Below are 203,740 nucleotides of genomic sequence, written 5' to 3' on the forward strand. Positions count from 1 at the left end.
GACGGTGAGGGGGAGGAGTCTCCGCCCCGGAGGCGGAAGCTCCAGAGCTCAGAATAAAAGGGGTCCCTGGGTGGGGTATTCTTCTGCTGGTCCTGCTTAGTTAGAGTGTGCGGGAGGCGGAAGGAGGGTGGCTCACCAGACGGTGGAGGAGTTCTGAAACCCCAAAGTTGGGGCAGGACCTGGAAGGGTCTGAAAAGGCTCAGGAAGAAAGCACAAGTAAGACAAACGGGTCAGGACCGGGTAAGCACCTGGGACCAAGGGCCAGAATGAGGGGGAGTGGGAGTCAAAAAGAGTTTCTGGGTCCCACCTTCCTTTTTTTCTCTTACCAAACCCGAATGCTCCTGCTTCCCTGGGAAGGCTGAGGATGCAGCCAAGACAATGCACTTAGGCCCTTAGAGAATGAGACAGAGGACTGTAGGTTTGCTATTTTAAGAAAGCAAACAACTTGGAGTCTAGAAACAGGATCCCCTCATCTGTTCCCTTCCATACCTCCACAGAAGGCATCCAGGGGATCTAAGGTGGGGACATGTGGACATCTCCTGAAAAGAAGGTGACCTTCAAGAGTGGAAGGGTAAGTGGCCCTTATCAATTAGCCTTTCTTACCCACATTCTGTTCCTCTCCAGTCTTTGACTTCTGTGTGACAAGGGGGAATCAGAGGATGATTTCATAGAGACCAGCCCAAGAATGAAGCTAACACAAAGGAAAGCAAAGATGAGACAGAGAAAGGTGTCAAAACTCAATGACATCTTTGATCTTAAAAGCCCCGAACTTTTAACTTCTGAGCCAATAAAGGCTTCCTTTTTTTCTTAGGTGGATTTTTTTCAGTTTCAACCAAAGGATTCCTGACTAAAGCAGCCTTATCATACATCAAGGCACTGTCTTGTTCCATCTCTGCCTACTCCTTCAACCTCCTCTGGGCCAGTACCCACAGCCCCACACTTCTCATGGTAATGTCTTTATTTATTTATTTATTTTTAATAAACCTTTTCTTTTTCTTTCTTTATTTTTAAATTTATTTGGCTGCACTGGGTCTTCATTGCTGCGTGTGGGATCTTAGCTGTGACATGCAGGATCTAGTTCCTTGACCAGGGATGGAACCCAGGCACCCTGCATTGGGAGTACTAAATCTTAACTACTGGACCCATCCTCCATGCTTCAGGGCCTTTTAAATATGCAGTTCCCTTGATTCTGTTTTCACCCATTTCCCGTCAGCCACTTTCTACTTTGAACACCTGGCAGAAACATCAGTTCCTTAAGGAAGCTATGCCTGACAAATGATTAGGTCAGGTGCCCTGAGACATGTTTCCAGAGGATGATCTATGAGTAAATAAATCAGTCTAAGGTGGTAGCTATCTCTCCTCCTAGATTTTGAACCAGCACAGTACCTGGCATATTGTGAGGGTTCAATAAATAAGCCAAAGGGCTGGTACAGGACTGAAATCTTTTAATATGTAGAGAAAAATTCCTCTCTAAAAGCTCAGCCAAAAGCAATGTATACACATGTACTTAGTTCCTGGAATTGAGAAGGAAAAGCAAAACAAGTATCAGGAAAGGGCTAGAGAGGATGTGGGATGACTACAGTCTCCATAAGGTACGTGGAAAGAAAGTGAAAGTATTAGTCGCTCAGTCGTGTCCAACTGTCTGCGACCCCGTGGTCTGTCCATGGAATTCTCCAGGCAAGAATACTGGAGTGGGTTGTCATTCCCTTCTCCAGGGGATCTTCCCAACTTGGGGATAGAAGCTGGGTCTCTTCCATTGCAGGCAGATTCTTTACCATCTGAGCTACCAGGGAAGCCCAAAGCATGTGGAAGTGGCCATAAATCTGCACCACAAGCTCCAGGGCATATATATGTGCAAACATGTTATCATCTCTTAAGAATTCAAGAAATCTTAGAACCAAGGAAAGAAGTGGAGAATAAAAGCCTTACGGAAAAGGGAAGGAATGTGTGTAGTCACTCCACTTGGGAAAAGGGTCAAAGGTGGGAACAAGACTTCCCTCCCCACCCCCTCTGCCTTCAACAATTCAGATTGATTGTTGGGTATCTACTGTATAGTTATCAAAGATGCGGTGATCAAAAAGACTTAATCAGTCCCAGCTACTAAGGAGATTACAGTTTGGTGGCAAAGACTTGTGACACCATGTGGTGGCTGATCTAGAAGAGTGTAAACAAGGTGCTTTGGAAGTATGGATGAGAGAGAGGTTCATAGTGCCTGAGAGCCTGGAAGGGGTAGAGATGAAAATTGAGATTTGAAAGATGAGAAAGCCAGTAAGACAAAGGTGGCTAAAAGGTATTTCAGACTCCTAAAAGAGAGAGACACAGAGCTTTACATGTAGATAGTGCTCAGTACTTTCCTCTTTCAGTGAATGCTGGGTGACAGAAGAAGGCTGTGAAAGCCTTCTTTTATGAAAATCTCTCTCTGGAGTGGTTGTTTGTCTCTGTATTGACAGACTGGAAAGTCATTTGCTTGCTTGAGGCCCTTGGTCACTCCCTGATGCTCCTTTCTGCTCAGTTCGGGCAGCCTGTTCACCTTGGCCTCTACCTTTTCTTTTCAAATTTCTCAGCTTTTATTCTGAGTCCTCTGAGCACAACCACCCAGTTGTGGAGGAGAACTGGAACACCCTTCCTGCCTCCTTCATGTCTCCACACACACCCCTCCCATATCCACCAGGAAGAGAGGACAGGCCCAGAACCACACAAGGTGATGGATACATGTAGGAGTATCAGTCCTTAGGCAAAACAGTGAACAGGCAAGGTTTTGATGGGACACACCCAAGGCCTGATGGTGAGGAACATTTTTTTTTGAAAGGCATTACAATGTTCAGTTCAGTCAGTTCAGTCACTCAGTTGTGTCTGACTCTTTGTGACCCCATGGACTGCAGCACACCAGGCTTACTTGTCCATCACCAACTCCCAGAGCTTACTCAAACTCATGTCCATTGAGTCACTGATGCCATCCAACCATCTCATGCTCTGTCGTCCCCTTTCTCTTTCCTCCTTCAATCTTTCCCAGCATCAGGGTCTTTTCCAATGAGTTAGTTCTTTGCATCAGGTGGCCAAAGTATTGGAGTTCCAACTTCAGCATCAGTCCTTCCAATGAATATTCAGGGCTGATTTCCTTTCGGATTGACTGGTTGGATCTCCTTGCAGTCCAAGGGATTCTCAAAAGCCTTCTCCAACACCATAGTTCAAAAGCATCAATTTTTCAGCACTCAGCTTTCTTTATAGTCCAACTCTCACATCCATACATGACTACTGGAAAATCATAGCTTTGACTAGATGGACCTTTGTCAGCAAACTAATGTCTCTGCTTTTTAATATGCTGTCTAGGTTGGTCATAGCTTTTCCTCGCAAGCGTCTTTTAATTTCCTGGCTGCAGTCACCATCTGCAGTGATTTTGGAGCCCAAGAAAATAAAGTCTGTCACTGTTTCCATTGTTTCCTTGTCTATTTGCCATGAAGTGATGGGACCGGATGCCATGATCTTAGTTTTAAGATTTTTAAGATTGTTGAGTTTTAAGCCAACTTTTTCACTCTCCTCTTTCACTTTCATCAAGAGGCTCTTTAGTTCCTCTTCGCTTTCTGCCATAAGGGTGCTGTCATCTGCATATGTGAAGTTATTGTTATTTCTCCTGGAAATCTTGATTCCAGCTTGTGCTTCATCCAGCCCGGCATTTTGCATGATGTACTCTGCATATAAGTTAAATAAGCAGGGTGACAATATACAGCTTTGATGTACTCCTTTCCCGATTTGGAACCAGTCTGTTATTCCATGTACATGTTATTCCATGTTCTGTTGTTTCTTGACCTGCATACAGATTTCTCAGGTGGCAGGTCAGGTGGTCTGGTAATCCCATCTCTTTAAGAATTTCCACAGTTCGTTGTGATCCACGCTGTCAAAGGTTCTGGTGTAGTCAGTGAAGCCGAAGTAGATGTTTTTCTGCAACTCTCTCGCTTTTTCAATGATCCAGCAGATGTTGGCAATAACATTACAATGTTATTTCTCTATTTAAGATACTTTAAGTTTAAAACTTTACTACCAGAGTAATACAAATCTATGAAGAGCAATTGGAAAACAAATTAGCAAAACACAAACTAGATTCATAATCTTGCCTCTTAGGAAAAAAAACAGTTTGCATTTCATATATATATATGTGTGTGTATGTATATATATATATATATATACATACACACACCCAATTATCTATGTGTACTTAGATATAACTGTCTTCCCAGGTAGCACTAGTGGTAAAGAACCTGCCTGCCAATGTAAGAGATGTAACAGATTTGGGTTCAATCCCTGGGTCGGGAAGACCCCCTGGAGGAGGAAATAGCAACCCACAGCAGTATTCTTGCCTGAAGAACCCCATGGACAGAGGAGCCTGCCAGGCTACAGTCCATAGGGTCACAAAGAGTTGGACACGACTGAAGCAACTTAACATGTTCACTCAGATATACATGCAAAAAGCATATAAATTGTAAGTGTACAACTAGTTAAAATTTCGCAACATGAACACAGCCTTGTAACTCCCACCCAGATTTTTAAACAGCGAGAAAGTTAGCAATATCCAGAAGCCCCCTACTATCTTGCCAGGCATTGTTCCATCTTCTTCAAAAACAGGGGGAAGGAGGAATAGAGAGTGACTCCCTAACAGGTGCTGCTTGAAGTTCTGGAACTAGAGAGAGGTAATGGTTACCCAACTTTGTGAATGTAGCACATGTCACTGAACTGTACACTTTAAAATGGTTAAAATGGTAAATTTTATGTTATGGGTAATTTCTAACAATTTTTTTAAAAATGACCAAAAAAGTATATACTATTCTGATATAACAACATAGATTAACTTTGCCTACTGAATTTTATATAAATAGAATCATAATCTTTTGTATTTTTTTTCAATAGTGAGAATCAAGGGCATTGTTGAATGCAGTTATAGTTCATCATCTTCATTGCTATAGAGTATTCCATTGTATAAATGCACCAGTGTTTATCCGTTTCACCACTGATAGATATTTGGGTTGTTTTCTATTTCAGACTATTAAAAATAACACCACTTTGAACATTCTTGTTCATGTTCTTGGTATACAAATAAATGTGTTTCCGTTTACTTATTAAAAAGGAGCACACTGTAAAATAGCTTTGTGACCTTTTTTTAATTTATTTACTTTGGGCTGCACCAGGAAGCTTGTGGGATCTTAGTTCCCTGTTCAGGGATTGAACTCCGGGCCCATGGCAGTGAAAGCACTGAGTCCTAACCACTAGACTACTAAGGAATTCCCACGGCCTTCACTTTTCACGTACTATTTCTGAAACTTCTCTCCATATCAATATTTGATAACTATTTTAAAATAGTTTTATATCAATCTATTTGATCAAATATTTGATAACTATTTTTCATACTATAGTATCCCATTATGGGTAAATATTTGCACACACCTTTAATAGTTTCCAAGTGAAAATGCTGAGTCAGGGGTTTTTTAAATTGTCTTATTATTTAATCATTTATTGCTGAAATGAGCTCCAGAAGGACTGACACTATTACAGTGACCCTGGGTCTCCAGGCTAAAGCACCTATGATCAACACCTCTACAATCTTGCCAGTGCTGACCCCTTTTCTTCTTCCCCTCCTCTCAGTCATTCCTCCTTTGTCTTAGGCCTTTCTGCCCAACCTCCTACTTTAGGAGCAGTTCTTTAAAAACACCCCCCCCCCATTTCCATCGAAGTAACTTCTCTTAATACTTTCATACTCTTTCTTGGGAGTTAATCCTGACTATTAGCTCCCTTCAAGACCTTTACCCTCCTTCATCCCTCTTACTGCATTTGTCACTTTGTATTACAGTTGATTTATCTGGCTCCACTTCATCCATTACTATGTGTTCCAAAGAGAAACTGGAAAAGGAGTAAGTCAAGGCTATATATTGTCACCCTGCTTATTTAACTTATATGCAGAATAATCATGCAAAATGCCAGGCTGGATGAAGCACAAGCTGGAATCAAGATTGCCAGGAGAAATATCAATAACCTCACATATGCAGATGACACCACTCTTATGGCAGAAAGCGAAGAAGAACTAAAGAGCCTCTTGATGAAAGTGAAAGAGGAGAGTGAAAAAGTTGGCTTAAAGCTCAACATTCAGAAAACTAAGATCATGGCATCTGGTCCCATCACTTCATGGCAAATAGATGGGGAAACAATGGAAACAGTGAGAGACTTTATTTTCTTGGGCTCCAAAATCACTGCAGATGGTGACTGCAGCCATGAAATTAAAAGATGCTTGCTCCTTGGAAGAAAAGCTATGACCAACCTAGACAGCATATTAAAAAGCAGAGACATTACTTTGCTGACAAAGGTCCATCTAGTCAAAGCTATGGTTTTTCCAGTAGTCTTGTGTGGATGTGGGAGTTGAACCATTAAGAAAGCTGAGTGCCAAAGAATTGGTGCTTTTAAACTGTGGTGCTGGAGAAGACTTTTGAGAGTCCCTTGGACTGCAAGGAGATCCAACCAGTTCATCCTAAAGGAAATCAGTTCTGAATATTCATTGGGAGGACTGATGCTGAAGCTCCAATATTTTGGCCACCTGATGTGAAAAACTGACTCATTGGAAAAGACCCTGATGCTGGGGAAGATTGAAGGCAGGAGGAGAAGGGGACAGAGCATGAGATGGTTGGATGGCATCAGCGACTCGACAGACATGAGTTTGAGCAAACTCTGGGAGATGGTGATGGACAAGGAAGCCTGGCGTGCTGCAGTCCATGGCGTTGCAAAGAGTCAGACACGACTGAGTGACTGAACTGAACTGCACTGGAGCAGGAGCAAGAAACACAACAAAAATGATAAAAATGAGTAGCAGCTTTCATGTGAGGAGCCAGCAATCAAGCCAGGCTCTCCCACAGGGAACGTAGCTTCTTTGTCTCTGCATCCCCTGTGTTTAATACAGTTCCTGGCAAAGAGCAAGTCCTCAGGACATGTTTGTTGAGTCAGTGACAAAATGCTATGGTTCTGGGAGCAAGTCAAAGGAGAAAACTGCTCACTCTGCCCCAAACAAGTGCATCTGTTCACTCTGAAAACACATGACCTTTTGGAGAAAAAAAAAATCTTCACAATTCATTTTCCATAGAGCAGCTCGAGTGATCTTTTTTTAAGGCTGTGTGTGTGTGTGTGTGTGTGTGTGTGTGTGTGTGTGTGTATGCCAAGCTGCATGTCTAGTTCCCCTACAAGGCATCAAAATCAAACCTGGGTCCATGGCAGTGAAAGCACCAAGTCCTAACTACTCGACCACCATGGAATTCCCCAAAGTGACCTTAATATTTTAAATCAGATTGTGCTACTGCGTAAAATCTTTCAACTGTTTCCCACTGCACTTTGAATAAAACTCAGCAAATTACTGTGGTCTCTATTCTTCACTGGCCTCATCTCCTGCTCCCTCCTTCTTGTCTCTCACAAGACTCAAGGTATGCTGATGCTGTATTGTTTTTTTAAAAAAATGAGCTCTTACTGTGTGCATTGGACTGAGCACTTTTCATGTTTTCTCACTTAATCCTCCCAACAATCTTATAAAGTAAGTACTATTATGGTTTCCATGTTTCAGATGCTGAAAGAAAAGCATGACAGGCTAAGTAACTTGCTGAATGTCACATCTTTAGCAACTGACAGAGCTGGGGTTTGAAGCCCATGATCTCAGCCAGTATATAATGAGCTTCCTGCTTCCAGATCACACTACCTTCGTTCTCAGGGTCTTGGAGGTTGGCTCTCTCTCCTGGAATGCTCTTTTCCAGGTCCTCCCAGGCCATCCTTCTCTTCATCAGAGATCAGCTCAAACCCCACCTCCCTAGGGAGACCTTCGCTGACTACTGGACTTAAAATAATCCCCAGTCATTCACTCCCACATGACTCTACCAGTCTGATAGCCCTCTGGTTCTTTTATTCATTTGTTTATTGTATAACTCCTTGCACTTAGAATGTTAGTACCATGGGAACTGGGATACTGTTTGTCTATTGCTATATATTTATGGTCTTCCCAGGTGGCACTAGTAGTAAAGAATCCACCTGCCAATGCAAGAGAAATAAATAAAGATTTGTTATGCAAGAAATAAATCGAACCAAGGGTTCGATCCCTGGTCAGGAAGATCCCCTGGAGAAGGGCATGGCAACCCACTCCAGTATTCTTGCCTGGAGAATCCCCATGTTCAGAAGAGCCTGGCAGGGTACAGTCCATAGGGTTGCACAGAGTCAGACATGACTGAAGTGAGGGAGCGAGAAATGTACTATGTGCCCAGCACTGTAAGATGTTTTCATCATCTTACATAGCCCATTTCATCTACACTAACACAATGATCCACACTACAAGACAGAGTGTCATACTGTTTTACAGATAAAGAAACTGCATTTCACAGAAATTAAATGACTTGCCCAGGATCACATAAGTACCAAAGCAGAGAAGTTCAAATCTAAACCCAGTTCTGACTCCCCAGTCTGTGCTCTTCCCACTCAGCTGTGCTTTCCCACTTTATGGTCTAATTCAAGGGACAGTTTTAGCTGATTCTCCAATTGACACCTATGGCTCTGCCTCTTTCCCACACTCAGAACCCACACTCCACTGGATGTCCAGAAGATTGTCTACATCCCCCTCCCTCTACACATTCAATGTGTTTGTAACCCAACTCTCCACCTCTCCCACAAAACTTAGCTGTCCTTTGAGAAGCCTTACTGTTAGTGCTACTACTATTGGTTACCCAGGCATCTCGAGCTTCTCGAAATTCTAGTGACATTTTTATCTTCCTCCATCTTAAAGCCCAAGATTTAATCCGTCTAGCTTACCTGCACCACTGTCTCTTCCTCACCCTAATCACAAGCCTTCTTTCTGTTCCTCCAGCTTGCCATGTTTCTACCTCAGTATCTTTGCACATGCTGTCTCTTCTGCTCAGTGTCCAGTCCTTCCTCCTCCTTTAGATAATTCTACTATCCTTCAGAATTTAACATATCACTTGTTCAGGAAAGCTTTCCCAAATCTCTAGTCTTATTGAGGCACTTACCACAATTGCAATTAAGTGGTTGAATGTGTAACAAACAATTTATGAATTTTTCTTTCTCCCAGGCTGAATGCATGGGAAAGGTGAAGACTGGGTCTGTCTCACTCAGTACTGCATCCTCAGTGCATCACATGTCATAGGTGATTAGGACATATTTGTTCTTCTCTATGTGAGTTTGCTTTATCAACTCTTCCTCATGTCTGTGTCCACCAACAGAATGTAAGTTCCAAGGGCAGGGATTTTTGTTTTTGTTGTTTTATTCACTCCTGTTCCCCTAACACCCAAGTGTTCATTAAATGAACATATCCATAACTTCCTTTCCACTTCTAATGCCCTTGCCCTACACATCTCAGCAGAACACCAGACATCACTCCGCACTAGGCTTTTAGATGCCTGAGCACTCTCCTGGCCAGAGAGCTGAAATGCTGAAGACCCCAGCAGAGGAAGTGACAGACCTCATCCCAGTGACCATGACTTGAGTTTCCTCTCTGAGGACTTGGAGTCTGCAAAACCATGAGACTGTCTCATCATATTGTTTTCCTCTAATTAAAACTCTTCATAAAATATGGTTCATCAGTACCATCTTTCTAGGTTCCATATATATGCATTATATATGCATTGATATACCATATTTGTTTTTCTCTGACTTACTTCTCTCAGTATGGCAGAAATAAAACCAATATTATAAAGCCATTATCCTTCAATTAAAAATAAAGTTAAAAAAAAAACCTTTTCATAAAATACGGAAGTCAGGATCTTCCAAATAGCTGCATTTGTGGTTTTCTTGGCTAAGGGTTGGTGTCAGCAACACGTGAAAACTTCTCAAGAAAGCACCAGAGGAAGGCAGAGAGGGGTAAGGTATGAACTTTGGAGACATGCTCAGAAACTCTGCTTACTAGCTGTAAATCCTTGGGTAATCCCTCCTTTTCCTGACTGTAAAACAGGGATAAAAATGCTTCCCTTATAATGTTGTTGGGAAGGGAGGGGTAGTGTTTAGAAAGATTTGCAGAATACCCTGACTTAGGAAGTGTTCAATAAACGAGACTTTAAAAAAAATTGATTTTAGTTGATTTACAATACTGTTAGTTTCAGATGTACAGCAAAGTGACTCAGTTACAGTCATCTTTTGGTGTCATATCTTTTTGACCTTTTATACAGTTCATGAGGTTCTCACAGCAAGCATACTAGGGTGGTTTGCCATTCCCTGAGGAATTGGTTTGATGGCATAAGAGAGGGTGTCAGAGAATAAGATGGCTGGATGGCATGACCCATGCAATGGACATGAACTTGGGCAAACTCCGGGAGATGGTGAGGGACAGGGAGGCCTGGCTTGCTGTAATCCATGGGTCACTAGGAGTCAGACACAACTGGGTGACTGAACAACACATATATATTGGGCTGGACAAAAAGTTCGTTCAGGTTTTTCCATACAATGTTACAGAAAAACTCAAGCGAACATTTTGGCTAACCCAATTTTTTTTTCCCCATCATTTTCTATTACAGGTTATAACGAGATACTGAATATACTTCAATTAACAGGAATTCTTAGCACAGCCTTTTATGCTCCCAATTTGCACATTCATAAAAGTGACATGTAGCTAACTGTCCAGTCTCCCAAAAGGAGATAAATCATCTTTGAACACCCGGAACCCAATTTAGCCAATGAAGTCCTTTACCAACCTCCACTGACAACATAAATGAGTAGCCCATAACAAAGCACCGAGGTGCACAGTCAAGTTCCCACAAAGACTAACTCATTTTAGTCCAAGTGAAAGTAGCAATCTGGCCAGCTGCTCAAGCGCCGAGTTGGCTCTATAGAACCCATCAGGCCCTACCTGGGCTAACACCTGCCCTTGGAAGAGGAATGCCAACTACGGGTCTCTGGAACCTCAGCCAGCTTTGTCCTTCGTAATGGTGCCACCTAGCGAGGCCCTGGAAGCACTGCCGCCTACACCGGCTATGCCAGGACCACTGCGACAAGCCCGACAGATTTTGGACTGGGATTGTGGTCTCCTTTCATTTTATTGCCGGGTTAAATGTTTAGACTAGTGACGTCCTCCTTCCATAACCCTGCAGAGGAAGCTTGTGTTGTCCCTCCCCGACCCATGTTCAGACCCAAAGGGGCTGATAAGCGCTAAGAGTCAGCTATAGACTACTCGTCGTACAGAATTGACCAGCGATCACTCTGCGATCTCCTCGCATCCAATCCTCCGGAGCAGGCAAAGCAAGCATTAGCATCCTCATCAAAATCATTGCACAGATGAGAAAACTCAGGGAAGGTGGTTAACCCAAGGTCACAAAACATCCGGGATGACAACCCAGGCCTCCTGTAACCGGGTCCCTGGCTCCTTCCCCAATCACACGCCCCTCCTCATTTCAGTGTGGCCCCAAGGGAACAGAGCCTCGGGGACTGTGCGCCGAGGACAGACGGGTGGGTGCAGGATACAGATGACATAGAGGCGACCGCAGCTCTCTCTCTTTCTTCTCTGCTCACTGAGGACCTTGCATGTTCACCAGGGCTCCGGGCGGGGGAAGAAGGGCCCAGAGCAGGAAACACGGTCCCGCGCAGGTAGCCCCTGGGAGCACGTGGCGCCGGGTCACGTGAGAGGGGCTCGCCGGCGAGGGCTCTAGCACGCACGCACGCCGTACGTAAACACGCACTGAGGAGCTGAAGGCGGCGAGCCCGAAGCCCCGGGTCACATGTGGAGGGTGGTTGTACAGAACAAGGGGGCGGGAAGTAGAGAGGTGTCACGTGAAGGAGGTCGGAGCAGTGAGGTCACGTGACGGGGGACGGAGGCGGGGCCGCCGAAAAGGAGGAGGAGGAGGGGCGCGCGGCTTCCGGCGGTGGGGGGGCCGGCGAGCGGAGGGGGGGGCCCTGTCCCGGAGGTGGCGGCGGCGCCATCTTGGCGAAGGGGGGATCAGGAAGTGCGGACCGCGGCGGCGGCGGCGGCGGCGGCGGCGGAGCCCGGAGCGGAGGCCGGAGGCTCCCGGCCCGCCGGCCCCGGAGCGGAGCGGAGCGGAGGATGCAGCAGCCGCAGCCGCAGGGGCAGCAGCAGCCGGGGCCGGGGCAGCAGCTGGGGGGCCAGGGGGCGGCGCCGGGGGCCGGGGGCGGCCCGGGGGGGGGCCCGGGGCCGGGGCCCTGCCTGAGGCGGGAGCTGAAGCTGCTCGAGTCCATCTTCCACCGCGGCCACGAGCGCTTCCGCATTGCCAGCGCCTGCCTGGACGAGCTGAGCTGCGAGTTCCTGCTGGCTGGGGCCGGAGGGGCCGGGGCGGGGGCCGCGCCCGGACCGCATCTCCCCCCACGGGGGTCGGTGCCTGGGGATCCCGTCCGCATCCACTGCAACATCACGGTGAGGACCCCCTCGCGTGCGCGTCTCTGGGGTCCTCTTGTCTGGGTCTCGGAATCACCCCACACAGCTTTTTGCTCTTGAAAGACCTGGGAGGCCGAATCCCCTCTCGGGGTTCGGCTCTTTTTCTTCAGGTTGCACTTGTTTCTGACGCTTGAGATTCTGCCGTGCACCCAGAATCTCTACCCTTCATAGTCAGGGACACCCTGACATATGGCGCCTCGACTACCCCTTTCCATTACCCACCCACATCGCGAGGTTCATAATTTTGGCTCATTTTGGTTACTTCACGACTTTTCTTGACACCTGGGAATGTCCCTCTTCCCCGTCCCTCCCCCCCCCATCTCAGGGTTTCAGGCCTCTTCATTGACTTTAGCTGGAAGGACCTGGCTTGGAATTCTGTAGATTTCTGTGATTTCCCCCTTCTCAGCAGTACCTTTGATTTAGGACGTTGCCACCTGTGAGATCCCTGCCCAGGTGTCTGTCATTGAGCCCCTCTTCTCTGAATTTTACCAGTGATTGCAATTCACTGACTCCTTTGGTTCCTCTTCTTTGGATTGCTTTTTATTCTGGTGTAACCTCTAACTCTCCTCATTTTGCCCCAGCTGGTAGCTGCCACTCCCATCCTGTTCCCTATGGATATCTCTAGTTGCCCTGGGTTGTTGCCTTTCCTGGTAATGATGGTGATGTGCAAGGGCAATCTCATTTGTTCTGAGTGGTAACAGTTCCTTTTCTCCCAGTGAGCATCATTCCATCCTAGGTGTGCGGGGCTGGGAAACACCTTACACGTCTTCTGCCTAGGCTATCCTCAAACATTCTGTGAATAGGGTTGGCGTCTGGTAATCTGGGAATACCTGATACTGCATGGTATAGCACTTAAAATGATTGATACCACCTAGTGTGGTAGTGTTGACCCTACTGGGAGCACCGGGTAGCGAGCCAGGGGACAGTACTTTATCCAGGCAGGCACACTGCAAGTGGGAGTAGTCTGGAGAAAGACTTGTGAATTGTGTAGCACTTGAGGGCCTGAATTCAGTTCACATGGTTCTTGTTTACTATCCTTTTCTTGCATCAAACCAGGTCAAGGTTTGGTGAGGCAAGCCTCAGCTTGGGTTGGATGGGGCCCCACCAAAACTCACGTGTTCCATTTTCCTCTCTCATGTTTTTTCATACTAAAAAGTGGAGATTGAAGGACAAGGTGTGGCTCTATGAGCTGATGACTTGAGCATCTTTGATAATTTGTTTTCCTCCAGGATTGAGGATTAGAGCAGTGGCAGGGTTTAAGACCTTTTTAGGAGGTTCCCTTGGTATATGTGGAAACTTTTGGGATTGATTCCTTACCTGAATTATGCTTTCAATTCCTTAAGGGTAGGTTTTCCCCCTTCTACTTGCCTTCCCAGTTGCCAGAGGCCGTCTACTGTCTTTGTCCCTGGAAAGAGGTTAGTTTAGAAGATTCTAAGACTCCCTGTGACCACTATAAAGAAGACTTGGCTTGAACTGGCCCCCTTTATTTGGGCAGAGGGGGAGTCTGGTCAGGCTGCATTTGGCACCATGGCTCAAGAATGCTGGGAATGTTAGCAGCGTAGGCTTCTTTCTCCCAGCCTGCCATGTGGAGCCCTACAGCCTACGCCTGGACTGAGGGTGGCAGGTTCCCAAAGGAGAGGTGGGGAGAAGTGGCCTTTGAGGGGTTCAACAAGGAGTGGAATGGGAAGATTCTTCCTGCCACACTTTTACTTTCAGGTTTTAGAGACATAATCTAGTTTTTAATTCCTCCGTCCCTAGCTAAAATGAAAGTAATCTGTGGTCTCTGGTTTTTTTCTGCCATTGTGATTGTGATGAGGTGATCCTTTTCTCTGATTAAGGAGGGTCGGAGGTCTGGGTGTTGGGTGTGGGAGAACTTAAGGTCTGGAGCTTGTCGAGGCAACACAGGAGGTAGGAAACCATACTCATCGTCAGCACAGTTTGGCTGTGCTGCTGCTTTGATGTTTACTCTTGAAAGAAAAGGACCAGGCTTCTTGGAAAGGGTCATCCCAGGGACTTTTTTCTCCTGGTCTGGGATTTGTTGGGAACCTGCCTGCTGAGGTGGGCTTGTATATGTGTGTTGGGCAGATGGTGGAGAGCAAAGGGACTAGAAGTCTTGGGGCGTGGAAGGCAGGCAAAATCTAGCTTTCCCCAGAGTCTCCCGTCTTGACTGCTCTCCCTACTCTTTCCCCCTTAGGAGTCATACCCTGCGGTGCCCCCCATCTGGTCAGTGGAGTCCGATGACCCTAACTTGGCTGCTGTCTTGGAGAGGCTGGTGGACATAAAGAAAGGGAATACTCTGGTGAGGGGGCCAAGGTGTTGAGGAGGGAGTGCATTTTCCTCCTGAGAGACCCATGCCATGAAAACATCCGGTGAAACATGTGTCTGGAAAGTGGGTGGTGCAGTAGCCTGAACATTTGAGGCAGACGTCCTGGGGGAGTTGCTTCCTGCAGCCAGAGGGAGAGCCCTGCACCTGACCCAGGATTCGTCCCGTAAGCTCTTCCCCACAGCCCTGTGGTCTGTAAGTTCTAGAGAACTAGGTACCAACTTGGGGGCTGAGATAAGAGTTCACCCATGTACCTGTCGGTATTGGGGTGGGGAAGGAGTGTCTGATGTCACTGTGATCCCCTACCCTAGCTATTGCAGCATCTGAAGAGGATCATCTCCGACCTGTGTAAACTCTATAACCTCCCTCAGCATCCAGATGTGGAGATGCTGGATCAGCCCTTGCCAGCTGAGCAGGTGAGCACCTGAGGGGCTTTGAACCCTGTTACGCAGAGTTACCTCCACAAACAGCACTCAGGAAATACATGTTAATTGAGATGAACCTGCAGAAGCTTCTCTCCAGCGCTACTCCAGACACGTACACATATAATGACTGTCGGCCTCTCCTCCAGATGTTTGGAATCCAGCTAAATGGGGCACCAGTAACTTCACCCCTCTGATAAGACTCTTTCTCCTGGGCAAGGTCATCCCTCAGGGGGGACTTTACCTTTAGCAGTAGGTAACCATTGGGGACTGAGGCCCCTTGTTAAGGTCCAAGAATGCAGTTCAGTCTAGAGATGATTGAGTAAAGGGGTTCTTGGGGAGATTAAACTGGGATTTGTGAGTTAGGTGGCAGAAACAGCCATTGTGCTTCTCTTTTATTGTTTGGCGTATAGTGGACTGGTAGTGAAGTCATTCCCTGGACTGTTGCTTCCACGCAGTTCTGACTGGTGGAGAGGCTGGTAGTCTTATGGGCGGGAGCACAGCTTCCATACCCAGAGGGCAGTAGGTCAGAGGCTGCATTCTAGGAAGCCACCAGGGTCTGACTTCCATCTTTTCCTTCCTCACTGCAGTGTACACAGGAAGATGTGTCTTCGGAAGATGAAGATGAAGAGATGCCTGAGGTAGGCTTCTACCCAAGACGGTACTGGTAGGACTTTTTTTCGGTCAGCAGCATTGAGAGCCTGCTATGTACAGAGCTCAGAGCTCCAGTCTAGACCTGGGGAGAGAGAAATAGCAAATGAATAAAGACAGAGGTACTGACCTAGGGGAACAGCAGTGTAGCAGAGGAGACAGGGCACCCACGTCCAACCACTGAAGACAGATAGGTGCAAATCTGTTTACACTAAATAGTCACTATGTTAATCTTGGATGGCTTTGTAGTCAGACTTGAGCTTGCATCCTCTATCTCCCAGCTCTCTTGATTGGGGGATTTTACCTATTCTACTAAGGTACTGTTTCTGCAGTTTTCTTATTTATAAAATGGGATGATAATATCTACTACGTAGGGTTGTCTTTAAGATTAAATAAGGCATTGCATGTGAAAGGCTTCATAAGTGCTAAATAATTGGTGATACTCTCTAAAAACAACTTGGTTAAGAACTTGAACTTGAGAGTTAGACCAAATTTGATGTGCATGTTAGTTCTATTAAGAGTTGTATGACTTTGTGGGCATGATAACCTCACCTGGACCTCAGCTTTCTCATTTATAGTAAGGGGGTAATGATAAAATAATGGCATGGTGGTTATAAGAACTAAATGAGCTAGTGTGTCTAGCATCGCAGCAACTAATATAATAATCAGGAAATTAGTATAGCCACATCCTGCCAGAGAGAGGAGATCATGATTACTTTGTTTCTCTGCACTGAATTAACATGGTAGGTTCTGTAACTTTTGTCAGGGTCTTAAGCTGCACAAAGGGCCCAGGATAAGTGAAACATTCTCCTGTCAGACTGCAGACAGCCCTCCAAAGTCTGGCTGATATGGGCTCCTTCCCCATGTACAATGAACTAGTTCCTCACTTCGAGCAGGGTGAATAGGGGCTGGTTCTGTTCTTGACCTCTGCATTCTGGACCCCCTTCCTTATTTCCATCTTGGCAGTGGGTGCCTCTGCCTATCTCCTCAGTTCTTGCACTTGGGAAGGCAGGAGGTTTCTCCTTTAGACCTGGAGTCCTGGGAACTCCTGGGTACAGAAGTCACCTGATGAAACATGAGCTTTGAGTCGCAGTGTCAGGCCAAAGTCATTCTAGGAATTAAGGAAGAGTTTGTGCTGCCAAGGGAGAGCTGTAGGGATAGTTGGGGCAGGGTAGGTCTAGGGAACAAGAAAGCCGAGTCTCTGCTTGCTTTCCCTAGACCTTTTCGTAGCCCTGCAGCTTGAGAACTGAATAGGAGAGATTTGCCTCATCTTTTAGATTGTGAAGGGAGTGGGGCTGGGAGCTTTCCAGCAGTGGAAAGGGTATTGTACTCACTCGGCTGCCAGACAGACTGCAGCTGTCTATCTTTCTCCACCTGCAGCTCTAAGTCATATGGGACTGGAGAAGGGAAAGGCCCTTCTCCACAATGTGTTCCTTTCTTTCTTTTATCCCACTCCTACCCCACACTTCCCCCTAGGACACAGAAGACCTAGATCACTATGAAATGAAAGAAGAAGAGCCAGCTGAGGGCAAGAAATCTGAAGATGATGGCATCGGAAAAGAAAACTTGGCCATACTAGAGAAAATTAAAAAGAACCAGAGGCAAGATTACTTAAATGTACGTGCCCTCTAGGGAGAAGCTGGGTGGAGGGGTTGGCTGGTGCTGGCTGGGAGGTGGTAGGCCATCAGGTGTCAGGGTGGGAAACAGCATCCTCTTTGGGGTGGGTTATCAGTGGGCCTCATCCTTGCCTAACCCTGGGGCATGCTGCTGGCCTACCCCTCAAGTCTAGCACAAGACTGTGAGATGTTCTGTCCTCCATGCCTCCTTTGCAGGGTGCAGTATCTGGCTCGGTGCAGGCTACTGACCGGCTGATGAAGGAGCTCAGGGATATATACCGATCACAGAGTTTCAAAGGTGGTAAGTTTGCCTCACAGCGGGATCTGAACACGAGCTTTTCAGAAAGAAGGACATGGTGGCGGCAGCAGATACATGGATGCTGACCAAGTTTTTAGGCCAAGGATGGAACACCTCTCGGAGTGGCTTAGATTGGATGTATGTCTATGTGGGATGAACCGGGAGCCTTTGACCTTTTTTTCTTTTCAGCCTGGGAGAGGAATTGGCATCGGGTCCCACTTAGCACTGGGACCATCATCTGATAACATCCCTCTTCTTCCCTCCTTCAGGAAACTATGCAGTCGAACTCGTGAATGACAGTCTGTATGATTGGAATGTCAAACTCCTCAAGTAAGTAGGGACTGTGGGATTGGAAAGGAAGTTGAGTAGTGAGTGAAATCACCGTGATGGGAGTCTCCAGGGCCAGCCATCCTGGGAGCTGGTGTGGGCAGTGGCTTGGCCCTCTGCTGCTTGCCCCAGGGGCGGTGGGAACCTCAAGGCTCCTGAGTTAGACCCAGAGCTGAGCCTAAACTGGTTGTTTCCTAGAGTTGACCAGGACAGCGCTTTGCACAACGATCTCCAGATCCTCAAAGAGAAAGAAGGAGCTGACTTCATCCTACTTAACTTTTCTTTTAAAGTAAGTCCTTCCTTTCCAATCCCTCCTGGGCCTAGGCATCCTTCCCACCTTCCAGTCCTGCAGAGGGCCCTGACCTCCCTTCCCTGACAGCTGCTTCCGTCTCTCCCTCAGGATAACTTTCCCTTTGACCCGCCGTTTGTCAGGGTTGTGTCTCCAGTCCTCTCTGGAGGGTGAGTGGCCCAGCAAGGGCAGAGGGTGAGGAAGGGTTGGGGAGCTTTTGCCAGGCACAGCTAACTAACCTTTCTTCTGCAGGTATGTTCTGGGCGGAGGTGCCATCTGCATGGAACTTCTCACCAAGCAGGTGAGCCTGTCTCTCATTCTTTGCCTGGCTGGCCTGGGCAGGGCTAGGCTGACCTTTACCCCTCACCACCCCCCACCAAGGGTTGGGTGATGGGCATAAATAGCCCTTTCATTCTGCCTGGCAGGGCCTGCACCCACTGACCTGGGCAAATGGGTGATGGCTGTTCTGGGAGTGAAGGGCAGGGGCCCTTCCATTGCTGCAGCTGCTCTCTGGAGAACAAGCATCGGGTTTCTCTGTAAAGTCTGCTGACTCGTTTACTCTGCCCACATTGTTACTTAGGGCTGGAGCAGTGCCTACTCAATAGAGTCAGTGATCATGCAGATCAGTGCCACACTGGTGAAGGGAAAAGCACGAGTGCAGTTTGGAGCCAACAAAGTAAGGAGCCCAGACCCTGGCCTGGTGGGACTGGTGGGAGCCATGTACAGTTTAGGCCACTAGGAGGCCACCGTGGGACTGAGCCGCAGCATCAGCGAGTGGGCCTAGTGTACCCGCAGTGGGAACAGAGCAGGGCCTCGGCCTCAGGGCAGCTGAAGACTGGGGAGGGTGCAGGTCTGGAAGGGGAAAGCTTCCCTGTGGGGACCTCCCAGGTGGAGGGTACTTAGTCGGTCAGTACAGCACAGTACTGGGAGCTGGGTCTCTGGGTGGCAGCAAGGCCACAGCTGGCCTTGTCTGGTGGCCTGATCTGGTGGCTTCCTCTCCCCAGTCTCAATACAGTCTGACAAGAGCACAGCAGTCCTACAAGTCCTTGGTGCAGATCCACGAAAAAAATGGTGAGGCTGGAGCCACGACTTGAGATTCGGACCTTTGCCAAGCCCGAGGTTTCCATCCAGCCAAACAGCAAGAACCCCTTTTGGTTTCTGAGCCTTTTCCACCTGTTAGCACAGCACCTGTCCCTGTTCAAGGAATTCAGTGAGGTGGAGGATAACGTGTACCACCTCTCCTCCAGTAAGAGCAGTGGTGGCCAGAGCACTGGTAGACTGGGTGCTGCCCCACCTGCCCACTGCCCTGTGAGCAAGCTCACCTCACTCTGGTGTCATCTCAGGTTGGGTGCATCATTCTCCCTTTCCTTACAATCTCCAAGCAGGCAGTTCCTCACCTGCCCATATACCTTCTCTCCCTGCACCAGGAGGCCCTTTCCAGGATCTCTTCCATCTTTGACCCTGGAGACGTCTTCAGTGATTAAGGCTAGGAGGGTGGACAAAACAGCCTCCGCCTCACCATTTTCTTCCATTTCTTTGCAGGCTGGTACACACCCCCGAAGGAAGATGGCTAACCCAGGAGTGCCATCCCCTTCCTCTTTCCCCAGGCACCACTGGACCAATTACCTTTGAATGCTGTATTTGGATCTCACGCTGCCTCTGTGGTTCCCTCCCTCATTTTTCCTGGACGTGATAGCTCTGCCTATTGCAGGACAATGATGGCTATTCTAAACGCTAAGGAAAAAAAAAAACACACAGAACTGTTTCAAGTACTCAAGACTGACTTACAAACCAACCAACCACCTGGCTGGAACCCTTGCTAGCAGGCATTCTTATAAAAGAAACTTTCGAGCCTCCTTATATTGCTGGAAACTCAGCTGTGCTCCAGACTAGAGCCTCCTTACCTATGCTATGGATTTTTAATTTATTTTCTCTTATTTCATGTACACTGCTTTTTTTGGTTACAGTGTATGATGGATGTGTATGGAAAAAAAATGTATCTTTGGGAAAACAATTACAGTTTGTTAATTTGAAGAGGCTGGTCTTGACTCATCTTTATTTCCATACCTCACCCTTCCCCCATCCCCTGAATTCCTTGAGCAGTGGGGGGAGGGGTACCAGGTTCACTGTGGCTTTGGTAGCCATGAGGGGCTCCACTTCGCTGCTAAAGCCAGAGGTGAGCTGAAGCACAGGCCTGCCTCAGCCTGAAGGGCTCTGGAGTAACCAGACTTGTACCCCCTGGGAAGGCAGAGCTCCGCCTGCTGAACCACAAAGCAGGCTGAAATGATGACCCTTACTCGTTAAAGACTTCTAGTCACAGATGCTTTCAAATTTCTAAGAAAAATAACAGAAGAAGGCCTAAGAGGCTGCTTCACAGAACTACTTTTAAATGAACTGAATAGGGATGGGGCCACAGTCTCAAGCATGTATGTGGTCCTTCTGATGTCAGCAACAGGCTGTGTAGCTACCATTCGTGTTCACTGGCCCCCCTCCCAGGAAGTGGCACTGAAGGGCAATGGTTGGTAGCTCCCTTGCTGCTGCTCCTCTCTTGCTTCATTTATTCTTAATGGAGAAGCCAGGCAGAGCTCCAAAGTAAGTTGTTGGGCTTGGAGGCTGAATTCTTTTAAGATCCTTTCGTAACGTGGGAAAGGATTAGCTTTAAGGGGTTTGGTCTGTCTACCTGTGTGCCCCACTTGGGCTCAGAACTGCTGTAGAGGCAAGTCCATGAGCTGACCTGTCAGTGCTGGGTCTGTCCCTGCTGTTTAAATATCGATGTGCTGCCTGCCCCTCCTGGTCTGTGAGCTTGCTCCGGTGCAGAGACGGCCTCCTGGAACCTGCCTACAGACCGGATGGTGACAAATGCCAGAGGCCAGGGATGGCCAAGTGAGGACGTGTCTTAGCTCAGACTTAGCACAGCCATCTGAAACCTCTAGGATGCCAGAGTTCTGTATGCTTTGACACAACATTTTAACTTGGGTCACTCCCCCCGGCCCCCACTCCCAATTAAGGGATTTTCATGTCTTGCTGCTTCAGGTAGACTCAAGAGTTCACTGGAACCACTCAATGCTGCTCTAACCCTACCACGCCGACCTGGTACAGGGTGCTCATTTATGCTGAGGTGGAGATAAAGAGGGCAGGCACCCACAGGGAAACATTTCATGGAGCTGAAATCTAGTTCTCAAGGCCTCTGCCTTTTTTCTGAACTTATCACCAGCCCTGGCTGGAACTTACATAGGTTGTGTTTTTAGTAATGTGTGTTGTGAGCTGTCCTCTGTACAATGTATTTTGTAATGTATTTTTCTCATCTACCAAAGGATGGAACAAATAAAGTTATTTAAATAGTTTGGCTCTAATCAAAGTATTATTTAAAGAAAGAATGGGGGGGTCACATTCACCTGATGTAAAGGGAAGCACCAGCTCCTGTGTGCTATAGCGATATAAACAGCAACTCTCCAAGAAAATCTTCCACTTTTCTTGTCAAACCTAGCAGTCCTTTCTATGACCTTACGTTAGGCTCCTAATGAAGTTACATAGTTAAGGGAAAAAAAAAAAAGGCTGCATCATCTGGAACCAGTGTTCTGTCTACCAAGAAGCCGAAGAAAAAGGAAATAAACCTGTATCTTACGCAAGTGTACATCTATGTCCCACACAAGGTTTAAATAGCCGGCACACGGCAGCTCCCAGTCTGTGGCTTCAGTTTTAGAGGGCAGGGTTGGGGAGGGGTGGCTAGATAGGAATCACCCCAAATGTGAAGCATGCCAACATTTATTCACCAAGCCAACATATCAATGTTTAGATGCTCCCTACCTGATTCTACAATGGAATGCCAGGAAAATTAAGCAGTGGGCCCCTCCATTCTCCAGAATCTGTCAGGGCAACTTATATCATGCTCTGAGGTTACAAAAAAAGACAGGAAAGAATACACTGGCTACATCAGACTTTCAACCTCATGGAAGCTCCCGTTTGGTTCAAATGTTCACGGTGAAGACACATGACACATTGAGAAGTGAGCTGGGGGAAGGCAAAGGGGAATTCAATCAGTCCTGGGCACCACTGTGGCCTTTGTCACCCCCAAGGCCTCAAGAGTGAAAGGGCAGGGTGGGCAGAATCTAGACAGGAGAGGGAACATGCTGATCGTAACCACGTCACTTAAACTCTTCAAACTTCAGGATGTGTGACTGGAAGAGAAAGAGAAAATCTGAGTGGGAAGGAAGGACCACCCCCCAGGCAGTCCACCCAACCCCTGGACAACTTCAGTTTGCTTCCTCTACAGGAATGACAGGTAAATATGCAGCATCCAGGCCGAGGCTGGGGCGTGGCTACAGCTGAGACCCTGGGGTGGGAGGGAAGGAACAGTAGACACAGGGCAGTTACCTCCAAGTTCAAAGCACCGGTGATTTTCCCTTTGAGGATGCAATGGATAACCTGATTTGAACTCAAAATACCTGCAAAACAAAATAAAAGAACAAAACCTTGGTATTTCTTGGTCCGGCAGGAGGAGCAAGGGAGGGAAGTGAGAGGCTGGGGCTGCAGCAAAGAGTTCTGGCTGCAGACCAACTCATGCAGACAAGTCTCTGCTAGTCAGAGCTCACTCCCAGCTGCCAGGATAACGTGAGATAATCAGCACTGAAGAGGGAGGAGGGGGGAGGGCAAAGTGAGAGCACATAAAAGGAAGCATTATACTTGTTAAAATGATTACGAGTATCTGAGATTGTACATTTCCTAATGGAAATTCTGGGGACAGAAAACGGTTCACTCAACTCTGCTTTGAGAGTTTTGGCTGGAGAGATGGAAGTTAAAAGACAGAGAGCCTTTATACCATGACTAGCGAGCGTTCCCACCTGCTGGGACAAGGCAGGGCAGGGCGCTGGTCGGACACTCACCTTTATCCAGTCTGCCCTTACTCAGCTCCTGCCATCCCCCTGCCCATACTCTGGGACTGTTTGTATGCATGCAACTGGCTCATATCAAGGGGTAGACCTCAGTTCTACCCTCACCTAGGCCGCTTTCTTACTATGAAACAAGAAGTCCCTCTCATTTTTCTGAGCCTTACTTTCCCCATCCATAAAATTGTACACCTGCCCACCCGGCCTCAGGACCATAGTCCACATGAGAGCTGAGCAACACCCCATCTGGGCTGCATACTCTGGCCCCTCTGACAGGCTTGGAACTGCTCTTAGAGGGCAGGGAGCTCCTTACTCTGGGCTACCCTCCAACACCCAAGCAGTCAGGTTCAGCCTACCAGAAGCTCCCCAGCCCTGTCTGCTTGTGTTAGTCCCCAAGCTGAGCCTCTTCATGCAATGACCCAAGGCGACCTCTGGGTGGTGCCCCCTCACCACTGGGCACAAGCCCATAAGCCTAGCAGGGAGGCTTGGCTCTGCACTTTGTAGAGGTGCTTTTCCATCTTAGTGTGTGTGTGTGTGTATGTGTGTGTGTGTTTCTTCACATCCACTTATCCTCTGCGTGTGTGTGTGTGTGTCTTCACATCCACTTCTCCTCAGCCCCTTAAAGCATTCTTTCACCCTTTCACATCTCACTTAAACCCCAGTCTCGAGAGAGCCAGAGCAAAGAAGTGGCCTCTCCATTTCAAAGTTGCAGAACTGAGGCCCCACAGGTGTCCAGATCTAAAGTAACAACCCCCTCACATCATGTACAAAAATAAACTCGAAATGGTTTAAAGACTTAAGCATAGACATGACACCATAAAACTCCTAGAAGAGAACACAAAACATTCTCTGACAAAAATTGTAGCAATATTTTCTTAGATCAGTCTTGCAAGGCCAGAGAAATAAAAGCAAAAATAAACCAATGAAACCTAATCAAATTTACAAGCTTTTCCACAGCAAAAGAAACCATAAAACAAAAAGAAAACGGACAGACTTGGAGAAAATATTGGCAAATGATGCAACCAACAAGGGGTTAATTTCAAAAATAGACAAACAGTTCATACAGTTCAACATCAAAAAAACAAACAACTCAATAAAAAATGGGCATTAGGGGCTTCCCTGGTGGCTCAGTGGTAAAGAATCTGCCTGCCAATGCAGGAGACACAGTTTCCCTTCCTTGTCCGGGAAGATCCCACCTGCTGCAGAGCAACTAAGCTCACGCACAACTACTGAGCCTGTGCTCTAGAGCCCAGGAACCGCAACTACTGAGCCCATGTGCTGCAACTACTGAAAACCATGCGCCCTATAGCCTGTGCTCCACAACAAGAGAAGCCACTGCAATGAGAAGTATGTGCACCACAACTAGGGAAGCCCCCACTTGCCACAACTAGAGAAAAGCTTGTACAGCAACAAAGACTCAGCACAGCCAAAATAACTGAATAAAGAAAATTTTTTTAAAATGGGCATTAGACCTGAATAGACACTTCTCCAAAGAAGACACAGAGGTGGCCAATGGGCACCTGAAAAGATGCTCAACATAGCTAATTATTAGAGAAATGCAAATCAAAACCATAATGAGCTATCATCTCACACCAGTCAGAATGACCATCTTCACCAAGTTCACAAATAATAAATGCTGGAGAGGGTGTGGAGAAAAAGTAATCCTCCTGCACTGTTGGTGGGAATATAAGTTGGTGCAGCCACTATGGAGAACAGTATTTGTTGTTGTTGTTTAGTTGTTAGATCCTGTCTGACTCTTTTGCAACCCCTTGGACTGTAGCCTGCCAGACTCCTCTGTCCATGGGATTTTCCCAGGCAAGAACACTGGAGTAGGTTGCCATTTCTTTCTCTAGGAGATCCTCCCCATCCAGAGATCGAACTCGCATCTGCTGCCTTGGCAGGTGGATTCTTCACCACAGAGTCACCTGGAAAGCCCTGGAGAACAGTATGGAGGTTCTTTAAAAAACTAAAAATAGAGTTACCATATGATCCAGCAATCCTACTCCTGGGCATATATCCAGAAAAAACAAAAACTCCCAATTCAAAACAATACATGTGTCCCAGAGACTTCCTTGGGGGTTCAGGGGCTAAGACATCACACTCCCAATGTCAGGAGCCCAGGTTTGATCCTTGGTCAGGGAACTAGATCCTGCATGCTGCTACTAAGAGTTCACTGCTGCAACTGAAAAGATCCGCAAGCCGCAACTGAGACCCAGCACAGCCAAATAAAGTAAAAGATATACGCACCCTAAAGTTCACAGCAGCAGCAATATCTTCACAGCCAAGACAGGAAAGCAACCTAAATGTCCATCAACAGACGAATGGACAAAGAAACCACAAAAAAAGAACGAAATAATGCCATATGCAGCAACGTGGATGGATCTAGAGATCATATTAAGTGAAGTCAGATAGAGAAAGCCAAATATTATGTGATATCATTTATAAGTGGAGTCTAAAAAATAATACAAGTGAACTTATTTACAAAACAGAAACAGATTTGGAGACACAGAAAACAAAATTATGGTTACCGACGGGCTGGAGAAAGGATGAATTAGGAGTATGGAATTAACAGATACATACCATTATATGTCAAATAGGTAAAAAATAAGGATTTAAAATATAGCACAAGGAATTATGGGGATTCCCAGGTGGCTCAGTGGGTAAAGAACCCACCTGCAATGCGGAAGACACAGGCAGGTACAGATTTCATCCTGAGGTCAGGGAGATCCCTTGGAGGAGGGCATGGCAACCCACTCTGGTATTCTTGCCTGGAGAACCTCATGGACAGAGGAGCCTGGCAGGCTACAGTCCACAGGGTCTCAAAGAGTCAGACACTACTGAAATGACTGAGCATGCACGTACAGGGAACTACAGTGAATATCCTCTAATAACCTCTTATGGAAGAGAAACTTGAAGATATATATATATATACACACACATACACACAAAACTGAATACACAGAAGAACTGTACAAAAAAAGGTCTTGATGATGTAGATAACCACAATGGTGTGGTCACTCACCTAGAGCCAGACATCCTGGAATGTGAAGTCAAGTGGGCTTTAGGAAGCCTTCCTGCCAATTAAGTTAGTAGAAGTGATGGAATTCCAGCTGAGATATTTAAAATACAAAAAGATGATGGTGTTAAAGTGCTGCACTCAGTATGTCAGCAAATTTGGAAAACTCAGCAGTGGCCATAGGACTGGAAAAAGTCAGTTTTCACCCCACTTCCAAAGAAGGGTAGCGCTGAAGAATGTTCAAACTACTGGACAATTGCGTTCACTTCCCATGCTAGTCAAGTTATGTTCAAAATCTTTCAAAGGCTTCAGCAGTACTTGAATTGAGAAATTACAGATATACAAGCTTGGTTTAGAAAAAGCAGAGGAACCAGAGAACAGACTGCCAACATTCATTGGATCAGAGAAAGCAAGGGAATTTCGGAAAAAACATCTACTTCAGTTTCATTGTATACACAAAAGCCTTTGACTGTGTGAATCATAACAAACTTCAAAATTCTTAAAGAGACGGGAATACCAGACCATCTTACTGTCTCATGAGAAACCTGTATGCAGGTCAAGAAGCAACAGTTAGAACCCTGTATGAAACAACTGACTGGTTCAAAATTGGGAAAACAGTACAACAAGGCTGTATATTGTCACCCTGTTTATTTAACTTATATGCAGAGTACATCATGTGAAACACTGGGCTGGATGAGTTACAAGCTGGAATCAGATTGCTGGGAGAAATATCAACAACCTCAGATACTACTCTAATGACAGACAGCAAAGAGGAACTAAAGAGCCTCTTGATAAGGGTGAAAGACGAGAGTGAAAACACTGGCTTAAAACTCAACATTAAAAAAACTAAGATCATAGCTTCTGGTCCCATTACTTCATGGCAAATAGAAGCAGAAGAAGTGGAAGTAGTGACAGATTTTCTCATCATCTTGGGCTCCAAAATCACTGCAGATGGTGACTGCAGCCATGAAATTCAAGTCATTTGCTTCTTGGAAGGAAGGCTAGATAACATATTAAAGGACAAACCTAGATAGCATATTTAAAAGCAAAGACATCACTTCGCCAACAAAGATCCGTAGAGTCAAAGCTATGGTCTTTCCACTATGGATGTGAGAGTTGGGCCATAAAGAAAGGTGAATGCCGAAGAATTGATGCTTTTGAACTGTGGTCTAGAGAAGACTCTTGAGAGTCCCTTGGACAGCAAGGAGATCAAACCAGTCAATTCTAAGTGAAATCAACCCTGAATACTCATTGGAAGGACTGATGCTGAAGCTGAAGTACTTTGGCCACCTGAGTTGGTCAATAGGCGACTCATTGGAAAAGACTCTGATTCTGGGAAAGACTGAAGGCAAAAGGAGAAGAGGGTGACAGAGGATGAGATGGTCGGATGGCATCACTGACTCAATGGACATGAACTTGGGTGAACTCTGGGAGGTGGCGTGGGACAGGGAGACCTGGCATGCCACAGCCCATGGGGTCACAAACAGTCAAACACGACAGCGACTGAACAACAGCAGCAAATAACTGAATCACTTTGCTGTAGACCTGAAACTAACACAATACTGTAAATCAACTATACTTCAATTTAAATAAAAAATTAAAGTAATAAAGATGACATCGGGAACAACCTTGAGTCCACTGCTCTAACCCCTATCATTGGTCTTCAACTACCACTTTTTTTTTTTACAAAGAATCCTTCTCTGAAGAAATCTTAAGCGAAACTCAATGTACATGAAATAGATGGAAGCTGAGCAGTTCCGGCAGAAGAAAGAGTGGGAGGCTTGCCCTCCCCTCACCCCACCCAGAGAACTCAGCCTTCAGGCAGCACCTGAGGTCCCCTTCCAGATCTTGTTGTTCGGAGACCAGGTATGAAAACCAAATTCTCAAGAAAACTCAGCAAGGGGCAGATGCTGAAAACTAGAGTGAGACCAAAAGAATGGAGACTGAAGGGAAGGCATCCTGAGGGCCTTGGCTGCCCCTACGCAGAAGCCTTTCCTGCCCAGGTCCCCGGAGGAACACACAGCATCTACCATCCCCTGGGTTCTCTGGAGGAGGGTGGAGGGCGCCTTACCTTTCTCCAGCATGAAGGGCTGAGTCAGAGGGGGGATGGTCCAGAAGTCGTCACTGTCCAGGGTGCGCAGGGACTGCACCGGGATGGTGGCCGATCGGCCAAAATCCACGAACATGACCACCACCCAGGAGTCCACGCGATCCAGCACCCAGCACCTGGCCGGAGGGAGGGAGAAGAGGTTTGTCCCACCTGGTCCCACACAGAGCAGTCTTCATGGAGAGGGCTGGAAGGTCTGGGCTAGGAGGAAAGAGAGCTCCCTATGCTGTTCCCCGCCTTGGGTGGAGAGGTGATCACCAGGAATGATCTTGAGAGAAGCAGCAGCAGCAGCAAAGACACGGGAGTCCAGAGGATGGAGAAGCGAACCTCTAGCCCTGCCCGGCACATACCTGTTCCAGGCCAGTCCGTAACTGCCCAGGTGGTACTCGGCCAGACCGCGGGTCCCGCGCCGCACCGCCGAGTCGTGCAGGTAGGGCTGCTGCTCCTCCGCCTCGGCCAGGGCGCTGAACAGGGCCTGCATGTTCTGGTACAGAGTCTGTGGACGGTACAAACGCCGCAGGCCTCACTGCCTGCCTGTATCACACGTCTGTCTTGGCAGATATCACCTGTTCCATCAGCACCACTGATCCACCCACTCCAAGGGAACCCAAGGTACGAGGTGGAAGAGAGAGTGAGGCCAAACCAGGGATCACAGTGCCGCCCCTCTGGATGTCCACCACGCTCACCCTAGTGGGGCTCCACGAGGAGGGATCCAAGCCCCAGAGGATCACCAATAAGCCCGTACCTCGGTGACGTGCATGGCCCAGAAGAAGGGGGTCTGAGGGACAGTACTGGTCACCAGCAGCCCCACCTCCCCGCCGATGCTAGGGATGGTGGCCAGCCAGTCCAGGTCTCGGAAACATTCCCTTAGGAGCAGCACCAAGAAGGACCCTCTGTGAGAAGAGCAGGGAACAGAGGGAAGGGGGTGAACGCAGAGAGATCTGACCAACGCCTGTCCTGGGGATGCTGGGCAGGAGAGTCACCTTGACAAGAGGGCTGTGCCCCTCCCCAGGGTGGGGACAAGACAAGTGCCTCGGACACTCTGATCTCAGGGCATCCAGGGTGGGGGGAGTCCCAGGCTATCACCGTACAGAAAAGGAGACTGACTTTGTAAGTTACGGTGGGTCATGGCCTTAGTGCATGGGTCTGATGCAGGTCTGATGATGAAAACTTGATTCCCCACCCCCATACTATCCCTGCCCCCACCCTCTAGGGACCGAGCAGATGTTTGCAATTGCCATTTGCTGGTGCCCTCTACACCTCCGCTCACCTCATTTCCATGGGAACTGCAAAGAAGCTTGTCTTGGGTTTCTCTGTTTCACAGGGCTCACCAGAAGCTTTAGGAGTGAGCTGTGGACAAGCTGGAAGGCAGAAAGTGGAGTCCTGGAGGCACCAGGGCTGTCTCAGAGGACTGCCTCCCACTTCCCTCTTAAGAGACCCCAGAGGTAGGATGAGATGGGCGGCGAAACTACATCCTTCCCAGTCTCAGCCTCTAGACCCTCAGATGGGTGGCGAAGGTGTGCTGGATGATCTTCTTTCATCAACAAAGCATCCCAGGGACCTCCCTGGTGGTCCAGCGGCTGGTATTTCACCCACCACTGCAGGGAGTGCGTTTTCAGTCCCTGGTCAGGGAGCTAGAATCCCACATGCCTCGTGGCCAAGGGACCAAACCACAGAACAGAGGCAATGTTGTAACAAATTCAACAAAGACCTTAAAAATGGTCCACATCAAGAAAAATCTTAAAAAAAAAAAAAAAAAAAAAGACGGCATCCTAGAGGAATAAAAATATTTTCTACACTGAGGGGTCAACGCAGGACAAAGCTGGAAGGAGGCTGGGAGAGGTAAATCGGGAGCTGCAAAGACACGTCCTGGGAACAGATGGCAGCTGGGGAATCTCACCAGTGGTTCCAGCAAATCCTTGAGCAGAGGCCTTCTCTGAAATCTAGGGAGAAAGAGAAAAGGCATCACTCAGGCATGGTGGTGTTCATCTCACTGTTTACATACTGGGTCTCTCCAAGTAGATTTGGATGAGAGCAGCAACAGCCCCTGGACTGACACAGGCTTCAGCTGAGTTTGGGGAACCCCACCCCGTTTTCTCCATTCTCTCAGGGGATCCTGAGCCAAGTAAAGAGAGGAGGTTCAGGAGCAGAGAAGGGGGAGGGAGGGCATGCTACCAGGAACGCTCACCAGGACCCGCAGGCACAGAAGCCCAGCACTGCTTAGCTCCAAGGCCCCTGTGGGCACTTCTCCGGGAAAGAAGAGGAGAAAGAGGTAGGGATGGTTACTCTGGTGCAGGTCTGGGTGGAGACAGACTACAGTCCTGCAGCCCCCAATCCACACTGGCTTCCCTCTGTCGACTGTCCTGATCTGGAAACCCCCCACCGTGGTTATACCCACAGATCTGCCTGCCTGGCTATGTTCCTGCTTCTCCCACGCCCCCCGCTGCCCGAGAACACATACGGCCACTGTTCTCCAGTGGACACGCCACAATCCTTCCAAAAGCCCCTAGTGAGTTTCCTTCCTTCCCTCCAATGGATGACACCTCACCCCCTCCTCTCTTCAAACCCTCCACACCTCCCACCCAACACCCACCCTGTGAACTTGCCTCTTCATCAGGAGAAAACTGGAAGCAACTGGATGTGGGGGCCCCCCTCATCCTCTCACCACCCAAACCACCCCCCACCCCACTCTCTCTGCCCCTGTTACTGTGGCCACCAAGCATCTTCCCATTGTGCTTACAGAGAAAACCCAAAGTGCCCACGTGGGCTCGCCAAGGCCACCATGATCTACCCTCTTTCCACTGATCTCTTCTCTGCCCACTCGCCTTTGAGGCATTTGTAGGCAGTCCCTCTGTCTAGCATGTTCTTTCCCTGGTCTTCCCACGGTTGGCTGACTTTCATCCAGATCTCAGTCGTCACTTCCTCACATAGAGGACTCCCTAAGAACCACTTCAGTGACCCCACTCCTCTACATCACATCACCTCATTTTAGTCCTATGTTTGCTTCTTACACTGAGACAGGCTGGGACCTGGGACCCTTTGCTGCAGTGCTCACACCTGGACAAATGTCTCCTCCAACAATAAAATACATGGAAACTCTAAGGGACTAAAAATAACTGCGTGCATGTGCAGTCAGGGAGAATCATGGACAAGATATGAAAAAGATGGGAAACCCAAAATCCAGTGCCACTTCTGAAGACTAGGAGCAAAAGCAGGGTGCCGTACCTGCCCCATGCACAAAGGCATGGGCTAACCACCTAAGCCACCTCTCTGGCCTGGGCCCTGGACACGCCCCTGCTCACCCCATATAAGGACCCAGCTCATCCCACCTTGGGAGCTAGCAAGAGAGCTTGGTGCTTGTTTTCCCTCCTGGTGCTGCTGCAGAGGGGGACCCAGGAAAGCTTTGCCTGAATTTCTTGTCCGGCCTCTAATCAATTTCTAAGAGGCCAAGAATCCTGGTTGGTAATACTATCTGGCATTTTCTTTTTCCTCTTTCTTTGGGGGGGAGGGGCATTTTCTTATTTATTCACTTTTTTACTGGTTTACTGTATGTGTATTTCCACTGGAATTTAAGCCTGATGTGAACCACATCTCTCTTCTGACAACTACCTTCATGGCCGAGGAAACCTCAGGGCCCAGAACAGTGTCTGAGACACGTTAAGCTCTTAGCAAATATATGTGAGAGAAAGAGACAGAAGGAGAGAGAAAGAGAAAGAAGGAGGGAGGGAGGAGAAATGAACTGGGGCACATTCTTAATATAAACCTTGGTTTCCTCTTCAATACCATGAATCATACCTGACGTGAGGATCTACTTTGGCCAGCATCTGTTCGGGACATGACACAAAATAGATGCTTGATAAATGGAAGAGAGGTTAAGGGACTTCCCTGATGGTCCAGAGCTTAAGAGTCCACCTGCCAATGCAGGGGACACAGGTTCAATCCCTAGTCCAGGAAGATCCCACATGCCGCAGGGCAACTAAGCCCATGCGACACAACTACTGAAGCCCGCACACCCTAGAGCCTGTGCTCCACAAGAGAAGCCGCCACAATGAGAAGCCCATGTGCCACAACTAGAGACTAGACCCTGCTCGTGGCAACTGAAAAAGGCCCAAGTACAGCAACAAAGACCCAATGCAGCCAATAAATAAATAAAATTTTAAAACAGAGAGGTTAAAAGTGAAGGTTCTGGAGTTAGACTGGGCTCCAATCCTGGATCGAGAACTTTAAGGATAGAGCTCCTAACTTTGGCCTGGTTCCTTGGCGTCTCATCTGCAGGACAGGAGAGCAGCAGCACCTATTGCTGGGTTTAAACAGGTTCACACAGCAAAGCGATCATTACAGAGCCCGCAGAGTGAGCCCTCCGTGAAGGCGAACTAGCACAGTCCACCAAGGGGGCCCAGATAAAATCTCCACGTGAAATCATTCTGCCCCTGCTATTAACCTACCACAAACCAAAGTGACAGTGTTAAAAACTCTCCTCTAGCCAAGCACAGAAGCTGCCTTTTTATTTGAACAGGGCTTCCCAGGTGGTGCTAGTGGTAAAGAACTTCTTGGCAATGCAGGAGACAGATGTTTAAGAGATGCAGGTTCAATACCTGGGTCAAGGAGATCCTCTGGAGAAGGAAATGGCAACCCACTCCAGCAATCTTGTCTGGGAAATCCTCATGGCCAGAGGAGCCTGGTGGGCTACGGCCCACAGGGTCACAGAGTCGGACACGACTGAAGCGACTTAGCACTTAGCAAGGCAGTTCCATGTACCAATCTCAAGAACCAATTATCAGCAGGGGTTTCAAGCTAAAAATTACTATTAATACAGAAACACGGAAAACCATTCCGGGTCTAATTATTATTCCCTAATGATTTGAGAGATATAAATATAACAAGCCTATTTTGTCAGTTTGTGAAATTCAGTTTCAGAGGAAAATCTATACAATTATCATCCAACCACCACAGCAGACACACCACTCAAAAACAAACTTCAAATTTCAGGATATGCATAACACAGAAGTGGCCACCTAGAAGCTGCAGCAATCGAGGCAGCATCTCAGGAACTGCCAAACCAGCCGATTTTAATTAAGTTCTATTGTTGCCACAAGCACAGTAACTCGACGCCCTGATCAGTCAACAGCTGTTAATGGTCTACTTTTTCTGGGACACTGCTACCAGCTGGTCAAGCGTTCCAAGAGGCGGCCTGCTCCAGAATCATGCAGGTAAGTCCCAGCAGTGGAAGAGAAGTCACGGGCACACAAAGGTCAGTGGCCAGAAGGCTTTTGGGGGCTGGGAGCACCACCCTCATGTGACACTCAGAATAGTGGTGGCCTCCCTAGGATTGCTCACTGCCACACCCCTGGCCTGCTGTGGTCACCCTGGGCCATCACTTTTAAGGCCCTGTCTCTACTGGGGACCCACACCTGGAGCTACCTGAAGGGCATATCTTAGTGGAAATTTAAAACTTAGAGCTTTAACCATCAACTGCTTTCCTGTCACCCAGTACCACCTTGCACTTCTTACATTTCTATGTGCTGGGCACAGAGGGACAAAGACGACAGACACAAGCCTTGATCTTGGGGAGCTACACCGAGTCACTCCACACATATTTATACAATGCATTCGTTCTGGACACAGCCATCACAAAGCTCACACTCTGGTGGGGGCAGGAGACAAGAAGTATACAAAGAAGTATAAGGTTGATGACCATAAGGGCAAAGAAGATTCACAAGGCAAGGAGAGGGGACAAAAGGGCAAGCGTGGGGTAGGGAGTGACAGCTGAGCAGAGGCCTGAATGAACTGAGAAGGCAAACCTGCAGGCATCTGGGAGATGAACCTTCCTCCTGAGAACACCTGAGGTCCTAAGGTAGGGATGTGCTTGGTGTGTTTGGGGAACGACACTGGGGCTGGAGTAACAGGCATTTGCATCTCTTACCTGTACCCCCCAAGACAGGTCTTCTGCTTCCAGGCCCTTGGAGTCTATTCCACAGGGTCCCTTTAAAACCTAAATCTAAGTGAAGAGATGAACTAACGGTGGCACATCCATACAACAGAATACAACTTAGTAATAAAAGAAAGAATTGCTGATGGTGTGACCACATGGATGAATCTCAATAACATTCTGCTGAGTGGAAGAAGCCAGACACAAAGAAGCGCATATGGCATGATTCCATCTACACCAAACTCTAGAAAAGGATAAATCTCATCTAAACTGATGGAAAGCAGATCAGTCATTGCCTGGGGCCACAAAGCAGGGAAAGGGCACAAGAGAATCTTTGGGGTGACTGAAATGGTCTATATTTGATTGTGACGGTGGTTATAGATGCATATGCTTGTCAAAATTCATCAAACTGTACACCTAAAGGGGTTCATTTTATGTAATAATTCAATGATACTTCAATAGGTGATTTTTTAGTATAAATTGGTTAAATCTGGTTAGGTCATTCCGTGCTCAAATCCTCCAGTGTTCTCATTATTATGTGACTATGTAAATACCAACTGCTGCTGAATCAAGTTATGTACCATGAAAATTAAAAATTTTTAATATTAAAAATGTATTATGATTATTTTTATCCTTATACAACCTTCTCCAGGAATTAACTGCTCCTTTTTTCCCATTTACTTGGATTTCCTTAAATTTCTGGCTAAATCAATAAAACAAAGAGCTGGATCCTTTGAAAGGATCGACAAAATTAATGAACATCCAGTAAGACTGAAAAGAAAAGGAAGGCACAAATTGCCAAAATCAGGAACAAAATGGGGTATCAATATACACCTCACAGATATCAAAAGGATAACAGGGAACATGAAGGACAACTCTACACACAAATACAAACATGAAGTTTGACAACTTAATACAAAACATACTACTTTCTCAAACACTATAAACTATCAAAACTCGCCCAGTCTGAAATAGACGATTTGAAGAGCCCCATTACTTTTAAAGAAACTGAACTCTTAATTAAAAAAAAAAAAAAATCTCAGGAATTCGCTGGCATCCAGTGGTTAGGACTTGGCACTTTCAGTGCCAGGGGCACAGGTTCAATCCCTAGTTGGGGAACTAAGATCCCACAGCCAAAAAGGAAAAAGAAAAGAAAAAGGAAACATCCAAGCTCAGATGGTTTTACTAGAGAATTCTACCAAACATTTAAAGAACAATTAATGTAGTTCTATACAGTCTTTTCCAAAAGGAGAGAACACTTCCTGATTCATTTTTATTTTTTTTATTATTTTTTTTTTTTTAGTCACTCTGATTCATTTTATAGAATGAATTTATACTAGTATTCAGTTCAGTTGCTCAGTCATGTCCTACTCTTTGCAACCCCATGGACTGCAGCAGGCCAGACTAGTATTACCATGATATTAAAACCAAAGATAGTATCACACACACACACACACACAAAAACCAAAAGAACAATATCCCTCATGAAAAATAGGTGCAAAGACCAGTAACAAAGTATGATCAAATAGAATTTATCAATATGTAAAAATAATTATACACCATGACCAAGTGAGCTTTAGTCCAGAAATGCAAGGCTGGCTCAATATTTGAAAAATCAGTCAAGGTAATCCATATTAACCAGGCTAAACAAGAAAAATCACACGATCATATCACTCAATGCAGAAAAAAACCATTCAACAAAATTCAACATCTATTGAATGCTGAAAATGTTGAAAATTCAACATCTGTTATAGGTTGAATTATTTCTGCCCCTTCAAAAATACATGTGGAACTCCAAACCCCTAGTACTCAGATTGTGACCTTATTTGGAAACAGGATCTTTATAGAGGTAAGGCAGGTAAAATGAAGTCACTAGGGTGGGTCCTAATCCAATACGAGTGCGTCCTTATGAAAAGAGGAAATCTGAACATGGAGCCTGACACAGAGGGACGACAATATGAAGACACACAAGAGGAATGTTATGTGAAAACGGAAGATCGGAGTGACACATCTATAAGCCACAGAACACCAGAGATTACTGGCAAACCACCAGAGGTTAGGAAGAGGCAAGGAATAACTTCCCCACAGTTTCCAGAGGGACCTTTGCCCTGCTGACACCTCAGTTTTGGTCCTCTAGCCTCCAGAACTATGAGACATCAATTTCTGTTGTTCTAAGCCACCCAGTTTGTGGTACTTTGTAACAGCAATCATAAGAAACTAATATAACAATGACTCGTGATTTAAAAAAAAGAAAACTCTGAGAAAAACAGGAATAGAGGACAGTTTCCTCAACTTAGTAAAGAATATCCATCCAAAAACCTATGATAATATCATACTTTATTGTGAAAGACTGAATCTTTTTACCCTAAAAGAATAAGGCAAGGATATCCACACTCACTACTCTACTTCAGCATAGTGCTGGGAATCTAGCCAGTACTAAGAAAAAGAAACAAAGACATACAGATCAGAAAGGAAAAAAAATCAAATAAAACTGGCCTTATTTGCAAATGACATTATTGTCTACACAGAAAATCTCAAGAAACCTACAAAAAAAAAAAATTCTTATCACTAATAAATTCAGCAAAGTAACAGAATATAAGATAAATATAAAAAATTATATTTCTTTATACTACCAATGTGCAAGGAGACAGAAACCAAAAATACAGTGTCATTTATAAATCACTCAAGTAAAATTAAATACTTGTGTCACCCTAATAAAATATATTAGAACTTGTATGCTGTATACTATACAATCTAATTAAAGAAATCAAAAAAAGTCTGAATCAATGAAAATACATACTGTGTATTTATGTTCATGGATTGGAATACCCAACATATAATAAAGATATCAATTCTCCTTAAACTAACACATGAGTCTAAAGTGATTGCTATCAAAACTCCAGTCAAGAGGGGTGGAGTGAAGGGAACTCTGCTACACTGTTGATGGGAATGTAAATTGGTACAGCCACTAAAAAACTAAAAATAGAGCTACCATATGACCCTGCAATCCCACTCCTGGGCATATATCCAGAGAAAAACACGATACAAAAGGATACATGTGCCCCAAGGTTCACTGCAGCTCTGTTTACAACAGCCAAGACATGGGAGCAACTTAAATGTCCATCAACAGAGGAATGGATAAAGATGCAATACATATATACAACGGAATATTACTCAGCCATTAAAAAAAAATGCCTTTCGCAGCAACATGTCATGCTGAGTGAAGTAAATCAGACAGAGAAGCATAAACATCATCTGACATCCTTTATATGTGCAATCTAAAAAGAAATGATACAAATGAACTTACAAAACAGCAGGAGAGTCACAGATTTATTAGAGAACAAATGTATGGTTGCTGGGGGGAAGGGAGAGTTTGGGATGGACATGTACACACAGCTATATTTCAAATGGATACCTAACAAGGACCTACTGTATAGCACATGGAACTCTGCTCAATGTTATACGGCAGCCTGGATTGGAGGGGAGTTTGGGTGGAGAATGAATACATGTATGTGTATGGCTGGGTCCCTTTTCTGTTCACCTGAAACTATCACACCATTGTTAACTGGCTGTACCCCAATACAAAATTAAAAGCTTTAAAAAACAAAAAAACTCCAGTCAAAATTATTGTAGGTATAGGTGATTCTAAAATCTATATATACAAAGGCAAAAGAACTAGAACAGCTAAAACAATATTGAAAAACAATAAGTAGAAGGAATCTCCTAATTTCAATACTTATAGCTATAGTAACCAAGACTATATGAGACATTAGACGTGTAGATCAATGGAACAAAACTGGGGACCCAGAAATTTGTTGTTGTTGTTCAGTCGCAAGTCCTGTCAGACCCTGTGACACCACAGACTGCAGCACACTAGGCTCCTCTGTCCTTCACTATCTTCCAGAGTTTGCTCAAATTCATGTCTATTGAGTCGGTGGTGCCATCTAACAATCTTCATCCTCTGCTGCCCTCTTCTCCTTTTGCCTTCAATCTTTCCCAGCATGGGGTCCTTTCCAATGAGTTAGCTCTTCGCATCAGGTGACCAACATATAGAAGCTTCAGCTTCAGCATCAATCCTTCCAATAGGTATTCAGGATTGATTTCCTTTAGGATTGACTGATTTGATCTCCTTGCAGTCCAAAGGACTCTCAAGTCTTCTCCAACACCACAGTTCAAAAGCATCAATTCTTCGAAATTCAGGCTTTTTTATGGTCCAACTCTCACATCCATACATGACCACTGGAAAAACCATAGCTTTGACTATACAGACCTTTGTCAGCAAAGTGATGTCTCTGCTTTTTAATACACTGTCTAGATCTGTTGTAGCTTTCCTTTCAAGGAGCAAGTGTCTTTTACTTTTATGGCAGCAGTCACCATCCACAGTGATTTTGGAGCCCAAGAAAATAAAATCTGTCACTATTTCCACCTTTTCCCCTTCTATTTGCCATGAAGTGATGGGACCGGATACCATGATCTTAGTTTTATGAATGTTGAGCTTTAAACCAGATTTTTCACTCTCCTCTTTCACCCTCATCAGAGGCTCTTTAGTTCCTCTTTGTTTTCTGCCATTAGAGTGGTATCATCTCCATATCTGAGGCCGTTGATATTTCTTCCAGCAATCTTGATTCCAGCTTGCGATTCATCCACCCCAGCATTTCGCATGATGTATTCTGCATATAAACAGTTAAATAAACAGGGTGACAATATACAACCTTGTCATACTCCTTTTCCAATTTTGAACCAGTCAGTTGTTCCATGTCCAATTCTGCTGCTTCTTGACTCACATAAACGTTTCTCAGGAGGCAGGTCAGGTGGTCTGGTATTCCCATCTCTTTAAGAATTTTCCACAAATTGTTGTGATCTACATAGTCAAAGGCTTTAGCATAGTCAACGGAGCAGATGTTTTTCTGGAATTCCCTTGCTTTTTCTATGATCCAATGGATGTTGGCAATTTGATCTCTGATTCCTCTTCTTTTTCTAAACCCAGCTTGTACATCTGGAAGTTCTCAGTTCACACACTGCTGAAGTCTAGCTTGAAGGATTTAGAGCATAAATGTACTAGTATGTGAAATGAGTGCAACTGTGCAGTAGTTTGAACATTCTTTTGCATTGCCCTCCTTTGGGAATAAAATGAAAGCTGACCTTTTCTAGGCCTGCGGCCACTACTGAGTTTTCCAAATTTGCTGGCATACTGAGTGCAGCACTTTAACAGCATCATCTTTTAGGATTTTAAATAGCTCAGCTGAAATTCCATCATCTCCATTAGTTTTATTCATAGTAATGCTTCCTAAGGCCCACTTGACTGGACACTCCAGGATGTCTGGCTCTAGTTGAGTGATCACACCAACTAACCAGTGATCACTGGTTATTCAGGTCATTAAGACCTTTTTGTATAGTTCTTCTGTGTATTCTTGCCACCTCTTCTTAATCTCGTTTGCTTCTGTTAGGTCCTTACTCTTTCTGCCTTTCATCATGCCCATCCTTGCATGAAATGTTCCCTTGATATCTACAATTTTCTTGAAGAGATCTCTAGTCTTCCTCTATTTCTTTGCATTGTTCATTGAAGAAGGCTTTCTTATCTCTCCTTGCTATTCCCTGGAACTCTGCATTCAGTTAGGTATATCTTTCCCTTTCTCCCTTGCCTTTTGCTTCTCTTCTTTTCTCAGCTATTTGTAAAGCCTCCTCAACCACTTTTCTTCTTGCAGTCTTTTTCTTCAGGATGGTTTTGGTCACTGTCTCCTGTACAATGTTATAAACCTCTGCCCATAGTTCTTCAGGCACTCTATCAGATCTAATCCCTTGAAACTATTTCTCACCTCCACTGTATAATCATAAGGAATTTGAGTTAGGTCATACCTGAATGGTCTAGTCGTTTTCCCTACTTTCTCCAATTTAAGCCTGAATTTTGTAATAAGGAGCTCATGATCTGAGCCACAGTCAGCTCCTGGTCTTGTTTTTGCTGACTGTATAGAGCTTCTCCATCTTCAGCTGCAAAGAATATAATCAGTCTGATTTCACTATTGACCATCTGGTGACGTCCATGTGTAGAGTTGTCTCTTGTGTTATGGGAAAAGGGTGTTTGCTATGACCAGCATGTTCTCTTGATACAACTGTTAGCCTTTGTTCTGCTTCATTTTGTACTCCAAGAACAAACTTGCCTATTACTCCAGGTATCTCTTGACTTCCTACTTTTGCATTCCAATCCCCCTATGATGAAAAAGACATCTTTATTTGTGTTAATTCTAGAAGGTGTTGTAGGTCTTCATAGAACCGTTCAGCTTCTTCAGCATTAGTGGCTGAAGCACAGATTTGGATTACTATGACGCTGAATGGTTTGCCTTGGAAATTAACTGAGATCATTTAGTTTACTGATTCCTAAGTTATCAATGTTCACTCTTGCCATCTCCTGCTTGATCATGTCCAATTTACCTTGATACATGGGCCTAATGTTAATTCCAGGTTCCTATGCAATATTGTTCTTTATATCACTGGACTTGACATTCACTGCCAGACACATTCACATTTGAGTGTTATTTTTATTTTGGCTCAGCGGCTTTATTCTTTCTGGAGCTACTAGTAATTGCCCTCTGCTCTTCCCTAATTTCATATTGGACACCTTCTGACCTGGGGAGTTCACCTTTCAGTGTCGTATCTTTTTGCCTTTTCATACTGTTCATGGGGTTCTTGAGGCAAGAATCCTGGAGTGGCTTGCCATTCCTCCTCCATTTGACCACAATTTGTCAGGACTCTCCACTATGACCCGTCCATCTTGGGTGGCCCTACACGGCGTGGCTCATAGCTTCACTGAGTTATACAAGTCCCTTTGCCATGACAAGGCTGTCATCCATAAAGGAGGATGAAGAAATAAATGGGTCCACATAAATATGCCCAATTTTGATAAAACTGCAAAAGCAATTTAATGGAGAAAATGGTGCTAGAAAAACTGAACACAGGAAAAAAATAAAACTCAACCTAAGTTTCAAAGCATATACAAAAATTAACTCAAAATTAAAAGGGGCTTTACAATGTAAAGGGGCTTCCCTTGTAGCTCAGTCAGTAAAGAATCTGCCTGCAGTACAGGAGACCTGGGTTCGATCCCTTGGTTGGGAAGATCCCCTGGAGAAGGAAAATGGCAACCCACTCCAGTATCCTTGCCTGGAAAATCCCATGGACACAGGAGTCTGGTGGGCTGCAGTCCATGGGGCCGCAAAGAGTCGGGCACGACTGAGCGACTAACACTTACCTAACACTTACTTACAATGTAAAGCCATATAACTTTTAAAAAAAGGATAAAATCTTTGTACCATTTTACATTCCCACCATATGAAGGGTTCTCTGCATCCCCCCCAGGATGCCACTTTTTAATTTTAGCCTGATATATAGTGATATCTTATTATGGTTTTAATTCGCCTTTTCCTAATGTCAAATAGTCAATCCTCATCCCAGTTCCCAAGAAGGGCAGTACTAAAAAATGTCCAAACCACTGGACTATTGCACTCATCTCCCATGATAGTAAGGTCATGCTCAAAATCTTACATGCTAGGCCTTAGCATTAGGTGAACCAAGAACTTCTAGACATCTAAGCTTTACAAAAGGCAGAGGAACCAGATATCAAATTGCCAACATTTGCTGGATCATAGTGAAAGCAAAGGGAATTCCAGAAAAACATTAACCTCTGTTTCATCAACTACACTAAAGCCTTTGACTGTATGGACTATAACAAACTATGGAAAACTCTTAAAGAGACGGGAATACCAGGCCATCTTACCTGTCTCCTGAGAAACCTGTATGCAGGTCAAGAGGCAACAGTCAGAACCCAGTATGGAACAACTGACTGGTTCAGGATTGAGAAAGGAGTACAACAAGGTTGTTTGTTGTCACCCTGTTTATTTAACTTATACACTGAGCACATCATGAGAAATGCGGGGATAGATGAGTTACAAGCTAGAATCAAGATTGGCGGCAGAAACATCAACAAACTCAGATATGCGGATGATACCACTCTAATGGCAGAAATCGGAGAGGAAGTAAAGAGCCTCTTGATGAAGGTGAAGGAAGAGAATGAAAAAGCCAACTTAAAACTAAACATTAAAAAAACCAAGATCATGGCATCTGGCCCCATTATTTCATGGCAAATAGAAGGAGAAACGGTGGAAGCAGTGACAGAGTTCTTCCTTTTGGGCTCTAAAATCACTGTGGATGGTGACTGCAGCCATGAAATCAGAAGAGGACTGCTTTTTGGCAGGAAAGCTACGACAAACCTAGACGGTGTGTTGAAAAGCAAAGACATCACTTTGCCGACAAAGGTTCTTATAGTCAAGGCTGTGGTCTTTCCAGTGGTCATATACAGTTGTGAGAGCTGGACCATGAAGAAGACAGAGCACTGAAGAATTGATGCCTTCAAACTGTGGTGCTAGAGAAGACTTTTTGAGAGTCCCTCTGACAGCAAAGAGATCAAACCAGTCAATCTTACAGGAAATCAACCATGAATACTCATTAGAAGGACTAATGTTAAAGCTGAAGCTCCAATATTTTGGTCACCTGATGCAAACAGCCAACTCATTGGAAAAAACCCTGATACTGGGAAAGATTGAGGGCAGAAGGAGAAGAGGGCAACAGAGGACCAGATGTTTGGATGGCATGACTGACTCAATGGACATGAGTTTGAGTAAACTCCAGGAGACGGTGAGGGACAAGGAGGCCTGGTGTGCTGCAGTCCATGGAGTCGCGAAGAGTCGGACATGCCTGGGAGACTGAACAATAATGATACTAACGATGTTGAACATCTTTCCATATGCTTGGGCTAGGGCTGGCGAAAAAGTTCTTAGACCTGACAACAAAAGCATCATTCATAAAAGGAAAGACAGATAAACTGGACTTCCCTGAAATTTAAAACCTTTGCTCTACAAAAAATCCTATTAAGAAGATGAAAAAAAATGAGCTACAGAGTAGGAGAAAACATTTGCAAATCATGTATCCAACAAAGGACTAGTATCTAGAATACATAAAGAACTCTCAAACTTCAATGGCAAAAAACCCAAACAATCCAATTAGAAAACGGGCAATAAAAAGAAAGCTATTTCAACAAAGATGATATACAAATAGTAAATAAGCACATGAAAAGGTCTTCAATAGCAATAGCATTAGGGAAATGCAAATTAAAACTGTAATACGATATCACAAATATACCTACCACAGTGGCTAAAATTTAAAAATGACATCCTGGAGGAGTGTGTGAGAACCCTTCATACATTCATAGTGGAAATGTAAAATGCTACAGTCATTGAAAACAGTCTGGCTGTTTCTTAAGAAAGGAAGCATTTAATGACCATACTATTCAGCGATTTCAATTTTGGGCATTTATCCCAGAGAAACACACAAACTCTATACATGAAGATTTATAGCAAATTTTATTTGTAATAGTCAAAAACTGGCAACAATGTAGATATCCTTCAATGGGTAAATGGTTAAGCAAACTTTGTACATCCACATCATAGAATACTACTCAGTAGGAATAAACTATTAGTATATCCAACAGCCCCTGAATGATCTCCAAAAATTATGTTGACAGAAAAAAGCCAATTCCAAAAGGTTACATACAGTATTTTTCCATTCATATAACATTCTTGAAACTGAAAAAATAGAGAACAGACTAGTTGTTCCAGGGGCTAAGGTAGAGATTGGGATGGGAGGGAGGTGGATGTGGCTATAACAAGGCAACAGGAAGGATACTTGTAGTGATGGAAAATGTTCTGTATCTTGACTGTATCAGTGACAATATCCTGGTTGTGAAATTGTTTTGTAAGATGTTACCATTGTGGGAAACTGTGTAAAGGGTACAGGGGATCTATGTACTGTTTTTTACAACTAACTCCATGTGAATCTACAATTACCTCAAAAAGAAAAGTTTAATTGAAAGAAAAAAAAATTCTTATTTCACCAGCAGCACAAAAGCAGACAGAGAGCCACTGGCCAAAGTCTGCTGACCCTTTTCCTGGTTAGTTATATTATTGCAAATATCTTCTTCCAATTTTTTGGATTGAATTTATCTTCCTTTGCATTATCTTTCAAAGAAGATAAGTTCATAATTTTAATTTATCACTCCTCTTTTTTTCTGTATGCCTTAACAAGTCTTATTCTACTCTGAGGTTATAAAGAGATTCTTCTATACTTTTTCCTAACAGTTTTTAAAGCTTTGTTTTTCACATGTAAGTATGGTTCATCTAGAGTTTATTTTTGTGTATGAGGTAAGGCATGGATATAATTGTATATTTTTCCACATAAAAGAAAAACACCAATACAGTATACTAATGCATATATATGGAATTTGAAAGATGGTAACGATAACCCTATATGCGAGACAGAATAAGAGACACAGATGCATAGAACAGTCTTATGGACTCTGAGGGAGAAGGGGAGGGTGGGACGTTCTGGGAGAATAGCACTGAAACATGTATATTATCATATGTGAAACAGAACACCATTCCATGTTTGATGCATGAGACAAATGCTCAGGGCTGGGGCAATGGGATGACCCAGAGGGATGGGATGGGGAGGGAGGTGGGAGGGGGGTCCAGGAAGGGAAACACATGTAAACCCATGGCTGATTCATGTCAATGTATGGCAAAAACTACTACAATATTGTAAAGTAATTAGCCCCCAACTAAAATAAATAAATTTATTTAAAAAAAAAAAAGCAATTGTCCAGATTCATTAACTGAAGTGTCTGTCCTTTCACCAGAGATGTACAGTTCTACAAGAATAGTCATAGTTTCTCCATTTGCAAGAGCCTCTTTTGGGGGACTCTCTATTGTATTTTATTGGTCTTAAATATTCATAGGCTTTTGGACTTCCACATAAATTTTAGAATTAGCCTGTTCCATTCCTGGGAAAACCTGTGGGAATTTTTATTGAAATTATGCAGAATCAACAGATTAATTTGGGGAGAACGACTCTTAAATAACTCTTTTTCTGTCTTCCTATCCACAAACATGAAACTTTTACCATTTTAGTCTTCCTTAAAGACTTTCAATAAAACTAACTTATTTCCCCCATAGGCCATGCTCTCCTTTCACTAGATTCATTTCTATGTACCTCAATTTTTTTAATTGCTCTTATGAGTGTTATATTTAAAAAATTATTTTCTGTTGTTTATTCATGGAAATATAAATAAAACTGGTTTATATATATCTGATATATATCCAACTACCTTATTAAAATGTTATTTCTAATAATTTATGTACTATTTAAGCTTTTCTATGTAAAGAAACATCATTTGTAAATAATGAGCTTTGTTTCTCCTAGCCCAATATTTATGCCTTTAACTTATTTTCCTTACCTTACTAGACAAAAGTATATCCTTGTCTTGTTCCTATTTTTAATGAGAATGCTTATAATGTTTTTCTATTGAAATATTATTTTCTGCAGAGTTTTAGAAGATAGCCTTTATCAGGTTAAGAATAATTTTTCACTTCGAGCTGCTAAAAATCTTTATTTTTAAATCATAAATTAGTGCTGAATTTTATCAAATGCTTTTGCTGTGTCTAAAGTGATCATATGATTTTCATTCTTTAATCTGTTAATGTAGTGAAAGAGTTATTGTTTTTCTTTCTTTATTTTTCTTTTTTTTTTCTGGCCTTACCATAAGGCTTGCTTGTGGGATCTCAATTCCCTCACCAGGGTCTGAACCCAGGCCATGGCAGTCAAAACCCAGAATCCTAACCACTAGGCAACCACGGAACTCCAGATTTATCATTTTTCTAATGTTAAATTTCTGTATTTTTGGAAAAAATCCAACTGCCATTACAATCTTCATCAGCCAATACTGACTTCATTTTGCCAATATTTTGTTTAGAAACATCACATGTGTATTCATGTGAGAGAAGCCAGCCTGCAATTTATCGCTCTCATAATCTCCTGTCTGATTTGTTATCACGGTTATATTGGCCTCAAAGAATGAACTAACAAAGTATCTCTTTTATTCCTTAGAAGAATTTATGTAATATCGGAATTTTCCATTCCTTGAAAATTCAGTAAATTTGCCTATAGAACAATCAGAGCTTTGTGTTTTCTTTATAAGACGATTCTAAACATTGATTCAACTGCTTTACAGATATAGGACTAGCAGGTTCTTATGTTAGTTTTGAAAATGATATACTTTAAAAAATGTGTCCATTTCTTCTAAGTTTTCAAATTTATTAGCTTATATTTTAATATCAGCTACATCTATAGTTATGATCTTTTTTTAATACTAATGTTTATTTATTCCCTTTTCTCCTTTTTTCTAATTAATCATTCCAAAAGCTTTTTTCATTAATCTCTTGAAAGAATCAAATTTTGACGTTATTGATCCTTTCTATTGTAGCTTTGTTTTTCATGCTTGTTTCCCCTCCAGTTTTATGGAGATATAACTGACATATAACTACAGCTTTGTTTACAAAATTAAAAATTTTTTTATAAAAGGGAAACAAGAAGGGCTATTTTTATTTATTTATTTATGGCTGTACTGGGCCTTAGTTGCTACACAGGTTTCCTTTCTGGTTGGGGCGAGCAGAGGCTACTCTTCCTTGCTGTGCTCGCGCTGCTCATTGCGGTGGCTTCTCTTGCTGCACACACAGCACAGGCTCCAGATGCACTGGCTTCAGCAGTTGCGGCTCGCGGGCTCCAGAATGTGGGTTCAGTTGTGGCCCAGGAGCCTCGCCGCCCTGTGGCATGTGGGATCTTCCTGGAGCAGGGATAGAACCCATGTCCCCTGCATTGGCAGGCTGATTCTTAACCACTGGACTACCAGGGAAGTCTACAAAATTTTAAATTTTAAAAAACTTTGTTTTAAAATTTTTGCTGGGACTTCCCTGGTGGTCCAGTGGTTAAGACTCTGTACTCCCAATGCAAGAGGCCAGGGTTCGATCCCTGGTCAGGCAACTAGATCCCACATGCCACAATTAAAGATCCTGCATGCCTCTACTAAGACCCGGTGCATCCAAATAAATAGATATTTTTTAAAAAATTTTGTCTGTTCCTTATTTGGGTTTATTTTTACTTTTTACCTACTTCAATCAACTGTAAGCTCATTTATTTTCACTATGTCTCCTTTGCTCGTTTAAGCATTCAGTATTACATACTTCCCCATAAGTATTGCTTTTGCTGCATTCAACTTTTTTATTTTTTTGGTTGTACTGGGTCTTCGTTGCTGCGCACAGGCTTTCTCTAATTGCAGTGAGCGGGGGCTACTCTTTGCTGTGGTAAGCAGGCTTCTCATTGTGGTGGTGACTCTTGTTATGGAGCACAGGCTCTAGGTGCATGGGCTGCAGTATCTGCAGCACATGGGCTCAACAGTTGTAGCATGTGGGCTCTAGAGTACATATATCCCACAGCTTTTGATGAGAAAAAACTTTCCTTATTGTTCAGTTCTAAGTACTTTTTCAAAAAAAATTTTTGGCCAAGCTGTGTGGCATGCAGGATCTTTGTTCCCCGACAAGGCATTGAACTCATACCCTCCATAATGGAAGCCTGAAGTCTTAACCACTGGACCACCAGGGAAGTCCTCTTAAGTATTTTTAAATTTCTCTTATAATTTCTTCTTTGACCCACACGTTATTTACTTAGGAATATGTTTTTAAATTCCCCAAAGCATGGAGATTAGTGTTCATTTTTTGGTTACTTATTTCTAATGCAAAAGCACCAGAAATAATCCTGAGAAATGATATTTATCCCAAAAGGAAGAAGGTGAGCTTCTAAACACTCTTTTCTAGCACCTGGTTCTTGTATGACAGTACTTACCCGTCCCAAAGCACCCTAAAACTGGACAAAATACACAAATTAACTGTTTCTGGTACACACTAATGATAGTAAATAGCAGAGGGCACTTTGCCTGAGAAAAGAAAGCATTCAGGCTAGGAGCCCACATTGACTCAGGCCCCTTGCCAGGGGGCATTTTCCCAATTCACAGCGAAGGCAAGCAGAGCCTGGGCAGTCAGTGGCAGTCCCCCTGAGCAGAAGAAACACACAAAAGAGGTTTGGTGCTGGGAATTTATGAGATGGGGTACCACTGAGAAAGGAGTACAGCAAAGCCCCAGAAATCTAGGGGCTAACCCCAGGTCCTTGGCTGAATCCTAAGCTGCCCATATGCAATGTAGGTCCTGGGAGGCCTTATAGAGAAGAGCTGTTGCAGAAGGTAGAGAGCAAGCTAAGAGGAGAATACAGGTATCAATACAATGCTGAGAAGATATCGGAGTTCCAGCCCAGCCAGAGTAGAGCATGGTAAGCACCCTGACACCTTCAGCCTACAAGGTCAGATCTTAGGAAAAGGATTTTGCCTAGGAACAAAGGCTCAAACTGAAGTATACCAGTCCCCAAAAAAGAAAACCAACTTTAATAAGATCAAAAGACCAGCTAGTGACTTCATTTTTGCTAGGAAAAAAATCAATGCTATTTAGAGAACATAATATAAAGCCTCTGTAATACAACATCCACAGTATCCAACATACAATAAAAAATTACTGTAAGAAGCCTTGACTCTTAAACAAGGAGGTAAATGTCAACAAAAGCAGAGCTACAAATGACCCAGATGTTGGAATTAGCAGAAAATGATTTTGTAACTACAGTAAGTATATTAAAGAACCTGGAAGAAAAGATAAACAAATGAGTGAAAAGATGAAAGAGTTCAGGAACTTCCCTGGTGATCCAGTGGTTGAGACTCTGTGCTTCCACTTCAGGGGCACTGGTTTGATCCCTGGTTGGAGAACGAAGGGGGCTTCCCAGGTGGCATTAGTGGTAAAGAACCCACCTGCCAATGCAGGAGATGTACGACACGTGGGTTCAATCCCTGGGTTGGGAAGATCCCCTGGAGTAGGAAATGGCAACCCACTCCAGTATTCTTGCCTGGAGAATCCCATGGACTGAGGAGCCTGGGAGGCTACAGTCCATAGGGTCGCAAAGAGTTGGACATGACTGAAGCGACTTAGCACTCAAGCACGCACGTGTGGAACCAAGACGCCACGTGCCTCAAGGCCCAGCCAAAAAAAAAAGGAAAAGTTCAGCTGAGGAATGGGGGGTAAGAACTAAATGGAATTTGAAAACTACACTATCTAAAATGAAAAATGCATTAGATGGGCTTAATAGCAAATTGGACATAACAACACAAAAGGTTAGAGATTTCCAAGACAGGTCAGTTTGAAGAAGTGAGAAAGCTGTGACCATACCTACAACTGAGAGCAGTGAGCAAGGTGGTGTGAATATCTTCAGCAGTTCAGAGAGGTTGAGTGCTGAGTTCAACTAGGAGAGGAGTTGTGCAAGATATGACTTAGTGAGCTAAGAGAATTAAGGTAATTGGAATGAAGGCAGTTATGATTCTGGAATCTAAGCGAAGAAGGGAAGTGAGGGAGTAGAGTGTTGAATAGTGAAGAAGTGGTAGGGGGAGTGTTTTGAATCCCAGTGTGTCTGATTGTTAGACTGGGGGTTTTAGAGCCTTGCTACTCAAACAGTGGTCCCAGGGCCAGGGGTGCCAGCACCACTTGGCACTTGTGGCATAGCGCCACAATTCTCAGGCCCCACCGCATATGCACTCAATCAGCATCTCTGCAGGTAGCGCTCAGCAAGCTGTTTAACAAGCTCAGCGGTGATTCTGATGCTGCTAAAGCTTGAGAACTGCTCTTCTAGAGTAAGAGAGCTGCAGAGAAGTGGTGAAGGGCAGAGTGGGATGCTCCAAATGGATATTTTGGAGATGTTCAATTATGAGCAATGACAAGGTCTGAGATATAATACAGGGAACGGGAAACTGTGATCGAGTGAAAGGAAAGATCATTGAAGATAAATGGTCTAGGAAATAAGGGGCCAGACTCTTAGATAGATCATCCACAGGATGCAATCTGAGTGTCAGTAAAAGAGAAAGATGGTGAGTCAGAAGCTAAAGTTATCAATGAATAACAGAGCATGACAGTGAGAATGCCAGATGACTGCAACCAAGAAGGTCAGTACGTAGGGTAATCTGACAGCCTGCCCTTCCAAGAGAGGGTTTAAAGAGAAAGGAAGAAAAACAGTTTGGAAGTAGCAAAGGGAGCCACCTCTGGCACTCTTACTGTGGAGATTCTAATCCACCTCTCAACTCCCATCTCCAACTCCTCCAGCCTTGGCTGACCTTGTTAATTGCCTGCCAATAGGCATTCTCTCTTCCCTTGATGACAGATTCCCAAGTTTAGCAACAGTGTGCCTATTTTAAAAGCTACATTTTCCAGCCTCCTTTGCACTGAAGGTCACCAGTTACAGTTCTCCCTAACAAAATATAAGCAAAATTGTGGTAGGGCTCGTGAGAATGTGCCTTTTATGAAAACACAGGCTCTGGACCCTCTGCTTCTCCCCTTCTTCTCACCTGGAACCCTGGTTAGCATCATGGAGTTCCCATGCCACCCTTGGACCCCCTACCTCCTGAACTCTTCTACAGCCACGAAAAACAAATAGCTTTGCTTCTGGTTCACCTTCACCTACATAGAGCCCACTTCATTGGAGGGAAGCTCAAAAAAATCATTGGAGGGAAGCTCCTGGGGGTTAGTCATGGGCCTTCTCTTCTCTGTCCACAAAGGAAGCCCCTACCAGGCACTGCCCCACCATTAACTTTCGCCTTCCCAGACCTCATACTTGTCTTCCTGCCAGGAAGGATCAGGTTTTACTCACTTTTGTCTTCCTTACCTTCCACACCAGCAGCCAGAACAAGGCTATGCAAACAACAGATACAATTGTTTGCTGCCTTAAACAAGTAAAAACCTCAATTTCAATAACCCATGTGGAAAAAGCCCTGACTGAATTGCCTAATAACCCTTTTTGTCCTTGCCAAGAATACAGCCTTCCTTCCATTTCAAAGTTCCAGGTTTTCTATACCAACCTTGCTCCTGACTGTTAAAGTCATAAAGTTTCCTAATTTCATTCCAGCCCCTGTTCTGTCCACTGTAAGATGGGACAGAAAGCAGAGCCACAGATGGGCTTCCCTGGTGGCTTAGTGGTAAAGAATCAGCCTGTCAATGCAGGAGACACAGGTTCGATCCCTGGTCCAGGAAGATCTCATGTGCCATGGAGCAACTAAGCCCATGTGCCACAACTACTGAGTTTGTGCCCTAGAGCCAATGCCCCACAACAAGAGAAGCCACTGCAATGACAAGCCTGTGCACTGCAACTAGAGATTGGCCCCTGCTTGCCGCAACTACAGAAAAGCCTGTGTAGCAACGAAGACCCAGCACAGCCAAAACTAAACAAATAAAAATTAAAAAAAAAAAAAAAGTGACCACAGAGCAACCCTGAGAGTGGAGAGACCAGGCACCTACCAGCAGCTCCTGGGGCCGCTCAGTCACATCAGGGGTCCTCTTGGGAGACCTGTTGTTGGAATTCACGTACAGTTTTCGCTTGTGGAAGAGCTTCCCATTCAGTGCCTGGATCGCAAGTGCCACTTTCTGCATGGAGCCCAGATCTACAAATGCGAAGCTGCAAAGGAAGGAGAGGGCAGCTCTGAGCCCAGCTCAAACAGAGCCGCAGGAGGGTGCCGAGCTGAGGAATGGTCTCCTCTCCCATCTGCAGGGATGGGAGAGGCTGGGCCACTCCTAACACCAAGGAGGCCACCATGACACCCAGGTTTGGGCTGGGCAGTGGGGGAGCTGGTCCTGGGGTTCCTGGGGACCGGGAGACATGTGCTGACCCTTTCACCATATACCATAGGGCATGGCTCTGGGTTTCCTTCATACTGCTCCCCACAGAAGTTCAAAGTCCTTTTACTGCCTTGAACATAAGAAAGGAAAAATATGAGTAGGTCCAGATTTCAGGGGCAAACAAGGCTGAGAGAGGTTCACTAACTTGCTTCGAGTCAGAAAACAGAGAAAGGACAAGACCACAAGTAAACCCAGGGCTCTGGACTTCTAACACAAGATTGTATGGATAAGGCTGCCGAGTCAGAGGGTTAAATGTGGAAAGGGGGTTTCCCAAATGTCCCTCTGCCAAGTTGAAGTGGGCGTGGCTTTGGGAGTTGTTGAGCTGGTCTGCAACATCAGTGCATCAGCAAAATGGACAAAGAGGAAAGGAGGTGCTTCCCAAAGAAAACAAAGGAAGAACAGTCATTACCACTTGCAGCCATTCTGGACTCTGTGGACACGGAGAGGGCTGAAGTCCTTTAGAAGGCACCGAATCTCCTCCTACAATGGCAGGGTTTAAAAGAGATAAAGAGACCCAAAGACAAAACTGACAACTGGTTCTCAAGGTTGCAGATCCCCAACCAGTTAGGCTGTAATCAGCTGAACAAATACTTAATGAGAACCAATGATATGCTGAGTGTGCCAGGCTTTGTGCTCAGTGATGCAAACACAGAGACAAGAAGGATGTAAGCACTGCCTTCAATTGCAGTTCAACAGACGTGTGGGGCACTGACAAGACAATCAAGTAAACAGGTCATTTTACCAGAGGGTGTGAAATTCCATGAGGAAGTACAGATGCCTCTGGGAGAACACAGTCTGGGTATCTAACCCAAATTTGTAGAGAAAAGAAGTGGTCAGGGCGGGCTCCCAGGTGGAAGTGACTTTAATCTCTAGGCTATCTCCCTTTCAACACTACCTAGGTGGGAAGGCATTTTTAATTGAGTCTGCTGACTCAGTCCTGTATTCGTGGCAACTTCCCTTCATTTCTTTCCTACATGTCCAACAGCAAACATGAGCTACCCACAAGCCTTATGTCAAGTATTACAGGAGATATGAATTTGAACTTGACATAAGTCTTGCACTCAAGGAGCTTAGAGTTCAGTTCATAAATGCGTGATCTATGTTTAACCGATAGGGCGGAGTGACGTCTAAGAGTAAAAGTAAAGTCCAGAGGGGGCAGTGCATGGAGGGAGGACACTCATCTCTGGTCAGCTGCTGATGGAGCTGTCTGCCATGCCTGCTCTGTACGGCTCCCCACCCCTACCAACCACCCCAACTTTCCTCACTGCAGCCAAGCCAAGCCCCCACTGCCTGGGGATACAATCACCTCCCCTGGACATCTCTCCATCTAATTCTTAAACTCTCCCTCCTGCCTGCCTTCAGGCTCCCTCTCCCATGGATCCTAGTTCCACTCCCACCCCTAGGCTCCAACCATGACTGCCCTTCCTTTTTTGAGATAACATCTACCCAACCCTGATGCCCTTTTGAGCGACACCCTATTTTTTCTCTCTTTCTGCTAAATGTGTAGAAAGAGCTGTGTCCGCCTATTGCCTCTGTTTCCTCCCCGCCCACTCCCTCCTGGCTGCAGCTTAGCCGCTGTTCCTGCTCCGCTGAAAACACGTTCTTACAGGTCATGGATGTGCTGCCCACGGCCGTAGCTTCCCCTCAGGCCTCCCTGTCATCTCCTACCTGCACCTCCCCGCTTTCTCCTTCCCCAGCTTCCCCAATGGCCATACCCACTACAAATCCCACACCTGTGATGAAAACCAATGTTTCCCGAGAAAATTCTACTTTGGGAAAATATGTATTTATACCATATTCTGTTATTACCAATCTAAAGTCACTTTGTTGGCAAGGGAAGAGAAATGCATAATGTATAACCCATTTTTCCGAGTCTTCATATTTATATTACATTTAAATTCAAATTTTCTAATTTGCTTTTACTTTTAAATATTTAATGTTTATTACACATGAATCTACAAGATGCTGAGCAACAAGCAATTTGTGAGAACAAGCAATATGTGCTTAGCATTTTCAGTTTATGGAGCACTATCATATGCCTTATTCCATTTGATCTTTAAAACCACCCTATGAAGTGTATATTATTATTGTCCTCATTCTCAAATGCATAAAATAAAGATCATCAAGATTAAGTGACTTCCCTAAGATTACACAGCTAATTTAGAGTCAAGATTTGAACTCAAGGCTTCTAACCTCAAATCCTGCATACTTTTCATGATATCATGCAAAACGATATCGTTCTTCTGGTCAGATTTTCCTATTATTAAAAGAGAGAATTCCCTGGTGGTCCAATGGTTAGGACTCTGTGCTTTCACTGCTGAGGGCATGGATTCAATCCCTGGTCAGGGAACTAATATCCCCAAAGCTGTGTGGTACAGCCAAAAATAAATCAATGAATAAATGATGAAATAAAATAAGAGAAAACTCCCATATTTTTGTACCTTCAATAGCAGGTGTCAGGAAACCACAGCCTTGGGCCAAATCCAACCCACCACCCTTTTTCTAAGTGTTATTGGAGTGTGCTGCTGCTAAGTCGCTTCAGTCGTGTCCAACTCTGTGCAACCCCATAGACGGCAGCCCACCAGGCTCCGCCGTCCCTGGGATTCTCCAGGCGAGAACACTGGAGTGGGTTGCCATTTCCTTCTCCAATGCAGGAAAGTGAAAAGTGAAAGTGAAGTCGCTCAGTCGTGTCCGACTCTTAGCAACCCCATGGACTGCAGTCTACCAGGCTCCTCCATCCATGGGATTTTCCAGGCAAGAGTACTGGAGTGGGGTGCCATTGCCTTCTCTGTATTGGAGTGTAGCCACGCACATTCGTTTATGTATTCTCCATGGCCGCTTTCATGCCCCAGTGGCAGAGTACCTCCAACAGAGGCATATGGCCTGCAAAGCATAAATCCTTACTATTTGACCCTTTGAGGCTTCCTGGGTGATGCTAGTGGTAAAGAACCTCCCTGCCAATGCAGGAGATGTAAGAGAGGCGGGTTCGATCCCTGGGTTGGGAAGATCCCCTGGAGGAGGGTATGGCAACCCACTCCAGTATTCTTGCCTGGAGAATCCCGTGGACAGAGGAGCCTGGAGGGCTATAGTCCACGGGGTCGCACAGAATCAAACACGACTGAAGCGATTTAGCATGCATGTATCTGATCCTTTACAGAAAACTTGGCAAACCCTTCTCCTACAGCAATGATCCTCAATTCTGATTGCATATAAGATTCAGTTGGAAAGTTGTTTTTTTTTTTAAACTACCTACCAGAGCGACGCCTGGCCCACCCCAGATGAACAAAATCAGAATCTCCAAGGTTGAGATTAAAGCAGTATTTTTATCAATATTTTTAAAAAGATGATGGCAATATGCAGCCAAGGTAAAAAACTACTGTTCCCTGGTATCAAACTGATTCAGGAAGCACTCATTTTCAGAAAATGTGCTTGAGAGTAAGAAGAGAGAACCACCACTACCACACACATACAAATACAAAAGAAACCTCCTGACATCTTTTCACCCATGGTTCATCAATCAACGCTATCAGTGAGGTCATCCTAGCAGCAGATGTTCTTATTGATAGTTATCATTAGGAACTACAAAAATCTAAAGGCATAACCTATGACATTATTTTTCTGCCCCTTAATAGTTCAGTTTGTTTATCTAAAAAAAATTTTTACTATAGATTTGACAGGAAGCTTAGTACATTAAGCTAAAATTGCCTCATATCCCTTAGGGTATATTTTACATATCATTTTAAATAATGAAAATTAGTTATTAGGATATTTTAATTATAAAAGCATTAAATGTTTATTATAGAAAAGTTTAAAAATACAGATAAGCAAAACAGAGATATCACCCATAATCTTACCACCAAAACATGAGTACTGTACATAGAGATTAAGGGATCATACAGTATCTTCTGCTTCATAACCTATTTCACTTATTAATATACTCCTTTCAATCAATCATTACAAAAAAACATCTACTATAGCCTGCCAATAATTACAGCATGAGCATTTATGGACCACTGACTTTGTGCCAGACAGGCAGAAGGTTATGGCAGTTACCTGCATGCTAAATGATTCCACATCCACTGGACAGCAGTAATTTAGCAGCTGGACAACACCAAGCTGGTGTTGGTAAGGATAAAGGAATTCTGCTGCTGATGCTGCTGGCAGGAATAGAGGCCTTTCTCCTTCCTGGTCAAGCCGTGTGGCTCTGGCCCCACACCCAGGTGAGGTCCTAGAGACATGCGTGTAGACATGCATACAAGTCAGTGCACTGAAGCTCTGTTTAAAGTGGCAAAAGGACTTCCCCGGTGGCATGGTAGATAGGTATCTGCCCGCCAATGCCAGGGACACGGGTTCGATCCCTGGTTGGGGAAGACCCTGTATGCCATGCAGCAAGCCCATCTGCCACAACTACTGAGCCCCTGCTCTGGAAACCAGGAGCTGCAACTACTGAAGCCTGAGCACCTAGAGCCTATGCTCAAGAACAAAAGAAGCCATTACCATGAGAAGCCTGCACATCAAAACTAGAGAGTATCCCCCGCTCGATGCAACTAGAGAAGGCCCATGCAAAGCAACAAAGACCCAGCACAGTCAAAAATAAAGAAAGAAAAGAAAGTGGCAAAAACTGGGAAACATTTAATTTGAGCCATGTGATTTGACATTTCTGCAGATAAAAACTGGTCAAGTACCAGCAGTTTCCTATGATACAAGCTAAGCATCTGAATGTTTATTGGCATTGCATGTATGTGCCAACACAGATACATTTTTTAAAAATGTATGAAATGATAAAAGTCATGGAGAAGAGAAAACACACAGAGGAGAGAAAGGGACCAACAGCGGTATCCCCGTCACCTGAGCTCCCCTCCTCCCAGGACACACCTTGGACCCCACTATTACCAATGACTGCCTACCTCCAAACTTCAAGTCCCTGCTCTCTAACCAGCCTTCCTTCTCACACCTCTAGTTTCCCAGTTCTATTCTCTGGGGCAGTGATCCTTCAAACTCTGCCACTTTCCCACCATCCCAAAAACTCCTGACCCTATCCTGACTCTCTGGCCATCAGTTCTGCCCCACCCTGCCCCGCCCCACTGGCCCTTGCCTTCCTCTTTCCACTGTGGTTGATCACTGACTGCGGTCATTTCCTTGTTCAGTGCTTCTGGCATTCCTACTACATATTCCTAATCATCAACCGCCAGCCTCCCAAACAAAACTACTGCAGTCTACTTCTCCACTCAGACCTTCCTTGCCCTCTTTCTACTCAGCAGATAACCCCGATTCTTTGCTGAGAAGAGTCAAGCAATCAAAAGGAACACCCACCCCCGGCCACCACATCAGTCAACCTCACTGTACCCATGCGCACCCTCTACATAGAAGACCCGTCCTTGCTCCAGACAACCCCTCTTAACCTTCTCAAGGTCCTTTATACTAAACAATCTCCTCTTTTTCCTGCATTAACTACCCTCCCCACTGGATGGGCATACAAATGAGCTCTAATATTTACTATCTAAATACTTAAAGACACATAACAGCTTTGACCTTACAACCCCCTCCTGCTCCCACCCCGCTTCCTATCCTTCTTTATTACAAAAATCCTTGAAAAACTTGTCTGTACTCACTGTCCACTTCCTCTAATTCATTCAACAAATGGTTATTAAGTGCCTACTCTGTGCTAGAAAACGTCTTTTGTGCCGTGAACAGGGTACCCAAAGTCTCTCTCCTCCTGGGGCTGATCTTTTTCTTTTTTAATTTTAAATTTACTTTTTTAACTGAAGGATAATTGCTTTACAGAATTGTGTTGGTTTCTGCCAAACATCAACATGAATCAGCCATAGGTAAACATATGCCCCCTCCTTTTGAACCTCCCTCCCATCTCCCTCCCCATCCCACCCCTCTAGGTTGTTACAGAGCCCTGGTTTGAGTTCCCTGAGTCATAGGGCAAATTCCCATTCAGTTCAGTTGCTCAGTCGTGTCTGACTCTTTGCGACCCCATGAATCGCAGCATGCCAGGCCTCTCTGTCCATCACCAACTCCCGGAGTTTACCCAAACCCATGTCCATCGAGTCAGTGATGCCATCCAACCACCTCATCCTCTGTCGTCCCTCTCTCCTCCTGCCCCTAATCCTTCCCAGCATTAGGGTCTTTTCCAATGAGTCAACTCTTTGCATGAGGTGGCCAAAGTATTGGAGTTTCAGCTTCAACATCAGTCCTTCCAATGAACACTCAGGACTGATCTCCTTTAGGATGGACTGGTTGGATCTCCTTGCAGTCCAAGGGACTCTCAAGAGTCTTCTCCAACACCACAGTTCAAAAGCATCAATTCTGTGGCACTCAGCTTTCTTCATCGTCTAACTGTCACATCCAAACATGATTACTGGAAAAACCAAAGCCTTGACTAGACAGACCTTTGTTGGCAAAGTAATGTCTCTGCTTTTAAATATGCTATCTAGGTTGGCCATAACCTTCCTTCCAAGGAATGCTATGCTATGCTATGCTATGCTAAGTCGCTTCAGTCGTGTCCGACTCTGTGTGACCCCATAGACGGCAGCTCACCAGGCTCTGCCGTCCCTAGGATTCTCCAGGCAAGAATACTGGAGTGGGTTGCCATTTCTTTCTCCAGTGCATGAAAGGGAAAAGTGAAAGTGAAGTCGCTCAGTCGTGTCCAACTCTTAGCGACCCCATGGACTGTAGCCTACCAGGATCCTCCGTCCATGGGATTTTCCAGGCAAGAGTACTGGAGTGGGGTGCCATTGCCTTCTCCTTCCAAGGAATGCTAACTGCTAAGTCACCTCAGTCGTGTCCGACTCTGTGCGACCCCATAGATGGCAGCCCAGCAGGCTCCACCGTCCCTGGGATTCTCCAGGCAAGAACACTGGAGTGGGTTGCCATTTCCTTCTCCAATGCATCAAAGTGAAAAGTGAGAGTGAAGTCGCCCAGTCATGTCCGACTCTTAGCAACCCCATGGACTGCAGCCTACCAGGCTCCTCCATCCATGGGATTTTCCAGGCACGAGTACTGGAGTGGGGTGCCATTGCCTTCTCCATTCCAAGGAATAAGCGTCTTTTAATTTCATGGCTGCAGTCACCATCTGCAGTGATTTTGGAGCCCAAAAAAATAAAGTCTGACACTGTTTCCACTGTTTCCCCATCTATTTCCCATGAAGTGATGGGACCAGATGCCATGATCTTAGTTTTCTGAATGTTGAGCTTTAAGCCAACTTTTTCACTCTCCTCTTTCACTTTCATCAAGAGGCTCTTTAGTTCTTCTTCACTTTCTGCCATAAGGGTGATGTCATCTGCATATCTGAGGTTATTGATATTTCTCCCAACAATGTTGATTTCAGCTTGTGTTTCTTCCAGCCCAGCATTTCTCATGATGTACTCTGCATATAAGTTAAAGAAGCAGGGTGACAATATACAGCCTTGACATACTCCTTTTCCTACTTGGAACCAGTCTGTTGTTCCATGTCCAGTTCTAACTGTTGCTTCCTGACCTGCATACAGGTTTCTCAAGAGACAGGTCAGGTGGTCTGGTATTCCCATCTCTCGCAGAATTTTCCACAGTTTATTGTGATCCACACAGTCAAAGGCTTTGGCATAGTCAATAAACCAGAAATAGATGTTTTTCTGGTACTCTCTTGCTTTTTTGATGATCCAGCGGATGTTGGCAATTTGATCTCTGGTTCCTCTGCCTTTTCTAAAACCAGCTTGAACATCTGGAAGTTCACGGTTCACGTATTGCTGAAGCCTGGCTTGGAGAATTTTGAGCATTACTTTACTAGCGTGTGAGATGAGTGCAATTGTGCGGTAGTTGGAGCATTCTTTGGCATTGCCTTTCTTTGGGATTGGAATGAACACTGACCTTTTCCAGTCCTGTGGCCACTGCTGAGTTTTCCAGATTTGCCGGCATATTGAGTGCAGCATTTTCACAGCATCATCTTTGAGGATTTGAAATAGCTCAACTGGAATTCCATCACCTCCACTAGCTTTGTTCGTAGAGATGCTTTCTAAGGCCCACTTGACTTCACATTCCAGGATGTCTGGCTCTAGGTGAGTGATCACACCATTGTGATTATCTGGGTGTGAAGATCTGTTTTGTACAGTTCTTCTGTGTATTCTTGCCACCTCTTCTTAATATCTTCTGCTTCTGTTAGGTCCATACCATTTCTGTCCTTTATTGAGCCCATCTTTCATGAAATGTGCCCTTGGTATCTCTAATTTTCTTGAAGAGATCTCTAGTCTTTCCCAATCTGTTGTTTTCCTCTATTTCTTTGCACTGATCGCTGAGGAAGGCTTTCTTATCTCTCCTTGCTATTCTTTGGAACTCTGCATTCAGATGGGAATATCTTTCCTTTTCTCCTTTGCTTTTCACTTCTCTTCTCTTCCCAGCTATTTGTAAGGCCTTCTCAGACGGCCATTTTGCTTTTTTGCATTTCTTTTCCATAGGGATTGTCTTGATCCCTGTCTCCTATACAATGTCACGAACCTCTGTCCATAGTTCATCAGGCACTCTGTCTATCAGATCTAGTCCCTTAAATCTGTTTGTCATTTCCACTGTATAATCATAAGGGATTTGATTTAGGTCATACCTGAATGGTCTAGTGGTTTTCCTTACTTTCTTCAATTTAAGTCTGAATTTGGCAATAAGGAGTTCATGATCTGAGCCACAGTCTGCTCCCGGTCTTGTTTTTGCTGATTGTATAGAGCTTCTCCATCTTTGGCTGCAAAGAATATAATCAATCTGATTTCGGTGTTGACCATCTGGTGATGTCCATGTGTAGAGTCTTCTCTTGTGTTGTTGGAAGAGGGTGTTTGCTATGACCAGTGCGTTCTCTTGGCAAAACTCTATTAGCCTTTGCCCTGCTTCATTCTGTACTCCAAGGCCAAATTTGCCTGTTACGCCAGGTGTTTCCTGACTTCCTACTTTTGCATTCCAGTCCCCTATAATGAAAAGGACATCTTTTTTGGGTGTTAGTTCTAAAAGGCCTTGTAAGTCTTCATAGAACCATTCAAGTTCAGCTTCTTCAGCATTACTGGTATTTTACATATGGTCATGTACACTTCCATGTTTCTCTCTCCATACATCCCACCCACTCCTTCCTCTCCCCTCTGCCCCGCCCCCCGTGTCCATAAGTCTGTTCTGTGTCTCCATTGCTGCCCTGAAAATAAATTTCATCAGTACCATCTTTCTAGATTCCATATGTATGTGCAAGTATATAATATTTGTTTTTCTCTTTCTGACTTACTTCACTCTGTATAATAGGCTCTAGGTTTCCACCTATTATTTATTTATTAATTTGGGTGCACCGGGTCTTAGTTGCAGCACACAGGATCTTTGATTTTCCTTGCAGCATGAGAAGTCTTATTTGGAACATGTGGGGTTAGTTCCCTGACCAGAGATTGAACCCAGGCCCCCTGCACTGGGAGTGTGGAGTCTTAGCCACTGGACCACCAGGGAAGTCCCTCCTGGGACTGATCTTATTTAAAAAGACAGATGATCAATTAAAATCAATGAGAAATATGCATGGTGAGTTCAACGGTGATTAAGTATTAAGCAGACATATTAAGTCAGAGAGGTGACTTATCAAACTACAAACAACAGGCAAACGTCATCAACTGTCTCAAAAATATCTTTTAACTGTTGTTTTGTCGCAGTCAGGGTCAGAACAAGGTCTACTTATTCTGTTTGGTCATCATTTCTCTTAGGTCTCTTCTAAACGTCTTTATATCAGATCTCCCTGCTTTAATTTTTCCGTGACTTTGACTTGTAATATATACCAGGTCAGCTGTTCTGTAGACAAGAGTACTGCTTCCTTACTGTAAGCATTTAACTTGATCTTCTATCCCCACCCGTTTCCTCTAGACTAGAAGTTAGCCATGGAGCTTTCACATATAGGTTATTATTTACATTTTTGGCTAGAATACTTTATAGATGGTGTGAGATCTTCTTCAATAATATCACATCACTTTAGGAGACTTATACCTGGTTGTCTCACTTTAGGTGATGCTAAATTAATCAACAAATTGAGACAGGGACATCCTGGGCGATCCAATGGTTAAGACTCCACACTTCCACTGCAGGGTGCAGGAGTTTAATCCCTGCTTGGGAAATTAAGATCCCACATGCTGCAAGGCTCAGACAAAAAACAAAACAAAACAAAACACAAACAAATTCAGACAGTAACAGCCTGATTCTTTCACTATAAAACTGCCCATCAATATTTTATCTAATGAATTTACCATGCTCTGATAACGATTGTCTGAAACAGGTGTTATGGTTTACAAAATGATGATTTTCGACCATTTCCTCTGCATTTTGAGGTAGAGTTCCTCTGTAAAGAACTTTCTCTCATTCACTAGTGTTATTCGTTTGCCCTGAAATGGCACTGGTGTTGGAAAAGCAAGATAAACACTTAACCTTTTCCTTTAATTACCAAGTTTTATATTACTGAACTATTTCTTGCTATCTTCAATGTGTCCAATGAGTTTATGTATTATTTCTTTAGGTATCACTACAAATCATTGCTTTTTATCACTAGTAAGTTTTAATCAAAGGTAGTCATTAGTATTTTTGAAACATGAATTGCCCCATTTTTGGCCCACAGGACCCTCTTTTCGCTTGTTCTTATGTCTTTTTATTTGGAAACTTTCAAACATGTACAGAAAACAGTATAACAAATTCCTATATACCTATCAGCCTTAATTCTCAATTCAAAAAAAAAGGAGCAAATAAGGGCACCTGTTCCTTGTTTTCGTTACTTCGTGCTGTAACACGAGTCCCCAGTAAACCCTTGCCCGGAAAAAAAATTCTTAACTCAGGGACACTCTGATTTCATCTATACCTCTCCCTGCCATTAGGCTGTTCTGAAACAAACCTCATCAGCTCATCACTACATCTGTAAACATCCCAGCACACAGCTCCAAGGAAAAAGTACCTCACCTCTAACTACAACTTCTCCCTTCCCTTCAATCAAACCCTAACAGCCTTTGAGAGGTTTCCAGCTTTCTGGCACATAACAGCTCCAAACCTGGAATCTAAGAAGGTATAGTTCCTTTCAGTGGAGAATGGTATTTAAAGTGAGCAATCTAGGATCTTATTGCCACTGGGTTGTTAAGAGCACCAAGGTCTTTCAACCAGCAGAGTTAGGAGACATGCATCTTTGAAAGGGAAAATAATCATTGTAATCATGGATTCTAATTCCTATAGAGCTACAGACGGTTTTTATTTATCTTGTGCTGAAAATCTTTATTCCTAACAATACTAGTTATTATATCCTACTTTAAATATATAACAGGTTCAAATAATACCAGGATTACTAAAGACAACAAAATTATTGAGCAAAGTTTAAGACTTCTTTGCAGTTCTTTTTATGCTTGTAATATATCCTACTGAGGATACACAGTCAAAGTATCATATTCTAAGGTCAATTTGAATAATTATATTCTCTGACACCACTAATTATATCACTAGTTTGTTCCCAGTCTTATTCAATTTGAATAATTCTATTCTCTGACACCAAACTAATTATATCACTAGTTTGTTTTCAGTTTTTAGGGAGTGCTTTTTTAATAGATCATTTTGATTCTCTTAATTATGAAAACATTCATATATTTTAAAGTCAAAACAATAACACAAGGTAAATTCAGAAACTGTCACTCCAAAAAGAGGGGATACGTGTAAACATAGAGCTGATGCACTTTGCTGTACAGCAGAAACTAACACAACATTGTAAAGCAACTGTGCTCCAATAAAAATTAATTTAAATTTTTTCAATAAATAAAATAAATTGTGCCTCCATCTCCCTCCTATCATTTTTCCTTCCCTCCCCTAGAGGTCACCATCTTTATTCCCTTTTTATCTTTCCACTGTTTGTTTTGGCAAATTTAAAGAGATATTCCATTCTCTTCCTCCCTTCTGATGCAAAAGACTGTTTGATTCTAGGTGTATTTTTATACCCGCTGACAGATTGAATGTGAAGTGTGAAAAACATGTGAGATATGAAACAAGAATATTTCCCAGGTTTTGGGCCACTTACTGAGATGAGGAAGACCGTGGGAGGAGCAGGCTGGACACATTAAGTTTGAAATGCCTATTAGTTGCCCAAGTAGAGATAAGGACAAGGCAACTGAATAGACAAGTTCAGAGTTCATGGGCAAGGTACAAGCTGGGAATACAGATAACTGGTCATGATTTTCTACTACCACAATCATATCACCTGCACTACTGACACTTATCTCCGCCTTTCCCATTCTTGCGTCTTTCTTTTTCCTTGCCTGCTGCACTGACCAAGACCACCAGTACAATGTTGACAGAAATAGCAATAGCCGGTATTCATATCTTGTTCCTGATCTCCAAGGGAAAGCTATCAAAGTTGTGTCCCTAAGTATTGCATTTGCTATACATTGTTAAGTCCTTAATCCATCTAGAATCCATTCAGTGTATGTCATGATGTAAAGGTCCAATTTCATTTTTCTTGTATGAATAAAGAAGCATCTCAGAACCAGCTTACTGAATAGTCCCTTCTTTCCCAACTCATCTGCAATGCCACCTGGTTATATACACTAAGTTTTCATATACGTGTAGGTCTATTTCTGGACTTTTTATGTTTCATATGTTGACAACTAGCAATGCATCCACATCAAGGTCATCATTATTATAGTGGAAAATTTACTCTCCTGTCTCCCTTATTCTTCCTCTTCAAAAAAGGTGCATTTATTCATGGGATATGTTCTGTTTCATGTAAATTTTAGAATCAGTTTGTCAAGCTCTTTGAAAATCCTTTGGGTATTTTGATCAGCATGGCATTGAATCTATATATCCATTTAAGGATCATAAAACTGATTCTTCTTATCCATCTCTTTGTTGAGGTCTTTCTTAATGTCTTTCAGTAAAGCCTAATTTTCTGTATGTATGTCTTGAACAACTTTTATTAATTTCTAGCTCTTTGCATTTTTTTTCCCTCTGTATAGAAATACAATTGACTTTTATATATTTATCTTATATTCAACCACCTTAACTATCAATAATTCTAACATATCCAAGAGTCTTCTGAGCTTCAACTTAGACAATCATCTACAAATAATGACTTTGTTTTTTCCTTTCCAATTCTTACACCTCTTTTTTTTCTCACTTGCTCTAGCTAAGAGATTGCATAAAATGGTAAACAGAAATGATAGAGGCACTAGCGTCTTGTTCTTGATTTTAAAATACCTGTTTCCCAAGTGACAATGTTTTCTGTGTATTTTCTGTAGATACTCTTTATCAGATTTTGGAAGTTTCCTTCCACTCACAGTTTAAATGCTTTTCTGTGAACTGGGCTTTTAACTTTATCAAAAGTTAAACTTTAGCTTGAAGGTTCCCAGACCATGTAAGTAATATGAATTTAAACCACAATTCACATGAAATCAGGCCTACTGTTATATGTCCTTAGGGAGACTGTTTACCCTACCAGCCCCAGATCCAGGCCAAGTCAGATTAACTTTCTCAACACCACTCTGGGACAATAAGCAAAGTTTTGTGGTTCACACTTTCACTGAGGGGCCAGCCCTTCAACCATCCTGCTTTCGCAGGGGTGTCGATTACCACGCCCCTCCTCACATAGGCCCCGAGTGTCATCTCCCATCCTGACATGGCTGCCATAATCCAATTCAATCTTTAGGTTTTGAGGTAGGCACAGACCCTAGGGAATTGACCAGAGCCTCCTAGTTTTCAAGTATTGCTTATTTGGGGCCCTCTTAATTTTCCTTACTTTCTTAGGAGTCAGCTATGTATTTTAAAGTGGCATTTCTCAAGAGACACATGAAAAGATGTTCAACATCTCTAATTATTGGGGTTTTCCTGGTGGCTCAGATGGTAAAAAAGTCTACCTTCAATGCAGGAGATCCAGGTTCGATCCCTGGGTTGGGAAGATCCCCTGGAGAAGGGAGTGGCTACCCACTCCAGTATTCTTGCTTGGAGAATTCCATGGACAGGGGAGCCTGGTGGGGCTACAGTCCATGGGGTCACAAAGAGTCGGACACATTGTAGTTTTGCAAATCAAAACTACAATGAGATATCACTTCACACCAGACAGAAAGTCTATCATCAAAAAATCCACAAATAATAAATGCTGGTGGGTATGGAGAGAAGGGAACCCTTCTACACTGTTGGTTGGAATGTAAATTGATACAGCCACTATAGAGAACAGTATGGTGCTGCTGCTGCTAAGTCGTTTTAGTCGTGTCTGAGTCTGTGAGACCCCATAGATGGCAGCCCATCAGGCTCCCCCGTCCCTGGGATTCTCCAGGCAAGAACACTGCAGTGGGTTGCCATCTCCTTCTCCAATGTATGAAAGGGAAAAGGGAAAGTGAAGTCGCTCAGTCGTGTCCAGCTCTTCGAGACCCCATGGACTGCAGCCTATCAGGCTCCTCCGTCCATGGGATTTTCCAGGCAAGAGTACTGGAGTGGGGTGCCATCGCCTTCTCCAAGAGAACAGTATGGAGGTTCCTTAAAAAACTAAGAATAGAGCTGCCGTGTGACCTTGCAATCCCACTCCTGGGCATATATCTGGAGAAAAACATGATCTGAAAGGATACATACACCCCAGTGTTCATTGCAGCTCTGTAAGCCAGACAGAGGAGAAATATCATAAGACATCCCTTATATGTGTAATCTAAAAAGAAATGATACAAATGAACTTAAAACAGAGACCCACAGACTTAGACAACAAACTTGTGGTTGCCAGGGTCAGGGTGGGGGTGGGGACGATGAGGGAAAGGGATAATTAGGGGTTTGGGATGGATATGTACACACTGCCATATTTAAAGTAGATAACCAACAAGGACCTACTGTATAGCACATGGAACTCTGCTCAGTGTTATATGGCAGTTGGGATGGGTGGGGAGTTTGGGGGAGAATGGTACATGTATGTATGGCTGAGTCCCTTCGCTGTTCACCTGAAACTTATCACAACTTTGTTGTTTGTTAATAAGCTTTGCTGCTGCTGCTGCTTAGTCCCTTCAGTCGTGTCCAACTCTGTGCAACCCTAAGGACTGCATACTGCCAGGTTCCTCTGTCCATGGGATTCTCTAGGCAAAAGTACTAGAGTGGATTGCCATGCCCTCCTCCAAGGGATCTTCCTGACCCAGGGATGGAAACCAGGTCTGTGGCATTGCAGGCAGATTCTTTACTGCTGAGCCACCAGGGAAGCCCCTAATCAGCTGTATACCCCAATACAAAATAAAAAATTAAAAGTGGCATTTCTTATATTTTAGCTTCTATTTCCAAGTATTTTCTTGTGAGAGGGCTTTGAGGTTACCCAATCTATCATAATTAAGGAAACAGAGGCATCTGAAGATTTTAAATCCATTTGGCTTCATGAAGGTTACTCATACACTCAGCAAGACCAGTTTCAGAAAACTGGTGAGGGGAGAATGCAAACCACTGGGTTCAAGAGTTAACTGTGAGATCAATTTCAAAACTTACTACAAAGCTACAATACACAAGTGCAGTACTGGCATAAGGATAGACATACAAATCAATGGAATAGAATGAGACTCCAGAAATAAACTGCTACATTTACGGTCAATGGATTTGCAACAAGGGGGCCAAAATAATTCAGAGGGGAAAAAATAATCTTTTTAACAAATGATGCTGGGGTAACTGGATATCCACATGCAAAAGAATGAAATTGACCTTGACCTCAAACCACATGCAAGAATAAATTAAAAAAGGATTACAGACCTAAATATAAGAGTAAAAACTACAAAACTCTTAGAAGAATGAATACATGTAAATCTTTGTGACCTTGGATTAGGCAGCGAGTTCTTAGATATGGCACCTAAAGCAACCAAAGAAAAAAATGGAAAATTGGAATGCATCAAAATTGAACGTTTGTGTTTCAAAGGATACTACAGACAAAATAAAACACAACTGATGGGAGAAAATATTTACAAATCATGTATCTGATAAGAGACCTGTATCCAGAATATATAAAGAACTCTTACAACTCAATAATAAAAAAGATGAACTGATTTTAAACTGGGTAAAGGATCTAAAAAATATTTCTCCAAAGAAGATATATACAAAGAGACAATAAACACATGAAAAGATGCTCATTAATTACTATGAGAACACAAATCAAAACCACAATGAGATACCGCTTCACATCTACTAGATGGCAAGAATCAAAAAGACAGACAATAATAGTTTTGGGCCAGGAAGTGGAGAAATTGGAATCCCCACACATTGTTAGTATGAATGTGAAATGGTACAGCTGTTTTGGAAAACAGTTTGGCACAGAGCTATCATGTGACCCAATAATTTCACTCTTAGGTATATACCCAAGACAACTGGAACATACATTTACACAGAAACTCACACACCCATGTTCAGATAAGATTTTTCACAAAAGCCAAAAGGTGGAAACAGGTCAAATGTCCAGTGATAAATGGATAAACAAACTGTGATATGTATCCATATAAATACTGTAGTCATAAAAAGGAATGAAGTACTGAGACATGCTATAAAATGTATGAACCCTGAAAACATTCTGCAAAGGGAAAGACATTGTATGACTTTATTTACATAAAATATCTAGAATAGGCAAATCCATAGAGACAGAAAGTAGATTAGTGGCTTCCAGGGGCTGGAGGGAGACAGGAGGAGGTGGCACTGCTAATGATTATGAGATTTACTTGCGAGGTGATGAAAATATTCTGGAATTAATGGTGATGGCTGTGCAACCTTGCGAATATATTAAAAACCACTGAATTGTATGCATTAAAATAGCAAATTTTTTGTATGTGATTTATATCTCAATAAAAAAAGAAATGTTAATAAAGTAAATGCAAAGAAATAGAGGAAAACAATAGAATGGGAAAGACTAGCGATCTCTTCAAGAAAATTAGAGATACCAAGGGAACATTTCATGCAAAGATGGGCTCAATAAAGGACAGAAATGGTAGGGACCTAACAGAAGCAGAAGATATTAAGAAGAGGTAGCAAGAATACACAGAAGAACTGTACAAAAAAGATCTTCACGACCCACATAATCACGATGGTGTGATCACTCACCTAGAGCCAGACATCCTGGAATGTGAAGTCAAGTGGGCCTTAGAAAGCATCTCTACGAACAAAGCTAGTGGAGGTGATGGAATTCCAGTTGAGCTATTTCAAATCCTCAAAGATGATGCTGTGAAAGTGCTGCACTCAATATGCCGGCAAATCTGGAAAACTCAGCAGTGGCCACAGGACTGGAAAAGGTCAGTGTTCATTCCAATCCCAAAGAAAGGCAATGCCAAAGAATGCTCCAACTACCGCACAATTGCACTCATCTCACACGCTAGTAAAGTAATGCTCAAAATTCTCCAAGCCAGGCTTCAGCAATACGTGAACCGTGAACTTCCAGATGTTCAAGCTGGTTTTAGAAAAGGCAGAGGAACCAGAGATCAAATTGCCAACATCCGCTGGATCATCAAAAAGGCAAGAGAGTTCCAGAAAAACATCTATTTCTGCTTTATTGACTATGCCAAAGCCTTTGACTACGTGGACCACAATAAACTGTGCAAAATTCTGCAAGAGATGGGAATACCAGACCACCTGACCTGCCTCTTGAGAAACCTTTATACAGGTCAGGAAGCAACAGTTAGAACTGGACATGGAACAGACTGGTTCCAAATGGGAAAAGGAGTCTGTCAAGGCTGTATATTGTCACCCTGCTTTTTTAACTTATATGCAGAGTACATCATGAGAAACGCTGGGCTGGATGAAGCACAAGCTAGAATCAAGATTGCCGGGAGAAATATCAATAACCTCAGATATGCAGATGACACCACCCTTATGGCAGAAAGTGAAGAAGAACTAAAGAGCCTCTTGATGAAAGTGAAAGAGCAGAGTGAAAATGTTGGCTTAAAGCTCAATGTTCAGAAAACTAAGATCATGGCATTCAGTCCCATCACTTCATGGCAGATAGATGAGGAAACAGTGGAAAGAGTGGCTGACTTTATTTTTTTGGGCTCCAAAATCACTGCAGATGGTGACTGCAGCAATGAAATTAAAAGACGCTTACTCCTTGGAAGGAAAGTTATGACCAACCTAGATAGCATATTAAAAAGCAGAGACATTACTTTGCCAACAAAGGTCCATCTAGTCAAGGCTATGGTTTTTCCAGTGGTCATGTATGGATGTGAGAGTTGGACTATAAAGAAAGCTGAGTGCTGAAGAATTGCTGCTTTTGAACTGTGGTGTTGGAGAAGACTCTTGAGAGTCCCTTGGACTGCAAGGAGATCCAACCAGTCCATCCTAAAGGAGATCAGTTCATTGGAAGGACTGATGTTGAGGCTGAAACTCCAATACTTTGGCCACCTCATGTGAAGAGTTGACTCACTGGAAAAGACCCTGATTGCTGGGAAAGATTGAGGGCAGGAGGAGAAGGGGACGACAAAGGATGAGGTGGCTGTATGGCATTACTGACTCGATGGACATGGGTTTGGGTGGACTCAAGGAGTTGGTGATGGACAGGGAGGCCTGGCGTGCTGCGGTTCATGGGGTCGCAAAGAGTTGGACACAACTGAGCAACTGAACTGAATAAAGTAAAATGCTAGCTACTATTATTGTTATGAGTAATAATTCATCTGTCATCTCTGATCCAAGACTTTCATCTTCTACCAACAACCATGAAACTGCTGCAGGCTAATCTGTTGGTGTGCAAGAAGGTAAAAGCCTCAGACACTCACTCCACAGTTCTCGACAAGGCAGTCATTAATGAAAAAAATCAGACATTTCTTTTTAAAATCCCACTTCTTTAGCTCAAGTGTTTCCTCTCCTAGGAGGCTGGTCTCTGTTTGTACGTTGGAAGAAACCACTGTAGGGAAGGCTGTTGCTTTCTAGTGAAGTGGGCAAGGACCAAAGGTGCCTTATACCACAGTATGGGTCAGCATGACCAAGCAAGCCCCTCGGGCCTGGCTGTGAAACAGGATCCACTGCTGAGAGGAGGCAGAGCCGCTCAGCGCTTCGCCTGCCCCAGACCACTGCACCAACTACTGCAGGGCTCCTGCCTTCATCTCACTGTCAAGTAACGGGTTGTACCAGCCTGCCAAGGGGAAGGGGAATCAGTCCCAATACTCCCTTCCCTCGGATGCCAAGCATCCCCCAATACATCCATTTTGACTCAACAAGATTTAACTCACTGGGTCAAAATGAATTACTTCATTCTCTGTGCTCCAATACCATTTTCTTCTCTCTTTGTCAGATAAAAATCTAATAGGTCCATCTCTTTTTATGGTGAGTTATTTACACATCTTATATATTATGTGGTTTGGTACTTGCAGGCAGTGGACATGGACTCAACTCCCGGCTGACCACTCCCTGAGTCTGTGTATTTGGCTAAGGAGGACCTCGTAGAGCCTCGTCTGACTCATCTTCAAGATGGAGATACCACCCACCACGCAGAGCTATTATGAGAATTTAATAAAACCACACTAATGAAGGATTTAGCCTAGTTCCTGGAATATATCTGATAATTAAAATATAGTAACAGTATAAAAGGAATAAAGTACAACTTGGGCAGAGAAGATTGAGTTTAGCTAATTGGCAAGCGGGCACGAGACCAGGACATTTTTGAAAGATGTCTGACATGCAGCAGGGACTCCACAAAAGTCAGTTTCTCTCATGCTTCATCTAAGACTGAGTTTGAGCATACTTTATTTTTCAGCATGCTGAGAGTGCCTTGGGCACATTATTTTGCATAATGTGAAAAATTTTCAATGCTCCAAAGAAAAAAAAAGCCAGGGGATGCCTCAAATCAGGAGATTACACTTTCATTCTCTTTTCATTGGTAGTTCAAATGTACTTATTACAAATTTTAAATATTTATGTTGTTCTATAATTATTTCAGGTTTGGTGGTCTGGTTTCCCCAAATAGACAGGAAGATTTCTGGGGTCAAATATGGCTGTTTATATTCTACTCTCTGAACACACAGCTAACTAACTGAACTGGTTCATTTCAAAGTGAAATGAGCATAGTTTTTTGACTGAGACCCTATAGCTCCCTATGATCAAAGGATTGGCAATTGAACCCTCATAAGGCCCCCTTCCCAAAGGGAAGTGGCCTTACTGCAGCCTTCCATTCCAAGTGATGAGGAGGTTGGCCACCCACCCAGGTCTACATGGATGGCTGGGTGCAGGATGCTTCATGCTAAAACTGGGAAAGCCCAGGGCAAACTGTGAGCTGACTATGAGCTGGTCAGCCTAGTCACTGACTAGTGACTGCTTGCATATTCCTAGCTCTAAAATACCTTTTAAAACTGCTAAAATTCTTACTGGCAGGTTTAGGTCATATGGGGGAAGCCAAAGAAGATGAGAGGCAACCACGCACAGAGTGAGGCATACCTCAGAGATATCCAGCGGGAGATTGCCAACGTACACCTCTGTCTCTCTTTTCTTGAATTCTAAAATAGCAAAAAAAAGAAAAAGGCAGGTGTAAGGTTGGAAGAGTTAGAGGAGTTAGAATATAAGATAAACGACGCATTTTTCTCAATGTTAAAACATACGCACACATTCCCCTTCAAACATTACTCCTCCATGAACAGAAAATAGTTAAATAGCATTCAGCGGGTCAGCAAACACTTGTCAGTATTATGGGAGTGGTCCCGAGTTAAGCACTGGCCTTGGATATCACTGAATTCAAGGCAGGAATGCAATCTCTGGGGCAGGAGAGGCAGAGAGGACAACAAGTCATTAGCACACCAGGAATCCAGTGCTTTCAATAGGATATTAATGAAGTTTCAAAGTTAACAGTCAGCTGAAGGAGGTAAGGAAGGGGATTAATGCAGGAGGGAGGTGGAAGAGAATCCAGGCAGAGGGCACAGCACATGCAAAGGCATGGACACAGGAAAAGGCCCGGCTTGTTTGGGAGTTTTCATGGGGTGGGGAATAGCTAGACCAAACGCTGCATGTGGGTGAGCAGAAAAAGCAGGGGCAAGAAAGGCAGACCAGGCCAACTGCTGAAATCACTGACTGCTGCCCACAGCAGTCTCAGGGGAACCCACTGGCTGTGAGAGGAGGTGAAGGGTTTAATCAGAGAGCTGATATCAACACATCTGTGTTTTAGAGCGGTGTCACTTTGGAGATGGTGGAGGGTGAAATGCAAAGAGGCAAGGATTAGAGTATGGGGTTAGAAGCAGCCGATGAGACAGTGACTGAGGGTCTGTGCGCACGGTGGGTGGTAGGGCGACATGTCCACCATGTGAAAAGAAATGTGGGGGCTGACTAGAGCAAGGACAGATTAGGTGGAGGCCAGGTTTCATGCTTGAACAGAAATTGAGTAGATTAACTGGGATCCAGGTTACAGTCTGAGAGTCCCAGCACCAACCACCACCCCACCAGGCTAACTCACTTGGAGATTTCTGCTCCTCCAACACGCCATTCTCCCCAAATACTTTTGCAGAGGGTCGGAAGTCACTGCTGCTCCAGGACCTGTCAAATGCAGGACTTAGCATTGCACCTCCCAAGGCCAAACTCCAACGAAAGGAGTTTGGGCATAACAAGCAGGGCCTTGCATAAGCCTCCATACTCTCTTCCCTACAGAGGGTTTCCCTTCCTCCTTCCAGACTCCGGTTCCAAGCCAGGAAGCCTTCCACTGGACTTTTTTAATCCTTAATAGTTAAAGCAGATTCCCCAGTAGCTCAGCAGTAAAGAATCCACCCGCAATGTAGGAGACACAGGAGATGTGGGTTCGAGCCCTGAGTCGGGAAGATCTCCTGGTAAAGGAAATGGAAACCCACTCCAGTATTCTTGCCCGAAAAATCCCCATGGACAGAGGAGCCTGGCAGGCTACAGTCCGTGAGGTTGCAAAGAGTTGGACAGAACTGAAGTGACTGAGCATAAGCATGACGGTCCAAATTAACAGGCAAGAAATGCTGAGATTGACTCCTAAACTCTGGGCAGGACAAGGCAGGTGGAGGAGGAAGAGAAGGCTGTGGGGTGGAAGGAGGCCTGTTTATCAGCAAAAGGAAGCAACTTACATGCTGCAGTTTCTTTCCAACCGGATCTCCTGCAAAGCCAACCAGCCACAGTTTTAGAGGAATGCCAGATCAGTCACCACCACATTGCCAAATAGGTACCGTGGCAGGCAGAATAATGTCCCCACCCCCAGCAAAGTGGTCCACATCCTAATCCCCAAGACCTGTTAAGGGTTCTGGTCACCAATTCTAATGTAAGGGGAGCAGTTTTCCCACACCATCAAGTGATGCTCCGACACCAGCTGGGTGGCCTAAAATTCAACTCGATTCTGACACTATCTACCCAGAGACAGCATCAGTTTCACAGATTAAGGGATCAGTACCACAGGACTGCCAACTTCCCTCCCCACTCCTTCAGATGTTGGTCGCCTGCAAACCCAGGTGGTCACCTGTGCTTCTGACTGACCAGTTATAGACCGGAGGTTCCCACGACCTCTTCTTGGGTTCCATCAATTTGCTAGAGTGGCTTACATATCAGAGAAACATCCTCCTTACTAGATTACCATTTATTTTAAAAGGATGTAACTCAGGAGTAGCAGATGGAAGAGATACACAGGGCAAGGTATAGGGAAAGGGCAAAGAGTTTCCATGCTCTCCAGGTGCACCACTGTCCCCAAATTGCTACAGCAGCAGTCCCTAACCTTTTTGGCACCAGGGACCAGTTTCACGGAAGACAATTTTTCCATGGACAGGAGGGTGGGATGGTTTCAGGACAATTCAGGCACATTATACTTATTGTGCACTTAAGTGAGCTCCACCTCAGATCCTGGAGGTTGGGGATCCCGGATCTATTGTGTTCACCAACCCAGAAGCTCTCCAAGTCCATACTCTAGGGTTTTTATGAAGGCCTCTTGGCGGAGGCATGACTGATTAGCCCTTCTTCTCTCCCCAGAGGTGGGGGGCGGTGGGAGAGATGAGTGTAAATTCTGACCACCTAACCAGTCAGCCCCCATCCTTAGGTTACTTGGTGCTTGCTAAGGTCACCTCAACATGACAAAAGACACCTTTCCGTCTCTCCTCATTTAGGAAATTCCAAGGATTTTAGAAGCTCAGTGACAGAAACCAGACGAAGATCAAATATATATTTATTATGAATCACAATATCACACCTATGAATATGTTTCATTACATGGCAAGGGGGAAATAAAGCTGCAGATGGAATTGAAGTCGCTAATCAGCTGACCTCAAAATACAGGGATTATCTGTAAGGGCCTAATGTAATCACGGGAATCCCTACAAGTGGAATAGGGAGGCAGAGAAGAGAGTCAGATAAACAGACATGACAAGAAAAGCAAGATTAAAGCAATGCAATATGAGAACCAAACTACTGTTGCTGGCTATGAAGACAGAGGAAGAGGGCCATGAACCAGAGAAAACAGATGGCCTCTAGAAGCTGAAAAAGGCAAGAAAACGGATTCTCCTCGGAGGCTTCCAGAAAGAATACAGCCCTCTTGACACCTTGATTTTAGCCCGGTGACACGTGTGTCAGGCTTCTGAGGAACAGAATTGTAGGTTGTTGTTAAACCCACTAAACAAGTGGTGATTTGTTATGACAGCAAATAGAAAACACAGGTACTAGGAGCAACTTTAAAACCACAGCTGCCTCTGCACAGCGGCCACCTGTGGAGTTAAGACAGATGCAGCTGGGTGCACCCCAGCGACCTTGGGCATGCCTTACCTGTCAAATGGGAATCACAACACCTATGCCAGCACATGAAAAGATGCTCCATCTCACTAATTACTAGAGAAATGCAAATCAAAACTACAATGAGGTACCATCTCACACCAGTCAGAATGGCCATCATCAAAAAGTCCACAAATAACCAGGACTTCCCTGGTGGTCCAGCAGTTAAGAATCCACCTGCCAATGCAGGGGACACAGGTTTGATCCCTGGTCCAGGAAGATCCCACATGCCGTGGGGCAACTAAGTCTGTGTGCCACAACAAGAGAAGCCACTGCAATGAGAAGCCCATGTACCACAGCTGGAGACTAGCCCCCATTCACTGCAACTAGAAAAAGTCTACTATGCCCAGCAACGAAAACCCAGTGCAGTTAAAAATAAAAATAAATAAATGAATTTTTAGAAGTCTACAAATAACAAATGCTGGAGAGGGTGTGGTGAAAAGGAAACCCTCCTACACTGGTGGGACTGTAAGTTGGTATAGACACTGTGGAAAACAATACGGAGGCTCATCAGAAAACTAAAAATATAATTACCACGATCCAGAAACCCTATTCCAGAGCATATATCTAGACAAAACTATAATTCAAAAAGATACAGGCACCCTTGTGTTCACAGCAGCACTATTCACAATAGCCAAGACATGGAAACATCCTAAATGTCCATAGACAGATGAACAAATAAAAAAGATGTGGTACATATATACACTGGAGTACTACTCAGCCATTAAAAAGAACGAAATAATGCCATTTGCAACAACATGGATACAACTGGAGAGTATCCCATTAAGTGAAGTAAGCAGAAGGAGAATGACAAATACCATAGGGTATCACTAATATGCAGAATCTAAAATATGACACAAATGAACCTACCTATGAAACAGAAACAGAATCATGGACATAGGGAGGTCAGGGTTAGCAAATGTAAGCTTTTATACATACAATGGATAATCAACAAGGTTGAACTGTATAGCACAGGGAATTACATTCAATAAATTATAATGGAAAAGAATATTTCAAAAAAGAATACATATGTATAACTGAACCAGTTTGTTGCACAGCAGTAATTAACACAACATTGTAAATTAGCTATAAAATAAATAAACACCAATGTCATAGATCACAAGGGTGAAGTGAGATAAAGCACTTAAAGCACTTGCCATGAATTAAGAGCTCAATAAATGGCAACCACTGTGCTTATTTTTAGATTTCATTGGCACTTTTCTATGATGCTTCAGAGTAATACTGTCCCATTTTACTGATGGGAAGGTCAAAAAGCAAAAGGGCATCAGATGATTTGATTAAGGTTATAAGATACTGAGGTAATTCAGGTCTGTGACTTCAAAGCCTTGGTTTTTTCAAAATCATTCTGAAGGAATTTTTTTCTTTACTTCAGGAGAAACAAAAATTAAAACGTTAAATTTTAAAAGAATGTAGTAACTCTGCTTTGAATTGTTTGCAGCTGTAGAAAGAAACTGCTCTAGTAGCAACTAAATTTAAATAGAGTTAACAGTGATTAAGATAATTCAAAGGCTTAAGTATTGATGAATAAAAACAGAAAGGTTTGTGGGCAGAATCAGGCTACAGGTGTTACTCCCTAATTCCTGGTAATCCCTGGAAGTCTATGGGCTTCTGGAACAGGGCAGGCAACAATACTTCCAAGCAAGGGCCCAGCATAAATCTTTCAAGGATGCTTTTAAGGGCCTGCCAGGTGCTATGCTAACTAAACGGCTAATGCACAGTCTCACTTAATCCTCACGGAAATTCTCAGAACTTGTCATTATCACCCCACTGTACAAACGAAGTCCTGGAGGCTCGGAGGCCACAACCAGGTAGTCTGAGAGTCCATTCAGTCTCCACGGTTTGTAGTGGATTTAGAACATCCTGCGTTAGCCTCAACAGCACTTTGGGTTTTTTTGTTATTTTTTGTTAGTTCTACCAGTTTATTGCTACCAACCCATCTCCCTCCACCCTCATGCACGCATGCTCAGTCATGTAACCCCATGGACTGCAGCCCACCAGGCTCCTCTGTCCATGGACTTTTACAGGCAAGAATACTGGAGTGGGTTGCCATTTCCTTCTCCAGGGCGCTTTCAGTTTTTTAAGCTAAAAAGTTTTTAAACTGCTTCGAAAGGGAGGGAGATGGCAGAGGCGTCTTTTCATGTAAAGTGCCCCGCAGTACTGCACAAAGTGCTCCCCATCTGCACGGATTCAGTCTCTGCGGTCCACTCCCACGCGCCAACCCCACTGAAAATTAGCTCTGCCCCCAGGCGAGAGCAAACGACAAAGTCCGAGGGAGAACATTCGCCCCACCACCCTGGAGTGAAAATGAGGGGTGCAGTTTCCACAAATGCCTCCCGACGCCCGCTACTCCCCGTCTGGCAGCCCGGGGCCGGGAACCAACAAACCGTACCTCTCCCGGGCCAGGTGCGTCCAGCCAGCAGCCCAGACTCCAAGCCTTCGCGCCTCCTTTCTAGGAGCTCCGCCTCCTCCGACGCCCGCGGGGCGCGGGGCGGGGCCACTCCTCCGCAGCCAATCCTCCACAGCGGCAGCAGCCCCGGTGGGGCGGGAAGAGCTGGGTGCTCTCGGCGCAGAGCCAGCAGTTCTACCGGGGACCGTAGCTGCACCGGCTCCTGGACCAGTGCCCGCGTCCTCTTCCCCTGCTTTTAGTAGGCACTCTCCCACACACATCCCCAAAATATGCTTGCAGAGAGAGTGGAGCGAGTAACCGCGACGCACCTCTAGCTCTTTGGGGAGTGGAAGAGTTCCCATCCTGGGTTGGAGAGGTGCACGTGGCGCACTCGGGCTGAGTTTGAAGACAGCGCCTGGTGGAGACCCCCTCGGTGGTGATGGGGAGCTGCTTGTGCAAAAAGTGGGAGGCCCTAACCACGCGGGCACAACTGGTCAGCACGTAAAGCTGCTGCTACCTTCCCCTGAACATGCACCCCCAGACCCGCCTCTACGGAGGCGCTGACCCCGGCGCCCCCGGATCTGGGCGGGAGGTGGCGCGCGGGGAGGCGCCAGCCTCGGAGGGGAGGGGCGCGCGGAGGGGGCGGTCGGCCCGCTGGCTGCCCACCGTCCGCCGCGGTGCCGGGGACACTCCCGCCGCCTCCGCTCCGTCCCCCCTGGTCCCCGGGAGTGTGGGCAGGGCTGTCCCGGGGCTTCCGTGGGCCCGGCCTCTCCCACTTCTGGAGGAAAAAGCAGGGGAAGCCCCCGGCGCCCGCCGCCTCCGGAGAGCCGCGGAACCCCCGGCCGTGCAGGCGCTGAAGACGAGCTCGGGCGGGGCCCCGGTGCGTCGTGCCTGTCGCCGTCCGTGTCCGGAGCGGCGGCCCGTGTCCGCCCGCTCGGCGCCCTGAGCCCCCTGCCCCGGGCCGTAGGGGCCCCACCCTGCGGGGCGTGGGCGACGGCCGGCCGGGGACCAGCAGAGCAGCCGTCGCGGGGCCTTGCCGCGGCCTCCAGCAACCCAGCCCCGGGGAATGCAGTGGCCCCCGGTCCCTGGCGCCTCTCCGTGTCTAAGCTGGGCCTCCTCGCTCGCCTGCTCCGCGGCCACGACGCTCCTGGGCCGCGCCGGCCGGGCCCCCCTCATGGCGGCCAAGTGGTTCAAGGAGTTCCCTCTGAACCTGAAGACCGTGTCGGAGCGGGCCAAGCCCGGCGGCGGGGGAGGCGGCAAACTGCGCAAGAACTCGGAGGCGGGCGGCTCCGGGCCCGCCCCGGGCAAGGGCCGCAAGAACTCGGCGGCCGAGCTGGGCAGCGGCCGGGCCGGGGTCGGCCCCCCCAAGGACAGCCGGCTGTCCCGGGATAGCCTGCAGGGCCTGATTCAGGCCGCCGCGGGCAAAGGCCGCAAAAACTCGCGGACCACCGAGGAGGAGCCCCACCGGGGCGCGGCCAAGAGCTCAGGCTGCAGCACCTACATCAACAGGCTCATCAAAGTGGACACTCAGGAGAAGAACGGGAAGAGCAGCTACCCCAGCAGCAGTAGCAGCAGCAGCAGTAGCAGCAGCACCTCTTCCTCCGCGTCCTCTTCCCCTTCATCTCTGGGCCCCGAACTGGACAAGGGCAAGATTATTAAGCAGCAAGACACGGTAAGAATACAATCTCCCTTGGACCACCTCTGCCCTACTGAAGCCTAACAGTGGGAAGGGAGCATCGTGAACCCGCTGAACTCGAGGGTTTTTTATACCTCAGAGAAGATGAGGATGTATTTTCCCCTTCTGACATTGATGACTGCTAAGTGACCATTTAAGATCATTTGTTTGTTTAATCTTGAAAAAATTCTTATGCTAGCCTTGGGGAACTTGGCAGAAATGTACTTTCCATTTAATTTTGTTATAAGTTTAGAAGAATAATTGAATGAGACAATCGGGCTTTGTTGAATTTGACTCCCTTGTAGATGTTGTGTATTTTAATTTAGAAATCCAGAGGAATTGCAAAACTAGGCTTGTGTATAACTTTTATTCTTCTTGAGCATAAGGAATGGTCACCTTTAAACTGCTTAAGTATGAATTTTAAAGCTCCAGGGAATGGATTGGCCGCTACCCACCCTCTCTGCTGGAAACTCCATCATTCCTTGCACTTTTACCCCATATAGAGTTTCTCCATGCTTCACTAGCACCCCAAGTTTACAGCCCTTTCATTCATCCCATTGAAGAAGGAAATGGCAACCCACTCCAGTATTCTTGCCTAGAGAATCCCGTGGACGGAGGAGCCTGGTAGGCTGCTGTCCTTAGGGTCGCGCAGAGTCAGACACAACTGACGCGATTTAGCACGCGTGCATGCATTGGAGAAGGAAATGGCAACCCACTCCAGTATTCTTGCCTGGAGAATCCCAGGGACAGGGGAGCCTGGTGGGCTGCCGTCTATGGGGTCGCACGGAGTCGAACACAACTGAAGCGACTTAGCAGCAGCAGCAGCATTCATCCCATGAACATTTGCTGTGCAGGAGCCATGTAGGATAGGGGGCAAGGGGCTCTAAGGGCTAGGGCTGTGGAGGATACAGAACAGGACGAGGAAATGCCCTGAAGGAAATTACAGATCAGGAGAGAAGGTGTTTCCTGCTTCTTACACGCCGGAGGTTTTCTGGGTACTGTCCAATGTGAGACAGTTAAGAAAAGTGTGAAGAGACCCACTTCATTCGTACAGAGATGAGTTGGGGTTTTGTTTGTTTTTAAAAAGAGGAGAGAGAAAGCTCACACCCAGCTTTCAGACTCTAGCCAAGGTGATCACTTCCCTGTCATGAGCACTTTCTCTTGCCCAGGCTTCAAACATGCTGCCCACCTGGGTGGGGTCAGGAGCAGGTAGCACGTACCATGTGTGTCTGCACTGGCCCTTCTGTTCATTCCTCCATTTATTCTGTCCAGGTATTTACAGCATGCCTACCTGAGTGCCAGACACTGGTGGGAGAGTTTGGGAAGATGGCCATCTCACCCAGACATTAGTCAGTGGTCTCTGTGTGTGTTTACCTAGATCATAAGCACCTTGCAGCCGAGTGCTGAGTATCATGCTTCTTGCTCCTCGTTGTACCTTGGGGATGCAGTACACCCGAACAGCAAGAAGCATGGAGTGAGAGTGAGTGGTAACCACAGTCCTCTGCAGTGACTGCCCAGTTATTTTCATAGTCATTGCTTCTCGATGTCTGAAGTTTCTTAGGCCATCTCCTCCCAGGAAGAAAACTCTCATCCAGGCTGTCCCCTCCTCCTCACTTCTCCCCATTTATCTGGATTTCTTTCCCAGCCCCAGTGGCACATCTCCGTGAACTCTTTGGAGAATATAATCAGAGATTGTATGAAGGGCTGGGCTTCTTCCCTTAATTTTGATTCACCTTTGGTTTTTATTCCTCTCTTTCTCTTCAACTGGAATACACGCTTTATTTATACTATCCTAGCTGTTTATCTGTGGGGCCACATTGATAATAGGGGAAGTGCTGTGCTTTTTAAAAATGAATGTTTCTTGGGACTTCCCTGGTGGTCCAGCAGTTAAGACTCTGAGCTTGCACTGCAGGAGGCAAGGGTTCTTACCCTGGTCAGGGAACTAAGACCCTGGGTGCCATGCAGTGCAGCCCCCTCCCCGCAAAAAGAATATATCTTTTCTGCATAAAATTTCCATAAAACTCTTCCTTCCTGAGAAGTACCTGTCAGACGCAGGCTCCTTAAGTTCCCACATTGTCACTCAGCTGTTGCATTACAGAACTATTGCACTCACACCACCTTCCCAGGCACCTTCCTGTTTTTGGAAGGATGGATGCTTTCTGTCACAAATATGGATGAAAACTTCCCTGGTGGCACAGTGGATAAGAATCCGCCTGCCAGTTCAGGGGACACGGGTTCAACCCCTGGGCTAGGAAGATTCCATATGCCTCAGAGCAACTGAGCTCATGCTCTACAACTTCTGAGCCCACACTCTAGAACCTTCGAGCAACTTACTGAGCCTGAATGCTGCAACTACTGAAGCCTGTGCTCCGCTACAGGAGAAGCAATGAGAAGCACTTGCATCACAGCGAAGAGTAGCCCCCTCACCACAACTGGAGAAAGTCCACGCACAGCAATAAAGACCTAGTGCAACCAAAAAATTAAAAGAAAGAAATAATATTTTTTAAAAAACTATCAGATTGTTGTCTGTGAGAATCAGTGTGCTTATAAATCATTGAACCTAGAACCCCCAGGGTACTGTTTAGCTCTGACCTGTTTCCTAGGCTTCTTATTATGAAGCCTATTTCTTTAGAGCTGTTACAAATTCCTTGAGGACAAGAAGAAGGTCTTGGTCTTATTTTATTCCCTCTCAGTGCCTAGCCAGTGCCAGGGGACGTGCAGTATCCGTGAGTGATTAACTGACTTACCATGGCTATACTGCTCAAATAGTTGGCATTTAAAAAAACACCAAATCATAGAAGAGGTAGTAGACCAGTTCATTTTCTTCTACTCTAAAGACATGGATATCCTCCACTCTCTGCCACCCACCCTGCCACACTTTAACCAGCAAATGCCTTATTGCTTGGGGAGAGAGAGGGAGGTGAAAAGAGCCTTGGGGATAAGCAGGAGAGCTTAGATGGATTGTTGCCGATCAATTATACTACCAAAATAAACCAGATGTTTGTCCAGCTGAGTGGATAATAATGTGATCAAGTGCAAAAGCTCTTCAGAACTGGTTGGAAATTTTGAAGTCTTTTGGGGTCTGCAAGTTTTTAGTAACCTTTTTTGACACCATTGTCACTCTGGTATGTGATAATAGTTAGCAACTTCTCTGTCTGGTTTTCTTACAGGTCATCATTTTAGAAGACTATGCTGACCCTTACGATGCTAAACGGACGAAAGGTCAAAGGGATGCAGAGAGAGTAGGGGAGAACGACGGTTATATGGAACCGTATGATGCCCAGCAAATGATAACAGGTTTGTAACCAGGAGCTGCTTTATACTGAAATCTCGCACTCAACTTGGAATGTAGTAAAAAAATAAATAAATAAGAACCAGTGTGTATTTGAGGAAGAGAGGTGAAGGAACTTTATCAGATTCTCCTGTGAGGAAGAAACAGAAATTAGACCCAAAACTAAAGTCAAAATATCTAGCTAACATCCTTAATGGTTTTGTATCCTTCAGGTTTAGAATTTGCGGGGGTCTTTAAAGTTTTTCTAATTCTATGCCAAGTGACACTTGTGAATTTGCAGATCTTCTCAGGATGTGATCTCCAGTTTTCAGATAATTTAAATACACCTCTTGGCCACTGTCAAAACTTTGACATCCGTAATGGGAGTCATCAATCTGTACCAAGGGGGAGTAATTCCGACTTGTAAGTTGAGCAAACACTCTTGTTATTTTTTTTGGTGTCATACTTTTCCTTTTATTCATAATTCTCTTAAGTTGGTGTAAACAATACTTAAACTAATTATTTAGATTTATTTGTGGAATTTTAGAGTAAGTTTTCTTTACTCCTTAATGAAAAACTGCCGTTTCTAAGGGCTGACTCAAGGGAGCCTTGTTCAGATGTCCTGGGTTTCATGCCTGGGAAAGGAATAATTGGTCACACATTAAAGATTTTGTCTCTTCTGTTTAAAAACAGATTGAAAGGCTGTCAAGGACGGGCTCCAAAAGCATAGTCTCAGAAAAGTTGAGCAGGAGGGTAACCATAGCACCCTGGAAGGGTCAAGACAGGCTTCAGAGTGAGACGGAGCTGCCGCAGGAAAGCACCGCTCTGTTTCCTGCTCTCTGCTCACAGAGATAAGGCATCGAATTTGGGGAGGGTGTGCCCTGGCCAGGCTGTGACCCTGAAGGTCACTGGACTGTGACCTCTACTGAAATCTGTGAATGAAAGGAAGTGAGAATGAACTTAGAATTCTAAAAAATATCAGAAACTTGAAAGGAATAGGGGGAAAGATTTTCTTTTACATAAAACTGAGGGAAAAGCCTTTCTGGAAAAAAAAAAAATGTTTTGCTTTAATTCACTTTTCTTTGTCCTTTGGTTTTTATTCCTCTCTTTCTCTTTAATTGGGATAAGTTTTTTGTTTATATTATCTGAGGTTTGTGGTGGGGGGGCGGGGGGGAGGGGTTGTTTCGTTTTCTTATGGATCCACACTGATGGTAGGGAAAGTGCTTTTAAAAAATGAATAATTTTCCCCCCATATAATCCTCACAAAATCCTGAAAACTAGGGGACGCTAATACTACCCCTTGTTACAGGGTAGAAAATAAGACCAAAGAGATTCTGACTCTCATAAGATGTTTGTAAGGCTCTTTAAGAGACAGAACATAAATTAGAACCCAGATCTTCCCACTCCAGACTGAAAGGTATGCTTTCTACACCAAGGTGCCTCAGGACACATTCGAAATGGTATATGCAAAAGCACTTTAAACTTTACACATAAAGAGCAGCCCACTCCAGTATTCTTGCCTGGGAAATCCCATGAACAGAGGAGCCTGGTAGGCTACAGTCCATGGGGTCACAAAGAGTCCCCATGACTTAGCGACTAAACAGCAAGAACAGCAACAAGCCATCTTTCCACTCAGACTCACAAGGAAAGCTGTATTTAGAAGTCAAAAGTTTGTATGTAACTTGTTGCTTCCCCCCCCAAAAAAAATAAAATTTTAAAATTAAATAAATAAAATTCAGTGTCCAATATGAAATAAATGTAATAATAATAGTAGCTAGCATTTAATATTGGAGCACATATTAAGTCCCAGGCTTTGTTTTAAACAGTTTACAGGAATAAATGCATTTAGGAATGCAACACTAATACATTCAATTGGAGAATAAATTCAAATTTATTAAAAATTTTAATTACTCTTAAGAATTATAATTTTTTTCCCTTTGCTCTTTTAAAAAAAATTTATGTTGGTGAAATTTAAAAGATACTTCATTTAAAATTTAAAATATATATCACAAAACACCTACTCAATTAATGTAGAGGATATACCTCTTATTCTACACATAGGTTACACAGCTGGACAGAATAACAGGAAGTGAGTTTACCGGAAGCTGGAAATAAAAGATTTGCTACTGGGTGGGTTTTCTTTTTTTTTTTTTTCCCTTTTACCTTTTTTGTTCAGTTTGCTCCCTGTAAGGCTTGTCAAAGTCCAGGTTCAGAAATGTCTCATATTTCTTGAGAAATCTTAGGGGAATAAACAAAATTGTTTATTTCAGAATTTCTGCAAAAGATAGCGTTCTGATAAATATAATTTAATTATGGCGCTCCCAATTTCTGTACTGCCTTTTTTATACCTGTGAAGTGAGAGTAACATGCCTGATTTCAACACTGTCTTGGATGTATAGAACAATGTTCATGATGGTATTTTGTAACAGCCAACAAAAATTTTGTAGGCATTTCTTTGCCATGTTCCAGGCCCTATGCTGGGCTCCGGGCATCCAAGGAACAAGATGCACAGGTCCCAGGTCCTTATGAACCTTACAACAAGGGGTAAACAGACCTAACAGCAGAAGAGATATCACTGAGAAGTATGCTAAATGCTGTGAAGAAAAGAATGAAAATCATGATCTGCCTCAGGAAACAGAGAAAGGAATAGAAATTCAGTTCAGTTCAGTCACTCAGTTGTATCCGACTCTTTGCAACCCCACGAACCGCAGCACACCAGGCCTCCCTGTTCATCACCAACTCCTGGAGAATAGAAATTAAGAGACATTTATTACTTTCCTATGGTAACTGTGGGACCCAGACTCCCCAGATTTCCCTGTGCCCAAAACTTTGCTCTTAACTTTTAAAAGCTAAAGATTTATAAATTTCTGAGTAAATTCTCACTTAGATTTATCTGAAGGATTGTTTCATGAAAAAGATACAACAATGAATATGAGGCAATATTAGTTTAAACCTGTTGTTGTTCTGCTGAATTTGCAGAAACATTTTAGCTAAATAATTAGCAGAAGCTTTCTACTTAATTTAACATGATGAGTTTTTTCCACCAAATTAAAACATTAGCATTGGGAGAATTTTTCTAAGTTTCCTAAGATGAACCATCATTCAGCATGCGAGTTCCTTCTGCAACTGATAATCACACAAGTTGAGTGTCTCTTAGGTGCCAAGTTGCCAGATTACCTTACTAAATCCTACCATCCTGTGTGGTGGGCGTTAGAAGTGTCTCATTTACAGAGACAGAAGCTAAGGTTCAGAAAGATTCAATAACTTGTCCCAATTATGCAGTTGGAGAGTGGGGATACCAGGTCACCCAGCACCCTTTGGTTTTAGTTACAGAGCTCCAGTCACAGAGTATCTTTAAATTTTGGTTTTTGCCTCCAAATGGTTTTATTGGTTGGTATAGATAGTCAAATCTAAAGGAAAACCGCCATTTAAAAAACTGTCCGTTATGGAAAAAACAGAAGGCTTTTTTGATTTACTTGTCTGTATTTTGTTTGTTACACTTAAGTTTCAGGACTTCTGATTTATATCTGCTTTTGTTCAGATATTTGGATTTGTTCAATAGGAAAATGTTAATTTTAAATCAAAAGCTTGAGCTGATAAAAGATCCCTATTTCTGATTCTAAGGGGAACATGGAGCCTTTTAGGGCTCTAAGTCTGATGTTTTGAATACGTGAAATGGACTAAGGGAAAAGGTATGTTACAAAAATTGTAACTAATATTCTACATTAAATCTTTGAGGCATAAAGTAAGATATAATAGAGAAAGCACGGGCTCTGGAGGCAGTGGGCTGCCCCACTGACTACTGCACAGCCTCAGTTTATTCCTCTGTGAAAATGGGCTAACATCTCTTGCTGCATTATGCTGAGGCTTCACTGAAATGCAGGTGCAACATGCCTGGTACATGCATACATGGAAGATATCACAATTATTTAGACACTTTGGAAAGAGAATTCCATTCTCAAAGAAAATTCTTAACAAGTATGTTATTATTGTTTAGTCTCTAAGTTATGTCTGACTCTTTTGTGACCCCATGGACTGTAGCCTGCCCGGCTCCTCTGTCCATAGGATTTCCCAGGCAAGAATACTGGAATGGGTTGTCATTTCCTTCTTCAGGGGATCTTCCCGACCCAGGGATGGAACCCGGGTCTCCTCCATTTCAAGCAGATTTTTTACTACTGGGCTACTAGGGAAACCCCTGAACAAGTATAGGGGACTATTAATTGCTAACTAGATGATTTAACAAAAAAAAGTCTTGGTCTTATGTTTTTAAATATAAATGGCATAATTATGCACAGCTACAGTTGGAAACTGAGAAGGGAAAATTTTTCAGCCCATATTATGTTTCCTGGCAACCGGTTGCAGATTTGAACTGGTGCAGGTCAGGCCTCGGTTCAGCCCTTGGTGAAATGGGTGTTTATCTGTAGCCCGTTGGCTGCATTCTGTTGTCTGCCGTGGTAAATGGCCTCTATCGGCAGAGCCAGGGTGTAGCTTCCTCTGGCCATTTCCTCCTTCTCAGGCTCGTTTCCGCTCGGAGCCAGCTCTGCACGTCAGGGGCTATTCTCCTGCAGGAAGGGTCGGCTTGCAGCCCCGCGATTGTTTCTGTTTCCATGGCGCCTCAGGTTGGGGGCAGCCAGGTGCTGGAATGGACTCGAAGGTGACTCCCCTTGAAGGGGCAGAGAGGCCCTGTGCTTAAGCCCTTTTTTTCCCCTCTATTTAAACATTGTTTTAAAAGATGATCATACTCCTCAGATTTCACCCCAACCCCGGATCATCCTGGGATGGAACATTCTCAACTGTATGCCTTCCAGTGTTTTTCCCAGAGCTCTAAGTGTGTACTGACTATCTAAGATAGAAGTAGTACAAAGCCCTCATCGTAAAAGTAAAACCCAAATACATGTGAAATAAGTACTCAAAGATTTTAATCAGCGTACATTATTTTAACACAAACTCATTGAAATTTCCTGTGAACAGGGCTCCTTCTATCTTAAGGCTGGACTCAACTCTTTCTCCATTTAGTTCAACCCGGACAGAATTGAGGTGAGGACTTTGGGAAAGGTTTCCCCAGCCTGTGCCAGTCTAAACAGAGAATAAACTTAGGTTTTGATCAGAAACTTTAAAATTCTAAATTCGTCCTTTGAATGCCTTTGTGTTTTCTCTTTCCTCTTTCCTAGTTCTGTAGAAAAGTTCTTTTTCAAAAATTCCAGCCTTATCTTAATTGAACCAAGAGCAGAGTGTGTGTTTTTGTTTCTTTTTTTCCATAACACCATCTAGAATAAGCAGTGAAGAAAAAAAGCTGTCGATTGAAAGTCAAGAGGCTTGGACTGGAGATGTTGGAGACCTCAAACAACCCGAGGCACCTTCCTGGGCTGGGGGTGGGGAATGGTCCTTAGCTATCACATTTGGATGTGGAGGTTTTCATGCTAGGAGAACCCTTCTCCTTGGGCTGGGGCTAGCAATGATGAGATTAGTCCTGGAGAGCAGGAGGAACTGAGGTGGGGACCCAGGCGGAGTGGGAGTGCATCTCAGGCTTCTCTTCTTACTAGAATCACCTGGGGGAGCTTTTACAGCTCTGACTGCCAGATTGTTGTTGTTTAGTTACTAAGTCATGTCTGACTCTTTGCAACCCCGTGGACTGTAGCCCACCAAGCTCCTCTGTCCATGGCATTTCCTGGGCAAGAATACTGGAGTGGGTTGCCATTTCCTTCTCCAGGGGATCTTCCCAACTCAGGGATGGAACCCATGTTTCCCGCTTGGCAGGCAAATTCTTTACCACTGAGCCACCAGGGAAGCCACCCCAGCTCAGTTAATCAGGACCTGTGGTGATGGGACCCAGGCATGAGTCTTCATTAAAGCTCCCCCAGGTAAGTCTATGCACCAGACCTGCAGTTTTATAGGATCCAGCTGCAGTAAGGGGCCCCTATCCAGCAGAATTATAACCTCATCCTACAAGTAAATTTTGCCCCTTTGAATTAATGTCCTGATTTTAATAACTTTTCCCTTGGAGTGTTTCATTTACCATCCTTCGCTTGTTATAGAAGTCTGATGGAGTCAGTGGTTCTTCTCTGTCACCATGCCCATTTTCACTTACTTGTAGAAAGTTTCACTTTCCTTTGTTTTTGTGGCATTGTAAGTCTCCTGATCCTCTTCTTCCTTACCTGACCATTCCTTCTCAGCCTTTTTTGGTGACACTTCTTTCATCCAGCCTTTTCTGAAGTCCCAGATTCTGCTTTTAATCCTCTTTCCTTTCTAATCAGCCTCCTTTTCTATGATGATTGCTTTCATTCTTACAATACCAGCAATGATCCATGTGTGAGTAACTCCTTGACTTGTACCTCTGACCTTCATCTTCTGCTGAGCTCCAGATGTATGTTGTCACCTGCCCGGAGAAGTTCTAGAACTCCTTCCCCTCCCTCCCACCTCCCATTCATCATCCAACCATTATTTAGCACAGCTGTTTCCTACAAAGTCAAACAAGACATGGGGGTCCCTGGCCTGGCAGTCTCCACCAAATTGGAAGTGCAGACATTTCGACAAATAAATCCACACACTGAGAGAAGTACAAGGTGAGAGTGAATTGGTGAAGCAGTGCCACCGGGGGGAGTTGGGGCATTGGAGAAGGTCAGTCAGAGAGAGGAGGAGATGCTAGGCCAGACTCCAAAGGATTGGAAGATCACCAGCACGCCACGGGCATAAGACAGTGCAGTGTGCAGAGAACTTCAGAAGTTCCTTTTGGTTGGAACAAAGAATTGGATTTCAGGGGGGACAGGGACAGGGTGCTGTTGAGAGATGAAATCAGAGAGGGAAGTAGGCAGTGATGTGACTACAGAAGGTGTCCCGTGCCATGCTGAGCAGTTAGCACTTTGTAAGTGGACAGTTGAGAGCTTATGGGATGGCAAGTGATGAGATGTTTGCGTTTAAAAGGGTCCTCTTCACTGCGACCAAGGAGACAAAAGGCTTCCTTGTGGGCATTTAGAGGAAACCACAGCACAATGCTTGAATTGGCCTATGGTAGCACGGGTGGTAAAGAATCCGCCTGCCAATCCAGGAAACAGAGTTTGATCCCTGGGTTGGGAAGATCCCCTGGAAGAGGAAATGTCAACCCACTCCAGTATTCTTGCCTGGAAAATTCCATGGACAGAGGAGCCTGGCAGGCTTCAGTACATGGGGCTGCAGATTCATTCGGACACGACTGAGCAACTAAACAACAACACATGATGCCTCTGGGCCCTGAGCTACTCAGTCCCCAGACTCTGCTGCTGCTTTCCCACTGTGGCTCGCTGGCTGGTTAGCTGGTGGTTAGATGATTTGCATCAGATATTTTGCATTGATGTCTGGGCTTCCGTTCAGACCATACCTTTATTCTATCTTGTGCACTGTGTTGGAGTTCTCTTCCAGCCAAAAAAAAATATAGATATATATATAGTTATTTATATAGTTGTTAATTATATACAATTAAACAATTATATAATAATTGTTACTACCTGTTTAAAAACTTGTAATGTGGCTCACTACTGTATACAGAACAATCGAAACTTTTTAATTCTGGCTTTTAAAACTTCTCCACTTTGGTGCCTGTCCTGCCTTTTCCAGCTTCTTCTCCCATACCACCTCTCCTCTTCTGGCCTTTTGGCCTTTGAACTTCTCTCTCGATTCCCTGTGATGGAAACAAGCCCTTTCTCGTTCCCACCTCCATATCTTCACTCAGACAGCTTCCTCCACTGGAAAAGACCTCCTCTATCAAAGTCAATGCATCTTCCATTTCTCTTCCACTTGGAGTCAATCCAAGTGTAGTGGCTAAGAGTATGGCTTCTAGAGCCCAACTTCCTGCTTTTGAATCCAGGCTTTGCACTTACCGTCTTGAGCAATTTCCTTAAACTCTTTGTGCTTCAGTTTTGTCCTGTTATATGGGGAACTAATAGTGTCCACCTCATAGGGCAGTTGTGAAAATTACAATGCACTTAGAAAAAAATATGTAATGCATGGTACACTATTGCTAAATGTTAGCTCTTGAGATATTATTTTTGTTGTTTTTCCCCCTAACTCCTCCTTTACGTATTCCAGGAGATAGTGAAGGACAGGGAAGCCTGGCATGCTGCAGTCCATGGGGTCTCAAAGAGTCAGACGTGAGTTAGTGACTGAACAACAACATTCTGTCATTGTTAGCCTGTTAAGTATTATTTGTAAATGCATCAGTAGGTCGAAACCACTTTGAAGTCAAGAACTCTGTCTAATGGACCTAAATATCTTCCCTTGATGTATGTGGCCCAGTGCTTGAATATAGTAGACACTCAATTTTTATTAAAATACTTTGCTCTCAGCTTCTTAACAAGACATAAAGCCTTTGAAGATGACCCATACTCAAGAGGAGACAGGGGGACCAGGAACTATGGAGAAGGTCCCCTGAGGCCCCTTCTCTTTTCTCCAACCACACGGCCTCAGAGGCAGGCCTGCCTTCCGTTGTGATTCCCCTAATCCTTGGACTTGATCCCGTATCTGGCTCAGGGGACTAGCGGGAAGTTGTAGGGCCCTTCCCCACCAGCGGGGCAGTCATCAGCCCCGGTAAGCAACAATCCAGGTGTTCTCAGACACTTCCAACCAGACAGACCGGTCTGGTCGGAAGAGAAGTGGTGATTCGGTTCATCACCGGGCGTCAACGGTACATTTTCTTCAAAAGTATTCTGTGCGGTGTGTGTTTTGCAGAAATCAGACGACGAGGTTCCAAAGACCCCCTGGTGAAGGCGCTTCAGCTGCTCGACAGCCCCTGCGAGCCTGGAGAGAACGGCCCGAAGCCAGAGGCGCTGGCTAAGCGCCGAAGCTCCAAGGAGCTGCTGGGGAAGCCGCAGCAACTGTACGACACGCCCTATGAGCCGGCGGCCGAAGCGGGCCCGTTCGCCGCTGAGGGGCCGGAGCGGAAGGCGAGGTTGCCCCCGGACAGCCACGGACGGCTGCCCCAGGACGACGAGAGGCCCGCGGCCGAGTACGAACAGCCCTGGGAGTGGAAGAAGGAGCAGATCGTGCGGGCGCTATCGGGTGAGGGCTGGGTCCGTGTCCCGCTCCTGCCTTCTTTCAGCTCCCCTGCTGGAAAACCCCCTCCCGCCCGTTCAGCCAAGGCGCTTTTCTTTATGTTCCTCAACTGCAAGTTTCTTTTTCCAAGAAATTTGGCTACATGGGGAAATAAAAATTTGGCTATGGTTGAAAGAACAGGACTGAAGAAGACCCCTTAATGTTGCATAGGGTCCTCTATCCTTCTGGGCATCTTCATTTCCTTGCAGTTTATTTGCATTTTCTTGCGTTTATCCTTGCAGTATGCAGCTGTTTGGGAAATGCCTTACATCACTATTGGAAAACCTTATCTAATCACCACTAAAAGCTATCACATTGAGAGCCCCTTCTTCTAACTCTTGGTGCTATTCCTCGAACCTGTTGAAATTTCTGTTTATAATAAGATGGCAGTAGTGGATCAAATGGATTATAGGAGAGGTGGTTGGAAAGCAGGAGGAAGCTAGCTTTTTTTTTTCCTGTTGAAAATCCTGCTAAAGGAATCAATTCTTCAGCTGTGAACTTTTTTTTAATAACTTAAGAGGAAGTTGATGAGTAGATTGTCAATAGATATTAAAGGTCAGTCTCCCTCCTGCTTCTCCCAAGACATAGTTTTTCTACTTACCTGGCCACCTAATTTCTCTTGCCTTTGATTTTAAAAGTTAGGGATATCTTTTACCTCTAACAGTAAAGCTGTGCTTTTGGTTAAAACTGCCGTCAATGCAAAGGGTGAATAGAAAAGGTAATTTGTTTGATAGCAAACATTTGGGTCTGGATGGGCTTTCCCCAGGACCCAGCTGGTGAAGAACCTGCCTGCCAGTACAGGAGACTCAAGAGATGTGGTTTCAACCCCTCAGCTAGGGAAGATCCCCTAGAGAAGGAAATGGCAACCCACTCCAGTATTCTTGCCTGGGAAATCCCATGGACAGAGGAGCCTGGTGGGCTACAGTCCGTGGGGTTGCAAAGAGTCAGACCCGACTCGGCATGGGTGCACACACACATTTGAATCAGGTTTTCTTTTTGTGCTTTAATTTTTTAAATAATTGTATTCAAGTATAGTTGATTTAGTGTTATGTTAATTTCTGCTGTACAGCAAAGTGACTCAGTTATACATATTCTTTTTTTGTATTCTTTCCCATAATGGTTTATCACAGGATATTGAATATAGTTCCCTGTGCTGTTTAATAGAACCTTGTTGTTTACCATCCTATAGATACTAGTTTGAATATGCTAATCCCAGGCTCCCAGCCCTTCCCTCCCCCACCCTCAAGTCAGTTTTTGTTTTATTTTATTTAATTTATTTATTTATTTTTGTTTTATTTTATAATTATTTTCCACAAATCCCTACTGGTTACCAACTACTGTGCTAGATGCTGCTCATTTTATCTCTTTATCTTCTGTCCCACCTAGATGTCATAGCATTGTTAAGACACTTAGTAGTTTCTATTTCTCAGTTGATTTTTCTCTTTATTATTTCATAGTGAAAACTTCATTTGGTTTCATAGAATGATATACACTCTTGGAAGGAGTCATTACCTAAAACTGTTTATAGTCTTTTATTCTAAATATACCAAAAGGATGAGTTTTTTTAAAAGTACATTCTGAAATATACTGAAGTGGTTTCTCCTCATGTTCTAAAACCATTCTCTGTTAATGAACATCTTTCAGTAAAAGGAGCTGCGTGTGGATGCTAGCAGTATGATCTGATATCAAAGACAGCCGGAGCTCAGCTACCCCAGGGCCTTTGTAGTACATTTTAGCTCAAATTAAAGAAGGAGGAAACCTGCTTTCCTAAGATGAGGCAGACAAGCTCTTTTCTTTGAGGTGTTACATAGGTCATCTCAGTGGCCTCTGATGTTAAATGGAGTCTTCCTTCCAGTTCAGTTTGAAGGCTCTGAGAGACCTTCTGTCAAGGAGGAGACAGTGAGGCAGCACCTCCGGCAAAAGAGCTGGACCCAGAAGATCCTGAAGCCGCCGCTGACGGACCACAGCGAGGGGGAGAGAGTGGACCCAGCCCTGCCGCTGGAGAGGCAGCCGTGAGTGACACAGGGTGGCGGGGAGCTTGTTGGAGCCTTGATGGGGCACACTAGCTCATTTTAAGTCTTTCTGGTGTTGAATACTTGTCTGAATGGGGCTTATTCGTGAAAACCCATTTTCCAAGCCCAGTGCCTTTGTGCAGAGGGGAAAATGCGGCCCGAGCACCTGATCTCAAATTCCATTCCCCTGTATAGAGTGAAAACTTTTTAAGTGACTCTAGCCCTGTTAACTCCCTCTGGGGTGATGGATAGGTTTTGTGATCCAGGATTACCCAGATGTCATTTCATCTATTTTGAATGGGAAGCCGGATCTAGTCCAGGCTGTTGAGCTTTCATCAGAAGTTCATTTCCAAAATTGCTTTATGGAATGAGGCCCGGTCTGGATTGGGATCTTGATGCTCATGGTTTCTCCCCCTGCCCCATTTTTCAGTTGGTATCATGGTGCCATCACCCGTGCTGAGGCAGAGAGTCGACTACAGTCCTGCAAAGAAGCTGGATACCTGGTTCGAAACAGCGAGTCAGGAACCAGTAGGTACTCCATTGCACTAAAGTGAGTATTAAGCATCCTGGGCTCTCCCTGTCTGGATGGAAGAGTGGGGTGCAGACTTTGCTATCATGGGAAAATGACCAGGCAAAAAAGATATGTTGGGTTGGCCAAAAAGTTCATTTGGGTTTTTCTGTAGGATCTTACACTTTTTGGTCAACCCAATACTTGATATGGTCCACAGGGACACACATTGACAGAAAATAAGATGTGTTTGCTTGGACAACAGAATATGACATACTTTGTTTAGAATGCAAAATTGGGGGAATTCCCTGGCTGCTCAGTGGTTAGGACTCAGCACTTTCACTGCTGTGGCCCTAGGTTCAATCCCTGGTCAAGAAACTTAAGTTCCTGCAAGCCATGTGGTGCAGCCAAAAAAAGAAAGAATTCAAAATTGGCGTTGGGTAAATGTCCCAATATCCCTTATGATAAAGAGGGATAAATATCCCTATTTCATTTCATTGTACATTGATTAGTTTCTGCTTTATGTGATCTAAAGTAGGTCCTCTCAGAGAAATAATTTCTGATAAAAATAATAATTTCTAACAGGATAATTCAGTCATTCTTTTACTCTCTAGTGTTTGGGACTTTAAGAGATTCCTTGATTGTCAAAATGCCAACTGCAATTTTGGTACCAGTTTCTTCTGTTAAAGAAGGAAACACTGCCTTGCGATGACTCCCCTGTCCAATTGTACACAGAACATTCATTTTTGCCTGGTAGGCTTATTCCAATAAGCCTGGTGTCATGGAAATTCTCATTGCTCTGTGAGTTCAGTGGTGCTATATTGGAGGATCATTGTCAAGAGCCCTAACAGCATTTCCTTCCTGAGGAAGCTGAGCCCCTGCAGCTGAAACAATCAGACTGGAGGGGAAAAGAGGTTGAGGGGGGAGCAACATGGCTCAGAAAATGGGATAGGCTACCAGATACACAATACCAGGAATAGCTTTGCTGTGTTCCTGAAGCGGGTGCTTGTGGATTAGATCTTTGAGCCTTTGGTGCCAGCTGTCATATACAACCAGAAACAGTGTTTCCAGATTGGGGGGTGGGGGTGGAGGAAGAAACAAGTTTTATTATTATTATTCTTAATGTTTCCTTTGGGGAGGAAAGAAAGAGGAAACCTTTCACGTGTCTTTTTAGCCTTGACAAAGAGGTGAGTTTAAACCTCACCTTAGTGGTCTCACTCTTGGGCTTAAGCACTAGTTTGGCAATTTGGGGGCGAGGAAGGACTGGGCAATTTTTTTTTTCCTTTTGGTCCAGTACCTGATGACTTGTGTGTGTTAAGGATAAATGACCCAGGGGTGACGCACATTTAGCTGAGGGTTGTGAAGCTTCTCTGTGCTCTGCTAGAGTGCTGAAAGCTCTTCTGTTTGTATATAACAATTCCAGAAGTGGCTGGGAACCTGTTGGCCTATGAATCCAGCTGAGATTGTTTTCAGTGGGGAGGGATCCCTCTGCTCACTCATTCATGTCTTCTCCTCAATTTTGGTTTCGTTCCAGGACTAGTCAAGGATGTGTCCACATCATAGTGGCTCAGACCAAAGACAGCAAGTACACCCTGAATCAGACGAGTGCTGTCTTTGACAGCATCCCGGAAGTGGTACACTATTACTCCAATGAGAAACTGCCTTTCAAGGGGGCGGAGCACATGACCTTGCTCTACCCTGTGCACAGCAAGCTGCACCAAGGTTCAGCCTCCAGAAGCCCCAGCGGGGCCTCTCACACCTAGGAGGGCATCAGCACCCAACCAGATTCTCAGGGGATAAGGCTGGACTGCACCATAATATTTGGGAGGAAGCAGGACTCTTCATTTAGAAGTCAAGAAGTCTGTGGCCTTGAATCCATTCCATGACACTTGGTTACTGACCTGTGCCTTTTCTCCTTGCTAAGCAGTTCTACAATGAGAAACCATAATTTACCAGTTGCCTCCACTCCCTGCATTAGGGTTGTCTATCTGGGGCGTGACCCTCAGGAGAGGTAAGTCAGGAGTCCAGATATACTAAGGTTCTCCAAAAATGCACTAGTTATTCCCTGGAAATAAACCAACAAACTTGGCATTTATATAAAACAACAAAAAATGATCAAACAGACCCAAAGAGCATGTAATATAAGACCCCTTCTTGGGGAAAAGCATGAACAGTGGAAAATGAGTAATAGTGGACACTTTGGAAAAAAACTACCTTTCTCTCTTGAGGGTCCTAGTTCAACTCCAGAGTCCATAAAAATTCACAACTTTAGAGTCTGGCCAAAGGATTCTTTTGTCAGCCAGCCTTCTAAGAAAAGTTTGTGTTTTCTCAATTTCTGTGGACTTTTTTGGCAAATCAGTTATATAAGCATAAATAAGAAGGAAGATGCCTGTGATTTAAGAATCACCAGTATAATTAAGCATTGGCAGTATTGCCGTAATTCTGAATTACAGAATTAAATTGCAGAAAAAGATACACAACAAAGATTTTATTTCTGAGTTTTAAATCTGAAAATTTACAAAGCTCAACAATTGTTTTCTTATTGGATAATAGAACCTCTGGTCTCTTTTGTTTCATCTTTGTCCATTTTAGTAGTTATTGGAACAACTGAATTTTTCATTTTTAGCCCTAAAATTAGATGTACTTTGCATTTTAGAGTAACTATATATATATATATATATGGAGTCCCCTTATATATATATATATATATAGGATATGATTGTGGGAACTGGGTCTCTAAAACCTGCAGTTTCTCTCATGCTGTACAAAGCAGACTGGTTTGCACTATATTAAAATATTTTAAGAGACTGATGTTTTCTCTAACCTCTACTGCTTAAAGATATTAAAATAATATAGTATCATTATCTTTATGATTTATTATGAATTTATATCACCAATGTACTTAACTGTGAAAAAAAAACTGTGGAAATGGCATACTGTGAGAAGGCTACAGTGAGTGGCTCTAATGAAAACTGAGCAGATGTCTCTGTATTCTGGGGTTTGTAATTTGGTTCTTGAAACTGGTCCAGATACAAATGTGCTGACTGTCATCAATGAAAAGTTAACTTTTGTAACTAATGTTAAATACACAAAAAAATGTTGATCCAGTTAACTTTTAGGAAAACATATCCTTCTGGTTATTAGTTAGCATTTTACTGTTAGGATTTAGAGATTAGTAAATATTCGCACCTTTATTCAGTTAAGAATGTACCCAGAGTTGTGTGATCTTTGTTTTTAAAAATTTGAAAAGAACTTTTCCTCACTGGATCTCAATGATTTTATTAGTCAAGAATGTTCTGTTTTTTAAGTACTGATAGAATTTGTTTTAATGTACTGGTGTATGTACTTGCCTTTAGTACAAGATTTTTTTTTTAATTTTTAGCATCCATAGTTCCAATTCCATTCACCAAATATTTATTTTCTTCCATATACAAATAATTCATTCTATTAAACTTATTTTCAGTTCAACATTTAGAAATTAAATCTTGTTTTTTACTTATTCTACAAAGGAAGGTCAGCAGTTATCCCAATTTTAATAAATGCTGAAAACTTTATAAAATTTTTCTTTGTGCACTAAATGATTTCTGGCCCACACCCAGCAACTGTGATGAATGTAATAAGTAACATTTTGAAAGCAGACCTGATACATTAAGTATTTATTGAGCTTCTATCATAGGCTCAGTATTGTGCTTTCTTTATACTGTTTTTCTGTGACAGTCATGCTGTTTTCTTTATACAATTAAAAGTGGAGATGTGGCATTTCGAAATTGTACAGGAGATTATAGTAAGAAGAAACATAGTTAATTAGTAGAAGGGGGGATAAGCTACTATTTTCTTCCTGAAGTTGTGACACAAGCTGACAAAAGCCAGGGAATTCACAGCTGGGTGGTGGCACAAAGTACCATATGTTCTAAAAACAATTCGGCCCAGCAGGGTGTCCCTAATGGCTTCCTTGTTAAGCCTCCGGGGCCAGCTGATCCAAAGCCTTGTGACATGTCTCTCTGAGCTCTGAATGCTTGTGCGTTTTTGTCACTTTGTCCTGATTACAAGTGTTTTCCTGTGGTCTTCATTCTCTTGGGTTCATTCAGTCTCCTGAAATATTTTCTGATTCTTTCTGGAGAAAATAATGTCTTACCACAAATTTGTTCTCGTTTGCCTTGAATTTTAGCATCCGTGGAGCTTTTTACGACTGTCCTTTCCTCTTTATCACACTTTGTTTTTAAAAAATGCTTTGCTGCATGTTACAAGATGAGTTTATTTCATTGTCTTGTTTCAGGCCTCTAAGGACAGAGAGTGAAGGGACATTTCTATTTACTTTGCTGCCACAGTTTTTGTTTTTTTTAAATCAGGATGCATTTCAACCACTGGAGTTGGTATATTTAAATAAATAGGAATAAAAGAGAAATGTTGATACGTGTACAGAAAGGTAAATACGGATATGCCTACTCTGTTCTGGGGATGGAAGTGTCCTTCTTAGTTATACAAAGTATTTTCTTAAGAAGTATATATCAAAAGAGCCTTTATTCTTTGCTGCTTAAAGTCTCCTGTTTTGCTGAATAGTTACTCGTTTATTGACCTCTGCCACAGAGTGGGGAGTGTGGGCTGATAATTTATATGGCCAGCCAGATGTTTTTGAGATAGGTGGGAAAATAGTCCATATTTTTTAATTGGGTCATTTTAACTATGTAATTACTCTGTTAATGGCCACTGTTAGTAAATCTTAATACTTAATTCAGAAGAACAGCTGAGCATTTGAGACATTCTTCAGTTGCTTTTTAAATGAGAGTAGCTTTTCTAGTCTATTAAAATGTCCTTTTTTAGTCAAAGGTTAATGGCTCATTTTTCTTTCAGTCTAGGGGGTATATATTTCATTTCCCTTCTCTCCTGATCCTTTTAATACAATATTTAGCAGAATTTATTTGATACCTTTCTCACATGTCTTTTATTCACTAGTTGTCTCTTTCTTATTTCCCATAATCAGCACTATTTTGGCCTTGTGATCTATTTAGAATCACTCTTCTTTATTGTTTTCTCCAATTTTTGTACCCCATTAACTTAGAGAAACTTGGCCTGCAGTGAACCTTAATTTTTCCTACCTTAATTTCTGACCCTGTAGGAAGAAAATGATGGTGTGTTACTGCCATCTAATGGCGAGAAGGAAAACTGCAGTGGGAAAACAAAGCGTATTTAGGGCAGGGTTTTCTGAAGGATTTCTGATACATTCTTTAGCAGGAAAATGATGACACAGCAGTTGCCATCTTGAAATCTGCCCTTTCCACAGGAAAGGTGATTTGCAACCTAATACAGCCATCGTCAGGAGGCCCCTGGACTATGGCTGGATCATGTCGTTTAGAATCTGAAATTGTTTCTTAATGAATATGCTGGCAAAAGATCATGGAGACAGGCATCTCATTTTTGTCACATTCTTAACCATTCAGTTACTTTGTCTGGGGCCTTAACAAGTATCAACTAATACATAATGTTAAGTTTTGAAAATATTTGAAGATTGTAATACAGGTGCCTTATCTATAGTACTTTAGTAATTTATAGTATATCAGAAGGATTTTATTAAAATTTCTGGATGTATTGCAGTAGCCAACATAAGCTGCATGCCCTCCTGAAGATGGTTTACTCTGAAATATAACTTTAAATAAACATTATTCCAAGAAAGTCTGTGTTTCTGCTTGAGTCAATTAGTTTTGAGAATCACCCCCCTTCATTAAAAAAAAAAAAAAAAACACTTTTCTGCCATAGCAGGGAGGACCAGAAGTTTCATTTGCAATCATTATTGATGAAATGTGTAAACAAACCACAGGTAAACATTACTAGCAGATGTGACCTTAATTTTTTTTTCCCCAGTTCAGCTTGAGAGCTCTATGTTTTCCTTCCCAAATAAAACAATAACACTTGTTTTTGAAGCTTTCCTCTTCCATTTCCTCAGTCTTCTTCTTCCTGAGTAGGCAGTTGTTACATTTGTACTTGTCCCTGACTAGGTATCTGAGTTGTGGCTTTGCTTTTGTTTTTTATCTTTGTTGTTCATACAGATGCCCCCAGCCCATCTGTGGGACATGACACTATAGTCTGTTGTGACTCTGTTTTTCACCCTCTACCAGGTGATTTCCACACCCAGCCATGTTGGAGAGCTGCCACTAGAAGTAACTCTTTAGAAACACAACTTCATTTGAGATTCTAGAAGAAGGCTATAAAAGTCTGCATTTCCATTGAACGTTTATATAAATTGCCACCAGGTGGTATAAGTGCTCATTGTTTTTTCCCATCTGTGTTAACAGAAAAGGAAGTTTGCACTGAGAAATATTCACCTCCCCCACATCACCAGAGCAATTGAGTACTTTTTTTTTCAGAAATCAAGTTGAACACATTTCCAACAGCCCAGGGTTTGGTCTGTTGAGCTTGGATTCTGACCCTGTGAAAGGCCAAGACGTAAATAATGAGAATAAACTCGTGCTGTACACCAGGTATTCTCCTGAATAAATGCTTTCCATGCTATATTATTCCACTTTAATCCTCCACAAGGCAGTGAACCAGCTGGTAGCCTTGTTTTTCAGATAAACACTGGGTCAGTCACGTAGTAAGTGATAGCCCATACTATCACTTAATATCAAGAATAGATGCTTTTGAACAGTGGTGTTGGAGAAGACTCTTGAGAGTCCCTTGGACTGCAGGGAGATCAAACCAGTCCATCCTAAAGGAGATCCGTCCTGGGTGTTCATTGGAAGGACTGATGTTGAAGCTGAAACTCCAATGCTTTGGCCACCTGATGCGAAGAGCTGACTCATTTGAAAAGACCCTGATGCTGGGAAAGATTGAGGGCAGGAGGAGAAAGGGACGACAGAGGATGAGATGGTTGGATGGCATCACCGACTCAATGGAAATGAGTTTGAGTAAACTCCAGGAGTTGGTGATGGACAGAGAGGCCTGGCGTGCTGTGGTTCATGGGGTCGCAAAGAGTTGGACACAACTGAGCAACTGAACTGAAATGATAACTGCAGTCCAGGTCTAATTCTGGAGTGGCTCTTAATTGCTCTACCTAGACAGACATAACTTCATATTACTGCACTTCACAAATACTGCAATCTTTACAAGCCGAAGGTTTATGGCAATCTTGGTGCTATTTTTCCCACAGCATCCTCTCAATTACTGTCTCTGTGTCACATTTTGGTGGTTCTCTGAGTACTTCAAAGCTGTTCATTATATTTGTTATGATGATCAGTAATGTTTGACATTACAATTCTAATTGTTTGCCAGTGCCATGAACCATACCTATATAAGACAGTGAACTTAAGTGTTGAACTTTCCTAGTGAGAAGTGGTTAAAGATCTGCCTGCCAAAGCAGGGGACACGGGTATGACCCCTGGTCCAGGAAAATTCCACATGCCACAGGTCAACTAAGCCCATGAACCACAATTACTGAAGCCTGAGCGCCTAGAGCCCATGCTCCGCAACAAGAGAAAGCACCGCAGTGAGGAGCCTGCACACCACAGCTAGAGAGAAGCCCCTGCTCGCCGAAACTAGCTACAGCCTTCAGTTCAGTTCAGTCACTCAGTTGTGTCTGACTCTTTGTGACCCCATGAATTGCAGCACGCCAGGCCTCCCTGTCCATCACCAACTCCCAGAGTCTACCCAAACCCATGTCCATCAAGTCAGTGATGCCATCCAACCATCTCATCCTCTGTCGTCCCCTTCTCCGCCTGCCCCCAATCCTTCTCAGCATTAGGGTCTTTTCCAATGAGTCAACTCTTCACATGAGGTGGCCAAAGTATTGGAGTTTCAGCTTCAACATCAGTCCTTCCAATGAACACCCAGGATTGATCTCCTTTAGGATGGATTGATTGGATCTCCTTGCAGTCCAAGGGACTCTCAAGAGTCTTCTCCAACACCACACTTCAAAAGCATCAATTCTGCAGCGCTCAGCTTTCTTCACCATCCAACTCTCACATCCATACATGACCACTGGAAAAACCATAGCCGTGACTAGACGGACTTTTGTTGGCAAAGTAATGTCTCTGCTTTTAAATATGCTATCTAGGTTGGCCATAACCTTCCTTCCAAGGAGTAAGCGTCTTTTAATTTCATGGCTACAATCACCATCAGCAGTGATTTTGGAGCCCAAAAAAATAAAGTCTGACACTGTTTCCACTGTTTCCCCATCTATTTCCCATGAAGTGATGGGACCAGATGCCATGATCTTAGTTTTCTGAACGTTGAGCTTTAAGCCAACTTTTTCTCTCTCCTCTTTCACCTTCATCAAGAGGCTCTTTAGTTCTTCACTTTCTGCCATAAGGGTGGTGTCATCTGCATATCTGAGGTAATTGAAATTTCTCCCGGCAATCTTGATTCCAGCTTGTGTTTCTTCCAGCCCAGCGTTTCTCATGATGTACTCTGCATATAAGTTAAAGAAGCAGGGTGACAATATACAGCCTTGACGTACTCCTTTTCCTATTTGGAACCAGTCTGTTGTTCCATGTCCAGTTCTAACTGTTGCTTCCTGACCTGCATACAGGTTTCTCAAGAGCCAGGTCAGATGGTCTGGTATTCCCATCTCTTGCAGAATTTTCCACAGTTTATTGTGATCCACACAGTCAAAGGCTTTGGCATAGTCAATAAAGCAGAAGTAGATATTTTTCTGGAACTCTCTTGCTTTTTTGATGATCCAGCGGATGTTGGCAGTTTGATCTCTGGTTCCTCTGCCTTTTCTAAAACCAGCTTGAACATCTGGAAGCTTACGGTTCACATATTGCTGAAGCCTGGCTTGGAGAATTTTGAGCATTACTTTACTAGCATGTGAGATGAGCGCAATTGTGCGGTAGTTGGAGCATTCTTTGGCATTGCCTTTCTTTGGGATTGGAACGAAAACTGACTTTTGCAGTCCTGTGGCCACTGCTGAGTTTTCCAAATTTGCTGGCATATCGAGTGCAGCACTTTCACAGCATCACCTTTGAGGATTTGAAATAGCTCAACTGGAATTCCATCACCTCCACTAGCTTTGTTTGTAGTGATGCTTTCTAAGGCCCACTTGACTTCACATTCCAGGATGTCTGGCTCTAGGTGAGTGATCATACCATCGTGATTATGTGGGTCGTGAAGATCTTTTTTGTACAGTTCTTCTGTGTATTCTTGCCACCTCTTCTTAATATCTTCTGCTTCTGTTAGGTCCATACCATTTCTGTCCTTTATTGAGCCCATCTTTGCATGAAATGTTCCTTTGGTATCTCTAATTTTCTTGAAGAGATCTCTAGTCTCTCCCAATCTGTTGTTTTCCTCTATTTCTTTGCATTGATCGCTGAGGAAGGCTTTCTTATCTCTCCTTGCTATTCTTTGGAACTCTGCATTCAGATGGGAATATCTTTCCTTTTCTCCTTTGCTTTTTGCTTCTCTTCTCTTCCCAGCTATCTGTAAGGCCTCCTCAGACAGCCACTTTGCTTTTTTGCATTTCTTTTCCATGGGGATTGTCTTGATCCCTGTCTCCTATACAATGGCACGAACCTCTGTCCATAGTTCATCAGGCACTCTGTCTATCAGATCTAGTCCCTTAAATCTATTTGTCACTTCCACTGTATACTCATAAGGGATTTGATCTAGGTCATACCTGAATGGACTAGTGGTTTTCCCTACTTTCTTCAATTTAAGTCTGAATTTGGCAATAAGAAGCCTTCATGCAGCAACCAAGACCCAGTGCAGCCAACAATTTTTTTTATATTTTTTAAAATAAATATGGTGTAAAAAAATAAATAAATAAATATGGTGTATTCTAGGGCTTCCCTGGTGGCTGAGATGGCAAAGAATTTGCCTGCAATGTGGGAGACCCGGGTTCAATCCCTGGGTTGGGAAGATCCCCTGGAGAAGGGAATGGCTACCCATTCCAGTATTCTCGCCTGGAGAATTCCATGGACAGAGGAGCTTAGCATGCTATAGTCCATAGGGTCCCAAAGACTCAGACATGACTGAGCAACTACCACTTTGACTTCATTGTGTGTTCTGACTGCTCCACTGGCTAGCCATTCCCCCCATCACCTGCTCAGACCTCACATTTCCCCTAAATATAGCAATATTGAAATTAGGCCTAATAGTAACCTTACAATGAACTCTAAGAGTTGAAGTGAAAGGAAGAGTCTCTCACTTTAAGTCAAAAGCTAGAAATGATTAAGCTTAGTGAGGAAGACACACCTAAAGCCGAGATAGGCCAAAAGCTAGGCCTCTTGCACCAGTTCGCCAAGTTGTGAATGCAAAGGAAAAGTTCTTGAAAGAAAGTGTTACTCCAGTAAACAAACAAATGATAAGAAAGTTAAACAGTCCTATTGTTGATACAGAAAAAGTTTGAGTGGTCTGGATAGAAGATCAAACCAGCCACCACATCCTCTTAAGTCAAAGCCTCATCCAGAGCTGTCTTCAGTTCTGTGAAGGCTGAGAGAAGTGATGAAGCTGCAGAACGCAGCAGAAAAATTTGAAGCTAGCAGAGATTGGCTTATGGAGTTTAAGAAGAGAAGCTATCTCTAGCACATCAAAGTACAAGATGAAGCAGCGAGTGCTGATGTAGAAGCCTCAGGAAGTTATCCAGAAGATCTAGCTAAGATCTAATGAAGGTGGCTACACTAAACAACAAATTTTCAGTGTAGATAAAACAGTCTTCCATTGGAAGAAAATCCTAGAACTTTCATAGCTAGAGAGGAGAAGTCAATGCCTGGATTAAGATCTCTGAAGGACAGACTGACTCTTGTTGGGGGCTAATGCAGCTGGTAACTTGAAGCTGATGCTCATTTACCATTCCAAAAACCCTAAGGGCCTTAAGAATTATGCTAAATCCACTCTGCCTCTCCTCTATAAAAGGAACAACAAAGCCTGGATGACAGTACATCTGTTTACAACATTGTTTACTGAATATTTTAAACCCACTGTTGAGACCTGCTCAGGAAAAAAGATAACCTTTCAAAATATTACTGCTCATTGACAATGTACCTGGTCACCCAAGAGCTCTGATGGAGATGTGCAGTGAGATTAGTGTTGTTTTTACTCCTAAGAGCACAACACCCATTCTGCAGCCCATGGTTCAAGGAGTGATTTCAACTTTCAAGTCTTTGTCTTTAAGAAATACATTTCATAAGACTCTAGCTGTCATAGATAGTGACTCCTCTGATGGATCTGGGCAAAGGAAATTGGAAACCTTCTGAAAAGGATTCACCAGTCTTGTTGCCAGTAAGAACATTCATGGTTTGTGGGAAGAGGTCAAAATATCAACATTAACAAGAGTTTGGAAGAAGTGAATTCAAACCCTCATGGATGTCTTTGAAGGGCTCAAGACTTCAGGGGAGGAAGTAACTGAAGATGTGGTAGAAACAGCAAGAAAACTAGAATTAGAAGTGGGGTCTGAATGTATGACTGAATTGCTACAATCTTATGATAAAACTTGGATAAAATTTTTTTTTTAAAACTTGATGGATGAGGAGATGCTTCTTATGAACGAGCAGAGAAGTTAGTTTCTTCTACTCCTGGCAAGGAAGCCGCGACGATTGTTGAAATGACAACAAAGGGTTTATAATATTACATAAACTCAGTTCATAAGCCAATAGCAGGATTTGAAAGGACTGACTTCAATTTTGAAAGAAGGTCTACTGTGGGTAAACAGCTATCAAACAACATTGCATGCTACAGAGAAATCTTTCATGAAAGGCGAGTCAATCAATGTGGCAAACTTCATTGTTGTCTCATTTTAGGAAATTGCCACAACCACTCCAACCTTCAGCAACCACTACCCTAATCAGGTAGCACCATCAACATCAAGCCAAGACCCTCCACTAGCAAAGACTGTACAACTCACTGAAGGCTCAGATAATGGTTAGCATTTTTCAGCAATAAAGTGTTTTTTAATTAATGTATGTACATTTTTAGACATGCTATTGCACAGTTAAAAGACTACAGTATAGTATAAACATAAGTTTTATATGTGCTGGTCAACCAAAAAATACACATGACTTGCTTTACTGTGATATTTGCTTTATTGCAATTGTCTAGATCCAAACCTGCACTATCCCCAAGGCATGTATGTACTTCCCTTCCCTTTCAGAGATTATACCTGGAATTCTTTACCTTTGACTAACGAGGCAAAGAGTAACAAACTAGCCAACTAGTGTTACTTAGCAAGTGAAAAATAAAGTTTAAAAAAAAAAAGGTCACAAAAGCCAAGAAGAGGGAGCAACACAAACGTCCACGGGTGGATGAGTGGATAAACAAAATGCAGTGTATATATGCACAATGAAATATTACTGAGCCTTAAAAAGGGAGGAAATTTCAACACATGCTACAATATGAATGAACCTAGAGGACATTATGCTAAGCTAGACACAAGAAGACAAATACAGTGTGACTCCAATTATATGAGGTACCTAGCAATGGATGCTTTTGAACTGTGGTGTTGGAGAAGACTCTTGAGAGTCCCTTGGACTGCAAGGAGATCCAACCAGTCCATCCTAAAGGAGAGCAGTCCTGGGTGTTCATTGGAAGGATTGATGTTGAAGCTGAAACTCCAATACTTTGGCCACCTGATGCGAAAAACTGACTCATTGGAAAAGACCCTGATGCTGGGAAAGATTGAAGGCAGGAGGAGAAGGGGACGACAGAGGATGAGATGATGGGATGGCATCACTGACTCAATGGGCATGAGTTTGAGTAAACTCCGGGAGTTGGTGATGGACAGGGAGGCCTGGCGTGCTGCAGTCTGTGGGGTCGCAAAGAGGCAGACACGACTTAGTGACTGAACTGAACTGATAGTAGTCAAATTCATGGAGACAAAAAATAGAATGGTGATTGCCAAGGCCTGGGGGGAGGGGAGATGTGGAAGCTGTTGTTTAATGGTATAAAGTCGCAGTTTTGCAAGATGAAAACATTTTAGAGGTTGTTTATACAACAATATGAATGTACTTAACACTACTGAACTCTATAGTTAGCAATGGTTAAGGCAGCAAATTTTATGTCTTTTGCATGCATGCTAAGTTGCCTCAGTCGTGTCTGACTCTTTTCGACCTCATGGACTCTAGCCCACCCACCTCCTCTGTCCATGGGATTCTCTAGACAAGAATACTGGAGTGGGTTGCCATGCCCTCCTCTTTATGTCTTTTACCTCAGTTTAAAAAAAAAATTCCAGTCTATATTATTTTACAGTGAAAATGCACCTAGCAGACTGGACATCCAGGTTGTCATGGGTGATCAGTGAGTTCTCGCCCCACAGATGAGCCACATGGACACAGGCGAGGGAAATGGGAATTAGGTCCACCTCCTGGACCACCCTGTGCTGGGTCTGATGGGTCATGGCCTAGGCTTGGGCATTCTTTGCCTGCTTGAGAGAGGCTCCATCTATGGATCTGGTAGCCTGAAGTCCTCCAGGACAATTTAAGCAAGCTCTGATAATGAACATGCAATTATAAATTAAGGAGACTCACTCTGAGCCATGGGGATCATCATTCCCAGAATCCACAAGTAGCACCAGGATGACTTCCCCCATGTGAATCATTCGTTGTGAGTCACTGTTACCATCTCAATTCAAACTTAAAACCCTTCCTACATGACATTTTTTCAATGATTCCTATTGGCTTCTTAAGCCATTCTGAGTTTATTTTTGTGTATGGTGTGAAGGTGTTCTAACTTCATTGATTTACCTTGTGCCTACTGCTTTCTGATTTGTGTGTATAAATAAACAAGATTACCAGGTTGGATGAACTGAGGGAAAGAGATATTGCCTGTGCACATAAAAGCCAATGTGGGGAGTAGAGGGGTAACTTAAGAGTTTAGGATGTTAATATCTATCTTATATATAATAGTCATACACACTGCTATATATAAAAGAGATAAACAGTAAGGACCTGCTATATAGCACAGGGCATTATATTCAATATCTTATAATAACCTATAATGGAAAAGAAAAAATATATATATATATAAAACTGAGTAACTTTGCTGAATACCTGAAACTAACACAACATTGTAAATCAACTATACTTCAATTAAAAAAAAAAAAGCCAAGCCAAGTAGTTAGTCAAAGTATCAAGTATACTGTGAACAAGTGAGAATTGTGGTTTACATTAAAAGATAGTTAAGGAAGATGCGTTCATATTCATTTTTGATTTTTTTTTTTTTTGGTTGCTCTGGGTCTTTGTTGTTGCATGCACTAGGGTTTTCTCTAATTGCGGTGAGGTGGGGCTTCTCTTACTGCTGAGCACAGGCTCTAGGCATACGGGCTTCAGTAGCTGTGGAGCGTGGGGGCCTTATTAGTTTCAGCTTGCTAGCTCTAGAGTAGGGGCTCAGTAGTCGTGGCACACAGGCTTAGTTGCTCTGAGGCATGTGGAATCTTCCCTGATCAGGGATCGAACCTGTGTCCCCTGCATTGGCAGGTGGACTCTTATCCACTGCACCAGCAGGGAAGTCCCTATTTGCATTATTTTAAATGGTATGTTTGCAAGTGAAGCATTCCCCCTAAAGTCCTTGCACATTTAAAATGGAGAATGTCAACACTTTTAAAAGATTCATATAATGAACCATTCTGTACTATTACTCAGCTTTAACAGTTATTGTCTCATAGTCAGTTTTGCTTTATCTATGATCCCCACCAACTTCTTGCACTTTTTAGTTAACAATTTTTTATAGGCAGTCCACTCTGGTTGCACTATTCCAAAATAGAGAGATTATAAAGGTTTAGTGAAAAGCTTTCTAACTGTAAAAACATACAGGCTCATGAAAAAAAATTTTAATATGCATAAAAGAAAAAGGAGCAAATCCGGTCTTCAGCAGCTTTGTAATGCTCTTAGAATGTCGAAAAATTGCTCTCCACATTGTATGTCCAAGGCAGGTCTCATCCCAGGCCCTGCACCGTCAGCCTCCCTAGGCCACCCCTTCCACCTGGAACCCTCCTCTGTTTTCACTTTCCTTGTCCCTTCCTTCCCTGACTCCCTAGACCAGATTAGTCACTTGGCTCCTGGAGACAACAAGAGCATTTGCTCCCTAATTGCCTGGCTCAGTGAGTGAACTGACAGCATCTTTGGGAAGGGATTGGTTCCTCTTTCATCCTGGCATGGTGATGGAATAAACATCCCCTGAAGGACTCAGCCCAGAGAGAACTACCTCTTCCAGTGTGGTGATCATTCACCCTTTCAAACACAGTGGACATAATAAAGTTGCCATGCCATAAATAAAGCACAGTTTGGGGATTACCAGGAAGTTCATTCAAGTATTGGTGGCACAGCAGTAAAGAATCTGCCAGCCAATGCAGGAGATGCAAGAGAAAAAGGTTTGATCCCTGGATCTGGAAGATGCCCTGGAGAAGCAAATGGCAACCCATTCTAGTATTCTTGCCTGGGAAATCCCATGGACAGAAGAGCCTGGTGGGCTAGAGTCCAGGGGATCTTAAAGAGTCAGCCATGACTTAGCGACTGAACAACAAACAACATTAAAATATACACCAAGCTGATTCATGTCAATGTATGGCAAAAACCACTACAATATTGTAAAGTAATTAGCCCCCAACTAAAATAAATAAATTTATTAAAAAAAAAAATACACCAAGGAAGCAACAGAACACCAGATCAATCACTCAGAGTTCAGAGGAATAGATACAGGGCTGATACAGGAGGGGAAGTGGTTTGGTTTCTGATCAAGGATCACTAACCGTAAGGAGCTATTTGCTGCCCCCGCCTCTGCAGCCCATCTTCTCTGTGGCTCCTATTTTGTGAGCGTCGCTGAGGTCTGGTGGCCTCAGGGACACACCTTCATAGCTCAGACTCCCAGGGTCTCAGCTTCTGCACTGATACATGTGATAAACCAAATGAAGACTCCAGGTCCATCACCCCATGAGGGTGAGTGGGCCAGGCCCCCACCCAGCACAGGGGGAGAGCACCTAGCCTGGGAAAGGGGGTGGAAAGGTAAGCCCATCCTGGTTGTCACCAGGGGCTGAGGGCCCACACAGCAAGGGAAAGAGCACTGGTTTGGGGTCAAGCAGACCCAGGGTTAGGGTCTAGTTCAGCCTCTTACCCAGCTCAGGAGTCTTAGACCACTATCTTCACCAATATGAGCCTCTGTGGTTGCATCTGTGAAACAGGTGAAAACACTTACCTCTCATTAGGATGAGAAAGAATATCCTATTTGTGAAGCACATGGGGAGGGTCCATAAATGGCTGTCATCATTATTAGCTAATCTTAATATACCATCTTGACCAAAAAGGGACGGTGACCTTCTGGATATGTGGTGTAGCTCTTTGCTGTCCACAGATTTTGTTGCCCGCTTAGGCTCCCAGTAACGTGTTGCCACAGAACCTCACTTCCCATGCTGCAGTCTCCCTCATAGAAACCCTCGGAGCTGGGGACATGGCAGGAGAAACTGAGCACCTTACACTCATGTAAACAGACACCCACTTTTGTGATCTGGAGGGTCTGGGGTTGAAGCCTGGGCTTCTTGTAATTCCTGGACCCATCCACAGACATGATTGACTGAAATCTGAGGCCCCAGAGCACCCACCTCCTGACAGAAACAATCAGGGTCCACAGTCACCCTTGGGGTCCATCACCACCTTCTTCAGACTGATCTGGAATCCCTGCTGGTTGTGGTGACTCCAGTGCACACCCTGTGTGCCTGTGCTCTGCAGGGTAATGAACATGCTGTCCACATGAGCAGGTGCTGCTGACGCAGCACCTTTCCCCCCTCCCTTTATCAGTCACTGGGGACAGACCCTAGAATGTCCCAGTTACGCTAAGTGGGACATTTCATCATTTCAGAACCCTCATTGTTCAGCACATGCATTTAAAAACCAAAATAGGGGACTCCCCTGTTACCCCTGTGGTTAAGACTGTGTGCTGCTGCCAATGTAGGATTCAATGCCTGGTCGGGGCCCTAACATCTTACATGTCACACAGCATGGCCCCCAAAATTAATTAAATAAAAAACAAAATAGAATTCAACTGTCCTCCCAATAAATTTCATTCTTTAAAAAACCATAATGAAATATTAATATGGTCTTGTGGTTGCCAAAGGGGAAGGTTGTGGCGGAAGGAAGGATTGGGAGTTTGGAGTAAGCATCTTAGTTCCCCAACCTGGGGCCTCCACAGTGAAACCAGAGTCCTAACCACAGGAACATCAGGGAATTCCCAGAACCAAACTATTATTAATATATATATAGAATGGATAAACAACAAGGTCCTACTGTACAGCACAGGGAACTATATTCAATACTCTGTAACAAACCATAATGGAAAAAAATGAAAAAGAATGTATATATATATATATAACTGAATCAGTTTGCTGTACAGTAAAAATTAATACATTGCAAATCAACTATACTTCAATAAAATAAATTTTTCAAAAAAAATAAAATGCAGCTTCTCATCACACGATAAGCTATTTTCTTTGTGGACATTCGGCAGCCTTATTAAGCGTTTTGAAGTTACCTGAGAAAAAGAAACAGCCTAACCGAATATTGCATATTCCCAGAGTGCTAGTGTTTCAGGATCTTACTGAAAAATTTCATGGTATTCATGTTTTCGGTAGTCACTGGAAATTGCTGGTGTGAAATAAGATGTGGCTGAGGTTGTTCTAAGGGTGTTTTAAGTAACACACATCAGCAAGAAGACCAGAAGTTTCACAGAGAGACCAGGGGGTGGTCAGTATTTGAAGGATCGTGTAGGGCTGGCTCCCCTGCTCAGGACTGTTTGCATGATGGCCACTCAGTCAGCTCACCCAGCCAGCCCACCTGGCCACCACTCTGCCTGAGAGGCTGCCAGGCTCAGCCCAGCCCAGCCCTTGGACACTGCTCGGACCAGTTTAAGGCCTTTCAACAGCACACTTCTGCTATGCAGGAAGGCACAAAGTTTCCTGCCTCTGGCCTGTGCTTCTCACAGACATGGGGGAAGGTTTGGTGTCCTTCTGCATCAAAAAATAAGGAAAGCGCTTTCCTCAGTGGTCGTTCCAGTAACTGAGTGTCCCTTGCCGTCCTCTACAGGGTCCCCCATCTGCTCTCTCATTTCTCTCTTCTGGAAAGAGCATCGCAGCCTTACCATCCTAACAGTGATGCGGTGAAGAGGGGGCCACCCTCTTCCATCTCCTGCTCCTTACACTCACTCCCACACTCTCTGTGGGGCCCACACAGCCAAGCCACCGTGGGACATCTGTTTCCTGTGTCAACCTCGCAAGAAACCGTGGCATCCTCAAGGAGCCGATGGGCCCCATAGGTGTGGTCGGTCGTGTGGCTTTCTTCTGATTCCCCGGGGGCGGGGGAGCCGCGCAGCGGGGCCTGGCACTTCAGCTTTCGGTCTGAGTTACACAATTTCCAGGTTTCCATGCAGTTTCCTCCTCCCCAGCCCTGAACTGTTTACACAGCAACTCTTATCCACAGAGCATCCACACGAAGGCTTTCCTCTGTTTGGGAAATGTGGGATGGCAGAGTCCCAAGGTTTCCTATGGAGGATCCTTTTCAATAGGGGACAGATGCAACCTGATGATGGAGAAGTTCAAGGTTGACTTGTGATTCTGTTAACAATCCCTGTTCAATAAACAGTCTTCTGATGAATAATGGCCCTTCCTTTTCCTCCCACCCAGGTCCATCACCTGATACTGATGTAAAAAAGACCGAAGCACCTACACCCTTTCCAGAAAGCCCAGGGCTCATTTGGGGAAATAACCTTTCAAAATGAAAGTCTTTGAGAAATTGCAACTTATTTCTTAAACTCACCTGATTTTTTTCCAGAGGTAATTTAATCCTGCATTAAGGAAAAGCTCACCCTTTCACTTTCATACATTGGAGAAGGAAATGGCAACCCACTCCAGTGTTCTTGCCTGGAGAATCCCAGGGACGGGGGAGCCTGGTGGGCCGCCGTCTATGGGGTCGCACAGAGTTGGACACGACTGAAGTGATTTAGCAGCAGCAGCAGCACCCCTAAATGGTTCTCCTTGACTTTAAACCTATGTTTCCTCACCCCTTTCCCCGAGTAACCATGCAAGTCTTTCCTTGAAAGGACCCAGGCGCCAAAGCATCATTATCTCCCAGGCATATTTTTTAGAACTTATTTATTTCAAACATTTACAATTTTCACTTTAAATGCAAAATAGCTGGTAAAAAGAAAAAACACTGGAAAAAAATTATACTGACCCTTTGCCCCATATACAGACATCACCAGCCTTTGGTATTTGCTTTCCAATAATTAGGCAAAAAAAACCCCAAAAAACTTAAAACTATTATTTCTCTCCAGAAAAAAATAAGGTTGAGGTATTCTATTTAACAGATGTGTGCTCTCCATCCAAATACGGTTTCTCTATTAATTAACAGCCTTGCTACACGCTGTTCCAATCCTTTCCTTCTGAAGTAGATCTGCATTTGAGCATATGTTCATACATCTGACAATGTTCCTTAATCATCATTAAGGTTGCCATAGAAACTTGCTGGCTGGAGCCAGGCTACACCGAGGATGCGATGCTGGAAGGACCTTTAGGGGATGCTCAGGAGTGTCTGGCACAGAAGTGGAGCCAGCTTGGCAAAAGCCCTGCTGCCAACTGCTGCATGGGAGGCTGGGATCCAGGCTCATGCTCCCAAGGACCACCAGTTGCCCCTGCTTCTCCAAATTAAGATAAATTTCTTACCAACTCAATCTGGAACTGGGTGTCAGACTCCTCCCCAACTGGGGCAATCTTAAGTGCCTTTGATGAAGCGATATAGCCCAGGACCAAAGCAGCCAGGCAAGACATTCCTGAACATTCTTCAGGAAACCCACAAACCATGACCACCCCCAGTCTGCCCCATTGAGCTCTGCTGAGCCGAGCGCTGCTCCCCACCAGGTGGGCTCCAATCCGTTCCAGGAGCAGATTCTACCCCTTGTAATGGTGTTTCCTTCCCTCGGGGACAGCAGACAAATGACAGACTGGGGTGAGCCCTGAGCCCAGCAAACAAACTGCCAAGGGCAAGGCTCCATCAGGGCAAAGAGCTTTCAGAGTTACCCAAGGCTTTGTTGAAACAGTCAATGCTACTTCCTCGACACTTAAAAAGAAAAAAATTTTTTTCATTAATGCTACAAGAATTAATGACCACTTTAACTGAAACCCTGAACTAGCATATTTTCAATGTTTCCCACCTAGCAGGATAAGCTGTCCATCTGTAATAAAAAATTGTCGCTGTGCTAACATTTCCTTCTGGCTGTGTAGCAGATTGCTACAGGTATTAGGTGAGTAGCATCACACGTGTGCTGCAGAAACACAAGTAAGAACGACCTGTGAATTGAAACACACATTCACTGACCACAGATTCAAAGACAGAGAGAGCTTAGGGTGTATATCTATGTACACCGAGCAAGAGAAGACAAATATTTTTCCTTCATCTATACTAGCTTATAAAAAAATAAAGAGGGAAAAAAAAAACCTCTTACATTAAAAAAAAAAGGCAGTTCCGTTCAAATAATAATGAAAGCAATAACAATTTGGAGATCAAAGCTGCCTAGCTCTCAGCAGTCATGAGCTATCTGGATTTCACATCTTCCACCAGCACCGCTGCCTGGCTCTGCTAATATTACACGTAGGTAAAACTTTATCAAGAGTTAACTGTGGGCAGAGAATCATCCTATCTCATGCAGATTCTCATTTTCTATATTTCCCTTTAACAGCATTTTTGCTGGTCTCGGTCAAGAAAACTTGAGAGAAAAACAAAACAAAACCACCTGCCTCACTTTTGTCAACTTCAGATTAGTTGCCCAAGGCAGCAACAGAGTCTGAAATTCACAGCAAAAGCCAGCAATGAAAATCGCCACGTAGCCCAACGTCATAACAGTTTGAGCCTGGCAAACAGTAAACAAAACATGATCATTTCTATCCTTTCCCCACCTGTCTGATGCTGGTGGTTGTTCTAAAACAGGAGACTACTAGAAAAGTGTTGTTGTGGTCTGGTAAATTTTTAGTGGTGGGTTACACGACTGATTTTAATCACAGCTTCCTTCTGGGACTTCCCAGGATACTCGAGGGTGCTTGTCTGGGTAACCACTAACTTCACTGAATTTTCAAAGCCTAGACAGAAAAGTACACCGCAGTGGTTAGTGCAGTGCCACGCCTAGACATTCAGTCAGTGCTTCAATACTAGCTGAACTGAATCACATTCAAGGAACTAACTAAAAAGAGGAAGGCATCAAGGTTAGGATTTTTTTTTTTTTTTAATGAACCTCGTGTGATACCGGAGGATTCATGGCTTTCAGTGGTGGGGATTTTCAGCTGACCTGCTGAGTAATCGTGGGAGGCTGGCTTCCCAGCACTGTGACCTGGGAGCTGGACACCATTTCCTTCTCGACCGCCTGGGGGAGTAGTAACAAGCTGCCTTTTCCGCTAAATTAGAAGAGAGGCAGAGTTGTTTTTTCTCTTTTTTTTTCTCACTTTTTAAGGCAAAAACAAAATTTAGAATGAAAACAGAGTCTCTTCTTTTATAGGGGAAAATCTTTTCTCCTCCTTTGTCACTTGATTCCGTTTTGTGCTAAACATTGTGCCTTTCCCCCGTTATTTATATACTGACGCTTGACTAATTAATACTGGATGCTGTACCCTCTGAAGATAAAAGAGTCAGCAGTTTTTTAAAAACCAAATTAAAATCCATTCTTGCCAGGTTCTTTTGTCTTTTTGCGTAAATATTATCTTCCCTGGTTACTCAGGCTCAGTGAAAACAAAATAAACAAAGCTGGAGCAAGGCAATGTTGATTTCACAACTGGCAGAAGCCTCCCTGATGCCAGTTCTCCTTTTGGGGAGCTGGGGAAGTGGGGGGACGGTGTGCAGAGGCCTCCGTCCCCCTCAGCAATACTACTACAGATAAGCTTGGAGACCCTGCCCCACTCCCCTCCTTCTTTCCTGAAGTCCTGGGATCCAAAAAGGGAAATCGAGCCAGTGCACTTGCTTCTGGATTCAGCAAGTGCCTAGGACGACCATTCACATTCAGAAAATGCTGATGAGGAACTAATTATAATTCCATTTCAAACCATCAGGCCCTGAGATACTATCTGCCCTCACCTCAGCTGCGGGGGAAGAAAAGCAGAAAAGACCTTCCCCCATACTCAGGCCTAGAAAAAAACAGAATTTCGAAGGCACTTGGGTTTCAAGAGTTTGAGCTAGAAGAAGAAACCCTGCGGTGGGTCAAGACATAAGCGACTCGGGGAGTCTTTGGCTGGAAATCCATCCCACCTGTCTGAGGTTGCAGCTCCTGGTGGTGGGCGGGGGTGCGCGGGTGACCAGCAGCTCGTCCACACCAAGCCCGGGGGCAGTCCCAGGCCTCCCCAGTCATCCAGCTCTGCCCACCTGAGTAGCCAGTAGAGTCTTGACACCCATCTCTTCATGGGGGCCTGAGTTCACTCTCACCCTGTAATCAGGGCATTGGGGCCAGGGTGATTCAAAACTCAACCAACACAGCAAACCTTTTTTTTCACCCAGCGTAGAATTTTCTGTGAGGCGCTTCTGTAAAGGTGAAGCCAGAGGCCCCGTGTACCTGAGATAAGCTGGCATGGCAGTGAGGAGCGACTTGTGCTAAGCCAGTCTGTGTTTCAGCATCCACACAGTCCAGGGGCCTCACACCCCAGGCTGCTAAGCCTACCCATTATCTGGGGAAGAAGTAGTCTCTGTTGCTGACGTCATAAGGGCTCCCAGGGCCCTTAGCATCTGGTCGGCTGTTCCTCGATGTGTTGTCAGACTCAAGGCTGCTGGGGGACACCGGTGGGGAGATGAGGGGGACAAGTGCTGGGGTGGGCTTGGGCCTCTCAGGGACCAGCTGGCCCAAAGAATACGGCGGGTGTGCACTCGTCTTGCCTTCTTTCAGAGCCTGCAGTTTCCCCGTCTTCTTGAACCTTCACACAGACACACAAAGACAAACCACGCAAATGTTGAGTTTCTGCTGTGATAAACCCAAGAGAAAAATACCAACAGCTGGCTGCCCTGGTGGGCTGGCACTCTTGGGTCTCAGCTCCAAGGACTGATGACCATTTATTCATTGGCTGCTTTTTGTCACCAGGAACTACAAAATCCTCTGAAGAGCTATCAAAAATACCCCAAGGGAATAGGTATGCATGGTGGGTCCAATTTACCAATGGGGAAACTGAGGTTTTGGGTGCCTCTTTATAGCACCTGAGAACCTAATTTGTTCTTTGTTCTGCTCCATTCAGACGGTAAAGAATCCATCTACAATGCAGGAGACCTGGATTCGATTCCTGGTTACATCAGACTCCCCTGAAGAAGGGAATGGTAACCCACTCCAGTATTCTTGCCTGGAGAAGCCCATGGATAGAGGAGCCTGGCAGGCTACAGCCCATGGGGTGGCAAAGAGTCAGACATGGACATGACTGAAAGACTAACACAACCATAGAGGCAGCCCAGAGGGACACATTCTCAGTCTCAAATCCATTTACTTAAAAAAAAGAGCGACAGTATTCTTTCAGTGGGGAAGGAAAAGGACTGTCCTGCTCCCTCAACAGCCCTCCTGCGCTTCTGGCTTCCAACATTCTCCCTACACCTCTGGGTCCCCTCCCACCACACTGGCACGTTCATACAGACTCGGCCATGGGCACCACTTGGGCACAAGTGACTCATTTGACAGGAAAGTCGATGTTAAACAGGAAGGAGATAGACATCTCTCTGATCACAGCTTCGTTCACCCTGCTCCACTCTGGGCCCAAAGCCAGGGCTCAGTAACTGAGAAAAGTCACTTGACAACCCAAAGAAAGATGAGATGGTGATAGCAATCTTCAAAGGTACAGTCAGGTCTTCTCCCTGAGGGGTCCCTTCAGTCGAGCGGGACAGCCCATCTTCCCACTTTGTCACCTACTAACTTACTGTCCACTGACCCCAAAGTGGGAGCAAGGTGGTCTCTCTCAATTCTACCAAATGTCAGCTACTTCAGGAAGGGCTGGGAGGGGAGAGGGGAAACCAACATCAAAAACAAAGTTTGGGGATTTTCCTTAGGTTTCTTTTTATATCGACAGGCTATTCCTGTCCTTGTTATGATAAATAATTGATAGTTGGCTCCATATGCCATTGGCTCTTAGCCTGTTATCCAAATGGAATAAACAATCTGCAGAATGTGACTTAGGCTTCGCCATTCAGGCACTACACAGGAAGAGAACACAGCAGGGGCGCTTACTGGAGCTATGCTGGGTTCTTGGGTGGAATCCTCCTCTCTCATGAGAGAACTGAAGACAGAGTCATTACACTCTGGATTTCAAAATATTCAGACCCTCTGATCCAAGAATTCCACTTCTGGGAATATACCCTCAGGAAAGCACATAGCTATGGAAAAATCTTTGTGCACAAAGATGTTCAACACAGTCTTGTTTATAAAAGCAAAACAACAGTCCAAATGCCCAATAATAGGAGGTTGGTTAAGTAATCTTGGGTATACACATCTAATGGAGAAGTGATGAAAGTGAGGTTTACAAAAAATTTTAATAATGAGAAGTACTTATGTTATATAACTAATGCTACATTTAAAAGGCAGGATTCAGAGTTTTGGATACAGAATAATCATGGCTCTGAAAAACAAACCCTGGTGGTCCAGTGGTTAAGACTCCTTGGTTCTTATGCAGGGGGTACAGGTACAGCCCCTGATTGGGGAACTAAGATCCTACATGCCATGCAGCCAAAAAACAAACAAACAAACAAACAAACAAGAAACTATGCAGAGGAAAAAGACTTGGAGAAAATTCATCTAAATATAAACTGCTCTTGATCTGGGTGTCAACTGCATGAGTGTCTTTGTGGGAATGCATGGCACTGTACACTTACGACATCTGCACTTTCCTGTATGTTTGTTAGACTTTAACATTTTAAAAATTAACAGTAGCTGTCTTTGCTTAATGTGTGATTTTTCTCCCTTCTTGCTTTGTTGTTGTTCAGTCCCCAGGTCGTGTCCGACTCTTCACAACCCCACGGACTGCAGCACACCAGGCTTCCCTGTCCCTCACCATCTCCTGGAATTTGCTCCAGTTCATGTCCATTGAATCAGGGATGCCATCCAACCATCTCATCTTCTGTCACCCTCTTCTCCTGCCCTCAATCTTTCCCAGCATCAGGGTCTTTTTGAATGAGTCAGCTCTTTGCATCAGGTGGCCAAAGTATTGGAGCTTCAGCATCAGTCCTTCTTTGCTATTTGTCAGTATTCAGCAAACTCCCAATATTTAGGAAATAATCATTTGTCACAATTATTTTAAAGTTTCTATTGATGTTACTTAACCCATATGGAAAGCAGTCTCAGTCCTCAGATTTTTTCAAAACAACTGGATGGGTACTGAGAGAGATGAGCTTTTCTTCTTTTGAAATATTTTGAGGAGTGAATGAGACTTTTTCAGCATATCACTAAGCTCAAAGGGGACTTTGAAACCTCTGGGCCAGTGGTCCGTCCAAACCTGGCACTGCCCTGCCCTCGGCAGGGGTCTGAGCACAGCCTGGAGGCTGGAGAGGGTGCAGGGCAGGTAGAAGGAACCAAAAGATGAGCTGCCAGACTTAACCTGCACCTCACCTCCACCTTTTATCTATTTTACATATTTGGACTTTATAACATTTAGTTTGGGGCTTCCCAGGTGACTCAGTGGGTAAAGACATAAGAGACTCAGGTTCTATCTCTAGGTCAGGAAGATCCCTGAAGGAGGGCATGGCAACCCACTCCAGTATTGTTGCCTGGAAAATTCCATGGGGAGAGGAACCTGGCAGGCTACAGTCCATGGGGTCACAAAGAGTCAAACACGACTGAAGCAAGTAAACACAAACACATGCAATATTTTGTTTTAAGAAAAGGTTCTGCAGATAAAAGAAATTATTAAAAAACACTTAAAAAACACTTATAATTAACCACGGAGATGGGAGAGTGTGATTTTAAAATATTGAAATGAGACAATACATTCAATACAAAATGATTTAAATCATAGGCATATACATAGGAAGTCTTCATCTAATAGTGTTAGCCATTCTAAATAAATGTGCAGAAAAGTAACTCTCTGCTATGAAAATCCTATTTTCCCAGTGCCTGATGGCATAAAACAGAGAGATATAAATGGGGGCACACTGAGGCACAGGAAGTACAGTAGGGAGAATGGCCCTTTTAAGTTACAATATCCATTTAAAAAGATAAAACACCTTTTTCAACAGCACACTAAATTTTAAAAAATTGTCACTGATATTGATGGAAAAATACTTAGGAAACTATTGTGCTTTGCTTGAGACACAAAATAAACGTACTAAAAATAAAAGGATGGTGTCACAAGTTGGTGGGCTTTACTTCCTCCATCTGCCTCTCATTCTATCTACTGTAATAATCTGGCCACCCCAATGGTCATGGTGGGCCAACCATGACCATTTTGGCACCCCAGGCTCCCACAGCACCTCTTGACACTCATTTTTTTTTTAAACTGCACTGGGTCTTCATTGCTGTGCGTGGGCTTTTCTCCAGTTGCAGGGAGCAGGGGCTACTCTTTATTGCAGTGCACAGGCTTCTTATTGAGGTGGGTTCTCTTGTTGAAGAGCACAGGCTCTAGGGCTTGCAGGCTTCAGTAGTTGTGACACGTGAGCTCAATAGTTGCAGTTCCCGGGCTCTAGAGCACGGGCTCAACAGTTGTGGTACACAGGCTTAGTTTCTCTGTGGCATGTAGGATCTTCCCAGACCAGGGATCGAACCCATATCTCCTGCATTGGCATGGGGATTCTTTACCACTGAGCCACCAGGGAAACCCCTACTGATATTCTTTTCTTGACATGGGGGACTTTGGAAATAGTGTGACTTTTCAGTTTGAAATTAACTGGCCTCATTCATTCCAAATAAATTAGCCTTATACATCAGGCTAGGAAATAAATAACTGCTATGTTCTCTGCACAGGACACTGTGCCTTCAGGGACTCTGGTTGTGTAGCAACCAGCCAGTGTACGCGCACCATCAGCACATTAGCAAACTAGGTCTGTGATGAGCACTGTGGCTGACTCCCAGCCTAACACTTTTCTCCTAGTGGTTAACAGCATAGCAAGATAGCACCGCTTGTTAGGGGGGCCACTGGCCAACAGTGGACTTATAGGACTAGGCCCACGTCTTAGCTGACTGCAGGCTGGCGCAGTGGGCAGGCACTCTCGGGACATGAGTCCTTGTCCTGTCTCTGGTATTAACAAAGTATGTGTTCCTGGGCAAGTCAGCTTACCTCCCATTGCTGTAGTGTCACTTGTAAAATTCAAGAGTTTGACTAAATGACCCCTAAGGCCCTATCCAAGAAGTATAAGCTGCAGGTTTGGACCTTAGCCTCACCCTTACTAGCTGTAATCGCTCTACTTTCTTTCAGCTTTAATTTCCTCATCTGTCAAGTGGAAATCATAATCATGATATTTACCCTACAGGGCCTGTGGTGGGTTATGAGAAAGACCTTTTGTAGCCCTAATGATATAGAAATAAAAAGAAAACACAGAAGTACGTGTCTGAGGTAAGGCAAGGAATCCCTTAGAACAGGGGTCTCCAACCTCCGTGATCTAATGCCTGATGATCTGAGGTCAAGCTGATGTAATAGTAATAGACATACAGTGCACATAAATGTAATGCACTTAAGTCATCCTGAAACCACCCCCCCACCCTCCAGTCCATGACTGTCTTCCACAAAACTGGTCCCTGGTGCCAAAAAGATGGGGGACCACTGCTCTATAGGGTCTCTGGTGGATTATGAGAAAGTCCACTTGAAACCCAGATGATATAGATACAGAAAGAAGAGGTGTCTGAGGTGAGGCAAAGAATCCCTTAGAAGGGAGTAGGAAGACCTCTGAAAGCTGGCAGGGCCCCTCTCTGGCCCAAAGGTATAAAAGACAGTGAATTCTCGGCTCCTCCAGGGAGTTCCTCTTTAAGAACCTTATCTTCTGCACACCCTTGGAACAGCTTGCTTGCTACTTCATTGAAAAATCAAAGCAAAAACAACCCCGAACACAATTTGAGTTGTTATGTTCCTCATCTTCCAACCCAGACCACTTTGGTGACTGAGCTATTCCAGGGTCACTGTGAGACTCCAACAAGCTAGGATGTGGAAAGCTGTCTGCCAAAGTCTCACCCCTCCTTCCCAAACACCTCAAAGACCACCTCTCACAATCACCGGGTAGAATCCTTGCAAGTTACAAACAAGGGAAAAGACAGGAAAAACAGAAAGAAATAGGATGGAATTTCTCCTCTCCTTATATTATCATTGGAATTAACCACCATCCAAAGCCAGAGCCCAGCCTCATTTCCTTTAGGGCTTCAGCATATGCAAAATTGCCAGTTCCTGCAGTAACATAGTGAACACTGGAAGTTTTATTCCCCGTTCACTGGGAGCACTGTTAGGTGACTTGTCTGCAAGCTTGGGAATGAATGGCAACACCAATGACTGAGTGGAGAGAGACTGGGATGATTAGGCATGGCACTACAGTGACCAGAGTGCCAACCAAGCCCTCACCACGACTGGAGAGGGGCACTAGGATAGGACATTTAAAGGTGACCCACTAGGTCTGCTTATTTTAAAACACAGAATATCCCCAAGGAGGTAGTCTAGCTAGGCACTTAGGAGTTACTCGTGCACTTCTGTTGTGGTGCTTCTCAAGTGGTACTTTACTCATTTTAGTCTGTGGCTCTTAGGAGAGGAAGGGCATGTTCATATTGCAATCCCAGAGCCTAAGGTGTTTCTTCAGTGTCTAACACACACTTTCTCCCTCTGGTTTTCCCAACCAGGCTTTCCTGCCCCTTCTTCTCCCTCTCAGGCCACTCCTTCTCAGTCCCGTTCTCAGCTCCTCATCTTCACAATATTCCAGTTGTACTCCACAGATGGTATCTTTGGTCCCATCTTCTCCCATGGCCCCAACTACCATCTGCCTGGTGGCAATAATCTGAATGGCCTCCCAAACTTGCCCACTTGGGGTTTCCCCAGTGGTACCAACATGTAAGCATTGTTTTTCTACTTGGTTGTTCTGCTTAAGCCAGAAACTTGAGGGTCAGACTTGATTCCTTCCTCTCCTTCATCCTTCCCATCTAAGCTGTCATCAGATCTTGTCCATTCTACCTCTAAAATATACCTGGAATCCACTTGTGGCTCCCCAACCCATGGCCACCATCCTAGCACTGGTAAAGCTAGATGTGAAACCTGAGAATGCCGCAGGGCCACCCCAGGGCCCTTCTCACCTCAGGATGATGCCAATGCAGAGGAGGGTCCCGAAGGCCAGGCTTCCTCCAGCCACCAGGAATGTGGGCAGTGGTACCGAAGTAGAATCTTGCACTAGAAAAAAAAGAAAGAGGGAGAGAAAGAAGAGGAGGAAGAAGAGCAGAGGAAACAAGGGGGAAAAAAAAAAACCACTCAGCAGGTGCTGTCAAAACCTCAAAAAAACCTCACCTTTGGAGGAGGAAACAGCTCTGCCTGACAAACTTGCTAGTGTTCTGGCCAAAGCCAACTCTAGAAGGTCTCCCCCAGCACAGTCTGACAGACCCCAGGATGCCACCACTTGGCAAGAGATACACCTCCAGCTCATAGCTTCTGAGCGCCTGCGGCCAGCCACAGACTCCCACTCACTTTCAGAGCAGCTTTTCTAGTGGCACTCAGCCGGCCCCACAAGGTACAGGGGAGTGCAAGAAGCAGAGCCTTAGGGGACCTCATTGACAGCAGCTCCTGGAGGCTCAGATGCTTTAAATCAAGTATTTGTGTGCAGCTGTCCCCACTGGATCATCACTTCTCACCTGTCTCCCTAGTTGGTACGCAAGCCCCAGCCATCTGAATTTCAGTCCATCTTTCTCACGCACATTCCCTCTCCTGTACACACGTTCTCTTCTCCCCCAGAATGCTCGTCCACCCTTGCTGCACCCCTTTCTCTTTGCTGGCCAGTCCCCCTACTTGGCCTTTGAATCTCACATGAGGTAATGGCATGCCCTTTGAGAAGCGATCCTGCTCCACGCTGGCCCGCCTTGCTTACTCCCCCAGCTCCACCTCCAGCCTAAACTGCCTGAAAGCAGGGACCATGTGTGTCTTTTTCACTTTCAACATTCCAACTCCTCACGTGGTACCTTGCACAAAGCAGGCCCACCAAAATATTTCATTGAATGAATGCGAAAACAAACTAGCTTCACAAACAACCATGTCCTTCCAGAGAAAGCTCCTTCCCATGGCTGCCAGAGACAGACCCTGGACTAGACAGAGAGTAATCGAAGCAAAATCATCATTCCCTTCTGCTGAAAATGCAGATACTTGCAGTCTCATGGACTTGGGATTCAGGCTCTTCCACCCCAAATGGTACCCACTGCTGATAAAGATGTGATGCCAGTCATCACTCTTGGGTGTCTAGTAGATTCAGGCTTTGCCTTGAGCCCAAACTGGTAGTGGGCACTGACCACAAGGACAGGTGTCTCCCAGTATGTCCTACGTGTCTTGGCAGAGACAGCCATTTCGTGTATGCTTGGCTTACTCTTTCAATAATACTTCATTATCTTTTGTATTTGTTCCTTCCTTCATTCAACAAATATTTATTGAGTGTCTGTCATGTGCCAGGCTTTGTTCTAAGCTTCAGGGATACAGATAATTGGATGACAGAAAGACTCCTGGCTTCCTGGATCTTACATTCTAATCAAGGGAGACAGATAAACAAATACATATCTAATAAGATGTCAGCACTGACAAAGGCAATGATGGAAAACAAAGCATAGAAAGGGGAGCGTGACAGTAGAGGGTTTTGTCAAATTGGGTGATTGGGAAAGGCCTCCCTGGGCGGGGGGGCATTTGAGCAGAGGCCTGGATGTATGAAAGGGCTGTCCACGGGGAGGTCGGGAGAAGGGCATCCAGGCAGAGCAAGCAGTGGGTGCAAAGGCCATGAGGTGAGCACATGTGGAAATGAGGAAGGCAGAGCGGATGAGAGAGAGAAAGGAGGAAGTGAGACCTAAAGATCAGGGCCTGACTTCATGGAGACTAGGGCCTTTGTTAGGTCTTTGGCTTTTACTCTGGGAGACAAGATGGTGTTGAGCCAAGAAGAGCTTAAATTTGTGTTTTAAGAGTCATTCCAGCTTTTGGCTGGAAAAGAGTTAGTTGGGGGTTAAGACAAAAGCCAGGAGGGACATCCAGTGGGTTAGTGGCTGATTCCATGCTCTCAATACAGGCAGTCCAAGTTCAACCCCTGGTCAGGGAACTAAATTCCACGTGCCACAACTAAAAAGAATCCATGTGCCACAGCTAAGGCCCAGCATAGCCAGATAAATAAATAAATAAATAAATAAAAATATTAAAACAAAAAACTAAAGGCCAACAGACCAGCAGGCAGACCCTAAAGTCCTACTGGAGAAAAGATAGCAGTGGCTGGGCCAGGTGTTGGCAGTGGAGGGGGTGAGAATTGGTCAGCTCCTGGACAAACCTCAGGATACAACTGACAGGACCTGCTGAAGGACTGGACATGGGATGAAGCACAGAAGAGGAAGCCTGTCTTACCTCCCAGCCCCAGCAACCCAGAGGATGTGTTGTCTTTACTGAAATGAGGAAGAAGGATGAGAACAGATTTGGGTTGAAGAGGTGGGGAGGCATCAAGCATTCTCTTTTAGACACGTTAAGTCTGAGAGTTTTAGTAGGTATCAGGTGGACACGTCACCTAGGTAGCTGGATACACCAGTCTGGATCTTCGTGGGAAGGTCAGAGACAGGGCTATACATTTGGGAGTCATCAGCCCATAGACGGTCTTTAAAGACACAGGGCTGGATTAGACAGATCATCAGTGAGAGTGGCTAGAGAAGACTCAAGGGTTCTTCCTCCATAATATCCCCTGAACTGCTTGCTGCCCCAACCTCCTGCTGTCCCACCCACATCATTCAAGGTTCATTCAAATGGCACCTCCTCTGTGAACTTTCTGTGATTCCCTCAGGACTCTAAATCCCACTTTGCTTTACCTATGGCTCCCTTTCGGCCACATTCCACTCTCTGCTAGTTACTGCTTTACTCTTTGCTAGAGCCTGCCCCCTGGATGGTAGACTCCAGGAGAGCAGGGATGGGTTCGATTCCAAGTTCCCAGCTGTGCAAGCAGAGCTTAGCCCCATGTGTTTGGCAGGTTCCCCTAAGTGCACTACACTAGGTAGGGCTATGCAACAGAATGACAGGGCATGGGCAGCCAGGTGCGGCAGGAATCTGCCCAGTTAAAGGTATGGAGGCCAAGGACTCCCTCAGAAAGCCCAAGAGCCATCAGGTGAATGTGTTCAGCTACTGAGCCTCCACAGTCTGGACTCCATGAGTCCCATCCATATATTAATAGTAAAGCAAACACAGGACCTGAGATCTTTTCCTTTTCTTTTTTTTTTTTGGCTGTGCTAGGTCTTGGTTGCTGTGTGAGCTTTTCTCCAGTTGTGGCAAGTGGGGGCTACTCTCTAGTTGCGGTGCGCAGGCTTCTCATGGCAGTAGCTTCTCTTGCTGTGCAGCACGGGTTCTAGGGCCCTTGGGCTTCAGTAGTTGCAGCAGGTGGGCTCAGTAGTTGTGGCTCCCAGACACTCGAGCACAGACTCGGTAGTTGTGGTGTACAGGTTTAGTTTCTCTGCAGCATGTGGGTTCCTCTAGGATCGGGGATCAAACTCGTGTCTCCCCAGTTGATCATGCATTGGCAAGGGGATTCTTTACCACTGAGCCACCAGGGAAGCCCTGGTTAGGATATTTCTTGCTGCAAATGTTACTAAGTTTCCCTAGTCTTGCAGGTATAGGGAATCAGAAGCATTGGAATTAAGGGCTTCCCAAAGATTTATTTCATTCCTCAAAGTGTATTTTATTACAGACTCTAGTAATTTTGTTTGTAGCACATTCATTTGTATTCTGGGCCAAATGTGACGTAGTTTACTGATTTATCTTACTCTTCTTACGGTCCCTTCACTATATCATAGCTAATGATATCAAACTCGGAAGTATAAAGTAATAAATGACTACTTCTGCCATCGATCCTTTTCATTAAGCAGACCAGCCCTCTGCCAACACTTCCAAGAAGAAAGGACTTTCTGCAAAGACAAGTTCTTTTGTGCCCCATAAGCAACAGAAACACAAAAATATCCAGTCCTTACCTGGGAGGCTGGTTGTTTTTGCAGAATCTTTGGAGAAAATATTTTCATTATCTTCAGTAGTAGTAGGTGCCTAAAAGAAACATTCCTCACTGTGAGCCTCTTTCTGCAGATTCCACCATCATTCAGGACCCAGCTCGGGGACTATCTCCTCCTTCACCTCCTGCCTGATCCACCCATGGCATTTCTTTCTCTAGCTCATGCACCTCTCCTTGTCTGACCTGTCACTCTCAACTTACTTGTATCTATAGCTTGCCTAGTTGGGGTGGGGATTTCTTCCCACATGTCTCTCCACCAGGAGCTTAAGGGCATACCCCTTCCACAGAGGAGATACTCAATAAATAACCTGAAACAGCAGATGTATTATGGGTCTGGTGCCAGGGCATGGGTACTACCACTTACTGGGAAAAGCTCAAGCTAGAATCTTGGATCCACCACTTACTAGTTACAGAATGCAGGGGAAATTTCTTAATCCACGTGGGCATCAGTTTTCCTCCTTTGTAGGCATGACCATGGGCTTCCCAGGTAGTGCTAGGGATAAAGAACCCACCTGCCAATGCAGGACACATAAGAGATGTAGGTTCGATCCCTGGATTGGGAAGATCCCCTGGAGGAGGGCATGGCAACCCACTCCAGTATTATTGCCTGAAGAATCCCATGGACAGAAGTGCCTGGTGGGCTATAGTCCTTGGGGTCGCAAAGAATCAGACATGGCTGATCAGCACAGGCATGATCATTCGGGTACCCAAATCTTGGCGATCATAAGGATCAAATGAGGAAGGAGATGCCAGGCTTAGAGCCTAGTGAGGCATGGCAAGTTCTCGGCGTCAGTTCCCTCCACCCTCCAGCCCTGTGAGTGTGGGCTTCACCCTGGAGCTGTTTCCGCTGGTGCCTGGACAGTCTTGCATCCAATATGGCCAAGATGCAAGACCCTGGCTCCTTCTCCATGCTGCCCAGCTCCAGGAGTGGCTGAGCCTCCCCGCTTAGCATTGAGGGAATTAAGGACCAGGAGAGGAGATGTAGTTGAATGGGAAATTGGATTACACAAGGATTTGTTAAGCAGCTTCAGAGGTAATCCTCTTTTCAGAAAATTATGACACCAGGACTCCATAGGGGAAGAGCACAGATACACAAGCTAAGCTATTGGTGATGCCCAGAGGTTCAGAGATGAAACAGCAGCCACCAGACACACAGCAGCTCAGTGAGCTGGGCCAGAACTGATCCACACTTTACGCGGCCCACATCACTGGGACGAGAGAACCACTCTTCCCCTGCTTTATAGAGGTGTGCTTTACAGAGCCCCTGGGTTCAGGCTAATTGCTCACAGACCTGTTTCTGGTAAGTGGTAGAGGTGCAATTGGGTCAACTTCTGCCTGATGCCAGCCCATAACCCTTAACTCTAGGTGCTGCTGCCATGACCCTTTTATAAGAACATGGGCTCACCTGTGTGGAGGTGGGCAGTTCAGTCGTAGCAGAACTCCTGGACTCTGTGGATAGAAAAGTCATTATTAATGATTCATGAACCCTGAAGTCCTGACTGATGGAATAAAATTAATCACAATGAATCTTATGCTGAAAACAAGCAACTATCCAACCCTAAAGGACTAACCATATAAATTCTGATATAATCATACATTGCAATAGTCTTTAAAAATATTTCAGAAAATAACTAAGAATATGATATAATGTTAAACAAAAAATGTAAGACAAGAAAAAGTGCATATAGTGTGATCCAAAGTTTTGCATGCGATGTGCTAAGTTGCTTCAGTCATGTCCGACTCTTTGCGACCTCATGGATTGTAGCCTGCCAGGTTCCTCTGACCATGGGATTATCCAGGCAAGACTACTGGAGTGAGTTGCCATTTCCTTCTCCAGGGGGATCTTCCTGACCCAGGGATCAAACCCATGTCTCCTGCGACTCCTGCATTGCAGGCAGACTCTTCACCACAGAGTCACCTGGGAAGCCCATGTTATATGATATACCGTAATATATATTCTGACTACTCACTGGAAGGACTAAGGCTGAAGCTGAAGCTCCAATAATTTGGCCACCTGATTCAAACAGCCAACTCATTGGAAAAGACTGTGATGCTGGGAAAGATTGAGGGCAGAAGGAGAAGAGGGCAACAGAGAATGAGATGGTTGAATGGCATCACCAATTCAACGGACATGATCTTGGGCAAACTCCAAGAGATGGTGAGGGACAGGAAAGCCTGTCGTGCTGCAGTCCATGGGGTCGCAAAGAGTCAGACTTGACTTGGCAACAGAACAACAACAACAACAACAAATATATATTCATACACAGAAAGAAAAAAAAGGAAGGATATACAGCACCAGATATAAGCACCATTAATATTTTCATCTCCTTTATGTCCCCTTTTGCAATAAAAATATTTATCTAAACAACAGATTCTCTAGGACTTTGCTGGTGGTCCAGTGGCTAAAACTCCACACTCCCAATGCAGGGGGCTCAGGTTCGATCCCTGGTCAGGGAACTAGATCTCCTATGCTGCAACTTAAGATCCCACGTGCTGCAACTAAGACCCGGCTCAGCCAAATAAATAAACATATTTTTTAAAATTATGTAACAACAGACTCTCACTGCCTGGATGGATTTAATATACTGCGCCAGAGAAGGGAGGTGGACAGGGCACCCTCCTGGGCCCCTCCCCCTCCATGGGAACCACGTTGCTGCAGAAACCCTCAAGGCTGCAGAAGGGCAAGTATCAAAGTGAGAACGCTGACATGAGGCCTGACTCAGCTGCAAACGTGGGCCCGAGGGACCAGGCACTGAATGCTCTGGAGTTTAAAATATTTTCTTTTCAGTTCATCGTTTCCATCAAGAAATTAAAAATACCACAGAACCAGTTTCTACAAAGATGTCAAGTCTCCCTGAGTCAGGAGTAGAGAGACTAGCAAGGGGTTGGAGGAGAGGGTGACCCTTCTTCTGCTCAGGACAGAAATTTCCAGAAGGGGTGTGCCTTCCCCAGGAGGGGAAAAACATCACACACTAGCAGCACTGGAAGGGACACAAGAGCATGTTCACCCTCCGCACTGTACAGAGAGCCCAGAGAGGGAAAGCAACTTTTCCAAGGTCACAAAGCAGCTTAGCCCCAGATCAACCTTGGATAAATGGGAGCGACACAGTCTCTTATTCTTTTGTGTTCTTCCCAGCCCAACCTAATAGGGAACAATTAGACTCACAGAAGGGGATGACTGAAGGATTAAAGGAGGGTGTGGGGACGCTAGAATGAAAGCTAAAACCAGGAGACAGGGACAACTCTACATAGGAAATATGGTTGACCATGAATGGTCATTCAGTCCAGTGGTTCTTAAACCCAGACATGTTCAGATTCATCAGTGGTCTTTTAGGTCCACTTCTTGACCTATAGCCTCAGAATCTCCATGGTGAGTTTCAGCCATCAGGGTCTTTAAAAGGTCCCTCAAACCCAGAAAGATATTTCAGGAAGAAAAGGAGACCGGTATACTTTTGACTCTCAGCTCTGATCCCCAACATGATATGAGGTCCAGAAAAGGATGTGTAACCTTTGGTGGCTCAGATTTCCAGAGATAAAGTAGGAATTTTCTCTCAAATAACCCAGGAATGTTACCAGACTGAACAAAATTTTTCCAACACATAGTTAAGATTGTCTTACATAACAAGACTTTTTAAAAACCTCCCTAGATGACAGTAGTGTTAGTCCCTCAGTTGTGTCGGACTCTGTGCGACCCTACGGACTGTAGCCTGCCAGCCTCCTCTCTTCATGGGATTCTCAGGTAAGAATGCTGGAGTGGGTTGCCGTTTCCTACTTCAGGATAGATGACAATGGGAACCCCTGACTCAGACCATTTGTCCCCTGAGATGGAAGGTGTATTGCTATTACTAATAAACATTTCCATTTTACAGAAGAAACTAGGGCTCAGGGGAAAATAAGTTTAATAATAATATTATTAATACTAACTGCATACTAATAAGATATTGCTAGTACTTCTACCATCGACCTTGGTGGACGCTCACTCCACTCCAGTTCCAAGTGGTTCTTTGTCTACGTGATGTTCATAGTATCTTACAAGGCAGGTACTATTATCACAGGTTTACACACACAGAGGCTCAGGAAGGCTATAAAACGCTAGCAACATCAGAGAACACATTTTTTCCGTTCAGACAAAAGTATTTTATATTTCCTAGTGTTTCACTGCAGCTAGCATGTGGAATGAAAGAGGGGAAGGAACCGGCATTCAGTGGCTCCCATATGCCCCTGTGTGCCAGAAGTAACGGGCATAAGGACAGTGGTGGTGGTAATGAGACCATAACAGCAACAACTACGACAATGCGTGACATTTACTGAGAGTTCACGATGTGCCAGGCACCATCTTACCTATAATACTTTAGACGAACTAACTAATTTAATTCTCACAACAGTACTCTGAGTATTGTGAGATCGGTAATAGTATCACCTTCACTTTACAGATGGGGAAAATGAGGCACAGGGAGGTTAAATAGCTTGCCTGAAGTTTTGTAACAAATAAGTGTTAAAGCTTTCTGACTCCAAGAATAAACTTTTTTCTACTTTATTAAAAAAAAAATCATCTCTAGATTGAACATTTCTCACATTCAAGGACTGTATCTTACTCATCTTTGTAAACTCACTACTTAACACGAGCCTGCATCTTGCTGAAAAACTGCAATTAGTAAAATTTCTATTATGGAAAATCACCTGGGAAAAAAAAGACTGATACATTAACATCCAACACTGAGTGTGTCCCCGTATTAATATTTCCAGATTGGACGATGTACTTTTATACCCATAACAAAGTGAATGAATGAATGACCATATCCAGTAAGTGAGACTGAGAGAAACTGTGAGTTTTTTCCACCTGAGTTTTTAAAACAAAAGACTTATTTCTGTTAACTTGAAAATGGATTTGGGTTTGCTTACTTGGGTTTTGGAATAGAGAAATTCGATACAAAAGATGGCAGAGGCCTTCATACCAGATTTGTAGTTTTGGTCAAGGCACTCAACTTCTTTTAGACCTTGTTTCTTTGTTTCTAAGGAAGGGGGTGGCTTCCTTCTACACAGGTCACCTCAGATCACAGGCTAAAGGACCTAGCACTCGCCCAGCACACAAAAACATCTGTTTAAAAACCGACTCTAAATTCAGAACACAGGACATAAAACATTTTCTAACACAGTACTTTTAAATTGTATATTATGACCAGTTAAAATATGGGCTACTGGGCTCCAGGGTTGGAGTACAGAGACGGAACACAGGAGTGGGCTGGGAATAAGAAGAGGCAAAAGAAAGAAAAGGGAAACCAGAGGGTGACAGAAAGATGAAGGAACAAGGGGAGAGGGACGAACCACAAAGCCAGACATTCAGAGAGGGGGTGGGGTGGAGACACAGGGACCCACAAGCTGAGCGGCGCGCCAGGCAGCCCCTCCACTCTGAACTACATATCTTCCCTCACAACCTATAAACCACCAACCAGAAAGTTAATCACTGTTCCTCCATTTGTGCTGGACTTCCCTGGTGGCTCAGACGGTAAAGCGTCTGCCTACAATGTGGGATACCCGGGTTGAATCCCTGGGTCGGGAAGATCTCCTAGAGAAGGAAATGGCAACTCACTCCAGTACTCTTGCCTGGAAAATTCCATGGACGGAGGAGCCTGGTAGGCTACAGTCTATGAGGCCAAAAAGAGTCGGACACGACTGAGAGACTTCACTTTCACTTTTTTCCATTCGTGCAGAAAAACAAAAAAGCCAAAAACCTCACATTGAGGAGCTGACAATCTCCTGAGGGGATTGTCTACCTGGGCCCCAGCACCACCCAGGGTACTCTGTGGAGAAGTCTACTAGTCTGAGGCCAAATGAGAAAAAGCAGAGTGGATAGCTACATAGCTTAGGTGTCTTCCTTCTGAGATTAAGCCCTTGTTTCATCCTCTTATGAAATGAGTGACGGTCAATGGCAATAGCTACTTTTTACTTGGGTTTCCCTGATGACTTAGACGGTAATGCATTGCCTGCAATGCAAGAGACCTGGGTTCAATTCCTGGGTCAGGAAGAGTCCCCTGGAGAAGGGAATGGGAACCCACTCCAGTATTCTTGCCTGGAGAATTCCATGGACAGAGGAGCCTGGCAGTCGAACATGACTGAGCGACTAAGCACAGCAGAGCACTTTTTATTTAACCATTTAATTTTAGGTCCTTACTTAGCAAACTGAAAAGCTGGTGACTTTCTTGGGTACCCAAAATTCTTTTCGAAATTTTACAGAAGTCCCAGGAAACTTTCAGCTATGCACAGAAGTGGAGCAGGTAGGGAGGGTGTGGAAGGAAGTGATGCAGTGGTGGGCCCAGAAAGAAGGTGGATAAAGACACAGACATGAGTGCCAAAGTGCTGGTCCCACTGGAAGGGAAGAGGTGAGTGAGGGCCAGGCACGAGGGATGGTGGGCAGGCAGCTAGAGAAGGCCCTCTGCTCCAAGCTCAGGAGTTTGAGCTTCACCTGGAAGTTAAGGGGAGTCATGGCTGTAGACCAGGGAGCAACATTCAGGCTTGTGATCTAGAAGGATGCCCATAGCAGTGGCGTGGGAGACACCTGGTGCTCTCTCACCAGAGACAGAAATCCGTTTCAGGGATCCTTGTAGGAATTCTGTTGAGGGACATCCCTGGGTCCAATGGCTAAGACTCTGCACTCCCAATACAAGGGGCCCACATGCTGCAACTAAGACCCAGGCACAGCTAAATAAATAACAGAAAGAATGCTGCCAACACGGGACAAGAACCTGAGCCAAGGGAGAGGGTGGTCTGGCCGCTGTCCTGGGCATGTCCTGGCTCAGAGAGCGGGCTGGATGGTAGTGTCCATCGCCAGACAAAGAATACAGGGAGGTTTGTGAGGGAGGACATGGTCCAAGCTCTGGGCAGAGAGGAGACAAGAATCCAGAGCTCAAGGGACAGATGTGGCCTGAAACACAGGTGAATTGCTGGCATCTGGTATATACTTACATGTGCCAGGCTGGGTGTGAACTGCTGTCCAGCTTGGTTAGTCCTCTCAACCCAGTGAGGAAGGTGTTTTGTTTGGGAGTTTTGAAGCAGGCGTATCATTCTCATCTGAAAACTAAGCAAATCTAGGCACTTTCCTAAGGTCCTGCTGGGAAGCGGGCAGTGCCAGCGACCAGAGCCCAGTCTGCCCAGCAACAACACTGCACCCAGTGGATGCGACAAGGCCACCCCGTGGAAGGGGCATGTGGAGTCACCATGGAAAACGGCACAACAGCAGAGCCAGGGGATGCCCAGGGACGGGTGAAGGGGCACGATCTCTTCAGAAACATGTCCCCAAGTACTCTTTAACCTGCACAACTTCCCCTCGGGGCGTGCCAAGGGTAGGAACGCAGTGAAGTCCCCCAGAATGGGACGACTGGAGGGTTTGCGGTGATAGTATGTGGCTGAAGGGATCGGGCCAGGGAGGACCACCTGCCCAGGCAGCGTGCAGCCCAGCCTCTGGATCCCCCAAAGGCCATGTGGATGCAAACCTCAGCAGTGTGAATCCAAAGAATGGGTCCACGCTGCTCACTACCTGTGACAGCTGGTTCTTAATATTTTCCAGGTGTCAGTGAGCAGGGTGTGAGAGGGAGTTAAAGGGATTCATGAAAGCAAAAAACAACCCTCTTATGCCTAACGGGCTTTTCCCTAGCATTTTGCCCAGCTCGCTGTGCAAAGGGTCCACAGGCTTGCTGGATGCCAGCCCTGCCACTGCTGTTGGAGAGGACAAATGTGAGGAACTCCCAGCCTACAAAGAGCGGCTGACCAGCCTCCTGTCAATGTGTAACCTCTCCTTCCTGGCCTGACATCAGAGTGACATCGGCCCTGACAGGTAGGGACTCCATGAGTCACTGTGGCAGGTGCTGTTGGCAGTCACCTGGCCTTCCTGGCGAGAGCAGGGACCCGAGGACTGTGTGACTCAGTGCCCTCCCCTCAGGCTGGGACCCTAGCTGCCTCCACAAGACTGTGTGCAGCCAGGTCTCGGCCTCAAGGGGGCAGCACTCGCTGAAGTCCAGGCTCCTTACTCCCCTCCCCCACACCTCTACACCTCACCCCCTCTCTCTTCAGGCCTTCCCACCTGCCCCACTCAGACCTCCCACCCACACACCTGTGCTCCAGCCGGGCCAAACAGCCCTGCCTTTGTTCACAGTCCATGTCCTTGCACCTGCTGTTCCCGCTGCCTATAATCCCCATTCTCTACTTGGGAAACCCCTACAACACCCTCCAAGACATAACGCAAATGTCACCTCCTCCATGAAGCTCTTCTTGCTCTTTCTAAACTGCCCGGAGTGTTGTCTGCTCCACAAGCCTTATCAATTACAGTGGGATGCTACGCCAGCCCCTCCCCCACCCCACCCCCGCACATTCTATCACTGGCAAAGCCTTCTCAAATACCCATTTCACATTCCCCTCTCCATTCCGATTCAGTGAGTCCCGGACTGTATCCAGGGCGGCAGTTCTAGGATGTCCACAGCCCCACTCTCTTTATCCCAAGAACCGTGTGGTCAACAGTTGTCACCCACAGGCTTAATTGCTCCGCGGCACATGGGATCCTGCCGGGCCAAGAACCCATCAACACAGCACTCAAATTACTAATCCTCCTACACTTGCAGTACTAGTTATTATCGCTAAGAAATGTTTTTTTCTCTAAATTCATAAAAGCTCTCCGAAGGGGACAAGACAGGTCACGTCATCTCCATTTTACAGATGACAAGACTGAGGCTCTGAGAGGTAAACTAACGTTACCAAGGTCATACAACCTGATTTCCAGGTCCAATGTACTTCTCTTGGCCTCTGTGTCAGGACCTCCACACCTAGGCAGGGACATCCTACCTGTCTGGGCTTTACGGATAGAGGCAGGTCTTTGGGGCTAGAAAGCCCATCAATATAGTATCTAGTGCACTGACATGTCCCAAACAGTGAGATAACTCTAAAATATATGTAACCTCAGTAAAACATACATAACCTCCCTCTCATTTTCCAGAAGTGCTCCCCAATTTCCAACCTAAATCCCTCTTGCATGGGAATAATCCAGGTTCCTCTTGCTCTGCCCTCAGTGGAGAGGGGAGCAGCTGGTTTCTCCCTTGGCTATATTCACCACTGGGGTTTTGAAGACCCTCTCTTCAAAACCCACACAGGTACAGAATAGGAGCTCAAGCCCTTCAGCTGCTTATGTGAGAAGTGGTCAAAAGAATTCTGTCAGAGCTTACGTGATCACTGTAACAAGTCACAGAAACACAGGAGCTGAGGTTGAACAGTCAAAGACATGTGCCTACCACACTGTCCTCCACCGGCAGGAGAATACAATTTAAAGAGGAACATCCACAGATGAGACCAGCTTTGAGGGAAGGTCACGAACCAGGTAAGGAATCCACAAGCCATCCCATACAACAGCCTGGGAACAGAAGCACAAGCAGATGCAAGTGCCCTGGGAATTCCAGAAGCATTCAGAGAGGGCAGACTAGCAGACTTAACAGGGGTTACCCTGGAGACCAAGGCCCAGAGAGACCAGAGTTGGGTTCACATGAGAAAGAATTTTCTACTTGAATAGATAGTTCTCCAAGAAAGATATACAAATAGCCAGTAAACATATGAAAAGATCCTCAACACCACTACTTATTATGAAAATGCAAATCTAAACCACAATACCATTGTGCACACAGTGGGGGAAGGAGAGTGTGGGACAAACTGAGAGAGTGGCATTGACATATATAGACTACAATTGTAAAATAGATAGCTAGCGGGAAGCAGCTGTGAAGCAAAGGGACTCAGCTCAATGCTCTGTGATGACCTAAAGGGGTGAGATGGGGGTGGGGGTGGGGAGGAGGTTCAAGAGGGAGGGAATATTTGTATACTTATAGCTGATTCACGTTGTACAGCAAAAACTAACACAACATTGTAAAGCAATTATCCTCCAATTAAAAAATAACTCCACAATACCACACCCATAAGGAGAGGTACTAAGAAAGAAAGAAAGAAGAAAAGAAACAGAAGGAAAGAAGAAAGGAAGAAAATACCAAGTGTTGACAAGGATATAAAAAAATAGAACCTTGCACATTGCTGATAGGAACGTACAAAGGTGCAGCCACTGTGGAAAACACTATGGCAGTCCTTCAAAAAATTACAAATATAATTACCATATGGTGTAGCAACTACGCATCTGGGTATATATTCCAAAGAATTGAAAGCAGAGATCACAACATATTTGTACAGCCATGTTCATAGCAGCATTATTCACGACATTCAAAAAGTGGAAGCAAGCCATGTCCATCTACGGATGAATGGATAAACAAATTATGGTATAAACATACAATGGAATATTATTCAGCCTTAAAAGGGAAGGAAATTCTTACACAGGCTACAACATGGATGAATCTTGAGAAAGTTATTCTAAGTAATACAAACTAGTCACAAACAGATACAGTATGATTCCATGAAGTACTTAGAGCAGTCACACTCATAGAGACAGAAAGTAAGGCAGTGGTTGCCAGGCACTGGAGGTAGGGATGAATGGGAAGTTACTATTTAATAAGCATAGAGTTTCAGTTCTGCAAGATGGAAAGAGTTCTGGAGCTGGATGGTGGTCAAGCTGCCACAACAATGTGAAAGTGTTAATGCCACTGAATCACACACTTTAAAATGGTAAGTTGTAAGTTATTTGCGTTTTACCATAACTTTAAAAAAAAAGAAAAAAGAACTTTCTAACAGAACAAGATTTTCTAAAGCTATTTGTGACCATCCAAATTAAGTGCTTGGGATAAAAGGTAAACAAGTGTCAGCCTGTATCCAGAACATTTCCACCACACAATGTTATAAATAATTCACTCCCCTTGCAAAGGCTCCTAAGGCCATATTAATGTTTGGTATTCAGCATGTTTTGGCTCAAAGTAGATACAAACCAAAGACAATTACGGACAGGTCAATACAATCTAGCCTGAAGGATGTTCTGATTTACTTAAATGACCTTTCTAAGTAGGATGGAGTAGTTAGGCTTCCCTTCTTGTCCAAGTCTTATCAGGAAATAAACTTTTGAGGATAGGGTCCAATAGAAAGCTGCCTCCTGCTCTTGATGGACAGAAGAGGGGACAGCAGCACCTGACACTGCTTGAGCCTGCACCTGACATTGCCTGCATCCAACTAAGAAGAAAAAGAAATGCAAAAAAGCAAAATGGCTGTCTGAGGAGGCCTTACAGATAGCTTGGAAGAGAAGAGAAGCGAAAAGCAAAGGAGAAAAGGAAAGATATTCCCATCTGAATGCAGAGTTCCAAAGAATAGCAAGGAGAGATAAGAAAGCCTTCCTCAGCAATCAGTGCAAAGAAATAGAGGAAAACAACAGATTGGGAAAGACTAGAGATCTCTTCAAGAAAATTAGAGATACCAAAGGAACATTTCATGCAAAGATGGGCTCAATAAAGGACAGAAATGGTATGGACCTAACAGAAGCAGAAGATATTAAGAAGAGGTGGCAAGAATACACAGAACTGTACAAAAAAGATCTTCACGACCCAGATAATCACGATGGTGTGATCACTCACCTAGAGCCAGACATCCTGGAATGTGAAGTCAAGTAGGCCTTAGAAAGCATCACTATGAACAAAGCTAGTGGAGGTGATGGAATTCCAGTTGAGCTATTTCAAATCCTCAAAGGTGATGCTGTGAAAGTGCTGCACTCGATATGCCAGCAAATCTGGAAAACTCAGCAGTGGCCACAGGACTGGAAGAGGTCAGTCTTCGTTCCAATCCCAAAGAAAGGCAATGACAAAGAATGCTCAAACTACCACACAATTGCACTCATCTCACACGCTAGTAAAGTAATTCTCAAAATTCTCCAAGCCAGGCTTCAGCAATACGTGAACCATGAACTTCCAGATGTTCAAGCTGGTTTTAGAAAAGGCAGAGGAACCAGAGATCAAATTGCCAATATCCGCTGGATCATCGAAAAAGCAAGAGAGCTCCAGAAAAACATCTATTTCTGCTTTATTGACTATGCCAAAGCCTTTGACTGTGTGGATCACAATAAACTGTGGAAAATTCTGCAAGAGATGGGAATATCAGACCATCTGACCTGGCTCTTGAGAAACCTGTATGCAGGTCAGGAAGCAACAGTTAGAACTGGACATGGAACAACAGACTGGTTCCAAATAGGAAAAGGAGTACGTCAAGGCTGTATATTGTCACCCTGCTTATTTAACTTATATGCAGAGTACATCATGAGAAACGCTGGGCTGGAAGAAACACAAGCTGGAATCAAGATTGCCGGGAGAAATTTCAATAACCTCAGATATGCGGATGACACCACCCTTATGGCAGAAAGTGAAGAAGAACTAAAGAGCCTCTTGATGAAGGTGAAAGAGGAGAGAGAAAAAGTTGGCTTAAAGCTCAACGTTCAGAAAACTAAGATCATGGCATCTGGTCCCATCACTTCATGGGAAATAGATGGGGAAACAGTGGAAACAGTGTCAGACTTTATTTTTTTGGGCTCCAAAATCACTGCTGATGGTGATTGCAGCCATGAAATTAAAAGACGCTTACTCCTTGGAAGGAAGGTTATGGCCAACCTAGATAGCATATTTAAAAGCAGAGACATTACTTTGCCAACAAAAGTACGTCTAGTCACGGCTATGGTTTTTCCAGTGGTCATGTATGGATGTGAGAGTTGGACTGTGAAGAAAGCTGGGCGCCGAAGAATTGATGCTTTTGAAGTGTGGTGTTGGAGAAGACTCTTGAGAGTCCCTTGGACTGCAAGGAGATCCAATCAATCCATCCTAAAAGAGATCAATCCTGGGTGTTCATTGGAAGGTCTGACGTTGAAGCTGAAGCTCCAATACTTTGGCCACCTCATGCGAAGAGTTGACTCATTGGAAAAGACCCTAATGCTGGGTAGGATTGGGGGCGGGAGGAGAAGGGGACGACAGAGGATGAGATGGTTGGATGGCATCACTGACTCGATGGACATGAGTTTGGGTAGACTCCGGGAGTTGGTGATGGACAGAGAGGCCTGGCGTGCTGCAATTCATGGGGTCGCAAAGAGTCGGACACGACTGAGCGACTGAACTGAACTGAACTAAGAAGACACCCTAAGCCCCAAGCCCACTCCTCTGGTTCTCCCAGGACAGGAAGGACAAGGACTACATACTGCAAAGCCAGGGTAGAGGAAGGCCATCTCATCACAGTATCCATTCTGGGGGAAGAATGCCAGCCTATGTATAAGTCTCCCGGAAGCCAGATACAGAAGAAAGTGGCAGAGGTAGGGCTGGGTCTGGACAACTTATATCATTTCTGTCCTTTCTTTTTTATCCATACATACTCAATAAAAATTATTTTTCTTCTTTGCTGTGTCATGTGGCAAGTGGGATCTTAGTTCCCTGACCAGGGATCAAATCTGAGTCTCCTATACTCAAAGTGTGGTGTCTTAACCACTGGACCACCAGGGAAGTCCCTATTATTTTTTAATTGCCTAGTATTTAAAAACAACTAATTTGGTCCACTTATGCTACAGGGCTAAAGAGATCTGACACAGAAGCAAACCTGGAAACTATTCTACAATAAGAAGACTGGGAACAATGGAATGGGCTGCTACAAGGCGTAGTAAGCTCTCCATCTCTGGAAGCATTTGAGCAGAGGCTGGGCTACCACTCTTTGGGTTTGTAATCAGGGAGATTCCTGCTCTGGATGTACGTCTATTAAATCCTAGTATTTCATAGGAAGGAGTGAAAAGATAATGTCTCACATTATTTTCTTGGGGAAAAAAAACCAGCCATGTTAGTTTGTTGTTCAGAGAGGAGGGGACAGAAGAACTAAAAACAGCTTCGTCTAGTGAGCAGGGCTAAAAATGGGAAGGGGTGGGACAAGAGACACTGGTTATTATTATAAGCCCTTCTCTGCTTCTTTGCCGTGAGCATGTATTAATTTGATAAAAGTTTTAAAAGTTAAAAAAATAATTCCCATGGGTTAAAAAAAAAAAAAATTAGTCATACAGTTGCTTAACAATATATTTTCCAAAAATAATTACATGGGAATACTCACGAAATTTGATATATAAATACATAAACACATATAAATATACCTAGAAAAGGAAAGAAGTATAGTAAAATGTTCTCACTGGTTTTCTCTAGGTGGTCAGAATACTGGGAATAATTATTCTTTGTATTTCCCTGGAATTTTTCACTAATCACAGTAATTACTCACAAATGATCATTATTACCTTTAACAATTTTTTTCAAGTAAAAAGCATTAGTAACTGTGGTAGATTAAATATAGCTACAAGTTCTTTGCCGTTCTTCCCATCACGTTGTAGAGTGGATCTCTCCTCTTGAGTCTAGGCCGGTCTGCTGGAAGACGACAGACCTCAGGGAGACCTGAGGGCCCCCTCCACCAGCCAGCGTCGACCATCAGACATGGTGAACTGAGGCAGTCTTGGACAGTGCCTGATGCAGCTACTTTCTAATTCAGGCCAGACCAGCAGAAGAGCTGCCCAGCTGACCATTTCTCAAAATCTTGAGCAGATAAATGGCTGTTGTTGTTTAGTTGCTAAGTCATGTCCAAATCTTTTGCAACCCCATGGCTTGTCCTCTCTCCATGGGATTCTCCAGGCAAGAACACTGAAGTGGGTTGCCATTTCCTTCTCTAGGGGATCTTCTCAACCCAGTGATCAAACCTGCATCTCCTACATCATAGGTGGATTCTTTACCACTGCGCCACAAGGGAAGTCAGACTTGTTACATCCATCCTAAGTTGCTTCACTCATGTCTAATGTATTTGCAACCTTATGGACTGTAGCCCACCAGGCTCCTCTGTCCATGGAATTCTCCAGGCAAGAATACTGGAGTGGGTGCCATGCCCTCTTCCAGGGGATCTTTCTAATCCAGGGATCGAACTTGTGTCTCCTATGTCTCCTGCACTGGCAGGCAGGTTCTTTACCACGGGCACCACTTGGAAAGACTTGTTATGCAGCAACAGATAATTACTGATATAATAACAAAGCTGAAACGCTCAGTTATCACATACCTGTCCAAGGGGTGCCAGTGACCTCAGGGCTCCACTCGCTCCACAAGCCATTCCCAAATTCCTCTTGGGCCCGAAGCTGCACCACATGCCTCATGCCACTCCAAGCATCATGGATGATGCAGTGATACTGGAGATCCTTGATCTGTGGGTGAGAGGCAAAATGGACTCTGGGGTGGACCCATTAGCTCCACAGGGCCCTTGGAGTCCTTAGACACCCACAGTTCTTCAGGTGCTCCCTCTTTCAGGTCCAGTGGGCCACTCAGCTGGGCAGGGGGCTCACAGCAGGTGAAGTTGCCCTCGGCACCAACAGGAGCAGAAGCTAAGTCACTGCCCCTGCCCCCAGGCACCACAGAAACCTGCCAGCACACCCTTGACTTGTAGGCAGCCCATTTCTGCCCCCAGGTCACACTCTCGCCCTCACAAATCAGCCCATAAAGAGGAAATTGGCCTGGCGTTATTGTTCCCACTTTATAAGTGAGGCAGCCAAGGCTCAGAAAGGTTCAGGGACTTTGGAAAGGACATGCAGGTAGTAAGCAGCTGACTGGGACCCAAAACTCATTTTTTTCTTTCTAGTACCCATTCTACCACCCCCTGAGTATCTAAGGACTCTTTACTGTCCAAGAGTAAAAGAAAAATTTACCATCCATGTTGTGAATGTCTTTGACTGTTCAGTCCGGTATCGAAGCTCAAAGTGTAACCTGTAGAAATATGAGTTCCAGGAGGGGGGGTCTTGCCAGGTGACACTGAGCCAGCGGGGGTTTCTGTCCACGGCGCTGACCGTGATGTTGACGGGTGGGTCGGGCTGCACTGTGGGAAAAGGGAGCACGGCTCCTATGTGGCAGCAAGCATGGTGCAAAGGAGAGACCCAGGAAGACGGCAAGCCCCCAGCAGGCAAGACCCCACCTCCAACCTCCGACCACCTCCCCACACACATCCCTGCCACAGTCAGACTCCTGGCAAATAAAGCACAAAAGGCACCAGCTCACCAAACCCTTCACCAGGCCACTCCAAAGAGCGCATGAGAAACATTAAATTAAAAAAAAAAACAGCTGAAGGGCAGAGGGAGGCCTAAAGAGCTCACTTACAGAGTTCGTAACCCTCAAATGTTAGGGGGCTGCTGGACTTGTTCCCGGCACTGTTGGCGACACACAGGGACACTACGTAGAAAGAGCTATCTCCCTCGGGGACAGCCAACTGGCAGGAGAAGCGCTGAGACTCGGGAGAATACTGGCACGGCTCCTGGAAGTCTTGCACTGGACTGTGGAGACAAAACAAGGGCGGGGCTTGCTATCAGCTGCGGCACTTACCCAGGACTGGGGTGAGGAGGGGGCAGTGGTGAGACGCTGAGGCTCTGGGGTCTCACCCCCGCGGGTGTTAATCTCTGCTCCACACACTGAGTAGCACTTGGGGTCTTGAGTAAATTCTCCAACCTCTCCGAGCCTCTGTTTTCTCACTTAAAAATGGTAATATTAATAATACCCGCCTCATAGGGCTTTCTTAGGATTAGTTGAGTGTAAGACATCTAGCTTAGCCCCTGGCACCGCCGTCAAAGGGGCTGAACTAGAGGGCGAACTCAATCGCCGTGGCATCACGGAGGCCATGCATTCAGGCTCTCTGCCAGGCCCTGTGCTCTGGCCACTGCAGGGGATGCAGAAAGGAACCTAAGAGGCCCCACCTCGGCCCAAGACACTAACAAAAAAGACCTGCCCTCAGAGGACTAGGACAGCCAGTGGAATGCCATTCCAGAAGCTCGAAGTGCTGGAGGGGTTTGCAAGAAGATGGGAATGTTTCTGGCAGGTGAGCCCAGAAAGGATTTCTGGTGATAGAGATATTGGAGTTGAGAAAGACACTGTCCCACCTAGTCTGGAAGCCTGAGACTTCACCCACATATGACATGTATGGGCCTGTGAGGCCAGGGCAGCTAACCACCTCACTGCTACTGGACAAATCAACCATCAACCTCTGATTTGAGTCTGAAGCCCAGGCCCAGGACAAACTCTTTTCTTCTTGGAAGCCCGCCCCCACCTTCCCAGTCTGAGTTAGGGCCTCCCTCCCCTCCCTCCACCACCACCCAGGCATCCATCCCACAGGACTGTGATGTGTCTCCTACAATCTGTGGGGCCTAAGAGCAATGTGTGTTATTCGCTCAGTCATGTCTGACTCTGCGACCCCATGGACTGTGGCCCTCCAGACTCTTCTGTTCATGGAATTCTCCAAGTAAGAATACTGCAGAGGGTTGCCATTCCCTTCTCCAGGGGATCTTCCCAACCCAGGGATCGAACCCAGGTCTCCTGCACTGAGGGCAGATTCTTCATGGTTTGAGCCACCAGGGAAGCCCTAAGAGCAAGGGCCAGTCTTTTTGTTTTTGGCTCACGCAGCACAGCATGTGGATCTCAGTTCCCCAACCAGGGATCTAACCTGCGCCCCCTGCATTGGAACTGTGAATTCTTAACCACTGGGCTGCCAGGGAAGTCCAGGGGCCCAGTCCTATTTGCCTCCTGTCTCTCCTTCAGCCTAGCAGAGCACCCAACCCACGGCAGATGCTGAACTTGACAAACACTTACGGAGAGAGTGAGCAAGCAAGTGCAGTCGGGCAAGGGTGTGACCACAGGCACACACATGAGAAAAAAGAGCAGAACACACAAAACCTCTTTGTGTTTCACCCTCACAGTCCCAGGATGGGCCTGAGTGGGTTCTGGGGGGACCTGAGGCTCTCTCAAGGGCTCCCCATTCCCCGTTCCTCACTCCAGTGTAGACAGCCCAGGAGAGGCAAGTAGATGTGCCTGAGGCTGCTGTCAGGAGGAGGCTATGAACGAGAATGCCCTGTCCTCTCACACTCTGTCAACACACCAAGTCTTCTAGTCCAAGTGTCAATTGAATAAGCTTTCCCTGGGCTGGTCTGGGCAGCTGCCGGCCACTGTACGGAACATCTCATCTAAGCAGAAATGCCTTCCAGGTCCCAGACGATTTATATCCTGACTCAGCTTCAGGTTGTGGAGATTTCTGACCCTCCCCGACTTGGAGTGTGAGCCATCAGTCCTAATGGCAGCTGCGTCACGTGCAGACGGGCAATCTATACATATCTGTGCAGAGACCAAAACACAAATTGTCACCACTAGGTGACTCTCTGGAGACAGGCACAAGTGCAGACCAAAACACCCTGATGACATCACTGCTTGAATTTTTCAATACTCTGATGATTGCCAGCTCAAACTCAGTGACAAACATATAGACTAAGGGGACCTTGGGACTTCCCAGGTGTCACAGTGGTACAGAATCTGCCTGCCAGTGCTGGAGATGCAGGAGATGTGGGTTCGATCCCTGGGTGAGGAAGATCCCTTGGAGGAGGGCATGGCAACCCACTCCAGTATTCTTGCCTGGAGAATCCCATGGACAGAAGAACCTGGTGGGCTACAGTCCAAAGGGTCGCACAGAGTCAGACATGATGGAGTCAGCACTCAATGGGACCTTGGCTCTGGGATGGAAACAGAGAAAATTGCAGAGGTATGATCGTCCACCTGCTCCACATCCATGCCTGAACTCATCCCACTTTGTGCTGTTAGAGCTGAGTAATATTCCACTGTAAATGTGTACCACAATTTCTGTATCCATTCATCTGTCAATGTGCTGTTAGGTAAAGCGTCCAAAGTGGCAGTTAAAAAGCAGCAGCTAAAAGACAGACAAAGAAATTTAAAAGCCCATGAAAAACAGAACAAAGGGAAAACCTACAGCCAGGAGCTTCAGCAGGAAAAACATCCCCAACACACCCCCTTCCCTAGTTGGTCTCGGATACAAGCCCTGTTTGGCACGGGCAAAACAAATCAGACACGGAGGACTGCTTTGGGGAGGGAACAAGGACATAAAAGAAAAACTTAAAATAGGGCGGCACCACTCCTATGGGGTCAGTCCACTCTCTCATCTTGGGAGTGCATTTTGTCATGCCCCTTGTTTAATAAATCCTGCCTGAGTGAGCTTTCTAGTTTGTCGTTTTAACTCTTTTACTACAACAAGACAAAGGACCGAGCAAAGAACCACACCTGACAGGGCCATTTTCTGGCACCACAGGGACCAAGAACCTAGTGTGACTTCTTGCCCCACCGCCCCCAGCTCCCTCTCCCCACTCTATCATTACTTCCTCTCTCCCACCATTATGATGGAAAAACCTGATAAGCTCAGGGTCAGGACTGATCAGGAGTTGCCCTTCCCCACCCAAGGACATCTGTGTCTTCTTAAGAGCAACACCCAAAACCTTTGTATTTTGAATGAAATGAGATAGACTGGGGTTTGATTCCTGGCAGCGCTACTTACCAGCTAGATGACCTTAAACAAACTAATCAGTCTCTGTGGTCTACAGTTTCTCCATCTGTTAACAAGAAAAATTACTCCCACCCCTCCACCCTGGCTATTGTGTGGACAGGACAAATAGTGACCAGCACAGGGTGTGCTCTCCGGTGAAGTCTCCCTCATTCCCTTCTCCTCAGTTTAAAGTACTTGTTGTTCAATCGCTCAGTCGTGTCCGACTCTTTGTGACCCCATGGACTGCAGCACACCAGGGTTCCCTGTCCTTTACATCTCCTGGAGTTTGCTGAAACTCATGTCCATTGAATTGGTGATGCCATCCAACCATCTCATCCTCTGTCATCCCCTTCTCTTCCTGCCTTCAATCTTTCCCAACATCACAGTCTTTTCCATTGAGTCAGCTCTTCCCATCAGGTGGCCAAAGTATTACTTTCCAGTAACATTTCGGAATCACTGGTTAGCCAGTCCCACCAGATTCCTCTGAGAGCTCCCCCGCTCCCCATCACTCCTGGAGCTTCAGGAAGGATGGAGGAGACAGACACAGTGCCCAGCCAAGATACTTACAACTTTTTCACCAATAACACAGCCTTGGTGGTCAGGGATGGAGGGCTCCGAGGACTCCACTCACAAGCCACGCTACTGAGGGGGCTCTTCTGGAAGCAGGAGAGCTGGGGCTTCTCTGGGGGAACTGGAAGGAGAGAATAGAGGCTGAGAAGGCAGCACACTTCACCTCCTTTCTGGGCTCACCTCCCTTCTGAGGGAGCTCTGAGCTCAGCCCTGCCACCCCACCCTGCCCTGGTGCCAGCCTGCACTACAGCCAACAGCCACACACAGATTTTACTGGGCTGGGAAATTAAAGGACACCAAGGTCCTCATGTCAGTCTAGGAGGTGGGCAAGTGAGGGGAGACACCTGGGAGGCTAACTTGCCTAAAGGGGAGCACGATTGACAGAAAAAAAAATTGTGACTTTGGAGTTACACTGGTTGTGTGGGCAAGTCCCAATCTCCCTTCAGTTTTCTACTATAAAATTAAATGATTGAAAAATGATCATAGTAATACTGCTTTCTCTCACTGGGACATTGGGAGGATGATGCAAGACACCAAGAAAGAAAGTCCCTCAGCACAGGGCCTGGCACATTGGGCATCTGACTCTAGGGTGCCTTATGAGATACGAGGGAGCTAGGAACCTGCTAATTCTAACAATAAGAATAGTTCGTTTGAGAGCTTACTATGTGTCAGAGTTTTTAACACCTTATGTGTGCACGCACACATACTCATTTCACCTTTACAATAAACCTGAACTAGGTTAATAAAATGAACCTTATTTTACCAACAAGGGAACTGAGGAGCAAAGAAGTTAAGCCGTGAAGGAGGAGGATTCAAACCCAGGCCCCTTGTCCCCAGACCCTCAACCCCTAAGCGCCCAGCAAGACTGGAGAGATGGCATCTCCTTCAGCCAGCCACCCCCACCCAGCTGGAAGCTCGGCCAGCCTCACTGGCAGACGTCACTGGGCCTTTCCCCAAAATGCTTGAGCCAAGGAAATGACAGGAATTTAAAGAGTCAAGTGGGGAATCTCTCCCTGGAACATGCGGAGCCATGCTGGGAGCTTTGAGGACGCCACTCACCATCCACCACCAAGCTCACGCTCCGAGCTGGGTGGCCTTCCCGGTAGCATGAATAGTTTCCGGAATCGCTGAGCCGCACGGACCGCAGAAGCAGCCGTCTTCCCACGCCAGCCTGTCTGCCGTGGTGCAAGCCTGTCACCTGATTCCTGAGCACCCAGTGAACTGTGGCATTGTCCTCTGGTCCCCGACCTGGGCAGGTCAGGGTGACACTGGCCCCTGGCACGCTGGTCAGCACATCGCTCGCCACCTCTGCCAGGGGAGAAGACACTGGGTGAGACTGCAGCAACCCGAGCGAGGGGCCTCATTTCCAATTTGGGGAGCCACAGAAGGTTCCAGTCCTAAACATCTGGCCCAGGCCACCATCACCCCTTCCTAGGTTATAGGAATGGCTTCCCAGCCCCCACCTTGGCCATCTCCACCCAGTCACTCCACTGAGCCTTCCAAAGAGGCTATCTGGTCACCCTGCTCCTTTGATTGGCAGCCCCTTCAAGGGCCTGCCATCATCCACAGCAGAAGTCCAAGTTTAGAGGCCAGCCCACAGGGCTTTCCACCACCTGCCCCCTGCTGACCTCTGAACCCTCACCTAGCCCACTCAGCCTTAGAAGGGATGGAGCCCCTCCCCCACAGGCTCTGCTCACACTCACCGCCCTCCCACCCTGATCCCCATGCTGCCTCCTCCTGTTGCCCATCTCAGCCTATATGTCATTTCCCCACAGGCCTTCCCTCAGCTGCTTTAGGCCCCCATTCTACCTCCCTCACCACATGACCTCTCACATGCTGCCTTTTAATTACCAATTTTATATCCATCTTCACTTCAGGATTCCAAGTGCCACAAGAGTAGGTACTCTGTTTTGTTCTCTGTTATATTTTAGTGCCTAGATCATTGCCTGGAACCCAGCAGTGGACCACTGAGCACTTGATGCAGGTATAAATGAACGTAAGAATGAAAGCCAGGAACCCAGTGGGATGCATGAGTACACATGAAGTCTCAGAATCCCGGGGTCTCCGTGGTAAGTGGCCCATTTTACAGACAGTAACCAAGGCACCAAGGAATCAGGAGACTGTTCCAAGATCACCAATAACTTAGAAACACAGCTGAGATGCAAACCAGGTCTTCCAGCTCTGTTCAGCGCTCCCTCCATCTCCACCTCCACCTATCTATCAGACCATTTAGGGCAATGCTGTTTTTATTCTAGGGACAACATTGGAAAGTAAAAGATAAGAAATGCACTCCCTTGAAAAATATCATGAGTGCTATTCAAGGCAAGGATATTAAAGATTAAAGAAACAAACAAACTTTTTTTTTAAGTATAGGTTAAGGGGTTTCTCTGTGGCTCAGACAGTAAAGAATCCATTTGCAATGCAGGAGACCCTGGTTCGATCCCTGGGTTGGAAGATCCCCTGGCAACCCAAGGGAATGGCAACCCACTCCAGTATTCTTGCCTGGGGAATCCCATGGACAGAGGAGCCTGGTGGGTTACAGTCCATGGGATCACAAAGAGACCAACTGAGCGACTAACACTTTCGTAGGTTAAATAGATTCACAGTATCTAAGATTTAAATTAGTCTAACCAGGAAACGGAAGCCAGGGAAAACAGCAAGTTTTCATGTTAAGCACACTTGGTCCTTCTAACCAAAAGTGTGGTCATTTATTAGCAAACAGAAGCGATTTCTAGTCAAAGATTTCAAAAAGGCCCAGCAACAGTGTTCCCCCAACCTGCAAAGCTTTCTTGCTTAGGAGGCACTCTTAATCTCACTCTTGGCTGATGTCCTTCCTCCAGCCAAGGCAGCTGTCAGAGAGGAGGGACTGAGGATAACTGACTTCCAAGAGGACGACACTCCCAAAGCCAGCTGGGCTGGCTGTCTAGACAGACCCCAGCCACAGTCCAGGAGCCAGGGACATCACCACAAAAGGGACAGTGATTGGGGATTTCCCTGGTGGTCTAGTGGCTAAGACTGCACACCCAATGGAGGGAAACCAAGTTTAATCCCTGGTCAAGGAGCTAGATCCTACAAGAGTTTGCAAGCCACAACTGAAGATCCTGTGTGCCACAGCTAAGACCTGGCACAGTCAAATAAATTAATAAATGTGGGGAGGGGGGAAGGTGCAGGGGACAGCAACAGCTTCTCTCTGGCCATACAGACTCCCTTCAAGCTTCCTTCTCACCTTATCACTTGGGGCCAGAGATCCCAACCATGGCACCCTCTGCCCCAAGACTGGCAGATAAGGGACACATACAAGGACAGGATAGCAGCCTATCACCTAAGGTTTCTTTCTCTTCACTACCAGAGCCTTGGATTTTGGGTGAGAAAAATGGTTGCATCTCAGCATGCAGCCGAGCAAGTGTGGGCAGGTTCCTTATACCCTCTGCCTCACCTTCCCCCACTATGGGCCAAATGACCTACATCCAATGAACATTTGAAGAGGCCCCCAGAGCCAGGCACCAGTGAAAAGGATGCAGTTAGGTGGCAGAGAGACCCTGCCCTCAAGGATAAGACACGTAAGATGAATTCACTCCTGGAGAATTGGGACAGAGAATCCAGGGCTCCCCTGAACATCCCAGTCCCTAGAAGACCAGGTCCAGTGACTGAGGGTACCTCCATGCCCACAGGACTTAAAAAAGTATAAGAAGCCCTAAGTACACCTTTCATACATAATCTTTAGTAGTATATTTTTAGCATTTCAAATATCATTTTTAAATGTGGTCTATGATATTGAACACATGCAAATTTATATGTGTAATGTACAAGAAAGTTACGAAGCACGAAACACCCCTGAGCTCCTGCCAACCAAACCACTAGCAATCATTGGCTCTGAAGTTCCCTCTGTGCTTCTGAATTCCCCAGTCTCCCTGCTCATCCAGTGTTAATTTGGGGCATATCATTATCTCACTTTCACTTTTTAAATTTATTTTTATTTATTTTTGGCTACACTGGGTCTTCATTGCTTTGTGAGGGCTTTCTCTAGTTGCAGTGAGCGGGGGCTACTCTTACATTTCAGTGCACTGGCTTCTCGTTGCAGTGGCTTCGCTTGTTGCAGAGCACAGGCTCTAGAGTGCAGGCTTAGTAGTTGTAGCACACAGGCTTAATTGCTCCTCAGCATGTGGAATCTTCCCAGACCAACAATCAACCCCCATCCCCTGCACTGGCAGGTGGATTCTTATCCACTTCGCACCACCAGGGAAGTCCACTCCCTCTCTTTTAAAAATAGGTTCAGATTCGCTATTCATGGATCCCTAAATTGTTCTCAACTTTGTGTGATATTTGAAATTTATGTAGATTGTAGATACTCTTCTGTGACATGCTTCTGTCATTCACAATGTTTCTATGATTCATGCAGCTACAGTTACTTGTTTTCACTGCTGTGTAATATTCCATTGGACAACGATATCATTCTCCTGCTGAGGGAAGTTTTAAGTCATTTCCAGTGTTCTGCTATACTAAAGACTGTGCTATCCAATTTCTCCAATGTGGCTCTTGGCACATTTGCCCAAGAATTTCCCTGAGTAAAACTGCTGGTCCCAGTGTGTGTATGTATGTCACACATGTCCTTTTCCTTCATAACTGACACACAGTCCAAACCATTTGAATCTGGTATGCACCTGATGGAGGTTATGGCCAGCCACGTCCAGTCCACATACTGAATTCCATCTGTGCCTGAATGAGGTTTAAAAGACCCATCAACACTTAGAACCACTATATCAATACTTTCACTTTTCCATTTTCTACTTGCTAAAGCAGCTAAAGGATATCACCTAACATGGATGTCAAGTTTATGAAAAAATTACCAACACTGTAGGAACAACGATGGAAACACCGTCAGGAATTCCCCAGTGGTTCAGTGGTTAGGACTTTGCACTTCCACTGCACGGGGCACAGGTTCAATTCCTGGTCCAGGAACTAAGATCCCACAAGCCTCTTGGTGCAGCCAAAAACAAACAAACAAAAAAGATGGAGACACTGTCAAAATAGAACAGTCTTCTGGTGGGTGGCCCAGCTGTGCAGTAGTTACAACATCCCTCCATCAGCTGATGAGCGGAAATTGAAATTTACAAGGAACCAACACACAATAGACTTTCAAAAGCAAGGGTCAAGGACCATGGCAGGATGAGCTTGCCTTGGTGCTTTCCACATGGCACTGTCTTTAACTATATATAGGTCTCCATCCCCAATCATGAATACGAGACTGTGAACTCTAGGTAACATTCATCAGAGAACTCAGTACATGCTTAATAAATCTCCATCCTAAAGAAGATCAGTCCTGGGTGTTCACTGGAAGGTCTGATGTTGAAGCTGAAATTCCAATACTTTGGCCACCTCATGCGAAGAGCTGATTCATTTGACAAGACCCTGATGCTGGGTAAGATTGAGGGCAAGAGGAGAAGGGGATGACAGAGGATGAGATGGTTGGATGGCATCACCGATTCAATGGACATGAGTTTGGATGGGCTCTGGAAGTTGGTATTGGACAGGGAGGCCTGGTGTGCTGCAGCTCATGGGGTCGCAAAGAGTCAGACATGACTGAGCGACTGAACTGAACTGAACTGATAGGGCGCCAAAGAGGTCCCTTCAGGGTCAGGTTCTCCACAGTGAAAACTTCCAAGAGCCCCTGTCACACAGGACACAGTGGTCTATGTGGTATTCCTCATGTTGTGCAATGGGCAGGCCCTATACTACAGACCAGAAGCGCCAGCTTGTCACAACCAGGAGATGCTGAGGAAGAAAACTAGGAGCCTAGAACCAGAAAGAGCTCTCTTTTCTGCTCCTGTCTTTGCCAGTTCCAAGAAATATGTTTCTCTGGTCACTTCCCTTACCCTCAGTTCAGATGGAAGCTCTTAACACGGTCAGTGACCAGCTTAAACAATAGCAGGGGCTGTTCTGTTCCTGAATTCATGAACAATGGCCAGAGTAACTGGGCAGCTCAGAGAAATCACAAATAAAAAGACTTTTTTCCTCTTCTACTAAAGCAGAGCTTGTGGAGCGACATAATGGTCACTTCCTCTGCCAAAGAACTTGAGTAATGGTTTTCTGAATCTTTAAAACTGAGTCACTATTCTTTTTTAATGGGGAATGATTAATTATAAACACCCACTGGCAAGTATTGCCTGTCCCTGCCCTTCTTCAAAAAAAACATATTTCTTCTCGAACCTGTGAACAACACGGTGTTAACTATGCTTTTGAAAGCATTCTGTGCTCGATCATCACAATCAAATACTCAGAGAGCAAAGACCACAAGAAAATATACTTGCTATTGTCAGAGTGGGCAGTGCCACCCCTCCCCACCCTCCCACCCCTCTGCCTCCTGACCCAAATCTCTGCGTCAGTGCCTGTGACACTTGCAGGGCTGCATGGGAGCCCCTGGGCATCTCTCTCTCTCTCTTTTTTTGAGGGGGCCACACTTCAAAGCTTGTAGGATCTCAGTTCCTCAACCGGGGACTGAACCTGGGCCAAGGCAGTGAAAGCCCAGAATCCTAACCACTAGGCAACCAGGAAACCCCCTCCTGAGCATCTCTTTGAAAAGGAAGAGGTGATATTCACAGAATGCCCTCCTAGTATTTTCACTCACCTCCCCAAAGGATGGGACAAGAGGCAATTTCTTCCTCTTTCTTTCATCTTTCTGCATTTTTTCAATTTTCTGTAAGTTGTTTGTATTACTCTTATAATGAACATATATATATATATATATCTTTAAAACAAAAAAGCTACACAGCCTGGATCTGTCCAAGATATTATAACTAGAGAGGGTGGAGGTGGAGCAGAGTGCAGGGAACAGGGGCGGGGTGAGAGTGGATTTTTCAGGACAAGCAGCTTCTGAGAGCATGATCCAGGCCAGAGAGTGTACACACCCCACCCTTGCAGCTCTGCCCTCCAACCCTTGCAGCTCTGTGTTTTGCCACTTTTGCCGCACGCTACACGCTTAGCCCTCAGCCGTGCTGGCCTCATCCCCTGGTGGATACAAGGTCACCATCCCTCCCCATGTGCCCCGTTTGTCTGTTCCCTGGAATCTGCCAGGAACCCTCCCTGAGGAGGAAGAGCCAAAGGAAGAGACACAGCCAGGAACAGTGAGGAGGGAGTCCCAGGTAAGGTGGAGCTCCCAAAAGCATCCCTTCCTGCTCCCCAGAGATGTGTCCCAGACATCCTCACACTCTCACTCTGGAGGGTGAGGACCGGGTGGGGAGAGTGGGGAGGGAGGGGTTGGCCCTGCACGCTCTGACATTCAGCACGGCACGCAATTTAACATCTGCCCTTGAGCAACTGCTCAGACTTTTGAGGCCATGGTTGCAAGCCCATGCCTGTCCCCTCCTTAAGAATTCAAGAATTTTTTTTTCTGTGCCCCATCAAGTGAAAGGCCAGAAATCCTAATCCCAGAGAGAGAACTGACAGTTACTGAACACTTACTATGCACTGACACTCTTCTCCACAAAACCCCATGGAGAACTCAAAACTGCCTATAACGCAGGCCACCCTAAGATAAATGTCCCCAACATATTGAGGAAGCCAAGATGGGGGGAGGGGTAAAACATTCTTAAAGGGAGGGACCAAAGGAAGAGAGATTTGAGACACAAGTGGGAGTTTAATAAGTGGAGCTATGGGGAATTTATTGTTGTTATTCAGTCACTAAGTCATGTCTGACCTTTGCCACACCATGGACTGCAGCATGCCAGGCTCCTCTGTCCTCCACTAGCTCCTGGAGTTCACTCAAATTCATGTCCATTGGTCAGTGATGCCATCTAACCACCTTATCCTCTGTCGCCTCCTTCTCCTGTCCTCAATCTTTCCCAGCATCAGGATCTTGTCTAATGAGTTGACTCCAAAGTACTGGAGCTTCAGCATCAATCCTTCCAATGAATATTCAGGTTGATTTCCTTTAGGATTGACTGGCTACAGGGAATGGCATTCTACACAGAGGGAACAGCATGGAAAGGCATCGAGAAGTTAAGACCTTAGGGAGAGCAGGTATCTGATGTCCTCCAAGGGGATCAGAGCTGACTCTGCAGACAGAGCTACGTGCAGGCTCAGTGACCACCACCTCCAACCCCAGCCTCCAGGACTGAAGCCAACAGTGCCTCCTCCTTCCATTAATCTTCCAGTCACCAATGCCTGCCCCCATCCCAGCCCCTCCCTGGCCTCCTAGTGCTCCTAGTGCATTATAAGGCATTCCAGAGGCAGGAGAGAGGAGGGAGCAGCCAAGGACTGTTAAACCCTCTTTCTTCTTACCAAAGTCAATATCATATGCAGGGTGGCAGCACCCTTCATCCCAGCCTCCAACAAAAAGGGATTGTGCAGAGGACAAGATCACCCCACCTGGGACTGAGAGCAGAAAAGTGTTTCCTGCTGAAAACAAACCTCCCCAGATCACCTCCTCAACTGTCAATGCACTTGGTATCTGGTCTGGTCTTGTTACTCGCTGACGACTAACTGGATGGGGCTGCGCCGACACCAAGGTACACACTTGTCTTGATTTGTCCTTTAACACATAGCACATCTCTAAGAATGGCAGGCCGCCTGGCATAGGGGAAGCAGCCCTATGTTATCAGAAGACCAAGCGCTATTCCTGGTCTTGCCACTGACTTGCAATGAGCCTTGGGCCTGTCACAGCCCCTGGTGGAGCCCTACTCACCTTCTCTGTGAGATGAGGATTCAGATCACAATCCGGAGATCCTTGCTGTCCCGCCCTCCCTGTTCCTGCCATCTAGCATCTTATCACTCTGAATCACTAGCTCACAAAGGGCAGGAAGCATGTCTGTATCTGTTTATCTCAGACAATAGCTCAGCTTGAAAATACAATTAATCTGTGGATTTATGACTCTAAGAGTCCATGACATTTGGAGAAGGATGATGGCCAGAGCATCCCAGTGCTGTCAGACAAATGCACCTCCCTTATCCCTCAATAGCCCCGGGGAGGAAAATTCCCTCAACCTCCACCACCTCTCATACCCTAAGGGGAAGAGAGTTTAGGTCCTAGTAACCTCTGACAACCAAACCCACACCTCCCCTGGCCCAGTGCTCATGCAATCCCACTCCCTGGGGCCCCCCACCACGGCCGACAGCTCTCAAGCCTGGGAACTTCGCAGTACAGCCCTGGGAAGTGGGGCTCTTCCCTATCCAGGACCTGAGGTTGGATGCCAGAAACCCGGACAGCTTTGTTGTTTTTCTACTTCTACCCTCCTTCAAGTAAACTTGCAAATGTCAATAACCAGAGAAAAACACGCGCACGGAGACACAGATTTCTCAACTCCTTTGCAGCTTGTAGTTGCTCCTGCCAGAAAAACAAGTTCAGCCTCCTGGCCCCGTTTATGTAAGCCGTGGAGCCGCTGCCAGTGCCACTGCCACTGCCGCTGACACGACTTAGCTCACGCCTGCTAATCCCACCGCCCCAGTTGCTGAGCAGGGACAGTCCTCCCAGCTGTCGGCCAGCCAGCTGGCAGCATAGGACAGCCTCCAGCCTCTGGGGCTGCAGGGACACTGGATCTCAGAAGGGGTCACAGAGGAACCACGGGGACCCCGTTAGCAGGAAAGACCCTGATCTGGAAGAAGGTGCCTGCTGAGAAGTCTCCAGGAGGAAAAACATGGGCACCTAATGTCCAAAGAGAAACAGAAGCAGGATCTGGTCCCATGGGGCCTAGAACAAGTCCCCGACGTGCTCTATCCCCTGTCCCTGCATCCCCCCAGCTAAGGACTGAAACCGATGTCCTGACTTCCCAAGTAATAATAACTTTAACACTCAGCACCATCTACAGCGCTTAGCATGTGCCAAGCTGCCAGGAACTTTACCTAAGAGCCCTACCCTCCTAACATAGCTTGCTGAGGAGGAGGCTGGTCCCCACTTCCGTGGAAGTTCAGAGACGTTGAGGAACTGACCCGAATTCATACAACTAGTGAGGGAGGGGGTCTGCAATTGGTTCCAGGTGGGTCTGACCACAGCCTCCCCCCACCCCCACTCTCTGTGCTCCAGCCCCACCCCCCTTCTCTGGGCTGCCCACCATCCTGCATCTCCCCCTCTCCCAATTTCCTCTCCTCCCCTCTGCCTTCCCCAGGTGTTTCTGCCCATCACAGAGGTTCCAGGATGAGAGCCTTGGGGTTGAGAGGTCTTGGCGGGGGTGGGTTGGGAGGGGAGTGAGCCTGCCCCCACACAGCCCTGCCACATTAGTAGCCCCTCGGGGTATCTCACCAGAAGCCAGGGCCCAAGCAGTAGCACGCCTGTGACGATTTATAGTTTAAAAGTGTCTCCCCAGAGCCCTAATCTCACGCTCTTACCAGATCACCCACTCACTTTCTCAAACTCCCCAGAATGCCCTCCCCTGCCATGTAGGGCCATGTGGTCCCAGCCGCCCCTTTCCCACAGACCCCTCCTCAGATTGCTGACTCCTGCCCTCCTCCCCCCTCTAATGTGTTTGTACTTCTGTACCTGCTTGTATTCGTCTTGTATTTGGCAGAGTCAGTATTTACCTTGGCATGGTCTTGCCCTCTATCCGCACCACGGACCCTACATCTACTGATTGGAGAGAGGGCCTGGGAGGCTCCTCTGGACCATAAGAAGGTAACGCTGGCTGCTGACTCAGAGACCAGCGCGTGTGACCAGCTCCCCAGGAGAAAAACATTTAATTCTCCCCTGGCAGCATCGCAAATAATCAGCTGGCCGCGGGCCCAGACGGCCTGACCTGGGTCACTTCTCAGAGATTATAAACTAATTAGAGGAAAAGATATCAAAGGAGGGCAAACAATCTAACTTCTCCCCCCGTACCAAACCCCAAGAAGCAGATTGAAAAAAGAGTAAAGGCAAGACTCAGTAAGCCATGAAGAAGAGCACGTGGCTGTAGGTGGACTTGGGTCCAGAAGGGAGCTGGGCTGGGGCTACAGCCACAGAGGGGGTGCTGAGCAGAGGGTCACTCTTCTAGGGCTGTAAAGACCATTAAAGATGATTTAGTCAACCTGCCCACTTTTATAGATGAGGGCAACCAGGGCCCAGAAGTCACACAGCCAGTGTGTGGTGTGGCCAGAACTGGAAGCCTGGGTCATTATTGCCCCACGTCCTTCCCAGAAGTACAGCACCAAGGGTCCTGTCATCTTGCCTCTGAACTTGGCCTGGGAGTCTAACCAGGAGCCTGGCCCCCTTCAGGGTCTTCTACTATGTTTTGTTGAAGCAGAGGACAGGTGGGGTGCAGCACACACCTAATACCTATTCCCCCACCCCCATCCCAAGCCACATCCACCACCACCCCCCACCACCACCTGCCCTAGCTTCCACTCCTCCACTCCTTTAGATATGAGGAAGCAAAGCTAAAGATTTGAGAAACCACAAAGTGGAGGTGTGGTAGAGAGTGACTAGAAGGGACACAGGAGGGCCTGCTGGGGCTGGTCATACAGCTGGCTGGTGGTTATGTGGTTATGCTCAATTTGTGAAAATTCACTGGGCTGTTAAACTTATGCTGAGTACAATTTTCTGCATGCATGGTATACTGCGGTACTCATTTTACAAAGCCCCAAATTCTTCCAGCCTTTCTTCTCCTCACCCTCACTGCCATGAGCAGACACACACACAAGCACACTCTGGTCTAGCTTCATGTCACCATGAAGGAAGCAGCTCGGAATGGAAGAACAGGCACGTCTACCCTTAGTGAAACTGTGAAACCCAGATTCCAGCTTTTCTGCCCCCAGCCTGTTCCTCTCATAAATAAACCTCACCAGGCCTACCATGTTTTGAGCTAGGGAGACTCAGCATTATAAATATGTCAATGCTCCCTAAGTTATCTCTAAATTTGACTTGATCCTAATAAAAACACCAACAGGACTTTTTTTTTTCTCTTGGAACTAGGGAAGCTGATTCTAAAGTTCAAACTGAAAAGTAAACAAGCAAAGAGCGCCTGGACAATTTTGAAAAAGCAAAGAACTAAGAAGAGGATTAGCCCTACAAAACTCTAAAGCATATTATAAAGCTATAGTGATGAAAACAGTGTGGTACTGGCTCATGAGTAGATGGACAAAACTACAGAGGAGACTAGAAAGTTCAGAAATAATAGTAACCACAAAGAGCTTAGTCTGTACTATTGAACTGTATCCTTTAAAATGGCTAAGATGATAAATGTTATGCAATGTGTATCTTACCACAATTATTTTAAAATAGCTTAATTTGAGTGTTGGCTATATACAGGTGCTATTCTCAGTATGCACATGGATGACCTAACTTGACCTTCTCAACAGCCTATCTTACAGGAGACTGGTTACGTAACTAATTAGGAGTCAGTCTAGACACAAACCCAGGCAATTAGGCCTCAGAATTTTTTAACTACTCAGTCTCCATCAGGCAGTATAAACCCAAGAATATACAGTAATTTGGTAGATTTTAAAGGTGACTTTTTAAAATCAATGAGGGAAAGATGGATTATTCAACAAACTACAAAAAAGGACATCAGGTAACAACCAGGAGTCAAAAATTAGAGCCATACCTCACTGTATGATAAATTTAAATGGATCAAACATTTAAATATTAAAAATTATTAAAAGTACCAGACAAAAAAGAATCTTTTTTTTACACACACCCCCAAAAGAATCTTTTAAAACAGTTTTGGCATAGGGAAGATCTTACTAAGCATGATACAACATTTAAAAGTCATAAAATAAATTGATAAATTCAACTACAATTTTTTAAAAAATATACATGGCAAAAACTAACCCCTACCCTACCAAAAAGTCAAAAGACAAATGACAAACTAGAGAAAAGTCTTCAAAACTCATATCATAGAGGACTAAATTCTTTAATATATTAAGAGCTCCTGTAAACAAGAAAAAAAAAACAACCCAATTCTTCTTTTTAATGAGCAATGAATATGAACAGGAAGCTCATAGAAACAGGCTATGCAAATATCTCTTAAATAAGCAAAAACCTGTATAATCACACTCAGATAAGATAAATGAAAATTAATTCCACATAGACACCATCTCAGGTTAATTACACATTTTCATCAGAGGTGTGGAGACAGGCATTCTCTCATTGCTACTGGGAGTATGAATTGGTGAAGCTTCCACTCTCACTCAAAAGCACAAACACACATGGCCTTCAACCCACAGATTCACCTTTGAGGAATTCATGCTGCCCACGTTCTTGTACTTAGGCAACATGATGGATAGGCAAACTTACTCCCTGAAGCACTATCTGTAATGGCTAAGCCAGGAAACAAGCCCAAAGACGATGTCTATCAAAAGGAAACTGGGTAAAGAAACTCGGTGTGTCCATATAACGAAATACAAAAAAAAAAAAATTAAAGAGGAAGCTCTTTAGGGACTTCCCTGGTAGTCCAGGGGCTAAGACTCCGTGCTCCCAACACAGGGGGCCTGGGTTTGATCCCTGGTGAGGTAACTACATCCCATATGCAGCAGGTCCTCCATTCTGCAACTAGAGATTCCTCGTGCCACAAGGAAGATCGAAGATCCTGTGTGCCATAACTAAAGATCTGGTGCAGCCAAATAAATAAATGAAAATAAATTTTTAAAAAATATATTAAAATAAAGAGGAAGTTCTTTATTTATAAAAATAAATGAACTTCTTCCTAGTCCATTGGGTAAAGAAAGTAGTTAAGAGGATTCAGACACACCCAAGTTCCAACCCTTGGACAGTCACTTACTACTTGTGTGACCTTGGGCTAGTTTCTCAACCTCCTTAGGCCTCACTTTTCCCCTCACTAAAATGGAAATAATAATGATGTGTGTATATTTGTGTGTATCTGTTAGTCACTCAGTCGCATCCGATTCTTTGCGACCCCACGGACTGTAGCCTGCCAGGGTCCTCGGTCCATGGAATTCTCCAGGTAAGAATACTGGAGAGGGTAGCCATTCCCTTCTCCAGGGGATCTTCCCTACCCAGAGACCAAACCCGGGTCTCCTGCATCGCAGGAAGATTCCTTCTTGTCTGAGCCACTGCTGCTGCTGCTGCTAAGTCGCTTCAGTCATGTCCGACTCTGTGCGACCCCATAGACGGCAGCCCACCAGGCTCCCCCGTCCCTGGGATTCTCCAGGCAAGAACACTGGAGTGGGTTGCCATTTCCTTCTCCAATGCATGAAAGGGAAAAGTGAAAGTGAAGTCGCCAAGTCGTGTCCGACTCTTAGCGACCCCATGGACTGCAGCCTACCAGGCTCCTCCGTCCATGGGAGTTTCCAGGCAAGAGCACTGGAGTGGGGTGCCATTGCAGCAGCAAAGGTTGTTGTGAGAGTTGTATTAGATAATTAATGTTAAAAACTTAGCACTATTCTCAGAACATATCTAATCTCTCAAAAAACATGAGCAATTATAATTATTATTCCCACTACAACAGTGGGTCTTTCCCCTTTTCTATGAGAAAGTCTTCATACTATAGCCTCTCCCTTCTTGCATCAAAATAGGCTCTTCAGATCAGTAACAGCAATCAAGCACCTGATTTTGTTTGTTTCAGCCTCAAGAAGTGTTGCTCTATCTGTCTGAGCTTGGAGTGACTTGGCTCAAGGTAGGCTGATTTGGTAAGTGGGCAGTCTAGAAACAGGCCTGAACTGTCTGCTCTCCCAGCTGCCTTGCTTAGAGATACAGAAAACTCATTTACAGGGACATGTGGTTATAAAACACTTCCCTGACCCAAAGTGATATGAATGTACACCAGGGAGGAGGAGGTTACAGTGCAATGGCTTAAACATACACAGGGCCTTAAGTGTTCTTCTTAAAAGTACTGAAGAAGGACACTTTCTGGGGCAAAATCAGAGCTGTCTCTGCCACATCAGTGTATGGAGTTGGTAAGTCTCTGAGAATACTGAGAAGAGAAACGATGACCTTGATGTCTCTGAGCTTTGGGAAGGGTGGGAGTTGTGGGCGAAACACGTGATACAGTGGAAAGAGAAAGGTTCAGAGCAAGGTCTGTCATTTCCTTGCTGTGCCATCTTGAGTGAGTTTCTTAACCTCTCTGAGCCTTGGTTTCCTTTCGCCTACTCAAGGACACTACTTCAGCAATTCTCTGTCAATTTTTGGTCTCTACTAGATTATTTTCATCAGCACACAAACAGGCTGAGATTTCAGTCATGTTTTTAAAAATTCTTTTCATGACCCCAGGTCTCTAGCCAATGAACACTCCATTTCTTTACTCCTCTTTACAGCTAAAATCCTCAGAAGAGTGGCCTCCACTTGCTGGCTCCTGTTTCTCTCCTCCTGTTCTCCTTCTAGTCCACTCTTGTCAGCCTTAGGCCTCCACCATTTTGCCAAAACTCCTCACATCAAGTCAAGGTCACCAATGGCCTGAGTGTAGCCAAGTCCACTGGTCAGGCTGTCTTCTTGCTCTCTCAGTGTTTGACATTCACTAAACTGTTCCCATCTCTTGATGCACTGTCCTCGCTGGGTTTTCAGGACAACTCTCCTGGTTCTCCTCCTGCTTCACTGGCCTCATCTTCTCAGTCTCCTCCTCCTCTTCCAGGTCGGAGTGCCCCAGGGCTCAGCCCACGACCTCTTCGCTTCTCCATCTACATTCTCACCCTCTGTGATCTCAGCCATGCTCAAGACTTGACATAACCTCTGTCATCAGCTGACTCCCAAATTCATACCTCAAACTCAGTCTGCATCCCCAAACTCTAGACTCCTATACCCAGCTCCTCAGCATCTTCTCTCCATTGTCTAAAAGACAGTTCAGTTTCAACATGTCTAAAACCAACTTCCTGATCTTCCCCCCCCCAAAAAAACCTGCCGTCCGACAGCCCACCCTCTCTATGCCAGGCACCAAGACCCCTCTCACACGCAGCTGCTGTGAAGAGTAAGTGAGATCATAGATGCAAAGAGCTTAGCACAGTTCAGTGTACAGTCAACATTTAGGATGGTGACAGTTGTTGTAACCATAGGGTAGAGAGGGAAGACTAGAAGATGCCGGGAAGTTGGGAGGTGGAGGGAAATTGAACACAGGTATTAGGAGATAGCCTGGCTGTAAGTCAGGCCAAACTCAGGACCGTGCCAGAAAAGTCTCTGACTCTACCAGAGATTTTGGACCTTTTTGGATCTCAAGTGCAGAAGAGAGTAAAGTACACAGATAACTCCAAAGAAACTCCCCAGGGCTTCACCAAACAGAGTCTGAGAGTTAAAAGTCTCTTTTTTGCTATCTCACAACTCCGGTCCTCAAGGACTCTCTTCCAAAGACTTAACACCTCAGTGACAGTTAAGGACAGGACATCTAGAACCTCCCCGTCCACCTGGAGTCTGAAGAGCTGATGACTGAGGCTTGGTGTCCCCGGAGACAAACCCAAACTTCGCCAGGGCAGGGGGCATCCAAGTGTCCCGACAGAACCATCTGCTCCAGAACTCAACAGGCCCTCAGGTAAGACCAGATTGTTAAAGAGGAGGCAGGAATTTGCTTGCACAAGATGGAAGTATAAAGAATCCCTCAATATCTTTAGATTTCCTCAGACCTTCATTCCAACATCATCTTCTTGGTGAGAACTTCCCCGGCTTCCCATCAGAAACATCAGTTCCACATCCTTCTTGACTTGTACACATGGTTCCTATCTCCCTCCCCTGCTTTGGTGTGTGTGTGTGTGTGTGTGTGTGTGTGTGTGTGTGTGTGTGTGTGTGTGTGTGTGTGTGTGTGTGTGTGTGTGTGTGTGTGTGTGTGTGTGTGTGTGTGTGTGTGTGTGTGTGTGTGTGTGTGTGTGTGTGTGTGTGTGTGTGTGTGTGTGTGTGTGTGTGTGTGTGTGTGTGTGTGTGCGCGCGCGCGCGCTTAGTTGCTCAGTCATGTCTGACTCTTTGCAACCCATGGACTATGTGTGGCCCACCAGGCTCCTCTCTCCATGAGATTCTCCAGGCAAGAATACTGGAGTGGGTTGCCATGCTCTCCTCCAGGGGATCTTTCTGACCAAGGAATCAAACCCGTGTCTCTTGCATTGCAGGCAGATTCTTTACCATCTGAGCCACCAGGGAAGCCCTTTCCTCCTTAGCTGCTGCTGCTGCTAAGTTGCTTCAGTCGTGTCCGACTCTGTGCGACCCCATAGACGGCAGCCCACCGAGCTCCCCCGTCCCTGGGATTCTCCAGGCAAGAACACTGGAGTGGGTTGCCATTTCCATTTCCTTCTCCAATGCATGAAAGGGAAAAGTGAAAGTGAAGTCGCTCAGTCGTGTCTGACTCTTAGCGACCCCATGGACTGCAGCCCACCAGGCTCCTCCGTCCATGGGATTCTCCAGGCAAGAGTACTGGAGTGGGGTGCCATTGCCTTCTCCTTCCCCCTTAGCACTAGTCATTATTATACTATATATTTAATTTACATCCCTAATAGAAAGAAGCCCCAACAAGCCCGGGAATTTTGTCTGTTTGGCTCACTACTGTATCCACAGCTCTTAGAACAGTGCCTGGAAGAGGAGCTCAAAATACTTTTTTCAGATGAATACATTATTGGCTATATGTATTTCAGCATTTGTTCTGTGTTAGAGATCTCACTATGTGCTCTGAGTAGCACCTTGCTTAGCACATTTCATCTTCATAACCACCCTGTGAGGTAGTATATTATTTCTATTTTCCAGATGAGGAGAGCAAGTCTCTGAGATAGTAAAAGTCCCTTGCCAAAGCTCACATTATTCTCCATGGCAGGGCTGGGCAGAGATCAGTCTGGCTCCAAAACCTTAACCATTATCTGTGCAAGATGAGCTGTGTTCAGGTGGAAAGAAGGTCTAGAGAGGGATAAAAAAGCAACAGAAAATCTCTGGAAGAAACTGTTTAGCACTCAAGACCAAGCGCTGTCCAGTAGAACTTTCTGTGATGATCGAAATGCTCTATACCTTTGCTGTCCAATATGGTAGGCAAGTGTGACTAGTGCAACAAAAGAACTACATTTTAAATTTGATTTCATTTTAATTAATTCAAATTCAAGCAGCCCCACTTAGTAAGTGGCTACCATATTATAGAGAACAGATCTAGATCTTTAAGCTTCACCTGGAAAAGCCCAGATTCAGTGACAGGAATGCTCTGGCTCACTGGATGGGCTGGTAGCAGGCAAGGCTGGTAGGACAGGAGAACCGGAGGGGAAGTGAAGGAAAGTGAGCAACTGGGCCAGCTTTGTGTAATCCTTCCAAACAGCCTGTAAGGGTAGGATTTGTTAACCCAGTCCACAGACCAAGACGCAGAGGGTCAGAGATGTGATGTGCAGTGAGGATCCACAGGACTGCTGCCTCAGGATCTTGGTCCGCCCCCTGCCCCCAACAACCTGGTCCTTGAGTAGCAGGTACCAAGCAGGATGGGACAGAGTCAGAGTCAGAGCCTGAGAGTCAGAGTCTGAGCCAGAGTCAACAAGAGGCGGGCTTCCCTGGTAGCTCTGTCGGTAAAGAATCTGCCTGCAATGAGGGAGACACAGGTTTGATTCCTGGGTTGAGACGATCCCCTGGAGGAGGGCATGGCAACCCACTCCAGTATTCTTGCCTGGAAAATCCCCGTGGACCAGAGGAGCCTGGCAGGCTGCAGTCCATGGGGTCGCAAAGAGCCAGACACAACTGAGCCTGAGTGACTAAGCACACACAGCACAAACAAGAGGTAGAGCTAAAGCAGGAGGGATTTCTGGCAACTAGAAGCTAGAAGCGGGGAAGGCCTTCCTTCAGTTCTTCACTGCACGTTTAGCTCGTCATTCTCAAATTTGTGAATCACCAGTGGTATTTGTTGAAAAGGACATTTCCTGAGGCTTACTTCCAAATATTTCTCTTCAATAAATCTGGGTCAGGGGCCAAGGATCAGCATTCTTGTCAAGTACCCACGTCCCATTCCCAGGGCACCCAGGCAGGTACACACACACACACACACACACACACACACACACCAATTTTTATTCAAATTGACCCAGAATGATCCTTTTGAGAAATATTGATTTAGGGTAAGACTAGGAACTAAAGAGCCTCTTGATGAAAGTGAAAGAGGAGAGTGAAAAAGTTGGCTTAAAATTCAACATTCAGAAAACTAAGATCATGGCATCTGGTCCCATCACTTCATGGCAAATAGGTGGGGAAACAATGGAAACAGTGAGAGACTTTATTTTTGGGGGCTCCAAAATCACTGCAGATGATGACTGCAGCCATGAAATTAAAAGACGCTTGCTCCTTGGAAGAAAAGCTATGACTAACCTAGACAGCATATTAAAAAGCAGAGACATTACTTTGCCAACAAAGGTCTGTCTAGTCAAAGCTATGGTTTTTCCAGTAGTCATGTATGGATGTGAGAGTTGGACTATAAAGAAAGCTGAGCGCCGAAGAATTGATGCTTTTGAACTGTGGTGTTGGAGGAGACTCTTGAGAGTCCCTTGAACTACAAGGAGATCCAACCAGTCCATCCTAAAGGAAATCAGCCCTGAATTGAAAGGACCTATGCTGAAAAAAAAAAAAAAAAAAGAAAGGACTTATGCTGAAGCTGAAACTCCAATACTTTGGCCACCTGATGCGAAGAACTGACTCACTGGAAAAGACCCTGATGCTGAGAAAGACTGAAGGCAGGAGAAGGGTTGGATGGCATCACCAACTTGATGGACACGAGTTTGAGTAAGCTCCAGGAGTTGATGATAGACAGGGAAGGCTGGCGTGCTGCAGTCCATGGGGTCACAAAGAGTAGGACACGACTGAGTGATTGAACTGAACTGACTGAGGAACGCAGGTAGGCACTGGAACTAAAAGAGGTTGCCCTGAAGGGAAGTTTAGAGGTTAAGATAGGACTTTGAGATTTAAAGGTGTAGGTGTTTGTTTTGTGCACCGTCTGGCAGTACAGAAGGCGAGAGGAACCTCAGGCACAGATGTCCAGGCCTTCCACACCTGACACCTACATCCCAACTAGTCCAGGCCCCTAGACAGCAGTTCACTTGCGCAGCCTTGCCAGCTCTCGGATGTGTGGGCAGCGGCTAATCCCTAGGAAAACACGCCTCCTGGCTGTAAGGGCCCACAGCCAGGAGAGCCAGCGGATTTCCCCTCTAAACCAACTCCAGCCTCTGCTACTCAGCTCGGCCCCTCACTTCTCCAAAGCAAGATATCTCACAGTCATTTGCTCCATGCTTCCTGTACAATGTCTTTATTTTTGCTCTCAGGTTTGTGGGTTGAGTTCTGTGTGGGTGTGGGAGGGGAGCTGGGTATTTTCTACTTCTCTGCATGTTCCTTCTGAACTGGGAGGGCTTTCATTTCCTCCCCAAATTCTCAGTTCTGCCTTTCACAAGGCTGTCCAGGCCTTGAGACCACTTCACCCGACCCACCTGAGCACCAGGAAAATGGAGAACTGACTGCAACCGCCAGCCCTTGCAGTACTTTATAGCCACTTAGGAGAAGCTACAGCAGTAACCTCCCTGGGGCAGGTGCCCTGGGGTGTGGTATGAGTAGCAACAGAGGCAGGCAGGGAAGGCTTGCTCCCTCCTAGGTGCCCCAGGTTTCAACCCTGCCTTGCCTCTCTCTGACAGAACAGCTGGCAAACCCAGGCCTCCCCTTCCCTTGGCCTCTTCTGGCCAGCACTTGGTCAGCCAGGGGTGATGCCCAGGTTGTTCCCCAGACACTCCCAGCTCTGCTTGCCGGGCTAGTTCTCCATTTGGAAGTCTTGGGGATCTACCACATCGGAGCACGGCACCATGGAGGGGTGGGCCTCCACCAAGCGGGCCTGACAACTTCCCGTCCCAACCTCTCTAAATGCTGGCCTCCTCTCTGGAACAAAGTATTATTCAGATTCAGCGGAGAATGTGTGTGAAGTACAAGAGGCCTCCTTCCACAGCGGCTGTTACCGGCTGGGGTTGTAAACATGTGCTGAGAAAAGGAATCCCTTTTCTTTCTTCCTTGAAGCACAAAGATCACAACCATTCAGAAGGTGAAGGGAGCTGCAGGCACACCAGCCCCTGGTTCTCTCCAGCAGGGAGGGATGATTGAAGGTGTTCACACAGGGCAGGAGTGCAGTGTGATCTAGCAGTGAAAGCCAGAGTCACCGGCCCCCAGCAATCTGTTCCCAGAAGCCTGCCAGCTGCCCCCTTGGTTTTCCGCTGTGGCCTCAAAGAAGCCTTCAGACCCTAAAATAAACCTCTGGAGAAACAGTTGCCCGGGTCCTCCAGAAGAGAGCCTTAGACGCGCTGCAGGGCATGCCGCCAGAGCCCAGAGAGAGGACTCGGCCAGCGGAACATTACAGTCTACAGGACTGTGCCCTCTGCCCCGTGCCCTCTGCCTCACCCCTCCTTCTCTCGTCTGGATGTGGAGTCCAGTGTTGTGCCAATCTCAAGACGTCTCAATCCCCTGGCCAAAGCTCCTTACTTAGCTTCAATCCCCAGATCTGAGGCACACGGCTTACTAGAGCCGGTGTCTGCCTAAGCGAGTGCGGGCAGCGAACAGCCGGAAGGTCAGTGATTCAGCGCCCATGATGTCACTCACTTCACAGTCAGGGCACTGTCATCCACACATCAACCCGGGGTCCGAGGGGAGAGCCAGGCGGGATGCCTTCCCCAAAAGCTGAGGGGCAGAGGCGGCGCTGGTGTAAAGGACGCCCGGGGCAGGAATTCCACTCCGCTGGGGCATCTCCTTTTAAAGTAACCCAGGAGGCAGTTGTGTAAGGACTCCTGGGGTGCACTGGGAAGGAGACCCGAGGATCAGGTTTCTGAGAATACACCACGTCCTGTACGCGGATCGCAGAGAGCGTCCCCGAGGCAGAGAAGTCACGGGGAGAGCGCGCCGGGCCGAAGCGGCAGGACGCAGCAAGGGGGCGCGCGAGCGAGCGCCCGCGGGGGAACAGCTGGGGGACCCCGGGGCCGCACCTTGTGCCGCGGGGACCCCAGCTAGCCCCGGACAGGGGGAGCCGTCACCGCCCCCTCGCCTCCCTCCGCCGCCCAGCGTCTACCGCAGCCACCTCGGGTCTCTCACCCGCCAGCTGCCCCAGCCCTCCGGAAGCGCCCGAAGCCCTTACCCAGCGCGGCGCAGCCCTCCGAGGCCAGCGCCGTCCCGGACGCGGCGAGTAGGGCGGTCAGCAGCGCGCAGCGGACGGCCAGCATGCTTCCTCCTCGGCTAATGCCCCATGTTCCCAGAGAGGCAGGCTGGCGGGCGGGCCGGGAGCCGACGGCTGGGGCGGGGCGGCGGGCGGGCTCAAGCCCGGAGGGCAGCCCTCATCCCCGGGGGGCCCGCGCTCCGCACGCACGGCGAGTCCCCGAGCCCTGCGCCGCTCTCGGCTCGGCTCCCTCTGGCCGAGCTCCGTGTCAGTGCGACTTCCCACTTGCACATGACTCAGAACCGCGGACGGTCCCGGCAACGCAGGAAAACATTTGAGGAACTCGCCCTGGAGCTGTCTCTAGGCTGTCCCAGGGTGCTGTTACGAAAGTCGAGGAGGATGGCGCAACAGCCCCGCGCACCGGCCGAGCGGAGGGGGTGGCTTCCTGCCCCAGCGCCGCACCTGAGCCTCCAGGGCAAGAGCTCCGAACCCCGCGGGGGCGAGCTCGGCCGAGGACCCTCCCCCTACTTCTGTTGATCAGAGCAGGGGAATTAGACACCACTGGCTCGGTTTTGATTTTTGGTTTCGTGACCAGGATTACTCTGTGAAAGGAGCACCTGGAGAGCACTGGAGGAGGCGATGTGCCTCTTACACTAAAGCAGTGCTTGGCAGCCCTTTCCGCCCCTCTGAACCACCTGGGAGCCCTTAAAACCATCAATGTCTGGTTCCCACCCCCAGAGATTCTGATTTGATGGATCTGGGCTGAGGCATCGGGAGACTCACTACGGTAAAGGTACGTTCTTTCCCTGTGCCTGTCTGTCCCCCGCAGTACCGACAAGGAAAAGGTTTGGGCTTTGGAAGGGGATTGAGACCTGGATTCTCATCCAGACCTCCACCTCTGTGTCTGTGACTACAGTTCCCTCGAGTTTCTGTTTCTTCATCTGTCAGATATAAGAAAGTTGTATTGTCAGGATGGTTATGAAGACACTGTGGTTGTGAAGATTTATACACCTGACACAGGGTCCAGGCCGAAGGTGTCAAAACATGCGTGTCGGCCCTCCCGATTTGACAGACAGAAACTGGTACTCCGCTTTTCAGAAGCAATCACAAACACCTCTTGAAAGAGCCCACCAAGTTTCCCCAAGGAGCCTGAAGCTAGCAGGGTGGCCTCACAGCTGAGTTTGGAGGGAAGGAAAAGTGCTGAAATAAGGTCTAGGCTGAGGAGTTTCTGGCCTGGCAGCTGCTAATTAGAATGTGCTTTTCCATTTGGGCTTTAGGCAGATCCTAAGCCGGATCCAGGTTCCTGGGATAACATAACGGGTGTGGCCTGATGGAAGCCCCTGGGGAATGGGACCTGGACTGAAGAGACACAGCTTCTGAAATGCAGGCCTCAGACCCAGGGGCCACTGTTTCTCTTTGGGAACCGCCCATCAGCAGTGCCTGGAAGGACCAGACACATGCCCTGACCCACCCCCTGACCTGATGGAGGCTAGTTGGGAGGGCTTGCTTTGGCCACACCCACAGACAGAGGGGGAAAAGGCATGTTGGAAGCTAAATTTTTTTTTACCGCAAGCTCTCTCTCCTGATATTTACTTATTAAAAAAAAAAAAAAAAGTACTTCTCTTTTTAAATTTACTTGATTGTGTTAGGTCTTAGTTGCAGCATGGGGATCCAGTTCCCTGACCAGGGATGAACCCAGGCCCCCTGCATTGAGAATGCAGAGTCTTAACCACTGGACCACCGGGGAAGTCCCTCTCCTGATATTTAAAATAAGGTTGCAGGAAGCAGTTCCTACTATGGCTGCCCCCTTCCCCCTTCTTTGTGGCAGACCTGAAAAATAATCAAAGGGTACTGAAACCAGAAGGCTTCAGAAAGCCCTCTGCAAAAGGAGAATTTGAAAGAGGGATGTTAAAGCCCAGGAACAGGTATGTCAGACCCCACCTGGATTCTGTGTCAAAGTGGGCCGCCCTGTCTAATTCACCAGCTGGAGCCTGTGTTCTGGAGTCAGATCAAGTTCCCATCTCAGTTCTGCCATTTGCTGACTGTGACTAAGGGCAAGCTATTTAACCTCTCAGAGCCTCCATTTCCTGATTTGTACGATGAGAGCAACAATATGCGAAATATTGTTATTGTGGTTCATATTAAAAGATCGGGCCTATCTTTATCTTCTCAGTCTCATTTTCTGCATCTCCAAGCTTGAATATAATTCTGTTTCTGCAGTGTTTATATATGCCTTCTCACCTCCACACCTTTGTTCAAGCTATTCTTTCTGCCAGAAATTCCCCTGGAGAACTAAACTATCGCCTGCCATATCAGTAAACAAAGGATATTACAGCCATCAAGAATCACCCTGCCAACCGGATGATGAACCCTGAGGGAACTCAGGATGGAGACAAATGGGTTGCCCACTGCCAAGTCCATGCAACAGTCAGCTAGATGCAGCCACCCCCCAACTGGTACCCGCTGAGGAAACTCAGGATGAGAAAGCACAGGATACTGGCCCTGGGTAGTTGAGGAGTATAGCAAAGGAATGATTGCAGTGAGACCAGACTCTTACATCTTCCCTTAACTTGAGATGTCTGGTTTTCTTTTATTAACAGTAATCTTTTGATGTTCTGACTACCCAGTCTTTTGTTGCAAAAACGCCTATATATCCTGGTTTCCCTCTTGCTTCTTTGGAGCAGTCTCTCAGATTTATGAGATGCTGTCTTGAAGTCCTAAGAATGTCCACCGAATAAAATACAACTCTCAACTTTTAGGTTGTGCTTTTTTTTCGGTCAACACCCTCCTTTGTCCTACACCCTACTCACTCTTCAGATGTAACTCCTGAGCCCTCCTTCAACTACTGCAACCTGCGTGCCTAGAGTCTTTGTTCCCCAACAAGAGAAGCCACCACATGGCAGTGAAGTGTAGCCCCCACTGGCCCCAAGTACAACAACGAAGACCCAGCACAGCCCCCCAAAAAATTAAATTTAAAAAATAAAAAGACTGGAGAAGGAAATGGCAACCCACTCCAGTATCCTTGCCTGGAATATCTCATGGACAAAGGAGACTGGTGGGCTGCAGTCTATGGGGTCGCAAAGAGTCAGGCACAACTGAGCAACTAACACTTACTTACTTAACTAGGAAACAAAAGATAAAATTAAATCCAAACCTAAGTGGGGCAGGGGAGGATGGAGTGGGGATACTTCATAGAGGTGGGAGGGAAAGTTTTAGGGGGACGGAAATGTTCCATAATTTGTACAATTGGTTACATGTCTGTTTATAAAACTTATCAAGCTATTCACTTAAAAAAGGGTGATTTTATGGTATGCAAATCGTACATCAATGAACTTGATTCTCACTGTCACCCCTCACCCCCTCAGGTAGAGGAGGTGGCTGAGTTTCTGATTGTCCCACAGCATCACAGGGTTTTTGCAACATCCTCTGTGCCCTGGGGCCCAGCAGCCTGGCCGCCCCTGAGAACTGGTTTGGGAAGCAAAGAGGCCCTTCGGAAAGGCCACTTTAGCCCCTGCCCCCGGACAAAATAAATAAATAAATAAAAATAAAAAGACTTAGCTGGGATGTCTTCTCCAGGAAGGTGACTTCTTCCCTGGAATCCTATCATTCACGAGGTTGGATTAGGTGGTTTGTCCCTGTGCTGTCTCAGAACTCCCTGCTGGGCTCCCCTGGTGGCTCAGTGGTAAAGAATCCACCTGCCAATGCAGGAGACTGTCCCTGATCCAGGAAGATTCCACATGCTGCGGAGCAACAAAGCCGATGCGCCATAACAATTGAGCCTGTGTTCTGGAGCCTGAGAACTGCAACTACTGAGCCCCTGTGCCACAACTGCTGAAGCCCGTGTGCCCTAGAGCCCATGCTCCTCAAGAGAAGCCACCCCAATGAGAAGCCCACACACTAAAACTAGAGAAAAGCTTACGCAGCAATGAAGACCCAGCACAGCCATAAATAAATGAATAATTAAAAAAACGACAACCACCACAAAATAACTCTATGCTGACTTTGTCCACCACCCCATCTTTCCTGCCACACCATAAAACTCATCTCTGTCCACACTGCTGAGCAGGGCATAGCATATGGTGGCCCTTTGTTGGGGAGCTATGGCCTCCCTTGAAACACAGCTGAGCAAGCTCTCTAACCTCCGTCAAGCCCCACCTGAACTCTGCAAGTAGAGGTTCAAAAATCATGGGCCAACATTCCAGGCTTTATGATGAAAAATACTGATAAGAAAGAGAAGGGAACATACTTGCTTGGTTCAGCCTGACTTGCCTTCTCCCAGGCCTGATTCCTGATAACCAGCACCCATGGGGGTCACCTGGCCTCAGGCTCAGCTTCCTGCCCCCAGGAAAAGGCAAAGACTCAGGCCTACAAGGGACACAGACTTGGCAAGAGCTCCAGGGTGATTTGCAGAGTGGGGACGGGGATAGCAAGTCATTGGAAATCAGAAGTGAGGACCAGACAGGGCTGAAGGCCCCCGGGGCCTGGGGTTGTTAGACACACTGCGGGCATCATGCAGTAGAAGCACAGCGAGGACTCTAAGCAGGGCTCCTCTGTTGGGGAACCTTGCTGCTTACAAAGTTCTTTCACAACTTAATCTCTTTTGAATTTCTTAACCCTGAGAACTAGGTGATACACATTGTCCCCCAAATTCAGAAGAGTACCCTGAGGCTCAAGGAAGTGAGGTGACTTGTTCAGGACTGCACGGCTGGTACCAGGCAGCTCTAAAGCCTGGCTCTTGACCCAGAACTCTCCCTGAAGGGAGGGCGCAGTGGGCACAGGACCAAGGGCGCTACAGGACATCCAAGGACCCCATCACAGTAGGCACTCGATGGTAGGTAGATTAGGAGGGAAGAGTAGGCAGAGGGTCCCTGGCATTTGGTACGCCCCCTTCGTTGGGCCTCCCAGGCCCTCTCCCCCTACCCAGTGTGAGTCCCTGCAGTTACCCTGGTTCCCCTAGAGAGGGAAGCTCTGGACTGGCATCATTTTTTGTATACCCTGGTGGCTCAGAAGGTAGAATCTGCCTCCAGGACAGGAGACCCAGTTTCCATCCCTGGGTTGGGAAGATCCCCTGGAGGAGGAAATGGCAACCCACTCTAGTATTCTTGCCTGGAGAACTCCATAGACAGAGGAGCCTGGCGGGCTACAGTCCATGGAGTTGCAAAGAGTTGGACACAACTGAGTGACTAACACTAGGATTCCACAGTTGATTTACAATGTTGTGTTAGTTTCAGGTGTACAGCAAAGTGATTCAGTTACACACATTTTTTTTTTCAGATTCTATCTCCTTATACAAAATATTGAGTATAGTTCCTTGTGCTATATAGTAAGTCCTTGTGGATTTTATCAGACTGTTTCTCAAGAAGCAAGTCCTCTCTCACCTTTGACCAAAGAGATTAAGCCTCTTATACTTTGCCACAGGCAGAGGTCTGTTGGAGGCCCCATAGGATAAATACACAGATTGTTTTGAATCCAAAAGGTACTTATTCATCATCTGTTCCTCCTCCCTCAAGTGTCCTGAGGTAAAATAGTTTGCCAAAGGTGACACATGCAATGATCCCTGGTCAGGACCCCAGATATCTCAAGTCTTGAAACACTCTTTTCTTTTAATTAATTTATTTTTTTTTGAAGGATAATTGCTTTACAGAATTTTGTTTTTTTCTGTCAAACCTCAACATGAATCAGCCATAGGTATACATATATCAAGAAGTGTTTTTTCTTTTTTTTTTGTCTTTTTAAAAATTCTTGCCCTGCCCCCATCCCATCACGCTTGGGCTGATGTGTTAGGGTATTCTCAGCCCAGAGAGTTAAAAACAATATCCTCTGTACTCTACTCACCTTTAGGAGCAATAATGATCCTAAGAAGTGCAAGGGTGGAGAGTGGGGTTGGGCTGACCTGCAGACCCCTCCCCTGGCCTCTGGCCCTGATTTAACCAATAATTACCAGAAAGTGCTCATTATTCCCTGAAACTTTCCACTCCCTTTCTTCTCACCTGGGAGGTTGACAGCAAGTGGCGAGCTGAGGTTTAACATGGGGACCTCTCCAATCAGCAGAACTCAGTGTCTTAGACCAGCAGCAACCCCCACTCCAGGATCAAGCCCCAGCCAGCACCCTCTTCCTGCCTGGGTAGTCTTCTCTACTTTCAGAGCTGAGGAATGCAAATCTCCAGCTCCGACAAAACAGTCCAGCTCTCTCTAGTCACCACCACCATTTTTCATCACATCACCAGCTGGGTTTATCTTTAGAAAAGGAATTTTGTTTATTACTTATGGCCATGCCACGCAACTTGTGGGGTCTTAGTTCTCCGGCAAAGGATTGAACCCAGGCCCTCAGCAGTGAATGCGCAGAGTCCTAACCATTGGACCTCCGGGAATTCCCAGGAAATTTTTTTTTTTAGACAGTACTGGGTCTTCATTGCTGCCAGGGCTTTTCTCTAGTGGCAGTGAGCTGGGACTATTCTCCAATTACAGTGTGCAGGCTTCTCACTGTAGTGGCCTCTCCGGTTGCAGAACACAGGCTCTAGGGCACGTGGGCCTCAGTAGTTGTGGCTCCCAGGCCCCAGAACACAGGCTCGATAGCTGTGGTCAGCATGTGGGATCTTGCCAGATCGGGGACAAACCCATGTCTCCTGCATTGGCAGATGGATTCTTTATTACTGAGCCACCAGGGAAGCCCCCAGGGATTGTTTTAAATTAAAGTATAGTAGATTTATAGTATTATATTACAGTAAGTATATACGAAGCTTCAAGTTTTGAACGTTCAAAGATTCGAACGTGTGTTCCCATGTCCAGTCACGTAAGTTAGTTCTCGTGTCTTGCGTACGTTATCATGAAAGTGTATCCTCTACAAGTGGTTGTGCTTTTGTGTACTTTACTGTGCAGTACTGTATAGAGTACTACAGTATTTTTATTTCAAGCCCAGGGACTCCAGAAGTAAAAAGGTAGACAGAAATGAATCCATCGAGGAACCAGAACCTGTGCCATCACCATCACATGTGAGTGAAATTGCAGCTTGCCCTGTCTCCTATTGGTGACCCTTCAGCTCTACCATCTCCCACCTCCTCTCTCTCCTCCAGTCAGTAACTCTTCTTGCCTGTTCACTCGATGCCACCCACTGTATGCTAGCTGTTTTACTGTATGTACTACTGTACTTTTTAAGGTACTATACTGTAGGATTAAAAATATTTCATTTTTCCTGTTTGTTTTTTAATTATTACTTGTGTGAAAGGCTTCCCTGGTGGCTCAGATGGTAAAGAATCTGCTACAATGCAGGGGACCCGAGTTCGATCCCTGGGTTGGAAGATCCCTTGGAGAAGGGAATGGCAACCCACTCTAGTATTCTTACCCGGAGAATCCCATGGTCAGAGGAGCCTGGTGGGCTATAGTTCATAAGTTGCAAAGAGATGGACACAACTGAGTGACTAAAACACATGTGTGTGAAAAGTATTAGAAATCTATTACAGTATGTACTGTAATGTTAATTGTGTTAGTTGGGGACCTAGGCTAACTTTCTTGGACCTATGAAAGTGCCCTCAGAACAGAATTCATTAGTATGTAGGAGATTTACTATAGTTTCAGATGTACAGCACAGTGATTCAGTATTTTTATATATTATACTCCATTTAAAGTTATTATAAAATATTGGCTATATTCCTTGTGTTGTGCAATATATCCTTGTAGCTTATTTATTTTATACATAGTAGTTTGTACCTCTTTGCCCTCTACCTCTGTCTTTCCCCTTCCCCCACCCCTCTGTCCATGGGTAACCACTAGTTTGTTCTCTATATGTGTCAGTCTGTTTCTGCTTTATTACATTCATTTGTTTATCTTCTAGATTCCACCATAAGTGATAATATACAGTATCTGTCTTTGTCTGACTTATTTCACTTAGCATAATACCCTCTAGGTCCATCCATGTTGTTGCAAATGGCAAAATTTCATTCATTTTTATGACTGAGTATATTCTATTGTATCCATTTTGTGTGTGTCTATGTGTGTGTATATCTCACATCTTTGAGAAGGGATTCTTTTAGCCTCGTTCTCAGAAAGGGTTTATAAAATCTCCCTTTTTTTGTAATGTTTATGGAATGTTATAATTTTGTTACTACTAAAAAGCATGTGCTCATTGTATCTGATTCTTTGCGACCCCATGGACTGTAGCCTGCCAGGCTCTTCTGTTCATGGAATTTCCCAGACAAGAGCACTGATGTGGGTTGCCATCTCCTTCTCCAGGGGATCTTTCCAATCCAGGGATCAAACCCACATCTCCTGCATTGGCAGGCAGATTCTTTACCACTGAGCCACCGGGGAAGCCATTAAAAAGCAGCACAATTAAAATTAAATATGATCTAGCAATGCCATTTCTGGGCATATATACAAAAGAATTGAAAGCAAGGACTCGGATATTTATATACCCATGTTCACGGCAGCGTTATTCATAATTGCCAAAAGGTGGAAACAACTCAAGTATCCATCTATATGTGGATGGATAAGCAAAATGTGGTATCTCTATAAATGAAATATTCATTCTTAAGAGTGATTCTGACACATGCTGCTATGTGAACGAACCTTGAAGACATTATGTTAAGTAAAATAAACCAGACACAAAAGGACAAAAACTGTATGATTCCACTTACATGAAGAACCCAGAGTACTCAAACTCATAGAGACAGAAAGTAGAATGGCAGTTGCGAGGGGCTTAAGAGAAACTGAAATTGTTTAATATGTATGGAGTTTCAGTTTTTCAAGATGAAGAGCTGTGGAGAGGGATGGTAGTGATGGTTTCATATAATGTGAATGTACTTAATGCCACTGAACTGCAGACTTAATTATGGTTAAAATGGTAAATTTTTTATCATATAAACTTTACTATATTTTTTAGAAAGCATCACAATGATAAAATTAAATAAACTAGGGGCTTGAAAATTCAGATATATTAAATAGATGCATTATTGAGTACATGAGAAAGGGAGATGACCCATGTTATTAAAGGACTTAGCTTGAAACTCTTTTAGAGTGTGGATTTTTTTAAATGCAATACAACACTCAGGAAACTCAAAATGAGGCTCTGTGACAACCCAGAGGGGTAGGACAGGGTGGAAGAGAGGCTCAGGAGAGAGGAGACAGGTGTATGTATACCTATGACTGATCCATGTTGCTGTACGGCAGAAACCAACACAATATTGTAACTGTCCTTCAACTAAAGATAAACAAATTAAGAACAAATTCTCTGGTAAAGAAAAAATGCAATATACAGTATAATTCTGTGTACATAGACTTTGGAACAGACTGCCTGGGTTCAACTCCAGTTCTGTCACTTATTAGCTATGAGTCCTTAGATATATTACTTAACATCATTGTGTTTCAATGTCTCCATCTGTAAAATAGAAATAAAAACCCTCATAGGACTTTTTCTTTATGTTTTTTATTATTATTTTTTTTTATTTTTGACTGCGTGGGGCCTTCGTTGCTACATGTGGGCTGTCTCTGGTTTGCGGAGAGTAGAGGCTACTCTTGCTTTCAATGCATGGGCTTCTCATTGTGATGGTTTCTCTTGTGGAGCACAGGCTCTAAGGTGCTCTGGCTTCAGTAGTTGCGGCCATGGGCTTAGTTGCTCCGTGGCATATGGGATCTTCCCCTACCTGGGATTGAACACACGTGCCCTGCATTGGCAGGCAGATTCTTGACCACTGGACCACCAGGGAAGTCCACCCTCATAGGATTTTTATGAGACTTGTTAGTAACACATGTAAAATGTTTATAACAATGCCCCACACATGGTAGGTCCTATATGAGTGTTTGTTTAAAAAATGTAAATTTTCTTCAAACACATTTTTTTCTAGACAAAAAGTAAATTTTCCCCACATTTTTTTCTAGACCAAAGAGTCCATCTGAATGTGTTTTTTAAAATTATATCTCATTACATGACCCATAAAATGAACAGGTTGCAATAGAATTTGGTTATTAGACATTCTCCGAGGCCCCTTCTAGCTTCATGGGTTAAACAGTGTTCTGGATTAGAGAACAGTTAACCAGCAGACTTCACAGTTCCAGCATGGTTTGCTTCTGCCATCAGCAGGAGTCTCTCAGGCCTGGGGCCTCTGTTTGCCGGTTCACCGTTCCTGGAAGATAGTTAAACTTGGATTTCACAGGTACATGTGAGCTGTTTGTTCTTGTACTTCCCAGCAGAGGCTGTGTTACACTCTGGATTTTCACAGAATAAGAGTTGAGTAATAATTACCCTTCACATCGCTGATTGTTTTCTCCATTTGTGTCCATTAGCTAGCTCTTTAGCAATCATTCCTCTATGCGTAGCTGTACACATATGTGCAGACATACATGTGTAAGCAGATTCTTGAGCCAAATTGCCCGAATTCAACTCCAGTTCTGCCACGGACTAGCTGAGGACCTTGAAAAATTTCTAAACCCCATTTCTCCAACCTCATTTTTCCTTATCTGTAAAATGGGAATAGGAAGACTTTCTACTGCACACGGTTATTGTGAGGATTAACTGAGAAAACTTTCTGAGGTTACTTATCTCAGTCCTGATACCCAGTAAGTGCTCAGGAGCTGTTAGTCTGATAATGATAACAAGCAGCATGTGTGATACCTTGCCCATCCCATGGAGATGAGTGTCACTTAGGAAAGAAGGATGTCATATCATTTTTTTTTACTAACTGAAACTTTCCTCCAAGGAAAAAAACATTATTTATACTGGCCATTTTCATGAGTCTCTTTGCTATATAAATTATACACTTTTCTGAATCATACTGAATATAATTTTATTAAATTTCAAGCAACATAGCCACTCTCTTAGGTGGCACAGTGGTAAAGAATCTGCCTGCCAATGCAGGAGATGCAAGAGAATTGGATTTGATCCCTGGGTTGGGAAGATCCCCTGGAGGAGGAAATGGCAACCCACTCCAGTATTCTTGCCTGGAAAATTCCATAGACAGAGGAGTCTGGCGGGCTACAGTTCATGGGGTTGCAGAGTCGAATGTGACTGAGCACACACATATTGATTACATATAAAGCTGAAAATAATCATACAATTGACATCCGTGTACTGCCATCCAGATTAAGAAATGTAAAACCATATTGTAGGATTACTATGTTCAACCTTTGAGTTGCCTTGGACAACCTTACCATCCCTTCCTTCTTAATTCACTCTTTTTGGCTTCCACGCTGTCACATTTTCCTCCCACCTTCCTGGCCACTCCTTCTCAGTCTCTTTTGCAAGTTCTTCCTCCTCAATATGAATTGCTCCCTAGGCCACATTTTTCTCCCAAACATTCTCTCCCTAGTCTATTTCATCCACTTCCACCGACTCAAATGTTTATCATCCACCCAAATATTTTGTTCTCACTTGTGATCAGCACATACAACTGCTTACCTGACATCTCAACTTTGAAGTCTCATGTGCAACTCAAATTCAACGTGTTCAAAGCTGAACCATCCTCTTCCTCTCACCTCTTCATCTCCCTCCTATGTTCTCTACCTCAGGGACTTTCCCCACCCTCTGCCCATGTCGGAAACCTAGTAGTCATCTTAACTCTTCCTTCTCTTCTCTGTCATCTAGTTTGTTACATCACTGCAGTCCAGATCTCAAATCCATCTGCCTCTCTCTATATTCATCACACTAGTCCACGTCTATCATATCTCTCCTTTTCGCTTGGAACACTTATTGCCTTCTCATAGGCACCGTGTCTATTTAGTCACCAACTAAATAGACACCACTGTATCCTCAGTGCATAAAACAAGTTCCTGGTACAGAGTAGACACTCAATAAATATTTATTACATGAATAAACAAATGAATGTTTATGACCTTATTCGAGGAGTCTTTATTTTAATCAAAGTGGAAGAGGGAATGAAGGCCATATATGAAGAACCCACAGCTAATATCATATTCACTGTTGAAAGAATGAAAGGTTTTCCCTAAAATCAAGAACAAAATGAGGGTGCTCGCTTTTGCCACTTCTATTCAGCTTAGTACTGTAAGTGCTAGTCAGAGCAATTAGGCAAGGAAACAAAATTAAAGACATCCAAATTGGAAAAGAGTAAGTAAACTTACCTCTGCTCACCTGTGCTCACAGACGATATGTTCTTATTTGTTAAGAGAATTCTAAAGATTTCTCTCTGTCACACACACACACTTATTAGAGCTAATAAATACATTCAGCAAAGTTGCAAGATTCAAACTTTACACACACAAATCAGTTGCATTTCTATAGCAATGAACAATTAGAAAAGGAAATTTTTAGAAAAATAAGTTTATTTACAATAGCAAGAACAAAAGTAAAATATTTTACTGACAAGGCAAAAGGCTTGTATGCTGAAAACTACAAAGCATTGCTGAAAGAAATTGAGACCTAAATAAATGGAAGCACAGCCTGTGTTCATGGATTTGAAGATTTAATACTGTTAAGATGACAATACTACCCAAAGTGATCTACAGTTTTGATGCAATTCTTATCAAAATTCCAATGTCACTTTTTGAAGCGATAGAAAAAGCCACCCTAAAATATATATGAAATCTCAAATGATCTGAATACTCAAAACAGTCTTGAAAAAAATAAAATAACATTGAAAAACTTACACTTTTTTATTTCAAAACTTACTACAAAGCTACAGCAATCAAAACAGTGTGGTACTGGCAGAAGGTCAGACATACAGATCAATGAGATAGACTAGAGAGCCCCCAAATAAATCTTTATATCCATGGTCAACTTATTTTCTTCAGTGTTATTGAAGAATATATAATTGATATGGCCAACTGATTTTCTGACAAGGGTGCCAAGACCATTCAACAGGGAAAGGACTGTCTTTTCAACACATGGTGCTGGGAATACTGGATATCCACATGTAAAAGAAAGAAGTCACAGTGGTCCAGTGGTTAGGACTCAGCACATTCACTGCCATGGCCCAGATTCAATCCCTAGTGGGGAAGATCCCTCAAGCCTCACAGTGAGAAAAAAAAAAAAAAAAAAGGCTCTTACCTAACACTATATACAAAATTAATTCAAAATGAAGAAAATGTACAAAAAGGACTTCTCTGGTGGTTCAATAGTTAAGACTCCACACTCCCAGGGCAGGGATCACAGATTCAATCCCTAGTCAGGGAAGATTCCACATGCTGTGGGGAAACTAAGCCCATGTGCCACAACCACTGAGCCCACGTGCTGCAACTACCGAAGCCCATGCACCCTAGAGCCCATGCTCTGAAACAGAAGAACCCAAGCACCACAACTAGAGAAAGCAATGAAGACCCAAGGCAGCCAAAAATAAACAAATAAGAAGAAGTCAGGAGGAGTTCCCTGGTGGTCCAGTGGCTAGGACTCGGCACTTTCACTGCCATGGCCTGGGTTCAGTCCCTGGTGCAGCCTCGACAAAAAGAAAAGAAGAAGTAAGGACTCTTACCTAACACTATATACAAAAAGTTAACTCAAAATTAAGAAAACATACAGGAAGGACTTCCCTGGAGGTCCAGTGGTTAAGAGTCTGAACTCTCAGTGCAGAATCATAGGTTCAATCCCTGGTCAGAGTACTAAGACCCCACATACCTCACAGTGTGGCCAAAAAAAATACAGAAAAATCTTCATGATATTGGTTTTGGATATGACATTAAAAAAACAAGCAAACAAAAGGAAAAAATAGGTAAATTGGACTTCATCAAAATTAAAAACCTTTGTGTATCAAAGGGCACTATCAAAAGAATGAAAAGAGCCCACAGAATGGGAGAAAATATTTGCATATCATATATTTTATAAGGGATTGATATTCAGATTAGATAAAGAAACTCTTACAACTCAACCACAAAAATAAAAAATCCAATTCAAAAATGGGTGAAGGGCTTATATATACATTTCTCCAACAAGCACAAGGAAAGATATTCAACACCATTGATCATAAGGGAAATGGAAATAAAAAGCACAGTGAGATACAACCTCACACCCATTAAAACGGCTACTATCAAAAAATAGAAAATAACAAGTACTGGTGAGGATGTGGAGAAACTAATGTTGAGCATTACTAGCGGAAACTGAAAATGATGCAGCCTTTGTGGAAAAGTTTGACAGGTCCTCAAAAGCTAAACAAAGAATTACCATATGATCTAGCAATTTCACTCTTATTATATATCAAGAAGAATGGAAATCAGGAGCTAGAATAGATATATATATACTCATGTTCATATATGAGTGTTTTACAATAGTCAAAAGGTGGAAACAACCCAAAAGTTCATAATTGATAAATGGATAAACAAAATGTTACAACATAGATGAACTGGACCACATTATGCTAAGTGAAAACAGTCAGACACAAAAGGATAAACATTACAATTCCACTTACATGAAGTACCTAAAATAGGCAAATTCATAGAGACAGAAAATAGAATAGAGGTTACCAGGGTCTAGGGGAAGGGAGGGGTGGAGAGTTACTGTTTAATGGATGAAGAGTTTCCGTTTGGGAGGATGAAAAAGTTCTAGAAATAGATAGTGGTAACGTTTATACAATACTGTCAATATACTTAATGCCACTGAATTGTGAACTTAAAAGATAGTTAAAATGGTAAATTTTATGTTTTGTATCTTTTTGCCTTTCCCTGCTGTTAATGGGGTTCTCAAGGCAGGGATATTGAAGTGGTTTGCCATTCCCTTCTCCTGGTGGAGAAGGAAATGGCAACCCACTCCAGTATTCTTGCCTGGAAAATCCCATGGATGGAGGAACCTGATAGGCTACAGTCCATGGGGTAGCAAAGAGTCCGACACGACTGAGCGACTTCACTTTCACTTTCACTTTCACTTTCACTTCTCCAGGTAGAGCACGTTTTATCTGAACTCTCTCTCCACCATGACCCTTCTGTGTTGGGTGGCCCTACACGGCATGAGTTAGACAAGGCTATGATCCATGTGATCCGTTTGATTAGTTTTCTGTGATTGTAGTTTTCATTCTATCTGCTCTCTGATGGATAAGATAAGAGGCTTATGGAAGCTTCCTGTTGGGAGAGACTGACTGTGGGGGAAACTGGGTCTTGTGCTGATAGGTGGGGCCATGCTCAGTAAACCTTTAATCCAATTTTCTGTTGATGGGCGGGGCTGTGTTCCCTCCCTCCCAAAGAATTGATGCTTTTGAACCATGGTGTTGGAGAAGACTCTTGAGAGTCCCTTGGGTGGCAAGGAGATCAAACCAGTCAATCCTAAAGGAAATCAGTCCTGAATATTCATTGGAAGGACTGATGCTGAAGCTCCAATGCTTCAGCCACCTGATGTAAAGAACTCACTCCAAGGAAAAGACCCTGATGCTGGGAAAGATTGAAGGCAGGAGGAGAAGGGGATGACAGAGGATCAGATGATTGGTTGGCATCACCAACTCGATGGACATGAGTTTGAGCAAGCTCCGGGAGTTGGTGACGGACAGGGAAGCCTGGCGTGCTGCAGTCCATGGGATTGCAAAGAGTCAGACACTACTGAGCGACTGAACTGAATTGATGTTATGTATATTGTACCACAACAATAAAATATGTGGAAGGGAAAAAGACCAATATAAAATGACTACACTTCCAGGAGGAATATCATACTACCCATAAAACAGATGTCTACTTCTCATAAGTCAAAGTATGGTCAACAAAGCAAAATCCACTCCACATGTTTTTAAACTGAGGGAATGAAATATAAGGAATTACTTACAAAGGTGTTGCAAGTGCTCGAAGAGCAAAGGGGGAAGTGAGACTTGGACAAAACTACCACACCATTGGTCTTCCCTGGTGGCTCAGATGGTAAAGAATCTACCTGCAGTGCAGGAAACCCAGATTTGATCCCTGGGTCAGGAAGATCCCCTGGAGAAGGGAATGGCAACCCACTCCAGTATTCTTGCTTGGAGAATATCATGGACAGAGAAGCTTGGTGGGCTGTAGTCCATGGGGTTGCAAAGAGTCAGACACAACTGAGTCACACACACACACACACACACACACACACATCAGCTCTCTTGGAGCTCCAGCTTGTTTCACTGTGCCGATCTTAGGACTTGTCAGCCTTCAAATCACATGCTGCTGCTGCTAAGTCGTGTCGGTCGTGTCTGACTCTGTGTGACCCCATAGACGGCAGCCCACCAGGCTCCTCTGTCCCTGGGATTCTCCAGGCAAGAATACTGGAGTGGGTTGCCATTTCCTTCTCAGTGCATGAAAGTAAAAAGTGAAAGTGAAGTCGCTCAGTCGTGTCCGACTCTTTGCGACCCCATGGACTGTAGCCCACCAGGCTCCTCCGTCCATGGGCAAATCACATGAGCCAACTGCATATAATAAATCACTTTATTAAAAGAGATTCTTATGGGATATAAAGAGAGATAATACACACACACCAGATATATGCATCTATCCATATGTAGATACCAGTATAAGTCATAGACCCTAATGGCTCCATTTCTCTGGCTAATACAGGCAGAAATGGAGTTGAGAAAAAAGTGAACATCATTAAGGGTTTGGGAGTTCCTATTCAGTATGAGGGCGTCAGTTTCATAGTGGAGTTGACATTGAGATGGACCTTAAAGATAGAGATGAGAAATGGAGAAGTGAGGGAGAAGATAGAGAATATTTCAAGCAGAAGCAACAGTACAAACAAAGACATAAAGACAGGAAAATTCTGGCTTAATAATACATACAACATAGCACTTTATAGTTCATTGCTTGCTGCCACACACCCTACTGAGTCACCGCACAGGAGCCAATTCAAAATCAGGGCCCCAATAAACTTGCCAAAGGGCCCACAAAGCTAGACCCAAGTTGTTAGCTCCCATCCCCAAACTCACAGCCTCTGGAGCAAAATACAATCTCCTCAGAACCTTCTGGCACAGGATGCCTTTTCTCCCTCTTTCCCATAAGCTCTCTCTGGATATACTGTGTTTCAGCCAAAGAAGGCTTGAGGAACCATGAACCGGAAAGTCACCTGTGTGTAGATGACTTGGCCAACTTGAGAATGCCAGATCCTGAACTGCCAGCAGGGAAAGCCAATTTATCCCACAAAATCCTCAAAAAGCTCATCAGTTGTCAGTTCCAAAGACCTCTGAAACAAGTGTGTATGTGTCTGTGTGTGTGTGAGAGAGAGAAAATAGGGAAGGGGTGTGTGCTCAGTCATGTCCAACTCTTTGAGACCCCATAGACTATAGGCTGCCAAACTCTTCTGCCCATGGGATTTTCCCAGCAAGAATACTGCGGTGGGTTGCCTTTTCCTCCTCCAGGGGATCTTCCCAGCTCAGGGATGGAACCCACATCTCTAACATCTCCTGCATTGGAAGGCAGATTCTTTACCACTGAGCCACCTGGGAAGACCAAAGGCGGGGTTGGTTGAAAGCTGTTCAAGAGGCAGCTCTCTCAATCTCCCCCTTCTACCTTCTATTATGGGGTAACTGCTTTCCTTTCACTCCACAAAAATCTGCAGGTTTATTCTCTAAATAAGTTAAAGCAGGGCCTCTGAACTCGAGGACACCAGGCACGTTTGAGAGGACAGGCGTGGTTTCTAGAACTGACTGTGTGTACGCTGAATGCTACACACTGAGGTCTGCTGCTCTCTGCTCTTTTCACCAACCAGATCACTAAGGGCCAGATCAGTGCTCCCCCTGAAAGGGGACTGCTAGACTTCTCCGGGAAATCGGATGAGCCTGAGAAGAAAAGCCAGAGATTCAAATATTTGGGAATTTTCCCAGTAAACAGCCCACTCAGCTACCCGCCACACAGAGCTTCCTTCCAGTCAGCATTTTGGTTCCTGTGTCAAATATTTCCCATCAGTTCCTCCACACCCCTCCTCTGCCCTGCCCTCTGCTTGGGGAAGCTCCCAGGTATGGATGAGGAGCAGCCTCCCATACCCTCCAGCTTCTGGTTGGCTGGGTCAATGTGGAAGCCAGGAAGAAAACAGGAGGGGCGGAGAGGGGTGAGGTCGCCTCAGGCTCCCTGTGTCTCTCCACCAGACCCAGCTACTCCATTCTGCCTTTGTAAACAGTCATTTTGGAAATAAATCCTCCTGAAATTATCCTAATTTGTGTGTACCTGTGTTTACTGTTGGGATCTGACCAGTCAAGGATTACCAGACAGCTGAGTAAAAAGCCTTCAACACACAAGATACAAGCAAACAACAGAAGAGGAAAAAACAAAAAGAAAAGCAAGTGTAGAAACAGTCTGTACAGGAAAGAGACTTTTAAAAAGAAAAGTTTCAGTAATATTCTCAGAGAGACACTAAAGATATTGTGTTCATGAAACAAAAATGAAATATTATTTAAAAAGAGGAGGGACATTCAAGGATGAAAAAAGAGGTCTTTGAAAATTAAAAACATGACAGAAGAAATTAAAAACTCAGTAGAATAGTTGAAAGACAAAGAGATGTTTCAGAAATTAGAACCAACAAACCCCAAAGGAACAGAGTATAAAAGGACAAGATAAAATGAAACCGTCCAAGAAGTTTACTATTTGAATAGTAAGAGAGAAAAAGAGAAAATAGAGAAGAAAAAATAGTTTAAATAATTCAAGATTTCTCAGAACTAAAAGACATGAGTTTCTGGACTGAAAGAGCCAGGTGAGTGCCTAAAACAAGGAATGAAACTAGACCCACACAGAGGAAGCACTGAAGACAAAGAAAGACTTACAGACTTTCAGCAAGAGAGAAAAAAATAATCACCACAAAGAACCCCTGTGCCAGTTACCAAGGTATTGTTTCTTGGCTCCAAGTCCACTTTTTAAGACCTACTCAGTAATGATGGCTGGGATTCCTTTAAGCATCTCTTCTTGACAGCAAGCATGTTGGAGGGACATTGCAAGAGGAAAGGACTTTTCTTGTTGGTTTCAGCAGCTGCACCATTGTTCAGAGGTAGGGGGAAGGACATCCTGAGGTGCTCTGCCCCAGCCATGCTACAAGCCTTCACACTTGGGCTCTGCACCCCACCCTCTTTGCGTGTCATGCTACCAGCTGTGGCTCACCTGTCTCCTGAAGGGTTGCTTTCTGCCTGCCCAGCACAGCCAAACAAATATATTAAAAATAAATACATATATAAAAATAAACTTATGAGCATTTGGAGTGCCTCACAGAAATGTGGCCAAAAACAGAACAGGCCTGTGGAATTTGTAGGAGGAAGACAGCAGCAGCAGAGACTCTGAGGCCACCTGAGCATGGCTCAGCTGATGACAGCTCCGTCAGGAAGCACAGGTCAACACCTATCCCTGTACAGAAAGGCCTGCAGTTCTGCTGCTACAGACAACCCGGTAAGGAACTGGCAGTTGTTTCCTCCTTGCTTTCAGAATCAGGCTGTCACCTCTAGATGGGCTCAGCTGTGGTTTGTGACCTGCCAGGCTCAGGGGACTTTCCAATGTCTTCCTTCCCTCTCCCCACCCTCCAGCCCTCTGCCCTCAGGGTCCCCAAGTTAAACAATCAAGATGCACACTTTTGCCTCCAGGCACCACACCCCATCCCTTTCCTGGAGCTCCACCCTGCCCAAGATGATAGAGAGGAGGGGATTAGAGAGGAAGAACACAAGAAATGAATACAGTGGAAGTTAGTCCTATTGCTGTCCTTGAACCATAGGAAAGGGCAGGGTGAGAAGAAGGACCCAAAAGCAACTGAGATGGGGTGTGGCAGGCTCTCCTCCACTTTACGCCCCTCGGAGGCTCTGGCTTATTCCCAGGAGCAGGCTGAAATGCCTTGGCAAAGGAAAGGGTGCTCCAGAAACCACCCCTGCTTTTATCTCTTTCCACATCTCTGGCTACTTTCTCCTTGCAGTCTGGGCTACAGCCACAATAAACAGTGTTGTTGAGTTCAAGAACATTGGTTTGGCATCGGTAAGTGAGGCTCCTGCCCTGGGCCCCACACATAGAACACCCCACCTTACACACACACACACTCTCAGGGCACAGCAATTCCCTGGTTCAGCGCGAGGATAGACATGAGGGATGGCACAGAAGACATCTCCTCCCTCTTGCTCTGGATGGTGCTGAGAGAGATGTGAGGCCTAGGAAAAGCCAGAGCCATTCTTGGAGCATTGCCCCCTGGCACCACCATCACCCAGAGAACAGGAGGACAGAGGAGCTGAAGTCCATTCACCACCACTTGGACTTTTCTGATACTCCAACTCAGGGTCAGCAAACCCTAGCCTTTGCCACATCAGGCCCCTGACCTATTTTTATACAGCATGTGATAGATGAATCTCATGAATATAAAAGGGCCAGATACAAAACGTCATAGACCACCTGACTCAATTTATATAACATGTAAAAACTGACAAAACTGATCGATGGTGTTGGAGGTCAGGATAGAGGTTACCTTTGGGGAAGTGGGGGCAAGCGTCTGGAGCAGGGCACAAAGGAGGTTTCAGATGTGATTACATGGATAGCTCACTCATTACAGTTGTTTCTAGATATTTGTTTCAGAAGCTTATTATAAATAGTATTTTTCTTTTTTAAAATACTTTTTAGGACTTCCCTGGTGGCACAATGGATAAGAATACATTTGCCAATGCAAAGAACATAGGTTCAACCCCTGGTCTGAGAAGATTCCACGTGCAATGGAGCAACTAAACCTGTGTGCCGCAGCTACTGAGCCTGTGTGCCACAGCTACTGAGCCTGTGTGCCACAACTATTAAACCCCATGCGCCTAGAGCCTGTGCTCTGCAACAAGAGAAGACTGCAATGAAGAGTAGCTCCTGCTCACTGCCACTAGAGAAAGCCCATGCACAGCAACAAAGACCCAGTGCAACCAAAAATAATAAATAAAATCAATACTGTAAGTATAAAAAACAAAAAAAAGATACTTTCAAAATTGAAACATATTATACATGGCCATGAGGTACACTAAGCGTATACCTTAAGTGTATAGTTCAATGAATTTTTGCATATGTATACATTCATGGCGGCTTCCCAGGTCACACTAGTGGTAAAGAACCCAGCTGCCAATGCAGAAGACTTAAGAGATGCGGGTTCCATCCCTGGGTCAGGAAGATCCCCTGGAGAAGAAAATGACAACTCACCCCAGTATTCTTGCCTGGGAAATCCAATGGACAGAGAAGCCTGGCGGGCTACAGTCCATGGGGTTGCAAAGAGTCTGACTGAGCAACTAACACCCTCCCTTTCTTCCATATATTCGTAATAGCTATAGAATACTCCTAGCATCCCAGAATGGTTTTCTCCATCCCCAGGACCACAAAGTAACCACCAGTGCGAGAATTACTATTTTTGGTTCTGTTTCTTTTTTTTCCCCTGCAGTGGAAGTATGGATTCTTAACCACTGGACGACTAGGGAAGTCCCAGTTCTGCTTCTTCTTGATTTGGGCATAAATGAAGTCATACATATTGTTATCCTTTGTGTCTGGCTTAGTTTATTCAACAAAATGTCTCTGAGATTAATTCATGTTGTTGTATGCACTCAATAGTTCATTCTTTCTGTTGCATGAGTTATCTCATTGTGTGGATGTGCAATTTGTTTACCCGTTCTGTTAATAGACACTTAGACTGTTTTGACTTTTCAGCTACTGTGAATACAGTTGCTTTGGACATTCTTGTACATGTCTTTTGAAAAATGTATGCACATTTTCCTCTCTCCTAGAAGTGAATTTTCTAGTCACAGAGTAGGCATACTTTAGTGGGGCTTCCCTGCTGGCTCAGCAGAAAAGATTCCACCTGCAATGCAGAAGCCTCGGATTCCCTGGGTGGGAAAGATCCTCCAGAGAAATAAATGGCAACCCACTCCAGTATTCTTACTTGGGAATTCCCATGGACAGATGAGACTGGCGGGCTACATACAGTCCATGGGATTGCAAAGTGTCAGACACAACTTAGCGACTAAACAACAACAAATACTTAAGCAATTAAGTATTAAGATAGTAAGTTTTATGTACTAAATCTCTCTCTACTTCAAAGTCATAAAAATAGCCACTTTGTTCACTTCTAGATGCTTTATTGCCTTACCTTTTATACTTTGGCCTATGATTCATTTTGGCAAGACATCCTGGAATGCGAAGGTAAGTGGGCCTTAGGAAGCAACACTATGAACAAAGCTAGTGGAGGTGATGGAATTCCAGTTGAGCTATTTCAAAACCTAAAAGATGATGTTGTGAAAGCGCTGCATTCAATATGCCAGCAAATTTGGAAAATTCAGCAGTGGCCATGGGACTGAAAAGGTCAGTTTTCATTCCAATCCCAAAGAAAGGCAATGCCAAAGAATGCTCAAACTACCACACAATTGCACTCATCTCACATGCTAGTAAAGTAATGCTCAAAATTCTCCAAGCCAGGCTTCAACAGTACATGAACCATAAACTTCAAGATGTTCAAACTGGATTTAGAAAAGGCAGGGGAACCAGAGATCAAATTGCCAACATCCATTGGATCATCAAAAAATCAAGAAAGTTCCAGGAAAACATCTACTTCTGCTTTATTGACTATGCCAAAGCCTTTGACTGTGTGGATCACAACAAACTGTGGAAAATTCTTAAAGAGATGGGAATACCAGACCACCTGACCTGCCTCTTGAGAAATCTGTATGCAGGTCAGGAAGCAGCAGTTAGAACTGGACATGGAACAACAGACTGGTCCCAACCTGGGAATGGAGTACGTCAAGGCTGTATATTGTCACCGTGCTTATTTAACTTATATGCAGAGTCCATCATGAGAAACGCTGGGCTGGAAGAAGCACAAGCTGGCATCAAGATTGCCGGGAGAAATATCAATAACCTCAGATATGCAGATGACACCATTCTCATGGCAGAAATCGAAGAAGAACTAAAGAGCCTCTTGATGAAAGTGAAAGAGGAGAGTGAAAAAGTTGGCTTAAAATTCAACATTCAGAAAACTAAGATCATGGTATCTGGTCCCATCACTTCATGGCAAATAGGTGGGGAAACAATGGAAACAGTGAGAGACTTTATTTTGGGGGGCTCCAAAATCACTGCAGATGATGACTGCAGCCATGAAATTAAAAGACACTTGCTCCTTGGAAGAAAAGTTATGACCAACCTAGACAGCTTATTTAAAAGCAGAGACATTACTTTGCCAGTAAAGGTCCATCTAGTCAAAGCTATGGTTTTTCCAGTAGTCATGTATGGATGTGAGAGTTGGACTATAAAGAAAGCTGAGCACCGAAGAATTAATGCTTTTGAACTGTGGTGTTGGAGAAGACTCTTGAGAGTCCCTTGGACTGCAAGGAGATCCAACCAGTCCATCCTAAAGGATATCAGTCCTGAATATTCATTGGAAGGACTGATGCTGAAGCTGAAACTTCAATACTTTGGCTGCCTGATGCAAAGAACTGACTCATTTGAGAAGACCCTAATGCTGGGAAAGATTGAAGGCAGGAGAAGGGGATGACAGAAGATGAGATGGCTGGATGGCATCACCGAATCAATGGACATGAGTTTGAGTAAACTCTGGGAGTTGGCGATGGACAGGGAATACAGGGAATACAGGGAAGCCTGGGGTGCTGTAGTCCATGGGGTCGCAAAGAGCTGGACACAACTGAGTGACTGAACTGACGATTCATTTTTAATTAATCTTTAACACCACTGAATTGTTCTTAATTTGAATTTTTTTTTGCTTCTTAATTTAAATTGTACATTTTTAAGTGGCTACAATTATCAGTTTTATATTAATCTATTTTACCATAATTTTAAAAGTTACTGAGGACATCATAAAAGTTTTTCTTTATGCGGATTATAGCTAACAATATTTATCTTTTTAGAAAATAAATAAGGACTTCTCTAGTGGTCCAGTGGTTAAGAATCTGCCTGCCAGTGGAGGAGGAGAAAGGTTCGATTCCTGGTCAGGAAATATTCCACATGCCAAAGGGCTACTGAGCCCGTGAGCTGCAACTACTGAAGCCCATGTACTCTACAGCCCATGCTCCGAAACAAGAGAAGCCACCACAGTGAGAAGCCCATGCACTGCATCTAGAGAAAGCCCACGCAGCAACAAAGACCCAAGGGAACAAAAATAAATAAATATTTTTTAGTTAAAAAAAAGGAAATCATTAAAAAGAAATTAAAAAAAGAAAATCAGAATTTAAAACTAAGAACCCACATGTCAATGCAGAAGACTTAAGAGATGCAGGTTCGATCCCTGGGTCAAGAAGATCCCCTGAAGGAGGGCATGGCAACCCACTCCAGTATTCTTGCCAGGAGAATCCCATGGACAGAGGAGCCTGGCAAACTACAGTCCATAGTGTTGCAGAGTCAGACATGACTGAAGCAACTCAGCATGGTACATACTTGAATTCATTCTAAAGTAATAATAAATTAGATCACTCCAAATGATATATTTTATTTGGGGGTTATGTTTGTTCAAAAAAAAAAAACAGAAATATAAGTGGCCTTGTTTGGAAATTCCCTGCCAGTCCAGTGGTTAAGACAGGACCCTTTCACTGCCACGGCCTAGCTTCAGTCTCTGCTGGGGAAGTAAGATGCTGCAAGCCAGAGAGATGTGCCAAAAAAAAAAAAAAGTTTGCACACTCATTGGATGGCTGCTACCCACCTCCTAAAAAATACAGAACCTCAGAAAATAAATTTTCTTGCAAATATAGAGAATTGGAGCCCTTGTGTGCTCTGGGCAAGAATGTAAAATGGTGCAGCCACAATGGGAAACAGTATAAATGTCTCTGAAAAATTAAAAATAGAACTACCATATGATCCATCAATCCCGCCTCTAAGTGTATACCCAAAAAAACTGGAAGCAGGATATTGAAGAACTATTTGCACACCATGTTCATTGTAGCACTGTTGATAATAGACAAGAAGTGGAAACAACCCAAATGTTCATGGATGGATGACCGGATAAACCAAGTCTGTCATATACATACAATAGAATATTATTTGGCTTCTAAATAGAAGGAAATCCTGACACAAGCCACAGCATGAATAAACCTTGAGGACGTTATGCTAAGTGAAGTCCAGTCGTGAAAAAGATTAATATCGTATAATTCTGTTTACCTGAGGTATCTAAAGCAGTGAATTCATAGAATCAGAAAGTAGAATGGTGGTTTGCCAAGGGCCAGAAGCAGAGGGAAATGGGACATTGTGATTTAAGAGATCGGAGATATTGTGGATTCAGTTCCAGATGGCAATACAGTGAACATCACAGTAAAGCCAGTCACACACATTTTTTCAGTTTCCCAGAGCACATAAAGAGTTATGTGTTTACATTATACTGTAGTCTATTAAGTGTGAAGTTAACATGATGTCTAAAAAAATGTACATGTCTTAGTCTACAAATATTTTATTGATAAAAACATGTTAATCACTATCTGATAGCTGAGAGTTCCCACAAACCTTCAATTAACAAAAAAGTGTAATATCTGTGAATTAAATAAAGTGAAGCATAATAAAACAAAGTATGCCTGTGAAAAAGAAAGTTTGGCATTTGCAAATATGCAATTTGAAAATGGAGGATTGTTTCGTAGCCTTTTCAGATAATTGTGGATATTCTGTTTTATATAAAATTCAACAAATGAAAGCTTCTTAAAGGCTAGATGCAATGTGCAATATGAAATCATATTAATAAAATTTTCATATTCTTTTTGTACATTAAAATACATTGGTCTATCTTGCACTTCAAAATGAGCTTTTTAAAATTTGCTTGATGTTCACTTTTTTTTTAAATTTTATTATTATTTTGTTTAATCTTGCACTTTTTTTTTCTGGCTGCATCCCACACAGCATGCAGGATATTAGTTCCCCAACCAGGGATTGAACCCTTGCCCCCTGCAGTGGAAGCATGAATTCTTAACCATTGGACCACCAGGAAGTCCCCGCTGCACTTTATTTTTTTTTTTAATAATTTTTATTTATTTATTTATTTTTGGCTCTGCTGGGTCTTCATTGCTGTGTGGGCTTTTTTCTCTAGTTGTGGTGAGTGGGGGGCTACTTTCTAGTTGTAGTACATGGGTTTCCCATTGCCATGGCTTCTCTTGTTGCAGAGCACATGCTCTAGGTGCACAGGCTTCTATAGTTGTGGCTCTTGGGCTTAGTTGCTCTGCGGCATGTGGGATCTTCCTGGACCAGGGATTGAACCCATGTCTCCTGCACCAGCAGACAGATTATTTACGACTGAGCCACCAGGATAGCTCCCCTCTTGCATGTTAAACGGGCTTTTAATCATGCAAATTTTTATAGCACTGTGCATTCCTCATGATATATGCTACTTTTAATGTGCTATTAAATTCAGTCTACCAGTATTTGGTTGTGAATTTTTGCATCTATATTCATCAGGAATTTTGGCCCATAGTTTTCTTTTCTTGTCATATCCTTATCTGGCTTTGGCATGAGAATAATGCTGGCCTCAACTAATGAGTTTGGAAGTGTTTCCTCATCTTCAATTTTTTTGAAGTTTGAGAAGGTCTGGCATTTATTTCTTCAAATGTTTGATAGAATTCACCAGTGAAACCATCTGACCATTTATTGTTGGGAGGTTTTTCATTACTGAGTCAATCTCCTTACTTGTGATTAGTCTGTTCAAACTTCCAATTTTTTTATGATTCATTTTTTATAGTTTGTGTATTTCTAGGAATTTATCCATTGCCTCTAGGTTGTCCAATTTGCTGATATATATTTGTTCAGAGTAGTCTCTTATGATCTTTTGTATTTCTGCAGTATCAGTTGTAATGCTTCTTCTTTCACTTATAATTTTATCTCTTTCAGCCCTTTCTCTCTCTCTCTTTTATGTGCTAACCTGATGTCAGTTTGAATTCTCTACTTTTTACCTTATAATTCTAATAACCAGCCATTTATTTAATTAAAAGCTGAGGAGTTTCCCCTTCAGTTTTTACCTTCAGCAAATGTCTCAAATTTTCTTAAAGGGACAGCACATTTAAAGCATAATTTATTCCTTCTCTAGGAATTCTTGAGCTCCATTATTTTTATGCATTTTTGTTTGCTTGCTTTGGTCGCACCACATGGCTTAGGCTTGTGGGATTAGTTCCCTGACCAAAAATGGAACTGGGGCCCCTGCAGCAAAGTTCAGATGGACTAACCACTGGTTTGCCATCACTTTTAGATTTCTAAAAGTACAATACTTACTAGTTTCTATACAGTAGTCAACATAGAAGCTTCTTTTAATTTGAGAAACATACTCTGTTCATGTGCCAGAACTCCAGGCAGGAGTGGCTGTTTGTTCCAAAGGAAAATAGCCCTTGGATCTGCAAGCCCATCTCCATCCGCTTATTCTTCCCAGTGGGCATGCCTACCAATGAAGAATCTTGATCTGCCCAGGATGAAGTTATTTTTATCTCTTACTCTGCAATGCATGCAGCAGTTCCTCTCCCTAGGTGACCTAGGTGGTGACAATGCAGACTCTGTGGGCGGGGGCCAAGCTGCAGCTGTAGGAACCTTCTTTTTAGCATTCTCCTTAATGCATCCAGAGGCCCTGCAGAGCCTCAGTCATTGCTCTGGTCCATCAATGGGAAAATCCCAGTCATTCATGATTGTGGCCATTCCATCTCACATCTCATCCCACCAGCCTTTGTTGCCCTCCTCTCTTCTCTCTGAGTTCTTCTTATGTCACTGTGTGATGATTTCAAGTAAAAATTTTCTTATAGAAGGCAGTAATGCTAGGAAGAAAGAATAAAGAAAACCTGTGCACAGTGATTAGAGCCCATATTCACACAACCAAAGAGTCAAGAAATGATAGATACAAAAAGAAAGAGAAAGAAAAGACAGATTGATGGATACAGAATGAGTAATCAGCTGTGGCTGGCAGGTGACACCATAGCAACTCCAGCTAAGACAAGGTAAAAAAAGAAAAAGGTAAGCAACCCCTTCATACCTTCATAGTATTTATTATATGAATAGCTGTTTAACAGTCAGGCTCTTCTCTTGGAGAACGATTTTCTTATTTACGGATATATAATCAGTCTTTGAGTCTCTTGTCTATTGTTTGCCGCTGGTCAAGTAGAAATCTATTGTCATGATACAGCATAAGCAGTTTTGGATTTCTGGATAAATTATGCTAAAATTCCACACAGTTCAAGAGTCTATGTCCCCAAACCAGGTATTATCCTTATATCATTCTTAGAGTCAGGATAGAAGGGTTACTGTTCTGGACTTATCTAGAACATCCGTCTCACCACCAGCAGCTGGGCCCTCCTCCAGCCTCCCCACCCAAGGCAGTGGCTTATCTGGAGCCCACACTGACTCCTAGGCTGGAGGAGGGCTCGGGGTGGTGGTGAGGGGGGTGTTCTAGATGAGCCCAGAATAGTAGCCTTTCTTGCCTATCTCTAAGAGTAGTATAAGGGTAAAACCTACTTTGGGGATATAGATCGTTGAACTCTGCGGATTTCTAGCATAATTTATCCAGAAGTCCAAATTATGCTGTATCATGGCACTAGGCTTCTACAAGTATAGAAATTGAAAGCAAGCATTTCAAAACTTTTACCACAGTTTGACTTTGCTACGACTTCCTAGCTCCTGATGGTTCTTCATTTTCCCCTAGTGCTAGTATAATGCATTGTATTGCTAGCGCAATGCTAGTAAAAATACATTGTATTTTTTACAAAAGCATCAGTTCATCCCGGATTGGAAACTTAAAGAACTAGCCATTCACCAGAAACACTGTTTTAGACTCTGGCATTTTCTGCCCAGATAGCCCTGAGGCCATTTCCTCCAAGGCCTCTGCAGTCCTCTGCATGGGGTGTCTTCAGGGGGGCAGACCCTTCTACAAGTGTGCACACCTGGCCTCAACAGGTGGGCAGGGACCACTGTTCATAGGGGTACAGATGGAGCTTGGGCTGGTGAGCTGGGGTATCCACTGTGTGTATGCAAGGCCCCTCACAGTGCAGAACGGAGGGAGATGAGAGGAATGGGAAGGGAAAGGAGGCAGGCTGAGGGCTGGGGAGCCATGTGTGACAAGTTGTAAATCCAAACTTGGCCTTCCAAGTTGTTATGAAGATACATCTGTCAAGGTAGAAGGATAGAACAGACTTTAACAGTCTGTTAGCCTGACCTCTTAAGGCCTCAGTGGACAAGTGGGTATGTGAGCCTCTATTTGTTACTTGTCCTGAGGCCCATAAATGGACCCCGCAGGCCTGCCTTAGGCATCCCTGGATGGACAGCTAAGGAGTTCATTAAGCTGTGTGCACTCTGTAAAGATGGGGTTTCCCGGATGGCTCGGTGGTAAAGAATCCGCCTGCCAATGCAGGAGACACAAGAGAGGCTGGTTCCATCCTTGGGTCAGGAAGACCCCCCGGAGAAGGAAATGGCAAACCAGTGCAGTATTCTTGCCCGGGAAATCCCATGAACAGAGGAGTCTGGCAGGCTATAGTCCATGGGGTTGCAAAGAGTCAGACATGCACTGAGGACGATACAAGGATAGCTCTGAGACAAGAGAGGAGCTAGGATACACAGGAGTTTTTGCTAGAAAAACAAACAGTTGTCAAACATCAAAAGATTATTGCTGATCATAAAAAACAGACATCTCAGGCTAATGACATTAGTGCTTTTCTACGTATGGGAAGATGCAAGAGTCTGGGGTCACTGGAATTATTTCGATGATATTTCTTAACTATCTAGGGCTAGTTTCCTGTTTTTCTCCATTCTGAATTCCCCTTAGGGTACAGCACTGGGGCTTTACTGCAGGAGCTGATGGCTTGATAGTGGGCAGCATTCCTTGTTCACTGAAACAGCAGGCAAATTTTTTTCTTTTTTTTGTCAACAAGAGTAATCACAGTTCAGGCATTCAAAAATGGAGCCAGAAGGCCATAGAGGATCTGATCTCAGATATGTCTCTGCACCATTGAGAATCTGAACTTTCTTTGAACTGTACCAGACCCAAGGACACCACCAGGACATGCAGAACACTTGCCAGCTGCAAACTTACTGTCTCAAGATAACCATTCAGATCCCAACCAGTCTTTACTTAACCAGCACCCTTGTGTCTTGCCAGCTTCTATTATAATTCTTGATAACTCGTGTAACTAACTGTAACCTTGTAGTTACTGCCTTTACAAACCTCTCCCACTTTGTAGTCCAGCAGGACACAATTCAAGTGCTTCTTGAATCTGTGTCTCCTGGGCTGCAGTCCCAAATAAACACTTTTTGATTTCTTTTTTTTTTTTTGGCTGCATTGGGTCTTCATTGCTGTGTGTGGGCTTTCTCTAGTTGCAGCAATGAGGGCTACTCTCAAAATTCAGTATGTGGGCTTCTCCTTGTGGTGGCTTCTTTTGTTGAGGCCCAGGGATTTAGTTGCCCTGAAGCATGTGGGATCTTCCCAGACTAGGGGTCGAACTCATGTCTGCTGCATTGCCAAGTGGACCACCAGGGAAGTCCCAAATTTTTATTTCAATCAGGCCTCTGTTTCTAATATTTGTGTTAACACTTCCACAGATCAGACTTGCTGCATTTCTAGGAGTGTCCCTTCCTCTCCAGTAGAGACCCAACCCCTGGACCCAAGCTCTTATGTTTTCTCTTCAGGCCTGAGGTTTGCCAGGCACTGTAGAAACCACTTTCTCTGCACAGTCAACCACTGGCCTTCCTCCTGCCCTACAGGTGGGGAGCCCCAGGTCACTGTGAGAAACAGAAGAATGAACGGCCTCCAGCAGCTCTCCCCAGCTGGGAGCAAGTGCCTAACCTGAAGCTGTGGCACAGCCACCCTGCACCCAGGCGTTCAGTGCAGAAGCTTGCCCCAAGCTGGAGGGTGACCGGGAAGAGAGGAACCCGGGCTTGCTCCATGGGGTGAGCAGTGCCGAGGCGGTGGCTTGTGGAGGGAGTGGGGCGGGACGCAGTCTTTTCCTTCCATCTGTACCTCTTTCTCACCTCCTGCAGGCCCTGAGTAAACCTGGGCACCCTCTCCACCTCTTCCTGATACTTGAACCCACACAAGTCCCTACTGAGCACTGGGGGACAGAGAGCTGACCTTTCCCAGGATGGCTGAGACCTCCAGTTCCTGCAGTCATGGGCAGATGGAAAATTTCTGCAGCATCTTCCACCCAGACAGACCTCGAGCTCTTGTGCTCTTGTCGAGAAAGTCTCATTTCTTAAGGGGAAACACCTCATAACTTTTCTTTTTTTAATAGATTCTAGGCCTGAGGAAATGTTTGGGAAAGACCTCCCTGTCTCAGCTCAGCCAGATGAAGACTACACCCTCCCTGGCTGGCTCGGCAGCTGCCTCTGCAAGGCAGCTCCCAGCAACTCGCTGAGAACTGGAAAGCTTCCAGAAGGATCGGGAGAGTCAGACAAGAGGTCAGTGTCTCTTACCAGGGTCACAACACAGTCTTTCAAGATAGGAGGATGGAGCCCCTGAGGAGAGTCTGCACTAAGCCTAGAACAGACTACATTTTCTTTCATAGGACCCAGTCAGAGCCACCCTCACCTCCCCCATCCCTAAGCTTAGGAGGTAGTGCTCCAAACCCAAACTCTCCTCCACACAATGTAAAAGCTTGGGTTCAGGCTTCCCGACTTTGTTCTGAAAAATGAGATAAGAGGGAGAATTCAGCTCCTCCCTTCAGCTCCAGAGCTCCAGCTGCTGGTGCAGGAAATCTCCTAATAGCTGATCACTCCTCAGGGGAGACCACAGTCCATAGTCCTGGGTCTTAATCAGTGACTGCTTCCTTTGTGTGCAAAGGGGTGGTGATCATGGGACACTGCAGCCACTTGCCTGTCTGACCTGAGCCCTCTGGTCTCTTCCCATTATCTTCTGCAGCACCAAGGAATGTAGTAGTAGCCAGCCTTTCTAGCAGAGACTTGCCTGTGTGTTTTGAATCTCAATCTATATGGCCCCTTGAGGGCAGAAATCTGGCTGGTTACAATCAGAGGGAAATGGTGGTTCAGGACATTGCAGTTTAATTCATTTCATGCTAAACATCAAGGAAGATGAGATATACAACATGGAACGCGGTGGCACTAGAGCAGACATGTAGGGTTTTCCCCAGGACTTGTGAGTCTGACTTTGGTAACTGGAGAGATAGTGTGTCATTCACTGAAATGGAGGATGCAGGAGGAGCAGGTACTGTGGGGAAGAATGTTCATTTGGAGGCTGGTGGAATGTGAGGTGTGGTGGATCATCCAAGTAGAAAGGTCCAATGTATAGTGGAATATAGGGTCACTCTTGGGGCTAATGAGGGAGAAGTCAAATCTGGAGGTGACCGATGGTGACGCTCCCAAATCTGTAAACCATGGGCTTTGGATGTGGCTATTCAAGGACCTTGCACAGACCAGAAGAGCTCTGAGCCGAGATGGCGCCCTGGGAAAGAAGAACAGAGGAAGGAGCTCCAGGAAAAGAGACTGAGAAGGAGCAGCCAGGGAAGCAGAAGTGAAACCAAGAATTACGAGTGCAGAATTTCAAAGAAAGAAGTCAGCAAAGTCAAATACTAAGGATTGCAAGTAAGATAAAACCTAGGACTGTCCATTGGACTTGGCCACATGAAGGTCAAAGGCAATTTTGGGAGAGCATTTCAGGGGTGGGTCAAGGAGGAGCTAGATGGCAGGGAGTACAGAAAGAGGATGAGGACAAGGACACAGATCACTACGTAGTTCACAGGGCTGGTGATGGGGGAGGGGCGAGGAACGCTGAGCATCCTTGTTTGGTAAAAGGAAGAACCATGGGTGAGGGAGGGGAAGGTAAAATAAAGAGGACAATAGATGGGGGGTCATGGAAGATGAGAGGATGGGGGCTGAGTGCCCCGCCTCTGTGGAGACTTGTAGGTGATGGAGAAAGCTGAGGAAGTTATTTTCCTCTGTGAAGTAGGAGGTAGAGACATCTGCATAGGGTAGAGTGGGAGGTGGTGGGAAGGAGTTGAGGAAAGAGGTGAAAGTTAAGAATGTCATTGAAAGGAAGTGGAATCAAAGTGAGCAGAGATTCACAGCATTGCCTCAAAGTGTGACAGTCCTGCCGAGGTGAGGTGGGAGACTGTGAATTCCCAGCTCCTCTATGCAACATGGGGGCTTCCCTGGTGGCTCAGACAGTAAAGAATATGCCTCAAATGTGGGAGACCCGGGTTCGATCCCTGGGTCAGGAAGATCCCCTGGAGAAGGGCATGGCAACCCACTCCAATTTTCTTGCCTGGAGAATACCATGGACAGAGAAGCCTGGTGGGCTACAGTCCACGGTGTCACAAAGAGGCAGACACAACTAAGCAACTAACACACACACAAACACACACACAAACTATGCAACATGGTCATGAGGCTTTCTCCTTCTTCATGGACAGTTTACCACGTCATGGGCAGGTTTACCCAGCATCAGAGTATTGCTGGGCAGAGCGATTTAATAGCAGACCACAGGCTCTGGGCTGGGATGAAAAGAGCGAGCCCACACAAAGGAGCTGCGTGAGCAGGAGAGATGGAGGAGTTTGTAATATGCACTGAGAGTAGACGGTGAAAGTGGAGGAGCTGAAGGATACAGGCAGTCAAATGCCAGATTGTGACCTTTCAGAGGTGACTCTCCCAGTGACAGTGGGGCACCCATGGGAGCGTGCTGGTTTGTGGAGAGGAGGTAAACACCCTCAGAAGTGAGGAAGCCAAGGGAGGACAAAGCTAGAGCATCAGATTTCTCAGACACTGGGCCAATGGTGGGAGAAGGGAGAAGATAGTAGGACAGGCGCCCAAGTCCTCAGTGAGTGCAGGGAAGGAAAACAGGAAATCCAGGAGAACAGATGGATTATCTGAGTGGATGGGAGAAAAGGTATCTGGAAGCAGACCTGGCCTCTCAGATACACATAATGGGATCTTGGGAGAGGGGAGACCTCATTTGCAGGGGAAAACATTCTTGAATAGCACTTTGAAACCTCTCTTAAAGATCAGCAGTGGAGGTGGGGGTGGAGACACTGAGGATTGGTCACAGCGGGAGGGGGCATCAGCCCTTTGGTCGGGTGAAAGGTGGCAGAACAGGAAAGTTGGGAGCCTAGCCAGCCGCAAGGGATTAAGGCTGGTTTCTGTGTTCTGGGGGTTGGGGATTGAGGCCAGAGGCAACTTGCTGTCTGAGGCTCAGGGGTCCAGCAAGACCCTGGTGAGAAGCTGACTGGTACCTAGACAGGCTCTTCCTGTGTGGAGGCAGGCACTAGCCTGTATCCCTGGGGGGTTGTATGCCATTCCCCACCCTGGACAATTCCTCCTTAAGAGGAAAACTGATATTATCTCCACGTCTTTCCTCCAAGCTTAAGCACCTACTTGTAAATCTCTCTTTTTTCAGCCAGCTTTGCCTCATGGTTTGGTCTTATTTCCCCATCAGGGATGGAAACCAGGCCCCCTGCAGTGGAAGTGCTGAGTCCTAACCACTGCACTGCCAGGGAATTCCTAGAATCTGTTTTTGAGAAG

At 45.1% G+C, this 203,740-nt stretch overlaps 4 protein-coding genes and 2 long non-coding RNA genes across 11 annotated transcripts; 3 read left to right on the forward strand and 3 right to left on the reverse strand.

Moving 5' to 3' along the window:
* Nucleotides 1-11,923: 11,923 nt before the first annotated feature.
* UBE2Q1 (ubiquitin conjugating enzyme E2 Q1) lies at nt 11,924-20,360 on the forward strand. 2 transcript variants are annotated; one of them, XM_081494668.1, is made up of 13 exons: nt 11,924-12,379; nt 14,595-14,699; nt 15,035-15,139; nt 15,736-15,786; nt 17,273-17,413; nt 17,629-17,713; nt 17,980-18,040; nt 18,236-18,326; nt 18,438-18,496; nt 18,579-18,627; nt 18,907-19,002; nt 19,331-19,397; nt 19,869-20,360. In XM_081494668.1, the coding sequence occupies exons 1-13, from the start codon at nt 12,053-12,055 to the stop codon at nt 19,898-19,900; spliced, it is 1,269 nt and encodes a 422-aa protein (XP_081350794.1). In that variant the 5' UTR covers nt 11,924-12,052; the 3' UTR covers nt 19,901-20,360. The 2 variants fall into 2 exon arrangements, with proteins under 2 accessions (XP_081350794.1, XP_081350795.1); XM_081494669.1 differs by lacking the exon at nt 15,035-15,139 and having other exon boundaries at nt 12,181-12,379.
* On the reverse strand, nt 15,526-79,243 carry TDRD10 (tudor domain containing 10). Of its 4 annotated transcripts, XM_081494667.1 has the most exons (13): nt 78,041-78,089; nt 73,950-73,978; nt 73,322-73,401; nt 72,316-72,374; nt 52,364-52,434; nt 51,577-51,733; nt 30,236-30,278; nt 29,606-29,696; nt 29,081-29,228; nt 28,686-28,831; nt 28,300-28,454; nt 22,701-22,771; nt 22,076-22,504 (listed from the first exon to the last, which is right to left on the reverse strand). In XM_081494667.1, coding segments are annotated over exons 2-13 (1,056 nt in total). In that variant the 5' UTR covers nt 73,952-73,978; nt 78,041-78,089; the 3' UTR covers nt 22,076-22,471. The 4 variants fall into 4 exon arrangements, with proteins under 4 accessions (XP_081350791.1, XP_081350793.1, XP_081350790.1 ...); XM_081494665.1 differs by lacking the exons at nt 22,076-22,504; nt 73,950-73,978 and adding an exon at nt 15,526-15,881 and having other exon boundaries at nt 78,041-78,590; XM_081494664.1 differs by lacking the exon at nt 73,950-73,978 and having other exon boundaries at nt 78,041-79,243.
* SHE (Src homology 2 domain containing E) lies at nt 78,156-96,940 on the forward strand. Its single transcript, XM_081494663.1, has 6 exons — nt 78,156-79,709; nt 82,883-83,009; nt 91,684-92,013; nt 93,902-94,058; nt 94,489-94,608; nt 96,101-96,940. Exons 1-6 carry the CDS (start codon nt 79,104-79,106, stop codon nt 96,327-96,329), a joined length of 1,569 nt encoding a protein of 522 aa, XP_081350789.1. The 5' UTR covers nt 78,156-79,103; the 3' UTR covers nt 96,330-96,940.
* Nucleotides 96,941-116,132: 19,192 nt separating this feature from the next.
* IL6R (interleukin 6 receptor) lies at nt 116,133-169,734 on the reverse strand. The gene is made up of 10 exons (XM_081494670.1): nt 169,463-169,734; nt 148,578-148,826; nt 147,516-147,639; nt 143,738-143,910; nt 143,293-143,459; nt 142,653-142,794; nt 129,052-129,095; nt 127,612-127,681; nt 123,730-123,823; nt 116,133-117,415 (listed from the first exon to the last, which is right to left on the reverse strand). The coding sequence occupies exons 1-10, from the start codon at nt 169,545-169,547 to the stop codon at nt 117,169-117,171; spliced, it is 1,395 nt and encodes a 464-aa protein (XP_081350796.1). The 5' UTR covers nt 169,548-169,734; the 3' UTR covers nt 116,133-117,168.
* LOC145507641 (uncharacterized) lies at nt 151,485-159,213 on the reverse strand. The gene is made up of 2 exons (XR_014054984.1): nt 157,100-159,213; nt 151,485-152,927 (listed from the first exon to the last, which is right to left on the reverse strand). It is a non-coding gene; the product is annotated as an uncharacterized LOC145507641 (long non-coding RNA).
* Nucleotides 169,641-193,498, forward strand: LOC145507640 (uncharacterized). 2 transcript variants are annotated; one of them, XR_014054983.1, is made up of 3 exons: nt 170,041-170,273; nt 176,400-176,472; nt 189,929-193,498. It is a non-coding gene; the product is annotated as an uncharacterized LOC145507640 (long non-coding RNA). The 2 variants fall into 2 exon arrangements; XR_014054982.1 differs by lacking the exons at nt 176,400-176,472; nt 189,929-193,498 and adding an exon at nt 170,758-172,236 and having other exon boundaries at nt 169,641-170,273.
* The last annotated feature ends 10,242 nt before the right edge of the window (nt 193,499-203,740 follow it).

Source organism: Giraffa tippelskirchi, chromosome 5 (assembly GCF_054371585.1).
Source record: "Giraffa tippelskirchi isolate mGirTip1 chromosome 5, T2T-mGirTip1v1.2.pri, whole genome shotgun sequence".
NCBI classification, from domain to species: Eukaryota; Metazoa; Chordata; class Mammalia; order Artiodactyla; family Giraffidae; genus Giraffa; species Giraffa tippelskirchi.

What these genes read in the sequence shown, in the direction of transcription:
- UBE2Q1 (XM_081494668.1), top strand. Translation starts at nt 12,053, where the DNA reads ATGCAGCAGCCGCAGCCGCAGGGGCAGCAGCAGCCGGGGCCGGGGCAG. An exon ending in ATCACAGAGTTTCAAAGGTG is followed by an intron (nt 17,714 to 17,979) that starts GTAAGTTTGCCT and finishes TCCCTCCTTCAG; the next exon opens with GAAACTATGCAGTCGAACTC. An exon ending in TGGAACTTCTCACCAAGCAG is followed by an intron (nt 18,628 to 18,906) that starts GTGAGCCTGTCT and finishes ATTGTTACTTAG; the next exon opens with GGCTGGAGCAGTGCCTACTC.
- TDRD10 (XM_081494664.1), bottom strand. Translation starts at nt 78,399, where the DNA reads ATGGGAACTCTTCCACTCCCCAAAGAGCTAGAGGTGCGTCGCGGTTAC. An exon ending in TCCCGCTGGATATCTCTGAG is followed by an intron (nt 52,435 to 72,315) that starts GTATGCCTCACT and finishes CTGCCATTGTAG; the next exon opens with GAGGAGATTCGGTGCCTTCT. An exon ending in GCCCTTCATGCTGGAGAAAG is followed by an intron (nt 22,772 to 28,299) that starts GTAAGGCGCCCT and finishes TTTGTTTTGCAG; the next exon opens with GTATTTTGAGTTCAAATCAG.
- SHE (XM_081494663.1), top strand. Translation starts at nt 79,104, where the DNA reads ATGCAGTGGCCCCCGGTCCCTGGCGCCTCTCCGTGTCTAAGCTGGGCC. An exon ending in GATCGTGCGGGCGCTATCGG is followed by an intron (nt 92,014 to 93,901) that starts GTGAGGGCTGGG and finishes TCTTCCTTCCAG; the next exon opens with TTCAGTTTGAAGGCTCTGAG. An exon ending in AGGTACTCCATTGCACTAAA is followed by an intron (nt 94,609 to 96,100) that starts GTGAGTATTAAG and finishes GTTTCGTTCCAG; the next exon opens with GACTAGTCAAGGATGTGTCC.
- IL6R (XM_081494670.1), bottom strand. Translation starts at nt 169,547, where the DNA reads ATGCTGGCCGTCCGCTGCGCGCTGCTGACCGCCCTACTCGCCGCGTCC. An exon ending in CACTGGCACCCCTTGGACAG is followed by an intron (nt 129,096 to 142,652) that starts GTATGTGATAAC and finishes TTCTATCCACAG; the next exon opens with AGTCCAGGAGTTCTGCTACG. An exon ending in AACTGCCCACCTCCACACAG is followed by an intron (nt 127,682 to 129,051) that starts GTGAGCCCATGT and finishes TGTTTCTTTTAG; the next exon opens with GCACCTACTACTACTGAAGA.